General features: G+C 40.7%; 4 protein-coding genes across 12 annotated transcripts; 2 read left to right on the top strand and 2 right to left on the bottom strand.

Moving 5' to 3' along the window:
- Positions 1-833: 833 nt before the first annotated feature.
- Positions 834-4,147, top strand: higd2a (HIG1 hypoxia inducible domain family, member 2A). The gene is made up of 2 exons (XM_022195920.2): positions 834-1,058; positions 3,319-4,147. The coding sequence occupies exons 1-2, from the start codon at positions 872-874 to the stop codon at positions 3,483-3,485; spliced, it is 354 nt and encodes a 117-aa protein (XP_022051612.1). The 5' UTR covers positions 834-871; the 3' UTR covers positions 3,486-4,147.
- A 199-nt stretch (positions 4,148-4,346) lies between these two features.
- On the bottom strand, positions 4,347-8,325 carry cltb (clathrin, light chain B). 4 transcript variants are annotated; one of them, XM_051954643.1, is made up of 7 exons: positions 7,879-8,325; positions 7,232-7,278; positions 6,922-7,039; positions 6,645-6,756; positions 6,236-6,256; positions 5,770-5,823; positions 4,347-5,412 (listed from the first exon to the last, which is right to left on the bottom strand). In XM_051954643.1, exons 1-7 carry the CDS (start codon positions 8,039-8,041, stop codon positions 5,241-5,243), a joined length of 687 nt encoding a protein of 228 aa, XP_051810603.1. In that variant the 5' UTR covers positions 8,042-8,325; the 3' UTR covers positions 4,347-5,240. The 4 variants fall into 4 exon arrangements, with proteins under 4 accessions (XP_051810603.1, XP_022051591.1, XP_022051583.1 ...); XM_022195899.2 differs by lacking the exon at positions 5,770-5,823 and having other exon boundaries at positions 7,879-8,324; XM_022195891.2 differs by lacking the exon at positions 6,236-6,256 and having other exon boundaries at positions 7,879-8,322.
- A 2,881-nt stretch (positions 8,326-11,206) lies between these two features.
- On the top strand, positions 11,207-42,295 carry pdlim7 (PDZ and LIM domain 7). Of its 3 annotated transcripts, none has more exons than XM_022195946.2 (11): positions 11,207-11,555; positions 13,893-13,991; positions 21,224-21,375; positions 26,130-26,157; positions 29,569-29,585; positions 36,638-36,690; positions 36,932-37,169; positions 37,653-37,833; positions 38,036-38,156; positions 40,780-40,895; positions 41,235-42,295. In XM_022195946.2, exons 1-11 carry the CDS (start codon positions 11,526-11,528, stop codon positions 41,319-41,321), a joined length of 1,122 nt encoding a protein of 373 aa, XP_022051638.1. In that variant the 5' UTR covers positions 11,207-11,525; the 3' UTR covers positions 41,322-42,295. The 3 variants fall into 3 exon arrangements, with proteins under 3 accessions (XP_022051638.1, XP_022051622.1, XP_022051631.1); XM_022195930.2 differs by lacking the exon at positions 29,569-29,585 and adding an exon at positions 27,028-27,224 and having other exon boundaries at positions 11,208-11,555; XM_022195939.2 differs by lacking the exons at positions 11,207-11,555; positions 29,569-29,585 and adding exons at positions 12,848-12,987; positions 27,028-27,224.
- A 4,607-nt stretch (positions 42,296-46,902) lies between these two features.
- unc5a (unc-5 netrin receptor A) lies at positions 46,903-191,639 on the bottom strand. 4 transcript variants are annotated; one of them, XM_022195958.2, is made up of 16 exons: positions 190,988-191,639; positions 120,790-121,005; positions 97,382-97,525; positions 95,642-95,745; positions 94,224-94,404; positions 89,680-89,847; positions 82,315-82,479; positions 73,380-73,610; positions 72,333-72,632; positions 67,712-67,799; positions 67,085-67,253; positions 64,750-64,983; positions 55,131-55,280; positions 53,107-53,271; positions 52,795-52,973; positions 46,903-50,645 (listed from the first exon to the last, which is right to left on the bottom strand). In XM_022195958.2, the coding sequence occupies exons 1-16, from the start codon at positions 191,085-191,087 to the stop codon at positions 50,480-50,482; spliced, it is 2,760 nt and encodes a 919-aa protein (XP_022051650.1). In that variant the 5' UTR covers positions 191,088-191,639; the 3' UTR covers positions 46,903-50,479. The 4 variants fall into 4 exon arrangements, with proteins under 4 accessions (XP_022051650.1, XP_022051656.1, XP_022051665.1 ...); XM_022195964.2 differs by having other exon boundaries at positions 73,422-73,610; XM_022195973.2 differs by lacking the exon at positions 89,680-89,847 and having other exon boundaries at positions 190,988-191,638.
- Positions 191,640-243,445: the final 51,806 nt, after the last annotated feature.

Raw genomic sequence — 243,445 nt, 5'->3', positions numbered from 1 at the left:
GCAGCCTCTGAAGTGACTGCCAGTTACTATGTAGTGTTAATGGGCTGCATTTCAGTCACTGTTTCATAGTTGTTTTGTTTGACATTGCAAACAAAAAATATATATAAATGAGAATGGCTGTATTACGATGGTGCATATGTGAGCGCAGAGAGCAAGACAGAGCAAACAGATGTGATTACTGACTGAATTTTGGTTGCACGAAAACCCAACAGGCCAAATTAAAACACAGCAAACCCCTAAGTGCTTGTTTCCAATTGGTTTCAAAGTTTCCACTATCTCTGAATGTCCCTCATAGAGATAAGATCTAAGCTAATGGAACATTACCCACATTGTCCCCACAGCATTCAAACACTGAGGATTTCCATCTACTTGTGGTGACATTGGCATCAAAAATAAAAAATAATTCCCTAGTTGTTCAGTTCTTCAGATGCTGGGAATGCATGGAGACTCTTATGTTCACTCTTGCAACCAACAGCAGAACATTTGCTTTGCTGAGACATTTTAGAGTCAGCAGTAGCAGTTCTAGAAAGTAAATATACTTGGACTGTGAGGTAGCTGCACATTATAGCTGGTTATACAATATTTAAGCTGAAAAATATTTGCTGTTCTATAGCAGTTCAGCAAATTCCTCTTGGCCTTTTAAGCTAGGTAGCTACTTAGCTGTAGGGGTGGTTGGAAGTTGGTAGAAGTAAACGTCTTCATACCTTAACGGCTTTTATTTTATACTTTGTTTATTTGGCTGTTTGTTTATACAACGTACAAAACACTACAAATGAATTTTCACCTCATGGGCCTTCAAAATGCGTGGTATTTTATTGTGAAATTTGGGGTTAAAGGTCACTCGGAAGTGTAGTCTCTCTCCACAGTAAACATGGCGGCTGCAGCAACACCAGCAGTCCCAGAGAAAACACCGAAATCAGCGCCTCCGGGCCCGGTGCCGTTTGACTTCTCTCAGCCCCCCGTTATCGAGGGCTTCAACCCGCTACCGAAGATCAGAGATGAGACTTTCAAAGAGAAGTTTATGAGGAAAACCAAGGAGAACCCCTTCGTCCCGATAGGTGAGTTATACAAGCAGCACAACACAGCAGAGTGAAGTTACACAAGTACAGCTCAGTGCGTCCTTTAAACGACAGTTAGCTCAAAGCAATAAGTACATTAAAGTAGCATTTAAAGCTCCGTCATTCTGATCTAGCTATGCTAACTGTGTCAGCTAACGACACAGTAGCTTAAATAAATTATATTGTTGTCAGTTTGTTCTCATTTGCTTCATGATAATTGCAAACGTACTTATATTTTAGTTAGCCTTGTGCGACATTCGTTTTTGTGCAGTGTTACCCTGCTGTAAAATGTTATTTAATGTTTCAGGGAACCCTGTAAAAAACCGTGCAGTGTACTGTATGTCCTACTGTACATGCGGTTTCATGTTACAGGGAACAAGAAGTTACAAGAAGTGACATTCTCCTCTGTTAAGTTATAAAATTTACGATCACTAGGTTGTCACGTATTTGATTTTGGTGCATGAAAGTAAATCATTGTCAAGTAGGAAAATGGAATGAAGAACAAAAGATGAAGAAGGCAAGTCAGATGAACAGCAAGTGCTACAAGACAGTAAGAAGCAAGTGCAGCAAATCATAGCTATCATAGTAATAGTAAATATATATTCTGTGTTATTTGAGTGTGACAGCTACACCCATACCTGAAACTTGCACTGTAGCCTTTTACATACACAAAGGAGGTAAAATGTACCTCCATTATAAGGTAAATTCTGTCATTGTAGTGTTTCTAAATAGTCTCAGAACTGCTGACAGTGAAGTCTGTGGACAGAGATTTTTGTTGAATTTTTCTTAGATGTTTCACACCCTTTCATTCATACCTCCTAGTAATAATACACTCAACAAAAATATAAACGCACCACTTTTGTTTTTGCTCCCATTTTTTATGAGCTGAACTCAAAGATCTAAAACTTTTTCCACATACACAGTATCACCATTTCTCTCAAATATTGTTCACAAATCTGTCTAAATCTGTGATAGTGAGCACTTCTCCTTTGATGAGATAATCCATCCCACCTCACAGGTGTGCCATATCAAGATGCTGATTAGACACCATGATTAGTGCACAGGTGTGCCTTAGACTGCCCACAATAAACCGGACATGTCACCCATTGAGCATGTTTGGGATGCTCTGGATCGGCGTATATGACAGTGTGTACCAGTTCCCGCCAATATCTAGAAAGCAACTTTGCACAGCCATTGAAGAGGCTTATTTAGACAGATTTGTGAACAATATTTGAGAGAAATGGTGATATTGTGTATGTGGATAAAGTTTTAGATCTTTGAGTTCATCTCATTAAAAATGGGAGCAAAAACAAAAGTGTTGCGTTTATATTTTTGTTGAGTGTATACATTTTGGTTTTGTAATTTTTTTTCCTTAAATGTTTGCTCTATCTTTGCTGATGTAACGCTACAATTTTCCAACTCTGGGATTATTACAGTCTTATCTAATTGTGACTGGTCAAAAGATTATCAAAGAAAAATCTCATCAGAAATCCGCCAAATTAACATAGTGGCTAGATAAACACTGCTAAGGTCAAATAAAAAAATGTTTTTGCCCCTCAGTTTGTGTGTGTGCACCCTTTACTGTCAACTGCTGTCATAGTGGCTTCCCTTTGTTTCAGTCAACTCGACCCTGACAGCCAACACGTGCCTGAATAGGCTCTTTGTTGTACAAAAGCACACAGCAGTATCCTTTCATGTCTTCATCTTCCATTCTACACTGAACATAAATGTTACCACAGCATGCAAATGGTCTTCATTTCTGACTTGATCCCAATTCCATTTTTCTGGTTTGAATAGAGTTAAATTTAGCCAGCTGCACAAAAGGTTTTTGAGCAGTTCAGCAGGTGACAAATTCTCAAATGCTGAGTTAATTCACGCTCTCGTCCGGTGTAGCTTTAAAGCACAATGATCAGGTTGCATGACACACCTTTGATGAGCGACTGTAAAAGAATGGCTTAAAATGCAGCTTTATTCAAATGCCACTGAAGCACAGATGACAAAAGAAAAGCGAGATCAGGTTGTTGGCATGTCTGCTGATTATCATTTGCATTATAGCTTTTGGTTGTTTCAGGATGTGCATTCTGTTTACAGATGTAAAAAAGTGAAATTTACTAAAATACTGAATGCTGTATTTTTTGTTCAGCATATACAACATTAGCTGCAGTATCTGCTCCCTACTTCCAGTCAGTGCGTCCAGTACTTTACATTGTGATTTACTGTTTTTTTTTGTTTTTTTTTTTTTCCCCCCTTTCCCTCCCAGGTTGTTTGGGCACAGCGGGAGCTCTGATTTATGGTCTCCGAGCCTTCCATCAAGGGAAAACCAGACAGTCCCAGCTGCTGATGAGGGGACGTATCTTCGCTCAAGGCTTCACTGTAGTTGCCATTATTGTCGGCGTGCTGTCCACAGCTCTGAAACCCAAACAGTGAAGACGGATCAGAACCGCACCCCTGCCATGGTCCATTCAGCCTGGATTCAGACCAGATCCACATTAAAATTGGACTGAATGATGTATTATGTTTCCAACATTGTTCAGACACACATGTTGAGGCCAACATTATTTATTGTAAAAAACTGAACTGCTCATGGTGATCAAATGTTTTTGCTTTAAGTTAGCAGAATCGGCTCCTTACTAGAAAATGTAAGCAAGCTGGACTTTAAACTGTGCTACAACAGTACCCCACATATTGTCATGTTGTTATTCTGTGTCACACCTAAATGTGTCTTCTGATATAAATTTTGATTTGAACCTGGTCTCTTGTATTTCAAACATCACACAGCTCTATTCCGGTGCCATCCACTCCTCATACAATCTTTATGTAACAGAATTTAGAGAAATTTATTGTGAAGAGTTTTATATTCATGGCTTTTATGAGTATGTCTCAATGGTAGACACAGCTCAGTGTCAAGGTTCACCTTGAACACGCATCAGACTTTCACCTGAAAACCCTTCAGGGCTTTAAATGTCAAATGCAACACTTTGTGAAATCACTTCACCTATATGCAAAAAATATTAGTATCCACTTAAGCGAGACACATCGAGAAAAGAAAGTTAAATTGTGACTTAATAAAGAACCAAACACAAAACTTGTTTTGGCCTTGGAGACTCATCTGTTATCATTTGAATTCAACTTAATTTAAATCATGGTATATTACATTCCACAACCTTCATGAATATGTGACCGTATGAAAAGCACACAGGGTCACACACTCTTTTATTCAAGTGATTATCTCCAGTCCAAGTTGGATGGCAACAGTCTCAGCAGTGAAATACTTACAGACAAATGAACTGAGGTGATCATACTCCACTGTTTATTGTCCAGTTCCCTTTTAACATTCACTTTTTCAGTATTCATAGAGTCCAAATAGGCAACATGTGAAACAATGTGCAGACATCACTGTTGAAATTGACAGCTTGTGTTTTTAAAACCAAACGAACACAAAAAAAAAATCTAAAACGTGTCAGTGTCACACAGTCGCTAAAATGAAAGACCGAGCCGTAAATCATGTGAAATTTAGATGATAGCGTAAATCTTTGGTTGTCTTTTTTTGCTGAAATTTTGCCTAATTGAAGAGAAAATCCATCTGGCTAAATACGCAAAACTGGAGTAAGAGCGAGATCAAAAAGGCCACGAGCTTATTTATGTGAAGGAGAGAAAAATACGCGAGCTACCTTAAATATCATTAGGGATATAATACAACAAATGTGAACAGTGTGTTTGTGTTGACGTTTCTACATTGATGAGAGGCATACGTGGTTACAATCTAATCCGCAGCAGTGCTTAATTAGTAAGTGTTTGACCAAAATGCAAATTTATAAAACAAGTAAAAACTGTGCGTCCAAAATATTGGCACAGGCATGCAATAAAGTTGACCTAAATACAATTTATAAGTTAAAGGGGAAAGGGAAAAAGTTTAACTTAAAGTAACAGTATTTTCTTAAGTGTAGCAATGATTAAGCTGACCGGCTAAAGGATGCTGTAACAATAGAGCAGTCCATCGTCTCACAAGAGCCTCATGTTAAGTATATTACTGGAATAGAATAGGCATCGAGAAAGGCAGGAAGTTGTTTTTTTTTTTCAAGGTTATAAACACACCAGGAGTTTTATGGAAAAGGGTATACAAATTTTTCTAATGCTTGTGAGATTAAAAGTGAAAAGGCAATGTTTCTAGAAGGACGTCCTCTAGCGGACTAGAGGTGTCTGTTTGAGAGAGATGAGGACAGAACGCATTCGAGAAACATCCTTCGCCTGCTTGTTGGTTTTTGGATTGAAGTCACAGAGACGAGCTACTCTCTCCCATTCAGATCCTGGGCTGTCGCCGTCGCTCTCCGCCAGGAAGGCCTCCTCGGATGCCCTGCGAGTACGGAGGGAGCAGAGAAAGATATGAATGAGCTGCAGCATTGAAGGGATTTTCAGAAGTGCGCTCGACCAGTTCAACCACATGAATAGGCACAACATACACCTTCATGCATTTCTTTATACTTATCATTCATTTTCATCAACATTTTTTTTGTTGGAGACGCGTTTGCTATTATAACCACACTGAACAACAAAATCACAGTCAAATAAATTCAAATGCAAGGAAAACCAAATCGGGCCTTCAAAACAAGACCGGTAATTTTAGTGTTGCGGCATGCATCAGGTAAAAAACGGCAATTCAAGGAGGGGGCAGGGCACAGAACATTAAAAAGCATAAGAATTCTAAACCTACACAAAGCCTATAACATCAGAGTTGGGCTGTTTGTAGAAAGCCTTGTCAGCAATCCTAGTACGCAGGCAAGGCCAAGAAAGCAGGAAAAAGAAGGAGAAAGAAGAACAGTTTCAGTGTCAAACAACAAGCTTAGAAAAGTTAGGGTCTAACATAAAAAGGATTAGGAAAGTGACTGAGAAACAACTCTAATGAGGTGGAAATAAAACATTCTAAATGCTCCAGGACTGACTAAAGAGTGCTGTTGAACTCCTACAATACATTATTTCCATTAAACAAGCTTGGATTAGGTGAAGAATTTCAAGCAGATGCAGACTGTCTGCTGCTAGACATAGATGGAAACGGTGACATTTGCTTTGTGGTGTTTGCATTCCTTCCAGCTTGCTAGCTTCCTGTTTTCTCATCAGAGAATTGTCTCTCAGCACTTTCAAAAAAATAAGTAACTAGCGCTACAGATGCAGAGTGATACCGTGCCAGACTTGGACAGAGTCTGTTGGAAAATGTGAGAGAAATACTGGTTAGCTTGGTCAAGAAAAGGAAAGGCTGAAATATATTTGGAAGCACTATGAACGACACAGACGACAACCAGATTAAAAGAACAATATTTGGACAGTAGATAGACACAGGCAATAAATTAAACACAAATCCTGCAATACTATACATGGCTTATTTATCATTTGGGTACAAAATACATGCAAGTCTAACCAATATGATGATGTTCATATAGTTTTCATTTTGAATAACTTCTACCGAGAACAATTACATCCATCACTGGAGTTGTGAAGCTGAATGAAGTGAGTTTAGTGTAGCGATTACACCGCCATCGTCACCAACTGTTACTTCTCTGCATGTGAACAGGGGAAATGTCAGACCCTAACCTGTTGTTGGCCTTGTTCTTCTCCATCTGCTCATTCTGGTGTACATGCCAATCCTCCAGCTCCTTCTTGGCTTTCTCTCTCAGCTCTGCCTCTGCTGCCTTGGATGCCGAGTCTTGTTAGGGTGCAACAGCAGAAAACAACATCACGAGTCCCCAAACGAGGAGGAAGACAGAAGTGACACATGGTTAGCTTGACGTGTGACAAATTTAGACAAAGATAAGAGACTAAATTACATATTAAGGGCATTATAAAATATGACTGATACATGTTTGCTCACCTAATGCTTCAAGGCGTTCCTTCTGCTCCTCCCTCCACTTGCGTAAACTTTCTGGCTCTTGCCTCTGAATATCCACCTGGGCAATGGCTGCATAGTTGTCTGTTGGCCCATTTGACTCCTTATGGAGGACAAAAAATATTTGCTCCATTATAAACAGCTGTTTGATTAATAAAAAAAAGCCAGATGGTGAATCCACAACGTTTCTAGCATCGCATAAAGGAATCCAGCAACACAAAAAAGAGAAATTGTTCGATAATCTTTAGAAAATAATTCAACCTTACACCTGTAAAAGGTGGATGGAAACACTGACCTGAAACATATCTCCATTCACTGTAGCAGGCTCGTCTCCGAAGTCGTCTAGCATCATGGTTAAAAAGACAAAACACAGGTTTAATGTTAAGATCGGCTTCTTGGAGCTTGTCAGGCCGTCTTCCTCGCCACATGTGTGCTTTCTGTTACTACTTCAGTCCTGGAGACGAATAAGACCTGAGAAATGCAGAAGCACCTGTTTGGCCACTGATGTTGTCTGCGCTTCTTTGTTAGTTAACAGGACAGGATTTTCCAGAAAAGTATTACTTTTTCCCCTCAGTTGCTCCTACACAATGTTACTGCATGTACTTGTTGGCGTTGGTAAGAAGCTACATGAGATATCTCTAACTCTTGGAGGATGTGGTGCTAAAATACTAACGTAACGTACGTTGTCGGTACACAAACAAACGTCAGCTAGCTAAGCTAAGTGGCTAACGTCCTGGTAGTTGTAAATACGCAGTTTTATCAAAATAACATGACTGTATGTACAACTCAACTGTATCATCAGGTGATATTATTTTCAACCTATTGCCTTTGTGTCTTCGTTTGCTGCTACAATCGGTCCGGTGCAAGTACCGGTAGGCAGTCTAGCTAGCTTCAGTTAGCTAGTTCGCTAGCTAGCCGACATTAGCTCACTGACAAACTTGCCATAGTTGGCCGGTTGCGGCGGAGACTGCTGCTGCTCCCCGGCTCCTTCCAGCGCCCCAAACCCCTCTCCGTCGTTCTCTATCCCCGCGATCTCGCTCTCCTGTTGGGCCAGGAAAGCTGCGGCTGGGTCCTCTTCAGTCGGGTGCGCTCCGTTGTCAGCCATCTTCCACAAAAGTAAACAAGTTTAAACTGAGCTTTTAGCTAGCTGAGTTAAAAACTACCAAAAAACGAGACCACTTGTTCTATAGCGTTAAAACTGACAACTTAAATACTTTCCCGGAGTCCTAGTTGGTTATAATAAACAGCTGCCAACGGCGGGGTAAACAATCACATCGTCTGAAATAAACAATCTAAGCTTCGATTAAAGGCCCTCACTGATGATTCATGATTTCTCCACTTGTTCAGCCACTGTGATGATGGAGCAGGGGCAGCACCCCGAGGGTACCAGCTCCACTTCACTGGAGTTTGTCTCCATCTGCTGCCTGGACATGCTTCTAACCACAGGTACACCACCACACTAATGCATAAACAGCACTAAATCAAAGGCATGCTGTGTCAAAGTGATGCTTAAAATCAGGGGTGTCAAAATCATTTTAGTTCAGGGGCCACATTCAGCCCAACCTGATCTCAAGTGGCCAGTAAAATCATAATATAATAACTGATAAATAACGACAACTCCAATTTTTTCCATTTGTATTAGTGCAAAAAAAAGTACATTCTGAAAATGTGGACATTTAATGAACCATCTCTTTTACGAAACATTATGAACAACCTGAAAGTTCTGAAGAAAAATAAGTTACATTTTAACAATATTATGCCTCAGTTTATTATTTGTGTATGACAACTTACAGATCGCAGAGTATCTACAAAGGCACAAAACATTCAGCTGCAGGTACATAACTTTTTACAACTTGTCAAGATCTAGAAATATTTTAAATTTACATTTATTTCCACATCCGTGTAGTAATTCTGACACACCACACCAAACAAACTAATGTGGGAGCTACTAAGGCAGAAGGTTAAATTATCTCCCTACTTTGTAAATGTATCAGATTTATATATATATAAACATGCATAAATGTTGTGGCAGTGCATCAGCAATCGGGTTAAACCGAACCAAACTCAGTCATGATGATGCTGCTGGCTGACATTATATTACACAATTTTCAATGTCTTTACATGTTTTCACAGTAAATATTCATTTTCATCTCTGTAATTTTTACACTTTGCAAAGTCACATGGGCCTAATGTTTGACATCCCTGCTTTACATGTCGGAGTAAGTTTGCTCTGCACCAATACTACTACTACTAATGATGATCATAATAATAATAATGTCAAAAAGCTCTATGCAGCTCAACATGCAGTCAACATTTTGCTTAAATAAAATTAATGAAATCTTTGTAAGCATGAATGGGTCTTTAGAAAGGAAACACAAGCCAAATGGCAATTATTAATGGCCAGTGATTAATCTCATTTATTTATTACATATTAATGAAACCATTTGTTAAAATTTAAGCTGGTTACCTAATAATGGAGCTATTTTGCACAATTCAGAAAGCACACGCAAGGTTTGTAAGCTGAATGCAAATATAAATGTGATTACCTTATGCACAAGAAACAAGTTTATAAAGATCAAAATTTCTCGAGGGCAAGAATCCACCCCACAATGCAGTCTGATTAAAAGCAAAAAGACATTTTTAGTGTACTAAGCTTTGTTATTTCAAAATAGCAATTACAAAAAGCTACTACCTTCAGGAAGGTTATGGTGTTTATTTAGGATTTGGTTTGTGGTGTTGTTGAGTTCTATCACTCAAAGCTGCAGTCTCAAAGAAAAAATATATATTTACTTTTAATAGACTGCAGTTTTGCTATCATAAAATAACATTTTTGAAAGTAAAAGCAAAATAAATTCTTCAACAAATAGCCATTGCCTTCAGGAAGGGGTTTTTTGTGTTGTTGTTTTGAAGAGCTGCTTCAACTTTGAGATTATTTTGTAGGATTTGTTATTGAGTTGTATTGTCCTGAGACCAAATCTAAAGAAAAAAAAACTTGGAGAAAAGAATGTTTGAAAATATTTTTTAAATTACTGAAGCCTGGAGTTCTCCCTAAAAAGTAATTTTTCTCTTGTCCCACCCCAATGACAACCAAATTGAATCTCAAATAAAACAGTTAAAATGAAATTAAATCTCATTTTTTTGGCATTATTTTTTCATTATTGTCTCTTGTAACTGTGGGAACATTTTTTTTAATTAACAGAAATTTAAGAGAATAATTATTATGCATGAAATGTGTGTCCCACAACAACCCTGTTAGCACAACCGTTTTAGCAGGTAGAGGAAGAAGAAAACAATGAATCACATGATATGCATAATGATAGACAGATGAATGGATAGAGCAAAGCTATGTAGCTATGTCCTCACTTTCATTTTTCATGTTATTATAACATTGTCAGCTTTGATTGAATGTCTCACTCAGCCTTATATTATCAAGATAAGACACATTATTTTTTACCTTTTTCTTTACTTCTATTTACATCAGTAAGTTTGTCCTCCTGAGAAAAAGCTAACATTAGCATGGATTAGCAACCCTGTCACTGTGATTAGAGTAGGGTTAGCAAACAAACAAAAAAAACATGGAATAAAAATGGTACCATTGATGTGACGCCTTTTATAGTTTATTACCTATTATTGATGAATATGGAGCAGAAAAGTGTTTTGTTTGTCAAAAAATTTGAAGCCCAAATGTCCTCCAATACTGGAATGATGCATCTTTAACCCTCCTGTCCTCCTCATTTACAGGCTCCAAAAAAGTTTACTTGTCTGAAAAAAATCCAAATATTCAGCAAAAATTTTCCCCAAATTTCTGAAAATTTGCAAAACCGTCAGGAAGAAAATTCCAATAATTCCTTATAAGTTTACCTTAAAGGTTTTTTATTTTTAAAAAAATCCCCCAAATTTGGCAAGAAAATTATTGTAAATATTTTCAAAAAAAGACTAAAAATCTTCCAAAAAATCCTAAACATATCTAAAGTGATTACATACATATCAGTAAAATATTTTCCTTGAGAACATTCACATAAAAATCAACCAAAATCCAGCGAAATTCGCCGGATTTTGGTTGATTTTTATGTGAATGTTCTGAAGAAACATATTTAACATTTCTTTTATCCACCAAAAAATGTTCAAAGATTCCCCCAAATGTGTATTTATTTATTTATGTCACATTTTCAAACTTTAAAACGGGTCAATTTTGACTTGCAGGATAACAAGAGGGTTAAATGAGAGGAAGTTGTTTTTGCCTGTCTGTCATTCACTCACACCTGTGGCCGCTGGTGCAGGACTGTTGGGCCTGAAAACAGTTTAAACACCCTGGTACCGTTCAAACAGACAACACCACACCGGAATCATGCGTTAATGCGGTGTTTACGTGAAGCTCGGCCTCTCCCGGTTCATCGCTGGGTATGAAATGAAGCCGCGGCCCATGTGACTCCTGACGTTGGAGGCGAGCAGCTAAAAAGAATGTGAGGGACGGATCCTGCGCTCACCGGGGGGATCCACGGTGGCTTCCTGACGTCCGCCTCAAGGAAGTCCGACAAGTAGCCTACTTACCGACCGACTTCTTATTTATCCGGTGCTCTCGACTCGTGATGTCTGGTGAACACAAGGAGGGACAGGAGGTAAACTAGCTCCTTTTTGTCCAAACTTTTCATTGAATCCTGTGGAAAAAAAACTTAACTTTTGCCGTTGAATGTTAACGGTGCAGATTGTGGTTTAAGCTAGCTGTGCTAACTACTTTGCTAAATCCAAAACTTCTCCCCCTCTACTTTTCGCGTTGCTCATCCTGCTTCTTCCTCTTGTGTCGTCAGTTTATTCCCGGTGGTGTTAACAGCATTCACAGTTCACAGCGTGCTCTTTAATTATCTGTAGCAAATGAACGTCCTGGACACACTGAAATCATTTAGAAGTAAGCGCTGTAAGCTCATAATTGTGTAGCCTGCTAACGAAAAAAGAAATAAGCGTGTAATTTCATGCATTTAAGGATAATGTGCACTCAAATTACGAACACAAGCTCCTATAGTCAAAATATAGGGGTTTATAAATAGTAATGCCATAAACAGAGACATCAGTTGCATACTAGCATATTTATTTAGCCCGATGTTTTCCTCCAGTGAGCTGATATAGTGGGTGGTATTTAATTAACTTCAGTGCATCCAGGCTCATGCCCTTACTTCCACTGGCTTTAATATAATCGGTTTAAAACAGCTAAATAATCAATTTGCAGCGTGCTGTTATCACAAGTGAAATCTAACCTCCATTACCTGTTGCTGCTGCTGTACCTCCTTTCTGTGTATTGTCTTAAGCAGTCCATTTCATAATTGATTTTCCTTGGCTCTTGCATTTCTCAATAATATGAGGGAATAATATGAGAAAAGTGATTCAAGACTGTTGTTCATGTAATCTAGAAAGTGCACTGAAAGTTCACATAAATGAATACAAATGACGGCTCTGAGAAGGATTTCCATTAAATTAACAGATTTGTAGTTTTGTATTGATGGATTACTTGGGGTGCTTGGCACGCTGCTTTATAATATTTTAGACATAAAGAGCTGCTGTTATCTGTGAGGACACTGCAGATTTTTATTTATTTTTTACTGTATGTGAGCTGTTGCTTTAAGAAGTTGATGTTAAAATATAATTGCTGGTTTGGTTGTACTGTGTTTCATGCCCTCCAGAAAGAATGCAGCGTTCCATAAGTTTTACTTCAGTTGTGGCTGTCTGTCGTCTCTCTGAACTTGGGGGGGGAAAAAAAAAAAAAAAAAAGAATCCACTGACTTTTATACGACTAGGCCTTTGCCAAAATCTTGGGGTAGTTGACGTTACCTCTCTCCGTCCTCCTCTACCCCCCTCTCTCGCTGTGACTCATGTGGGTGTTGGGCTGAAATAGTTTGGTGTAGTTTTACATTCCTTATATAGCCTCTGAGGAGTGAGCAGAGACGGGCTTGCCTGTGTCACAGAAAGGGTTTGCCAACAGTGAGAGAATCTGCTTGCCCTAGCTGACTCTCGAGCTTTCTCCCAGGTTTGGGCTACCAGCCGGCCCTTGAGGACAAGGTAGGTTTGCATTATGACGTCTTGATTAGATAGTTTTGTGTGTCATGGAGAGTAATGACACCTGGTGGGGTTGAGGAGGAGGAGGAAGGAGGAAGAGCTGGAGTTGGGGCACAACTCCAGGCTGAACAGAGGTCAGTGGTCAGGACTTAACTCACCAAGTAAGAGCCAGTGACATAGCCCCACATTTCAAGTTTCCTTTCATTCTTAAATTTACCTGGTGATTTAGTGCATTGCCGTTCAGTGTTGGTTGTGGTTTTCATGGATTAACCGCTGTACAAATGATGTATTATTAGATCTCCAAACAAATTTTTCACCACGGTTTCCTTACTCATTATAATTCAGTGTTTGAGTGCATACAGAGTTTCTTATACTAATCCTGAAAGGAAAAGGATAACTTAAAAGTGTGGTCACTGTTGATATGGACTGATGGTGCCAGTGTTTTATACCTTTTGCATTGTGGTACAATTTATTCAACTCTGATTTTAGCCTCTATTTGAAGTACTCTCCATAGAACATGAAGCAAGCGGTTCCTGCTCGTTTGTGTGTTGATAAATGTAGGAATGTCGTGTCCCAGCGGCGGCTCTGGCATTTTATTGTCCTGTGTGTTAATGCAATTAGCCTAATTCCCATACCCAAATGCTTATTCCTACCAAATGGCACATTTAATGAACTGTTGTGACAGAGTTCCTCCTAAAAGTTCACTTTTCGAAGTTTAAGGTTGTGTACTGTGAAAGAAAATAACTGGAATGTAATTTTCTGTGTGGAATGTGTGTGTTTGTGTTGGAAACAAAAGCAGACACCCGGCAGCGAGGCTGCTTAGATGGAACAGAAAGGACGTATGGCCTTGAAAACCTTTTCCGGGCTTTCTGGCTAATTAAGACATTTCCTTCTCTCTCTTCCTCAAGGCTATGAACATGTACTCCGTTACCCTGAGCGGCCCGGCTCCTTGGGGCTTCAGGCTGCAGGGCGGAAAGGACTTCAGCATGCCTCTCACCGTATCAAGGGTAAGAAAATGCTGTTGGAGAAAGCTTTTGTACTTCTCTGCATCTGTGCATCGCTGAAGTGTTTGCACTCTCTTTGATGATTTGCATAGAATAGAATCGTCCCAGGAAGCCATTTTATGCTCCTCTAAGCTTCAATACAAACACTTTGGCCTATTAACAAGAGTCTTTTAGCGTTAAGTACCAGCTTGGTCATCACATAATGACCCGAGCCTGAGCATATGCACATTATCTCATATTTTATTAGGCACGCATAGCAGAGTAGCAAAGGAACTTATCTGCAGACTGTTTATTTTCATATTACTCAAATTTTTATGGCTTCCATCCCACTTCTTACCCAGTCTGTCTTAGCATGCAACGCCTTTGCATGAGTAGCATTCGCTGGTCACAAGAACATGGTGTCACTTATTTGATAGTGCCGTGTACTCTCCATGTTAGGTCACCTCTTCTTCACTGAATGAATTTTCAAATACTCTATAAACTACAGTTGCGAGAGCGGCAGCCACTTTCCAGGCCATATAAGTGCAGTGCTACTTTGCCTGACAAATATACAGACTCACACTTGCAGCCCCACACGCATTCCAGCTTTGCTGCCAGCTATTACGCACACAGATCTTGTTTTCCTTTAGCATTGTGGTGTTACTAGCTGAGAGACTGTGCTGATCTGTAAGTGTTAGACTGACTTGCATTCATTAATTCTGTAGTTTTGTTTAGTATTTGCAGTTTCCTGTTTCAGTGAGGATCGGATTGTAATAATCTTTGACCCCAAATGTGCAATAAACATCATGACTCATTTGAGCTCTCGGTTCTTTGTAGTTGCTAAAAGGTTGCGTGCTTGTAGTACAGGGTTCTCCTGCATAGAGGAAGTTTTGACAACCTCCAGAGAGGTTTTAACCAGTGCCAAAGTAAAATTCAAAGTGCCAAATTGAGAATAAAAAAATGGATGTACTTTTTTTTTTAAGCTGGTCTTCCAAATTGTGATTTCAGTTGCTCAAGCAAGTGGACAGAAATAACAGGAAAATGCACAGGTTTAAGTCAGATATGGTAGTACAGACTAATTTCCTTATACTCTATGTGGGCTGTGTGTGTTTACTGTTGTTGGAAGTCACCCCCCATAGGCCCATTCTGAGTCAGGAAAAACCCTATAATTGAACATTAAGAGGGAACACGGCAATCAAATGCTCTGCTCTGTGTTGCTTTGATTAATTCGGTGTACCTTGTGTTGTAGGTAGCATCGCATTGTGGTGTGTGTGTGTGTGTGGAGCTGACGTAATCTTGCAGTGAGAAGAGCAGTTATCACCAGCCTTGTCGGTACATGTCTCGTATTTGCTCTGTTCTGGCAGACATTGCACTAAGAAACACAATGTTCCCTTTGGATTCATGACAAGAAACATTTTCTTCTACCCTTTAAAGACCAAACAGATGTAAAAACTGCATTTGATGAATGGCCCCACACAAAGCAGGTATTTTGGGCGGGACGTAGCTGTTGACTTGGAAGAGTTTCAGTCTCGACAGGCTAGTTGTACTGCAGGGTGAATATCAATGGATGACTCAGTGGTTCCAGTTGAATTATCTTGACTAATCAAGCGGTGTGGAGGCCAGCTTTCCTGCAGTCCAGGTACATTTCGCATGCTGATTATTTTCCCTGCTGACAGAAAAATATGGTTCATATTTTCAAAACTTTTCTCCCCGAGCGTGGTCATAAATTTCGTCGGACTCAAGTTACTCTAAGCAGTCTTCTGTGAGATTGATATTCGCTCCATATCTGAAAACAGCACTTTTAAACTTGGATGTTTAACGACTGGTCAGTGGCTAGTATATGTTGCATGTTGCAGCAGCCAGCAGGCCTCAGGGTGCAGAAGTGATAAAGATGTGACAGGCTTCCTCTCTTTACCTCTCAGGGACTGTTAACTCTCATTGTGATTGCCATAAAAGAAGGGACAGTGAATCCCACAGTTGCAGGGGATGAAAACAATCCAACAAGGGGCTGTAAACCGCAAAGATGCTCAGTATTCCTTAGTAACAAGAAGAAAACTCAGCCATGAGCATACTGGGTGTGCATTAGATGAATGTAGCGTGTGGATGGGTGGTCTTTCTTTTCTGGTTTGTAGATTATGAGATAAGCATCCCAGCCCAGACAGTCGGTTAAAAGTGATTTATAAAATGAAGAACATGTGGAGTGACAAGACAAAAGGCTCTTCAGAATCTCTGGAAAGCAAGAGATTTCAAATGATAGCTGCTCAAAGATCAATGTGTCTAAGTGTTTTCTGTAAAGATTAGATGATTATTAGCGTTGTTTGAGACTAGGATTGTTAAAGCTGATTTTTTTTTTCTTCTTTTTGATCATTTTAGTTTGATCACGCTGTGGTGTTGTAACATTGAGAATTACTTAATTTTTTTTTAATTAGCCTTTTTAGTTGCACTTCAAACAGTCATTCTGATAATCTTTGTATTGATTTGCAGATTAGTGAGTCTGCGGCTTGTTACCTCCTGTCTGTGTGAGTTGGTGTATTAGTTTCCATGCTGTACAAATGCTCTTGTTTCCTTCCTCTGTCTGTGGGACTGGGAAGCTATGTTTTCTCAGCATTCCAGGGATTTTTCTCGTATCCACCCTGTTGCTGCCAACAGACAATCCTGTTGTCTCCTTTCTGTGTCTAATATGTCCTCCACACTCACTTAACTCATACTTATGATGGACTCCTCCGATCTCAAAGGAATACTTTCCCAGTGAGATCAGAGGAACGATGGCCATTATTTTTAAGTCACTGTGAAAGGGAGGAAAAAATAACTTTTTGACCTTAACATAATATCTACATCAATTTATCAGTTAAGAAAATATGTGCATAACTCGTATTTGGCTCATTAAATATCAGCGTTCTGCTCTTGGGGCTCAGCTTAATCTCCTTTAGTTTTCTTGGGAGTAGATATTTACACATTTCTGACCAGTAAAGTCATGAGGCTGTTTATGACCCTTCACCATACTGAGGAAAAACAAGAGGAAAGCCTGTCTTTATAAAACTGACATTATAAAACTGATGCTAGTCACAGCCTTGCATGCCTGTAAATACTCTTCATTTCATGGCCATCCTCTCTACAAAACCTGAACATGGACTTGATGCTGCTCAGAAATTTTTATTAGGGTTGAAAATTTAATGTTGCTTGCGTTGAAGTAAGATTTAAAGGGACAGTCTTGCTATTTAGCATTGCATTTCCATAAAGTTGGCGGGCTTGCGATGGACAGATTTAAAAATTGGTCAAAATTAAAGCAGCAGAGGCAGCGATATCCTCAATTTTAGTCTCAAATGTGAGTCAATGTCCAGAAAAAAGGTTCTACATTTTCCATAATGCAGTTTGATGGTGTGTTTTGTTACACCTTCAGTGCATTGTGAATGCCATGTCTTTTACACTCTGCATCTCCAGATTGTAAAGCAGTATTCCTGACATAAATTTCTAGTCTTTTTCAATGACATCACCAGGCTATTTTCTTAGGCACAATAAAGCTCTCACAAAGCCACAGAAGACATTATTCAGATGTTTTCATAATATGAGTAAGGCTAAGCTTGACTAGTAAACATGTTTTCATATTTAAAATCCAAGTATTTAGCCAAGAACATGTCTAGATCAGGAAGAACTCAAACTTTACTGTAATTGGTTTGCATGTAGTGTAATTTTGTGGTCATGGTAGAAGTGTGCCAACTTTTATTCTTACTTTCCTCAAGACTTCCTCGACCTTGAAATGATGGGGATGTTCTTTTAGTCAAGTTGTGTTCTCTTTCCACATGTTTGCGCCAGCATCCTGTTTCAGCAGCCTAGACGTAAAATTTAGGAAGCAAGACGTCGCCATCGTGCCATTTCAACTGAGCGTACTGCACTGTGTTGCTGCCCTACAACTCCTCTGAGGAGTTGGTCCGTATATCTGTCCCAGATCTCGTGCCATTGCGATTCTATAAACATGATGATACCATAACTGATTCTCCTGAGTGCCATCTGGTTCCTATCGACAAACGCATGCCACTCCACTGAAATCAATGTTCAGAGGAAATTACAAATGATGTCATGTCAATAAGCAAGTGGAGAGATTTGAGAGCGTCTCTCCACCACCACAGCTGGATGTGTCAGAGTCTTCTATTACTGTTTTTCTGCCTGTCTGACTTGAGGCCATCTGTTGCGTTATCACTGGTATTCTCTTAAACACTCCCTCTCTGTCTGTCAGCACACAGACTCTGGGAAAGAAGCCCTGTTAGAGGGGTGGATTAATAATTCAGTATGTACTGATAGATTGGCCGCAGGGGGCATTTCTTCTGCTTGGATGTAAATGTCTTGTGTTGTGAGCAGTGTTTTAAGGTGAGTTAGTGCTAGGTGTTCCACTGCAGTCATTACAGGGGGACTGCGTACTTGCAGGTTTGGTTTTCCATTTCTCAGAGTGATATTTATGGCTTTGCATCAGCTGTGCCGTGTGAGTGATGTAAGGACAGACTGTCTCTCGGCCCCCAAATAGCCGTGGAAAGAATAAAAGTGAGCTGCTGCAGAGTTACTTAGCCAGTATATCACCAGCTGTAGATAAACTTTAGCGCATTATTGGTTTAAACAAGCGCAAGCAGCTGAGAGCAAGTATGAGGCCCTGGCTCACCTGTAAGGCCACTCATGAGAGGCACTTCAGAGGTGAATTCAAGGCATTGCTTTTTGGAAGGTTGGCTAATGCTTTGAAATTTGATAGCATACCAGACCAGCTCTGATACCGTGCTCTGCCAGAAAATCTTGAAGCATACCGTAACTGTTGGCTTTGGTGGCTATCTCTGTAGTTGTGAATACTTTAAGTTGCACATATGCGACGCCAGTCGAGTGAATCACATTGGCTTGAAATGAAGCGCGATACGATGAACCTGCTTTTCATTTGTCATGTGTACAAAAGGAATTATCAAGATGCTGTCTTTGACTTTTGACACATCAATCCTGTGTAAATGCAGTGTGTTGCAAGAACAAGAAAATGTTTTGCACTGTCCTTCGCTGTATTGACAAACTGCTCTAGGGAGGAGAACGAGGTGGGTATAGGGTTTCTGTCCACCCCCTACCCACCAAAGATCTGAGCGCAGCAACTTTAACTGCTGCCTTTTCAAGTGAGGGAGCAGCTGCACTCTGAACCTGAGCCAGAAGCACAGGTGTCCATGTCCATCAGCACAACCCACATAGACACACATGCACAAAATATACAATCTGGAGTCTTTATAGCTTTCTATGTTTTCTTCTTTTTTTGAAAATCTTACACTGTATTTAAATGTCTGCAATACATGCTATAATGGTAAAGTGAATACATAAGGTCTTGGACCACCAGGACCTTCCAGAACAGTGTCTGTGCTCCTTGGCATTTATTTTCAAAGTCTCTGAAACTCTACTGGAGTTATAAATAGCATTCTTTGAAAAGATATTCATTCGTTTTATTTTGTTGATGGTGCTGGAGAGCACTGTTGACTCTTTCCAATGCACTTATTTGCTAAACTGTTAAGTGTAACTCTTGTAAGGAGCTTGTTTATTAATTCTTACAGAAGTTAGTGGGGTTTTCTGTCCGTGTTCTGTACCACATTTGTATTTACCACTATCCTGGCTAACATTTTAGTACAACTGCTTTTTATTGGAGCGTTCACTTTGTTAGCATTAAACAGCTCCCATGAGACTTTGACAGTGCTCCTGTGATTAAAGCTAATAGGATATGTTGTGATTTAACGCTAATTAAATAATTGTTTTATTTTGGCAAAATTATGAGATGGTGACGTTTTGCTATCCAAGATACTAGAAATAAGAGAAGCAGGACTGCAGCTCTCTGTGGCGAACCTCAGTGGCATTATGCCTGACTTTTTTTCAGAATCTATCACATGCGTCCACGTCTAGTTGTTTTTCTCTAGTGTAAGCTGTTAAAACTCTTTGAAGTGCTTTCTAAACTGGCAAAAATGATTTCTTTCTTAACCCCTCTAATTGCTTCCAGTGAGTGCAAATCAGAGCCAATTAAAGTGATGTTTGAACTTGGCTGTAAAATATGTGTAACTTGGACTGCCTCAGAGGAGTGCATTTCTTCCTATTCTTAGCTTTGCCATGTTTTGATTCAAGACCAGCTCTAACGTCACTGCCTTTCCGGGGGTGCAGAGTAGTTTTTCCAGCCAGAGCTGTCATCAGTTTACAGAGAATATTACCTCCCCGCTTGCACAAGTGTTTATGTTTAATGTGCAAAATCAAAGCGACAAGTGTGGTGGCTTAGCTGAACATGACAGAAAACTATTGATTGAACCGCTGAGTCCTCTGAGCTTTTGATGAGCTAACATTTGCAGGGATCCGTGACATCAGAGAGTAATCCTAATAGGGTTTTTTTTGCCAGAAATCCTGGCGCTCGCTCATTTATCTGATGCTGAACACTTTGTTCTCCAGTTATCTGAGAATTTGACACAAGTCTCAAGTTTCATTAAGCTGCATGGGCAAGCTGACTAAGCCCTTACTAAACATGATTTGGCATCTCTGCTCTGGATATTAGTGATGTGAGAGGACCTGGCAGACAGTTTATTATGTGCAAATGTTGAAAACCATTACAGCCTGTACAGACTATGTCAGGTTCTTCCTGTTGTAACAAGACTCCAGCTCTGACTTGATACGTCTGCAGCCTCCATGACACTATGACAGGATGATGTCATTCTTTTGTCAGTCGGTGACTTACCTGGGGAAAAGTGGATGGTTCCTTCCAGTAAATGATGTGACTATTGGTAGCATATGGTCCTTGTCTGCAGCTATCATGAGTTTGTCTCATGGTTTTAAATCACATCTGCAGTAAATCATATGCTGCAGACTGATGACATCATGATGACCCATAATGCCTTTTCCTGGTAGTGTTGAGTGAGATGGACCCAGAGACATACAGACTCCTCAAGCTGATGATTAAGCGTTAACCGACATTACAGCAAAGTCAACAGAACACAGTGTTTTGTGTTCAAACGTCCTTCATTTTGCTTTGAGCTGCGGACATGTAGAGGAGGCACACTGTGATGTTTTAGGTCATTTTACACTGTTCTTTTTGAAATGTGTTTGTTTTTAAGACCTGCCATGTTGACTTGTGTAATCAAACAAAAGTGAACTTAAGTGCAAAAATCACACCACTCTTTAAAGCATATTTTCCATTTTTGCTGCCATCATTTTCCCTTCTCCACGTCGTTCTCTAACCTCTGTCTAAATTCTTTTGTTTTCTTCACCTTTAGCTGACGCCGGGCGGAAAGGCGGCTCAGGCTGGTGTCGGAGTGGGAGACTGGGTGGTGTCCATCGGTGACGCCAACGCCGAGGACATGACCCATGTGGAGGCACAGAACAAGATCAGAGCGGCAACAGACTCTCTCACCCTCAGCCTCAGCAAGTGAGTCGTCTGGTTATGCATGATGCAACCAAACGCTGCATGATCACTCACCCCACCTTTAATCTCATTCAAACAGCAGCATAAATCACTGTACAACACAGACCCTCCTGCATTCTTACTCGTACGCGATAAGATAAAATAATGTCCTTGAAATTTGCCCCAATATGACAGATAGCCGGAAAATACATTAAAATTATCATTACACACATTCCATTATTTTACTTCCCCAAGGCTTAAATTAGTTTTAGATTTGGACCCGACTCAAATTCATTTTTACTCCAAAGTCATAACCCCACTAGTTTATACTGCGGAAAAAAAGTAATTATTTCTGCCAGGGAGGTTATGTTTTTGATCCTGTTTGCCTCTTTAGCTGTTACAGTAGTTAGCAGGATATTTGAAGAACTTCTGAGCAGATTTCAGTATGATTTGGTGAGTCTGGAGCCAAAAACGAATTGCAGGTGCAGATAGTAGTACAACATAGCAATTTATAAAGCACTTTATGCCTTTGCACATCAATCCTAAATTGCGAGGTTTAGATGAAAAAACAATTTTCCCAGACTCCTGGTCTGACCCATATCTTTCATAAAAGTGTGCCCAATTCCATCTGCAGGGTTATTACTCCCTCTACAAATTCAGAACTGCAAAAGGCATATTGATGTGGTCTATTTTTAGTGGTTTTTGTGTCCCATGTTGTTATCCAAAAAATGCTTGTTAGTATGGACTAGTTGAAACAAATTAGGTATTGGTGTACTGGTTTATAAGGTGGGTGCACAGTTCAGCCTGGCGTAATCCTGCACACTATGATGGCATTTTGGCTAGAGGTACAATAAAAGACACTGACTGTAACTTAGTGGTCACCAATCTGACTACCTTGATATTTTGCACAACCTCATACATGGCAGCTATTCCCAGAATTAAAATGTTCTCCAAAAATCTGCGTTACTGTCTGCCTGTCTATGTATTTGGAGGCCAGTTCAAATTGCTATGCAGGTTAATAGCCTCTCAAGAGTGATCGTGCATTTAAATAATCAGATGATTGTGTGCTATTGGCAGATGCACCCACTCTCTGAATCCTTTCTCGCTTACATTTAACAGTGATATTCTGTCCTTATCGTCAAAAAGAAGCTAGAGCAGGAGCGAGTAGTCTGCACTTAGCAGCAGATATGCATGCCAACTGCTGTTAGTGGATACACTGGCCTTTGTTCTGTTCAAATAAACCATTTTCAAGGCAACCTTGGGAACCTTACATTAGGCCTCCACTTTGTAATAAAATTAGAGAAACTTTCTTCAGATTAAAGCACTTTGTTGTTAAGTGAGAGCTGGGGAACTCAGTTTTCTTTTAAATTTTGCTTGAGTAATTTTAATTAGCACTGGATAACCTTCCTATAGGCAGCACTTACACCTGCTCAGGAAGCCACTGTCAGGAAATCCGTGACAAAGTATATCTTTAGAGTACAAGCCAAAATGTTTCATAAGGAGCTTAATTGTAAGAAAAAGATTTCCCTCCCAAAAGGAAGACGAAACGTAATCACTCAAGAACCTAAAACCTTCAGAAAATGAGAAGGTATTGAATTGTTAAGTAATAAAGATGAACCTGCTGCTGTCATGGGACTAGTTTTAATTTTGTGATCCTCATAAGTCAAAAAGAAAAGAGATGTGTTATCTTGTTCACTTTATTGTTGCCTGCCAAGAGACTCAGCTGTTAAATTCTTACAAATCCTCTTTGTTCGCTTTACATGACTGTCCACAAAGCAGAACCATTACTTAAATTAACACTTTCAGATTTAGAGATCCAGCTGAGTGTTTGCTGCCTGCTATCCAATATGTTAAAAAAAAAAATGTAGCTGCTGTGACCGCAAAGTCCAGACTGCCTGCCCAGTTTGTTTCCTCATTTGTACTCTGTTAATTGGGGTTTTTGCAACATCAAAGTAAGGGACCAGAAAACATGTGTTTCTTTAGTAATATAAAATAGAGAGGCTGGTTGATTACTCCATCAGTGAATCGACAGAAATCTTCTCCTTATGAAAGCTGAATAAAACTTTTAGCTATTGTTACACAAGATTGCCAAACACTGGTTGGTTTCTGTTTCTTAGATGTGAACCTTGGAGTATGGGGAATGATAAAGGAATTTTCACTATTTTCTGACGTTTTATAAATAAAACCATTCGGAGCAGGTTTTTGGTTGGCAAAGTGTAGCAATGGGTTCTTTCTTTGTGGAGTTTGCAAGTGCTTGTGTGGGTTTTCTCCCACATTCCAAAAGGAATTCACAAATCTTTTCTGACTTTTCATCAATAAAATATCCGAAGGCATGCATGGTAGTTCAATTAGTGATTTTAATTTGGCTGTGAGTGTGCCTCTTATTGGCTGTCTCCTTGTGTTCGCCTTGCAGTGGACTGACAAACTGCCCCTGTCTTTCATGGAGATGGAGAACAGATTGTGATTGTAATGTTACTGCTGCAGTCTTGCGTATCATATGTAGTTAAATGTTTTTTTTTTCCCTTCATAAAGCCAACAAGACCCACTCCTGATGTATTCCTTTGTGTTAAAAGAAAATAATAAAAAAAAGCTTTTCCTCCTTCGCCTTTATCTCACAGGGAGTGGTGTAATATTTTGATAGACCTGTAATAAGCCAGCGTGTTTACTTAACACCAGCCATGCTTCTCCTAGACTCTGCGGTTTGCCTCCTCCATTTCTCATCTCCTTGTGGAGTCCAGCTATTGTAAACATTTCACATTCTTCCTCTCTTCTTTTTTTTCCGCCAATGACTCCCTGCCCAGGAATCCCCACTCTCCTGTCTTCATCTCACCCTGTCCTATTGTTATTATATTGTAAGAAAAGCAAATATTGTTTTCCTGAAACACTTCTCAGAGAGGGAGCGATTGTCAGTTTTATTTATTCGCATCTTGGCTGCCATCCACGGTGCTTTTATGTCAAGAGAGGAGGACAGCTGCACGGTGATGAGATATGGCCTATTGTTTGGTTTAGTGTCTCATTTTGTTCAGCACCAATGATCATCTTGTGTCTTTTTTTTTATGGGAAAGGTTTAAGCTTTATCCAGAGCCTTTTATGGGGAACGGAATCCAAAAAATATGGGCAATAGATTTTCAGCTTCAAAGGAAGGAGATCATGCAGCACCTACAGGGACACATTAGGTCTGTATTTCAGTGTTTCCCTGACAGTGATTGGCCTGCAGGGCTGGGGTTGGAGTATTTCGCCGATGTGTGAAAAGTTGATTACAGTATCATGGGAGAAGTTTTTTCTTTTTTTTGCTTTTGCGATGAAATTTCTGCCTTTATCTAACATCAGCTTGGAAGGCAAGCACGCATCAGCTAAAATAAGTGATCCATGAAATAAGGTAGGAAATGATCTCATGCAGTATGCATATACAGTTTCAACACAGGTCAGACTCAGCCCAGGCAAACTAATTTCTTCCAAGAAACGGCGACTTAATCAACTCCACATTTGTTCATTTAAGTCTAACATGCCGAAATGCAGACCAGAACAAAAGTACAGTAACACAACAGCAATCGCACACATTCCTTATGCTCCTGGTTTCATGTGTGACTCATCAAATTGTGGGTTAACGTAAGCTTAAGCACCATGCATGTCACATTAATCTGTCTTCCCAGAAACGTGACATGTACAGACATGTCGGTGTGCCTTCCCTTCGCTCCACTCTCTATCTATTCAGCCCTGTTGTCACTCTGCCTTTAACGTCACTCTATCAGAGGTTAAGCAGGCAGTGGCATGAGCGCTTCTTCATTTCTCATTGTCACAGGAAATGCTGCCCATTGTTCTGTGTCTGATTACAGCCTGAAAAAATGAGGGTGACTGCAGGGCTGGTTCACTCCAGTTTAACCCTTGGCGTGCTTTGTGTAGCATGCAGACATCAGTCGGGACGGTAGTGATTTATGTTTGGGTATTTTAAGTGCCAGCAGCAGTGTAAAGCCGGGCGCCTCCGTGTTTAATGTGTAAAGATATTCTAATGAACGTCTCCTGTGCTGCTTCAGTCAGCAAAGGCTCTGCAGTAATGTGATTAAAGTTAACACCGCGGCAGCTACGTGGGTGAATTTGTGGACAGTTGTGGAAAAGTTGAGGTGCCTTAATAGAAAAATGCAACTGTTTCTAACCACTTAGTTCTTTTTAAGTTTTTCCCATCGTATCTTTCACCTCAGTCATGTGGCTGATAAAATGTTGAAGGATAAATTTTTAGGTAGGGATCGATGCAGCGTTATATATCAGAAATATAAACCATTTTACGTCAGTTTTCTAAACCATGTTTACATATGGAAACCTTCTTGAAGTTATAATCCCAAATGTCAGCTGTGAATATCAGGTATCCAGTAAATTTTATGGTTTTAAATAAGACGCACTGAATATTTATAGTGGATATTGTGAATGCATTCTGTTTCATTCAGTCATTTGAGGAGTTTAATAATATAAGTGATTAGAATTTGTGCAAGTTATTACAGAACTCCTTCTATGAGCCACTTAGTGTTGTGTGGGATTAATTTATTAGTTTATCTTTCACCTTGGTTGAAACTGGTATCACCGTATTGTGACTATATTTATCATAGATATTTCCAGTGTAGTAGAATACATACTAATTTATGAAAAATAATATTTCTGTGTAGTTATGTGAGAAATAGTGTTGCAAAGGAGATTTAAGATAACTCTAAATTGCAACTTTGCTCACATAGTAATGTCTGCTTATATGAGTGTTTTTAATTACTGCCGTTCTTTTCTTTCTTTAGAGCTTTCAAAGCGGGTGGAGACCAGAAGGTAAGACTGAAACGCTGAGCTCACCTCTGTATGAACACCTGGATGGTTTGGCATGGACCACTGTGACACTGAATTTGAGACTTCCTTAAGCGTTACTCACTATTGGATTCAACAGTCTGTTATGTCACTTTGTGTTTAAATTCATCTGAATCACCTGCGTTGCCAAGTTCTCACTGAGTCCGTGCACTGTGCATTAGCCAAGCATCAGTGAGTTGCTAAATGAGTTGTTTGCTGGATGGAGTGCTGTGACTGTTGCTTTTGGAATTTCCTGTAGGTTATTTTGTAATGCCTTGCACAATCCCTGATAGCAGATAAGCGCTGATGCGTTTGGTTTCGCTGTCAAGCCTCGAGAGAGCCACTTGTTCAACTGATTACTTTTAATAGTACAAATGTGTCATGAACTGCTTCGTGCTGCACGCTGTGTTTATGAGCAGCTGGCACGTCGTACAAACACAAAGTCAGTGTTCCATTTTAGTACGTGTACTTTTGCAGCCCATGCATAATGCTCAGTGAGAAATCTCATTAGTGAGACATGTCAGTTATATATGACAGTTTCTTACTTTGAGCATTTTCATTTTAGCAGCAGTAACAGATTACTTTGGCCAGTCCTTGGCCGACTGCCAGCACAAGTAAAATGGCTGTGTTCACACTTCTTAAGCACTTCTTCCATGTAGAGAAAAGCCTGCAGGCTTTGACAGAGCTGCTGCTGCAGTACGAAGTAATCATTTGTTATGAGAAAATATTGGCTTGCACTGGAAAAGCTTGGGATTGTGCAACAGCTGACGGAACTTCTTTTGTGCGTGTCAAAAAAATGTCTAACTGCATGTCATGCACTGTGCTGCATTGTCTCCTTCTCCCACACCCTCACAGGACTCACTTGCTACGGCTTCTGCTCAGCCAAAGTACTCCTTTGCCCCAAGCACAACCATTAACAAGATGGCGAGACCATTTACAGCAGGTGGTGGTAGTGCCAACTCAGGACCTGTTATTAAACCTGTGGCCTACTCGCCTAAACTTAACACTCAGCGCTCACAAGGCCATGCCAGTACACAACAGCCACAGAATGGGTAGGTGGATAAATAGACACTATTACATTTGGAACCGCAATGTGGTTTTAATGGTATTCTTGAGGTCTCATTATTCTGCTTTTACACTAAAGAGAGAATAACTCCTTTAGGATTTAGACGAATTTACTTCAATCACTGTGGCAGTATATTGCCAAAATTATGTCACAGAAAAGATAAATATAACAAATGTATGCTGACTCACTGCAGAGATCAACTGAATAACACTGCCAATAGTTACAACACACGAATAGCAAACACAAAATCCTTTCTCTTGTAACTACTGCCAAACGCACCAGCAGTAATGGGAAGCCGACTTCATAGATTGTGCTGAGATAAACTGTGGAGTTGCTCGCATAGGTGGGAATATTTAGCTGAAATATACAATTCAGGCTCCAGCTGAAAGACCTCTACAGTGGAATTACCAGATGACAAAAGCAGAGGTTTGTGATTGATGTGCCAATAATCAGTCACAGGTTTACGGTCCTATAAACTCTTGTTTGTGTGTTTTGGCCACTGTGGATGTTATGATTTATTTTAGTGAATATAGATTTTTTTTTTCCTCCAATCGAAGTTTTTGTTCTTATCCTCCTCAATGTGCGTGTATAACTCATTTTGGGAGGACACAATCTGTTTACTCTGTCACATTTTGGAGGAGATGCATCCCTTTTGAAGACAAAGGCAAACCCCATGATATATATCTGAACATTTCACTACAAAGACTTAGTGTAAGGCTAGTCCTCTAAAGTGTGTCAGAGAGAAATAATACAACACTATTTTTTTAAGCGTAGTAACGATACATCACACAAATTGAACACACAATATGCAATATATTCTTGCAAAATATCTTTTTAAACCGGTTTGCTATTTTGACAGATGGGTTATTGACTGATCATTATTTGTGTCTTGCATCTCCAGTTAATAGTCTGCTAGAAAGAAACGGAAAAGAATGGAATTTCAAATTTATGAAAATACTTTTAGACTTGCTCTGCACTGCACTTTGGACTTCATTTTTTAGAAGCTGGGTTATTTGGTGTAGTATTAACTTTGTAGTTGCAAACATCACTACATCAGTTAAAAGGCAAAATTAAGTCACTTTCTTATGTGCACTCCGCTTGAAAACAATTCAGTTTTGTGGTGAGGTCACTAGAAATTTGCAATCTCTCTGTCAACCTTTACTAAATTGCAAGACCGCACAATTATTTTATTTTATTTTTTTGACATTTGAGGGGTAATGAAAACTTTAAGTTAATTTATAAATGAATGAAACTTTATCATCCAAAATTTTAAAACTTTCCAGAGAAATCTGTAGTCCCCTCAGATAAATATTTGATCTGTTGCATTGGAAAAGTGAAGTTTCTCCTTGAAAGCTTCATTGATCAATTCTGATTTGTTTTGGCAGTTTTTTTTTTTTTAATTTTACAGCTCAGTTTTGCGATTTTACAAGGATTCTGGGAATCCATTTTTGAACATATTTTAAGTAATCCTGAAAGTGGCAGTATGGCATGAAATGATCTTCAAGCATAGACCAGTCCAGCTCCTGTAATTTGGGTCATGGTAGAGCTCTGACTGCAACCACTGGTGAGATGTGGTCTCTTGCTATATTTAGTCTTCCTCATAAATTCTGCTGCTGGGTTCTCACACAGCTTTTACTGCCCTGGTGCTCTTGAGTAGCCTCGCTTTCTTACTCTAGAGAGGCTTTTGGAGTTTCTCTCTTGATGTCCACATTCCCCCACTCAACTTTAGAAAGAGTGGAGCTTAATCATAACTGTCGGCCCAGTTTGTGGATGACATTGTTGGGTTCTCCACTAAAAAGAAGCTGGATGCAAACAGCAAGAGTCTGATGCGTCTGGGCCTGGAGTATTAAAACAGGTTTTGTGTTCTGTTGTTTGTGCTGACAATGCGTCACCGTTGTGACATTTATGATTATTTACGAGACATCTGAGCGCAAGTAAGATTTAACTAAGAGTGGTGGCACAGAAATTAGTTTGGATTTTTTTTTTGGCAGAAGCTCCATTCATTTACATAACTGTGTAAAGCGTTTGTGTACTGGGACAAGAGGAGCAGAACAGCAAAGGTTTTGTCTCGGCCCACTGAGTCATTTTGGGTCAGGGTGACAATAGATGATTTGACAGACAAACAATGCTGTCTGTCTCTCACAGAGCCTGTTGACAATAACTGCATGTGTCATGTCACCTATTGCATGCTTTCTGCATTTTGCCAGATTTCTGACCTCCTCTCGTTCATCACCTTTGTTGTATGTTGACATGTTCTGTTTCTCCTTTTCCCCAAAGCTGATCTCTGATCCTTTTCCACTTTGTTTCCCTCTTTACTTTTAACTCTACAGGTGGAAGCTCTTGACAAGTTAGTATATTTCTTTTCTTCATTTGCAATCCAGTATAACGTGAATTGCTTGTTTGCCTTTTAACTCATGTACAATAACTTGCAATGCTTTAGACCCAGGAGCTCTTAAAACAAACAGTGTTTACTTGTGCCCTTTCACAGATGGGTTATCTTTACCGACCAGTTTTGTGCTTAAAAAAAGTGTTTTATGAGGCTAAATTACCGTAAAGTTGTCTTACAACTTACAGCTAAATGCAAAGATTAGAGAGAAGTCTAAAAAAAGGCCTCATCTTGTAACCCCTTGTCTGGATCCCTGTTGCATTAGAATCCACAACACTATATCCTCATATAAGTTCTTTATCCTTTACGTTGAACAAGACTAATAATCTCTTTCCTCATTCTAAATCTTCTGCTGTTTATTCACTTCTCCTCTCTTTTTTTCTCTCAAACTTTTAATTTGATCTTTGGTCTATTCCACAGGGGTGAACAAATTTACTTTGATGGTATCTTCCACGAGCCCAAGTAAGGGGCAGCTGCATGCTGGCTGTGCTGTCATTGCAGTAGGTTATTTATGACAAGAGAGAAGAGCTGATTCTCTTTGATAGATTCAGTGATTGGGTTTGCATAACAGAGATGGCAGTTCATTAGTGACTGTTCATCTTTTATCCTCTACTTGCTTGTTGAGTTCTGCATGCTGCGGTTGACCTACAGCTGTGTTGAAAAGATGTCTTTGAAATGGCAAGTTTTTGCTTATGCTTCTTCATAAGTTGTTTGTTGGGGAAAAAAAAAAAAGCTTAATTAGGTAGAAAAATCTTTCCACCGACAAGGCTAGAATCTGATGCCTGTCAGCTTTTCTCCCTTTGATTTTAATGACAGTTATAAATATGATCTCTAATGTGATGATGTCAATTTATGAGACTCCAGAGTGTGCCCAAGAGAAATCTTGGTAATGGTACCCATTAAGTTCTCTTATTGCGTGACACTAAGCGTTAAGTATTGCATGATCTGTTCAGGCTGTCCCCTATTTTCAAGGTCACCTGATGACTGAGTGTTTGAGTGGGTGTGTGGGTAGTCCCCAGACAGGATTGTGTTAACCACGCCTGCCGTGTGCTGCTGCTGCCGGGTGTGTGTGCAGGCACGGCCTCAGGGTGGAGAACATCCCCTGTTTTATCCCCAACGACCGCAGCAAGAAGAGGCTGATCGAGGACACTGAGGACTGGCAGCCTCGCACTGGCACCACCCAGTCGCGCTCCTTCCGCATCCTCGCCCAGCTCACAGGCACCGACTTCAGTAAGTCAGGGCCTCAGCCAGGCATAACCGAGAGCGATAGGTTGGGGCAGGCCTCTCTGACGGTGTGTAGAAGGGAGGCGTGTTGCAGTTAATCTGGTGTGATCTAATCGTAGCATGTATCACTGTGAGTGAAAGTCGGATAACTAGTTTACCCATTTTTCAGCTGTGGAGGAAGCTACTGTCCTACCAGTCTGACACATAAACTAAACACAGGAAAAAACAGCACCATTAAATAGAATGAATCACTTATCATATTTGTCTTTGTGTGTAATCAGCTGGATACTTGTCAAAGCCAGCAGTAGGTGTGTGTGTTTTTAGTCAGAGAGGCGTTCTGACGTGTGTCTCTCCTGAAATTCTCAGTGCAGGACCCAGATGATGAAAGCATGAAGAGGTCCAGGTAAAAACCGGATTGTCACTAATTTAAACTATCACAAGTACTTGTGTCTGTGCGCTCGTGTGTGGAAGCTTCAGTTTGGCAGAAATATCTCAACTTTTCAATCGACCTCTAGTTATTTGTTGTGATTTCACTGCTATAGATGCCAGCATGGGTGGTGTGAATTGCACATGCCTTTTGCATTTTACGTTTTTAAATGGTGTGATCTGAACATTAGCGCAAGAATGTGTTTGATAGCATCCTTTAATTTGCTTGTTTGCTTTGCCGCAGGAATTTAGATGAGAAAATTGAGGTGTTCTTTGTGATAAATGTGTAGCTGAAGCCAGCAGCCAGTTAGCTTGAGCCTAAGTTTAACAAAATCAATTCTTGTGTTTCTACCCAAGTCTGGCTGTATCATGGCTGTGTGAGTTTTATTCCTGGAACGGACTTTGCCATCAATGAAATGACCAATCACGTTATCTTTAAAATTTTCTCCTACAAATCAAATAAAAAAAGATACTGTATAAATAGTTTTGTTACCTTTGAACAGAGTCAGACTAGAAGTTTTTCTGTTTCAGGTTTTTGTTGAATATGAAACTCTAGCCAAGAAAGCGAATAAGCATCTCTTGCAATATCCTCAACTCTTCTGTTAAATATTATTTAATATTTTCTCTACAAACCTATCCCATCATTTTCCTGTATGTACTTTTTCACCATTTTTTTTCTCTTCTTTTTCACGCTTTCATTTTGTGCACTTCACTTCCTGCTCTCTTCTGCTTGTTTTATTTATTTTCTCCCCTTCAATCCATTTCCTCCTTGTCTATCTCCGTTTCATATCTGCGTTGCCTGCGGTCAGGGAAAAGTTCCTCACTGAGATTCAGAGTCCCCGCTATGCCCGTCTGAGGGATTGGCACCACGACAGGTCTGCTCGCGCCCTCAATATCAAATCCTGAGCGACACCCTAGACGCCCTGGGACGCAGAGCCCAGCCAGAGCCTGCTAGCGATAGCCACACCGCAACGACTACACGACAAAGACGACGAAGATAGCCGACTGTCTAATGGCAGTTCACAAATTCACCTTTCAGATACTGATGGACTGACAAAATAAGTTTGAGGAAACAAAGAAAAGCAAAGTGAAAGTAGACGAAACCTAGCCTAGATGACAAAGCCCAAAGTGGAACCTTGCATACTGAGCCTACGTGTAAGATCTCCCTCTGAATTTCTGACTTGATTGTTGACAACACTGTGGACCACTGTGTCTGTAGCCCTGTTTTCCATTTCACAAAGCGTTACTTGGAGTAAACTGGTGGGAAGGTGGGAAGGGGGGTCTCAGCAGTGGGAAGCGCCTTTCTGTTCGTTATTCTTCTTTCATTGTGAAGTTCAGACCCTTGTTTGATCTCTCTCTCTCTCTCTCTGCCTGTTTACATATTGAGTTCTTCATCCTTTTAAAGTTTTCATTTCTGATCCCCTCATCTAATAGGCTTCTCCAACCATTAAGGAAATAAAAGATAAATCTGTACTTTTGTTTTTTTTCTGCTGTCATCAATAATATATAAAACATCTAAAAAAACAACTCTTGTTCCCCTGTCCTTTCTTCTGTTTCTTTTCCTCTTGTTTATTCAGTACAAAGCTTAAAAGGATATATTTCCTGATAACCAATTACTATTTCCTCTTTTTTTTCCTTCAGCTGAACACTTGCTTTACTTACCCTGGTGTACTGCAGAGGAATGATTATGTAGAAACGGGGCTTTCCTCGGTATTTATGCAGGTCTGAATTAATGGAGTGTCTTCTCAAAGATCAGGGTTCAAGGGTTTCTTTTATTGCCCCAGAGAGAAAATTGTTGTGCGTTCAGGCATAAAAACTACAAATGGGCATACACGTAAAGTAATACACATTCAGAAAGTGCAGAGGTAAACGGTAAGGAAATGCAGCCTTTAGTCCTTTGAACATGCCTGAAATAAAAATATCTGAGTGTTTAAAATGTAATGAAAAAGATCAACATTACCATATTCATGCTCTGTCGAGTAAGTGCTGCAGTGCAGAGGTCCTGCACACGGGACTTAGAGAATGATTGGTTTTGTTGGGAAACAATGTTTCATAAACACCAGCTTTTGATTGATAGGAATCATGTGCTTTATTCAACAGGATAAAAAGAAATAACTTTCAAGCAGTAAGAGAGCATCTGGAAAGCATTCAAAAAGCTTCTCCACGGACAAGATTGAAAATGTGCTTCTTTTCCTTTTAGGTGGCACAGAGAGAAATGTGTAATGGTTACTAGTTTAAAGGTGATACTGCCTAATGGTTTGTGATAGAAACATGTGAACAGAAACCTGGCAGGTGAAGCCTGAATGCAGTAATGAGAATAAGAGTAGAGAAGGTGAGTAAAAAGTGTTCTGTCTTCGATGGTGAGGAAAAAACGTAACACGAATTTTATGTCTGTAATAAACGGTTTCTATTTAAAAGAAACAAGAAAAACATACGGAAATAAAGGGAAAATAGTTGTTTTTCACATGTAACAAACAAAAATGACAGTTAGGTTCAGATTATAATTTTGTAAGTGGGGGAATTAAATTTCAATTGGCTGTATCACCAAATCCAAGTGTATAAAGTGACAAACCTAGTAGAAACCTGGACTGTAGTAAGAAACAATTCAGGCAGCAACCTCCTCACAAACCTATTGTAAAATAAAAAAGAGTAAATCATCAAAACCACAAAGACAATATTCAGTAGAGAATAGTAACAGGATAGAAGGGAAAATGGCTGCAAGAGTCAATTTACAAAATGAATGGTAACATTCAGTGAATAGAGTTTAGAATATGAAAAAAAAAGCATGCATTAATGACTAAATTGTAGTGATTATTTCATTAAGTGCCACGTAAATAACAATAAAGAAGAGGACAATAAAAGATAAAACTTGTTGGACACAGTGGAAGACCTGAAGCACGTGTACAAATGGAACCTCTCTGCCCTCTCAGCCATGTGCCACCATTGTTTGACACTTTAGTTGTCAAATTCCTGCTCCTGCAGTGCAGCATTATCCTCACCTCCTCACTGGGTGGAGGTGACACATGTCAGTGGCTTCTTGCTCTGTGAGAAATCAAAACCTCCTCTTTTTCCTCTGCCGGATGCTGAGCTGCCAACAAACTCTTCTGTTTTCCTCGTTGCTCAGGTCGATGCATCCCACAGGAGTGGAAGCTATAAAAAAACAGAGGTGAATCTGAAATCAGAGGTGCAAAGAGTGAACAGGAAAAGTGAAAGGAAACATTCCATGTCAAAGGCAAAAAATAAAATAAAAATGTGTCTGCAGTCTGTGATGCAGGAAGTGTGCACCTGCATCGCATCAAGCCTCTTGCTGTGCAGAGGAAGGGAGGAGGAGGAGGAGGAGGAGGAGGAGAGCAGTGAAAATGTCAAGAAAACATGATCCAGGCTGCTCCAGGTGGGAAGGAGCCGCTGCAGAAGATGTGCTCCAATTTGCACCTGCAACCGTCACCTTAGTGAGGTGCAACAAATGAAACCTCTCAAAGTTGTGCGAGACGTCTGTGCCGTTGGCCTGTTGCCATGTAGGGGAGCGTGGCGGGGAATGTAAGCAGGGTCGCAGTGCTGACTGATGCTGTTTTGTGAGTTGTTAGGTGGGGTCCCTGAAGGCAGGCTTGTCGGCGTGCAGAGCGGAGGGCAGCTGACCCGGGCTTTGTGTGTCAAACTGGATGAAACGAGCTCTGTCCTCCGTTTGACCAGGCTGCTAGAGATCCTTCTTATCTCGCCTTCTCGCTTCCTTTCCTGTAGTTTCTCTGTGAAAGAACTACTCGTTGGGGGATCTTACCTTCCTTAATTCAGAAAGCTCCGACTTCCTCACTGTCAACAGCCCTGCAAGCAACCGTCTTGCTATTGCGAAGGGATTTAATGTCCTTTATTATTCAGACTATGCTGTTCTGAAAACTGTTTTTATTCTTCTCTTTGCTAGATTGCTTACAGCTCTAAGTCTGAAACTTCTCCTGCCTGCTTCACTTTTTTTGTGTTTAGTTGTTTGGATATGTAAAAAGTGTAACTGATATGCAGACTTAACGTGATGGAGGCACTACTATAGAATGAGGCTGATGCAGGGTAAATCATTCCACATTTTCTCTTTTTCTTTGCAAATGAGACATGATTTCATCATCTTTCATTAGTGTATCGTAGATGGCACAGTTGATGATGTAAACATGATGGATGCCTAAGGCGGCGTTATATTTTTTCTCGAGATAAGACGTCTCCAGAGCTCACTGTCTTGGCTCAGAAGTTGTTTTTCTGTCTCAGTCATGGTTTGAAGATTTTCTGAATATAGTGACGCTTGCTGCAGGTAACAGAACTTTGAAATGCAGAAAACTCTTCATTTCAACACTCCTGCACATGCAGGCTTGAAGTGAAACTCTTCGGCATCCAAATGTGACAGCATAACGTGTCTGAGTTTCAAACTTTGCCTGTGAGTGTTGTCAGTCAATCAGAGAAGATCTTCAGGTTTCTCATTGCTATCAATAGAACGGAAGCTTTTGAACCATTTTGGTGCGGAGTTTGTATGTTTATTAGATGCACATCTATTTTTTGGCATTCATTATTTGAATTATATGATTAATTTGCATCACAGTGGCTTGTAAAATCAAGTGAAATGCCCTGCAGACACAATGAGGTGATGGTAACCTCTCACTGTATTTTATTTTATTTTTTTTTACAACTGGATTAAATTGCATTCTAGGGTATTTTCCTGGAAGGTCCCCAAGCTTAAGATCTGGATCAGGGTCAGTCTTTGTAAATTTTAACTGGTCGGCATCAGCTGGAAGCTAAACACAATTTCTTTTTTACATCCCATTATACAAGAGCATATATAACAGGCTTGCTTTCTGGAGGTCATTAATCCGAGAGAAGACTTTGTCATGGTTTTCCCATAATAGCTAAACTCCCACAATGCTCTGTGCTCTACAACATGGAGGTGTCCGCCTCATCTGGTCGTTACACTATTAAAATGTAAGCAACCAGGTACTATAGCTAATCTACAATACTTGAAGTGTGTATTATCCAGGATCATAGTATTGGGTATCAGCAGGTACTAAATTATATATTACTTAGATTGAATCGGGAGCAATAAAAAAACAAAGCAAGGCATTTTCTATAACATTTAACTGAATCCACGACACTTAACCAGCTTGTGTTGCCATAACAGGTGGGAAAACTGCAATCCTGTAGATACTGATCAATAGTAATGATGATTCTTAGACTCATTCACACAGTAGGTAATGCGTGGCACAGTGTAGTAGAGGCCGCTATGGATGCTGATCTTCAAACATGACATTCATTGAGAAGTAACCATGGCTACTGAGCTTTGTGAGTCTGTGCTGTGCACGTACCTTTTCTAATTAGTCATTTTCTCCCCACAGCCTTGAGCCAACTCCCTCACCTGCCAAGGCCCAAGCAGCAGATAAACCAGATGGTGAGTTTCTGCTCCCGCTGATGCGTAAAAAGAACCCAGCAGCCTCCAGTAGAGGTTGTGCTAATAGATTATTATTCTGAAGTGTCAATACATGATCATCAGCAGCAACAATGTCAGGCAAAGCTGTCAAAACAAGAGCGAATATATTAACAGCTGCTCCTCCTCCTTTGTGAAATTATCCAAAGTCACAGCCAAGTCTTTTAAGCGCTGTCATTAAACCGCCTTGTTTCTTTTTGTCCAGACTCTAAGACTGCAGCAGCAAGCAGCTCTGGTCAGTCCTGCAGACCACCGTGGGTCACTGACCCTAACTTCGCCGACCGCTTTCGACCAGACAAGACCAGCACCGTCGTGACCCAGCACCAGCAGCTGGCCCAGCCGACGCCTATGCAGAACCGCAGCTCCATCCTGCAGGCAGCTCAGCAGGCCCCCGAAGACAGTGGGAGGACCCCGGTATGTGGTGCCTGCAACAAAATCATCAGGTGAGACTGAAGCCCCCCGTCCACACTGACAGTTTGATTGATTGCTTTTGCCAGAATAAAATACTTGCAATGTTTGCTCCTTTCAGAGTCCTGCTTGAGATGACACATAATTTAAGACGGTTAATATGCACAGCGACAGACTGTATGTCTGCTGCAAATGAAGTTAGTCAGCATAATTCACACTGTTTGGAGACATCTTGTTATCACAGGGGACAAGCATTATCCTGACATTTCACTGATAACGGAAATCCTACTTCTTATTCTGGTCACTATTTCAAGCAAACAGAAGAACGTTTTCTTTAAGCAAGTGAAGGTATATAGTTCTAAGGACGACTAAAAACACGTCTCTAGTTTTTGTTCTCATTTCACAAAGACACCAGTCTTCTCCGTTCCTTTGCTGGAGCTTTTCATATGCGTCGTCTTTTCAAAATGATTAGATTTCAATAAAGCCTTTGATGTGTTGTTAATGTGTGTGCGTTCCAGGGGTCGGTACCTGGTGGCGCTGGGACGTTCCTGGCACCCAGAAGAGTTTACGTGTTCACAGTGTAAGGCCGTCCTGGAGGAGGGGGGCTTCTTCGAGGAACGAGGGTCTGTCTACTGCACCAAGTGCCACGATAACCGATATGCTCCTAACTGTGCCAAGTGCAAAAAGAAGATCACAGGGGTAAGAGCTGCTTTATCATGTCCAGGAAGATCTAAACTCAGAACTACAAATATGGGAAAGACATTATACGTTTAAATAGAACTGCTGCTTCAGAGTTGTCTGTGATTTCTTTTTTTTTTTTCCGTACAAGAACATCTGGACGTAGTCTCCAAGGCGGTAAGGAAAATAAGAAAACATGTCCAACATTTTCCCCCCTTATCAGGAAATCATGCATGCCCTGAAGATGACCTACCATGTTCAGTGTTTCAAGTGTGCAGCCTGCAAGAATCCCATCAGGAACCAGGCTTTCTACATGGAGGAGGGCGAACCCTACTGTGAGAGAGGTGAGAAACTGCGCTGTTCCTTTCAACACATCCTGTACTCCCTGTAGGCCAATTTACGGTTTCCACATCCCAGTGCACTGACAAATGTGGACTTGGAACATGGACACACATTCATATTATAATATATGGTCTACGCAGGCATTCCCGCTGCCTATAACATCAAACACAGAAAAACAACCCGAGCTCCCATGTTTGTTCCTGCGGCCGGCTGTGACTTTGCACTTTTTACAGGATATAGCAGCTACTTACAGATTGGGCTGTAGCACTGTGTCAATGCGATTATTCCTGAGGTGTGCCAAGCGCTGTGGAATAGCCTGCAGCCGGAGTTTGTTGCCTTCCCCTCCTAAGCACAGTAGGTGGCCATCGCACAGGATTGCTGGAGAATTTTGGAAGCTCACACTGTTTGGCCTCCATCTGTGGAACGCTTGTAACGAATTAAAGCACCTCCAAAGTCCGGCAGCAACTACCTCAGTTACAACTCTTTTAGTCATGAATTAGAAAGCTGTGGATAAGCGCGAGTCTCGCACAGCCTCTGCTGATAAGAAGCACTTGCGTTGAGCACCATTTCTTTTCTCGGCATCTGTGCAGAGGCCAACAGCAAGAATTGGGCTTAACTGTAGATTAACACGAGCAACCTAAGTAAAAATGCAATTGTTTTAGATATGAAAATAATAGAAAATAAACCAAAAAACAAGAAGTTCCTTGGCTGTGGTGGTATGCAAAAACTGGTGCAGCAATTTCACGTTGTGTTAAGGTTTGATTACAATTTTGCACTAAACCCCCCCCACCCGAAAATTTACACTTACATTAGTGATCACTGTGATACTCTGTCGCACAAAGTTCAGAGGTAAACTGTGCTCCAAAATAAGTTGTTTATTTGTTATTATGATTTAATGTTTCCATCAGTCTAAAATCTGAACCGTCCTTTCCAGATTCAATGCAAATGATCAAATCCTCCAGTCACATCTATCTAGTGGAAAACAATGAATATTTTTGTTACAGTTGTGTAAATCTGTCAGGATCTTGTCACAGTAAGTTGGACAAAAAATGAATAAAAACCTTTTCTCAGCTGTCACTCAGTGTTAAGTTTGAATGTGTTTTCCTCAAGGACTGTGATTTTCCTCACACGTTCTTGGAGGTCAGTATGGTTAAAAATCCATGACAAACAATTGGCAAAAACATTAAGTAGCAACAGACAGCGACACCCACAAGAACTCCGGTTTTAATACACAGTTCAAACGCTGTATGGATTTGACACAAGTTTAGTATTACTGATAATGCTTAAGCAGAAAATACGAAACACTGGCTAAAAGAAAAAAGCCTGCTCACTGTGCAGATTGATTAGTTCCACTGCCAACTGAGAACATCTTAACCCATGTAAGACCCCCTGTGGCTTCAAACGTGCTTCAAGCCTTCCATATTTCTTCTAAATCTGCACTGGCCTTAAGTACATGGGTGAAAAGAGGGGAGCTGACATCCAGCATTAAGTTTGCAATTGTGCTTCTTTAATAAAGAATGTTTGATCTTTTTTTACTTTAAATGGATGTCATAGCTAAGATCAGCGCAGTTCAGGCTACGTACCAGACTCTGGACTACAAAACACAGAAAAAAGTAGTGTTGCAGTACGCATTCTGTAATGGAAGTTGTTTCCTCTTTAAAAATTAGCTCTGCAGAGCCTCCCCTCTTCAGTTTAATTTTTGTGTTTTCAATTGAGCCGTTTGTGACACATTTTTTTAAGCATTGTTGTAGCGTTGCTGTGGGGTTTGGCATGGGCCTGTATCGTGAATCTCTTGGCACACTCCACAGTCAAGTGTGATGTTTTCATCTACTGTAATCTGTTTAGCTCCAGTTTACTTCATACATTTCTCTATTGGATTTTATGAATGGTGTGTGCTCTTCTATTATGCTATAAATGATTTAGCAGAGCGGCGTGCCTCTTGCTCGCGACTGACGCTCTGACGTCGGGTTGCTGCTTTATCAGAGGCGAAGCCAGAACCTGAGCGCTCATATTCTGAATAATGCCTTTAGCTCTGATAAACATTCTGCTGCCTCAGCATCTTTCAGGGATTGTACCGCTCTCACCCACTCACTCTTGAGAAGCAGCATTATAACCTGACACTCTCCCCAGAGTCCTTGTGATGAAAGAGACTGGCAAATCCAGTCAAGTATCTGGAGCAATTTCCCCTCATCCTAATCCCTGCCTTACACTCTGGAAAGGCACTAATGCACAGTGGGTGGACAAAATAACGCAAACAGACAAGTTATCAAATGCCCAGCAAGAAGGAGAGCCAGCATCCGGCGTTAGAACAGCTCCATCCATCTTTATTGCCTGTATTCAGTCCTGCAAGTGGTTGTGTGTAGTGTGATATTACCCCTCTTCAACAGCAAAAACCTCCAGTTCTTTAAAAGACAAAATACTTTGAAAGCTGCCTCGCACTCTGCTGTGAAGGTGAAGTGATTTTTACATTTAGTGCTTGCAGAGGACGTGGACATTGCTTGACCTGATGTTGTGGTTAATAAAAGCTCTTTTGAATTCAAATACTTTTCAATTCAGGTTTTTATTTCACATTTCATCTGCCCACTATCTCTCACCTTGCTGATTTTTTTTATTTTCTCTCTCCAGACTATGAGAAGATGTTTGGCACCAAATGCCATGGCTGTGACTTTAAGATTGATGCCGGCGATCGGTTCCTGGAGGCCCTGGGCTACAGCTGGCATGATACGTGCTTCGTCTGTGCTGTGAGTCATTTTGATTGATACGCCTCCTTGTGGGCTCTCTTTGCCCCATATCTTATGGCCTTTGCAGCACAATGGCACCTGAAAAAAATCTGCCGCCGTCTCTGGACCTCAGGCTTTCCCCTTTTTACCTTGTCACCTGCAGTCAGCCACTCTCTCCATCTCTCTCTCCTTCGGTGAGGAAAACCAAAAGTAAATGCGGTCGAGTAAATAATCTGTGCCCCGCTCTGGCCAGTAGAAAACTGTGTAAATTCACATTGGCAATGTTGAAGTGTGATATCTGCTCTGCCCTGGTTTCCCAAATCTGTCTCTCTGACTGTCTGTCTCCTTTCATCTTTAAAGCTCTGCCAAATCAACCTGGAGGGTAAGACGTTCTACTCAAAGAAGGATAAGCCTCTGTGCAAAGGCCATGCCTTTGCTCCAGTGTGAGATCGAGCTACATCTTCAGAAGAACGAGCACTTCTCTCTCTCTCCCCCTTGCTCCTCTTTACCCCTTTTCACCCTCTGACACATCCATATACACTCTACATCCCCACTTTGCCAACCACACACCTCGTCTGACTTTTTTTTCCCCTATCCTGCAGTCTTTGTTTTTCTGTACTTGAGGCTTAATGCTAACTTCACATACTGTCACTTTACTGTGCTGTGAGGACATTTCAGATGTCACTGCCTGTAATACCAAATGCTGTGTTGCATAACTGGAAGTATTCAAGGAATTATTTCATGTCATCACTAACTTTTTGACTTTTTAGACTGGGCTTTCAAACGCCCCCAAAAAGTGTCTCATCTAGATTTGATTGTTAGTGAAGAAATCTCAACATCATGTCAATGTCTTTCAAGTTGAACGAGTCATTGAGCCTCTAATAATCTCATGTATTGCAGTAATGATCTGCCACTTCTCCTGCACTAAGTGCAGAGAAGTGGTGGCCCCGTTCAGGACCCCAGCCCACTCAGTGACTCTTACCGCAGTGCCCTTTTATATAATGGGGGCCAGTCGTGCAGAAAAGGGCAGGGAGGTGTCCCATTTCTGCTTGACTGGAGCTCCTCCACAAGAACCACTAAATGCTTTAACGTTTCACTTTGGCTCTTGCAAATCGGAGCTTTTCCTGCAGTTTTATCCATAACTTTGAGTCATTTATTAATCCCTAATTGATCCAGATTTCACTGTCACACATGGGGCGATGGAGAACATACTATTATTGTTTTTAAATGTTTTACATTCCTAATGTGTCAAATCTGTCATAAAATATGTGTCCCTCAAGTTGCTATGATATTGTGATCATTCCTTAGAGTACTTTCAAGCTGTTGCTGAATATGTATTTAAGTTGCTTCAGAACTGGCCTGTAAGTGTTGTTTTTATAGCTGCTGAAAGTTTCAAATAAAATAATTTAGTACTACCATGAGCTGGAATGTTTCTGTCGACTTCTTCACTCTCACCAACACCTGCTCCTTGACACCTGAACAACGGATAGTTTTTAACCCAAACTGTTTCTGTGCTGTAACAAAGAATCTTAACAACCTGTTCACGAACTAGAGAGCATTAGTAGGAATGTTTACAGTAGCCATTTAGTCAGTAGGCACTCTGAAATAAGTGTTATGTCACTCCAGATGCTAATCATTATCTTTAATTATGTTAATCAGCTCATACATATTCGTATTTAGCCACAAGATCATTGCTATAAAGCAACTGTACAGTTTTAAAAATATAAATACATATCTCATCTGCCTGCTAACAGAAAAATAAAAGATTTTTGCTAATTTTATATGGAGTTAATGGAAATGTTGATAAGCTTGAATTGTGTGTTGTACCGCCTACTGAAATCACTGTGATTTTTACATTTGTGAAAGAATCTAAATCTTCCATGTTAATTAGTGAGCTTTAAAGGTGCTGGAAGGTAGATTTTCAACCTCAGAGAGGGCCACACTTGGTACCTGTCAGTCTTTACAGTAACTGATTTGAGCTCAGTAATTCCCAATTTGCAGATTCAAACTGTCCTTTGATCAAACACAGGATGAATCTGAAGATTCCCGAATGATCCACGTTTTGTCGGTTTACTGATAAGAACTAAACAGAATAAATAATAAGCAGGGGCGGATCCAGATAAATTTTAGTTGGGGGGGCACGGGGAGTACAACAGATATTTTGAGGGGGCCACCGAAAAGTTGAAAGAAAAAATGAAAGCTGCTACTGACCTCTCACTTTTACAAAGTATTTTTCATGGTTTTTTGGCTCTTTAACAGAATAGGAAAGCTGTATATGACCTTTTCATTTTGGACTGTTGACATTCAAATTATGATGGACTTGTTTCCTTGTTTATATGAATTACAGCATCAATAGCTGCAGCATCTGCTTGTTATATAAAACTAGTAAGCTCAACGACAGTATCCTGAGGCAATTAAGTGACAAATATTGTGCAAGAACAGCACTATATACAACTCTGTCAATTTCCACTTCTTAGAATGTTTACTGACTATTATCACACCTAAAATAAGAAATATTCTGTACTTTTAGCAACTAGTTCTCGGCTGTAAACCAGAAACATCATAGGGTTCTGTATACTAATCAGTCTAAATCAAAATGAGTTCTACCCAATACACAGTGAACAACAACAATCTGTACCCTTGATCTGTGGTAAAATAATCGAAAATGTTCTGTGCAGGAATGTAAATTTTAAAATACAGTAAGTAGCACTCTATACATTTACCAATAAACATGAGAACAATAATAAACAGTAACAATATTCCATATTCTTAAATCATTTAATAGTGCACAGCTCAGCAAACATCATAGTGTTCTGTACAGAAATCACAAAAAGCTGCTCTCAATAATCTTTCACAGTGAGCAGATGTTCTTGTGTTGCAGGTCCATGGTCCAGACGTGGCACCGTGTGCTTCCTGGAGCACCTCCTCTTTTTGCATTTTTCATATGGGATGGAAATAAAGTAACGTTGGTTTAGCACGTCCAGGGTGTTATTAACGCCATGAGACTTCTCAAACTTCACCGGGTTCTCCAGCCACGCGTAGATTGTACCCATCATGGCGTTCATGTCCAGAGCAGTGATGACATCATACTGCTTAAAGCCATCTTCACCAACTTCAGTCTGATCTTGGGGCTTGAAGAAGTCATCCTGATGGACCATGCAGCAGTTGGGCAGGTTCTTGATCAGGTGGTTGGTGAGGGTTGTTTTCCCTCCATTGGTTACGCCGCCGATGATGTACTTCATGTTCTTGGATTGGTCAAAGCTCGGAAAAAGGGTCAACAAAAACTGGGTCATTGCAGCAGGAAACGTCAATTACTTAAGTCCTCCATGGTGGTTGAGTTTAGTGAGTAAGGTAAGAGCAGAAAGAGAGCTGCCACTCGGACGCTGTTCTTCCACCCAGAGAGGATCTCTTTCTGCTGTCGCTGCTACACATACTGCACTAGTTGAGGTTTTAGGTGGAATATTCCTTTTAACCAGCCCCTCAGGTCTCTCAAGATTTTGGATGGAATACTCGGTTAAACCAACATTTTAGGTGCATGTCCAGGGATTTTTGGTGGAATGTTCCTTTATGGTGGATGTGTGAGGACCTTGTCGGTGGAATACTTCCTGAAACCAACCTTTTAGGTCAACATTCAAAGATTTAAGGTGGAATATTCCTTTAAACCAACCTAAATTTCATGTTTTGATCATTATCAAGTGAGAAACCTCAATCCATAATGATGTTTGAAATATATGCTGCTGTTATTTGTTTAGTCCAGACTAAATGGCAGAAATCCACAACTGTAATTTTATTTCAGGACTCTGTTATTAAATGTCAAAACAATCCATGTGACTCTAAAAACTCAATAGCTTTACAAACTCGAAGACTAAACTCTCCACAAGGATCCAAAATAAGTTGGACTTCTACATAAGAGCTTTAATTATTCTTCATCTACTTCCTGAAAAGTTTGGTCAATAAAAAAGACAAAAACTAATGTTTTCAGCTGAACTAAAGACAGACTTTTTGATTTTTCTGCTCACATGTTGTGTTGTTGTAAACTCACTCTTGCAAATAAATAGCCGCCTAACCCCCTGGAAACCAGTGTTTGTCCTGTTTTTGTGGGCTCTGGCTGGGCCAGTCAAGAACGGTCACAGAGTTGTTCTGAAGCCACTCCTTTGTTATTTTAGCTGTGTGCTTAGGGTCATTGTCCTGTTGAAAGGTGAACCTTCGGCCCAGTCTGAGGTCCTGAGCACTCTGGAAGAGGTTTTCCTCCAGGATATCTCTGTACTTGGCCGCACTCATCCTTCCTTCAGTTGCAACCAGTCGTCCTGTCCCTGCAGCTGAAAAACACCCCCACAACATGATGCTCCCACCACCATGTTTCACTGTAGGGATTGTATTGGGCAGGTGATGAGCAGTGCCTGGTTTTCTCCACACATACCGCTTAGAATTAACACCAAAAAGTTCAATCTTGGTCTCATCAGACCAGAGAATCTTATTTCTCATAGTCTGGGAGTCCTTCATGTGTTTTTTGGCAAACTATGCGGGCTTTCATGTGTCTTGCACTGAGGAGACGCTTCCGTCGGGCCACTCTGCCATAAAGCCCCGACTGGTGGAGGGCTGCAGTGATAGTTGACTTTGTGGAACTTTCTCCTATCTCCCGAATGCATCTCTGGAGCTCAGCCACAGTGATCTTTGGGTTCTTCTTTACCTCTCCCACCATTGCTCAGTTTGGCTGGAGCTGAAGCTGGACTGGAACAGACCAAAGTACCGTCCAATCACGATGCCAGCTGTCTCTCAAAAGGCTCCTTCATCTGGGAGCACTTCTTCTGAGGGGAAGCTGAGCTTCAGAGATGTGTTCCAGTGGTTGGTGGATGTGTGGGGAGATAGAGAGGGACCTTTGAATTGTTCAGAAAGGAAAACAGGAACCCACTCGAGGTGGCCAATCAGATCCGTCACTGATAATAAGACAAGGCAAACAAAGCTTTTCTCAGCATGGATATTCATACTTCAGGTTGGGAACACTTTAGTGATAAATTATGCTGGACTGAACTTCTCTTACTCGCTTTTTTCTGGAGACGTTTTCAGCATTATTCAGTGGACTTCTTTGGTGATCAGATTTCTCACCAGATGCTATCAAATGGCTATCTTTAACTCAGCTGAAGAATGATGCTGGATGCGGTCAAAAGCTCCAGAAAAAGCAGGTAATTTTTTTTTCGCATTTAATAATTTATCACTGATTTTCTGGCTGAGCAGCATACAAGTAGACACAGTTTTAAAGATCCACAAGCAAGAAAAAGGTTGGAAACCACAGTTCCAGCTCTACATTTAACTTCTATGTGAGTGGCATAATTTTATTTTCAACGGAAAGAACAAGCGAATTTCCCCAAATTTTAAAAATACCCCCCTTTAAGCTTCAGTGTACCGCCGGCGGTACACCTACTAATTTGCATAGGAATTTCAGGAATGTCCGACGGGTGCAAACCCGATTATACAAACACTATACACCGATGGAAAGCTTAGATTCTCATGAATCCGCCGGTATAAACCACTTTCAGATGCGATTACCACAGCGGGTGAGAAAAACACATTTGTCCGACAAAAACAAATATTCATCCATCCGTTCTCTATACACGGCTTCAAAGCACACAGCGCGACTCACATTTCCGGGTTTATTATTACACACAAAAAAAAAAGATTCCACAAAAAACGGCCATAATCCAACCTTTTACATCCAGATGACACAAGCCAGTAAACTATTTTGTCCAAAACATGTCCTGAAGTCGGTATAAAATCCCCGAATCGGTCGTTTTCAAGGAAATGCACCTCCCGATGCGCGTCCAATATTCCCCGTATTTTTCGTAATTTTTTTAATTTAAAAATAGAATATTAGCGATTTTTTGTACTGAAAACGGCTGGAATTGACTGAAGCTTAAAGGGTTAAACGACACAATTCTGAGGTTATATGAAGATGTCTGTGCATTTTTATATGTGTGGGTCTTAAAGCTGACAAACAGGATTGCATTTTTCAAGTAAAAGGATCCAGTCCTTCATTTAACAATATATAATTTATTTACAACAATTTCGGATTGAATTACTATACATACCTTTCTGAAATGTCATAGATAGATATATATACATAAGGCCAAGTAAATACTTGAAAGCACTTAGAAACGAATTTCCAAAATTCTACCCACAAATCCATATCATTGTCCAAAAAGTACAGAAAATCTCCCTTAGCAGAAGTTTTTCCATTGCCACAAAAGTTTTGACAACAATTTACATTAACGATAAGGAACACAAAAGGTTAAAAAACAAACCAAGAACAACAAAAAAAAAACAATAAAAGGATTATACAATTGCATAAGCGCTGTGGTATGTAATAAATACAGCATTTTTGACTTGCAGAAAGGCAAGAAACATTGAATCAAGGAACAAAATAGAAAAACCATTCACAAGTACAGAAGTCTATTGTTCTTAGTTCAAAAAGAAAACAGTTCAGTCAGAGTGACGGGGAGATACGCACACACCCAGTCCAACACTCACTCAAATACACGCACATCCTTGACACTGAATAGTAATGAGTGACACAAAGTACAGTGCTGAGAGATGGAGCATTTTTCCCCCACAACACATGGGTGAGCTTAAACCCTTGAACAAAGCATGTATGTTACTGACACAAGCCTTACACAGAACTATCAGGCCCAGATTCTACCATGAAGGAAACCGTTATTCATCACACACACAGTAATTGCAGATTTGTTAGATTTTGTCGGATGAGTTAGATGTGAAGATAGATGCTGAACATCCTGGCGGCTGGTGAATTACATTACTGAAATGTGCTTAGGCAACACATCCAAGACAATGACGGAGGTGACAAAATTTCACACATAGTCTGACTGTACAACTGTCATGGCTCATCTAAACATGCTGTGTCAACACTGGCTCGTCAGTGTCCAAGAACCGATTTCCTCCTTCTCCAAATAGCCTTCACTAAGCATCACTGGCTGTTTCCAGCTTGTATTTAAATGCTTACAGTTATAGAAATAATCAGGGAGACTTATGCAGAGTAAGGACGAACAAAATATGTGTATAGAAACTTCCTGTAAAACAGTCCCTAAACCCTTAACACTGCAAATAGTCTTCACTGCTAGATCGCCAAAGAACAGTATATAGGCAAACACGTCACGGTTTAGACTTGACAAATGCTGCGCCAGTTAAGTGTCTTTTTTTTGGCTTCATATTAAAATATAATTTACATTTGTTTACAAAGTGATAAAAGAAACTGACACACATTACCGCTTAAACAAACAGCATTTAACTTGCCTCAAAGACAAATGCAAGGAAATGAGAGAAAATAATCTGGACTTTTACGTCCGCGGTTTCGAAGAGACAGCAACTCTGACTTATTCTATCCTAGCTGCAGGTAAAAACGGCGCCCAAACAATATTTCATGGGTACAATATGAGGATGTAGTGGCCTCAAATGATAATTCAGAAAACTTTGGTTACCAATTCTGCTGATATACAGTATGCAAAGTGACAGCACACGGCTGGTATAGAAAAAGTATTTACATATTACATGTGGCGATGATCCGTTTCAACATGAAAAGATTCATTTAAGGTGGAATCACCATTTTATCTGAAAGGGGATCGACTCCAGGGTTTCTACAAACATTTTATTTCATGGCATCTCTATATAAAATAGCAACAGGAGCGTCGCCAAGGGGAGGCGTGTTTAAGGGGAGGAGTCAACAGGTGCTTAGATGCCATATAAAAACTACTTTAAAAGAAGCGAGCAATCAAAAAAAAAAAGACACTTTTCCTCCACTACAAGGAAACAAACGTACATTCCAAATATCTGACAATCATAAAAGAGGCTCCACTTAATCTTAAAGGTTGAAACCACTGAAGGATTTCTAGTTGTTTAAATGAGACGGGGTTCGATGAACGGGGCTTTCTTCACAACTCTGAACAGACAGCTTCACATGCAACCCTGAGGCAGACACAGAGAGAACTATGGCTAGTTTGGGATTGCTCACACCTTTACAAACTGAATTGGACTTAAAGGAAATGTTGCCTGATTTGAAGTAGAGCTATGTAAGAAAAATAAACAGGTGAGTGGTTGTTATGAATTTTTGCACGAATCTACTTCAGAATTTTTGCCATCCAGGCTTGAAATAACAGCAGCAACAAAAAAAAAAAAAAAAAAAAGAAATCCTCTCAAAGCATCTTTTGTGAGCAGACATTATGAATAAGCCACTCTTGACTTTATCTGAGTTTTTCTCTGATGTGGAAATACTGTTTGCCACACAGCAAATACAGAATTCCCACCAACATTGCCTTATGAATAATAATAAACAAAACTGCACAATTACCCTTTCAACATGAGTAATCTCAAGAAGATTTTGAAGAATTTGTTGTCAGATTTTCAGTGGGAAAGTGCACTACATTATTTATAGGGGATAAAAACCCTGTGGGCGATGTTGCTGTACTACAGAATCAATGTAATCAAGGGGAAAATGTCATATTAGAAATGAGCTTCGACGACATTCAGTGTTCACATATATGCAGCTGGAACGCCTTTCGGCCCTATGGCTCCTTCATTAGCTGTGGGATCTAAAACAGAAAAAAACGCCACAATGAACGATTGGAGTAATATAAGACGCGAAATAAACCTGATGGATCAAAATCACAGGCTTTAAATAGAAATGGCTTCTGAAATATGACTTTAGTGAAGATATTACTCACTCCTCCCTTTAAAAAATTTTTCCAGAGAGCCCAAAACCTCACATATATCGATTTAGAAGCGGGGAAAGCTGTGAAGCGTCTCACTGAATCAAGATGTCAAGATGTTACATTCACAGTACTGATACCGGCTGGACTGAAAAAAACACACAAACCAGATGAGACGAGCTTTTTTTTTTTTTGGAGGGGAGGGGGGCTCTGACGTACAATCTGTTTTAAAACCTGCAAGTCCAGGATGTGCTACAAGCCCAGGTGAACAGATAACACGTATGACGTACAGTGTCACTGGGTTGTTGAGATAATGTCGTGTAACAAACCTGCCAATTGCATATGTCGCCTGTTCTCTTTAACCTGAAATCTCCTTTTGTTACCTTTCTTCATTTCAGTATTTAAAGTGTCATCATTTTTGAATCTAAGTTCAAAAAAACACTTGCGGAATTTGCAATATTGGCCATCAGTAGTAATAATCATTTGCATATTGCTCCTTAATAGCCATAAGTGGCCTATTTAAAAAAAAAAAGAAATAAAGGCGTGAAGTTAATTTCATGTTATGCTTACAGTAGAACCAGGGTGTGGACCAATTTAATCTTTGATAGAAAATAAAGGGTATTTTCTCTACTGAGCTTGTGAATACATTTCCCCACACACTTAAACTCTATTTTTTATTTTCTCATTTGGTCTGACATTTAAAGATTTTTACTCTTTGATGGGAAATAGGGACTCAATCCTACATAAACCCTTTTCATCTTCTAAAGTGAAGAGGAGGGACACTGGGACAGCTCTGATCTTCGATTCCTGCTGCGGTTATTGTTGTTTTTTTAAATGTGTGTGTTGTGTTCTGTACTTTTCCTCTGCACCAGTCTCTCCCCCTTTTCTGGGTTAGCACTCGCCATCAGAGACCAGGAATATCATGGCTTCCTGTTTGCCAATGTCAGCCATGACCGTGGCCAGCTGGTTGATGTTGCCGCTGTGGAAATGTTGTGCCTCCCACAGGTCCAGGATCACAGAGGTTGGGCTCGCTTTGGATGCAAAGAAACTCATGTGTCTGCAGAGTGGAGGAGAGAAGAGAACACAGGAAATAGAGAACAATGAGACATTTCTTTCTTTCTTTGTTTTTTTTAATCGAATCAAGCGACGTGAACATATCAGAAAGGACACTTCCTCATTTTATCTCCATCACAAAACTCTTAAGAAAACCTTTTCAGCTTATACTTTATTGTGCCACCACTTCTTGTAGCTCTGTCAATGTCAGGTTTTATTGTGTGGTATATTGCTGCTACATCCCGATGTGCCGTGTTGGAGCACTAAGTAAAAAAATGATAAAAGGTATAAGAACACAGTCTGGCTCTTGAAACTGCCATCAAATAGAGAATCTGTGGCAATTTTCATTTCAAGCTTAACACCATAACCCTCGTTCCTCTTTATTTGATGTTGAAATTGGCCCTAAATCCCGTATATAGTATAATCCTATATGGACTTTCACAGTTAAGTCGGAAGTGACCTTTTCCATTTTAGGGGCAGAACCTTTACGATCAAACCCAATCAATGACAACAAAGCAGTGGTCCCAGCCGGCTTTATGTTTGATGTTGAGTGGGACCTGATCCCTGCGGTACCTGAAGATGCTTGTTTGATTTAATGGCCTTTCTCTGTTCTCCAAATGTCCGTGGCCTTAACCGTTATGTAGAGCGCACGTGGCATTAAAAAGGAAAGCAGTGTAAACCTCCGGCACAATGAGACAGTGCTGCTGTGGGAGTGTTCGGGAGGACAAGGGGTGAGACAAAAAGCCTCAAACGCCACCGAGTCCTTTTCACCTTGAGAAAGGTCAGACAGAGTGTGTTACTTCCTCGCATCTTCTGTTTGCCTACTGAAGCATTCTGTGATGGTTATAAACATGCTTTGGCAGAGCGCAAACACTGAGAACACTGTGTCGCTCTGCTATTTTGAGTCAATTGGATTTTATAGCATGCGCAGCTCTCCCTCTGTGTCGGGAGAACACAACAAAGAGAAGTGTTGGTCAAAGAAGATTGTCTGGGAATGAACCTCTGTGTCATTATTCAGATAAAAAAGACGAAGCTCGGCGTCCAACGTGTCAGCCCTGCTTATTCACCTCGCTGTGTGAAACACGAGCTTATCTTGTATGGCTCAGACGCAGCCGTTTGCACTGTCTTGGGAGAGAAAGATCAAATAAAAGGTTCTTGGCATTTTAAGTTTTATTGATTGGTCCCGTTCCGCTCGGTCTGAACACTTTACACACACAGAAACAAACACAAAAATACAGCATGACAGAATGCCAAGGAGCTGCTGCCTTTCCAGGAAAACATGTTGTTAAGGACAGATCAAACAACGGAGCAGTTGTTCCTTCCTGAGGCCTAAATGAGAATTGATTATGTTGAGCAAAACATTGCTAATTAAACCTGTAGTGCATCAATTCAATTTGTGATTAATTGAGGTAAATAAAGTTGATTGGACAAATTAAGTGTACCTATTTGATTTCACTACAAGGTAGAAATTAAATTGGAGGATAAGGGATCGATGCCTGGCTCTGTTCTGTTACAGGTACTCCCGTGATAAAGTACAGTAACTGTGAGAACGAATTGGTCCGACGGCGGCACAGATCCAAAGTAACTCCATCTTTTTTTGCCGCTGATGGGCAGCTAGCTCGCTGCCTTTCCAATTACAACAGTTAAGCAGAATGTAGCAGGTAGAAGTTTAGCTGCAGACTCTAAGCTGCTTACCTGTTTCTGAGGGAAAACGGAAGAAGAGGGTCATGTTTTCTTGCAGAAATGATAGCTGTATCCATCAAGTCCGCATTAATCCTATAATGTTAGCTGTGTCAAAAGAGGATTAGTTTGCTGAGGCATTACCTTGTTTACCTGAACTTCAGGAAAAACACTCAAGTGCACTGACGCACTTTACACTGATTGTGTTCAATTACGGCAACTTCGTAGTTACATGTTAACCTCTGCGTTGGTGTGACCCTTCACAATCAGCATGATTGCATGTTCATTATTTTAAACAAGCTGCATTCAAGTACAACCTGCTGTTCTGCCTCTGTTCTCGAGGGGTTCGGATAAATGAGGCTCTGCTGAATTTCTGAAGAGCTTCCGCGCCTAAGCTGCTGTTCCGACATGCTCTGTCGATGACCAGATCAGTGATCAGATAAGCATTATTGTGTTGTGAAGCTGGTATTTACCTCTCCAGTTTGAGTCTTTGTGCTAGCATTCTCCAGTCGGCTCCGTTGGGACATGGAGCATCCAGGCTGCTGCAGATCTTCTGCCTGATGAGGTACGGGATCTGAAAGGCGCTGGGCCCTGCCAGAGCTGTGGCATTACTGTCCATTAACAGAAACTCAGAGTCCACCGCCCGAGTGTCCTGAGAGGAAAAGCCATGAAAACAGCTTCATCTCAGCCCCGAACAAACACAACTCCTTCATGAATAATCGAAACGCTGAATCAAAGTGTAATGGCTGAGGGGTTCTGAACGAGCAGTTAATGCTGAACGTTACCTTGGCAATGTTAAAGTCGAGGCTAAAGCTCTGTCCCTCCCCCTCCACCTGCCACACACACAGCTGGCAGGTGAGCTCACAGGTGCTGAGGCTGAGCCGCTCCAGAGTGAACGTGCAGTGCAGGTACCGCTGGGAACCATTCCAGATATGGTAGAACGGGATCTCCTGCAGAAGCAACAAGGAGCGCGCACAAACGGCAACGCAGCAGCACAGTCAGAACGGCGTGTCTGAAACGCACCACAACAGGACCACCTGCCTGGAGTACACTGAGATTATCATTAATTACGCCGACATAAGCTGTCATCATTAGGTAAAAATGGCTAAATATATCCGAGGCAGCAGACTGATAACATTCAAGTAAGTTGAAAGGAATTAATGTGGTGTTACTGACAAATAGAATCTTTAATGGGAGTTAAAAGCTGTCTGCCTGACTTAGTTTATTACAGAAGAAATCAAATTTGGGATTTTTACGAGACTGCAGCCCATATTTATCACACTGGCATTGGAAGCATGTTTTCTTTTCATCCATTTTCTTTCAGTTGATTCAGCTTTTCTGCTTCTTGCAGGTACGCCACCCTTCTAGGCAGCACTACAAATGATGCTGATGGCGTACATGCTGAAACATCACACCACTACTATGAATCTAAATCACACCATGTGACAAAGATATATATATAAATATATATGTATGTATGCATAATAGCTCTGAGTACTGCTGCTCTACAGCACTGGATTCTGTCTAGCAAACAGCTACCAGGGAGTGTTTGGTAGAATTTATTCAAGACTGACAATTTCTACATCTTTCTCTCTGTTGCTGCATATTCATGACTCATTTGCATAACCCAGGAGAAGCACAGAGGTAACACTGGAAAAAAAAAAGGGCACACTAACTCCTCACTTTACCCTGAGTTCAACAGCTAACAAGACCTCAGTCTGAGAGTGAAGTGGGGCTGCAGCACATGCTGCTAACCAAACGGGGGCACTGTTACCCAGGCAGACCGGTGGCAGAGGGAACCGGGTGAAACGCACAAAAGTCTTCACAGGCCCCCAGGGAGGCTAAAGGCTTTTTTGACTGCACTGCTGAGAGGGGAATAACACTTCCAAATGAACAGGCACAGTCCAGAGGAATAAGCCTCTGTTCTGGGTGCATTGTTGCTGCTGCTGCTCGCTTGGCACAGCCTGTTCGCTCTCTTTGGGGACCTGGTGCTCAATGCTTACATAGTTACAGCCAGAACATTTTCTAGTCTTCTTTGAACAGCCTTTGTGTCTCCATCGTGGGGCTGTGGTGTAGTTGGCCGTGCAGGTGTGGGGAGTGCAGCGGAGGTGGAGAGGTTCCAAAACTCAGGTTGCGAAGTTCCAGATATTTACATACTGCTCTATATTTCATCTGAGCTCCCTTTGAGAGAGCAGCAGCCGGGATAATCAATCAGCTTGCAGCTCTGGGTTAGTGCACACAAGCCAGCTCCAATATGCACATGTATACACCTCATGCACCACTCTATGCACAGGGGTGCACACACACCCAAAAATGTTCCCTCCACCCCAGCGAATGATTTAAAGTTGCACACTGTGCCAAGAATGGAAAGGTTATTGGACAGAGGAGTCCTGCAGTAACACACAGAAAAACACTCCTTTGTGTGAATCTTTAAAGTGATCAACTGAAGCCAAATCAAAACATGCTTAATTAAAACTCTGAACCAACTAAAATAAAAACAACTTTCCAGAGAGACAAATGGACCATGAACCCTCATTAACAATAAAAAGTTGCTTGTGAATAACTTTTGGCTGCTATGACATCATTTTTGCCAACATGGACTTTTTTTTTAAATCTCTCTGGATGCCTAATTTAAAAAAAATAACCAGAGACAACAAAGATTTTAAACTGAGTACAAAAACAAAGTACTTTAACTGAGGATACTCAGACTGGACAGATTCAGCCAGGCACTTGTAATACATCTCTTTGCTCCTGCTCTGATCTGGAGTGACTCCCTGCCCCTGCAGCCACCCAGGGCTGCCCAACACACCTGGTAGCCGGCTAGCAGCTTGCTCCTCCAGTGCGCCTGGGGCATGTCGTGGATGGAGAGGCGCAGGTTGTGGTAGCTGTCTTTGAAAAGCAGGACGTGGGGCTCGTCAATCAGGCGACCCCCGAGCTGCCGCTCCATTTGCATCACCTCCTGATGAAAGAGGAAAGGCAGGGAGAGGTGTCAGCGCTCAGGGAAAAGCACATTTACTTTCACAGTCACACAGGTAAGTGAACATGTGCAAAACAATCCATAACTGTTTCCTGTTTACACTTTGGATGGTGCATCAGTCACTCACAAAGCTGTGCCACAATTTGTCTACTGGCACATGGACAGAAATGAAAGGAAGCGCACAAAGACACGGGCAGGGGTGGAGGACGCACACAAAAACTGATTCAAACAGATGCACAAAGGCTCACATATACGCACACACTGACACAATCACAGCGTGAGCATGAGGCAGGGGTACAGCACATCTTAGGACACGAAGATAGTGTCCCTGCATGGAGCTGCAAAGGACTGGACCGACTTGTCTCCACAACGCTTTAATGTCACCACAAGGTTGATCCCCTGCCTCTGTGTGTGTGTGTGTGTGTGTGTGTGTACGCCCAGCTTTCAGCAACTACATTAGCATGCAAATACTGCAGCCATCCCAGCCTACTAGCTACCTGGGCTGTGATGAAGTAAGTGAACGAGCCATTAGTCAACTGCTCATTGTTCTCGCATGGCGAACCTCCTTAATTTCATTTTTGTTTTTGTGCCAAGAGAGATTTGTAAATGCATGCTTAATATTTTAATCTCTGTGGGACTTGCTCAGCGGACCATTTGTTGCCATCCAAATGACCATCTGGAATGGCTTGATAATATCCGGCACATTCTCCTCTGATTTATCAATTGGTTTTTGAGCTGGATGCTTTGTGCTGAACGAGCATTTAAAAAAAAAATCCCACTACTTTGGATAGCACTAACATGTGCTACCTCACACTCCAATCAGAGGAACATATTACAACAGAGAAAACAGATCTCTGAAATTAGTGGTGTGAAAAGACCTCGGAAATAAGATATGTTCTTTTAATCTGTCTGAGGAGGGAAACAAGATGGCAGCAGAAGGACAACAGTGAGCCAGAATGTGCTTCAGAGTCGACGAGACATACAGTATCTCAAAGACAACAGCTCCGAGAAGGAGATATGTGCATAGATAGCGGCCATATGTTGAGCGCTGCATGCCAGCATGGTTGCCTATGGTATGATTTCAGCAAAAGACATCTAATTAAGGTGGAGAATGGCAGTAATTTCTATCCGCACAACACTGATTCAATTTTCTGCCCTCTTTCCCAGGAATGGGCTAGACTGATTCCAATTATAATGGAAAGGAAGCTGTTAATTATCCATTTGGAATCTCTACCTGGGTTATTTGATGTGCTCTCTCCTCCACTGAATGAGCACTTTTTGGTTCAGCCCGGGAATTGAATTTCCATGTTTGCTCAGTGCATTGCTAATTTCCATGTTTGCTTTGTGCTTATCTTCTTGTTAACATGGATATTATGCCCCCTGTGATTATCTGCCTCAATCCCTGCATTTATATTGGTTTATTTTTCCTTTTCACATAAATGCCACCGAACATTAAAAATGCACAATGATCAGACTGTACGTGGCTCGCTGGGATGTACTCCTCACTGTAGTGACACACCGGAGCTGTGCGATGCTACCCAACCCATTTACTCAGAGAAGCAAGGTCAGACAATGGCTCTGAATCAACGCATTGAGGTCTAATGAGTTAATAACAGAGGGCAGCTCATTCTCTGCAGAAAAGCCCTCCACCATTATGTCTGTTAAGGATACAAAAGGCGCATTATGTGGGCTTCCACAGAGGTTCATTTAAACAGTTCTTAAGCACAATTATTTGTTAGGGGAGATTAGCATTGCAAATTGGCTGGTGGACTTTGATCAGGTCTTTGACCTATAGAAGCAGATCTATAGGCCTGCTAACAGGAGAAGGAGCACAGAATGCCAATTATCTTATTATCAGCATCTAGCGACTAGAATGAATACTAACTCGCCTGTCTAGCACTTTGTCAGGTTCAAGGCTGACACGCCAGGATTACAATCAAACAGGGTCTAGGACATGTTCGTCCTGCAGCCTGACAGAGGAGCTTGAAAAATACACAACATGGGATGATGCACTTGCTCCTCTAAAGTGTGCACGTGTCCTCGCTTTCAAAATGACACTCGTGTACGGTGTGTGTGTGTGTGTGTGTGTGTGTTTGTTTGTGCATCTGAAAGCGTGTGTATTAGTGTGTGTTTCTGTGCAGGATTCTAGCATATGTTCTGGACTGAGAGAATAATGGCCCTCTTTACGCCCCATTATCCTGTTAACAAATGACAGCGTGAGTGAGCTAATAGATGAGAAGCTAAATTTGACCATATTATTTACTCCTTCTGCGAGGAAACAATGCAAGGTTTTGAATTAGTTTATCAAATCACATATTAATCATCATCTCAGAGGGAGATTTTGTTTCCATTCGGTGAGGATAAGAAAGAGCCTATTTCTCTTAAGACATGGAAACATTAAGACACATGAGATGGGCAAGAAGTTCAAGTGCCGCATGAGAAAAACCCCTTTTGTTCTGACGGAATTCAAGATAGCCTGTGGTGTGTGTGAAGACTGTGAATTCAGAGTCGGGCAGAGCCAAGACCACCCCCCGACATTCAGTGAGGCTAGCTAAAGAGAGTGAGATAGAGCAGGGAGGACTGAAAAGAGCAGCAGCGAGAGAGAAGAGAGACAGAGGCAGCTTAACATTTGTGTCTCCAGGTCACCAGAGTGGCCAGCTTTAGCAGGACAGATAACAGGATTACTGCAATCATGGCCACAGTTTTCTATGACTTCAACCCCCTTATTCCTCCCCACGCTCCTCATCCATTCCCCCATCATCCTCCTCTGGGCATGGACCGGAGCTGGGACTGTGATGGACTGGGGCCGAGCACCATCGGGGATACAAGAGACACTCATACAGCTAATCTCTTCGGGCTGCTGCTGACAGAAAGAGGTTACCCCAAACTTTCTCGTGCCTGTCGGACTGCAGGAAACAAACACGAACCAAACAAATTGCAGTATAGTAGTACATATTAAGTACTGGACCGCAGACGTTGCTCACAGCAAGGTCAGGCACTTACTTGCGTCGTTCTGTTGTTTGAGCTTTGTGTGTAATAAACTGAATAACTTAACTAGCTCTGATGGGGATTATGAGTAGCGTTTGATCAGTTAATTAGTCAAGCCCCATGTCATGTGAAACACAGAGCAATACATGGGCTTTAATATCCTCATAAACTCGTCCTCGCCCCTCCGCCCTCGGTAACGTCGTGTCCTCGTGTTTAAAAATGTGCATTCGCAGTGACGATCCATTTTCAGAGCTGCTCTTTTCAGGCAAATGCATTTGTTTATAGAGACTAGCCTGGCTATGTGGGCTCCATAAATCTGTGTATTTGTCAGCAGGATGTGACAGGCTTTTCCTCTCTGACTGAGAGTCTATCAGTCTGAGCTCCAGTGGCCGTGCCCGCTACAGTCAACTCTGATTAATAACTACAAATAGAAGGGACTTGTCTGCTCAGTTATAAATGGGGACTGTGTTTGCTAGGGAAAAGATGCACATTCTGCCTGATAAATCACAGAGCAGGATGGGAGAAAACAGCACACAGGAACACAGAAATATAATATGGAAACAATTTCTCAGCTGGGCTCAGTGATAAAGCTGACTGTCTTGTTTAACTTAATGCCAGCAATTACTGGGCTGTGCTCTTCTGTTTTTTTTCCTGCTACAATTTCTTGCCAGTAACTTTTCTGATGGAGGGATCAGAGGAACTGTTTGTATTATACTGCACATGCTGCTTTTCCCTTCTCTGATGCATTACAGCGAGAGAAAAAAAAAGTTTCTGCTCTAATGTAGCTGGCTGCTCAGGAACTAGAAAGAAAACGTCATCGTGGGAGCACATAAACAGTTTATGAGGCCTTTTAAACGCAAATAAGAATCATAGCTTGAGGTCAAACACTGTACAAAAGAATCCAGGAGCCACTATTTAACCAGTGAGACATCAATTAAACACCCATTTAACCCTGGAACATACATTTTTACAATCAACAGGCAAAAAGCTCAATGAACTGGCCTCATAGCAAGAATACTGATGGGGGAGTAAATGTGCAGTCTTAAATACAACACCAGAGGTAAGAAGGGAGTTGAATTTTCAGTCTCGAGACAGGTGATTTGAGGTTTTATTGCTTATAAATGTAACCTTAAACTCACTACAATAATGACTGAACTAGGCAAGACAGAATCGAATGCTGTATGAGGCTGTGCTTTGTAGGCACGGCGGCCAACACTAGCATGCTAAAATGATCACAGCGAAAATGCTAATATGTAGTTTGTGTTATGTTAGCAGGCTTACGATATTGACAGAGAATAGGCCTGTCACTGATATAGTGGTATCAGCAAACATATTGTCTAATATAAAAGCTTATTTTGAAAGAACATGATGCATAAAAAAGGCTTGAGACAAGTTAAAAATTGTGTCATCATGTCCAGCAAAGCAGCTCCAACTCTATTGTAATACTTTCAGCAGCACATGTAGGTGAGCGGTGTGGGGTCAAATGGTGCCTTCATCCCCTGCTGCTAACTAGTTTGTGCAAGGTTAACAAACAATGACCCCATAATTTTTAAATTTTAATATAGACAGACAGACAGACACCTTATAAATCCCGAGGGAAATTTAAGTGTTCAACAGCGTACATACAACATAAAATAACAAGAAAAGGCAGGTTAGTAATATTGACAGTAAATTTTAGTATATAAACTATTCTAATTTAAGATCAATAGGGTGCTAAGTGAAATTTAAAAATTCAATATACAGTATGTACACATTTCAAGGCACGGAAGTATAAAAATTGAAGTGTATTAAGTGATAAAAGTGGCTTTGACAGGTAGAGGAAAAAGTTGTATGTAACTACCTAAGGTGAATGGACATTCTGTAATAAATAATAATAATAATCACAGAGCTCCTAATGCGACTATGACTGTGACTATGGCCCCCCTGACCACTCAGTGATGAGTTGTACAGTCTGATGGCCAGCGGGACAAAAGAGTTTCTGAGTCTGTTGGTGTAATATAATTCTAACATCTGTCTGTGTCAAATGTTACGCCAATAATGTTTATCATCTTTGTTTACTACATTATCATGCTAGCAAACCGCATTGCTACTTCTTTGGAGTTAAGTGGACACAATGCTAGCATCGAAGCCCCTTCTCTTTAGACACTACAGGGGGTCCTTGGTTTATGTCTTCGACCTACAGAGATTCGTTGGAAGTGGTTAGGTGGACCTAGTTGGCGAGCGAAGCAGATGAATACGTCATCACGTGGCTCTATAAGAAGAAGACAGCTTTGTTTTCATTCGCCAGTTGTACGCCACACTGCATTGTGTTATACATAGGGGACGCGTAGGAGAGTTTGAGTTTCGACTTCTGGCAAAAATAGACTTGTGTCACAAAGTAGGGATGGAATTCCAACCTAAGTCTGTTTATTATTAATGGGAGGCCAACTTATGCCAATGTTAATAGCATAAAACTACAACCTGGATAATTTTAGTTACTGCATTTGCAAAATTAAAACTTTATTGATATTTTTTACACAAGCTATAAAGACAATTTATAGCACAGGCACTAATATATTAGATATGGTTATATTGGCTGAAGCAATAGTTAGAAATGAAGCTGTAGCATGAATTCAATAGCTAAACAGAGTAGAGGCTGTGTTGTTTAGCGGGGAGGACACAACACATTTTCACTTGTGTTATTTTTGATTTACCTAAAATATGAAGATAAATTTGTCATTAGCGAATATGAAGCTATTTAGAATAGAATATAAAACAGAGCATGTACTGCAAACTTGCTTGTTTTCAGCTCAAATATATAAATCAGTTAATGTCTTAAATGTTTTGTTCCTTCATGTACATAAAGGAACAAAACATTTAAGACATTAACTGATTATGTGTGTGTCTGTGTGTGTATATACAGCTTCGAAAACAATTCTTAGACCACCTGTTGCTTCCTTTACACAGCCTACACTACAGCTCTTTGTAACGTGGTTAAATATTTGCAGCGTTCTCTAAAAGACATGAAAAATTAATAATTCAACATACCTCGTAACTCAATAAATTATGTTTAAAAATATGATGTATAGGAACTATGAATATTTCAAAACATTCACTAGATGGTTGAAAATGTTTTTGAGTCATTATTTTGTACAAGTACAATCAACAGATAATCCCGACTATATGATCAATCAATAATACATTAAAGAGGAGGATCGGGAGATGACAAGAAAATAGCATCTTTGTGTTTAACGAAGATTTCCAAAAAATAATAAGTAAAACAGACCAATACATCAATGTTTTCTACTCAGTATAATTGGCATCAGACCTCTAAATTCAGTACTGGTCAGACTCTGCTGGAGTTCTGCAGAAACTTAGTTGCAAAATTGAGTATTGGATAATTTAAAACTGTGGTCTGATCGTGGTGCTGCAGGAATAGTCAGAGAAGAGCACAATTGATCCTCTGGGCACCATGTGCTTCTGTGGATAACATCATGAAAATCTGTCAAATAGTGAGGAGATATTTTAGTGTGGGCCAAAGCAGTAAATATACTACATCAACATTGACATCCTTAGCTAGAACAATGCTGCTAACAGGGCTAAAAAAAATCCCATCCAGATATTTATTACAAACTTTGCTGTGTTATTATGGCTCCTCAAAAGTCTATCACTGAATGCAGGAAAACTGACTTGTGCTTCAACCTCTGTAAAAAAATAAATCTGACAGAGGGTGGGTGGTTTATAAATCATTCGACATTTTTTAAAAAAAAACTGTACAACAACACTGGCCTCACAAAACACAGACATGTGGGTGTAAAGGAAGAACATTTAGTTATCAATAAACACAGAGATATTTTGTTATTGTTCCACTCAAATGTGGCATATGCTGGGGAAAACACTCTCCTTCATCACTCGCTCCAACAGATGACAGATTCTGAATATCGCGGCTAAATATAAAAAAGCAGCTGCACCATATTCCAATCCTAAAAAGACACCTTTGTCGGCACCCTTCCAGTTAATTAGACGATGGTGTGTGTATCTCTGCACTGAGTTGGCGGCTTGGTTCACTGCAGGTGTTTCAATCAGTTGTGGGATGGCAGAACATCAGTGATGCTCTCCCACAGGTCTAGCTGGGAACAACCAAGTGCACAGTGAGGGCGCTACCAAACGCCGATTATGTCTCCTCTGCTGCTGTGCCAGCCTTGGCTGAGCCTATCAAGAGTGGGACACACATTAAATATTAACTTAATTGGTCCCGGCAGAGCCCCGCTAACATACGGCAAGCATCAGACGAAAATGTCACTGTTTCCCCAGAGCCCCCACAGACTTAGGATCAAAGACAATAACATTGGTTCTAATCTGCTGTAATTGGGAGATAAGAGATTCCATGGTACAGCATGCATAAGTGTAGTTTGCATGCATGTGTGCGTCTATCTGTCACTCTCTCTGACAGAAGCTTGTCAGAACAGACTGACAGCCAGTGATGGGGCTGGAAAGAAAAGCTCAGCATCGTTTTTGGTCTCCACAGTTCTCCTTGCCACTGAAGAGTCACAGTTTTTGTCATTTCCCATCAAAAGTACAGCTGTTTAATGCATGTAAAGTCGACACCTTGTCTGAAAAACAGGGCTGTAAGCGCCATCTTGGAATCCACATGAGCTGAAGGTGTACTATACATTATACATTATATATGTGTGCTCGCTGTGCCACTCCACTGTACCACCTACTGCTACTCCACCACTGTTACATACTGCAATTAACTCTAATGGTAGCCATAGTGAAAGTCTAATCATAAATGGTGCATTTTAAAGATAGTGATTAGTGATTAGGCTGAACCTCTCCAGGGAAGTTTAATCTCCACTCAAAGTAGTTAATGTACTTGCTAAATGAACTGCTCCCTCCATAATAGCACCAAGAGCAGTGTGGAGCCGAGATTACTAAACAGTGTGGGCCACGCTCTAAATCACTCACTAAAAACTACAAAACCCCGGAGACGCCGTGGCTTACCACAGGACCAGGTTGTGTGAGAGACGGGGAGCTAATGCACTCAAGGGCGTCGGGGGAGCCGCAGAGTATGGCAGCACAAGTGCTGGAGTCAACAAGCTCAGATGTCCTTTTCCTGGCTAAGAGAGCGGGAGAATAGCAGAACAAGAGCTAGCCAGAGAGAGAGAGAGAGAGGCAGCGAGAGAGAAAGAGTTTTTGTGCACCAGCAGCCTTTCCAGCATCCAACACAGGACACACAAGGTCATTTCAGCAGTCACATTGCAGCAAAACACCACCAGGTCAACTGATGATCTGAATATATAGACAGTCCTATCATTAGAAGTACTTTGATAGCGAGTAAACACACGGGCTGATATCCATCTGCAGAAAACATCGCCTCCTGTACGCCACATTTTTTATCTATTCTATATTAGAACACTCTTGAATGTCAGCCAGCAATTTTCCTGAGCACGCCTTCTATCAAGCAGTCGCTGTCAGGAAACAGAGAGAGAAAGCAGCAGCAGCAGAATAGAGGCACAAAAAGACAGATGTAAGCTCGGAAAGGCTTCTGTAATTCCCACCCCACAGCCAGAGCCTGTGCAACGGTTTTCATCTCGTCTTCGGCGTGCTGTATGTGAGAGTGCTAATTTCAGTGCGAGCCCCCAGTGACTTCCATTGTTTATGTCCCGCAGCCGTCCATAGATTGTGCTGGTTGTGCGAGGAGGTCAGCCATTATAGCCGGCGAGAGTGGACTCTAGCGGGAAGAGGCACTTGTGGCTGTGGGTGGTGTCAGAAGAAGAGGAACAGCTTGGAGAGAGAAAGAGAGGTGTGGAGAGAGAGAGAAAGGGAAAGAGAGAGGGAGAGAGAGCACGGGGGTTGCTGGGAAAAGATTGGGACAGGCTCTCCTTTTAATTTACTAATTAACCATGCAAATGAAATCTTAACAGGCTACTCAGAGGCAGTCCTCAGGGGAGGGAGGGAGGCATTAGTGCTTGATTATACTCTGTCCATGTGGAGGGGAGAAAAAAAGGGAAGCGAAATATGCTGTTGAACAAAGTGATGGGAAACTTCTTGGCCCACGGCAGCCAAGCAGAACCACTGACAGCATGAAAGGAGGGAAACATCTCTGTAGGCGCGCACACACAAAACACACGGAGATTGTACACCGTGATAATCCTGCACATATGCATTGTCTCTATAGATTCAGGAGAGGAGGGAGAGGACCATCACCTCTTTAAATCACAAACCCCTGAACTGCACACAGTGTAATCAGGCCAGTAACATTGTTCAATTTACCATGGCGATGCCTAACTCCTACATGTCTGCGCCGATTCCTACCAACCTCCCAATCTGACAGACAATGCTATTACACATAATAGCCTGCCTATCACTCAGCTGATGCAAAACCACCCAGTCGGAGCAATCGGAGGCTTCAGAAACTGCCAGCCAAACAGAATAACGGCGCTGCCACATTTGTCACAATTTTTTGTTGTTGTTTTTTTACCTTAAAGACATCCTGCGTGTCGTCCATGCAGTACACCCTGATGTTGTACTCCAGCGTGGAGCAGTACGCGTCCGAGAAGAGCACCAGCCGGAGGCGCTTGGCTGCGCCCATGTGCAGGGACTCTCCAACCAGGGCGAAGGTGCCCAGCTGCTCCGAGAACAGCCGGCATGTCTCGGCCTCGAGCTGGCAGTAATAAGGCTCCGACACCAGCTCCTCCCCCATCAGGAGGACGTCCTGGAGGAGGCAAGGAGGGGGAAAAAGAAAGGGTGGATGGAAGGTCAAGCACCCAATTTATGTAGGAAAGGAAGGGTAATGTGTTTGCTTGGGTACCTGATGTGCGTGGGTGTGTGTTTGTCAAGGGCTTGTTAGGAAAGTAGCATGGCCCCTTACTCTATTCTCCCTGCTGTGTGACAAAGCAGCATCTAAGCTAAAGGTCTTTAAGGTAATGTTACATAAGTATCTGGGTAGCAGTTTCGATCAGACGGGAAGGCTTTGTTCCTGCTTTAAATTCCCTTTTCACCGCGATACAGCTTAGAACACACTGACATAAAGCCACACATTCTCTCATACGAAGAAACGCATCCTATAGAACACCATCAATTTACTTAATAATGCATGAACGAGGTACTCAATTGACATGAAAGGAGACTCGAATGGATTCCTGGCAAGAATAGATGGTTCTGGAGAAATAAAAGACTTTAGAGGTGCAGTGAATATAGGATTATTGGGATTTCCGGAATTTCCTCCAGCATTTGTCTGAGATTCGTTAAGAGAGGTGAAAACAACTTGCCAATTTATCTGCAAAACAACACTGTTGCCTGATGGTGAAAAGTATTCAAAAAACTAACAGGCAGCACAAAAATTAATTGGTACTTTAATTTGCCACAGAGGAAATAAAAATATGGCCATGTCAGATAAGCAAAAACTTCCATTTTCTTGCTTTGTTACAACACTGAAGTCCTGTATCACAACTGCATCCCTAACAAGGATGACAGACTGGAGAAGATATCCCATTCCATCACAGTACGGGATAGTTTCTATGAGATAATTTCACTTCTCTGGGCTAATTTGATGGAGACAAATTGGACCCAAGGTGACAACATTTTCTCTAAAATCCCATCATGCTAGTTGACTGACTCTTCCCATTAGCCAATCAAGCTGAAGAGAGCATTCTGCCTGCCAAATGCCCAGCGAGCCCCTCCAGGATCGATTCAACCAGACACCATCTACATCAATAGAATTAGTATTGACACGATTCATTTGCTATGCAACCACAATGGAGTCTCACTTTTTCATCATCTTAATATTTCTTCAAAGTGGAACAGAGAGTGAGGTGGCTCAATTACTCCACTGAGCGCTCCGTCTACGAGCAATTCATTCCTCTTTCTCCTTCTGCATGTCTCTTATCTATTTTCACTATCTCTCCGCCGCTCTCTCAAATCTCTCCTCTAGATCTGCATTACCTGCCAGTCTGCTTTCCCTTCCCGTCTTTATCTCCTTTATTTTTTTTCTACTTTCAGTTTCTGTCACAGTCTCTGGTCCTTTCCACTCTCATTCTCTTGTCCACCTGGCACTTTATTTCCCCCTTGGTGGCCACGCAGTCAGGCCGTTGGGCTATATTTGGTCCGGCCGATGATTAAAAGTGCTGGTCTAACCTCTGCCTCAGACAGGCCAATCCATCCCACAGACACCCCACCGCTGCTACATGGGGGGAGGCTGAATAATTTATGCACAATATCGAACATGAAAGAAGACCTAGTAACACTCCAAAGCCCACCAGCACCCTTTCCAATCTCTCTGGATTGTTGAGATGTGTATTCTGCCTCAAACTGTGCTTGTTTGTGTGTGTGTGGAGACACCAAAGGTTCTTCCCATCTCCTTCCTATTGGAGTCTGGCTGTTCTGGGTACTTTCAAATTTCATGGACAGAAAATGGGGAGGGAACTCTGTAATTGGAAGCAGCGGTCAAAAATGGTCAAGGAGCACTCAGAAGAGTACTTTGAGGATCAGTAATTTGCTTAGAGAATTTCTGTTTTGAGAAACATGTTGCCTAGCAACTCTTGAGCTGAAGAGAGCTGGTGCTTCCAGGCTTTTGTTCCAGCCCAATGAGAAAACACCTAATGGTCAATATAATTTAAACCCTATGGAGTAGATGAGTGCTGAACCAGAACTACCTCCACTATACAGCACTGAGTGGATTTCAGTGTGTTTCAAGTCACCGCTGAGCAGGTTTGTACTTTTCAGAAAAAAGCTCTCAGTAAGACTTTACAAGTTCACCGGGTGGCAACTTTGTCTTTCTGCAAAGGATTTGTGCTGGAGTTACAGCCCTGTCTTACCTCCCAAACACCCTCGTAGTTCTGCTTCTTGAGGCGGACGGCCCAGTTATCAAGGCATGCGTCAAAGCAGTGGTCCATGCTGAGGATAACCGGCCGGCTCAGGACCACCCCTGGAGGGCCACAACTCACAACGGGGCTGAGGAGGGTCTGGCAGCCGGCCAGGGGTAACCTACACCGGGGGGAGAAAACGGAGTCGAGATGAAGTGCTTTTACTCATCGAGTTATTAGAGAGAATTTCCTGGTTCTTGTAAGCAGGATACGACACTGTCACCTCTGCAAATTATCTAGCAGCTGTAACAGAGAATAATGAAAGCCTGCTGGACGCGCTGACTGGTTGGGCCGAGCAGTGATGACTGAGTAACAACATAACACCATCACAGCATGCTGCATCGATGGTGCCTTGTGAGACCGAATGCAGCAAGCCAGATAAACAGTGTTTTCCTAACAATTCATTTAACTTAAATAGTGCACATCCCAGTAAAAGACTACGTTATTTATTTACATCCCTCCTCCACAGTACTGGCACCGACTCTTAAGCCTTTCCTAATGGAACAGTAGAGCATCAAAACAAACAGCCTAGTGGCATCCAGGGAAGACTGCCAGTTAGACAGTGTTAAACAGACCCACCTTAAATCTTCCTTCCTCTGAACAGTGAGATAAATCTCATAGATCTTCCCTCTGGGGATGGCCTCGGGAGGAATGAGCAGACTGATTCCTAATGCAAATAACAAAAGGGAGAGAGAGAGAGGGGGGGGTAAGCAGGAGGGGGACAGGCTCATTTGTTCTGACTGAACAACGCTTTTGTCATCCCACAAAGGGAGCCAGCCCACTCGACAAAACTGTATAGCTGCAAAAACAAAAAAAAAACAAATCTATTCTGAAGGTCAGAGGCAGCCTCCTTCAGGTACAGTAGATGCAAATCTCTGCACTGGCAGCCGAGGCGGTGCTCGTCCCCACGGTCAACAATTAGCTGAGACAAAAGCACACGCCGCATCGCAGTTTAAATGTCCTCCGTCTGCCACCAAGTAGATAATTGAGACCATGGAACAGACTACTCCAGGAAAATTGTGCTTCCCCAGGAGAGTGCAGGAATGCACATTTGAGAATAGGGAGAGCTATTGAAGTAGTGTGAGTGCAGCAGCGTTTGTGTTGTGATTCTTGTGCCAATATCTTCCACTCAGAGCCCTACTTAAAATGTATTACAAACAGTGGCTATGTGACGCAATCTGAAAAGTCTTCGGATTGTAAACTCGAGGTCTGTTTGCCATAAAAACATCTGTTTGAATAAGCCGAAGGTGGCTGAATGCTCACAGCCTTGTTTGAATCTAAAAACCATGTCCTCCATGTGCCCGCTCTGAAACTGTGCTAAATGACAGTATATCTCTTTTGAGTGGATGCATGCAAGTGCTGAGTCTTTTTTTTCTTGTGTGTGTGAGAAGACGGGTGCCAATGCGTGGTATAGCCTACATGGCTTTGAGTTAATCCATGCATAAAATATCTGTAAGGGAGTGGAAGAGAGACAGAGAAAAGAGTGTGTGGCGGCAAAGAAAACAGGAAAAAAAAAAAGACCTTTTCTTCCACAAGATATTGCCGCACTGGCATCAGCTAATCTGGACAGCCTACAGTGAGCCAAGTGAAAACACTGTCCTCCAGTATAATTGTATAAGCTCTGTACTCCGCTAATGTGAAGAGGGGAAGCAAAAATGGGGAATAATAATGGTGGACTTTTTATATCTTGTATCAGACTAATCTGCACTATGACTATCTTTATTCTTCTGTCTGGGCTCTCGGCACACAATCGACACTTGTGGACATCGACTGCAAATTCAACCAGCACTGTCATTAGCCTAATTGGAATAATTTGTTCTAGGTTTTATTCCAGGCATCCTTCCGAGTACATTATATTTTGGCGCGCACACTCATTTGATCTCATCACTGAGCTTTCATTTTAACTATTCATGCCATGCTGTGTAGATGTAGGTTATTGACATGTTACACAATCATGCATTTTAGATGCCGTAAAGGAAAAATAAATGCGCTATTTTGGATGATTTAATGCTCGGATTAGTCACTTTTTAAACACACAACTGAACCTTTCAGCACACAATCCACCTTAATTACACCGCTAAATCAATGCTTAATGTATTTTCCCATCTTGTTCCTTCATAAACTAATTTGCATCCCAGACAGAAATACAGCCTGTGCACTAAGCTGTCGTATGTGAAGCCCTGCAACATTTTCATGCACGTTATCTCGGTGCAGACTTATTAGCAAACTCACATGCATGCATGAGGTTTAAGGCTCCGGTTGGGTCGGTTTCAACAAGACAGTGAACTGTTTATTGGGCTCTACTGTTAGTGATAAATTCTCCTTGTTAATGTCCAGTCAGAGCATGTGTACCAAAGCAAATAAAACTGACTCGCTCCCACAGTATTTCTCAATATAGCAGCAGATGTCAAATTGTTTAAATGATATTTTTCTTGTTTGTTTGAAGTATAGCAGCAAACAGAACATCCTACGGAGGATTACTGAAATCTCCCTGCTCTTACACAACACAGACTTACAGTGCAGCGTCTGCAGAGACAGCGCCTGAAAAAAACCTCGGTCTTTACAGTCTAATTTTTGCACCATAAGAGTTTTTACTTCAATTTTATAAATCACATTTACAAATATGGAAGCAGTGAATTGGAAATGAACTCCAAGTTGGTTCTTGTTTTAAATAAGCCAAGAGCTCAGTCAATCAAGTGCCATGCCATTCAGGCTAGGCGATCATTTCTCTCCAGCTCCTCCGATCTCTTGTTCTCTGAATTGTGACTGTTGCCCGTTCCATGTGTAGCCATGATGTAGGTCCAACTATCATTTTCATTCTCTGTCTGCTTTGTCCTCTCTTCCCGTTTTTTTCCCCCAGTTGTGACGATATATTCCAGGGTCTGCTTCCTTAAGATGTGTCCAAAAACTGTTGCTTGCCGTTTCCTAATTTTGTTCAGCAGTGTATAATTTGTGTTTAGTGTTTTTAAAACATCTTCACTGGTTATTCTGACGGTATCAGACATACGTAACATTTGTCTGTAAAAGCAAATCTCAAATGCTGTGATTTTCTTTGACATTTTATTATCTATGTTCAAAGATTCACATCCGTACATCAGAAACAGTAGGATGTAACAGCTGAGAGTAATCATACGGATGCTCATTGCTATTTTCTTATTTGTCACTATATTTTTCATTTTTGTAAATGCTATTCTTGCCATTGCTACTCTACATCTGATGTCTGTTTCACATCTTTCATCTGATGTTATCTATGAACTGAGATATTTGAAATGATGAACCTGCTTCAGTATTTCTTGGTCTAATTCTAGGTTACAGGTTGGGATGACATTTTTCTTTGAAACTACCATTACTTCCGTTTTCTTTTTGTTTAAAGACAGACCGACTTTTAGGCTCTCTGTATGAATTATGGATACTATGGTTTGTAAGTCTTCTTCACTGTTTGCTATCAGCACTGCGTCATCTGCAAGCCAAGAGCTGGAAACATAAAAACACACACAGAATGGCACATTCACCAGACAGTGTTGGTGACTGTCAGTCTGCTTTAACTTTACACGGACTCAACGGGTAAAATCTAAATCAGTGGTTTAGTGCCATGAAGAGGTCACAAAGAAATAATGATAAATATGTATTGAGGGCTGTAAGTTTGGACAGAAACTGGCTCTAAAGTCATAAATGATGATGAACAGGTAGAGATAGAATTAACTTTCACTGGGCCGAATTCTGTAGCAGAGTCTGTAGCAAAGAGCTAAGATACGGAAGTTATTTTGGGTCAACTCTAAAAACAAGAATAGGAAAAAGAGAGAGTCTGCTTCTGATCAGACTCTTGTTGAGTTTGTGGTGCAAAAGCAAAACAGATCAACCTCAGGATTTTCTGTTGGCTGAAGTTTAGAATAAATTCAAATTCCTGTTTAATCTGCTGAATGCAAACTATTAACACAAGGAGTTTCTGAGCTGTAGGCTTTAAAAAATGTATAGATTTCACCATAGCAACACAGATCCACAACACGCCACTGGAGTGTGGATTCTTTTGGATCAATGTGAGAGTAAAATGCAATTAAACTATGGATCTATTGAACTTGCATCCTACATCATGCATTTTTGCAGCCTTATTATGAGTCAACTGCAGCAATGCCAGAGCTCTTCTCCCTGTAATGTCACGCTTCTTTGATTATTGTCTTGTTTTCATCTTCTTTCTTCTGAACTGAACATACAGTGCTGTACGTGCTATTTTTGCATATTTGTCACACTTAAATGTTTCAGATCATGAAAGAAAATGTATTAAAAGACAAAGATAACCCAAGCAAATACAGCCTTTAAAAGATGGTTTCATTTATTGAAGGAAAAATGCCCTATTTGAAGAAGAAATTGCCCCCTTAGCAACCAGTCTTGGGTCAATTTCCACGTCCGATTACTGCCTGCTTTGTTGAATCTAGACACTACTTAAATAAAAGGAGTGATGAATTCTGCTCTCTATCAGAAAATCCTCCTGGAGAATATCCAACCATTAAGTTCATGACCTAAAGCTAAACGCAAATGGGTTCTGCATCATGACAACGACCCAAAACAAACAATCAAGATCACCTCTGAGTGGCTCAAAAAGAAAAAAAAACATTTTGTAGTGGCCGAGTCAAAGTCCAGACTTGGATCTGATTCAGATGCTATGGCGAGACCTTTAAAGAGCAATTCAAGATCAAAAAAACATCGAATGTGGCTGAATTACAACTATCCTGCTGAGAAGAGTGGGCCAAAGTTCTTCCATGACAATATAAAAGACTGATAAACTATCACGTACATTTAACTGCAGTTGTTGCTGATAAGAGACCAACCAGTTATGAGGTTCATGGGGGCAATTGCTGTTTTTGTTTTGTGGGGTATCTCTGTCTAATATTTAATAAATATAAATATTGGTTTGATGATCCAGAACATGACATGAACAAGGCATCAGAAATGGGACAAATATTTTTTCACAGCACTGTATGAGGTGCAGGAGGGTCATTTCCCCACATATGTGCATGGAGATTACAAAAAGGGTCAGATGAATATCAGTTCATAAATCTTTTTTTCCTCTTAATCTGTCTATAAAAAGTCAGTGATAATGTGATGAGAGTAAATGGCAACAATGCATCTTTTTGTTCTTTGCCCAAATCCATTGAACTGAACAACAAGTGTAAAAGAGAGAAACCTAAAATGAGGACCGAACCTGTGCTGGGGATCGTCAGCCTCCCGCCAAGGAAGTTAAAGGTCCCATAGGAGGTGTTGGCGACATCGCGGGGCAGAGTTTTAAAATAGGTCTGAGTGGACAGCCTGCTCACAAACTCAGCGGGGTCTGAATTGAGCTTGCCGTTGTGCAGACTGTGCGAGCCGTTGGGAAGCGGGTCCAGCAGAGGCCCGTTGGTCATCGAAAACTTCCCGGTGGCGTCGTGGCGAGACCGCAAGGTGCCCTGGTAGCTGGTGGTGGTGGTGGTTAGATCAGGCTGGATGGTGAGCAAATGGGAGTTCTCTGTTTGAACAATAATAATACAAAAAACAGACAAAAGAAAATGTGTGAATCTCCATGAGTGGCGGGCAGGCGGGTGGGTGGGAGGCTTCCTGCATCATAGAGACAGACCTCACACTCTCTAAAGCTGTTGCAACACACACAAGAAAACTGAAAACACAGAAAAAAGACACATGGTGCAGAGAACAGAGCACTCACACACACACTCCTGACAATACACAAACACAAATTCCACCCAGAGCCAGTCAATTCCTGTCCCCCACTTTCTTTCTCTCTCTCTCTCTGTCTGTCTCTTTAGCAACCACACAATCAATTCCAAACAGAACTCAGATACAGCTTAGCATCCAGAATGTATAAAGTCTTTTTTTTTGTCACGGTGAATCACAGGCACTGCAACACAGTTCCCCATCTCCATCCAACTCAGACAGTTGTATTTCTATTACTCGCTGTTAAACCTCAGAGGCTCCACACAGGCAGTAAACAGAGTGGGTACATTTCCTGACAATGAGGTGGTGGCGAAACATAATGTGTCAGGCAGGCAAATAAACAGCTTGCGCGCTACACAAACACACGCAGACACACAACATAATAAATCTCGCTTCGACCGCAAACTACTGTAAACACATTCATACCACCTCCACGACCACAAACAAACAGGACTGGAGGTACATGTGGATGCACGGTCACGGTGGGAGGATGGACGGACCGACGGATGCACGGACGAGGGTAGAACAAAGAACAGTGTCCTACTGCTGTGGGGGGGAGGCCTGCGTGGCCGCGGTGCCCACACACCTGGCTTGCTGGGCTTGATGCCCATGGGCTGGAAGCCAGTGGTGAGGATGGAGGAGTCGGCCACGTCAGCGTCCAGGCCCTCCTTCTTTCGCCGGTAGACCAGGACCACCACGATGAGCAGCAGAGTCAGACACAGGGCCACCGCCACCATGCCCACGTAGAGCGCCACGTCCTCGGCCCCGCTCACCGCTGCAGAGGGAGGACACAGAAAACGGAAGGGAAACCATTAATCTGGGCTAAATCCAGGTTACTGCTGCATCTTTAATTACATTCTGTGCAAGAGCTTTGCTAAAGGACCCAATGAAAATTTCTGATGTTGAACAGATACTCGCAAATAGAAGAGTGTCTTTTCTGAGTTTTAGAACAGAACAGACTAGATCTTTATTGATATCGTTAAAAAATTTTTTTTTTACCAGAGCACAAAAAGTCATTACAAAAATAAAGCTGCACTGTGTAAGGACAGGATTATGCTGTATATAATGTAATTAAAGAGGATGCATCTGTACAAGGGGACTCTTTAAAACCTACTTTCTATGTTTTATTAAAGAATTGTCCTTTTATAATGTCTTAATATAATTACACAGCCTTGAGAACAGTCACATTGCATTTCACTGCACATACAGTGTGAGCATGTGACAAATAAAAACTCTTGAAACTTGAAGTTGACCCAGTCAGTCACAGAGCAGTGTGTCTGGAGCTAAATGCTCTGAGCAAACAAATGCCTTTATACATTTTGACAGAAATAATTGCAATAATAAATTAGTCATTTCACTCTTGCCTGTCTTTTTGATCCTCTGAAGAACTACCTTTTTGTATTTCCCGTCCTCCCTGAGCGCATATACTTGGTACGCTAATCATCTTGCAACTACGGGGTCATTTTACGATATTTGTTGCCCATTAAACAAGGTCCTCTTCTTGCGGACACGAGGTCTTATAATGGCGTGGTTTTTAATTAGCTTATGCATATACAACTCATGCCTCTGTAGCGTTTTCTTGTCTTCAGCGTGTCAGAACAGGTGGTGAAACAATGACATTGCTTGTACATCATTAAGACACCTGCATACGAGTAATTAGAAACACTCATACATGTCCAGTGTTACAAGAGCAGTTTATGTCTTACACAGGTAAATGAGACTCATATAATAGCATGAAATCAGTCAAATACTCCTTTATTGCCATCTAATGCGGCTTCAGTTTGTCCCTAAGTTCTTATATAAAATACTATACAATCATTTTTTGCATTACATTACTCTGTAGAAATCTGGTTCACTTTGAAATGAAACAATCTTTATTGAGCAAAGTCGTCTTCTAAAAAAAAAGATTATTTTGACCACGAGTCCATGTTGAAAAGCAGTAAAGGAGGAAACCTTCTAAGGGGATAAATACTTTTTATATGTACTATATTAGTCAACCACTTCTAGTCTTTTTTAGCTTACTTATTGTATTTCCAGTAATGTATTGTACTTAAATCTTATTGTTTTCTACAAGACACTGCATTTTTCATGGTATGTGATTTTGTTTTCTGAGCAATATCTGGCAAAAGAATTTCCAGCTGGACTAATGAAGTTTTACTTTATCTTATTTTGATGTGAAGCATTTCTGAAGCTTCAATGTCAACTTGCAGGCTATCAAAAAGGAGACCGAATCAGTAGCTACATCGTAGGTCTTGAGTGTTACCTCACTGGGTTTCTGCACCAGATAAATATATTTCAGGCCAGCATGTTCCTTCTCTCCCCCCCGTCTTTGTCTCTTTTTCTCTAAGCACACAACACCCCCAAGAGACACAGAGGAAAAATGAAGGATTTGCTTATGAAATTCTACCACCTCTTATTGAATGCCTCTCTCGCCAAAGCACAGGAGCATCTTCCTCCCAAAAGTACAGTATAAAGATGACAGCTAAGCCCCGACAAACATCAACGTGTGCGAGCGTTGGTGTGTATGCGTCGTGTGTGTTTTGCAGGAGAATGGGATTTGCCACGGCTGTCTCCCTGGGCTGGAGGAATTTTGTGGCGGAGGTGGAGGATACTCCAGGGGCCTTTGTGGAGGGGCCATTGTGCCGGGGAGCCACGGGGGCGTAGCGCTGTCAACTGAACACAGCCGAGGAGGGGGACGCATTGAACAGCGCAGCTTTGAGGGATGGAGAACAACAGCAAAGGTTAAAGTACTGCAGGCAGGCGTGTGGTGAGTTGACAACAAAAGGAGGAGGACAGAAGTAGGAAGACGAGAGCAAACGTACAAGAAACAAAATTAGAATTAAAGCCAAGAAAACTAAGGGGATGACAGCATGTTCCTGTGACTGACAGCATGCGTGAGCAGCAATGACACGTCCAAAAGGTTTGTGTCAAAATCAACCTGATGATGCGATGTCAAATTTCGATGAGTATCTCCAGGATTGTCGCGTTTTTCCACCCTCATATACAGGTGCAGCTAAAAAATATAAAATAGCATTTTGTTTTCAGAATTGAATACAAAAAGGTCAAACTCTCATATTTGATATACATCAACTGAATGATTTCATGCCTTGTTTGTTAGTTTGTTTTGATGGTTGTGGTTTATAGCTCATGAAAATATGACATTCAGTGTGTTACATTACTAGAATAAAAATGGATTTTCAATATAGAAATGTCCAACTTCTGCAAAGTATGTACATTTATGCACTCAGTACTTGGTTGGAGCTCCTTTACTAGAAATTAGTCCATTGGAGGCGACCAGCCGGTGCCACTGCTGAGGTGTAATTGAAGCCCAAGTTCCTTTAAAAGCTATCCACATCTCGTCTGTATTTTTGGCGTTTCTCATCTTCTTCTTGACAGCAAACCATATGGAGTCTGGTAACCAATCAAGCACAGTAATATTGTGGCCAGCAAGCCATTTGGTGGTAATTTTTGGCACTGTGGGCAGATGTTAAGTCCTACTGGAAAAGGAAATCTGCATCTCTGTAAAGCTTGACAGCAGATGGAAGCATGACATGCTCTAAAATCTCCTGGTCGACACTCTGTTGACTTTGGAATTGAAAAAAACACAGTGGACCAACACCAGCAGATGACACCAAAAATCATCACAGACTGGGGAAACATCACACCGGACTTCAACAGACTTCCTCCAGACTCTGGGACCTTGATTTCCAAAATAAATACATAAATAAGTAAATAAAAAAATGCAAAATTTATTTTTATCTGAGGAGACGACTTTGGACCACTCAGGAGTGTCTTCATATTAAGAATGGAATAGTTGTAGCTCCTTTCCTGAAGACGTCTGGTCTTGGTGGCTCTTGATGAAGCTCTCCTAAGTTCTTAAATCGACTTTTCTTTACAATTCTGTCAAGGCTGCAGCCCTCCCTGTTGCTTGTGCACCTTTTACTACCACAGTACCACACACGCACCAGTCAACTTTCCATTAACATGCTTCAGTACAGCACTCTTCCAACAGCCAGCCTTTTCAGCAATGACCCTCAGTGGCTTCTTGTGGTGAGTGCTGATAATCATCTTCTGGACAACTTTCAATTCAGCAACCTTCATCATGAATGTGGTAAAAGACCAAAAGATACACTGTATTTATACAGTGGATACTATTACATTCAAACTCAAAATAAAGTGTTTTATTATGTGAGGTACTGGCTTTCTGATTTTAATGTATTAAGTCATAATCATCAAAATTAAACCAAAAAAATATTTCGCTTCACATGTAATGAGTCTAGAATAAAGAGAATTTTCACTTTCCTAAATAACTGATAGAAATTGCCAAACTTTTTAGCAATATTTCAATTATTTGAGTTGCACCAAAACTCTACTGCTTGGCAGGAACTGCACTCGACCTTGGATACACAGATTTGATAACTTTTAATTGGTTAGTAAATCTATGACATGACAATGGCACAAGTGAATTAGCTAACAACAGTCACATCTGACAGAAGAAAAAAGCCCATTCTTTCTTTGTCTGTCTGTCTGTCTCTCATATCTATTCATCTCTTTTCATGTGTTTGTCCTTGCCTTCTCCTTTTGCCTTGAAAAATCTATTTCTCTGGGCAAAGCCGCCTGACAAACCCAAGTCTTTAAGAGAAATGCCAGAATCTATTTCATGGGTGATTATCTCAGTACTATCTGATACTTTAAGTAGCAGGATTATATGCAGCTAACCTCCATGGCGGCTCTTGGTAATGCCAGAGATCTCTTGACATGTAATCAATTGTGAATGACTGGCTGAAGATAAACACAAGATTGTGTGTTTTGTTCCTGACATTACACATCACGTATGCGCAAAACACACTTACGGCATTAGGATTCTTATGGGACGGCCCTCTTCCACCTCTCATCCTGTCCATTTACCTCTTTCTGTCTCCTCGGGGAAGCATAGAGGTGCTTAGCTGCAAGCTGCCTGGCTAAACCTTCCACCTTCCACAATGAGCTCAAAAAAAAAAAAAAAGGAAAGGGGAGAAACTCAGGCTGAACCTCTCATTAAAGTTCCCAAATCCAATTGTCTTGGTGAGTCAAAGGCCAGATGACGCTGTGATATTTGGACTTCTAGTGCTGCAGTCTTCTGAGGGATGTGCAGTCTGACTAAAGACAAAACAACACCCGTCAGCAAAGGAGACGAGCCAACTGGTTTCTACTGATTGGGCAAACATAGCCTCAGATTGGCCAGTTGGTGTTTACTTTCTAAGGGCACACCAAAGACACCTGGCTAACCTCAGATGCGTCGACCCATTATCTGTACTCCTGCTTTCCCTCCCTGCACACAGTATTCTAGCTCCCAGACAATAAAGTCAGTCAATCAGACTACTCCCCCTCTCTCTCTTTCTTTCTTCTTCCTGTCCCTCCATCCCTCTTTTCCTCCATTCTACCTGTAATCTCTGGCGGCTTATCTGAGCATCGCTGAGTGAAGTTTTATCTGACCCACCAGGTGTCACAGCGCAGCGATCCCGATGCTCTACTACAACCCGGACCAGCGACTGCTCTCAGCTCCTCCTGGCACCCGCTCATTGATTTTCATGATGCCAGCCAATAATTGAAAGGACATCCATCACACTTTAATTGACATAGCTAATCAGGTTTTATAATTGGATGGGCTTTACTTTAGTCCCTCTCTAAGTGTGCCCTCTCTGCAGCTCTCTTCCCGCGCACACTCCATACCAATTTACCTCTCTTCCTCTCTGCCGTCCGTCACTCCATCAGTCATTTCCACTTCACTTAATTGCTGGCAAAGAACTTTTGATTCTCTTTGTGTGTGACCTCTCATCATGATTGACACCCGCCTGCGGAAAATCTGTGGATGTGATGAGCTTTTTTTCCCCCAGAGTTGACCCCAGGCCAATCTCTGTTTGCTCCCCTCTCTCTGGGCTTTCAGTGCAGCTCCTCAGACTCGCTTCAGGGCTGGCTGGTTAGGGATCAGTTTCTGACTCGAGATGGGCTGGTATAATTCATCTCCTCCGAGGCAATGTATCTGGCCCCTGTTGAAGTTTGGACTCGCCGTGTTGACAGTCAGCACAATGTCCGCACCTGATAGTCCTCAACTTTCTCTACCTGCTCTTTTCTCTCTTCCTGAATTGATAAATAAGAGCTTTGGAGCCTCCCTCGCCTCTTCCCCGGGCATTTATCAGGAGACCTAAGAATATATTTCATCCCATGGCCAATCCCAGTCAGTCGCCCGAAGATGAATAACACTGGAGTTCTTAAGGTCAGGGAAATATGGCTACTAAAACTCTCAAAGTGAACGTGACCATTACTATCTCCACAATACAGTCGTCCCATCCCTCAGTGGGTCCGGGTGAAATATGGCCCAAAATAAATGTTCAGCCATTTTTCACGCAGCTCTGTGACCCTGCTCTGACAAACAAACCCATGACGACAACATCAGCCACGTCCCCACCAAATGACTCCCCCGAATTCAAAAACAGAATAAACATAAATTAATAGTGTGATGCGCTTTGCACAGTCATTTGTGACGCGCCAAAATGGGTGCTGCTGCAAATTAAGTTCATTACCTTCATTATACAGATTAAGCCAAATAATTGTTTTTATGTTGTGGTAATGTCTGTGCATCAGGATACAAGCACTATTATTTTCCCCACTATCCCTTCTCTGCCCTCTAACACCTGTCTACCATTTTGCTTCTGGCATACCGCCAGTGTGTTTATTATTTCCCTGTACATATTTTGCATAGCTACATCTTCGCCTTCACTTATTTGCTTTATGAAAACGATCCTGCTAGGGTCAGATCTGATTATTTTTGAGCTGCGGCAGAAAGCCTGGTGCTGCACATTGATCCCCGTATACGTAATACCCAAAACAATAACCTCATCTAACGTGTGTCATTCTTCTAGCATAATGAGGGAGATTAGAGATGTTGGCGAGGTCCTCAGACAGAGGACAGCTTTTGTTGTAGAGTGACAGTGGCTCACCCTGCAGTTGTTTTGTTCGATTACACTGGAGGAGAAGGCTGCCTTTTGTTTCAGGGGGAAGTTTTCCATCTCAGCTAATAGCCTGCAGACATGGTTGAAGTATGGGAGTTGCTGACAAGCCAAAACCATCTTGCTATTTTGCTTATTATAATACTTCACACAGCAATTGTCTATGGAAACGCATCTGCTGGGAACAGATTGGGACAGGCATTCTTCAGAGGCCAGCGCTTCGCACTGCACTGTCAGTGTAAATACCGAGTGACTCTGTGGGTGTGTGTTTGTGTGTGTGTGAGGAACAATGACTGGCATCTTTGTGTATATTTCTTGCCTCTCTGGGGAGGAGCTGCTGACCTTTGATGATGGGCCCACTGAGCTGCCTGGTTCACTGCACCGGCCAAACTCAGCTATCGGTTAACACATGCACATGCATGCACATATTCACATAGCGCTAAGACATATACACAAAGCAACACTCACATACAGTAGATCTCACAAGATATTCTACAGCTCTGTCCACCCCCACCCCTCTCCATCGGTCCATTTGATCACATCAGTCAGCGCAAGATACATAATTCAGTTTATTAATCCACTGGCCCATGTCAGCAGAATCCCCATTAAAACTCAGTGTTTACCAAGCAGATCAGCCAAAGAGCACACTATTTATAACAATTTCTCTATGAGACAGCACCCTGACACTATTGTCTTTGGATGGGAAGCTGCAATATCTTTTCTGCCTTTGATATCAGTAGGGAGCGACAGAGCTCTCCCTTCATGTCCATCTGGTCTGCAGTGGACCCTGTGGTGCTGCTTTCCACTCATCTGAGGGCTCGGGCTGTATTAGCCTTTGCAGTTTCTAATCTTGACAGTATGCACATGACCTACTAATGACACACGGGGGAGAGACAGCACAGTGCTTTCTGACTTAACTAAAAAAGCAATATAGACTGGCTATTCAGCTAATGTACATATGTGTCAGTCACCAGAGTCAACCGAGTTTTACATTGACATGGGCTGACATGCAAGGCAGACCTTCTGACTGAAGTTTGCTGCTGATCACATGGACAAAGAAAAGGACTTCTGGAGGATGATGTCAGAGAAAACAAAAATTTATTTGGTCACAATAGCCAAAAATGCATTTGGAGGAGAAACAGTGAGGCCTTTTACTCCAAAAACATCAAACCTACTGTCAGGCACGGTGGTGGCAGGTGGGACGATTACCCACACATTTTTCTTGGATTCAGTTTGGTGCTCAAATGAGACAATGACCCCAATACACAGTAAAAGTGGTGAAGAAATGGCTAAAACAAGCTAGAATCAGGGTTTTAGATTCTCCCTAAAGTCCTAACTTAAACAACACAACAAACCTGTGCACTGTGCTGAAGAAGGAATTTATTTTTTCTGTCAGCTACCAAAACTATCTTAATTCAGGTGAAAAAGGGCAATCGATGTTTAAGGTAATATTAGAATTGCTGTATGTATATTTTTGACCCAGCTGAATTTGTCAATATTTTCAGAAGCCCTCCAATAAATATTAGAACAAAAAAGGAAGTTTGTTTTTCATGACTAAAATGCATGTTTCAATGACTCCATTTTAGAAAACTAAGAGTTATAAGAGTCCTTGGGAACTCTAAACTGCTATAATATACACGGCCTTCACAAGTGTATGCAAACTTTTCTTCGCAACTGCATAAAGCTATATCATTGCAGAACATATGCATGCACTAAGAATAACCATAGTATACACCTTTACCCCTCCCGTGTATCTTTCCACAACCAATTTGACCTGTGGCACTTCATCCAGCAGGTTGTGTTTTAATCAGAAGAGAGATGCTTTAATTCTCAGCTCTATTAATAGGTCATAGAGCAACACAGCACCGACCCACGTGGTAAGACGCTGTATTATCTTAGCCGCGAGTGTCGTACCAGTGTTAATTAGAAATGATCGGCTGAAAAGGTCACGCAGGTGGGGAAGAGCCTGCAGTGGGCTGCAGATGAATCTCATGTCGGTACAATTGTCTGATGAGACGGACATGTTTCATTTATTAACCCCTGTAAGTTGAATTCTATCAAAAGAAGCTTGATGCAATAAGGAGGCACAAAATGTTTATTTTGATCTGGTAGAAGAAAAAAGTTAAAATAAGAAGGGGAAAAGCTTTTCTACCAGCCTCAGCTTTGTGACTAACTGATGAGTTCTACTTGTTGTGTCTGATAAAGAATTGATGAAGACTGAACTGTTTGGAATTTAGATTTTTGACTATCTTTTACACATTGGCCTTGAGTGTCAGGGTTCTTTTTTTTGCTCTCAAATGTTGTTTTTAAATCAATAACATTTTAAAATGTCCATTTGCCACTCCTCAACTCAATTATTAGAAGCAAATACATAAAAAACAACTGCTCACCAATGCTCTTCTGAAAACGTGGCTAGAAAAATAATCAGTCTTTTCTTTACTGTTCCACTGAACTGAAGAGTATGCAGTATGTGGGTGGTGGTGCACTCACTCTGTGGGCATTGCTCGCTGGTACAGTTGAGAGACTGCAGGTCGAGGCCCTGGCACTCTTTGCCCCCAGTGCCGGGCGAAGGCTGGGTGCACTCCCTGGTCCTCCACATCGAACAGTCCGCTCCACACGCCGACCATTTGCTCCACTCGCTCCAGCCTCCGTCCACTAAAAACACACAAAATATATATATAAAAAAACATGGGTGATCAAAAGCTCAGCGGAAAAAAACTTCACACTGGTCCACTTCGAATACTTACATTTTAGTTCACAGGGAAAGAAAAAACTATTGATTGGAAAAACATGCAGTTTTAATAAATCAAGCCATAACTCTCTTTACACACCGCGTGCACAGTTAAAACTCAATGTGGTGAAGTTCAGATACAGCAGTGGTGTAAAAGCAGTGGTGCATTTGCAACAACAACTGGCAGAATACTCTGTTGCCATCTTGTGCAAATTCCCTTGCTCTAAAATGGAAACCTGGTAAGGAAAACCTTATAAAGACATGCAAATCCACTTGCACACACTCAAATCCAGCAGCTGCACGGGGAAACCAAAGCGTGTAAAACTGCTGAGGAGAGCCATATTGTCTCTATTCATCTTTCTTTGTTTATTTTCAACATGGAAATCAGATGCAACTAAGTTAAACCCCAGTGGTGCGAGGGTGCTGTGGCCTGGTAGACCCAGCTGTCAACAAACTAAATCTGCGCAGGGAAATGAATTTAACCCCTGGGAAATTTGTCTTCTAGTCTACTGCCAAACTTACACGTGTGCAGAAATACTTCTATTTAAAAATTCTCATATAAATGAACAGAGGGGAGTGAGAGGAACTTGCCTTGGTTTTGATTTCACTGTCTGACAAGATGTTACTGTAGCAACCGTAGAGCTGCCTGCAGTGTAACTGAATGCACGGCACAGCGCAGGTGGTAATGCTCTGAACAGAGAAGAACGTACATTACACCTGCTGCCGGACTTCAAACACCCCACCATCAGCACAAGCAAAATGAAACAAATGGAAATGGGAAGGTAATAGTTCTGTGCATGCCCGGCTGTACAAAATATCTTTAGCACGCACACATGCACAGAGGGAGGCCATTTTGCAAAGGTGGGGGTAATTTAGTGCTGTGGCTGGTGGGGGCGGCGGCGGTGGCTGAGAGTGATATTGAGAGTGACACAGCGGCAGGCTTGGGGAAGGTTACCATAGGGCTAATGGGAAAAAGAGCAATAATGAGCTCTCATGGGGGCAAAAACGCCACTATCTTGTGCTTTCTCTCTCCCAAATGTAAGGGTGAAGGGGACCAGATGAGAATCATCTGCACACACACACACACACCCCCATATATACGAGGTACATGCACATGTCTGTGACAGCAGCAACCCTTCCCCTGACTGACCTCAGGGCAAGGAAACCTTAGTGCTCATTAATCCTAGCAATAAAGAGTGCAGGGAGCATGACCTCCAGAGAGCCGGTCTGACTCACTGCGGGTCAGGAGGCTTCGCTTAATAAAACATAAGTGGGATGCTAGTGAGGGTGAGGCTATCTATTATTGCATAACTGTACCAAGTAATGATTTTATTTGGTTTTCAAGCAAAACCCCCAATTGGAAAAAAAAAAAAAACAGATAAAAGCCACCATGAGCGTTTTGGACCAAGTGCTCCCACACAAGTCTGTATGTTTGCCTGCATGTGTCCTCAAATGATGGTGTGTTTGCGTGTGCATGCATGTGTGAGTGTGTGTGGCGGGATGCTGACACAGCTTGGGCCTTTTTTGCAGTCAGATCCATTTGGCAGAGAGAGCAGAACCAATCAGATAATTGTCCTTGTTTGGCATTGAGTGGACCCATCCGTGGGCCAGTGGGCTGATTATCCAGGCTGGGAACGAGAATGATTGAATAGCGAATTACATCCTAATGAATATATTATGTCGCCCCTCAGTTTACCCACACCACTGTGAAATAAAGAGATGAGATCAACATCTGCCCTGATGAGGTGATGAAATTCAACTTCTCTTTTCCACCACAAAGCAAGACTAATGGCCATGCAAATGACATTTTCAAACAAGGAGATTGGTGTGGAGGCATGGCGATGGTCATGAGAATGGAGGATGAGACGCAAACACCGCGACCAGAGGATGAGGGGAAATCAAAGAAAGGGTGAAGATGCATTAACGGTCCTTGATTGCCTGTTTCTCAACATGTATCACATCTTTCAGACAGAGGAGAGGCTATCCATAGGAGCAAAGAAACATATGGGAGACCTGAAAGGATCTCTCTCTCTCTCTCTCTCGACTGTTTAAAAGATGTCGAGCGGCGACAGTAAATGCAGCGAAGTGAGAAAAATTCAAGGCTGAAATCAGAACTAAACCTCATCCTTCTTATTTTTTCAGTACCCTCATAAGAAAATTGTAATCCACAACCACGGTGCTGCCGATAAAATCCCCAGAAAGAGATTGTTAGCGCTACTGCAAAAGGCACCACAGCTGATTTTCAATCATACAGCACCACAGGTTTCAGGTCAGGCAGGTCTCCGAGGAGGGACAGTAATACAATAACCCAGTGGCAAGCCCCCATTTGGACATGTTGCCAAGGGGAGAAGCAAAAGGAATCCAACCATTTTTTACTGGCCGGTAGGAGGGCCTGTTTGAGGCTTTGCTGTTCAAAATCACAATGGCCGCTGATGGACACAGCCCGAGATCATCGAACACCTATGGTTTCCTTGTCCTTGAGGGGAACACAAGGAGGTAGACAAGTACCACTGGGACCAGCAGGCCGCCCCTCTGCTGCCACTGTCCTGTCAAAACACATGTGTGCACAGTAACCACCCCTAATCACAGTGCTCAAAGGATGATGGGGAAAAAAAAGCTACAGAAAAACCAGAGACCTGCGGAGATTAATCACCCAAACATCAGTCCGCATTTCTGACAAGAAAAAAAACATAAATACTAGACCAGAGTGTTGAGAAGCAGCGACTTTACGGCTTTAACAAACCGAAACGGGACAGAATGAGACATTAAGAGGGAGGGCCGAAACAAATGGCACCAAATGATTAAAAATGATGCAAAGCTATCACCAGATGGCCACCATCTTTACACAGTGAACTAATGTGTTTTTCTGTCGCATTATTAGCCATGGCCTTTATTTATTCCGTCACTACAATATGGAGTGTCTAGAACAACCTATGACAATTTCTAGAAAGGCATTACCAATTTACTTCAAAGCTGATTTTTTGCAGTGCAGACAGGAGACATATGGGTGCTGGCGAGCATGTGTAGTACACGTACACGCGCAAACACACACACTTACGAGCACGCGTGCACAAATACACCAGCCCCGAGTCTGTTTATTTTCTGTCTAGTAGAACTCTCACGACTCCTCTGGCAAGCCTGAGGGATCAGTACTATGATCAGTACTATATTTAAATAATTCACACAAGTTAGAAATCTCTTCAGGTTGTTTGGTGTGCTCTCTTATATGAGACAACAGTTCAGTTCATTTGTGTGGGGTAGGTGTCACTTCCAAAACTGGGGACTAACTATTTGCTGTTGGCTCAGGTAGTGTTTGTCTTTGCTGGAAAACGCTGGGATGATCTGACATTTTGCCATTTTGACTGCTGGCTCTGACCGCGAGTCGGTGCTGGGGCAGAGTCGATGAAAGGGTGAGGGATGGACTGCAGAATCGTGTGGGATACTTCAGTGGGCTGTGCTGGGATGGAGACAAAAGAAAGGAGAAGCCAGAGAGAGGAAATAGAAATGGAGATAAGCCCTTGCATAGTTTGGCTACTCGCTGTCTCAAGTGTTGATCTGCTCTTCTCTGAGCCTCAGGGCTTTAGCCTCAGCCTCCTCCTCCTCCTCCACAGCTCCCTGTGTCTCTCCCAGCATGGAGCCCATCTGATCTGCCACACAGGCCTCCGCCAACTCTCATTAAACACTTTGGAGACTTCGACAAAAATACAGATGAGCCTCTCTAGCTTCACACTTTTCCCGATGAGAGGTGGGAACTCACATTTAGATACAAGAGTCATCGTGAGTAGACACGAGGAGAGTTTTGTTACTGGTGTCAGTTTGTCCAAAGCCTATACAATGCATATGTTAGGAAATATGCCTGTGTGACTGTACCACTTTGCAGGAATCCTGCTCTTTTTTAAGCGTGCAACAACAAATGGCCATCGGCATTTTAACAAAAACTGCATAACGACTAAGTTGGGCAATGCAGGGACAAATTATAGCATTTGCATGTTGTTGCTTCCAAATTTAAATTGATTTGTTTCCAACGAATATTCATTCGGCTGACAGCATCTTTTATCCCTAAAGGATACAAACAGCGAATCCAAGAAGCCGTCAATGTGTTTAAGACAAAACAGACAGCAAGTGCAAATTGCACAGTATAAGTGGCTCAAAACTAAGTATGTTTTTCTGTAACCCATTTCAAAAGCCTAATGCTGAGAGTTAAATGCACGAGAGAGCTAATAATCAACACAAAAATCTTAGTCTAGATAATTAATGAACTCTTGAAACAAGACCAGCATTAAATCATGTAATTTTAATAATGCCGCTCGAAAACAAAGCCAGGGTAGAGGAAAAGGGCCTCTCAAGGCTGACTTCAAAAAATTTAAGAACACTACTTCTGAATCCAAATGTCAGCCGTCTCGAAATAAATAACAGGATGCCCATCTGCAGCTTTAGAGCTAGCCATGTAATTCATTCTCCTAAAGTCTCTGCCTCGTAAAACGGACCAAAATCACCATGTTAAAGTTGTTATCCAGTATGTAGCAATGCTAGGCTCGTCTTGTTGAATACTACCCTTATATGGCAGTGTCTAATCATGGATTCAGGCCGGCAAATCATGTTTGTGTGAATTCTGTGGACACCAAAACCTGCTGGCAGGTTTAAAAGACGTATTATCTAAAAGTAATAATGACAATAACAATAATAATTGGCAAAATATTCAACATTTATCATCAGCAGAGGCTACAAATTCTGAAATAATTTTCAATTTTCCAACAGTCCTTAAATTATTCATCCGTGTTGTACTGTTCTACTGAAAAAAAACAATTTAAGATTCAAATTTCATTAAAATCACTTTATTCTACTTGTTTGGTACAAAAATGGTCAAATATTAACTGTTTGCAGTAATCAGATGCTCATTAGAATAAGTAGGATGACATGACAGTCAGTTACAATCAGCAGTCATGTGACAAAAACTAAGGGAACTTTTTAGCTGAACTGGGCTGAACTGCAGGGAGATGGGAAGTATGGCAACAAAAATTAAGTAAAGTAAAATAAGTAAAATATCTGTGGTACATAGAATCATCTTTGTCAGTACTGGTAACACCTGTATGCTGTACATGCTGATTCAAAAGTTTTCTAGTTTGTAAAATTAGAAACTAAACTTATGCTCTCGTGATTTATGGCATTATACCTGTGCCATCCAGCACAGGGGACAGTTTTTTGTAGTTCTGTCTACTTCTAGTAATGGCTATGCTGATTTTATTAGGGTATATTGCAGTGAAAAATGAGTCCAGTGAGTAAAAGTGTGACAGAAGCAAAAGGTACCTGGGGTTCAGAGGGTTAAACACGTATTTGATGCATCAGACTGAGGATTCTTATGTATTTAGGGGTTTTCACTGGTGGACTGTGTGCGTGCTGAATGACAAAATGATGAGAACTGTCAGTTCATCTTGGGGGGACTTCAGAGACGTGTCTGTGAGTACACAAGAGCCTCGGTGCCACTTTTGATTGGAAACAACAGCTCATCATCCACAGGCTCTGGCATGGTGGACTTTGGCCTTGAGGGGAACCCTCTCCGGGTCCAGACAGCTGGGGCTGTCCCAGTCACCGATGTCCCCGTTCTCAGACAGGTAACAAGCAAGAAAAGGAGGCCAAGACTACCCTCTGTTGCCAAACAACAGGACTGATAGAGGTGTAAGCGGGGTCACGCTGCTCTAGCATCTCTCATCAAGACACAAAAATTGAGTTCTTTCTCCCCCAAACTCTCTGTAAACTGTTTTCACAGGGCACAATGCAATTTTTGTCACAGCACCCTAATGGTTGAAATTACACACTTTCTCCTTGTGGAGCGAGTGAAAGATAGAGCAGGGAGGGGGGGTAGTCTAACAATAGCAGCTTGGACTGACATTAATCTCTTTAAGCTCATGGAGGTCAGTATCCTGCTTTGCTGTGGAGGAATGTCAAGCATCCCTGGGCACCAGTCTAATTCCATTACTCGTTGCTCCAACTCGAATAATTCCAAATCCATCCAGATCGTGACGGCACATCACGCATTTGTGTTTCCTTTGTCTTCCTCCTCCTGCTGTATTCCAGCGGGCCATGTTACTTACACTTACGCTTGACATCTAGTGATGTCTTTACATGGGAGATGTGTAACACAACACCTTGATTCACTGAGGAAGACAATCTCTGTTTTAGGCAGGGAGAAGCTGCCGCTGCCAGGGGTGTTGTATTTCCCTCCCTGCTATTTACCGAGCGTGGGAGATTTCTCCTGCGGTCAGCACGGCTGCAGCGCACCAACTATACGTCTGTACACTGATCTGCTGGCGGCCAAACAGCCTCCTCTTGTACACGCTCAGGCTTTCTCAGCTTCTTTCTCAGTTTTCCCTCTTTTCGCTCGCACTCCGGGCTTTGTTCCCGTCTTCCTTACACTGTATCTGATTCCATCCGTCTCCAGCCCAGCTTCCACCTTACACCTCCGTTTTCCTCCCCTGCTCTCTCCCTCACCATCTCTCCCTCTGTCAGGGGGCTAATGTGGGACTGCAAATGAAGCAGCTTGACTTCCATCTCAGGCTACCAGAGATCAATATGTGTTGCTCACTATCAGGCAGGACACTCACTGCCTCTCCGACACACTCGCAAGGGAGAACGGGCAAGCAAATGAAATGCCCTTAACTTCTCGCACGTTAACACGGCACACAAGCCGCCATAATTCAGTGTTTTATTGCCTGTATTTACTACATAGCTTGAGCAGCAAACAATAACAAATGTACTAGCTGATGTGACACAATACCACGACTGGAGCCCATGTCTCTTCAAGCAGACATGCCTCTGAAATAAAAGTAAGGTCTGCGTACAGTGCAGAAGATCAAGAGATATGTGAACACAGGGCGACAACAATAAATCTCTTTCAGGATGAGGCCTTACTGTGAAGACTAATAGGCTCTGGCATTGCTGTGTAAGCGGTCTAATTGCAAGAAGCAACAGAGGCCTGACATCTAAGAGAAGACTTGGATGTGCTGGTAGAAAAAGGGCAGCCAAAATAAAGATGAACTGATGACTTCTAGATGCCAAAAAAAGTGCAAAAGGAAGCCACAGGAAGCCAAGCGCCACAGGACAAAACGGGGTTGCCTGGGAGTTACCTGGACAGGTGGCCACACAGGCACTTTTCTGGACGTTCTGCCCCTCACAGGATGTGCCTCCATTCAGTGGCGTGGGGTTGGTGCAGCTCCGACTCCTCTTCTGCCAGCCACGCCCACACACGGCACTGCAGGACGACCAGGTGGTCCACGTGGACCAGCCGCCGTTGACTGTCAGACCAGCGCCAAGGAGGGAGGGAAGGGGGGAGGATGGAGAGGGTGAGGTAAAGGTGGGGGGAGGTTGGAGGGAGGGAGGGATGGATGGATGAAGGGACAGAGCAGCCAGGATTACCCGACATGCAATAAGGAAAAGAGGTGCGCTGCGACAGAATAATCATGACTGCTTTTTACACTCTTTGGTTTCCACACTGCAAGGTGAACAAATGGAAGAGCAAAGCGGGGCTACTTCCTGCGTCTGAGTTGGAAATTATGGCCAACTGTGGCGAAAAACAAAATGTCTTTGACCTGGAGCAGAAAAAAAAAAAAAACATGACCACTTGCCATCTTTCACCTTTCTCTGAGAAGGACATGTTTGCTACAAAGTAACTTTCAAATATCCCTTCCACATTCCACCAAGGTAATCACTGTGAAGCCATGCTGTTTAAAGCCACATTGTACATGCAAAACAACCCCTAGTCCTTGAAACTACCAACACACTACTAAAAAATACATATAACATGGCTGTTACATTCCAACTGTCCTCGTCCCACATCCACCACTGATTTCACATCAAGAACATAATTCTTCAAACTCAAAGACTACGTAAATTATAGAGAACACTGCAGCACATTTGATTGCTCCGACATATTAAAAAAACCTGAAGTTCAAGCTGGTTCAGAACTCTGCATGCTGAGTTTCTATTATTGCATCCACCTGTTGACCACTTATGTTCAAAACCAGAAACGTTGCTATATCTCTCAATCACGACAGGCGATTACATTAAATCATGCTGCTTTGGTTCCTCTATCTACCGAGTTTCCCTCAGTTTACAAGGTACAGATTCCTGATTTATTGACTTTAACAGCGCCGTCGTTGCTTCTCTGTACATACTCCCCTCCTAATTTCCTCCTAACTCTCTCCTGTGCTTGTCGTGGCTGAATCATTTCCTTGCCCCCTCTATGCGATTGATTGCCCGCCACAGCGAGGTAAATTGCCAGGCAACTCGGCCCCTGATTACCTCTTAGCACAGAGTGCAGTCACACCAGCCAGGCCTTGTTAAAATGCATCTCTGGCCCCCTGTTGAACCCCCTTTGAAAAGTAGCGGTTATTATGGCTCGCAACAGCTAGCTAGATTAACTAGCATGGCAGCCTGTGATGCTCTCAGCTAACTGAATTTTTCTTTTCTGCTCTAAGTTACAGCAACATAAGCCAGCAAAACATCCTCCACTGTGATTCGGCCTCAATCAATACTGCACTTGTGTTGTCTTATCGAGCACATAGCATGATGTGAAGAAATAAAACTGCACATGCGAACACCTTGGCAATTGCTCACAGTGTTTTTGCCCTATGAGTAAAAACTATTGCTTGACAATACAAGAAAGACAAACAATATGAATGTGAATGCTCCTGCATCCACAGTCAGTTCAACTCTATCAAGTCGTTTAACAAAAAGCGAATCAATTCTAATCAACACGAGGAATGATTGTGCTTTTTTTTCTTCCTATTTTTAATGCCCCAGGATGGGAGGAGTGTATGTCTGTTTTGACTGCATGCTCCAAATTAACACATTTGATTTGACACCAGTCAAAGTGGAAACACATGACTCTATTTTCTCTATTTTATACAGAGCTATTTAAACATGTGGAGCCCTCTCAGGCTCTGCCCAATATGCTGAATTAAAAAGTTAGTAATCAGAGGAAATCAGCTGAAGCGTTTCATCACAGAACCAAAATACAATAATCCCTGTTGCTGTCTAGTACATTATTATTGCTGAAATATTGAGTTGATAATTACATTTATTAAGTGAATTCAACCAAAGTAAGACACGCAGTGTTCCTGCTCTAGTTCATCTACCAGCATGTATGTGATTGGTTAAATCAGATCAACATGTTTTCCCAAAGATACATAAAGGCTGAAATACTACAACACACTGAGATCACATTTTCTATATTCATCCTTTTCCGATCAAAAATCTGGTGAGCTTTTGTTGGCTGAAAAGGCAGAGTAACTGTGATCTTAAGTGGTAATTAATTTTCAAGTAGCGCCACCTGAACATGGTAACTGGATGTTTGATATTGCATTCAATTCAAATAATGCACGTGTTCAGGAAGTCCATAAATAGTCCTCGCATCTTTTCAAGGCCCTCAGATGTTTCTCTATAATACCAATGTTATTTTTTTTCATATCTTATTAGTGAGATGGATGTGCGCAGAACACAGCAATTATATATTTGGAGTCTAGACAAAAAAATATACGATAGTTTCTTAGCACGACATATAGTCCATCAGCAGCTGTCTCTCAATTTTATTTAGTAATTAGTCTTGTTTATTTTTTAAATATTGTATAAAACTTGCATATTTGACATATATTTCAACAGAATAAATAATATTAGTTCAAATAATATATTCTCACTGACACTTAAGTGGGTGTCCCATAAAAAGTGCCATAGAAAGTACCTATTAAAAGTTTTTACCTTCCTGGGAAGCTTTCCCCTTTGATTGCTTTTCATTATTCAGTTGTCATCAATATAATTTGTCTTTTTTGACAAGAAATTTCAAAAACAGATTATTTCATGTCAATTTGAAAACAGATTTCTACAAAATAGTCTCAATGAAGTAAAGATATAAAATGTAAAATAAGTGACTGCATGTGTTCTCAACCCATTAAAGTCAGTATTTGGTAGATGCACCTTTGGTCATAATTACAGCATTGAGCCTGTGTGGATGGATAGATCTCTGTCACCCATGCAAATTTGGATCCTGTGATCTTACCCCCATTCTTCGTAACAAAACCGCTCAAGCTCCGTCAAGATCATGAGTGAGCAGCTCTTTTCAAGTCCAGCAACAAATTCTCAGTTGGACCGAGGTCTTTTCTTTCACTCAGTCACTCCAAAACCTTCCCCTTGTTACCATAAAACCACTTCTTTGGAACTTTGGTTGCTTGTTTCAGGTCACTGTCTCAGTGAACAACAAATCTGCTCCCACATTGTAATGTCTTGCTGTCCTCCAGGATTTCCCCATGCTTTGCTGCATTTATTTTACTCCATATTTGCTGCTGTGAAGTATCTCCAAGTCATGATGCTGCCACCACCATGCTTCACAGGGGGAACGGTGTATTTGTGGTGATGGACGGCCCGCTGTAGGCAGATTTATGCATGTGGCATATTTCTTCCATTTCTTAATGATGGATTTGACTGTATTTCAAGGGGATATTGAGTGACTTTTTCCTGCATCCATCCCCTGACTTACGATTTCCAGTAACCTTTTCACAGAGTTGCCTGCAGCGCTTTTTTTTGTCCTCATGGTGCACTTCTAGCCAGGAGGACAGATTCACCAGTGACCGGACCCTCCACATACAGGTGTTTTTACACTACAATCATCTTTGTCGCATTTGTTGCACAATTAATTGACATTTTTTCGTAGAAATTAATTTTCACTTTGACATGAAACTGTTTTTTTTGTAAACTCTTTCAAAAAAGCCAAATTCAACTGACCAGGATTCAATGTTTAAAAGCAAAAAAGGAGAAAACTTCTAACGGCGATAAATACTTTTTATTGACACTGTATATGTGGCATATATTGTGTTTTCTTGACTGATGCATCAGAAAATAATCAAGAACTGCTGTTCTGCCTTTACGGCACATCATAGCAAAATCTTTTTCTGTCAACCTCCACAAAAACAGACCCCATGTCAGACACATATTTCTTACTCACAAAGTTGTTTTCATGAATCATTCCCATGTGATTTCATCTCCTGTTTGCATGTAGATGAGAATTAAGCCTGGCTGTAATGTATGCAAAACTTTTGTAGTGCCAGTACCCATGGAACCCTCTGTGATAGAAAATATGCTGTTTCTCTGCATTTTAATAAAGGTCAGTCTGCCTATCAAGCCAAGTCATTATTTACAGTTTGCTGTTAATTCAATTTTTCTTCTCCTACTGGATTCACTACAGAAGAGGGGGAAGATGGCAGCGCCGACATCAGAGACTGCCAGCTTTGGCGGAACGGTTGCCAGTAACATTTTAAGTTGTGCTAATTAACGTGCAGATACTACGACTAACTCTTTATGGAGTTATTTATAAGTGTAATTCATAGCCTGATGAAAAACAAAGCTGACGTATGCAAGTTGTCACCATACAGTATGTCACATTATTATTAATGAAACTCCATTGTGAAATCTGAGTGTAACAGTAGGACCGTCTCACAGAAGACGTGCACCCACGTATCTTCCATGCAAGAGGGCATGCATGGATTAATGCTGAAATGTGGATAACAGAAACAACACACAAGCATTAAACCGAGCTGTTTGAATCTTTTGAAGCTCAATCGTCTGCCATTAGCCTCCGCGTACACAGTGTTGACATCAGTTGAAAGAAGTTATTACCTACCATAGACTAGGACCGTGGCAGAGGTGCTTTTGCGGCGAGCAACAATGTTTTTGGCCACGCACGTGTAGTTGCCTGTGTCCGCCAGCCGGGCTTTTTTGATGACGAGATTATGGTCAGTCGTGATGAAAAAATTGGGGTCACTTGCTGGGTCGATCACATCCTCATTTCTCTGCCACTCCACCTGAAAATACATTTCAGCGGTCAAAATTCACTGCAACTCAATAGAAAACGGCTCTACAGCGGGCTGACGGCGTGTGGATGAGAGCTTTCTACGTGGATGAGAAACGCAGCGGTGCACTTCTTTTCTGATGCAATCAAACAGACAAATGGAAGAACAGACAGAGCTTGGTATGGTACTGAGATAGAATTAATTTATTTACACACCCTACTGATTTTAATATTTGTTCATTTTTTTTGTGGGGAGAGTGCTGCTTTTATTGTGTAACTGCTGGATATCTCTGTAGCTGTTGGTGGTCTGTGAGCAAAAATGGTCATGCTTTGTGTAGTTTTTGTGCCCTCTCTTGCAAAAAGCCAAAACTGATGTTATTCCTTTTTTGGTGTACTCTCAGATTGGCTTGCTTGTTTTCTTGCTCTCACTTGACCTTGTGCTGTCTTGAGAGAAGCAACGGCGTGGCAGCATTGTTGTTGGTATTACTGCCAGTTGCGATACCGCATATAATTGGGCTTTTCTTTCTCTTGTGCGCTATCCCTGTTTTCTCCCCGTGGTGACTTCTGCTCTGATGTTCTTTTCTGTTGAACTGCGGTTGGCACCTTCCTTCCCATTTCTCTACAAACTGTCCCTACACAGTTTCGCTGTGATTGGCTAGTCTGCGGTTTCTGGTCTCTGGGCTGTCTGAGTGGCTGGCCTAAGCTCCTCTTGTGTTGTTATTAGAACAGTTAGTGCCTATCTGGGACTGGGAGGATCCAGCGCACGAAGTGAAACAGCTGGCCACGGTCTGGTCCTCGAAACACAGACACACACCGCCGAGAGACGTGGAAATAGAGAGGGATGGGGGGAGTCGGGCAGGACAAGAGTGTAAGAGAGATACAGTGCATGGAGAGACGACGGAGAGATATAGAATGAGATAGGGAAAGAGTGAGGCAAATAGGCCCATTAATTATGGATAGGCCTTTAGAGATGCCAAACGGAGAGTGAAGCCTCCAAGCCTGTCCTGAGTGATGTGACGAGACGATGTGATATACGGCTTCTCAGAGATGTAAGAGGGATAATAAATCAATAATGGGGAATAATTAGAGGTGTAATTTATCCGTACTGGGTTTTCTGTTCCCCGGTGGGGCGGGGAGAGAAACCAAGGAGCTGATCCTGAGCCACTTCTTACTTTTTGTCCTCGTGGAGAGGAAAGGGTAAATGGATGCTAGATTTGGGCCTATAAATATCTTCTGTACCCGTGTCTCACCTCGGCTTGTGGCACTCCCTCCGGGGGATGGCAACGCAGTAACACCTCCTGGTCCAATGCCACCTCTTTACCCTGCGGCTCCTCCTCAAAGTTCTTTCTCAGGTCTGGTTGAAAAAACAAAAGGATGGGGGGAGACACACAACCAATTAGGGTATTTGCGAGAGCTTGTGAGATTTGAAAAATATACTTTCATCTAGAAAACTAGGCCTGGTGATGTTTTTCCAAATCTTCCACTGTTGACATGACCACCACAGGCCTCACTGAACATGTCGCACACTAGTTGGCCCCTAAGCCACACTGGGATCGGTGGCACCAACCATGTTGCTTATTACAGGCTGCCTGGCTGGTTCAGGGATGCTTGTCTGCTGCCAGAGGGGCCCGGCATCAAGCAAAAGCAATTGCATTACCCCTCACTCCCACCCACTCTCCTCTATCCAGCATTCGCCAGCCTCCAGCTTCCATCTGTATGACGGCTTGGAGCAGCCACACGAAAACAAAGCCCTGAGGCGCCTGGACAAGAGCTCCTGCAAGCCTGGCTGCCTGCATGGGGCTTCACATTACGTCTCATTGAACACTCTTATGGTTGCACCAAGTCCTGCTATATATTTGTCTGTAAGCAGCGGTGGAAAATTACACAGGTAGAACTGGCGATGCTTATTTCTTGTGGGGAAAATAAATGCAGCTCCGTTTGTATCAGATGAGCCTGACAGGACGCTGATAGCTGGTGGGTTGGCACAAATTTGATGTGTTCACCCCAGGTTTTAACTCAGAGTGAAGCAATGTGTTATTGTGTTGTGAGGGGCTGAGGGCGCGGCTGTGAGCCGCCGGTGAATTCCTTTAAACAGATGTTGAGCTTGTCCTGACCAATCATACTGAGAGAAACGCTAAGTCAAGCAGAGAGACTTTCACGACATTCAATTTAATTAAAGCTGATACAATGGGACTGGAGGAGACTTGAGATATAACAGCCTTGGAAGGCTCAAATGTATGTGAGCATATATATGTGTGTGCGTGTGAATATCACGACTGTACATCGTTATTCAACCGTGTGTGTCCTTATCTCATCTATCTGACTTTGTTGAGCTCTCAAACAAGGATGGATAATGAATGTGTGTTTTCAAAACGTCTTGTGGTTTGGAGACGGTGCCGCGTTTGGCTCTGTCTGGAATAATACATATTTATGTGGGAATTAATAGGCAGAATGCTTTAAAATACTCAGATGTAAAATGGCTTCTTCTAATAAAGCTTTTGAGGCTGCAGCGAGGGATGTGTCTCTGTTCCCCAGACAGATTTATGATTGCTGCACAGCAATAAATTTCAAATCTGTTTTTATTCCAGTTACTTTCATAGGGATCATTGCTGATATACTGTATCTAGTGAAAAATATGCTCATGAATACTCAAATTTAGTGTTCTACTTTTTCATTTTTTTTGGGCTGCCTTCAAGCAGATGCATTACTTTCTCGTTCTGCCTGCCAGAGTCTGATATTTTCTCCCCATAAGTAGAATCACAGGAAGATGATTTAACTAAATTGTAATCACGGCAACGCTGTGGTGCAACAGATCATAATGTTCTCTGAGCTAATTGTTAAATGAAAGTTAGTCCCTCCCCAACCACCCAAAGTGAGAAAATAATGATGCTAATATCCTCTTATTACATACTGACAAGCAATATGTAAGGCCCCTTGTTAGGCAGCCTTTGCATTTCTAATAACAGTGATCATTGTAATAGTACACTCACATGCAATCCTGATGTAAGCTTTCTGGCTCTTCTGGGTTCCCGTGGTGCTCCAGGCGACGCACTGACACCAGTACTCATCGAGACCAAAGATCTTCTCCACCTGCTGTCTGGTGATGTCAATTGTCACCTGCATGACTGGCAGCGCTGAAAAATAAAGAAAAAAAATGCAAGAAACAACAGTCAAAAAGGTGAACGCAGAGGAATGAATTTATCCCCATCGGCTTGTTTGACTGCAGCAAAAAAAAAAAAACAGTTAAATGACCGTAAATATTTCTCAGCAGACGAAAAACAAATGAGCTGAACTGAAACCTTTAAGTGCAATTTTGTACCTTGAACCAAACCGGCAAAGCAATTTAAAAAAAGAAAAAAAGTCGGGGAGAATAAACAAGCAGAGAACCATAATCATATATAAACAGAGTGCTTGTTAACTGAGGAAAATGAGAAGAGAGCCTCACAGCTATCCTCAGTGTAATTTGGAGGGCGTTAAAACAGCAACAGTTGGGAAGGAACAAGGAGGCGTAAAACAAACACTCTACATACAAAAATACTCGGCATAACCTGCGTGTCTACTATTAAATCCAGGAAAGGGGGGTAAGAGTTTACAACCTATGGAGCCTTTTTACAACAGTATACATATAAGGGAAAAAAGTTTTAGTACTTTTCCATAAGAGTATAATATTTCTCTAAACAAAGCAAAATCCATTCTGCTAAACCGTCCAAACAACGCAGCGTTGTCACAGTCAAGCCATTTTCTGATACTTGAGAAGCAATCTTTCATTTCATTTCCCTTTGACCCTATATTTGGGACTTGTAATCCAGAGGTATTTTTTTACACTGCGCTGCGACCTTGATCCTCACCACGCGCCCTGCTTTGTCTTTACTCTGATAAAGAGATTGCCATGTTTTTCTTAAGCTTCCAGCTCTCTCTCCGTCTTATCTTTTCTCTTTGTTGTCTTTTGGAGAGAGGTGCTCACATGAACACAGCTCATTTCAGAGTCACAGAGGACACATCTTGGAGACTGACAGCAGGAGCATATACAGTGCAGTATATTTAAATCTCAATGGAAAGCCACTCTTCAACTGGAATTTACATAAAAGCACTTTGTGACACACTCCTCACACACTTGATCTGTCTGCAATGATCATTTCCAGCTCCAGACTGAAGCTGGAATAAGTGCCCCTATCACGCCATTAAACCTATACAGCGCTTATCTAAAGCACTTGTGCTGATACAGAGCATTCATCAACCCCAAAAGGCTGATTTCTTTTTGTAAACAATTTCAGATTTTGCCGTATTTGATCACAGTAATTGTGAGTACATGCGCAGTGACTCCAGCCCTGAAGCGCCACTCTGAGCATCAACAACACTCTGTGCTGTGCGAAACATTTCACCAACACGCTCTTGAATGTGCTTCACTTGCAGCTAATTTGAAAAGAAAGAAGGGAAAGTGATATTTCTGTGTTTAATAACGGCTCTAATAAATCTGCCAAAAAAGTTTGATTCATTTCAAACACACGACTGAATTTGTGAAACCCTCATTTAATCTCTTTCTTTGTCTTTCTGAAGTCCAACTCTTCTAATAGATGTGTGTGTGCCTGTGTGTGTGTGTGTGTGCTGAGAGTGTTTGGCACAGGCTGAGAGAGCACCTAAAAGCTAAAACAAATGGCCAAAGTAACAAAATGGGCACTACAGAGAATGAACAAATGGAGCAGAAGAAAGCCTCCTTTCTTCCTTCAAATCAGCAACATGGCAGAGATTCCCCTGAAAACTTCGGGACTGAAAACTATATACATGCACTGATAACAGGACCACTTAAACTTTCTGTAGATGCCATCCAAGGACATTCTTGTAGTTATAAGTCTAACAAAGCAGGAGAGAGAGTAACAGTCATTTTTGTTTATTCACTTTTCTACATGCAGTTATGTGCAATGTATACAACTTGGCAGGGATTTGGAAGGGAGAATCTGTGTGTCTTTCTCGTTGTACACTATATGTGGTGCGCTTGCTATTATGTATTAGTTATGAATAAAATCTATGAAATGCACATTGCATATGGATACAAGATGGCAGCAGTTGCAGGGTGAAAACTAGGGCAATCAATATGAAACATGCCCCAAAACCTGCAAGTTAAATGAGACTAAATTCTGAGAAAATCCTTGCAGCTGAGAACAATGGAAATATCAGATGGCCCTGATACAGACGGAGCTCACAGCAGTTTATGTGCAACATAGTTCGGAAAAATATTTCTGAATACATACATCTGAAATGTGGCATTGAGCTGCGTTCGGTGCTCAGTATGGCCCCACTTACAGTAGAAAATTCATTTGATTAATGCAAACCTTCCTTCTTCAGGAGCTAGAGGGTGAAAGGAATAAAGATCAGTATGGAGATGCAAAGCATGAACAATAGCAACCTGAGGTGAGAAATCCTAAGAAGAGCAATTTGAAGCTCGGCTTGCCAGGGTAATTGCATTCTGTTTCCTTATCTCTTCCTGTCTCCATAATTACCTGCTTTCTGTGTCTGACACCTTCCAGTAACACTGCTGTGAGTCACTCTGTCCAATTTCACTCCAATTAATAAGTAGGACAAAATAATCTCATCACTTTGTGAGCAAAACGCGGCTGTAATTTTATAGCAGTTAATAATGATCGGACAGGCTGCTGTTTACAGATGTTTCCTAAAGTCTGGGACGACTGTAAGTGAAACAAAACTTTATGAACATCACTCACAGGTGACTGATAAAGAAACTACAGTATTGATTCTTTGAAAGCTACCTGTCTGAAAATGAGGCTCCGGCACACTTCTGACTCAGTTATATTAATATCGATTTATAATAGCATGCTCAGCTGCCTTCAAGGTGTTTGAACGAAAAAGAGTGAGAGGAAATTTACACTTCCTTTTCCTGCAAGATAGTGAGCGTGCACTTAACATCCCTGTTAAATGATAATTAAAACATGACACGATTCCCTCAGCCTTTGGTTTGATCTGCAGCCCATTTATAAATGAGCTCATATCCCAAACCTCAGTGAAATTACTGTGAAAAATTTAAAGGGTGATTATGTGATTGACACCATGTGAATCCTGAGCTTATAACTGGAACCCTGGTGAGTTTATTTTTATTGCGGTGCAATGGGGCAACTCAGTGAGCTGTGCTTAACCATAATTTCTGGAAAGTACACATCCCATTTGTAACATTGCATGGAGCAGCTGACAAGCAGAGGAAAACATGCATAGCAACACCAACGCCAATAGCAGTGGAGTCAGATCCTTTTAATACCACTTTACATGCAAAACTCCCTGTCGAATAAAGGTTAATAAATACTGAAGTTCATCTCGGCGAACTCATCTGTCAAAGTTCTGCACCTTGCCATTTCTGTCTTTCAGGTTTTTCTGGTTTTATTAATACACCAACTCTAGTTAAAGTCCCTCTCCAGTCTTTGATTAAACCACTACAACTTATGTGTGTCAGAATTACATACCTAGAGGTTTTTATCATGAAAATGGTCCCTTCGTGGCTTGAAATGCCTCAGATGAAACTCAACATCATTGCTCTGTTTAGAATATGCAGATCTGTGCAGCTGTTCATTGTTTATTTCACTCATAATACATCTTGTAGCACACTCTACCAGTTAAAAGTTTGGACACACTTTCTCATTTAATGGTTTTCCTTTATTTTCATGACTATTTACATTGTAGGTTCTCACTGAAAACATTAAAACTATGAATGAACACATATGGAATTATGTAGTAAACAAAAAAAGTGTGAAATAAGTGAAACATGTTTTATATTTTAGATTCTTCAGAATAGCTTTGGTTACTGCTTTCTACACTCTTGGCATTTTCTGGATGAGCTTCATGAGGTAGTCATCTGACTACCATTAAATGAGAAGGCGTGTCCAGACTTTTGACTGGTAGTGTACAACAAACACCATAACCTGGTAATAAACAAATAAACAAATTTGTAAAAAAAAAAAAAAAAAAAAAAAAAAAAAGAGTCCTACAGAGCTGATATTTTATGATAAATCCTCGTTTTCTATTCCTAATTCTACCATCTTTTAAGAAAAACAGAACAGTAAAACTTGGAGATTTAATGTTTAACAATTTAATGTATTACTTGAAATGTTTTATGCATGGATCGTGGCAGTGCCCTTTTCTGTGTACACAGGCTGCATGGAAACCCAGTTTTAGGTGATTTATTAGGACAGTGCAATGCAAGGTGAACAGTAACGGCTGAAGACTAGATAAGGTTTAAAGAGTTTTTAGAGAGTAAATATGCAACACTAAAGGGAAAAAACTGGATTCTTAAAATTAGCCAAATTCCTAATGAAAATTACACCCATGATGTACTGCGATTTACATCATTTGAACACACACACAAGCACACACACAATTCGCAATCAGCAATCTGTGCGCGAAGCAGGGAAAGAGAAAATGCAGAATTTGTATCTAAAAAGGAGCATCTGTAAAAGCAGCCAGTCTGTGGGCTCACGCTTAGAGAAACCAAAGAAAACATGTTCTGCCTCAAGACTTCCTGAGTTTTAAAAAACGAAACGGAAGGAATAAAGACGACTGGAGGAGATGCAGAGTGGTTGGGTTCGTGAATAAACTGACCTTACTATTGTATGATGGAGCTTGTTGCAAAGTCTTGAGGCAATCGAGTACAATACAAGCTATTACTGGAATCCACTGGCTCACGCACACACAAGCACAAAGGACACATACGCATTTACTTGTGTTATATTCTAATCTGTGGCAAAGACAATATTATTTACCCATGCAGTCCATTGAAATGTGCGACAAAAAAGGGAAGAGGTCACATTGTGAGAGGGCAGACATCTTTCTCTGGATGTGTGAGTTGTGGGTTGGATGAATCTCCCTCCTGAGCCAACAGGGGCTCAACACACACAGGGTAAACATCATCGGACTCAATCCCGGGGGAGTCGATATTGGGCTTGTCTGAGTGCAGGACTTTATTTTTCTCTCCCTCACTCTTGTTTTCGCAGGCTCTGACCTCAATTCCATAGGGGTCATTTGCTTATCAAAGGCAAGGACTGGAACTTGCAGGTCCCGAGCGCGTGTTCATTGTGACCAAGGAAATTCAATTAGGCGGCTTCCCTACTGTGTGTGGCTGGGATTCATCAGTGGATATAGAGGGATTAGGGTTGGGTGACTCTACATCAGGGGAATGCACCATTTCAAGGGAGAGAGTTCACAATGGTTGAGGGGAGACATCACAGATGAGCGCTTTTAAGAATGCACTGTCTGCACATCCTGGCAGCCAGTCAAAAGCATACTCTAAAGTGTTTCATTTCCTCCTGTGGTTCTGCTTTGTACCAGATGGCATCAGTGTCATCAACGACACCACAAGTGTCCGAAAGCCTTCTTTCAGGGAGCCGAGGACGTGGAGACCAATTTAGCTTTGCTACATGAAAGGAAAAATCCAGACACCAAGCCAGGTTGTCAAAAACACAATCTCAGAGTTAAAATCAGTCCAAAGGCACCGGCACCTATGCAGTATTTCCATGTGTAAGTAATCCAAAGTTAACCCCGGGTCACAGAGCCAAGGGCATAACTGCCTTTTCATCAACTCTTCAAACTTCCATTACCATGTAAAGCAGAGCGGTGATGGGTGGCCCGCGCTGGCTGACGTGGAGAGCTGAGAATGGCAGGTGGCGCCATAAGCGTCTGTCTCCTAACAAGGATAACGTGGCCTTCTGGGTGAAGCATGGCTCTATTAAACAGCAAGAGCGACAGCAGCAGAAGGGGGCGGGGCGGCAGAGGAGGAGCGGTCGAGTTCAGGAGGAATACAGCAGGACCTTCCATTCAGGGATGTTGGTGTGAGGTTGCGACTCAAGTCAGTGGGACAGTGTTCTGGGTCAAGGCTCTGCCTCCGGTTATGACCGGCTTTTCAAGAGCTCCTTTTGATTGAGCTGTCCATTTTCCACAATGAATGCACGCTGCAAGGCCCCCGCTGATGCTCTGAATGTCGTTACAGATTATTCATGGCTGACAAACAGGCGAGCAGGTAGCGCTCCAATCAATCCGGCTGGGTTCAGCCCAATGCCACTCCAAGGAGACTCAGGTAGAGCGGGAAGAGTAAATGGTGCAGGACAGAAGAAACACTAATGAAAGTCATGAGCTGAAATGTCTGTTCCGATATTCTACTTCTGGTATTAAGAGACAGGATTCATGTGTCTTTAACTCTCATACGGTCTCATCCACATTATAAGTTACTAGTATTTTTTTTACACATCTTTAACGGATCCAGACATTTACCATTAAAGCATATTGAATCTGAGCATTCAAACATGTTACACCAACAAAGACAAAAGGCCTTTAAAGAGTAAACAATAAATTAAATTGTAAATAAAATCTGCAAAACCAGACTCTCTCCATGAGGTGGGACAGATGCTTTTTTGGAAGACGGTTTTCCTCATGTGTTTCCTCGACACCACTGCTGACTTACATTCAAACACAATAACACACTACTTCCAGTACAGTCCAAAATTGGGGTCGACTTGGGACAGATAATGGATCTAATACTCAACATTTTTTCTGATTATTCCTATCATTGTTTACCAAAAAAACACGCTGCTTTGACTCTGTAGCAGCTGCCTCTCTCGGTCTGTTGTCCCCACTCTGCTGCCTTGAGCAATCTCCATCTGTCTGATTGGTTACAGGTCACAAGTAGCACCCTATCAACACCAAAGCAAAGGTGTTGATGAGCTTATTTGTATTAAACATCTGTAAAACTTAAATAAACAAAAGCATTTCAACACAGTTTCATGTTGGATTTTCTGCTACGCTCAATTCCTTTAACCAAGATTTTAATCTTTGGTGCAGTTGTTTTGTATATTTGCTCTAAATATCAGTTATCAGTCGCCTTGACTGCTGATTGATTTATCCCCTACTCAAGTAAGACACACAATTAAATTCAACTTTCTTTAATATAATGCTTTTATGCAAGTTTTAAGAGCTTAAAACATTTGCAAATCTGATCATTTCAAGTGGCATTACAGAGTATCTCTGTTTTGTTCTCTTGTCAACACCTATGAGGTTAATCGCTAATTCCATGTCTCCACATCCTTTTTTAAGGATAATGCCAGCAATTGTGTGCAGGAATGTCAGCACACACATACAGTTTATAAACCAGTAAATGCAAGGACTTTTATATAACTTGATCAGTGGGTCTTATTGCCACTTTAAACATAGTATTCCAGTCAAACAGTATGTGTCCTCTTGAACATGTGCAGACTAACGCATCTAATAAGGAAGCAAGTCTTGGAAAATAAAAGACTCAGAAAGCTCAACAGTGTGACAGGATAGCTCATCCCTGGTAATGATGACAGTGAAGCGTCGCTGCAGGCTACAGTTCTCCTGTCCAGACCGGCCTATAAGCCATCTGACTTGCCCCCTTTCCTGAATCCCAAATAACAACGAGAGCTGCCAAATGACAGAGCCCTGCAGGTGTCCCTCAGTACATAATGATAGCCCCTTTTTTATATTCACTGGCATGTAATTTTAAAAAACAAAAACAATCATTGATTAGGTCTCATTTCAAACACAGAAAACACATACACAAAAAAAGGCAATTATGTCAGATTGCAGGGTGTGTTTCTTTCCTAGCACTGTTTTCAGTAGTTGCAAATACAGTCCTATTTTTTTACAAAGACAGTGTTCAGTTTTGGTTGACACTTCCAGGGAGGCAGAAATGTAACTGTATGGTTGTTATTGTAGTTGTAGCTTCCAGTGGTTTTGAATTAGATCCATAAAAGATGGATGAAGCCAATGTAAAGTCCCTTAAACCCACATTCTTTCTAACAGCCAACAGGAGGAGACTCCTCTGATAGTCTGATTGTAGAGAAGTCTATAAGAAAATGACAATTTCTTGCTTAATTTGTTACTTCAGTAAACATTTTTCAAATTAGTTTACGTTTCAGTGCTAGTTTCAAGTCTCTTTCAAATTAGGATGGTGCTCATTTTGAACATTATGTTCTCATTTGGAGTAAATTAGATAATAAAGCAGGATATGAATTAGGGTGGGGCTAGCTTGCAATTGACAGGACATTACTGTATGGGAGTAAATAGTGTCCTTGAGATCTGTCAGATCCACTAGCTAACTGGTAACATATGGTTTCACTGAGTAAGCTGGCGATGGTGTGAAAATGAAATCAGCCTCTTGGGTTACCATTTATTTATATCTGTTTATGCTCAGTTGCTGACAGCATTGGTCATTTCCAGAAACACAAAATTCTCATGTGTTCAGAGTTACAGCGAGACTACTGTTTGCAGTAATGTCAGATATGTCTGTTATCTAAGGAGATAGCCTTCGACTCATCTCTGCTTTGTCTAAAGAATGTAGGACTTAGAAGTTGATATGGTATGAAAAACTGTAAGATAAGGTTTAAATTTACAAACTATTTACAAAACTAATAGCAGAAGAGCTTGTGTTCCTCATCATATTCTAAATAAGCTGGGGAAAGAAAAGTAAGGTCTCTTTCCCATTGCAATAATGTACTTTTATTCTCCATATTACATACAATGTTTAATATATCAATGACTCAACGGTGTGTTTGGTTTCCTATTAAAGGATATTTGCGATTGTGTTGACTGAGATGGGCTTGTATTTCCACGACGATGGCCAAATTCAAGGCTTCTAAACATTAGTCCACAAACCAGTGACTGGATGTCATTATATTAACCTTATTTAAAACATCAGTAACAATATCAGAAACACATTTAAATACAATGCAGTCCGCTAGATCACTACTGTCAATGACAACTTATAATACGACACAATAACTTTATTTATCCCTGAAGGGAAATTCAATCATCTAGGGTCTCATCTGTTTACATAGAATTATACAGTCTAATTGCTGATGGTATGAAAGATTTTCGAAATCTTTAATAATTTAATAATACTAATACATTCATGTAATGTATATGGATGTTCAATCACTCCCTAAGGATTTCATTGCCAAAACACAAATCTACACTGAGCCAGCGCTTCTTTTTATCAGCAGTATCATCACAGTAAGTTTCTTGAAAATGCCAATAAAAATGTCTGAAAACGCCTGCTGGTGTTGTTATTTCTATACATATGCAATAAAATAAAATCAGATGCATCAAAGTTACAATAGCGAGAGGCTACAATAAAAAAAAAAATCAAGGGCAAAGAGCATTTTATGAATAAAATGCCAGCTTTATAATGTTTTAAAATAAGACTATCACATTCTAAAACACAATATCTAAAAATATGATCACCCATGAAACCGCAACCGTAAACAAAAATCTGAAAGATGCAAAGAGTGACATTTCTGCCACTAACTTCCTGGAGGGAAGCCAGTGCACATTTTAGTAAAAGTGATAGAGATGCCTTAATCAGGTTACTTTTCCAACAAGATTTCATGACTGAGAATGCGTCCTACTGTAGCACACCGTGGAGGAGACCACGGCAGTCGGCGAGGGAGGATGAGATTTTGAGTGAGGATTACTTGGGCTCAGTAGTAGTAATGAATAATAATGTACGTACTTTGCATGCTCTGATGGAGTGAGATCTTCAAGCAAGAAATTTCACTGCCATGTTTGTGCACAAAGAATCTCACGACGACGCAAGAAAAATGAAGCTTCAGTCGCGTTTACGCTGCACAGGTGTTCACAGGTTTCGCAGCGTGATAATGAATTGATTTACAAAACTTCAAAAAAGCTTTCCTGTGTCACCAAGCGCATGGAAAGTAGGTTTCTACTTACATGTGAAACATTCACACCTGTTTGCTCGCTGGCATGCAAACGCTACGAATGATTGCATCAAGGAGGCGCTAATTCAAAGCAATGGATTTTTCTATTTACACTGTCCCTCCATAATTAGTTTGCCTAACCTTTCCTTAATAGTACACGCACACACACATGCACAGACACGGGGCTGCGCTGTGATTTACCACAGTGCCCTTACCAAAGTGCCCTCGGTGTAATTACTCTCCATCCAATATCCTAACCCCGATGATTGGCAAGAGCAGAATGTTCTCGATGCCACAGTCTTGGGGCTGCCAGAGACTGGGACCTGCTCCTTTATCTCCCACACACACCTTGTCCTACCGCGAATGAGGACACGTCAGAGGTGAAGGCATCGAGCACTTTGCCTCCGCTTCCATTACATTTTGCAGAGCGCGAGGATCTGATAGAACGTTACCCACATGAAAGCCGTGATAATGTGAACGGGCTAACATGTTTCTCTCTCCCTTGTCTGACATGGCCTTGGGCGCTGAAGTAAATAAGGAAAGCTGCTTCAGGTAAGCCAGCCTGGCTCCCATCTGGTTGCCGAGTGCTCTGTGCCATACAAATTGCATTAAGGTTTTCCCCTCCCTCCCCGCCAATCGGTGCCGTCTCTCCTGGGCCTTTGGCCGGCAGTGTTGTCTGAGTTAGAAGGCAGAGGTTTTTTGGTAATCCAATGAAGGTGTAGGCGAATGTAAATATTGAGCACAACAACAAACAGCACTCAGTAAACAGCCTGAGGGAACACAGAGGCTACGAAAGTCTTTCTACCAAACTCCTTTTTTCTCAAGTTTGAAGTACTAAGATTCTTATTTGTTCTCATAATAACATACAGTATATATGGATAATGACTGACATTGTGACTTCTACTAAATAAACATGTTTGTATCTATGCATGTCAAAGTTTTACTGTTTTTTAATACAAATACTAACAAGCATTTCTCAAGTTTGAGTTCACATTTTCAAAACCCTTTTTTGACATTCAGCTCAGTTCAGCACAAGTCGAAAATGCACTAATGCACCCAAAACACTTCATGCACATGTCAGGATTATCTCTGACAGCACAGACACCGACAGAGTTAGTCTCTCAACAAGAAAACTTTGCCACTATGACCTAAAAACACATCAAGCAGCATTATTATTTAGAAGTCTAACTATTATCTTTAAAGTAGATTTAATTATTCAGATTTTTGCATAATCCAAGTTTCTATTAAAACTAAAAAAGGGAACTTTATGTATTTACTGTGGTGCCTTACAGAACATGTTTTTTCATATTATGCAAATTTGCATAGGAATTCCAGCTGCACAGAATAAAACTTAGCAATTCCAATAATGCAACACAAAGCTTTACATACCAGTATTTACTACAGGGTCAACAAGGTCAAAGTTTTTGCTCCTCCATTTCTGATGTTCCTGGAATGTTTATAGCATAATATATGAATAAACATACAGATGTTTGTGAGCATTTGGCTTGATTATTATCTTTTTTTTTGCTGACTTTCAGAATGTTTTTCATGCATTACAATTTGAGGCAACATGTATGTTTGAATAACAATATATCAGGAACTATTAAAGATAAAAGCCGGAAATGCTCACTGCTCTCACTCCTCATCATGTCATCATGATTCATAATCTGCAATATTAAACCAGTGGACCAAACAATCTTTACATATGGATGAGGTGAAATGTGAAACATTAAATAGTCCATAATGTCCCATTTTTGAGCTTACATTAACAAAAAAAAACCCAAAATGACTCTGAACTCAACAATAATGCAACACAAAAACATACAGAATACTTTGTAATATGAAATACTTGGTCATGAAAATGATTTTTAAAAAAAGTTATTTTAATTCACTATGGAACCACAGAAGCAAAATAACAGGCAGATAGCCTTATCCAAATAGAACAGAGTTCTGGAGTTTGAAACAGATTTTTAAAATAAAGATGTCTTGGAAACTACCTGACATCAATCTAAAACTTCCCAGATTCTAGTTAAAATATCCATAATCATGATTTTTTAAAAAAAGAGCAGAATGCCTCTGATGATTTGAGAAGGAAAAACCCCATACATATTTGAATAGGATGGCTACAGACAGAAACGCAACAGAGCCGGTGCTGATGATAAATATGTATATCCCAAAAAGGAGTTTCATAGATTTTTTTAAAAATTCAGAACGTAGCAAACTGCTGCCTCATTTACAGTACTTTTGTCTTAGACAAATGATGATCACATGAGAAAACTTGAACAGATAACGTCACTTATGCTGTTTGTGTCTAAGCTATAAAGATAGTGCCGAGCGTGTGAAGAGTTCTGTAGAAGTATAAAAATAAAAAATAAAAATGCCATCAACTGTGGAAAAAAAAAACAGCAAATAGCACCAATTACCTGTTAAACAGAAGTGACATATACCCGATGTGCTAACAGAAACACATTTTTGACATGCAATTCTCGGTTTCTCTTTCTGTTTGCAACAAACATTTAACCAATAACTCACTGATGATAGTTTTCGAGTCATGCTGAACACTTAGTGCGACATGTAAAATAAACACCAAGTGATGCTTTTGAATTCTCACACCTTTACAACTTTTTTGATTAATTAAAACTGGGTAATTCATAGATAAATAGCGTAAAATACCCAATGTGAAAGACAGTCTTTCAGAACTTGTGAATATTTTAGTGAGTACATTCAGTTCACCCTGCAAACTGAAGTTCTTCCTATAGATAAAAGTTAACACAGTGGCATGTAGCAAAGCAAGATTCCCACTTTACAAAGACCCAAGGCTAAAGCAAGAATGCATACATTTCTAGGAGAAATTATGATAACCTATAACAATTTCTAATAGAAATAAACTGGCTTAAAAAACAGACATCATGAGGAGTCTCTCGTGTGTTTATAAAAATCGATCTTGCATGAAGATGTACACAACAAAACACTGTCAAGTCTTACCACACTTGCAACACAATACAAGAGCAGCAGGGAACAGTAGCTAATATCACAAAACACTACAAAATGAAACTACATCTTATGATGAAAAGTTTCACAATTGCTTGAAATGTAATTAAAAACTACCCTTTGTTTCCTAAAGTGACAGAAGCAAAGAGACAAAGAGGGTCGCCAGCGACAACATATCCTGCAGTGTAAGAAATGGAGGCTGCAACTTAGAATAAAACAATACCTGGAAAATGTTCACAGCCTCAGTGTGTAATCTGTTTAAATCCCCCAACCACCCCAGCGGTCACATGATGCTGAGCTTACAAGGTTCTCATTCCAACACGGACCCTGTCGTCAAGTCCAGAATCAACTGTAATGTGACGCATGAGGGGATGAAGTGCTGCAGACCGAGCAAGGATTGAACCTTTAAATATTAATTTCTTTGTTCAAATGTGACTGCTTTAAATATTAATGGACAAAGTTGCAAGACAGAGAGAATTGTGGACTGTTATAAATAACCTGAGGGGGGAAAAAATGGGGTGAAAGTACACAGAGATTGTTTTGATTTTAGATGTGGCAGATGGGGGGGGGGGGGGGGGGGGGTTGGTGTTGGATTATTATGTGCATATGCAGCAGAACATTGCTTCGCTGAGGCAAGCCAAATGTTCTGATTTGAATTTGAACGGTGATTGTAAAGACAAGAGCATCTGTAAGACTTGCAAAGGGAGTGACGAAAAATTATTTTATTAATGACAAATTCATTATTTAGACCGTAAAATGTCACAAAATAGCAGAAAACGCCCAACATGATGCTTTAAAATGTTATTTTTTGTGCGCCCCGAAAAGTATTCATCATAACATTCGGTTACTCTTTACTGTGAATTGTCCTGAACTGATCGAGTGCAAAAGTGAATCTCTGCCCTTTGAATGCTCTTTTAATGCACGTTGCTCTGAGATCTCACAAAGGGAAAAAGAAAAAAAACACACACAAACCTTTTCAGAAAACAAACTCTTGCTCTAAAACAACACAAATGAATTATTCATCTGAATCACATAAAATCCTCAAGATTGCTTCCTGATGGCTCCCAGACCAGGACTTCTGCTCCTGTTGTTGTCAGCACGCCTCATTGAACACCTGCTCCGATGGAAAGGTTTCCTCAAACATGTGCTGCTTCCATTTCCTCTCCTGTGTGTTTGTGGTCAACGCCTTGACCACACAATGCTGCATCCAGGAGTGTTACATGTGGCCAGGAAAATGCTGACGGACTCGTTGAAACATGAGGCGCGATGCATTTGCTTGCTAGTCTGTCAGCCACTTGACCCGAAGTACAGCAGTGTCTGTACAATGGATTTACCCGTTAAATTCTGAAAGTGTAGTATAGACTGTGCAGCTATGGAAGCCTTTGGCTATGAATGCAGCATCCCACCTGCATCTCACCTCTTATTTGTGACACTTGCAGAGAAGATTTTCTGTGCTTCTATTCTTTTTTACACAGCACTTCATGAAGAGATTGAAGCTATTCTTCTTCCCTCACTGAATAAAACAGTCCTTTCACCACAGCACCGCTATCCCACACCCAGGACACCCTGCAGCTTTTAGTTTATAAAGGAAGAGAACATCGAGTTGATGTTTGTTTGAGGACTGTGTAAAATACCTATACTGAAAGTCTCCTTGGGGCCAAACACACAAAGCATAAACTGTCAGCCACCGAGTTCCTCTGCCTATCAAAAATCTCCAAGGACTATTTAGCTGTCAGCTCCCTCACTGCACCTCCCAGCTCCACTATTTTTAAACGAATCTGAGCGGAGCAGGTGCTGATTGACACCACAAACTCCCACTCTGTCTCCCTCTGTCAGCACAACACTGGCGTCTTTCATTTCTAACGGATGTGGAGGTAAGCTGAAAGATAAAATTACATTTAAAAAAAAAGACACTATAACGAGAAAAAAAACCATCACAGTTCATTGCCGATTATCAAAATAGAAAGGCGGCGAGGAGGAAGTTTACGGGCTTCTCTATGCTTCATTCTGAATCCCACCGTTTTTTAAAATGGCAAATTCAGAGGCACATTGTGGAATCCGAGCACATTTGCAACTTTGGCCTCTATTTGCTCAGCACAAGGGAAGTACAAGTGGACTGGGTAATGCATGGGTAATGCATGTGCTGCAGCATACAGACTACATTTTATTCAGATGTCTTGGTTGGGGCACGGAAAGCTCAGGACTACAGTAAGACGGATCAGAGCCAATATTCCCATGGAGCGCTGAGGACCCAACCGCTTTTCCCGCAAAGGTACTGTGCTCCTTTGGAAATGCACTTTAAATGCATTTCACTTGAGCATTTACAAAGTTATCACTCCAGCTGCCAAACTGAAATACTCTTACAGCCGGTTGTGCATTAGCATTCAAAAAAATGATGAATTGCCATGATCACAGACTTTTAAACACAAAATCCCACTCACACACACACACACAAGCTGCAAACTCAGGCTTGAAGGACTGTATTGATAACATGTCTGTCTTTACCAGACGGGATAAATAAATAACTTGAACTGTTGTAAAAGAAAGAACCACTAAGACTGCTGAATGCATTCCAACTTCCAGCAAGGGCACAGCTTTTGTGCGACTGACAAATGCAAAATTACTTTAGAGAAAGCAAAAGCGCGGCGCTGACGTGGGATATGTTTTGGTGGGAGGACAAAGGCTGTGCGTGTGGGAGATTGGAACGGCAGCGTTGTTGTTTGACAAATGGTAATTATCTTTTTTTTCCCCCCTACTTTTGTTCCACTAATTGCGGTTAATTTTGAAATTCATTATTCCTGCATGTCAATACCAAACTTCAAAGGAGCAGACCCTACATCCTCCAAATTTTTCCAAATAAACACACAACTTGCACAAAGTTCGAGACACCGAGAAGCGTGACCCTCGTATGAGCCTATTGGCGAGATCAATCAGCACAGCTGGCTGGTTTTTAATTCTGCCTGCCTCACTTTACTCCCAGCGCTCCAAACACACTTGGAGTTGTCTCAAGGCCAAACAAACACAGGCTTCAATTAAATCACTTTGACTCCCTTCACACTCGGAGGTGTGTTGCTCTGCTTTCAGAGAGGTCTGCGTCCGCGCGCGCACACACCAACACGTGGATGCTGACCTGCCTGAGAAGTCTAATAGAACACGCTGGCAGATGTGTCACGGGAACAATTCACCTTGCCATCTGTTTTTCGGTGCTTCATTGCCAAATCCTTCCCCCTCCGTCCAGCAATCAAGGACAGGATGAAATACAAGTCCCATTATGGGGAAGCAGCTAATAATGCATTATCAATTAGTCCCCTTGGCTACTGATCGATGCTTAGCAGGTGGTACAAGGCCATTTCGTTCATTTAGGACTATATTGTCCTCTTCCCCCATGATTCTCTTATTTCCTTCTGTTCATTAGATCCTGGCTCGCAGACCTATCAGGTTTTGCTTAAATTGCAGCAAGGCTGTTCTTCAATATTCCATTAAAGATCATGTTTAATCACCATTGTGCGGCCCCGGCACCATTAGGAGGCCTCTGTCCTGGATTCACCTGAATTTCGACGGCAACAAAGTGACAGAAAGCTTGTTGCTGCTTTCAGATAAATGTCAGTCATATGAAGGGACCCCCTGTAAAGATGAAGGCATTTATCTGCATCTGTGTTGTTGACCTATACAGAACTGAGAAAGAGAGGGGAAAAAAAAGTGTACTACAGGGACATGGAGGGAGGGGAGAGTGGGTGGAAGTTGGTGTGAGAGAGGTGATTGGCTGCTATAATACCAGGGATAAGTATTGAGGTATTAAAATAAAGGTTACAGATCATTTCGGCTAAGCCTGGCTTATCTCCCCCTTAGATCAGAAATTAAATATGTCATCACAATACAATCCAGGATCTAGTCAATCAGAAAATACATATTTTATACAAATGAATTCTCGCCGGTTTGCAGACATTGGGGTTAGCCCTGCGGTGCCGAAACACATTATTAGTTCTATTCAGGAAGTGATAGATGGCTTTAAAAGATTTACCGACAACGTCATACGTGGTATTTAGACTTCAAAGGTTTGACAGAGGACAGGAGCTGATGCTGATAAACCTGCCGGGTTATGCCAAGAGGTTATATTCCCTTCCTATTGGGTTTTTTTTAAATTATTTATAGAGCTGTAGAAAAAGATATTTCAGTTTATTAATATTGTGTGTACGATTCCAGGGTAAACCATTTCATAAACTGCAAGGCAAATGTGTAGCGTTTGATTATTTTCTCTGCCATCTTCTGTTTTCTTTGCAGAAGTCTTGTCGACATCCGGTACAATCAACAAAGAAAATATAATCTCCCATCTTTATAAGGCAGTTGCCGAGGCTTATTGAAATAGGAATGTGAAATGCATGTATTTTCCACCTGAGAGGGTTTGCTGCTGGGGTGACAATGCGAAGTGTGGATCAAAATCGTTTCCATCAATGCTGGCAGATGAAATGCAAACACAATCAAATCAGTCTGGCCCATACAACAAGCCCATGCTCAAAATGCCAATCTCCCTTCTCCTCATCATGTGTCTGATGAGAAATCATAGTGTGGGAGAATCTCCTAATCTATGCAAACACACTGTCAGCATTGATTTGCTCGCAGGGGATGTGTCTTTATTAGGACTCGCCAGACGTCTCCTCTCTCTCGACCTGGAAGAGACACAGAGCTGGCCGGGGCTTCGGAAGCAGTCACAGCCATAACAATTGAGATAAGTTACTGCGGACAGGTAATGAGAACCGATAGACTCGAGGATGGATCGATATCGGACATTGAAACCAGGGGAGGAAGGACAAATTGTGACATCTCTTTCCTCTCCCATGTTCAAAAGGGTTTCTCAACCTGTGCCATGCTGGTGTATGTGAGCCCAGAGCGTTAAGACAGAGAAAAAGAGTGTAAGTCAGTCTAGCTGTAGCTGAAAAGTCCACTCAGTCAGCTGGAGCGGCTCTTTTGTCTCTCCTGCACTCACTCAGTTTCAATAAACAGGCCTGTCTGATAAGGGCAGAGGTCACGTCTGCTGTAGATGGTTGCCCACATGTCATGTTTCCATCCGTAGGAGCTTTGAATACCGAGTGTTCGGACTGAAACACGTCTGCACTTCAGACCAGCCGCGGTTATTAATTTAAACCCTTCCAGTTACTCTGACGTTTGCCCGAGTCTGCTGGGACTGAACATGGACAGAGTTTGCCGAATATTGCCTCTGCTGTGCTGGGCCAGACCGGTTCATCTCCCAAACAGCCGAGGATCTGATTTTCCTTCAGCTCCGGTGTGCTGCGTGAAGGTGAAGGGATTATCAGCTATGGCTTCGACTCGCTTTGATCAGTTTGTTTTCAGCTTTGATTTTCTTTAGTAACAAAAGCAGGCACTGCTTCAGTTATATTTTAAACACACATGAAGCAGAGTTTTGTAACCAAAAAGCAGACATTCCTGCTTGCTAATAATTCTATGTAGCTGGGTAACTATGCTTTTTACACTGCGGTATTGATATACGTATAGAAATGTATCCTACTACCGGCTAATCCAGTGAGTGAAATATCTGAAAAATAAAGGCATTTGCACTGCAGGAAACTAACACAAATTGTAGTAATAAAGTCATCTTGCTTGGTGATTTGCAACAAAACCCACACAATTCTTATTCACCCTGACATGTTAAACAGAGAGCCGCCTCGGTATGAGAGACATGGAAGACAAATTTATATCGTGGCATACATCATAATCATATTGTTCAGTCCTATTTGCAGAAATGAGGATTGTTCTTCGGCTCAGCTGCAACGCTAATTGTTTTTTCACCTTGGTCTAATTTCAATTTATCTCACTTCTATGTACGCTGCTCCATCTGCCTGCCACCTTTTGTAGTCACTCCAGAAGCCTCTTCTGTCTGCTAATGTATTGGGATGCATTTAAATCTTTTTCTTATTGATAAGTTATGGTTTTTGAGAAGACTTCTGCATTTGTATGGTTTTAGACAGCTTGTTAGTTATTCAAGGCGCCAGATTAGATTGTTTGTGGTATTAAATCTTTTACACAATTGTATAAAAACAAATGGTTTTCATGATTTTTATTACTGCAATCCTCTGTGCTTTGTTTGTTTGTCTGTAACTTGTTATCTCTCCCTATCTTGGCCAGGGGACTCGCAGGAGATTTTTTTAATTTCAGTGAGGCTTTCCGATTAAAAAAAAGAAAAAAAAAATTCTAAAACTATTTTTTCCCCTTGACTTGTTTAATTGCTGATTAAAATCTGCATCTCAATAATTTGTGAAACCTTTACCAAACTAAAAAATATCAATAAAAGCAGGAATGTTTTTCTTAGATAATGTTTAAAAAATTGCTTCTTTGTGCAGATGTTCTATTTATTGTACAGCCATAATGCAGTGTGATGCAAACATATGCTTCTTTACATGTAATCACGGCGCAAAACTGCATATGTGCTTAACTGTTGATGGTCTAGTCGTTCATCAAAGACTGGACGAAAAAAATCATGATGAACAGAGGACGATAACGACAACTGATCACTTCATCTTCAGCAGCGACTCTTGATTCTGACGTGCCTACATGCGGTTTCAGTTAATTCATTGTTGCAATTAAAAGCGCCTTTTGTCCATTTACATAACAAAGAACAAGGGATCCTTGATGACAATCTCTGTCAGTTTCAACATGCCAACCAATTAATCTGAGGCTGATATACACATGATACATACTATTTATGCTTCTTTTTACTGGAGGAAACAAAGCACTGAATTGCACTGGTTGGAAAGGATGGGCAGAGGCAACCACTGGGAGTCAGCTAGAAAGTTAGTCAGAAAGAAAAAGAAAAAAGTGTTTTCCAGGTGATATTTCTCTGTTCCACTAGGTATAAATTGTCAATCAGTTTCTTTTTCAACTTGGATATGTCTCCAAACTCTTCATTTCTCCCTCCTCAAGGCATGATGTTGATATCGGGCAGCTTCTGGTGTGACAGAAGTCTCGGTTGCTTGGCAACAGGTACGAGTTTAGAGTCCAGTGTGACTGTGACGACCAGGGTGAGAGGACAGCCTGACAAGCCTGCACTGCACGCACACACACACAGCTTTACACAAGTCGGATGTGTGCAGCTCACATGTTTCTTGCAGGAATAGGGGGATTAGACAGAGCCATCAGTAAACTCCTTGGGGCAGTGGTGACATTAAACAGCACAAGTGTTTGAGAGATCGATGTGGGTACCTTGGAGCAACCATACCTCAGGACAACCACATGTCCTTCATAACCGCACAGCCCTACATATGAAACATTCATCATCAAAGGGCGACGGGTGATGTGGAGAGCTGCGAGGGAGCCTCAGAACTTCACAGGGTTTCTAAAGATGGAGCCCCTCGCTGCTGCAGGGAGCCGCGGCGCCCAGCACGACAGACTTGTTTCACAGACAAATAAATGCTGACTATAACGACTCATAACCACATGGCAAATGGTCCGTCATCATTAAACACTGGCAGAGCAACGTGGCATTTGTAATGTGATGTTCTCATAAATTCTGCGGTTTATGGGGCACATCATGTTCTTTAGTTATTGACAAAACACAGATTCACCACAGCAAAGTTAAGGAGCAGCCTCCACAATCTCACCCAGCTGCCGGCAGCGATTGTGCATCATAAGATCAGCGTATTTACATGAACGTATTTTACTTTTTGGGCCAAGCCACCGTCTCTCAGATTTAGCTATTCAGATGTACTGCTCTGTTTGTATTCGTTCTGAAGGGTTAGTGAAAAGCCAGTCATAACAGAGAGGGGAAAATAGGGATAACTGCACATTTTCAGACAGTCTCTCCAGAGAGAGTTGCATTAAGTTATACACATGAAAAGTGTCAAAAATAACTGAGAAAAGGGAGAGCTAGAATGACAAGTACAATGCCTGTCTCCTCTCTGCACAGCTGGTCAATCACGGCGTGAAGTGAGAGTGAATGTTAGATCAGTTTCAGAAAGTAGAACATATCCTGGGCTGCACAGATGTTGGAAAGATGGATTCCAATCATATCCGACAGGCTGTACGGACAAACCATAAATCTTGTTTACATGCACACTTATTTATTAGTGACAGAAGATGGTGCGTAGTGAATGATGACCAGAGAAAGTGAAGCTCTCCCTCACAATTTCAATGAGTCTGAATTTTAAATATGGCCAAAACCTCAGCTGACTTATTTAAACTTCTAGAGGCCACTTTAAAGTTTCTAGAGTCCTTGTGTTAATTTCAGTTTCACTTTGCACTTTAGATGGAATTGTTTTAATTAATTATCTCCCCTTCCCCACCAGCTACACTGCTGTCACACTTTCCTTGTCTTGTAAGAAGCTGTTCTGAAACCCGGTTACCCATATACACGGCAGAGAAATCTGTACTCCTGAAAATCTCAATGGGAAAGCCGTGTTTCTCTAATCCTCGACGACTCTAGAAACTAGGTTTCTTCTTGTCATTACATTTGGGAAAGCAGCTTTTTGGACAAATCCAACTTTAACCTGCCTCCTTAAGGCTGCTATGTGTGGCGTTCAGAACCACTGGATGTTGCTTGAGGACCAGTATTTTAAATCAAACCAAAACAGGCTTGTCGCTTTCGTCGTGTTTCATTTACAACCACACATGTACAACAGAGCTCACAGTGATATAGTAAAATACATTGCATGGGTATATCGAGTTACAATCGACTTGAGTAATGGTCACTTGGCTCTCCTAAATCTGTTCCAGTCGGTGTGTGTCTGTTTCACTGGAAGGTTGAGAAACACAGCAGGTTAAACAGATACGCTCTGACCATCACTGTAAAAAGCAGATAAGATAAAGAGAAACAACAGGCGCTTATACTAAGTTGATATTCATGCATCATAATTAAGTAAATAACATAAATAAAATAATTTTTTGAGTGTTAGAAGCAACAAAACAATGTTCCCGACTGAAGTGCTTTACAATGCAATGAGGTGAGTCTCAGTTTGTTTATTTATGCAGGGAGGACCGATAGTTTCAAAGTGAAGGACACACATGCACCAACATGCATGCACAGCTGGACAAGGTGCTAGAACACACAACACAGAAACACAACATTCACAGAAGAAGTGTGACTCACTGCTAAAAATGCCATCGCTCCCTTATATCTTTTAACAGCAGACAGTTGTTTGCTTCAATATCAGTGCTACATTTATAGTATATTGCACCTTAATTATTATTTGTATCACTCCCATCAACAACTGTTGGAAAGTGCGAGAAGAAGAACTGCTAATGAAACACAAGAAGAAGCATCATATTTTATCACTGTTGACTTCCTGACAATTTCTTCCTAATGAAGCAAATCCACTAATGTCCCCCTGTGTGCTCACTTTTCATTCTGAACAGTGAACTACAATTAACTTTTCATACTCTTTTATTGCCGTTATTTACAAGAGCCTGACTCCAGAATGACTTCGGCATCCAAAAAACTGTGCCTCACGCCCAAGGTAAAACAAATCAAACAGCAGAGGACTGTGTGTGAGTGACAGCAAGGTTGTGGGGCACGGAGTAAAGAGCTATAAACAAGAAGTGAGGTTTATTCAGTCCCACACACAAGCTAGACTCTATGGAAATGCAGCCACATTTCAGTCTCTTCTAACTTCTGCAGTACGACGAAACAAGCATCGTACTGCAGAGAGCTGAAGTTTAAATCAGTTTCAGAGTCACTCAAGTAGAAGAGAAATTTTTTAAATTCTGGAGTTTTGTTATATTAGATAAAAAGAGCCGAGCAGGAGAGGACATGTCAGCACGTTCCCTAATCAAAGCCTCAGTATGGGAGAACATCGTAGAACAGATCAGAAATCCTCACCTACCAGCGCGTCAGGTTGAAGTGATACTTAGACACTTAGACTCAGACGCCGTGACATTTTTTAGACAGTTTGTGCCAACACTTGCTGAGCTGCAGCATGTTAATTACAAACCCCCAAGACCAGATGGATAAAATGTTAACACTGTGAGCTCTTTATCTTAAAACAAAGAGGCACTGTGTGCATATGAATTGATACATTTCTGATTAAATTTCCCCTCAGATTTTCTTTCTTTCCCTCTCTGTGTGCAGAGACTGATTGGCACGTCTGTTTATTTTTTTACATAGGTCTCAGTTGTTGCTCATTATTCTATATTTAAACACGTGTGCGTTATATATATCTACAAATTTGATTGTGTTTTTTCCAACTGTGCCTGTATGAGCGTTCCCACTCCCCTACTCACTAAGGGAAAAAAACAAACTGTCATTTCCACATTTCTCATTCCCAATCAGTTGTCAGGCTGTGAATGGGTGGTTCAAATTTGCAGATTGCTGCTGAATCACACCACATCAGTGTCATACATGTTTATGACACTGATGGCGGAGGCGGGGGATTGCAGCACAACAGAGAGAAAAACAAACAGGTCTCCAAGGTGATCGAGAAGATTTCTGAGACTGAAACCAATGTGCTTATTATGAGACTGGCAGGCTAAATAGTCTGGAGGATGAGCCAAGAGCCTGATGGAGCACAGTAATCACTGGCAAATTGCAAACCTTAGTCTCAGCACACAAACACTTTACATAATGTCACACGAGTTGTGCATCTGGAGAAAACGACGTCCAGAAAAGAGGTGAAAATGCTGGGAAAAAAAGACGGCCAATTTGAGTCAAAATTAAATGAAAACTAATTGCATACCTGTAGCTGGATCAACGGTCCGCTCGATCAGGTGATCGTCTTGGTGAACCCACTCGCCGTTGCACTTGAAGTAGATCTGCGTGGCCGGTGTGGAGCGGCAGGTCAGAGTCACCGGCTTGTTCTTCACGATGTACTCGTCCTCGGGCTCCACGAGGAAGTGAGGTAACAGGTCCGAGAAGGCGGCAGGAAGGGTCGCTGTGGCGGTGTGCTCGGAACCTTGGAGGATAAAGAAAGCAGAGATTTTAGAGGGATGCCAAGTACAAGTGGAAAAGGCTTTCAAAGCTTCTCGAGTTGTCACAGAGGTAGGAGCAGAAAACCTTTTCGTGCTCGTCGCTGCTTGACTAGTGAGAAAACACAGCTGATATCTAATGCAGAGATTCGGCATCCTTGGTGGATTGGAGCTCGCACTTGTGCATGCGAATGAGGCAGAAGAAGACACAGACGCAGACAGATGGACAGACAGAGTGAAAAAAGGGAGACAGAGCTGCATGGAGTAGAGCTGGCAGTGACAGAGCTCGGCCTTGTGTGCTCTTGGCTGGGTCAGAGGGATAGTGGAGTCCATGTCTTCCCTCCAGCTCTTAATCACAGCCCCTTTAACATCACCGCTGATGGACCAGCAGCCATAAATCCCGTCTCAGCGACTAGGCCACTTCACACTGTGTTATACGGCTCTTCAACCAAGACTCTAACTCTCCCACATTAAGCACGACGGGGCAAGAGGCAGCGAGGTTAAAGATGACTGACAGCTAGACAGCCTGTTAACTCAAAATCACTTGCTATACACAGAAGTATTTTTTATTTATTTTTTTATTCCTTCAGAATCTTGTATGACATACTGGACATGTGGAAGGAGATACATCTCCACTGTGCAGAGATACGATTTACAGCAGACTTCGGCCCTCACTGAAAAACGCTCAATACAAACGCTGAATGACACAAAAGAGCCTACAGCGCACACGCCCGTCCTCCATGAACACAGTTTCTCTCTCTCTAAACATATTAGCCTTGTGCAAGAGATAGCAAGAGGACACAGAACGGAGTAGAAAGAGGGAAATAACCTCTTTACACCGCCGACACTCAGGGGAGACCAGTAAATCCCAAAATAAAACCCCTTTAAAAGGAGTGTAATATTAATTTACTGCCCTGAATCCAATATGGCTGACAGACCAGGCATTAACAACCTTCTCCATCACTCCCTGTGCAGCAGGAGAGGATGGGAGTCCACATCTCTCATAATGAAACGGCAACACTCGTGCTGACCTTTCTCCGCCGTCGTTCTCTCCTCCCTCACCCAATCCTTTGTCCATCCCTACAGCTTGCTGACGCTCAGGTCAGAGATAATATTACCTTGCGTCATAAATACCAATCTTCAGATAAGACATTATCTGTCAGTTCCTCCCCCACCACACATTATATTAATGCCTCTCTTTCTTTTCGCTTTTTCTTTACCCCCGTGTGTGCTGAGTTGCTAATTCATCAGGATGAGATACAGTGAAGCACGCCACGGCTGCTGTTGCTGAACCCCATTAATGTTTCGTGTACATGTTTAACTCTTAATGAAAACTAAATGTTCTGTGTCCAATGAACGGCATACATCACTCGCTGACACTCTGCCATTTTCCCCCATTTTCCGAATACATTTTCTTATTGCAACGCATTTGTAGAGAAACAAATATGGCAGCACTCTATTCAGGACAACACGACCGCCTGACATTATTTACTATGTATGCGAGTGTGTGTTTCTCATCTCGTGGTGTCAAGGAAAAGGCCACAGTTCATCATGAATGGTGAATCTAATTGCTCTAAAGGAGAGCCAAAACTTTGCTAATAAACAGCGTGGGACCAGGAGGTCAGGTTGTTTGAAAATGTGTTGGTCCTAATGACGGCGGCTTCTTCTAATGGGCCAGCTTCCAGCTTTGTGACCATGGCCATTAGCCGGCTGGGCTGACCCCCCTGTACTCCCTGCAGACTGAAGGCGACAGCTCGCTAAAACAGTGGGCGAGACTCACCTCGCACCTGCCAGGTTAATCATCTCACAGAGGACAGATGATGTTGAAACAGAGAGCGAAACCGAAGCCACCTGAGAAGCCCGACAAGTTGTGAGAATGGCTTGATGAACTCCCGATGCTGCTAACTCGCCGCTGGCTTCTCATTTGCAGGGGTCACATTCAGCGTGAACTCTCAACTTTTGATGATGTTTCCAATTTGTGTTTGTGTGTGTTTGCGTCTGCCACGAGGGGTGGGGGTTAGTCTTCCATTTTAGCACATGTACTCTGGGTTAATGAGGTTAAACACGTAATTTCTTTAGAGAAGTAAATTGTCATTTTATGGGAGGGCATTCTAGTCACGCGCTGCTTTATGTCAAACCCATAATGGAGGGCTGATGCGTTGTAAATTGGCTTAGATTATTGTCACGACACAACATACTTCAAAGTCAACGTGCGCACACACACACACACACCCATGCGCACACGCACTGGGGGTATCAGCCACTTAACAGACTGCTTGCGGGTCAATGCGCAAATCAAATAGACATGCAGCAGCACTATGGGCACTGCATTAGATTCCACAGAGTGTGATCGGCTAAAGCCGCCATTAATTGTCAAATGCATCCGAGCCCATTGCCAGATCATTTTGCACACTCAAACAACAAACACTGGATGCTAAATGCCTCCCTGGTTGGTCGTACAGCCAATGACAATGATTTAATTGGCACAATACGGCCGATGTGATGCAGAGGCCTTGTGGCTGCACGGAGTCCTGCACAGATTCACTGAAAGAATGCAGGAGAACAATTTTTATTCCTGCACTTTTTCCAAAGATACACAACAGGGTTGGACCTGATATTTGTCTGCAGCTGCTATTCTCTCGAGAGACAATTCAGCTGAACAAAACGCACACACATAAACAGGCAACACAACAAGGGTGCACCAGCTGTCAGTGTGCTGAGCCATGATGTCCAGGGCAGATATCCTGCTGCACACAGACCCCATGTCTCATCTGCCCAGCTGACCACATCAACTCCCAAGTGAAAGCGGAGATGATGAAGTGGTTACGATGCAGTCAAAAACACCAGAAAATACTTTTTTAAAATATGAGAAAAGGTCAGATTCCTGGCCACTGACTATATATGCACACATCACTGCGTTTCAAAAAGCACACAGGATTAGATTTTCACAAGTGTTGCAGCTTTGAAACAGTCTTTTGTTACCATCCATCTTCAATATTCCATAATGATTTTTACTTTAATGTCGTATACCGGATCACTTTCCAGGAGCAGATATCTTTCTTTTTGTACACACAAATCTCAAGTCTCATTTTGAAACAAAATTCCACGTCCTCACTCATCCTCTGCCGGTGTCAGCGTGCTGCTCGCTGTCGACTTGTCTTATCACTGTTTGTAAAACGAGCATTTATTTTTTAATTTCACTCCTATCGCCTTGAAAAACACAACTGCAATGTGCATCACTGTGCGAGGATGTCAGTGGGGGAGAAAAAAAACATGGCTGGAGAGAAAATAACCCTCTTTTGCGTTTCTCCCTCACGGCACCAACACATTATGTGCCCTTTGGAGCCAATTACATTTTTTTTTCTTTTACAACATCATGTCCCTGAAGGAAAACATCATTGAGCAATCACTGGGCATAATTTACATCACAGTGATGAACAGCAGCTATAACAAGTGTTTTATGACACCATCAGTGCCTTACGATGCCTTCTGAAATTAATTCAATTAAAATTACTATCCCGAATATTAAACAATTTCATGTTTGGCTACCATTAACACAAAGCCAAGATCAAATTTGTCTCAACCACTTTGCTGGTTGATGTTTTTCCTACAGTGCTCGGGTTCCTTCAAGTGGTTTTCTGGATGCTTTTCAACCAGTCTTTATTTAGCAATCACTCTAAATATAATGTATACGGGCTCAGGAAACAGGAGCACGGTTAGAAATGCTCTCAATAAGCCTGGGACAACATTTACAGAGAAAAAACACACAAAGAGAATTACAAATGGGATATGATAGAGGGGGAAAAAAACGCTCCATCTAGCATCATATATAATCTGCAGCACGGCTGACTGATGTATGTTTGTTCCCGGATGACTAATATTTACTCATCCATATATATGGGATTCACAACAAATTTTTCAATGAGACATCCACGCTTCAACAAGTACTCTTCCAAGCACACACACTCATCTTTTTTGTCAAACTCACATGCTCATGAATACGGAGCTGAAGCAAACATATGCAGCCAAAAAAACAAAAAAAAAAAAAAAAAAACATGCACACGTATGCAGAATAAAGGATGCAAAAAAGGGGAAAAAAGCTGCTAACAAACTGCTTTGCCTTTCTTTCAATCAATGAGAGACGCAGAAGAAAAACAGAGGCAGAAATGCTAAGAATAAGAAATGGTAATACAGAGCAATATCCCCGGTCGTTAAGGTCGCCCTGGAAAACAATCATCTGCCATTAGCAAATATAAGAACCTGTATAGAAAATGCTCTGATGCATTAAATAAACATGTGGGAGAGCCATAGCAACCTAAAGTTCATCACATCACGTTCCGGTCGTTGGTAGGAGGATGGAAAAAAATGTGAAAGTGAAGGACAGAAGGAGAAGATGGGCCTGTGAGGATGGGGGGGGTGAATATGTAAATTATTTTCACACATGCCACAGTGACGTTATTCCAATCTTCTTCCATTTAATTGAATATGAAATTGGCCGCTAAGCATATACACTGATGCAGGGCTGTACATCTGTTTGCATATATTTGTTCAGGATACTAATAGCGTGCTGCCTACAGTGTTCCTGATGAGAATTATTTCCATGAGAGATGCACTCCTGTAGCTCGGGTCGCATCGTCAACTTTGAGAACTGCCATCAAAAGCTGTCTACATAAATCATCTTCACTGAAACAGGCAGCTCTTTGAGTGATTAAATGCAGGTTTTAGAGCGATGTCATTAAACAGTTTGTCGCGGAAAGAGAGGAAGTTGAAGCTGTTGTGTTGTGCAAATACGGTGCACAGCAACACTATTAATGAGCCTTACACCTTTGAACAGGAGCTTACACATCTGCTTATTCCGGTTTGTTGATTCCTATTTATTCGTTTTTCTTGTCATCTATTTGAAGTCACGCCTCAGCAGGGGGATCTAGGCGGGGAAGCAACTTTGTGTCGTCTAACATTGGCACCAGCGCTGACACTCCCGAACACCTTCGCTTCAACTCACCTTTCAAGGCGACGCAATTTATTTATTTATTTTTTTGCCTTGAAACCTACGAGACCATTTTAAGTTTCCTGTCAGTGTAAAAGAGCTGACATTTTGAGAGCTGAGTGTAAATGAAACCGCAAGTATATTTGTCTGGGTAAATGTGCATGTTTGTGCAAATGTGTGTGAATAAATGGCTGAAAGTGATGCTTAACAAGATCAACAGCTGGGAGCCTGAATTTGTGTACACAACAGCAAGAGTGAGAGGCAAATTTGTGTTTTTGGTTTTCAATAGCTGTACAGTGGAAGCACCATTAGCTGTGTGGGCTAAGAGTCTCCAAATTGGCAGAGATATCTGTATTCATCACTCAAGTGCCACAGCTGATGCTTTGTCGCCCGTTCACTTCCAGATGTTTCCGTGGACGATCCAGGTTTTGGCCAGAATCAGCCTCTCCAACAATCAGTTCTGTTTATTAGCGATTTCCTCTCTGGCTGCCACTTTCCGGTAAACTCAGTCACCTGATGATATTATAACTTGGGTATTTTGTTTCTGTTACATGCATACTGCCCTCTCTAATTACAAATTTTAGGGCATTGCAAATTAACTATGAGAGCGCTTAGCTGCTTTGTGAAAGATAAACTTTTGATCATGACCTCTGATTAAATAGCATCTCCTCCAAAGAAGAAAAGCTTAGTTTCAAGTGAAAAGACATTTCAAACCCAGAGGAAAGCAAAGATCAAGTTGCATTAATAGTTAGAAAATGTGCTTCTCTTTGAACATTTGTGTCTAAAAATGATTTTGGTCTTAAAAGAAGCACAATAGGCAGAAGAAGAAACACTCAGAAACTTGCATAACATAGCTATTTAATATCTGGTGCCCTCGCACAAGTTCATTGCAACCAGGCATTCAGCTGAAAAACAATGAAATTCAAAGATCCAAGTCCTTAAAATTCAAAAGACACCACTGAATATTTTTGGGATATTCCACAAAAAAAGTAGAGTGAAATAAACGGTTTTATTTCACTCTGCTATTTTATTTCACCTCTGTAAAGCTTGTGCAGACATGACAGACACAAAATATGAGTCATTTTAGGGAAAGATCCAAAATGCCTTGCTGTAGCAAAACTCGCAATGTAAACTCCTCAGATTCCTTAAAGCTTCACCTGTTTGGCACTTCAGTGCATGATGTTTCTCTAAAGAGCCGCAGAGATTTAAACACATTTGACTTAATAACTGCACGCAATCCTCAAAGGAACTGAAGACATCCTGAGCTGTCAGGAGGAGCAGACGCAGTCACAATGTTTGCCATCCACAGCATGCACACATTTACAGATTTGTCGTCCCCTTACGCTCAGCCGGAAATGAGGTTATCCAAAAGCAAGTTGATTATAGACCTCAGAGCAGGCGATGGGAAGAAACAGAAATGCAGACAGAGGCAGAAAGGAAGCCTTCTTTAAATCTTTGAAATGGAAGTTAGGAAATAATGTGAGGAAGAAAAAGACAAGAGACAATTTAGATTACCAAATTAATCCTTTAATTACTGGATATGCCAACAGCTGAAATGAGAAGTTTCGCATGCTGAATTTTACAAATGGGGAGCAATTCAGGGAGCAGAAAGTGAGGCAGACTGCCACAATGATCAAGAGCTGTAAACCCTAAAGTAATGGAATTGCAGTATCATTGTAAATCTATATTGTTTATGATGCTGGAAAAGGTGAACAAAACACTACAAATTGCAATTCAGCGCTAAAATGAAACTCGCTCCGTATCCCATTTCTCATATTACAAACGATGTTACTTTGAGAGTTTTACAATTAGATAAAGCTCGCTCTCTTTCAGCTGGCCTTGCTGCACGGCCTTACTGAAAACACAGTTTAGGGCCTCTCTATAAAAAAACACGGGGAAATAACAACTGAATGGAGTTTATGTACCTGCTGACGTCTATAAAAGCCTCTTAAATTTTGTGATTCTTTTGACACAAATTATTGTAAACAGGGTCTTGTGACACTCGTCAAAAACCTCAAACTGCCTGGTTCCTTTTTCTTCATCTTCATCTTCCTCCTCCTTGTCGTCTCATCATTTACCATCCTCCCAGTAAAGATTCAGGCTGAAACAAATGGAGGATAACTTGCACTACCTAATTAGTGTGACGGCGCTTGGAGACTCCTCTGCATCTGACAGAGAATTAGAACATAACACAAAAATATGATCCGTAACAAGGCAGAGATAAAGCATCACCTGTTCAACTCTAATAGCCGTAACACAAAGCCAGCGCCAACTTTCCAATTTACTAAGCCACCAGCACTTGCTGCAGTGACCCACTATGACACTGGACTCACTTAGAGCTCACCAGTAAGTCAGCGGAAACACTTAGAGGGAAAATCTCACTAGCTGAGAATTTGACTATGCGGTTCCACCAAGCTAAATTCTTTTAACAAGACAAGATACAGCGCAGGAAAAACACACGGTAATCCATCCATTAGCTATACCTGCTTTATCCTGTGTACATGCATGACTGAACAGAAAGCTTGTGATTGGATCTCAGGCGAGTGGAAATGCAATCTGCTCAGCAAGACCACACTCCCCCAAAAAAATTTCTGCCCAGCAAGTCCCAGACTTAAGCAACAACGTTAAAAGCTTCCCTACTGCTCAGCTCGACCCGGGATACGTCTTAGCAGCTAAGTCTGCCAACCCCCCTTTGATAGTTTTTAAATTATAATGCAGGAAACTCAGCGATAACAGAGATGCTCCTTAATACCAGGTGTAAATAAGACACACATGGACTAGCTGCCATTATCCAAATGTCATGGTTTCAGATCTATCTACCCTATCATTTAAAATTCGTAGATAATGCAGGAGTATCTTTAGCTTTGCAGGTATTTGGTCATAAACCAAGTTTTGAACAGCTAATTTATTGATATTAAAAGCGATTTTACGCTATGCCATCCATCAGCTGCTGAGACATTTTACTCAAAACAACAAAAAGCAAAGGAAATAGGATTCATGCTCCAGACACATAAATATCTAAACCAAACTTCCTGGTAGTCCATGCAGTAACTGGATCCATGCAGTTGACTGGCAGCCATCCGTACAGCCATGCAACTAGTGTGGCTAAAAACAATTATGTACATAATTATTAAATACCACAAGCTGCATCCGTAACAATATATTTCCATTTTAAATTGGTGTTAAAATAAATATGTCTGAATGAGCATTTAAGCATCATTTCAGAAATAATTTCAATCTCTACTGGCATGCATGAAAACACAAATCACACAACTACAGAGAGTTAGAGCAGGGATGGCATTAACAACAAGGTCAGTAACGTATAAGTGATGCTGTGGTAAACCGCAGCATGCATGGATGGCTGCTGCTGTTCAGTCGATATTACAGCAGATATTGGCCCTTTACATAAATATTCGTAACGGTATAGATGTCTTCTAACACGCAGTGATATAAAAAGTAACTTTTTTTTCCCCAGGACCTAATACAGAATGAGATGGTTAGGGAAATTTAGAAATGGTGTCCTTACATTACTGTGAGCAGAGCAGCTCCGATTCAATTAAAACACTGTGTGCAGCACATGCAGCACAGCAGACGGTGGTGGGGAGTCAAGCGGTGTCTTCACAATGTGTTGCAAATTAGTTTGTGAAATAAACCATCAAAAAGTGACAAATAATGATGATCAATGTGTATTTTTCATTTTCAATGCAAGTCCAATACACTGCATATAAATGTGGATATATATATAAAAAATATCAGCCAATACACCATTATGTGATTTTGTTTTTTTTTTGACTCCCTACAAATCAGTATTGACTCTAGAAATCCAGTCATGGTCAGACTCTCTCAATCAAAGCATTGTGTTTAATGTACCTTTTTTTTTAAATTAAAATGTTATAAAGGGGACAAACGTTAAGTAAAAACTGAAACAATACTCAAGTTACATGAGGATCATTGTGTCTGAGCCAGATAAAATGCACACAGGGGCTGATGAGCTCCTGACAGATGTTTTTTTTTTTAAAATCCATATTAAATTAACCTCTGGTTGTTTAAAAACTCACATGGCAGGGTCGTAACTAATCAGGGAAACACATGACTGATCGTGCCCAATCAGAATGTGATCGTTTCTGTGTCATTGCCTCTAAAAATGTGAGTTTCTTTCCTTCCAGGCTAAAATGCAATCCTCGAGATTTCAAAACACTGAAATAGCATGGACAATATATGCATAAACATGGCAAAAGCTATGCGTTTTAACACAGAAACATATTTGTGTGGATGTGCCCTGAGACTAACATCAAATAACAACGTCAGCCTCCATAATTCAGGACTATGACAACAATAATGAATGTTACAACTGTAAGAAATGCAGACATGTGGCAGCAGTATTATCAAATGACAAACATGTTTACCACAACGTCGCATGCCCACAAGTAGCGAAAACTCAAATCCAGAGGCTCCGGACCTGAAAGAGAAATATAACTGGGAATTATGTAGATAAGTGTGAACCAGTCTAGGAATGAAAGGCAGAGCTGGTTATCTGATATGACTTTTCCCTCCAAAGCAAACCAAAGCACATCTGAACTCTACGCGTGTTTAGGGTATCAGTCGAAGGCAGCAGCGGCGTGCAGAGGGGGAAACTCATTTCAACTTGAACAGCTTTGTGATTATTCTCCAAGGTTTTTTTTTTTTTTTTTTTTATTCCACCTCCTTCCATTCCTCCTGACATCACAACCAAAAGCAAAGACACACTTGCGGCTGAGACTTAGCAATGCATGAATACAAATCGGTTTTGTAAGAAGCACTGCTTTCATTACTCAAAACACACCTTCTCCTCTATTTCAGGTTAATCTACCTAAAAAAAAAATGAGTTTGAGTGTCCTTTGCCAATTTAGGGAAGGTAAATTACATATGAAGTGCTACGTTTAGTGAATAAAATGAAGCTCTGAATGTGCTACGGCAGCCACATGTAACAGCTTCAACAGCTAATGCAAGAAAAAAGAACACTGATCCCGATAAGGTCCAGTCAAAATCCCAGCGATGGCAGCTGGCTCAACAGCTTAGCTTCCTCACCTCGATGAATATTCCTCTCTTTGAGGCCGATTCATGTTGTTTGGCCCTCATCTTTGAATTGGTAATCACTCCTGTAATTTGTACATGACTCCTTGCCCGGTCATGTACATTACGTATGATCGAACATGCAGTATCGCCCTGTACACTGATGGGTGAGTAATAACAATAATGATGCAGGCTGATGTGCAGTCACTGGAGACGTGAGACATCAATGAAGTGAAAATGAAAGACACTGCACATAAGGTTTAAAAAACAGAAACTATATAATATAATGGCAGGCTGCTAAACAAGACATCCAAATATAACAACCTCTTCGTAAAATGCAATTTGTTTTTCTACCAGACAGCCTAATTTTTTTGTTTTTAACACGCTGCAAAGAAGGTGGCTAAAAAGAAACCAAGAACAGCAACAGTTACAAATTTGAGCCTTGTTCTGCTTTAACCCTGCAGATCAAATGTGATGTTTATACGCTTTAAAGTACTGCTGATGCCTACACAGTGTAACACCCCACACATGCCATACATAACTTCTAACACTTTGTCTTGAGAGAAATGGATGTGTAAATTCACCCCATCAATATTCCTTTTAATAGAAACTTGAATAACAAATCCGTGGGTTTTAATGTCTTAAAGCAGCAAGGCTTATACGAAATCAAGCACAGTGAGGAATTATGATGAGCAGAAGGAATGATTTAATTTATTTAGTTTCAAATATACAGTTTATTTGTCAAATAGGGGAAGCAGCATTTAGAGATGAGGCTGGTATCTTTTGGTTATGGTCCCACAAATGGACAAAACCTTTGAAACACAAATGTTAATTTTTCTAGAAAATACAACAGTTTTTAGAAAATTTCACTCAAATACTACTGAATAGTGTGCTTCTTGAGGATTACTTTTGGAGGCAGATGAATACACATTCGGTGCTCTTGTGCATATTTGTGGTCTCTGATCATTGCATGTCGGATTGGCTCAAAATGAACCACTGTGTTCATGTTTATGCTAATGAAGGAACATGTCACTCTGTGCAACAGTATGACTCAACCGTACGGTTTTTAACAGTTTCCGGACAACAGTGGGTCTTTAATGGCACAGAGGAAAAAGCTGTAGAATGCAACCTTTGGATCAACAGAAAAAAATCTTGTTAGTACTGGTTCTTTTGCTTTATCAAAGGACTTGATAACAATTAAAAATATAATCCCTTTATATATCCTTCCAACCTTTTAGCTAAGTCCAGTACCACTATATAAACGTACACCAAGAAAAATCTGCATTAAAACATGGATGTAAAAATTTAAAAGACAACACAACTTACATGATATTAAAGAATGTGTTCATTTGTTTGCCGAAAATACATTTTATACCTTAGCTATGTGATGCTGTGGTAAACCACTCCGTATACTGCTGGGTAGTGTATGAACAACATATAAAATTGCCCATTTGGACTTATCACAGATACATCTGTATTGGTGTGCCCATTTTCCAATATGTGCTGATTTTAAAATTGCCATTTTAAAGAGCATAATGCAGAAAAAGATTAGGTAATTTGGACAGGGTATCATCACAGAGTAGCTCTGCTGTGTACAATACTCTCAGCAGCACATGTAGCAGAGTACACATCGGAGTAGACGTTGGTGCAGAGTAAAGTTAAATTGCAGACTAGCTTGTGAAAATAAACTGAAACTTCTAATAAATAATATCGACAAACTTCCCTGTCGATATCCTTATTCGTATTCTGCATGTGAAAAAAAATAATACATAAAGAATATCAATCATTATATCAATGTTGATGTGATTGTTTATTTACTCCCTTAAAATCAATATTGGCATTGGCCCAAAGTCAAGTATCTGTCAGGGTCTCATGCTGTAAGCTCAATCAATGTATCTCATTTAGTGTGTTTTTATGCATGCTTTATGTAAAAATTGATGTGAAGTTGATTATGAAGGACACATCAAAATCGGAGCTCTTCAGTAAATAGAGTTAGCTTCCTGCTCTCACCAGGACAAGAGGCTGTGTGTCTGAGCCAGATAAGCAGTACACAGGGATCCTCCTCCTGGGCCGCTATGGCAACTGATGATCTTCTGACGGATGATGTGATGAGGTGGGACAGCGCCGCTAAGCTGCTAATAACACCTCACAGCAAATAAGGGCTGAAGACATTCACCGTCTGATAACAAGGAAGCAGCTCTCATTGTAGAAAAGGTGCTTAGAATTTAAGTCCTGATTTCTTCTGTTCTCCACGCTGCAAGCTTACCTCGATTTATCTCATAATTAAGGATCCTCTTTTTCAAACATGACTCTGTGAGTACTGAACATAAAACAAAGTCAGGTGTAGCATTTCTGCATGTTTACTCTGGTGGAGATCCTACACAGAAGATGTTTAAAACTCAATTATTCTTTCTGGCACTAACCTAGAATGACATTTGAGAAATTCATCATGCTGAACTAGTGCAGTAGCTGTTTTCCACATTTTTTAAATTGAAAATCATTTACTGTGCAGTACGTTAAAATGGAAAGTTAGGTAGAAGAAAACAAACTGCAGCCACACCAGGGCAAAGCAGGTGATGGTGCCACAGCCTACAAAACGGTCTGTATTTTCAGCATAATGTTTGTAATCTCTTTGTTATACATTATTTGTATTGTAGTGTTTTCAAGTCACGGTTAGTATGACAAAGTCTTCAGAGCTTCATTGCAATGCAGAGACTCAAATGACCCTGAGTGAAATTGAATTCATCAAGACAGTGGCTTGCTTCTTTTTGTCCTCCTCATTCATATCTAGAGAAGAATTGTGGTCTGATGCACAAAACACAAATTCTTCGAGCCGTCCTTGAGTTCTTCCTGCTGAGACTTGTGAATTCAATATGTCATTTGTGTATTGTGAATACAAAAAAAAAAAAAAAAAAAAAAACAACACTGGGAGGAAAAATTCAGCATGTTTACTTTGTTATTACAGTGCACATGTTCGGCAAGGCAGACCTTTCTCCCGAATGGCAACAATAGCTGTTCTGGGTTTTTCCTCCACTCTGCTTTCCCAAATCCATAAAGAGCCTTGATGGCCACGCTCTACATTACAGAGACAGAAATTGCTTCCACATCCAACCCAATAATGTGCATGAACAATAGCAAAGCATTAGGTGACTGGCAATAAATATCTGAAAAGAGGCACTTTGCTCCAAGAAAATATACCGATAGAATTCCAGCTTTGAGAATAGTGGGGTAATCTTATCAGGCCTGTCGACCAATGCGCAAGAAACTGTGAAGGATAGCGGAAAGTGCTTTAACAGCAAGAAAGATCATTATCTAAATTAATAAGAACACTTTTTATAAATTGAGTCAGCATGTCACCTTGTTCTTTCCTGAATGCGGTACAGAAAAGAGAGTCCTAGTGACTAACTGCAATTAGGCTTCTCTTGTTTGACTGTAAAACTACCCAGGAAGTAGAAGGCTCAAACTATAGGCTCACTCTGAGAGCATTTGAATGTCATTTGGATAATGGAGTGGTGTTCAAGGCTTTTTTCTAGGGCCTGCTTTGAAATTCAAGGCAGTTGTTGACCCTGAGAGGTCATGTATGAAGGACCAGCCAATGAATTTGGTTTGAATGACAATTCAAATTTGTATAGGGGGAAATGTTAGTTGTACTAAATTTAGCATGGCAGGCCTGATTTCACTTTAAAATACTCTTCATCTAAATAATGGAGTACGACAGAGCAGGACATAGTTTGGCTTCCAGGTAAAGGTGGGCGGATCACTGCCAGTCTTTTTCAGAAGAATGGGAGAAAAACTGGATTTTAAACATAAAGGAGACCAGAACACATTGATCTACAAATTACATTTTAATATGTACCACTGCAGCAAATACTGAATGTAAATGTGGATTGCCCAGTTAATTTAGGTTTATTAAATCATCAGTCCTCAAGCTTCCAGTCAAGTTTTTAATCTCTTTTCCATTCCCCTCTGCCATTATCCAGTTAAAGAACGGCGATTCTGTAGGGTTATCTCCCATCACTGAATGGAAGTAGTGGGAAACTAAGAGCCCAGCTCTAAAAAGTAGAAAGAAAAAAAATGTAAAAACCTTCTCCTAACTCGAGTGTATTTTGAAAGCTGCAAAAGTCAAAAGCCAAGTCAAAACCAATCAGACATATCAGATAAGGGCCAGAACAAGAACAAGCAAGAAAATCAATAAACTGTAACAATAATCTAAAAACAAGTATAAAGAAGAAAAATCAATAGATAAAAGCTATTTTAAAAGGAAAATAACACGGCAGCAAGTGAAACAACAATCAGGAGCCAAACCTCAGGGCTGCAGTGATGCTGCCAAGCTACAGCAAGAGCAAATTAATTGATACAAGGAGGATGAAGAGATCTCACTGAGCACACAATGAAAAAATGTGTCACTTCTGGTACTGAGGAGCCCCGAGTACAGACGGATAAACCAGATATAGTTTATGAAGCTTATCATAGCCAACTAAAAGATGTATATCGTGAAGTGGAATGATTTGTCATCTCTCAGGGGTCATGTGTGTCAGCATGAGCACAGACCGAGCAATTTCAACCAATAAAGCTTAGTAATCTCACCGAGACAAATTCCTGCTTTGAATGTGCATATTATACATTGTCTTGTAGATAAACCAACTTTTAATCTGCTATTGTAATCTATTTATGGTGACATATGAGCTGACACAGCTGGATGATACAAAAGCGAGAAGAAGTAGCAAACAACAAAGTGTAAAATAAAGATTTTTTCAGACAGAGTTATGTTACACAGATAGTCCTGTCATGTTATTTCCACAAATTCTAAGAACCCTTGAACAAATGACTGGATTATTAAAGCATCTCAGCAGATAAAAGCTGACTGTATCTACTGCTCTGAGATTTACTATCAGCATTCCTCCAGATTTTACGATGAAACCTTAGCAATAAAAGTATGGCAGTATTAATGTGGGAATGCATTGCTGCTTAAGTTCTGTAATTTAATCCACATTTGTAATAAATGTACTGGTTATTATCTTGTCTGCTCTGCATAAATTTTAGCTTCCAGGCTAAATGGCAAGCGTGTTAGATCTACAGCACCAGTAAAACCGTGTAAGTAGCGGCAAATACAGAGATTATTAGACACTATTATTAATGATGTATTATCATTATGATTGAATTAGTGATTCTGAGAAATGAGTAACCTGTGGTTACAAAATAAGCAGTTTGGAGGATGTAATAATCGGTTCGAAGCCACTTTTGTGAAAGTTAAACTGTAAGGATTCATTTTTACTTCCTACTCAGCAGTTTTCTTTTTCCTTTTTTCAATTACAAGATACTGAAACTTGCAATTTGTTGTAATTTGTTCAGTATTATGGGATTTTCAATATGCATACAACAACACAATGCTCTCTACAAAATCCTTTGTTCCATTTTGATCAAATTATAGCCTGTCATTTTACGTAATAATATACAAGGTCATTGCAAAAAGAAGATGCTTTAAACCCCAATGATATATTAGTAAGTCGGCGTACAGTGTGATTCAACATCACGTCTGCCCTGTGAGGACTGACAGTCCGATGCCGAGCCTGGTTCATGCACTGATTTGACGAAAGTGCTGCTGGTCGAGGTTATGAATGCTTGTCGCTGTGTAAAACAGACCTTTTGTTCTTCGTTGTGAAGGATCAGGGCTCTGATGTCCAGTGGCAACCCAACAACCCCCCCCCTACCTCCCTGCAGCCCCTGCTACCCCTCCAGTGGAAAGACAGATTGTCTATTTTCCTATCACCTGTGCTGGGGCCGTGCCCATGACACCTGCTAGACGAGCGCAGTTTAGTGCTCTCCCTGTCACCTAACGTATGGGTCTATTGATGTGCTGTGACTGGGCCGGGCTGATTCTACCCAACACGCATTAGAGCCAGCTGTTGTGCCTCATCTGTCTCCGTGTGTGCTCCAATAGGCGCAAACAGACAGTAAACACAGGCTGCTCCAAACATAACGGCCCATCTACCTTCACCCTGCGTCCCGCTGCTCACAATACCATCATCTCCCAGCCCCTGACTAAATGACTGTAGAAGTGTCGGCTTTAATTGAGTCCAAGAATGTGGCTGATGGGGAGAGAAAAAAAAAAGTTGATTCACTGCAAGTATGGTAATTGCGGTCTTGATTACACCCGTCTGAGAAGCTAATTCTAGGATTTAAGATTCTGGGAGACTTAATAGAATGGTTCGTACAATTGCAGTCCGAAGAGTTAACAATGCAACCTAAACACTACAAATTGCTCGCTGCTTTGTTTGACACTGATGATTAAGGTTAAAGAATTCAATGATGATTACAGTAAGTGCATTGAAAACAAACAAAGGGCCTTGATAAATGCATGTGAAAACAATCCAGACTCATCAAGTAATCAGTTGAAAAAACTGAAAGACAAAATGAAAAACAAACAGGACAGAAAAAAAAAGTAAAAATCACACATTTCCCATTATCCAAATATAATCTAGCAGATAAGTTGAGCCAACAAGATCGGAGACATGGGGAGACTCTAGCTACCCTGTTGAGAAAGATGAGGGAGACGCCCTTTTCAAAGTTTGAGCCCATGAACCCCTGAAAGGTCTGTTCATGCCCCTGCCGGCATGAATAATCACCCCCAGCTCCCCTGTAATGTGCTGCAGATGATATATTGGACCACATTTATTACTGCTCTGCTTCCACCTGGCTAGGAGCAGCAAGTCCTCCATTAATAAAAAAGCCCGGCCTGCAACAAGATTTCTGCACAACCTCTGACTACAGGCTTAGATCCACTGTTAAGACTGTGTGACCTAATTGGGAAAAATTAGAGTCGAGGAGTCATTTTGCCAATAACAAAGCTCCATATAGAGTTCCCTTTTGCCTCTGTAAGTATCTGAGCCACTCGCTCTACTCAGACTTGTCCACGTCTTTGCCAGTCACACTGCAAGATTTGCGTCATCTCAGCGGGGAGAGAGAAAGCCACAGTCCAATCAGGACACATCCAGCTTTAGTTAGTCAACACATAGGCAAAACATGTTGCTGGTAATGATTGAAGATTAGTCGTGGAGGATAACACATTCTTATTTGAATGGTAATATGGGATTAAAACTGCTAGCACTTCACAGTGGTTTTACAGGATTAAAGCACCATTACATGGCATCCTTCAGCTGCAAATGAAGTGCACAAATCTGTCCTTTAGACGAACATGTCGAACCACTGACTTCAAAACAATACCACCAGTCTCTGACATCATGGGGGTTATAAGAAGGCGTTTTGAGAAGACTCTGGTGTATTTTTTAATGATTATGTGGGGTTTTGACAGTCTGGAAATAAGGGAAATCAAATAAAAATTAAATATTAATGAACCACAACAACAGTCTGACAACTTCCTGCAGTGTCCTAATAATAATCTGATATGACCTTACAGTGAAGGTATAACCAAAAATCAAAACAATCGGTGAAAAGTAATGTTTGTAATTTGTTGGGAAAAATAATTTAAAGCCAACTGCTCCTATAGTCTCCAGCTTTCTTGCCGTTGCTCTCCCTCCATTTCGTCCTCTCCCTCTGACGCTATAAGCTGCAAGTATTGCAAATACAGACCTGCAGTCTGTAAAGGTCAACCTTGTTAAGTGCCTGTATGTATGTGTGGATAGCCTTTAGTATTGTACCACCTCACTCTGGCGCTGAGAGTTTGAAAGTAACCACAAAAAGAAAAAAATATTGCCAACAATTTCACCTGCAGAGCCACTGAGTCAATATGTGCGCACGTATGGTGTTTGTACATCTGCGTGCACGCAGCATGTCGAAGAACACATATGTGCCGAGAGGTCGCAACACAAATCAATTTAAATCCATCTTTCACGGAGAAATGAGTTATTTGTCCAATTTATTTCAGAGTGTTGCCTTCCATTGTGCAAAGCCCGAGAATTCACATGGCTCTTGATTGAAATCATTGCCACTGGAAGAACCTCGCCAACACCCTCAGAGGAGCTGCTATTCTAAAAGTGAGTGAATCATTGATTTTCAGCAGGAAATCATCAAGGCGAATCTATGGTAAATGAGGGAGTTGAGACGGCAAATGGTCTAGTTCAGCAGGATATTCAGTTATCACTGTATTCTTTTAGAGACAGGCCACAGCGTCCAGCTATTTTCAGGCTTGTGGTTAAGTGAAGACCAGTCACTCACAGAGGGTGTTTGTTCCTGCGCTTTGGGAGAGTGCAAATGGAAAGCACCCTCGAGTGAACAAAATTATGTGAACACGAGTTTGAAAGAAATCTTGGGAAAAGAAAAAAAAAAAACAAGACAAGAAAGCAAAAACATCCTGAACCAACACAGAAATCCTATTGTGGGCTCTTCGCCAAAGGGCTGCTCTATGAAAATGAGCCGCTTTGATGTTTGATTAAAAAATATCCTCCTCCTTTGAATCCTTGTAAGAATTGTTTGAAAATTAGTAATACTTGAGTTAGAAGATTTAATAAAAGGCCAACAGCTCAAAGCCGGTTCGGTAAAAACATTGTAGATTCTCTGCTTTCTTTACTTCAACCCATCTGACATCTTCATTGTCAAATAACCACCTGCATAATCCACACTTCAGCGGTTACTGAAACACAGTGACAGTCTGGTCAAGCAAACACAGGCTTTTAAAGCACAACATAGTACACTTAGTCTGAAGTTATGTGGGAACTATCCAAACAGCAAAAAAAAAAATCATTCTGTGTCAGTGCCTCCAATTAATCAAAACATTTCTTTGTCAGTTGTCAAATTATAAACATTAGGCAAGAAAAACACATTAAGCAGTGACAGAAGCTGCAGACTTGAGAATAAGGTGTTTGGCTGCGGTGCTGCTGACAGCGAGAGATAAAGATTAAGGCAGGGAAAAAAACTCCTTGTTCGGAGTGCGGATGCCCTTGGTATGGAAATGTTTTCGAGGCTAAAGAAACCAAGATGATAACAGGCGTTGGACATTTTCTAGCATGAAATGTCGCTTCTGCTTCGTCATCAGGCCTGTTCTCATCAGTCCACGGGAAGCACATAGTGAGGGAGCGAAAAGGTCAACTTAAAGCTTTAATACAGAAAACATATGATATACATGACACAAAGAGCAGGGATGTCCAGCTTTTGACGACTGTGGCTGAAATTCTGCTGATATCTTTGCAGGTTTGCACCAGAAATGGCTCAAGCTTAAAAATCAAAAGCTGGGATTTCCTGTGCATTTAAGGCTGCCTCATAACCTCACATAAAAACATACTACTCCTGATGTTTCAGATGAGTTGTGACTCATCTGAAACATTCATCTGGCTGGGTCAGCTTGTAACATTTCGAGATTATACAACTGATTAGCCTGGCGGGCCGGAGGCTACTTGTTAGCCGAGATGGACCTGTGCCAGAACCTGACGGGGATAAGGCGAAGAAAACGTTTGATTCAAATGTCCAGGAGCACATCGGCGAGTGATGCGCTCTTTGTCTTGAGGTATATTTTGGTGAAAGAAGCCGTCACCAGGACAAAGAGCCAGATGCTGCACTGCACTGTGGTTTATCCCCTGCTTGGTAAGAACAATAAAAAAAAATTTAAAAAAAAGGCTGGCACTGTGTTATGAGGTGTGTGTGTGTGTGTGTGTGTACACGTCTGGGTGCGTGCGAGACTGAATCTCCCGAGCAGCTTAAGTGAAAGTGATAAGCAGTAGAAACAGGCTTCTGCTGCTCACAGGCTGCTTCCAGTGATCGCTGGGAATTCATTCCTCTAACTGTCACGCAGGAAGTGAAGGAGGAAAGTGTATTTAAAGGATTTTCACAGTCCTTAATGCTATTTATTACATCTCAGCAGCTGCAGCAAGGAGTGGCTACATGTAATTGCGGCCATAGATCTTTTGGCTTGAAGACAACCAATCAAGATAGATTCTTTTTCCGTTGCCGGGATTGACTGTGAGTGAATCCTGGTGACTTAGAGACGCGACGTTATTTAACATGGACCCGGAGTGACGTTAAGGAGCATTAGGTTCCTGGATTGTTAAAACACTTGTCACACTCCAAAGGCATCCATCTGCACAACGCTGGCTTCAATCAATAGATAAGTAATCGGCTGCAATGAGAGCCAGCATGCGGTATTACTCACTGGCTCTGTCCTGAAACAGCCTCGCCGCCCAGCGAGCGGGCGGCACAGAACACGCAGCTCCATCACGAGGGAACTTATCTTTCAGCTGAGCATGACGGTATCGACAGGCCAGAACTAAGAGCACCTTTGTGTTCGTACTATCGCTCAGCAGCACCGCGCTTCCAAGCTACAATCTTCACCTGCTAAAAAGCAAATGCACCAAATGGAAAAAAAATGGGAGGAACCACTCCTGTGACACAACCTGTGATGTAAATGCTGGACTGGTTTAATAGCATTGAAAACAAGTGACCACAGTGCAAAGTAGCAGCCAAAGTGTGCGGTTACAGGACGACATGTGACATCGCTATTCTTAGTTTTCTGTTAGGAGCTGCTGCACATGAAATGAAGGGTCTGCAAATGGCATGAACAGACCAGATGGAGTCGGTGAACTTGCAAAGGTTGTGAAAAATTGCACCAAAAGTGATGGTCAGTGTTAGAGGATGACTGACTTCCACGTCTTCCTTCCTAGTTCCATTTTCTCATCAAGCGGGACATTTATAGACACGTTCAAATAAGACTTATGAGATTACACTCGTATGGAAGAGAAAAGTAGGACAAAAGTAATTCCTTTCCTCTTTGGGGTAACCTATAAAAAAGGTCATTATGCAAGCATGTGATGAAATTCTGACTAATTCAATAGCGCCTACTTTATAATTGCACTTTTACATCACATATTACTCTGTACTCGCTAATGATCCACATATACGCTACAAATGATTTGACAGTGTTTGTTTTAGCTACAATATAAGAGGCACCAAGCTTCCCAGCACACTATAGCTTATTAAGAACAATGACTGTTGTGTCAGAGAAAAAAGATAATTAGTTCTTTAAAAGACTGCCTCCTCTGCTCCACTTTCATTGTACATGAACTCCATATATCATTAAAAAAGCACAGGGCTCAAAAGTTTTATCTGGATATTTATGGATTATACAGAAAAACAAGAATTTAATGCAAAAAAACACCATCATTAAACTGCGAGACTCCACTTCAGCCAACAGATTATTGATTAATGCTTAAAGGAGTCTTTGTTCAAATGCAGCGAGAGCACCCTCTTTTTGTGGACTTTTGTTGAACATTTAATCAACCTAAAAATGTTAAACCGTAATAGGTCTGAGGATAAACAACGGCTAAGAAATAGCTTCAAGTTGTTAGGCAAAAGCAGTAACACAAGAATAAATCTAATTTAGATTGAGAATCGGCGGATACGCCCACAAGTGTCTAATGTAGGAGGCGGCAGTGATGCCTTGAGGCTTCGCAGCTTCTGTGCAGATTCAGCCAGAGGAAAAGCTGAATCTTATTCAGAGCAAATGGCCTCAGCTTTGTGCAAAAACAAAACACTGACATGAATTCAACAATCAAAACAGGGATATCAAGAGTTTCCAAAGGGAAGGCAAAGGTTAGCTAATGTGCTTCACTGCATAAGAATGCAATAAGCCTTTACATGTTCTGCATTCTAACCTCCATCTCCACCATGATTTCTGCAGGCTACAACAGTCATACCTGCTGTCTGTGGCATCTGGAAAACAGCAGCAGAGTTTTGATGCCGTCTGACGTCAAAGTGTCTACAATGTTTATGTAAGACAATTTGAACAACGGCAAAAACACTCAATCACGAGGAGTTGTTTTCAAAATGCAAAGCAAATTCATTTCTGTCTTTTCCTTGAGAAAGATGGCCCCTCTAAACAATGCATTAGCATACACCACGCCATAAATCAAATTAGTACCATGATGTTGATGGGGTCCCCTGCTGTGATTTTGCTCAACAGACATGGACAGCAACACAGCTGGGAGCTGCACACCAATTTGCTTTGTGCACAACAAATATATGCAGGAGATTCTCTCAAAGAAAATGGAATATTTAATTATTCGTTTGGATTACTAAAACCCATGTAAAAATTCCCTCGCTTGCTCATGATGACTGTTGTGTTTGACAAGTAGAGTTTCAAAACAAGTGTATTGCCTCAAGTGTTTGTGTCAAAAATAATACCTCAAATTTGACTTTGCCTTTGTTTTACTGCTCTTTATTTGGGATGAAACAATTAGGACAAACTGTACTTTTAGGGATGCACTTCAGGAATTTAAAGATAATGTAGAAATGCAACTAAAGGTTCAAATATATGATCAAATATCAAATATTTAATCTTAATCTGCTGTTTGGACAAAATATCAGATTAAAAACCATATTTTTGCGCAGCATTACTACATACTGGTTCCTGTTTAGTCAAATAAATTACAAAACTCACTTAACCAGGACGACAAAAATCACCACCTCGCTTCAAGCACTCGTAACAAAGTATCTCTGTGTTCAGATCCAAAAACGTATACACCAATCACATCGATTAGTTCTCTTAACAGAACAATTGGACTCCAAGTGTAATCTGGCCCTGCTCTATTTGCCATATTTAGTGAAGACATGTCATTCTTCTGGTGACAGTGGATATTGATTTTTAGGCCGCCCCGCTCTAAATATCGCACTCGTACAATGGAGTGGGCACAAAGGCTATTCTCTGGATAAGAGCGACGCATTCAATAACTGCAAGGAATTGTGCTCTAAAAATGTAAAGGAATTTTTGGTGTGATTCTGAAAAGCCATTCAGCAAGCCTATTGTTGCCTGTCCAGTGGTATGTGCCTCTAATGGAACAGCTTCTCTTGTACTCTGGACTCTGTGAGGTGGAATTACGATGTGCTAATGTGAGGTCATGATTAACACGAGAGAGGCTTCAATGCCTTGAACCTTCTCTATTAAACCCCCACCATCCTCCTCTTGTCCTATACTCCGCTTAACTGTCCTGCCTGAGCTTCCTCTTCCCATATGTTGCAGAGATTTGATTACTTGCCATTTTCCAGCTCATTAATGAAGACTTATGCTGCATTTGTAATGAATGTGTCCTAGCTGAAACACGATCAAGTTTCTGGCCTCACTGAGTGCTTTTCAGATGATTGCTTTCACCTCTGTGGTTGGTTTCACTTGTGTGGCAGGAGGAAGACACCGCACAAGCTACTATAAATGGAGAACGGAGAGGGAATTCTAGCACAGGAACCTAATTACAAAAGGATTTTCTGAAATGTTATACAGACAGCACATACAGGAAATTCAGAAAATTAAAAACTGTTGGGATTGAGGTGTCCTGAAATATGAGCATTTGAAAATTCATCTGTCGAAATATTCAATAATTCATGGATTGCTATAAACATGCATTAGCAGCGGCTCAAAATGCTTCACAGAATGAACTTCTATATTGCTTATTTAACAAAGTGTCATATTTTGGAACGACACTCGCTCGCTTATTTATAATATTCTTCCTTTGACAACTACCGTGTAGCAAAACTGTGCAAAATAAACAACAAAGGTCTTGTAAAAATGGGTCCTCATTCTTCATCAGGCTGCAACAAGGGATCTTAACAGCTGAAAAGCCAAACATTCAGCTACGCCTTTCAACCAAAATCTGTGTGTATTCAGTCTGCAGATGTGACTGTTGATGCACATCAGCAGTATTCACTCGAGGCAGGATATCAACGCTGACAGCCATTTGCATCCATACTCTCAGCGCCATCATTCTCAGTCTATTGTCACCAGCATGTACAGTAATTACAGCTTACACCACTTGTGACTTATTGCTACTTTAGTGATTTTTTTTTTAAACGTTGCTGTGGGAGAATTTGGCTTTTAAAACCTTGTGCTCTTTGGGACTGAACAACAGTCATCTCTAAATTTAATGTCTAATCTGTTGCTTCATTTAAAGGAATATTTTGGCATTTTCAGAAATACACGCTCATGCCCACAGCCAAGAGCCGATTAGCTTAATTAAGCATAAAGACTGACAGCAGGGGGAAACAACTAACTTGGCTCTACTTGAGGTTTACAATCAGCACCTCTGAGGTCACTAATTAACACATTTATTCGTGTTTCTTTGACTTCATAGATGGAAGAAAAAAATCTACAAACACTTCTTCACTATAAGCGAGGTTCCATTAATAGCTAAAGGCATCAATCTATAGGAGAACAGAAAGGGTAGCACCTCCCGTCTTTTGGAATCCAACTACATATTTTGCAGGGCGGCTGAAATTCTAAACAAGACATCAGGATCACTTAATAGCTCCATCGAGAAGCATTAATATAGGGTGGAATGATTATCTGACAGCCTTGTCTTGGTCTGTTTTAGGAACGCTCATTTGCAACTTTAATTCCACAAATGGACTCCAAAGCTGTGTTTACAAGGAGCGAGACAGCCTTAGCTGTGACAGCTCAAAAGCAGTTTCCTAGTAATAAATAGCCTAATGCTGCATAATCAAGTCACATGTACACTAATGTCTACTTGAAAGCTCTTTAGAAGTCCATGTCATTGCGAAGTTGTATTAAAAATGTATCTTATGTGGATTGTTTTTCCTGCGTACATAGGAAGCGCAGTGGTACACACAGTCTCATGGCCACTAATGATAATAAGCTGTAGCGGGAAATAGGTCAAGAACTGACAATAGGACTTGATTGCACGTTATTTCATTGCCTGAATATAGCAAAAACCATCCTATTTGTCTCCACACTCTTATACACTCAAGCACCGCACACAGAGAGACATGCCCGCTCACCATTCACTGAGAGTTCGCTGCTAGTGTCAGACGTTTATTCCTCAGCTTCTGAAAAGAGTGGTCAGCAGAGGAATTGCTCAGTGAGCATCGCTGGAAGTAAATACGTCAATTCCTCTGCAGAAGGACCCAAAATAATACCACGCAATTCTGTTATGACTGTCACGTTTGCCACCCCTCTTTTCTCGCCGCTAAAAGCCCAAGTGAGTGTGGGGTCGAGCCAGTGTGGAAGAACTGCGTCTTCTACGCGTGTGTGTGTGTGTTGGTGGGATGGGTGGTGATGCCAGAGCGAGGCACTGAAGAGGTGTTGGCATCTCACGCCGGAAAAGTGCGGAAATTTGCAGAGCGGAGAGAATTAGCGGCTCCCTGCTGGGCCAAACCAATGGGTGCACAGAAAACGGGAGGAGGGAGGAGAACACTCCACGATGCTGTAGAAAATGACCTCTAGAGAGGGAGCGAGGCGAACGAGAGGGGTGGGAGAGGATGGGTGGGCGGGAGGCGGAGGGGTCCTCTGGGAGGTGCGCAGAGAGGGATCCAAAGCCAGGTCACCTTCTCCAGAGAGAGCAGCTGCGAACACTCTGCCCCTGGGAGGAGGGTCACAGTCGAAAGCTCTGTATCTTATATACCAATGCTCAGATTCTCTCTCGCTGCCTTCACCCTGCACAGGTCTGCAATAACAAAGCCAATTAAGAAGCCCAGGAGAGAAGGCAGCGCAGTCTCACAGTCGCCTCTCGCTGACTTGGCAACCAGAGTTATGGGCTCCAGAGAGAACCTTTCAACATCAAATATACAGAAAACCAGCAATTACCATTCGATATCTCCATTCTCGAGCTCCATTTCTCCAGCTGATGAGGTTACTCATAAAGCCACTTTAAACATCTCCCAGATGCATGTTAACCCTACATACAAAAATAATGAATGTAACAGTGTAACACCTGGTGTTGTGAGTATAAATGCTGTTAATCTCAGTAGAATGCTTTAATTTCTAATGATTCAGGTATTAAAAGGGTTTTCTTATTTACTGTATGTGACATTTTTGGTGGCATTTGTGTCATCTGGATGTCACACTGCATGACACTAATTCAGATTCAGCTGTACGAATCGATATCGCAGTATTGTTCCAGGAGGCATGCAAAGAAGTGACAAGCTGCACACCCACCGTTACCCAGGAGCACCTACAGTAAAATAATGTAATGTTCAGATATGTGCAGATGAGGCTGCCACGTCTGTGTGATGAACTGTAAAAGAACGGGAGCTGAGCTGCCAAACTGAGGTTCAGGCCACGAGGCTGGTTATCATTCCTCGTTTTATTCCCTCTGTTCCAGCTATTGCTCTCCGATTGTCTTTCTGTATGGTAGCAGTCCAGTAGAAGAGAAGTGATTGTGAGCAGTGGATGCAGGCTCAGATCCCTTTTCATGGGTGGCCAGGCTTTAGCAATGTGCTGCTCTGTAACTGTCATCTTGTAGATCTGAAATCCCTCCCCGATCGATCGTACTAAAAGCTCTAATCTGATTGTTAAAAGAGCTGATTTGACAAAGCTGTTATCAAACTGATTTAAGTACCAGTCAATACTGCATTATGTGTGGGTGTCTTTTTTTCTTTCAGGGTTTGGGCAACTTTTCCAAGGACGGGTTCAGGAATGCCTATCAGCTCTAAAAACCACACAAGGGATCCTATCTGGCCAAGCTAAGAAAAAAAAAAAAAAAAACAAGTAATGCACAATAGCTCAAGTGTGGAAATGAAAAAAAACCTCATGTCATCCCTTTGTTGATGTTATAACATTAACTGGGTGTCTATTGAAATAGGCTCCAAACTCATGTGTGATTGTATTATTCAGGATAGTGTAATGGTCCATGCAAAGTTGTGTAGTTCCCCGGAAAGGACCATTTCTCAGTGAGAACGGGAATGCACATAGACAGCAATTTCAACTCCCCTTCCTTCTTCCATCTTTTCACGTCTTTCACTATTCATTCCACACACGTATTCAACATTAGAGGGCAAATAAATTGATTGCCAGCAGCTGAAGACACTTATCTCCCAGCAAGTCAGCTTTGCACTAGAGACCCCAATACCAAAATCGGGAAGCACTTCATTACGTTGATGCTTAACAGTAAAAAAAAAAAAAAGGAAACGCCAAACACTCCAACAACACCAAGCAAACCGCGGTTACAAACACACCAAACGCAGCGAGACCAAGATGGAGTGCGACACAATGATCAAGACCTCCGGGCTAAACTGTGTTCATTAGTGGCAGCAATGCAGAATGAATGGAGCTGCTTACTTATTCTGCAAGCATCCTGGTAAAAGTGAGCGGGCAGGAGCAGGACTAGCCTTAGCCTCATGCTTGCCTGGGTAGTGATGGCCAATTAAGCTCCTCTCTGATGAGCCATGCAAAGGCCCGGCAAGCAATTAGGAGGCCAGGAGTCTCTGCTCATTACTGCTGCAGACTATCGAGCATGGTCCTGTGTAGCACACATCTGCAGCCACGAGATTCCAGAGATGCCTATTAGATGTTGGTTTATATAATTCAATCGGAATAAAACGAGAAATTGTCCAGCAATCGGCGCTTTAATGCCACAATGTTACCGTCATGACGCCTGATGAGGGAGCCGCGCTGCGTAGAAGCCGTTTGTGAATAGAAAGCTTCTCTGATTTGACATTCAGCATTGTCTTTTCAGATGTGATTTGTCAATATGATGTTGATAACCAATGGAGGAGCTGACACAAACTAATGCATCACAAGCGATATTGTCTTTTGACTGACAGCCAGCGGCCTCCGGTATTGATGTAGCTCACAGTTCGGGATGCAGGAAGGAAGGAGGGGGGTTAAAATCCAACTCTAATACAGTCAGGAAGCCAAGAGACAGACCGTTATTGTGAAGATAACAAAATCTGACAATGGAAGTGTACACAAAGGGAGTTGAAGGAAAGGATTCCTAAATGTAAACATCCTCACTTATCTTCTTTTAAATAAGGGAGAAAAAAGACAAAGGTGTCATTTAAAGACATGGAAATGTATGTCTCCACGCCTTATCTGATTACATAATAAAAGAGAAAAGACTTTTTTCAACACATCTACTGCTGACTGATGTAGTTCTCAGATAAAAATCCTATTGTGTTCTTTTTAAACTCTAAGAAAAAAATACACCTGCTGGAAGTGAGGATTATATATGCCAAGATAGGAGATGACTTTTATACCAGATGGCACTTGGGTAGAAATAATTGTATGCTAAGAAGCCAAAGTACAAATAAGTATGATTCATCTTTAAGTGCTCTGTGTTTATACAGTGCTTTAAGTGTATTATAATTGTTTGCTTTTCATGGGGCTAGGGGCAAAGATGGAATAAATGAGAGCCAAAGGTACACTAAATAAAAGTAGTGTGCAGCAGAATTACACAAAGAACAACACAGCCCCGCTAGTGCTGCTGCAGACCTGAGTCCCACTGCTTTGAGGCCTCAGCTCCAGCTGAAGCCCTCACGTGGTCCACCCTCCATCCTTAAACCCAGAGGACGTCCATTAAGTCAGTTTGGAGACGTAATTTTCCTGTTCTTATTGCGGGCTGAAGCTGCCTGGGTTCAGGTGGCTGTGAGTGCTAACCATATGGCCGCCGCCGTCAGAATAACAGTAAGGGATCAGCTCCAAGAGTTCCACTGTGATGGAGATCAATGAGAGGCATTTATCACCCTAGGAAGGGTACCGTGTGGGTGTGTTTGTGATCTTTATGGACACCAGTTTACAAGTGAGGGGGAATAAGCTTGATGTACAGGGAAAAAAATAACAGAATATCAGGTTCCGTGAACGAGCTCAGAGAGAAACATTGTGAAGCTGCTGGTCTGAATGTGCAAACCTGGTTTGACTGGACCACTGGGAGTAATATGTACGGAGAAGCCATATGTGAGAAGAGGAATGTGGCTCTTTCCCCAAGAAATGAAATCTTTCCCCTGGAGGACTATTCACTAATACCCAACCTGTGGCAGGCTGCACATATGAGATCTTACTTGTAGACACTCCCCCCTCTCACAATACACAAATGTAAGTGGACAAAATAATTCACATTTATGAGCAGCGCAATAATCGAGTAGCTTTTATTAGTAATTACACACAGCGGTTTATCACAAAAACACACGACTTTTCTGCATTTCAAAGCGTAGTCATGTTTGTTGGCTCTCTAAAATCATTGTGGCAGAAACTGGCAAATCATAAATTCTGCATCACAGTTGTACAGAGACCAAAAGGAAGCATTTAGTTAAACAACTTGGAACGGGAAACGCTCATATGTATCAAATCATAACAGCTCTAAATCAGCCAAAGAGCAATCCATCCAGCTACAGCCTGGCTGCAGTGTAACTTGTTTGCAATGGGGCGCTAGTCAAACTGACATCACAGTGATATGAATTTTTCACCTTTTTAAAATAAAGACTCATTAACATTTATCATAATGAAAAAAATGCAGCATTACAAGTAAATGATTATCAAAGAGGATAAGTTAACAGTGGGGCCAGACATCCATGCTTTAGATACCCATGCCTTTTCATGGCACACTGAATAAACTGCCAATTACGCATTGTGTTTTCATTGGACCTCATTATCTTTTTCGGAGTCTTCAGAATGCATTTTACATAGACCACTACACACATGCAATTAACTTTGCTAAAATTAGCCTCTTGAGTGGAGACTGAGGGGTTGATGAGAGTGGGACAATGACCAAGAAAAAGCAGGAGAGATGGAGTCTGTGGGTAAAATGAAAAATGCACAACTCAGGAAAGCTCAGCAGTCGACTGCAAGTCACATACAGTCTGTAATTGGGAGATTTACTGTCGAATTTCCAGCCTGATCATGTGTGTAAATATATTTGAAGGACAGGCAGTCAGATCCTGCAGGCTGGTGTCAACGTCCCAATCGGCCCTGCTAAGTTTTGATGGCTGTTGACTGACATATGACTGAATAGCAGCGAGGTGTCCAGGGGAGCCGGAGCCGAGCGCAACCGTGAACATATGGACATTAGCATAGGCTGTCGGCAGCCTGCTGTCTCTCAGACTGTGCATTGGGACTGGTCTACCTGACGCTGTGCCTGGTTCTGGTTGGACAACAAGCGCAGCGTGCTGGCAGAGATCCAGCTCTGAGTGGACGGCTAAGAAACTGGATGTTGGCCAAGGTTATCTGTAGAAACTTCAGTTAACTGACATATCTTGAAGAGTGACAGCACGCTTAACCAAAAAATAAATGAATGAGCTAACAGAGACAGCATTCAGTCTTAGATATACAAGGGATGACTCTGTTTCTGTGAAATAGGATAGCACTTTTTGTTAGTTTATTACTACTGTAGATCTCAGTCAGCACACCCACAGTTTGATGACCAACAGAAACAAGCACTGAAGCTAAGAAGCAGAGATTGACTGATATGGACATTATAGGGTCAATACCGAAGGCAATTATTGGTAATCTATAAAGGCTGATGACTGACATTTCTAACTGATATACATGAAATGCAATAGCCTAGCCACGCTAGACCCAGCTCTTAAGACACAAGGGTCTAGGAACGCTCGACAGGGAGGGAGACGGGCGAAAAGGTTGTCTTTCAAATCACTCTGCAGCAATTGGGTAGGTATACAACCAATCAGCGCAACGAATAGGCTGACGTAGTTCCTAGAGCGCCGGATTGTGGCTAAGTCCCATTAGCTTCCCAACCAGCGGAGCCAACTGGTATATTAACTCCTTCGCTGCCATTGACGTCTATAGACGTCAATTGAAATCCGAACGATCGCTGCCAATGACGTCTATAGACGTCAATCATGTTTTTTGACTGGGGGGGCTGCAGGACAGTCTGGCGGAGCTTGTCGGTGAAAATCCTGGAGTTTTGGAACGTGAGAGTGTTGCGGTGGGCCAAAAGAATGACAAAGACAGTGGCCATGGTGGGGCGACAGCAAAAAGTACCGTTGCCAAAAGCCGCGCTAGGTTTCGGTTTCGCCAGCACCGCTCTCTTGAGCTCATCTGACGAAGCCGAGTCAGATGAGTTTAGAGCGAGCACACATACACACACACAAACACACACACACCTAAAAATATTTTGTTTATATTTTGTAAGATGTATTGTTCTGAACCAAAATGTTGACTTGTGTTGTTTGTTTGTAAATAAATGATTTAGCTAACAAAAGGTTAAAAAGTTGACCTCAAAATGCTTTTTCCGAGTTGTTTTTGTTGTTTCATATAAGTAAACAACTGTTCAGTTGTGTGGGATGTCACTAAACCAAAAAATATTGGCATCAAAGTGATTGATGTGCCTCTCTGCAGAAAAAGCTCGTTATCTCTGTTTTTTTGGTCAAAAACAGGTGTTTTTGCTGAAACTACCCTATGTTCTGCTGCCGATAACTTTAGAACCGAAAATGCTAGAAACAAAATTTTTTTTCCTGTTGAAAGAAGAGAATCTACACTTTCTTTCGATAGTTTCAATGTTTATGTAGTCTTAAAACTTGATATTCTGTAGATCTTGAAAAATCTGTCAAAATTCTTAAAAACTCTGGCAGTAGGGGGCTCTTTGCTCTGAAAACGGCTGGCAGCCAATGAGTTAAGGATTTGCCATATCCCGTCGGCATAAGTCCAAATACGTCTTTCTTCTCAATGAAACACTTCAGTGCCGTCCTTTATTTATCTTTCAAGTTGAATTTTAGCTTCAAATCTTTAAGGGCTGTGGCCAAAGCCGAGTCGAAAGATAACTGTTTATTGTGCGCCGGTTGTTTCTGTCAGAATCGTCGCGCCTCTGTCGTCACTTAGTTACGCCCGCCTTCTGACTCTACACTTCATGGTGATTCGTCCAGCCAGTTTTAGGAGCATCCAGCCTCGAGCCTTATGGAGGGTAACTAGACCCACCCTGGCAGAGAATTAAATTCGTTGCCGTGGGTTGTCAAGTGCGGCTAGGCTAGAAATGCAATGCTTTAACAGCATGTGCTAGCAGAGGACCTGTCATTCATAAATAGGCTTTTTGTTAATAAAGTGACTATAACTGAATATATAAAATAAGAATAAGAGTGATTAAATGAGGACGTTCTCCTCCGTTTGTGGCATCGATTGAGATTGATCAGATTGTCTCCTGCAGTTACATGTGCTGTTCTTCTGTATTTTTTTAAATCTTTCTCCGTTGTATCACTTCTATTGCCCACTAAGGATCTTATCTTAAAGTATTATGAGTTACTGTCCAGAATCAGTTTCAGGGAAATCTGTGGCTGCCTTCTAACTTTGCCGCCATCGGTCAAACCCTCCCAAGTAGCAATCTCAAAAAAAAAAAATTTAAAAAAATCAATAATAGTTAAAGTATACACAATATTAGAATATTCCCCCAACTTAAACTTTGTCTTTGGTCCAACATTTTCCTAATTGTAGATGTAAATAGAGTAATAAAGTGTGCAGCACAAGTGCACTTAGAAATATGGGCGTTCTCTGGCTGAGAAAATATGTCAAAGGAAAGCGCTGCCTCACTGAAAGGTAAAGTGATGAGAATATTCTAAATATAACATGAATTTAAATGGACATTGATTTTTTTTTTTTTTTTTTTTAGGTGGACCTGCTGCCGACGTGGTTCACAGTAGTGCATAGCTTAGCTTCCCTGCCAGCAGTCCTCTCTGCTTCTTCAAACTGGGAACCCGCTGACCGCGACCTACTGGAGGTGACACGCTGAGTATTAATAGGTAGAACCTGAGCTTCCCTTTTAAACTGCCATAGAAGCCTGAACAACAACTTCTTGATATTCCCAAATTGCCTCAAAACTTTGAAGGTGTACTGCAGAATTTTTGAGGAATAAAGGGGCTATAAAAATGCTGTAGTCCTATTCACTCATGTAATAAAAGCTGAGGCATGAGGACACAAAAGAGTGAGACACGATACTCATTTTAGCCACTATAACGTGATAATACAGGAAAGACTGCAGCATGCAATATAGCAATATTCCATGCTGAAGTGCGATTTTTGCCCAAGTGTGATTTTTAATAACATTAAAAACTCAATACAACCAAAAGTTATAAGAGCAACTACTCCTGGAAATGATAAATCTGTGGCCATTTCATAGCGACTCACTGTTATTTTTTTTAGAACATTATTACTTTATGTAACGGCTGTTAAATTAACACGTACACAGAGCTGAAGATTACACCAGAGAAGTTCAACTTCTCATTTTAAAAGACTTAGTTTCAAACCCCAGCAGTGGCCTCTGGAGCTCTCTACACTCAATCCGACAAGTTTTATATGAACTGACTTAGCGAGGATGTGGGCAGTTAACATTGATAGCCTCTGAGCCCAAAAGTCTCACTAGAAGAATTTTTTTATTTCCTATGTAAGCTCTGAAAACTAGTTGATCAAATTTTTCATTAATAATCCATTATAGATTGCGCTATCTGAAATATTTATTACAGTAGAATAATGAATGTTGTTTTTGACTGAACTTTTATTTAAATATTTTGAGCTTTCTGACATTTGTGTCTTTTCTCAATATTTAATGTTGACTATGGATCCATATTACACAACTGAAGGAAGGATCGTGTAGTTTGTGTAAATACATTTGTTTAAGCTGTTATTTGTTTTGAATTTGTTGAAACCCCGTCAGATACTCAGAAAGATGGAAACTTACATACCGGTAATTAAACCAAGTTTAAATGTGTGGTTTCATAGGATAAGAATATCAAACAGCTTTTTGCTCATTTTTAAAACATGCAAAAAATGGCCAGATGATGAAATTACATTGTTTAAGAAACACCTTGATCTCATTTGCCTTGTAAGTTTAATTTCAAATTCAGCTTTTGATCCTAAAATCACACTTAACCAGTTTAATAATGTTACAGCAATGTGTACACAGTGCTACAGCAGAATTCATATTTTCACTTACGAAAGTCACTATTATTAAACACAGATACAGAGTTTAATATTCACTGCTAATCTATAATACATGAATCTTTTAATAAATAAGCAAATTGAAGTTATCAAGATGCTAAATGCAATATTATGTAGGAATAAAAACAGCTGAGCATGTAAACACAGTTGTAGCTTGCAGTAGAGTGCAGCTGCGGAGGAAAATAAGTGTCTCTAGATAACAATGTCTCTCCATCACTTGATTGTATTCAAGATTTCGTCAGAACTAAAGATCTCCCGTACAGCGAATCTTCCTCTTCGAGAAACAGGACAACTGATGTCAGTGTGGTTGTAGAGATGCATAAAAACTCTGGCATTCTTCTGACAGGAATGCCACTATGAAAACATTCAGGGACGCCTACGTCTTCGGAATGCAGAGTTCTTGTCTAGAATGTAATATTTATCTTGTAAATGTCTTGTAGGCTCAGCTTCCGCCTTTTACCCCACTTGATATGTGCGCTTAGCTATGCAACTAAGCACTCCATCCATGCCACATTAGGTGCTCTGTACCACAGCTGCACCATCTTAAATGTAGACATTTCAGAGAAGACGTTTCAACATCAGAGGAGGCATCCATCCTGTCTCGAACTCCCTCCCTCCGATTCCTTGCTATCAGCATTGCAGGATAAACAGATACAACCTTGGGGTATTGAAGTGGGCAGAAATATTCAGTAGCACATCAGGACTGTAGTCGGAGAAAAGACCTCCTTGGGGCTGGTGTGCCTGATCCACATCAAGCTGGCTTACTTCCACCTCTGGTTCACTTCAAGCCTACATGCCAGAGGGAGGATAATTACATTTCAGCTCGAAGAACAAAAACTAAGACTCCACGTTTTGGAGGAGGTACCATAGTAGAGTCGTGATCTTTTTCCATGCATCCTCCGATGTCCCAGCTCGAGTGCTCAATTCTGCATACAGATGATTGCTCCCTTCCCCTCTTGTCACTGCGGTGTCATCTGATGTGCACCTGCACTTAGCCACCGTGCGAAGGGCATGACTAAACGTAGGATGCAATCCCTGGGTCGTGGTGCCTTTCAGATTTACATTCCATTAGACGGCTTGATTAAATCCACCTGCCTTGCTCACCCATTCACCCGAGCAAACCTCTACTCGAGCCATCTGCGGGGGACAGATTGGGTCCATTCAGTGAAACTACACGCGATGAACAAAGCAAATATGCTCTTGGTCGGAGACTGCTGCGCCACCCCTGACTTAATATTATGTGATGCATGTATTTTTTACCCTTCTCCTCCATTGTGGATCAATGTCTTTAATCTCCCTGTGACAGAACTCTGTGGGATAGTTCAGGTGGGAGGAACGCAGCTCAGAAATAGTATCTCAAAAGTTTTCTTATTTTAAGTTGACCTCGGTATGAAGAGTTTTTTTCTTTGCTCTTGTTGAGCGTAAAGACTACATTTCATAAAGAGATGATGTAAACTTGAAACAGATGGAATATGGGAGATCCAAAAATGAATCATAGAAACAATATGTAGCAGATTGTGTCATGGATTACATAAACGGATAAAACTGAAAAAGCCAATTTCTCCTGTTTGCAACAGAAAACGCCACCCATCACCTAAACCTTGAGCCAAGGCTCCATTTCAGGACATTTGCTGACATTATGCAGTAGAAAAAGTCACTTTAATTTGGAATTAAAAGAACCCTTTCAACAAATCAAATCAGCTGTAAATGAAGTCTTCTCACTCATTCTTTAACTACACGGTGAGTAAGAACATCTTGCTGAGAAACTCTGTAATTCACCAGAGGAACATTGTGACAAACTCATCTCAAGGCATATTAAGCCAGACGCAGTTTCCTCTTCAAATCCTCGAGAAAAACAGGTGTACACCAAGCAGCGTCATGACTGAGACGGTCTTTGGGAGGATTCTCCCTGCTGTAGGCAAATGTTGCCTGCTTTCCCGTTGCCTGCATTCTGACTGAACAGATGGTTATTCTGCGGTTCGACAATGGTTTTGTCTTTTCTGACTGCTCTTCCATGAAATTTGCTGAAAAAGTCAAGCCAACCTTATTCAACTCACTTTAACCTCCGGAAACTTCAGCTTGTGAATTATGAAAAATACTTTTTTTAATAACAGTGAAAGGTCCCACGTCCTTTTTTTTCTTCTTTCCCTCCTGGCCCTGACACAATTTATTACATTCTCGCAGTATTTGATAAGATACTTGGAAGGTTGAAGCTGTGCAACCAAATTTAACCTTTTTTGAAGCAGTGAGTTTCTCCTCCTCGTGGTAATTCATGGAGGTTCCAAAGAGAAACCAGGACAGCATGAATATTCACGTGCCGGCTTTGAAAGGGATTTCAAGTCGGCTATATCATCAGCTTCAATGAGATCTAAGGACATCATTTGTCTTTGAGTCATCCAATCTCTCAGTCAGTAGACCAGGACAGCGTGGGCATCTGTGGCTGGTGAGAGTATGGGATCAATCACAGCAGCATTTCTAATCGGAATCAGTAGACTGAATCAAATCACTGGAATCTGTGGATGCACTCCAAAGGCAGTGTGCATTTGTGTTTGCGTGCGTGGAGTTTAGTCGGATTTAACGCCCACCTGTTAGACAAAAAGGAAGCACCTTGGTAGAAACTAGAAATAATGAGTCAGTTAATTAGTTGGTCACCAGACAAATAATCTGCGCTGTTTGATCGCATCACCTCGGCCTTTAATTGGTATGGTGGGACGACCATGTGTCAATATATTTGATGTTTCATTAATCAAATGATTAATCAAGAAAAAAAAAGCATAAGATGAATCAATAATGAAATAATGACTGATGAAAATAAATCACCATTCAGTCGCATTGCATTAAAAGGTGGCTCTTACTGTGTATTCGTGTCACTGCGTCCTCCCCGCCCTCATACTGTATCAAACATCGTGTTGAATATAAATGTCATTTCTGTTATCAGGAGTTGTAAATCCTGAAATAAATTCTACAAACAGGGTTATATGACTTCTACAGGGAACATCCCTCTGGCATTAAGTGCAGCTATGAGAAGATTATGATGCATGGCATTTACCCACAGGGCCTGAATGTAAGATATATAGGGCCAATTTTGATTTATGATGTTTTCCTTTACATGGTTGACCTGGGCGCTTTAAGAGGCATTAGGAAACCGATGCTCGGCGCAAAAGAAGGACTCTCGCATGGTGTTTATTCTAAGAGATGCAAATTAATCACGGCTGCGTTACTCGCATGCTTGTTGGAAGATCCGTATGAACGGTGACATTACACATTAGCAGCTGGATGTTTGTAATATAACAAAGCTTGGGCTGGAATAAAGTTATTTTAGGAGGGCTGGGTTTTGTTCTTAAGCTGATGATTTGCTCTTGACATGTATCTCCTTCAACTGCGATGTGACCGCCTTCATTAAGAGGTTAATTAAAAGACTTGGCTTTATTCTGAAGCAATTAACTTTACTTCTGTTTTATGCCATTTGCTTTCTCCGACTGACTGAGTGCAATTTGTCTAATTAAATAAAAAGCATTATAGGAGCTGGTAAACATGAGATGGTGGTAGCAATACATGCATATTGATAAGCTCGAATAACAGTAAACGCATTAAAAGGAGAATAGCTGTGAAGCCAGTTCAAGAGGGAGAGTCTCTGAGCCACGATAGTGAATAAAGCTGCGACTTCTAGTGAAATATTTTGCTTAAAAAAAAAATGACACTGCATAATTTTACTTCATTCAATTAATATCAGACTCTCTGATAATAAAAATATTTTAATTAAACACTAGGATTAGTGTCTGCGGTCATTTGAGAGCTCATGTAAAGCAGATCCAGTGAGTGCACCTCATCCTAATAATAGCTTTAAGCTCAACCCCTTGAACCAGTTACAGCGGCTCAGAAGCAACCCCACCGAGGGTCCTGATCCCCCGTTTGTCTCTGTGGGACGGGAGCATCATTGTACACAGGACCTGGGTAAATGTTTGTGCACAGAGGCCGACTTAGATCATATTTATAACCGTGGAAAGTTCCCCTGATTTACGAGGCAGGATTTACTGCCTATTGAGCGCAATTAAACACAGCACAGGCAGCATGCAAACAAAGTCTCACACAGCGGCCATTTTGTGCTCCAGAAAACAGCAACAAAGTCAATAGGATGTAGTTAAAGTCTTTTCTAAATACATTAAAGTTAGAATAAATTAATTAAAAATGAAGTGGGACTATATTTGTAGCGTTTCATTAAATATTACCCCCACTGCCTCTCTGACTTCTTCTCTCAGGATCATGCACAAACAGAAGACCCGATTCTGTAAGGTGAACACATTTCTAATGTAAATGCAGTGCTGTTTCACTCATATAATTGCCATATTCTGGGGTAAAATTGCACTTTGTCAGTAATGTGTGTTGCCAATCATTATCATAATTGAATTCTTAGACGGTGTAACTGACATTTTATTCAAAATATTAGCAAAATTGGCTACAAACACGCAGATATTCAAAGTAAAAATATGCAACATTTCTGAGAAAGATCTGTGACTGAAAAAAAAAAATCAACAGTACAGGCAAAAGGCTCTAATTTATGGAGTAAATGTGACAAAAGTTATTCACACTGAACAATTATTCTTTGAAAATGTGGCTTTGTGAACTTTTAAGACAGGAAATGTTTCACATCATTTGCTTGATAATTTCCATTACCATCAGAGGCAGCAGCAGGAGGCGGAGAAAGGCCCCGGCTCCTGATCCTTAAACTGACTGCAATATGCTGCTCGTCCATTCACAAAATTCATGAATCATAGTAAGACAAATGACAGCTGGCTCACCTGCAAAAAGGTCCCTCCTATTAACAGGCAACGATTGTACTCAGGAAAATAGCTCAATTTATTATCGCCGTCGTGTGAATTCAAAGGCGGTGCAATCAATGTCTAATTTCTGACAGTTCCTTAATAAAAAGTGGCTAAAGAAAAAAGTAACACCAATATTAAAGGTAATGCCAGCAATTATAAAGGACATAAATGAACAAATCATCAGAAAATGGGCACAGTAAGAATCACATGCAATACAACTGTAACCCTGCTGTTCAGAAATCAGAAATGGGTGTCAAACAAAATGACAACATAATGGCTGTAGCAATTAACTTCAATTCCGTTTTCAAAATCTTCACACGGCAAATACATCCCCAGCTGCAATAAATGAAGTCAACTTAGGTGAGTGAAAAATGTGAATCCGTTTTCCCTGTTTTCCTGAATACCGCAATGACCATCTACAGAAAAAATGATTTAGAAATCCGACTGTACACATCCTCTTTCACTGAAATAGCAAAAGGCCTAACCCTTGAAACCTCAACAGAAAAGAAAATGGAGACAATCCAACTGTAGTACAACAACCAGAATGACTGAATGGGAGATTCAAGGTGGCTGCAGAAAAAGAAGAAGTGAGAGATTTATGCTAAACGTGTGCTGACTGACAAAGAAACGTCTTCTCAAGGCTCTGCAGGAGATCGGCCTAAATCCTTCTCATAAATTTTATATTAATGCCAGAGGTAACCAAGGTTGTTTTTCCCAGTATTTCTCCAGGTCCATTAAACACATCTAATATATTTCAACATTCTCCCATTTCCCCGTCTAAGTAGCTCAGCTGAATTGCAAAACTTGTACATAAGAGAATGTTTATTCCTTGCAGACTCTGATGAGACTTCAGTGGCTGTGCTTCTCTGTTAAGGTTGACTGGTTTAAAGATAAAAAGCTAACAGACTCACCTTCCTCTGCACCTGTAGGTACTGTAACCTTGCCATTTCGGGAGATAATAAGACGAGCTGTCTAAGTGGGGAGGATGCGGAGGGAAGGAAGAAGGAGGAGGGGCGGCAATCGCTCTCAGATCTCGCTTAGCGCTCTGTTGTAGTTTATTCCTCAGGAATGAGAATTCGACTTGATAACAAGTCACAAAATCTTTTCTTCCCAGAAAATATGAGAGCTGTCTATCAACACTTCTGCTCTGGAATAAGAGAATGAAAAAAAAGGTGCAATTTGTTACCTTCTGAGCAACAGTCGGCAGCAGGCAATGCCAAGCTGGTGCTTTCATACTTGCCTTGGCTGGCCTATTTTAAGATGTGGAGAGCTTTCCCCTCCTAATTCCCAGTACAACACAGTTAATCCCAATCAACAGACTGCAGTCAGTGCCATCAAATATCGTGGCTACCATGGAAACTACACTGAACTTCTGTATCCATATACCACGTAGCCAAATGATAGTAAAAACACTAAAATAGTCTATATCCCAGGAACACCGAGCCATTAACATAATGTGCCACATGAATAATAGGCCTACATACGAGGAATGAGTCCTCCCTCCCTTAGTGAACAGATATACGGTGTTCCACTGTTGTTCAGTGACAAACTATATTAGCAGATCACTTAGTCACTGTACGAGCTTCAGGTGCATTCTAATATTTCGCTCTAGCAAAGAGGCACAAGATGGTGAGTAAAAGTAACTGCGAGAGGAAAACTACAACATGGGTTTCGACGTGCGACAGTCTTCACCGTCAAAATGGTGGCGTGCTCTCTGTCACACTCACGAGAAAGGAGGAAAACATGTCTCCCAGCTAGACAAGCGCAACAGCGGTGGTTTGATCTCTGCTTGAGCTCTACTTTTCAATTGCTAGTCACAAAGATGTAAGAGCATATGTCTGGCAGTTAACAGCCATGAAAAATAGTCATGGAAGAGGCAGGGGAGGGAGACGGTGACTCTACTCTGAAATAACAGCGTCTCAGTTGTCAAAAAACACGCTGATAAACAAAACATGCTAATAGGGACACATGCACGCAAGACAATTAAAAAGAGCTCTGGAGACAGCAGACTGATTGTTTATCTGCATCGCAGCATAGAGAATTGAAATCCACAGCCATAGATAAGACATCAATCTTCCTCAGTGGGCTGCGTAAATAAATCTGATTATGGACAGAATCATTTCCCCTTTAGAATTGTTTTATCAGCTCGTTCCATGCCTCGGCACCAGATAACTGACAAAGTGCATCGTACAAGGTGATGGTTCGCCTCGCGCTTGTTCCCCCGCAGAACGGAGTCGTGTTTGATTCAAACTTGAAATTATCTGAAATAGAAACCCATCTATTCATGTTGCATTACTGCCATTATGTTACATCTTATGAGTGCTGGAAAAGGAGGTGACTAAAGGACAAAAACCTGGGCTGAAATTAACCACTTTAGCAAAAAAAAAAAAAAAAAGTCAGACAACATTAAAAATTACGGTTCCATCTTCTTTTGGTGCCTTCATTCAATTATCATATTCAATTATTGATAGCTTATGATAGAATCTAGTTGTCATTTTCCTTTGACTGATTAAAAACCAGCCACTCAGCTCTTGTGCAAAGTTGTGTATGACCTGAATTTTCATAGAAACTTTGGACTTGAAACCATCTCTGTAAACATGTTTTAGACAAACAAGATCAGTTCATTTTTGATTCAACACATTTTATTTTAGGCTTCACAGAGATTCGTTTCAAGCTGTGATGGCAGAAGGGACAAAACCCAGCTAAAGGGAAGCTCTTCTCCATATGAAGTAAACTGATTACAACCCTGATAATGAAATGGGATGTCAAGAAATATTCTGATTATGTGCATAATTGCTATGGAACTTTCTATCTGGACATCTGAAACTATTTAAATTATATGCACTGTAAGTCATTCCTACTAAGCATCTGCTCATAATTTCAGCACACTTAAGACCTCTGGAAAAAAAACAGTCAAGGAAGATTTTTTGGTACAGATGTGGATGAATGAGATAATGTAACGCGGGAGTATACTAAGCTTTTACACAAATCCTACTGTTTGTTTTTACTGTTTGTGCTATAATCCTTTTAAAACAAAACAGAGTTTCTGTTTTTCTGTTCGAACTGATAAAGCAATAAAGGCATTCAGACTGAGGTCAGTTCTCTTGGGTGACCTGAATAAGCATTGACAGCCTCTAAAACGAATTTAGGCGAGTCAGACAAGCCAGCAGCTGAGCACATCTACGTCGCACGAGCCTGCATTCAGCAGACAGGCATAGTGACAAAGCATTCCCTTAAAACACAACCAGATAAAAGACTAATTTGGTCCAATTTTGCTGGAGGGATGCTTATCTCAGAATTCAAATAAGGTCAAAAGAGAAAAAAGTCACAGTCGGTGATAAGATCGTGGTGGAAAAGCAAAATAAACCCTGTAACCCCTGTGAAAATGAGTTATGCTCTGGATCCTTGTAGATGTGGTTATGCCTCTTATTGCCATTTACCTCCAGTGAGGACAACATGAGTCACCACAATAAAGGTAAATAAATAACTGATGAGGGCAATAAAAAGGAAATGCAGAAGTTCGGCTTATCAGAGCAAAACAACAGCAAAATTTCTGCAACAGAACGACCCCGATAAGAAAACTGGACCTCGATGGAAGTAATAAACACGCATCGTAAATCATCACAGATTAAATGTTAGCATACTGTACATGGGCGCAATCTCCTCCACAGCAGGCAATTGTTGCTTTCCGAAATTATCAGGACCTCTGCGAGTGTTTGCAGAGGAAAGGTTGGGATTGGTTGCATATTCAGCGCAATATGAGGTTAGTGGTAAGAAAGGGGAAAAAAAGGGTTAGAAAAGTTTAGAATTTTATCAAACTATTTGATAAATGATGTCAAGAAAAGGACAAAAACTGCAGGAGCGTGAAAACTAAACGACTCAGATCGTACAGAGAAGTTGGGTTCATGTCCTAGCAGCAATGAGGCGCAGCAGAGAAAGTGCACAATGAGGCAGTAATGAAAAAAGCGTGTTTCCATCAGCTTACTGCTTCACCTGTCTTTTGATGAAGAAAGAAATGAAAGATGGCTGCAACAGAACTGTCTATCACTTATGAACTGGAAACCATCAGGGGCAGATTCCTCTCAGAAGACAAAGGTGGATCACAACAACTCGCTGTTGATCAATCACTGAAGACGAAAGCTGGTTGAGTTATTGATACAGAAGAAAAAAAGAAGGGTCAGACGAACCACTGTTGGCTGGAAAACATAATCTAAAAAATATACTTTATACTAGAAATTGCTGTGTTGTGTTCTAATAATATTTATTTTATTTCTTGGGTTATTTATGCAGGGACAACAGACAATTAAAAGTAATTGCACCAGAGTTAGTTAGCAGCTAATTTGCATGTGTTGTCCCCAGGCAGGTACAAAAATGAAAATAACCACAGAACAATAAACACACTACATAATAAACAATACAATGTTTACTCCTGTTAGCTACTGATATCTGTGTACGAGGACCGAGGAATGCAAGAAAATAATCATTAGAACTGCAATTATTTTTGACAGATACTGCAAAAGCTACGAGTCACAATTTTATTTTTTTTGCATTTCTTATCCATTGAACCAAATATTAAAATGGTAATGTGTGACTTTTGCTGCGGTCTAAACCAAACTAGCATGTTCCCTGATGACTGGAGAACATCTTTATTGGCTGTGCATCTATGTAGCATCACAGTGTTTCATTAATAACAGTATGCTGTGACACATTTTATCAATAAATTGCAGCTCTTGCAATTTGGTTATTGTAGCAGGCCTTACTGCAATTTCAGTAATACTCTATTTCCATTAACTATTCACCCCGACAGTGTAATCATACTGCATCCTGACAATGACGGCCTCACTCACCTATAGCTGCCATTCAAGGATGCAAAACATCACTGTGGTCATTATTCGGGCTGCAACTACCAATTACTTTAATGATTAATAAATCGCTTAAAATTCACTTATCTCAATTTTCCTCAAACAGAAACTGTCATTTTTGTAATTGCTTGTCCAAAAGTCAACGATATTTGATGTACGCTTTCAAAAGGCAACAATATGCATCAAATCTGCACCACTGAGAAGCTGGAACTACTGGAGTCTTGTAGTGATAAATTAATTTTAGGATGATTGACTAACTGAAAAATTGACAAACTGTAGCTGCTCTAGTCTGGATAACATATTCTATCTCAATCTTGACATTTGCTGCATTAAAATTAGCACAACATGCCGGAACACGAGAAGCTTTCTGTTCATTTTGTTTGCAGATGTAAGTGAGACGCATATATTTCTGATGGATGACTGATGAGATGTTTGGTAGTCGGAACCAACACCACTGAATCTCCTTGATTCTCAAAATTTAATTCAAACCCCCCTCCAAAAAATAAATCAATCTAATGAATGTATTTCAAAACAAACTCAGGTTTTAAAAAGGCTGCTGCACACAGTGTGCAACACATGCTATATTTTGACAGTCTGAATATGAATAACTGTAGCTTGCAACCGTTATGAGCAGCTCACATTATGAGCTACCGTTATGAAGGTTGAGTTTGGAGCACTGATACAACAGATGCCATCATTTGCAAGCAAAAACAGCCACATTTCAGGATATGAACACTGTGACAACATGCTGTTAATGGTAATTTAAAAACTGAAGCTCGCTCACCTTGTTTTCTGTGCACAGATCCTGATACTTTTTAAGTTTGAGTTTTTGCCTCTTTTCCTTAAAACGCTCTGGAACATCACCTCCTATAACTTGCTGCTTAAACAAATTTTGCCCTGCCTTTTATGTGCAGAAGTTGTTGATGCAACAGGATAAATTACGTCTAAAAAATTACAAATTGTACTTGTATGAACACAAAAATGATTTTGTCTAGCAAGCTACTGTGTTCCTCTGATTTGATCTTGTTAATACTCCAGTCACCTCTGTGTTTGGGAAGGCCAGACTCCTTAGTTATGAACCACTAATTTGATAAATATGTCTCCAGCTATTTTTACTAAATGATAGTGCCACTATGCACAAACAAGGTCCATGAAAGGAAGTGATTTGCCAGAATTGGTGTTGAAAAATTTCAGCGCCCAGACTGGGGATGATGATGATGATCAGTTAGTAGATTAAAAGCTATTGATAACACAACTGAACCTCCATGATTCTCAAAATATAATTCTACCCCCCCCCCCTCCAAAAATAAATCAATTTAATACAAACTAAGATTTTAAAAAGACTGCTCCTTAAAATGCTCTGTAGCATCGCTTTTGGCCTTGTACAACTTGCCCTTGTCTTCATGGCGTCTGACTTAAAATGCAAACTATCTGCATACACAACTCTATATGTTTTTCTCTTTCTTTATATCCCGCAAAAAAAGAAAAATCACAGTAGCTCAATCAACACGCACTCCACATGTTGTTGTTATAGGCCAGTATCTCATGTACCTACTGCAACCATACAAAAACAAGTAGCGTCACACTTGCAGGATGTTGGTAGACACTTTACTATACGTCTCTGTGACTTACGTAGAAACCTAAAAGCAGTAAGGATACTAATTAGGTTTGCACCAGTGAGCAAGTTCTTTTCCGCGATAGGAAATAACTGGAATCACAGTTACAAGACCACAATGGGCACGGTTTCCAAAAACAATCGATACGTGGGGGTGTTCGCCCATAATTTTCGGCTCTTTCAGGTAATCACAGTTAGTCGTGGTTGTTGCTTCAACCTCAGCTGGAGTGTTTGTCTAAATTTAGACATTCACAAAGTGAAAAGATGACAAGCAGCGTATTCAAACTCAATGCAAACTCTCCCAGAGTCCTTGCAATTGACCTTGCAAATGTGTCTCTCGTGTTTGTGTTTACATCTGTCAGGATATAATACAGCAGCTCTGTTTTGCTCCCAAAAGATTTCATTCTGCTTAATTTGTTTGCCACTCAGCTTCTCGTTGAAGACTTCTCATTCAGTCAGATTCGAATTCAATTTTCATAGTCTGGTTCTTGGCAAATCTGGATTCCCTTCTTTGGAACCACTTCTGTTTAATCGAAAACCATCATGACACGAAAAAATGCACGTTGATCAATGTGTGACGATGCACATGAAGCTCAGCGAACCCAAAGTTTGTTTTAAAAGAAGAAGGAGAACAAAAACTGAGGTGTCTTCACAACTTACTGATTTTATTGGAAGTGGTTCAAATTCAGCACAGGTTCTCGCCAAACCTCGTGTTGTCTATTTCTCACTTTCTCAGATCCACAGCAGTTTCACACATTGATTGATTAGGAGATTTGTCTCTCCATTGTCATGACAGTTGTGAAAAAACTAAAGCATGTTAGTGAATAATTCAGCAATTCCACTGTCTCAGCACTGAAAAATAAACTTTCTTTTTAATAACAAGCATCTTAGTGGTCAATCATTTCTGCTGACTGCTTTCTGTGAAAACAGAACCTAATTAGCCCACTTCAGTTTTTATGTGAACAAGTCAGAAAAGTATAATTCCAAGCCTGATCGTTAATCACTGGCTAGATAGTTACACAGATACAGCTGCAGAAATAAAATAATGAATTGCAATTAAACCTCAAACACAAGTAGTGCACAGATGCATTGTAGCAAAAAGCAGGCGTAAACTCTCAACGGTAGACAGTTTCTCACAGCTGCTAGCATTGACAGCAAAAATGCCGGTGTTTTGGGAAGATGTGGAAATTGGGATGTGAGCGATTGTACAAATTCCCCTTGTTTTGAGACGTGCATACACAACACGCAAACCAAACACTACCCAAATTAATAGGCTGCCACAAGACACGTTGTAAACGATGATAATGCAAATGACTATATGCCGAGAGAGTGAATCGGTTGCACCTGAAGGCCTGTGGTCATTTGTTTTGTGATTGCCAAGAGCATAATGAGCAATAGGCACCCTGTGTGAGCAAGCCCGATTAGTTGTGCCCTTTGTGTTGCATTATCTGGCTGACCTGTCACAGCTGTATCACAGGGAGGTTTATTGGATTTAGAGACCGGGCTGTCGCGGTTTACACCTACACCTTCTGCTGTTATGGGTGCTGATCAGCATTTCCTGTGTGGTGAGCAAGTTACCACGGCGTCCTCGCTGGCGTCTCATTTTGAACCCTGTCTGCTGTGACAGCACGCGCTAATGTTACTTTGATGATGAGGTAGCAGTTAACAAATGAGTGTGGCTAAGGAGAGAGTACCCATCTAGAATAAGTTGGGCATGGCACGGCCTGTCACCCCGATATTAGAAGAAATAATGACATCTACTGCATGGCCAGAGGTATTTGGAGATCTAAACTTTATTGCTATGTCAGTTTGTTCAGCAGATTATTTCAAACCACTGAGTTTAATAAGCTGCTATGTTGATTTGTGTGGAAGCTTCACATAATATTTCCAAACCTGGCTGCAGACATTTGCTCCCATTAAGCCACAGGAGCACTGATGAGGGCTGCCCTTGAGGCTGGACGATGAGGAGCATCCAGGTTCATCCCAAAGGTGGACAGAGTGGTTTATATCCGGGTTAAGGATGCAATCTTTAAATAAAAAAAATCTAAACCAATATTGTTAGCTATCAATGATAAATTAATCATTCATGTGAATATAGTACTGCAGTCATTCTTTCAGATACTGTCAGTTTTTTCAGGTGCATACATGATTTATCCTTCACAAATAGCTTGTTTACACCAGACAGGGGATTGAGTATGTTCTTCTAACAGAGTAAAATCTGTCTTGAAAATGTGATCACAAACTACTGATCGCAACACAAGTCTTTGTCATGGTGACCCTTTGCTAGCTAAACCCCTAGAATGCGTTGTTCACCAAGAACTTCCGGTAGTCCAAGAGAGATTAAACACTAAAAAATACTGTACAATCCGTTTCATGACATGTATTTCTCCTTTTTTTTGGCAGTTGAATTATTATTAAGTGCTTGAATTATCAATAGCTTTGGATCTACTAACTGATCATCATCGACATCCCCAGTCTGGTCACTAAAGTTTTTCGACACCAATTCTGGCAAATCACTTCCTCATTTGTGCATAGTGGCAGTGTCATTTAATAAAAGTAGCTTGAGACATATTTTTCAGATTAGTGGTTCTTAACTGAGGAGTCTGGCAAACACAGAGATCACAAGAGCATTAACAAGATCAAATCAGAGGAACATAGTAGTTTGCTAGACTGTTCATATGAGTAAAATTTGTCATTTTTTCATGTAATTTATCCTGTTGCATCAACAAATTCTGCACATAAAAGACGGCAAATTTCCGTTAAGCGACATGTAGGGCTTAGCAATATGCAAAAACAAAAAAATGAAGAAAAACAAATTGTGCTTTGTTTTTGTGATTTTAGTGATAACAGTAATTTTTCTTTTTTTTTCCCACCAAAAATATCTGTAATTAGTAGGATTTTTGCTGTAGTCTGCACCAAAGAAGCATATTTTCACTGTACAATGTGTTTTATAGGCTGAGACATCTCTGTAGCACCAGCATTAAAAAAAAAAAAATGCAGCTATTGCAAGTTGGATATTCTATTTTTGTTCATGTTTTGATTAATTGTTAAACCCTTGAGTTATAAAAGCAGTGAAAAATGATGATAGCTTTATGGTTTCCTTTGACTGAAACAAACAAACTCGACAAAAAAAAAAATGCACAGAAGTACATGGACAGGGGGAGTCCACATACCTTTGGCCACGTACTACTTGCATAATGAATACTGTTGCTACCAGGATGGAAACTGGATTCCTTGAGTCATGTATATTTCAAGGCCACAGGTAAGCTGCTTGACTCCACCTCTCTAAGTGGGACTAGTGAGGGATAATTCAATAAAGTGTAGCTCTCAGAAAGACCGTGTCTGCTGGACTCTTTCTCCTGCAAACCCAGGACACCGTCTGAAATCTACAATGCCAAAACAGACAGCTGCTGACTGGGGACGTGGCTTTGAGGAGAATCAGGTCCCAGCGCACAAACTCATCCTGGCGCTCCGGCATCATCACAGTGACAGTGCTCAGGAGCCGAGGACTGAGAGAGAGGGAGAGAGGACTCGAACATTAATGTTTCATTCATCAGAGCTCCACACCCTGCCGCTGCTGCAGTATGAAAACATAACTGTAATGAAAATCCTATTGATCGGAGTCGCTTCCTTTTAGACAAATTGCACTGTTTTCTCAGCCTCTCAGTGTTTGGAAGGCAAATGTAAAGAGCAAAAGATGAAAGCCCTCGAGACATTATCGTCAGCGCTCCATCATGACAGGCAGACCTATCAACTTAAGCTACAGACGGAGGCATTTGCAGAACAGAAAACAAGATTTTGAACACAGTAATCAGCATTGATCAAAACCTAATGTGTTTTCGTGTCCAGCGAGTAAACTGGACAGTCAAGTTCATAATGTAGCACATAAAAAAACTCAGATTACGAAGAAATTGCAGTCATTTCATGCTATTTCACTAAAAGGGTATTTCCACTGGATGTCAATTACGACAGGAAATGTGGTTTGTTTTTTTGTTATTTTTTTTTTGTTGCTGTAAACCCTGCCACCCAAAATGAGGATCTCCTCACCCTCACTTCCCCCCAAATCCACCAACAGAAATCTGGAAGCAGGGCCGGCTTTGTGGTTAGAGAGAGATCATCCCTGCTTTGATTTACCAACACCCCTGCAGAAATGTCCTTGATCAGGATGCAGCCATGGGGAGCTGCTCCTGGCTGCCCCTTTGTGTTCACCCCTTTGCCGCAATGCAAACTTGCATGTCTCAGAGGGAAAAAGAAAAAAAAAAAAAGAAAAAAAAGGGAAAGCTAATTTTGAAACTGCCTTGCTCATGTCAATGCACTGCTTAGTTAGCCCTCCAGTGCCTCGTCTCAGTGGTCTCAGAAGCATCACGATGGAAATTCACTGAAATTTTTGACTTCATCACCCCGGCTAGCAGTCAATAGGGAAAGAAAATAAAGACAAAGAAATATATTTTCAAATACTGTAACACAGCCTGTTATGAGGTCCCGAAGGACGCTATTGCAGAGCAAACATGCATGAAGAAACAAGACAGACAGACAGTGTGGATAACCATCTTACCCTTGTGCAGTCCTCCTGCATTTCTAAATTAAAGATAGGGAGATAGCACAGCGGCAATCTCCGTGTGGGATCTCCATTCTCTGGTGAGGTAAAGGGACTTAAAGGAAATAGATCAACCCAGCATCTCTGGGGTCAAGGGTTTATTTAATGAAGTCATATCAGTGATGCCTGCACCTTTCTGTTATCATCAGGTACTGTTCTATAGAGGGCCAGTTGTGGAGCTCAAGTCAATAACCGCCGATTACAGTTATTAATAGAGATCAATAATTTAGATTCTTTCCAGACTACTTCTGTATAATACATCATATCTAATCATTTAATTCCTACTGCTACTAAAGAGGCATTTGTTCCATCCTAAATGTCTCCAATATGAACTACTTTACTTAAAATTATATTTCAGATGTCACACTGCGGAAAGATAGTCATCTGAGCATCAGTTGCTATTTAAACCCACAAACTCTGCCAACTGGGGTGAAAATTTTAACTCACAAACCTCAATTTCTACTGCTGTGCTACCAACTGTTCATGGTGAATAACAAAATGCGTGGGTGGGGACCGTGCAAACAATCCTGCTTCTTTAAACAGATCGTGAACGCAACTTTGAACTGACAAATGCAGAGAGAATGGCAACTTTTTCTGTATTTGGGTGGGGGGGGGATTTGAATCTTTACGGACAGACTGAATCAACAAAGAGCCACAAAAGAGCAAACAAGTAACAAACAGAGGAGATTCGTGCTAAAAATGACAACAAACGCATAGACTAATGCATGCCCTGTTGTGAATCGACGTGGGTGTCGAAGAAACAATGAAAAACCACGCAGCACACGGTGTTCTGTGCGTTTGTGAGGATGGGTGGGGCATTCGTGGTAACACTGAGCAATAAAACCATCAGTAAAAATGAAAGACTAAGCCAGAATTTGAGGATAAACTGACACAGGGGCTTTGACGGCAATAACCCGACATGCAGGGGAATTAACCGGGGTATTACTGCTAAACCTGTGGGACTCTGCAGCTTCCGGAAGGAAAACTTAGACACATGGACCAGGATACATGCTGTGACCTAGGAAACTGGGAGGGTAAAAAGCTGCTCTGGTTTAATCTTGTAGTTGTAAATATCTGCCGTGTGTTTTTGGGTGGGGTGAGATATGACTAAATTATTAAATAACTTTAATTATGTGAGAGTCATTTCCAGCTTCCTGCTAGAAAAGAGAAGTGCTGTACAGTATATGTTGACACTGGGAGGGCTTTGCATTTCCAGGCTCGTGTTTTGACTCCAAGTGTCATGGAGACGGAGATTTAGTGTGACAATGCTGATGCCAAGTGTTGTACTCCTGCAATGCTTTGCAGAAACATGGCACATGCAGCTTTCTGGCTTTGCACACATTACTGCCCAAGACTTGAATGAACAATGAAGGGAAAATAGCATTAATATGCAAAATAAATGAAATTTTTCAAACAGGAACCACACCAGAGAAGAGGTCTTGCTTCTTGAGCCAGCTTGGACCCAAAATTTGACACTTGAGCAAAGGCAGCATAACACTGAGTTTGAGCACTTCCTGCAGAGACTGACAGCCAAAACAGTGCATTACTGTCAGTCACTTTTCTACTCTTAGTTCAGGGCTATATGCACTGTTTAAGTAATGGGAATGAACAGCAATATAACAATTTGGGCCAATAAACTTGTCTTTTAATCCACTTAACACCGGATCCAACAGCCAATGACAATAATGCATGTATCAGGATGGCACAAAGACCCACCAGGATAATAAAAGGCTGTTATTCTCATTTTTCTTTATGCCTCTGTAATTAGCAACCACTGTTTAATAATGTACTTTTCGCTGATATGCTCCATCACTGTCAAAGTGTTTAGTGACACTACAAAACTAAGCTATCTGTTGTTAAACACATTTAGCTTGCCTCCCAGTGACTCTTTTAACATCAACGAAGACTGAACGAAGATCAAGTCAATAAACTCCTGCTGCTTAACTCATATTTTATAGTTGGCAGCAGTATAAAAGAAATGCCATTTCAGATTGATTACTTGCAGGATAATGTAAATTTGCATACAATAAAAATTAATTCATGAGCAAAGTCATTATCAGGAAAAATATTCTGCTCAGTCAATTGAAATTATTTATTTCCATAGCCACGGGAAAATTACAAATTATTCTTCATAGCATTGCAGTTTGTTGTTATTCTGTGTGTGGTTTTGTTTTGTTAACACGCTCACCTTTTGAATTCAAACCCAAGAATAAAGCAACACAGAAAAAGGGGAAAGTTTACCACCAACACCAAATTTCCTCCCCTTACCACCCGCCTCACCGGTTGAAAAATTACAAGTGTGCACGTATTTGTGCGAGAGCACGTGTCCGCCGTGCTATTCATTCAACGCTTTTTTTTTCTTCCTTTCGTTGAAAAATTGCCAGCTTAGCTCGAAGCACATCACCCCATAATTGTTGCTTGGTTCATATCTGTCATGACACTTCTATAGGTCCTCAGCAACTGTCACAAACTGCAGCCTGCAGCCCTAATGGGGTCGCTCTATTTTTTCCTCAGTATCTCATACAACCAGCCTTTGTTCCTCATAGCACAATCTGGAGATGCCATTAGTGGGGAGGAAGACAGTGATGTTTAGTGACAGCCAACGACTCCTCTGGTCAAGGAAGTGCCCTCGAGGCATCAGAGTGTCACACACACCCCCTCCACTCCGACTGAACACAGCATCGGCTCCCCGAGTTCACCTTTGTTCTAGCTATCTGAAAAGCAGGAAGCTAATTGTGTGACAGGGGTCAGGGTGGGCAGTGCCTACGACAGCCTGAGTTGTGCCACTGCATAACGCTGCCAGGCCTTCTTGTCAAACACATTGTAGGAGAATCCGACAAAAAAAAAAAATATGAGGAGAGAGTGGGAGGCTCTCATTTTGCTGCAACTGGCAGTTTTTGTCTTTGTGCTCTGTTCATGACTATTGTCATCACATTTAGGGCTGAGCTCAAAAACATGCAGAAATTCTGCAAGCGGCTGGGTAGGATGATAAGAGGGAAGCTACATGGCCTGTTTGGGGCTGATAACTCAGACTCAGCATAAATCAAACACCTTCTGGTGATTCAAATAATTTGTACAGTTGGGCATCATATGTTGAGAGGGGGATTGAAGAATTCACAGTAAGAAAGTATCATGCCTCAGTGCCCCGAAATGAAATGCTGCAGACCTGTCAAATTATATCTTCCCAGTGAAATGCTTATGCTGTGATTTACCAGCATTACCACACACTACACAACACAACACATTCTTACACTACACATTAAGCACAAGTGAATGATGTTTAACTTTTTCCAACTACAGCATCTCCATCACAAATATTAAGTGGCACAAGCACATTTGATTTCATCTACAAAGCGACTGGATTGTTGTCTTGACTCTCACACAACCAAAGCAAACCATCATCCTGTGGTTCATTTGTGTGGATAGTATCATGTGGAGACAATGTCACAAACCACTCTATAGGCAGTTAATGGGTTTACTTGGCTGCTCCATACTTGTGGGACCTCGGGCCTCACTGTTTGCTTTAGGCGCTGGCAATTTCCAACAGGCTGTGGAAGCTCTGTGCATCAATGCTGGCTTAACACAAAATGGCAGCCTGTTAGAGAAGACGGGCACAGATAATGCTTTAGTTTATGTTGGGGGAGAAAAAAAAAGTCGATCCAAGAATCGCAACCAAAGTGTGCTACTTAGCTCAATGCTGGAAAAGTGTTTCAGAGACTATTTGAAGTGTGAGCTGTAGTTTCACTGGGGTAAAGCTGACATAGAGGAGCAGGAAAAAAAAATTCACATCTCCAAATGATCCAGTCAGCTCCTCAGCCTCCGCTAATGAGTGAGGAGAGCTAAGGTATGCCGTTGATTAGTATAATGGAATGTGAAAGGTAAGACAAGTTTGATAAAAAAGAAAGCTGAAGGCTGCTGAGGTAAGAGAAAAGCGCCTTTGTGAAGATCTTAGAAATGTTATCCAAGTAAGAAGGTCCTTTTAGAACATGGGACTGGTTTGTTTCACAATTTCATCTTGATCCTTTGAACACGAGTGGGACAAATCCTTTCTTACAAATCTGGACAGGGACTTGAAGACTTCTGCAGCAGAGTGCACAAAGATAAAAGACTTTTTCTTCTAGTAGCAAATGATCTTCTTAAAATGATTACTCTGCTCTTCTGTGTAAAAGCTTAGGATTGCACAGTAACATTTCTGCAGGAAAATAAATTTTAAAGAGTAAAAAGTTTAACAATGACATTTTCAACAACAGTCTGACTCAGCCAGAGAAGTTATTATTTAATCATTACTTGAGTGAGAATGGCAGAGCAAAGCCATATGCAGTGTACGTTGCAGACCAAGAAATTAGAAAATAAGCCAAATTGCATTTGGCTTTGTGATGATTCAGTCTGAAACCAATCTGTCCAAGTTTTCAGCTGGGTAATTTAAAAACCATAAATATGACTTTAAATAGCTAAGTATGGACGGTCCAATCTCGCAATCCTCACAGTGGCACTTCCATCGCACATGTGGGTGATTCAGGGACGTGCTCTGAAGGCTGGCTTCAGGAAGTTGTGAAAGATGGAAAATCAGATGAATCACAAGACGACTCGAGATTTGAACTAAAAGGAACAGCAGCAACAATGGTAAAGGTTGTTCAGCAGAGAGTCTAACACTAGGTAACACATTGTTCTTTAGTGAGAAGCGTATGGTGACTATTGACACAAAGAAACACGACATACTGTGTACACTTGCTTTATTAGTACGCTATAAAGAGTGCAGTGTTTCCTCGAGGATTCTCCTCAGAGGGTTGTACCAGGAGTCAGACTGAATCTCAATCAGTGCTTGAAATAAATGAGAATGAGAGGCTGTGCTATTATTGGTCATCATTCATGCAGTTCAAAGAACTTTCTTAAAGTCCAGTGGATTGATTTAAACAACTTTGGATAACCATGACCTGGATGAATGAGAACCTACACAGACAACATGCAGTATTACATTTAAAAACACACAAGATGTGGTGACAAGCAGGGACAGACCGATTACTGAACTGAGTAATTATTGTGGCCAATATTTAGCATTTTTCCAATTACTGCATCAGTATTGTAATAGATCCATTATTGATAAATTAAATGTGCTACTTTACCCTGTGGTCTCAGATTGCAAAAACTAAAGAAACGCAAGCCATTAATTGCCACAAACCTGGATATCATCTCTCACAGTGGTTAAAGCTATGCTAACAGCTAGCGGCTAAGTCAGAAGGCTGATCAACCTGAAACAGTCAGGAAAGCAATTCTTAATAGTGATTTGTGGACAATAAAAGTGATAGAACTGTGAAAAATTAAGAAAACAGAAAAGAACAGCAGATGTAACTGCAGGAGACAAACTGATCAATACTTCTATTTCTATTTTGCATATTCAGCTATAGTCACACTTATTAACAGTCCCTCCAGGAATTCGCGATGTTGCGATCGCGCAAATTCACGCAAAATCAACCAATCTCCACGAATTTTGCGCGGCCTTGCAATTTTGTCCAATCACCGCAACTTTCCCGCAATTTTGGCCCGCCTCCCGTGAGTTCCACCAATCATAGCAGTCCCCAGTGCAAACCTAATGCACGGACGTCACCGAATTCACTTCCTTGTTTATGGTTTGAAGATGCAGACATGTGCGATACTAATGTCTCTCATTTACCAACAAAAATTACTGCTGAAGACCGTGATAAACAATTAATTCACTGATGTTCTTCACCAAAGCGGAGCTAAACTGTTTTACACCAGTGCAATACTGTGGTGGAATACAAAAAAGAAAAAAAATCATCGACACATACACTTAAAAAAAACACGAAACATATTAGAACGGCTGAAATGATCAGACAACAGACCACATAAATCACCATGATGGAAACTGTTGCATCCAGATCCATTAGAGCACTGAAAGAATGAAGGTAAATTAGATTATTTATTCCGCCTAAGAACACGGCGGAGTTATGTGACGATCAGCACCTGTGAATCCTCTGTTACCATATCACTCAAAAACAGACTCAGGGATTTAAATGAAGTTTTCAGGGTCGGTCAGAAATGACACAAGGACCAAGTGATTACACTTCGGCAGTGATACGGCTTAAAGTTTGGATCCATGGATTTATTAAGGATTTCCCATTGAGGTAGCGGCACAGCATCTCATAGCGGCACGGTAACCATGGCAACAAGTGAACGCTACCTCAGCGGCCTGCTGACGATCACATGATTGTTATCCTACTACAAATCTACCACTGTGGACGTACTGGAAATGATACAAGGAACGACTAAATTGTGGGGGTGTCTCTGAGTCCCATCAATTCCCGTCGCTGGCTACATATTTAGGTCACGCGATTTGGTATGTACACATGCAGAAGGAGGACTGCGCTCTCTCAGTGCTGTTCTTGTTAGCTGACGTGACAAGCCGTGAGCGAGTGTGTGTGAACACGTGTGTGCCAGGATGTGAAATTAACTTTGTCCGAATATGATTCATTCAATAGTAAATTAGCATTTTGTGCGCAAATCTACCAACCACAACATGTTAAACCAGTATCTGGCTGCTGCTAATTTCTCACCATGGTGTGCCAGCTTTTGTGGAAATGGTTTGGAACACAAAATAATTAATTTCAGAATAAATATTGTCAATTACAGTGTTGAAACATGTTCTACAAGCTAGAAAAAAATGCAGCTTTTTAGCAGTTGTCATTGTCTCCCGCAATTTCATCACAATAAATAAGCTTAAAACATCGCAACTTTTATCGCAATTTTTTAGAAAAGCTGCCGCGAATTCAGGCATTTTCGGCCGCAACAATCACGAAAAACGCCCGCGAAATCCTGGAAGGACTGTATTAATTAAGAAGTCTAATTATGAATGGCAAGTTCTCTGCTATCACATGCTGTTTAAACATGACATTTGTTGTATATCGGTTCAGAGCCATTCTGGATTACCAATAATCAGAATCGGTATCGACACTGAAAAACACATATTGGTCAATCACTAGCGAAAAGTTGAATAATCACCATGACCAGTGTGCTATGAGTGGAGTCTTGTCTTATCTATCTTGGTTTAGAGCCTGATAGTGTTTATTCTTTGCTTCCTCTTCTTCCACTCTCCCCTTTGTCTGCCCTCCCTCATCCTTCACCTCTCCTCCCTACCCGTCTAATAACATTACATTTGAGACGTAGCAACAGTAAATAATTCTTTCACATCATAAATATGTGATCACACACTCGGTACAAACATTAAAAGATAGTGGCAGCCACCTCTAATGTTACATATTTAAGAACCAAAAACCAGAAGACGTTTTCCCCTCCAGAGCTAAAGTAATGTTACCTGACTATGTCCTTCATTTACATCAGGTATCTTTCTGTTCTTGGAGAAAAAAAATGTAATAATCTGAAAAAGCAAAAAGGAATATTTTATTTATTGCCGTAGGATATTGGCAGAAAATGACATTGCAATGACTTGTATAACTATCTAGTAAGAATTAATCATTCAGGAGTAATTAGGGTGATTTTGTAGAGGAATTCATCTGTATTAAAAACAAAAACAATTTCAAAAAGCTGTTTAGAACCTCCCTCATACAGCGTAACACCAGCAAATGAATTCAAAACATTTATTTTTTAAATATTGCATTGGATGGATTCAGATTAGAGCTTTGTTGTGCTGATTTAAATGGTCAAACAAACTACTTGTGTTGCCTCATGTTGCTGCAATTGCAAAACACTGCAGACAGAGTATCTGTTTTTGATCCACATCATCCTTTTTGTAGCTGAAATATTTTCAGAAAACACACTAGGACTGCATGATTATGAAAAAATGATAATCAGGCTTATTGTGAGGAAAACTGATATCCAATTAACCTATTGATCATAATTTATAATTGCGTTTGGAGAAAAAAATATTTTTATCGCACTCAAATAAACAGAGCACTGCTTTTACTTTGATGTTCTGCTGCATTCTGCTAATGCAAGTCCAAAAATATATATATATAAAATTGTTCCCAAAATAGCTCGCTTGCTGAACATTTGCTAATCGACTGACACTACAGTTTACCAATGTTCCATAAACACCTCACATGCAGCTACAGTAGAAACTGACTCCCCTACTGTGCACAGAGAAGCTTCTATTCACTGCTCAGTTACTGCAGCAAAACAGCTCAGACAGGTGAGATGACCAAAAATGACTTTGACTACAGTAAAATAAGGTGTTTTAATGCCAGATTTATCAAAGTTTGGCTGGTTTTCATGAGCACAGTTGTCTATTAGTGGATCGTATTTGATCATGTTCATTTATTTGTGGGAGGCCAAGATTAATATTCCGCTAATTGTGCAGCTGTACGTGTCTTTTTCAGAAGCTATTTAATTATGTCCTCTTGTTCCTCGCTCATTTTGTTCTGCACATGTGGAGTCTGGATTTCAACAAACTCCAAGTCTGATAAATAAAACAAAACTTCCTGTATTCAAAAACTTAAGGTAAATTCTGTTCTATCAGACACTGTTCTTGCAGATTAGCCACAGAAAATACTCTTTTTGTGTAAGGCAGCAAAAAAAGTAGCACGTTTGTGTTCAATTTTTCCACATGTGCACAATGCATTCGTCAATAGATCATGCAGCCCGAATTTCACATATACAGGGCTTATATAAATATCATTAGCAATTATTTTATCAATGGAAAACACCATTTCTTCCTGCACAGGAGGAGTGACGATGAGAAATAGGAGATAGCTGGGAAATGGTATGCAGTGAGGAATTGAATAGATGACTGCATTTGCACCCTAAACCCCTCAGCTATCCGTTTGCCCATATTTTACTGACATTTATTGAAGAAAGCAATATTATGTTTCACAAACATTAATGCAGCCTGTTAAATCCACCTTTCTCTACTTCCCTCTTACGTTGGTTGCTGATTACTTCCCTCTGCCAAGTCATGTAATTGCAACCTCATGACGATTCATAAATTCTGAAGCAATAATGTTTTAAGGTTTTGATCTAAAGCTAATCTCAACAGGGTGTTAAACATGTATAAAATACTGTGCCGTCGGATAATTCCAGGTCAGAAGAAGGGATTTTGCTGTGGATTGACGTGCAAAAATATAAAAAAGGTAAAGCGAGGAGAGGCTTCAGTGCGAGATTTAGCAACCCAAGCAATGGGGGGTGCTCATAAATAACAGAGAGTGGGTGGGGGGACTTTCCTCCTTACTTCCCTTTCTTTGTTCTCTCTTTAACTCTTTCCCCTTACATGGTAATTTATTAATTCCCCCTTGTTTCCTTATTAGACACTAATGCGGAAACCGAGGGATAATAAGACCCCCAGAATGGTGCAGCCTGACCCTCCAGAGAGAGACTGCTCATTGTGGGTTAATGTGCCTTTATAAAGTTGTCATGTCTGGTGGAGATTAAAGGGACCTGGTCCTCCCTCCCTCCCCAGGCAGCACCACATCTCTTAAGCCCAGTGGAGCCCCCTGGTGCCACGAGGGCAGGACCAGAGAAACAAGGCATCCAATGTTCAATTTAGAAGCACAAGACAGTAGTTTAGCCAGCAGACTAAGAACACAGAGTTACTGTGATTCTAAAGGTTGAAAGTTACCCACACTGAAGTCAACATTTGATGTTTTTTTTTTCAAGGTGTACGTCATTCTGTGTGAGTACATCTGTCTGAAATACTCCAGTAAAGATGAAGGAGTTTTGTAATACAGACCTGTGCTAGCTTCTGACTACACAGAGCAAAGCTGATCTTTTCCTGTTTGATTACAGTACAACGGTGGACACAATAGAGGACCTTTGAAATTGAAACGCTGAAATCCCAGCTTCAAACTGTGTGAATCACAAATGTCCTCACACACTCACTTTTAAGCAAGGACAGAGTCTGGGGTAGTTACAAGTCGTTGCATGTGAAAATGGAAAAAAGTGCATCCTGCTGCTTCTTGACGTGTCACAAAGATCACGAGCAAGAATTTCATCTCGGAAGAGCTGCAGAGCAACTCGGCTCAGCTCCACCTCAACAGATACATTTACTCGTGGCTGCACTTACTCAGAAGTCACTTCTAATGCTGCTCAGTGATCCTGATTAAAACCATTAGATGAAGTGAAGTTGGACATTTGGCAACAGTTTGTGACCCCTCCTGGGAGGCCTCTTAGATCCCCACATCCTGCAGGACTTGTTTAGGGGACATGCAGATGCCTGGACCGGCTACTAACATCAAAACGCAGCTATTAGCTTATCAGCGTTTTAACACCAAACGCAGGAGATAATTTTTTCAGTGCGCTTCAGATCTGCAATGTACTAACTGACTTTTCAGCTCCAATTTGTCAAGGCTGGAGTAACTGAGATGAATCATACTCTGTAGCATCTTCAGCTCACGAGTGATGGCTTGTCCTGAATTAGGAGTAAAAATTTACTACTCTGACTCAGGAATAAAGAATAGATGAGGTCATTAGAGGAGCTGTTAACAATATCGTATGAACTGAGCTTGGTCAGAGGCCAGCCTGCATTCAATCACCGCTTGAAATTGGACACCAATGTGCATTTGTCAACTGACAGCCACATCCAACAAATAACTCCTTATATTCTTGTTTATTGGTCACCAGATGTCTGCCCGCCCCAACTGCATGTTCAGGAAATTAATTAAATGAGCAAATTGAACTGAGCTTTGTTGTTTTTACTAAATGCCTCGAACAGTGCCAACTCCCAAAAGAAGCAACGGCAAAATTACAATCAATAACCTGTAAAAGCACTTTCAAGTTTATAAACAGCGCACCAGAAAATACGCATTATTCAGTGTCCAATTAAGCTAAAGTAGCATCTGTTAGGCTAAAGTGGAGGCAGCACGGTGACATCATACTGTCTTTTTGACAGAAGGGAATTGAACTGCGATGAATCCTCTCTCCACCCACACAGGAATTTCATGCTGATGTCAATATATATCTTGCAAATTGAGTGCACCCAGCAGACTTAACCCATGAGCAGAGCACTAACAAAAAGGTACATCAACTTATGTATACAAGCCTGAAGCGGTTTAATTTAAAATAAATGAGATGTAAAAAAAAAAAAAAAAAAAGCGCAGACTCTCTTTGCCTGAAAATGTTAAAAAGCTCTCCAAATCAGCACCACCACAAGTTCAAGCTGTATGGAAACATTCACAGCCTAACATGTTGCAATTTACATGCACAAAAACATACCAATCCAGTGCAAACAAGGTGTGAACTGGAGAGCCGCCGAAGGGAGTTTGGCTCCTCTGAATAAGACACGAGCTCCTCTGAAAACATGATTGGTCTAAAATACTGACAGCAGGCCGTTTTTGACATGCACTCCTCTTTTTCTGTCTTCACCTTCATGGATCGTGCACAGAATTAGGCTATTATTGATGTATGATTCATGCATGAGAGTGATTCATCACTAATTCACTTTAATAAAGATACCAGCATGCATGCTGTGCTCACCATCCAAGTGTGGCAGCACAATATCATAAACTGCACTCACTTTAGCTTGGAGATTAGAATAAAAAAAAAAAAAAAAAACTTTCTTCATGCCAGCCGTGGGAAAACAAACGTGCTACTTTCAGTCTGTTTTCTTATTCGCATCTTTTAGATTCTCAACAGGATTAACGATAAAAGAAAAATCAAGTGCTTCATAAATGTGGTGTTTGTTGTTTCTGACCAAAAAAAAGGGTAAAAACAACACTTGAAAGTCACAGTGAAAGCCATCAATATACATCTAAAACAAATAGACACCTAAAAACTGTTCTAATGTTACAGAATTTTAATGCTCCAGTCACCTAAAACAAACAAATCAAACTCCATATGTTAAAAAAACAGTTTTAAAAAGGTCCACAGGATGCATTTGAAGCCCTAAAACTAATTCTAAAATGGACCTTGAGTATTGAAAGTTTCACTTCAGCATAAATTAGAATTTATAAAGTGTTACTGAAGAAAAATAATGCACTGATTTATTAATAGTTACTGTGTAGAACACAAGGAACAGTACAAAGTCAAATAAGGGTGGCAGTAAACAGCTCCTGAGACGACTGCCAGATCTACAGTTCATACTTCATTTCATGCTTCATTTTTCATGTCTGTTTTTTAATAAGATCTCAGGATTAGGCTGTTTAGTAAATTCAGTGTTGACATTGTATAAAATGCTGCTACATGTACAATATCATATAATTAAGAGAAGCCACAGGAGACATGGGCATACAGTGATTCACAGAGCGGCACTTATTGCAATTTTACTTAATTTTTTAAAATTTAACAGTTGGTTCCCTGAGGCTTGATCAAACATTTTTCCACTGTCAGTTTTTGAAAAGGATTATGATGCTCTTTCCAAGGGATGGCGCACATTGGAGCTAGTTTCCCTGCCAACCTGTAGCTGAGCAAATGTGATACGGGAATCTAATGATACAGTAAATGGTCCAATAATTGAGCAGACATAGACAGCCGAATACACAGAGAACTTTACATGATTACGAGTGTTGTGTGGTATAAGAGCAGCTTTAAATGGATCTGGATTGGACAGAAAATTATTGCTCTCCTCCACCAAACTCTTAGTTCTTTATTTGTTATGATTTGATGGTCACAGTAAGTATATTTGCAGAATCACAGTGTGCATATTGCATTTAAATGACTCCAAAATACTGTGTACCTCTATTGAAGTCACTGCTGTGTACCTGCACTTTTAAAATATAGTAACTTGCAAGCTTGCATATATTATCTGTAATGAAACTAAATGCATTAGTCACATCATAGAATGATTATGAAAAGTTTTCAGCTAACCAGACAGAGTGATCTATGCAGACCATTTACTAATTCAAAATCCCTATGCCCTGCAACACTCAGTCAGTGTCAATCCAAACACTTTACCTCATAAGAGTCTATTATCAATATTAATTCTGCCTGAAACACAAACCACTCTGGAACACAGCTGCTCTGTATTCATCTTTTGAAATTCGAGTCCTGGCGACAAGAAACTGCAGGTATGAAAACGCACTTTGATTCGACATGAATGCATTGTCAGTGGGCATTTAAATCCATAGAAGCCGTAATCAAGTGCAATGTGTGCAGTAAAAAGGCAGCATCTAGCCTCAATGGTAGCTGTGTTGTCATGATTAATTCTATCGGAGTAAGGACTTGAATGTGTTTTCCGTGAGCCTAGTGTTCCTGATGGCCTTGCCAAGAAAATCTGCTGCTTAGCTTAAAGCTTTGAATCTGTAATGTTCAGACCTCATTTCACATCGGGAAATGGTTTGTTTGGGAAAAACAATAACAGAGGGACCTACATAGATCAGAGAGGCTGTTCTCTCACTGCTACACATTTAGGGTGGATAATAAATGGTTCATGTTTTGTTTTGTTCACAGCGCAACATCAGGCTGATTTTTGGAGACGATTTCAGGTACATGTGTAAAAAAAAGAAGGCAACAAAACGGAGGAGATCCAGCGTGATCCCTCTGTTTGCTTCTCTATCCATCCATCAGCAAAGAGACTGAGCAAAAGGTGACACAAATGACATTAGTAATGTTGCATCAATACTGAATTATTAACAAGCTTACTGCTAAACCTAGCATAGCCTAACCTTACATTATACAACATGCTGCCTGGGCTCCAATGTGCTGCGAAAGTCAGCGCTCTGTTGACTCAGTTGAATTGCTTGCCTAAGGCATCAGTGCCTGGACACATACACATAATTAGGAAAGGTCACTGTGCCTCCTGTCTTGTCAACAAAATCACTTCAAGATGACAAATTCTGGCTCAGGCTGAGCCAGATCTGCCTCAGATACCCTTGCCAATCAAGCGCCAGCAGGGCTGCCTGAGTAGCCTTAGGTGATTTCTAATTATGTCTTTTACATACCATGCTAAATGGGGAACGGCATAACAATGAGTCATGCATTTGGTCGAAGGTGTGCAGCAGACTGAAGTGTCATTATCTTGGAAATTTTGAGAAAGGTGCTGAAATGGAGCAGAGAATGGTAGAAGAAAATGTTGAAATGTATACTTTTACCTGCAGCTGTATGCAAATGGAATTTTTAAGTGGATAAAAATGTTTAAAATAGAAGAAAACTTAACCGGTTCCAAAGTTAACACGCTTGAGGCTGTCATGCAGGTATCGGTCTCCATTTCTTGACTGATTTAATGACATTTACATCCAAAATGTACAGATAATTAGTGTAATCCATTCTTTTTCCAACCTTAAAGCAGAATGTTTGCACCTCCAAAACAACTCCAGACAACACAGACGTTGCTTGGTACACCTACGACATCGTCTTTCGTTACGAGGTTGCAGGTAAGGCTTTCTACTGATGACTTTTCCGTGTAGACTCTGTTTGTGTATCAATGATGCACCACCACTCCTGTGTCAGCTAAACCTTCCTGCAGCTCCTTCACATTCTTATGGGGATTTCGCCTCCTTCTTGCCCAGCAGACATGCAGCATTGCCTCAAACTTTTCTCGTTCTTGCAGATCTTGTCTTGCTCAAACCAAATAATACTGCTATTTTTCTAGCCTTCAACTGCTTTACTACTGGTCTCAGTTGGCTCTGCTTTCAGATACTCCGCCAGTTGCTTTGAGGAGCCCGTGGTTGTTGAGTGCTACAACAAGGTCTGAAAAGTCAGAGAATTTATCAAGCACCGGAAAGGTCATCCTCTGACCATTCCGACTCAAAGTTCTTACCCTGCTTTACATGTCCTAATAGGTCAATTAAGGTTAATGTCATTCTGAAACTTTACATGTGTGACTTCTGCACATTTTTGTAACATTTGGAGTTTGAGAAAGAAAAAGTGCATCAATATTTAAAGAAAGGCTTATTTCCAATGCCTGTTAGCAGCTGTGGTTGTATTTACTTCTTTTCGCTTAAAAACTTTGTAATTTGCCCGGGGTGTACAGACTTTTGCATACAACTGTGCCTGCCCCAAATGCACAAAAGAGCTTTAAAAAAATAAAAAATGAAGGAAAGAGGATTTTCCCACACTAAGATTCATACGGTTTTCAAAATTCCTTTCCCACCACATGCCCTAAACACACTCTCCATCCAGTCCACTGTATGATGAAGTGGAAGTGGCTTTCACATTGCTCCCTGGTGGCCTTACTAAGGAACTATTAATCTATGGCTCTCCATATTGCATTCAGATCCACCTTCCCCAGCTACCACCTGGCCTGAAGTAAAGGCCAAGAGAGGACCCAGAGGACTGGACAGGCTCTTATTATGAGCTGCACCAAGACACCTCTGGGTTTCTAAGCACTTTCTCTGACAGTGACTGATGGCCAATTAACCATTTGGAGAAGAGTATTGATCATTTGGAGAACAGGAATGACCTGGAAACATCTCCTAACACACCGCTATTCTCACTGTACAATGCGAGCAGCCAGACAGTACATCATGTAAACTAAAAAACAAATGCAATAAAAGCCTTTCCACACAATATTGTCTCTCAAGGCCCAGAGGAAGTGGTTTTCAGAGGCGTTTTTGACGTACATCCGCCCACACTGACTGACGTGAATGCAGCGTACCTCGGGACCCCCCACATTTGTTTTTCCTCTGGTGGTATCAGTGCAGCATAATCTCCACAGACAGCTGTTTAAAATCACACAAGTCTATTACTATTTGTTTGATCTGAACTCACTAATGGAATCTGTAATGACTGATCAAGGCTCTTAGTGTCACTATAAACACATAAAAAACATCTGATTTGTTGATGCGGAGTCTACACGGGAGAAAGATAAAATGCTTTTGTCCAGGAAATTTCTGCTGTCAATCAGCCTTGTGAAGACAGTTTGTCCGAGCAGCTCCTCTGTGTTGCTGACAGACAGACAGCTGGTTCTGATGATGCCTGAACCGAGGTCAGAGTCAGAGTGGATTGAAGCGTTTCAGTTGTGCTCATCTCACTTTAATATGGAATTCCCAGTAAGACCAGCCAAGACCAAAGCTGTCCACCATATTCTCAACAACAGTCAGCAGAGTTATGGCCAAGAAATTCTGAAGAAGAAAACTAAAACACTCTGCCTTTTGGCAGTATTAGAATCTTGTACTTTGATTGACTTCCCGGATATCAGCCTTCACTTTACTTGTGTTTTTTTGCTGAGGTGAAGTTTTTCCCAGGAAAAGAACACAATGGCATCTAAGGCTGAAGGTCAGCTCTGCATTTTCTGTCTCTCTACAATGGTGCTACAGAGTATAAAAGAGAGTAGACCCAGGGAAAAGAACGTTCGATTAAACCCTCTAGGGAAATACTCTGCTCAACCAGCTCTTCCCAGCTTCTCATTGGTGACCCTTGGGTATATGAGGCTGGTTGCTGGTTCTCGCTGGCTTGCAGCAACAGAAAGCAAACAGGAGAGAGTGAGTGCACTCTACGAACTGCTGATGCATTGTCAGATACTGTGACCTTCCATGAATTATTGTCCAGGTTCCCAATGAGACATAGGGTAATCTCATCCCACACCAGAGGTCAGAGGTCAGTTTTATGCTTCCTGGACAGAAAAAAAAAAAAAAAACACATAGTGACAACGCTGAGCTGCATTTCAGAAGGGAAACAGCCCAACTTCAACCCCTAAGCGCTCTCACATAGACCTGAATCATAGAAATGGGGTAATTGAAACAAAAGGGCAGAGTTTGACAGAGACGTAGTGTCTTCGCAGGGCCTCTGCACAGACTGCAGAAAATAACACCCAACTCCTCCCCTCTGCAAGGTTCATCCTCCATGTGTCCTCGGCAACGCCTGTGTCCTTCCTTTACTCCTCAAGATAGCCATTTGCAAATGATAAGTGCAGGGACATAGCCTTCTAAAAGATAAGGTGCCTGGGCATTTGTCACCAAATGGACCGTGCTCCTCCACTGTTTAAAGCTGACCTGTGTTGACATGCACTGTTTACCTTTTATTCATTTATTCTGAACTATTATCTCTGCCTTCATTAATCACCGTAACTCAAACTGAAGAAATTACTTTACAGGGATTAGACAGGAAAAAATTAACTCAATTCATCTGTATTCTTCCATACAAGCAAACGATTAAATGTGAATGAAAATGCAATATATTTGATCAGTCCTGTCCTGCAAATAAGCGATTCAACTCACTCTGTCATTGCAATTGTCCAATTCAAATTTCATGTGCAGCATAAAATTCATAACAAGCATTTATACTCCTGAGGAGTGAAATCATTTAAATTTTCTACCACTCTTTTTTGTGTAATTGCCTCCTTGCATACGTTCTGCATTTTTTTTTACATCATGCTAATTCACTGTGTGAGAATCAGCGGCTGAGAAAATAAATAATTTTAAATAAAATTTCCCTCCCCTTCTGTTCACGTCCTCCCGTTGTCTGTGTCATTTGAATTCATCTCCTATGACTAGAGGGAACAAAAACTCTTTCTGGTTGTAAATTATCACTTCCCTGTAAAAGACCAAATCCCTGCAAATACATGGCGATCATTTGCCATGCATTAGCTATGGGACAAAAACGAAGTGGTTTTAAATTCCTTTGACCAGAAGGCAATTTCCCCCAATAAATTATGTTAATTTCGCCTTTCGCTCTCCTTATCGCATTCTTTAGTGAGTCAATGAGGAGAGACAAAACTGGCTGCGAGAAAGACAACTCTGGGTGATTTACACTAGAATGATGAGAGACATCTGGCAATAGAATCCCTTATATTACTGTACTAAGAAATGGGAACTCACAAATGACCGTATTATGCAATAGATTTCTGCTTGTTGTCACTTAATGGCCAACTACTTGCATCATCACATGGGTTACACCCCGTGGAAATTGCTCTGAGGTGACTGTTCACACAAGTAGGAAGGTGCCTGACACCAAATCCCATGCTCCCTCACTGAACCAGACAACAATTGCTTGGCAACGCTCTCGGTGGGCAGAGGGAGAAACAAACAAAAAAAACAGGATTTTGATTCTCTCTGCATGGATGCATGCCTTTTTGATTATCATTTTGTGGAGGAAGTAACACGAGACAAATAGGCAGCAGAGTTTAAATAAATGGTAAACATCACAAGCAACAGGAGTGGAATTACACTCACACACAGACAGACACACATGAAATGCATGTATGCAAATCTTTGTGGAAACACCCTCCCACATACACACACACAGAAACACACTTTTCGTACTGAAAACATCAAGTGGTGTGCACACGCAGGCAAAGGAGAACAGTTCTTTGTTCCCAAGGCTGAAAGCGTACCTACCCCCACTGTCCGGCCCGTCAGATCACTCACAACACAGTGAAAGGAAAAGTGCTCAGCTAGCTCAAACCCAGATTGACAGGCCTACCTTTATTACTGACTGAGTTATGTTTCTCTGCAAAAAAAGACAAGCCGGCTTTGATACCAACGAATGCCGAGTCAGCGCCTTGCCTCTCCACGGAGGACGGTTCGACTGATCTCAGCTGAGACTGTCCCAGTCCTGATGTAGAAAGAATTGGCTACCAAATTACCTCCCAATCCATTTTTGGAACTCCCTTTGGCCTACAAAACTAGCCTCTAAGCTGTGATGGGAGCCTGTAAGGATGCTTACAGCGCCTTAATATATGATGGAGAGTGACAGACTGAAAGGTCTGGAAGGAAACGTGATGCAGAATACAGAAGAGAGTCCAGTAAATTTTTTACAATTAACACTGCAGCCTTCTTTTTCTGTACTTGATATATTCTATTCAGGGTCACTGAGAGGGCTACAAGTCTATCCCAGCTAGCGTTGAGTGACAGGCAGGGAAACACCCTGGGCATAGCTCCAGTCCATCACAGAGCGAACAAAGGAGCAGCAACACACCTTGTAGAATTTAAGGAGTCTTAAAAATCGACCTACAACTGCAGGTCTTTGGACTGTGGGAGGAAACCCAATGAACACAGCGAGGAAAGCAAGCTACCTCCACACAAAACCCAAGTTACATCTTGCTGAGAGGCAACAACGCTAAACCACCGAACCACAACACCAGCCACAGAACCCAGCAACCCTATCAAACACATCAGCTTCAACATGCATCATAAAATGACTTGTAAATACCACTACACTGCAACATACTTAGCTTGATGTATGAGGTCCCTCGAGCATGGCTGTTTGTTTAATCCTAATATATTCATAATTACACACTAATTAATGCAAGAGAAAGGCCCTCTTAATTCATCATCTCAGTGTCCTGAAGCAGGAGACGCAATTACACCAACTTTAACATGTTTGCCTTCTGTCCAAAGCAAGGTTAACAGTTTGGAAACAGGCATGAGGCAAATGATGTGTGGGATTCTAGTTGTTTTGGATACTCACCAGCAGCTTCCAGCTGTGTGGCACTGTGAGGATGATATTTAGCACCAGAGAGAATGAGTAAAAACAGTGTTTTAAAAATAGTCCAAGTGCTCAACTGTAAAATGATGCATTATGGGCAGCAGTGAAGGTGACTGCATTGATCAAATAACTAATTTGAATGTTAGATGGCTGATTTGACTGTGCAGGGGATTGAATATTAATGTCCAGCACTTTTGTTGTGTTGCAGAAATTAAGCTGGCATTTACACAGTTATTGCGCTTGGAGGAGGAGAATTGATTTTTTAAAATGGAAATGTAATAGACTCTGAACCTATAAAAGGTTTATATGTTGCTTAACTTCTCTCCTGTGTACTTCAGCTCACCTCACTGGTGGTGGGGGATTGTTTTGTGCATCAAAGCACATTTGCATGCAAGCGGGAGTGTCTGGCCAAGAGGCTACATCATAAAATGTAACTCATCAGTGCGAGCAGGTCGTCTACCAACTCAGTAAAGCTGTCACCATACTGCAAATGCAGCAGGAATGAGTCCTGGCCGGAGAGAAACGTGGAGTTGAAGGATGCAGCTTGCAGCCCGCAGAGCAGCCGGTTAGATGGATGAAAACACGCTCTATTACGCACTGCTCGCTCCGCTTTAAGCCTCCAAGCCTTCAAGATTTACCCACAAAATTATTAGGAAAGGTGTTCCTGGAGGTGGTTTATGTGACACTGAAAGAGGGCAGTATTCCCGAGCACTGCCTTTTTATTATTCACGGGCCCGTTTGTTCAGTCATCTCATAGTGCAGCCTTTCAAGCAGGTGTAGCCCCAACTTACAGTCACGACAGGAGGAATAAAATCCACGCGTAAACTTCTCGGTGCTGCTTAAAATAAAAGCAGCAACATGAGGAAGCCGGACAAAGACAGCGGATATCTGCCTCAAGTTTTAACCTTGGTTAGACACGTTGGAAGCCCCGCACTCCCTCTTTGTAACCTTGAAGGTGCAGGCTAATTGACGGGTGTTAGTGCTAGCAAATTATGGAACAATAACGACTGCCACAACAACGTGCGTTACGCGCCGGCGTTTCGACACAGACACACAAAAAAACAGCCGCAAACAACTTGACACGTGCAGCCTGCCTGTTTGTGTGCTTTTTCCACATGCACAAGAAAAACAACACAATTCGGAAAAACGAGTAAAAACTCACCAGCGGTGCAGGTGAAGCCAGCAAACGCGAGCCAGAGCACGAGGAGCGTAGCGCTGAACCTGCAGCGGACAAAGGGCCCCAGAAGTGAGGGCATCTTCATGGTTTTTATCACTTAAGTTTGAAAAGGCAGAGAGCCGAGACAAAACACTGGCACACTGGGCTTTATAAGGTCCGGAGAGTGTCCTCTGTAGCACTTATTCACAACGCCCAAGTCTCTTCCTCAGCACATATCCTCCTGCCGTACCATGGCCATCAGTATCCAGGTCGTGCGTCTTCGTTGCTCAGAACAACGCATCACAGGTGTGGTAAATAAACTGCTGCCTGGCTCTCCGCCGCCGCCGCTGTTTTTTTTTTTTTTAAATTTTACAACTGTAGCCCGTTTCCAAAAGCAGCTATCCGTTTCACAAGTCTCCCTGTGTGACTGAGCCGAGCAGCGGAGGCAGTTTCTGCCTGTTTCTTGCCACTTTGTGCAGCCTTCGCGCGAAAGAGTACCTTCTCCAAATGCGAAAATTGTATTGGCATCGGAGAAAGAACATCTGCTTGCACAGCAATGCTGGAGTGCTGAGAGTCAGGGAAGGTATCTACGCTGCGCTGAGCGGAGGAGCAAAACCAGGAACGGATTGCGGATTGCTCGCCGGGAACGGAGCGTCCTGAGCGCGCCCGACTGCTCCAAATCTGTCTCTCGCTCTCTCTCTCTCTCTCTCTCTCTCTCTCTCTCGCTCTCTCTCTCTCGCTCTCTCTTATGGAAACATTTACATATCTAGAATACGCACAACTAACCACATGCCAGCAAACGCACGTAAGGATGGAAATGATTCCATCCGCATCCTTGCAAGTGCGCTTTTCATATCCTCTGCCTTACATGAAAATGATGGATATGACATTCAGGCGTGCATGATAGGAATCACATCGGTGCTTTGCATACAAATCCGCCCTGATCACATCTGCATGTCATTGAGTTTCAGTTAAATATGCGTCTGGTTTTGTCTTGGGCTTTTGTGCGCGCTGCAGTGCATCAGTGACGGACAAACACAGACGAAGGAGCCTGAGGATTAGCGCTCCCATGAGAGTATACACCTGTCAGCAAACTCAGACCAGGATGTGACTTATGTTCCAGATAGCTTTTCCTCATTTTCTGGGGGTGTCAGTGGAGTGATTATCAGACTGTTCAGCCATGCCTTCTACAAGCGCTGGCAGAAATCGACAGCAGATTATTAATACACTTCAGAAGGTGGGGGTTTGTGCCTTTGTTTATCCATTTCTCCACTCCCACATGCTAGTCAGCAGAATAATAAGTGGAAGCACAGAACTGGACCACTGTCTTACCAGCTAATTACGGGGCTCATGTAGATGGATGATTCCTCAGATGGAGCTCAGCTATTATACAAACTCATTAAGCCTCCTCTCTATCCAGCATTCCTCGGTAAAGGTCAAAGTCGCAGACGGAGTGACAGTACAAAAGCACAGACACATGCATACATGCAGAAAACGCACAACCCCAGCAACCATACGGTGCACGATCCAATCTTGACAGGCGCCGTGAATGAAGGGATAAGGAAGGCAAATGCACAGCAGCAGCTAAATGGGAGAGAATGACTCAGCCTTGGTCACTTGTGAGGTTGCTCGTAATGATCCCTCTCATTCTACTAATCTGCTCTGAGTCCTATCACGCAGCACAAGCTGGAGAGTGTCTCTTCCAGTCACTGCATGTGCCTGTGTTTTTTTTTTCTCTCTCTCTCTAAAAAGGCAGCCAAGCTACATGCATTTCAAATGAGGATGTGAAAATATGTATACATAGATATTTATACAAGTGCACAGTCAGTCATATTATCCTCTTACACTGAGGGAATTTCGCTTCAGCTGTTTCAAGGCATTATGAGAGTGTGTTTCCTTGCTGTGTGTTTGCTGAGTCAAGGCAGGGCATGACCTCTTCCACAGTCTTCTGGGTCCGGCGTCTTCCTTCCCTTTTTCTCGCTCCCTCAGACAGACTACCACGAACAATCACAGCTCTTTGGGGAGTTGACACATTCAGTTGTTCATCGATCTGTGGTGTTGTAATTAATTTTCTCTCCGTCATTGGCTTGAGTTACAATATCCCGAGACTTGAAGCAGCGTGCTCTCCTGCAATCAATCACCAAAACCAAGACAGAATAACCGCCATCTCTCTTGTATCATCTTGAATTATTCACACTCGGCCGCGATCCGAAGAGACCGGACTCAATGACCTGACAAGTATCAAGAAAAACACGTGGCCTGGTTGTGTTGCTGCAGATGATCACTGTGTTTGTGTTTCCCGCATCCTCCCATAAACTGTGCAATTACACTCCCAACATATGCAACTATAAAGACAACTCGTCGATAAGCATTGATCCGAGGAAGGTGTCCTGCATGAAATTAATATTATTTATTGTTTACAAACAACTCAGGCTGTCCCTTGAGGAGGAGGCGGAAGCGGCGCGGGGCCTGGACTGTCTGCATTCCAGCACAGACTTGTGGAGAGAGAGACTGAGGGTGTATCAGCTTCCATCATGACCACAGCTTCACAGCCTATTGTTTTGTTTATATCAAATTAAACTGCAATGCTACTCCAGAGAGATATAATTGACCACAGTCTCAGATTAAATGACTGTAAAGATCTTAATAAGCCATCAGCGGATTGCATATTACATTGCAAACCACTTATGAGGATGCAGTCCAGTGAGAATGAAATTGAGGTTCAGATTTGCATGCCACAGCACTTTAGCCATTAATTACCATGCACAATGACTCTTTAATGATCAATAGTGTATCAATTTAATTAAATATTATTGATATGGGGCTAGAAAAATTAATTAGAAGCCAAACAAGTCCTGGTAATGTTGAAGGAGCACATATTGCTTGAACATCTCCAGTGGGTCTTCCAGACATAGATCATAAACGGAGAGGTGAAGGAGTCCTCCACCCCTCATGAAAGTGCACTGAATATACTCAGGATTCATGATAAAGATGTTAAAGCACACGTTATCTGTGTTAAAAAGCCGTCATTATCAACAGATTAGTAACACAACTCCTGATTATTGTATCTGAAGAAGCTCTCGGTGCACCAGTTTAAAAAAAAAAAAAAAAAAAAAAAAAAGTCAGAATCTGGAAATCCTATGGATAGCTGTGACTTTGTTTAATTAAATTATTTCACACAAGTGGAGATAAAATAGCCTCTGTGTGATCTCACATCTAGCGCCGTTGAGTGAGGAGGAAAAGCCAAATGAGAGATGGAGAGTTTAAAAAAAAAACAGAGAGGAAGAAAGCGAGGGGATGGTGAGGGGGGGCTGAAGGAGCCCACTGAAGGTCTCTCATTTCAGCAGCACAGACTGCTGATGAAGCTGAACTTCCAATATCCCTCTACTTCAGCTCTGATGATTTCTCAATTTTACAGATATGGCCCGAGAATATGATTTGATGAAAATGTAAAATGGGATAACCACCAAATCATATGAAATGGGCTGCATTTTTTCCCCCCATGACTATAAATCAAAAGAAGACACTTCAAAAATTAAAGTTGATTTGGTGTTTTTGATTCAAAGGAGACCTCGCACGACTTGGAGGAATCAAGGGGTGTCCTGTCACACCCTCGAATTAAGATCTTTCCTTTCATGCAGATTCTTCATGTTCTTGGCGAGTTCAAGAGCTTGATTGCTGAAAGGAAGCCCGAGCGATGTTCGAGTGTCGGGCTGCTACGAGGAGGGAACTCAAACAATTTATTCATAGAATGTGTTTCCATCCCAAACAGATTCGCCTAATCTAAAACACTGCATGAGTGTTTGGAAATATATGATGATTTCATTTTCTCTCAGTCTCAGGGTCATAAATAAATTTGCATTCTGTCAGCAAAATGGACTAACTGACTTGTAATTCATCAAACCCACTGCTTAGCCCTTAAACAGTTCAGCACATGGTAACCTGATTTTTTTTTTTTTTTTTTTACTCAACTGCCTCACAGCTGTGTTCTCTAATAGGTGCAGGAAGAAAAAGGAGCACTTACATTTTAAATACCTCATGAAACCATAAAATAAAGAAGAGAAATTAAGGCCACGAATGACACATTTTCAAGCAGACTTTAATTTGGAAGAAGTGCATTTACATAAGGAATACATTTTGTATGTCACTTTGAATGTAAATGTAAAGAAAGCTCGAAGAAACACAGACACTTAAAGCATGTCCAAATGAGGTGCGATTTGCTCAGAAGGGATCCGGTATAAAATAGAGCATTCATATTTTCTCCATTTGAAATGCTGCTTTATTAATATAAAGCCCTGGAAGCCTGACAAAGAATGATATTATGACTTTATTGCAACCTCTGCACCAGACAATGGGTGACAGTAAAAAGTGTCAAACTGAATTTTTTCTTTTTTTCCTCCCGCGTGTACATTTCATTATTCTCAAAAAGGAAAGATTTCCTGAAACGTGCTTCCTGAACTGACGTTCTCTGGTTGTTTTGAATGTCACATTGTCTAAGCGTGCATGTGAGAGGAGACTTTGAATGATGTTGAATGTTTTATGACTCCCTGCTTTTGTGTCAGTCCCTTCGTGAAGTTGCTGTGAGACTCCGGCAGGAGAAGCTCCTCCGCCACTGCCGGATCTGACAGCGTAGGAGTAACACATAGACGGGCCGCACTTAACATTTGAGGAGCTTCATTTCAAAATGCCATGTTTTACCACCAGGAAAATGTTACATGAAATGGATTACTTGAGATCAATAACGCCGGACATCAATTCTGGGCTAAAGGCTTAGAATTTCAAGTCCCATTATGCTTTTTTTCCATGATAAGTATTTCATATATATCCTTTACAATTTGCCACTTTCCATTCAGACATTTTAGTTCCCATTACATGCGGTTTTATTGCCAAGAGATACTTTATCTGGAATCATTAGTGGCAGCAAGAGGAAAAAAGCTAAACTATGGTACTTAAGTACAGTTTCAAACATTGCATTTTTTACATTCAGTCATAGCTACTTGTTGGGCTACAGATTAACATTTTGCATTTTCACAAGGTTTTTTTCATTGTACATTAACCTGATCACTTTTCAGTTAATAGGTTAATAATTTTGTATGTTCAAAATCAGAAAATTGCAACAACAAAAAAAAATGCCCAATGTAATTTCCCAGACTACAAAGTCACATTACAAAATATCCTTTAAGTTTAGTGAACACAGAAAAACTAATGATCAGTGTATAATACTGAACAGAAAACAGAGTTAATCAGGTATTCAGTTTAGGAACCAAACTATATTCTGTCCATCAGCTACTCATTTCAGGTCTCTTACTAATATGCTGCTGTACATAAATTGCAAATAAAGTATAGAAATTGACTCAGTCTCATCCAGCTGCCACATAAAAATGCAGATGAATGCATTAGTTGTAAAAATCAGGCAATACAACAATATGACACTGACAGAGGCCACTCTGCTTCCATGGAAGAGTTCATTTACTTCTGATACTTCATCTTTAACTGCTTAGTAATGCACTTTTAAGGAAGTAACATTTAGAATTCAGGACTTTTACTTGTAACTGTTTATTAGTTGTAATATACGATAGAACAAAAACTGTAAAAAATGGTAAAACGGTAAAAATATTTTGGTCACTGAAGCACCAAAAAATGCAGTTATAGACCGAAAACAACAACCTGAACACATTTTCTAGCCTCACTGTTAGACAGAGATGATGTCTCTGTCTAATGTAAAATCTGGAGTTTACAGATTAGTATAGACTGATGAAAACACATCCATTCACATTTCTTGCTTTGAAAATATGTATTTTCTAAATTAAAATTTTTAACAAATATATGTAAAATTACAGAACTATATATTAAAAAATATATTTGCAGGATAAAAAATATTTAACTCTTTCATCAATTACACAAAAATAAAAATATTTGTGAAAATATGATAAACTGAATATTGTATTTTATTTTTTTACCCCCCCCCCCCCAATTTCCTACTAAAAATGGAAAATTATAATTCTTCACAGTTAGAGTATTTTTAATTAACTGTCTTGTTTGATCATTTTTAAGTATCTCGAAACTACATGAAAATATAGGACAAATGAAATTTCAAATTTCATGAAATTACTTCTTTTTTGCAGTGATATCCAATCATCTGAAACCATCTTCCACCACTGATCACAGCTAAACTTTAACCGCTAGTTTTATCTAATCTAAGCTTACACAAATAAGCAGACTGTTAAATTTCTACACGAGAGTTAAATGTCTTCACACGTGTTTCCAGCTCTGATGGCATTTCTTAAAACAGCAAATAACTTCACTGCTATCTGGTAATATGTTTATGTTGTACTTTATCAACAGCAGCTATTTGGTAACATTATACATTTACATACATATATTAAACATGGTGTCAGATTTTTACTTCATTTTCAAATGCAGTGAGCCATTTAATTAACATGTAAGACGCCTGTCTTCGCCTCAAACTGAGAAGATACGAGACATGGGTTAGATCAAAACAGATGTGCAAATAAAAAATGTACGCTATTTTAGTTCACATTCAAAATAATGACTTCCAGTGACGTAAACTAGTTGTTTCACCCTGGTAAAAGTGTCCTATAACAATAAATGAGATGTACATTAGTCAAATCACAACTCAATACGCTCTTTGACGTTTGGCATGCAAATAGATAGAGTTACTATGTTAATGGGATGAATAGATTTTTCTGTCACACAACCCGGCCAGTTCAATGACACTTTAATTAACTAATATTTTCCGAACGTGCAGGTATGAGTGAGCCCTCAGTTAGATTTATGCTGCAATTACAGCACATTCCAGCAGGAAGGCATTTCTTGGAAACCTTGTTCAACGGACTCTGACATCGCCTTAATGTGATCCAGCTCTGCCTCTGACTGCATTTGTCAGGGGGAGTTTCAAAAATAAACAGCAAGAGACTGGACAACGCATGTATGTGTTTAAATCTTTATTTTGCCTCTCAGTGTCTGTTTGTGACACGTCCAATCTATTTGTCTGAACACATTCTTGGAGGGATGTCAGAACGGTATTGACAGAGACCAATCGGTGGGCGAGCACACATATTGTTCACCAGTCACACATCCTGCTCATTCAATTCTGGGAAATTGCTCAGCCTCAGAAAAGGTTGTCATTATTTTGTCACTCAGCGTCCCAGGTGACATTTACAGCGAATAGCCTCACTGGCCAAAAGGAAGCGACACAGAGAGAACATGAAGTCATGTTTTCAGCTTGAAAACAAAGCACACAAAGGATCAATATACTGATGATAGTATGATAAATGCAGTTTAACTGAAACCCTTAAAGGAGAAAAAAAGGACTGTGATTTAAAACTAAGGCAACATTAAAAGGGAAAACTGGCTGTTAAGAGAGTAAAAGGCCTTACTTGAGTCAAGAAGATGACTTGAACTGCGCTTAATTTTTAACTGAGGTTCTTATAAACTTTAAATAAACATTACATTTTTACCACTGGAGAATATTTTAGCTAGCTTGATTTTCTGTAGGGCAAAGATTAGAGAAAGTCTTTTTTTAACAACATTATCTCTACATACTCTTTTCTCACACTAACCACATGTTCTCAAGGCATTGCTGTGGTGTTAAGAGAAGAAAAAAAGGCAGCTTGTACGATGTTCTCAAGGCCGTGTGATTATTTTTCATGCTATGTGTCGTGTTTCAAAGGTGCTACCAAGTCTGTGCGGAAGACGCCGTTCATAAAACAGCCGCAGATTCCTTTTGAGTGCTGCACTCATGCGTCCTGTACTGTACCTGCCAGAATGACAGATGGCTGCATTACTGATGAAGCCAATTCAAAAAAATGTAGCCTTCAGTTTGATGCAGGGTAGTAGTGAAGGCTGCACCACAGCCTACCTGACTTTTTCCCTCCTGCGTTATCTAGACGTGCATGTTCAGGGAACGGCAGGTTGCAGTCCCTATCCTTTTAAGGTTATACTTCCTCAGCTCCCAGATGCATATTGTATATGTACAGTAATTAAATCACCCTGAATATTGTCGCAGAAGGTGAACCTGCATAGATTCATCAGCTGAAAAAGGCCTCTCATCCACTTACTGTTGACATGGCTGGATTTCTGAGTTAATGACTTTCTCCCAGCTATTACAAACTGAGTACAGCCCTCACAACTCTTAAGATGCATACATCACATTAGAATATTAATGGAAAGTGGAAACAATGACCCCGGCTGAAGAGCTTAATCACATGACCCGGGTCAACAGGCATCAGTGTTGGAGGCCTAATTCATTAAAGGAAATACTTGAGTGTCCTCTCGAGGCGAGCACTAAAACGAGTGACGCCCGCATCTCACCGTAATAGATGGCAGCTCTAACAGCTAAGCCTTTTCAGTAGTGTATTGTAGAGTTAGACGGATAAAAGGGATCATATTTCTGCTCTTTTGCACGTCTTCAGTTAATATTCAATAATGTGCTATAACTACAATAACTAATTCTCTGATTACAAATATAGCTCCATTACTGTTTATTATGCTGAATACTTACCTTTTTATTAGAACAATGCACATTTTACTTTTTATTCTGAGACCTTATCTACTTCTGTTTATATTTTAATTATTCTATTTAATGTCATTTTTTTCTTTACCGCTTAACAGACTTAATGTAAACAATTTCAAGTCAGGGATCAATAAAGTATTTCTGATTCATCTTTTTTCTTCTATAATTCAGGAGAAAAGCATCCAAAAGTGTGCATAGTTACATAAAATGTAGTTCAAGATTGTGAAAATATTGTACAGACATGAAAATGTGACGTTTACTTAAAATTGCACTTGTGTTCTGATCTCTAATATGTCTGAAATTGTGACTAGAATAGAGGAAAAGCAACATAATCAAGCTGCACAAACAGAAAGACAACCTCTAAAAACTAACTATGAAAAAAGCGAACAAAGAGTCTTTAAATTCATCTGCCTTCCATGTATAGACACATTAAAAGATGTGCTGTTGTGGAATTCAAATATAAATTAGGTTCAATTAAATTTGTGCATTTCAAGCATAAAGTTCAGGAAAAATATCCAGAGCATCAAATCACATTTTTGCCTCTTCAGTCCTGGTTATCATTTAGTAATTTAAAGTGCATAAAAACACTAGAAGCCTTCATCAGATTAGCTTAATATGCATTTGAGAGCACCGTTTTAGAGTAAATATGGCTCATCGCAACGAAAATAGAAAAAAATCGGAAAACTATAGGATAACTAATTCAGCCCTTCAATAACTCCACCACACATCCAAAGGAAAACAATCCACACAGTTTTTTGTAAGCCTGTGCAGAGAGGTCGTCTTAGAAGAGTTGGACCTTCCAGCAATCATGGAAAATAAGGCAGTAAAAATAGTTCAAAGAGCCATAACAGCGGTTCGCAGAAAATCCCTTTCATCATTTATCTGCTGAACCTCTCCATCAGCAGAAAGTGCTTTACTGGTACTGTACCATCATCACAAACAAAGACAGATTTAGCTAGAAAAAAAAGAGAGAGAGGGAAAAAAAAAAAACCACATGCGCCAGTGTAGTTATACGCTCACTAGCTGGGAACGGTAATGACAATTCCGCAAAGAGCTCACCTGCAATAGATGTTGATTAAGTGCTGTCATGGTAACAATAGCATGTGATCAGCTTTGCTTGACGCCTTCAGCATTTCCTGTTGCCAACACCTGAAGCATTGGATTAGTGAAAGCCTAAAGTGTGGGTTGTCTGAGAATGCCTGCGTGACATATCGTTAAATGTCTGCCGGCTATTGAGCTCGTGGGGTATCATCCGCAGCCCACGAACGGGGCTGAAATTGATGAATGATGCAGCTTGAAAGGACTTGTTTAGAGTTCAGTGAGACAAGCTGTCCCAAATAGATTCAGAAGATCACATGTCAGCAGGATACAGAGATTTTCTTACTGGACCAAGGTTGTGTGTGTCAGAGAAATTGTATCCAGCTTCCTGATGGAGTTCATTTTTCTCCCTCATGCCTCCTGCTCTGCTCCCCTTTACAGGATGAGGGGATTTATGAGAGGGGAAGACATATGAGGACAGAAGTAACAGTGCTATTTTATACAGCATGTGAGACAACACTGGCTAGACGAGGGCTGCTTGTGTGTCTATTTGTGTGTTTAAGGTTTACGATGCAGGGCAAAGAAATCCAACCGCAATGTGACGCTGATTAAAAATTCACTTGAACCGACTTGGTTTTAGGTCCTTTGGTTTACCCTTCCTTATGGCCGATTTTTGATGACTCCAGAAGCCATACGGTCGTTTCTATTAATGCTTTAAAAGTGTTTCAGCATTAAAAAGTGACAGATTTTGTAATTCTATGTGACAACATGGCTTTTAAGAGTGGATCGCTGCTCTTCCCACGATGGTGACATGATTCCATCCGCCTCAGTCTCAATTCTTCAACCCCACAGAGGAATTCTTTTCGTCAATGCAGTGGGAAGTTTATGAGTTCAAGCCATGTGGGAAGATGTCTCTCTTGGATGTAATGAATGCTGGATGCTTGGACATATCTGCAGAAGATAGCCAGGGATGGATCAGTCACATAAAAAAGATGATTTCCCTGGTGAACTGCAAGAGGTGTCTGGAGACGTGTGATGTGGGTGAGAACCTGTGACCAAATCGAGAAATGTATATTACTAATCGAAAAAATAAAGCAGAATAATGTATGTAGGAGTCACAGTGTGCTAGCGGTTAACTCATTTCTGAAACACGAGTTGTCACTTGACAATGATTTATTCCCGGAACCAAAACAAAGCTGAATTGTTTGTGAATCAGTCAATACTAACATCAGGCAAAACTATAAACAAAACAATTCACAATTCAATATATTTTATTGGCATGAATCTCAGGTTAAGAATAAAACAAAGCATACAAAACAGAGGATTTAGCTAAACAAGATGGGGTTTTTTTAGCATCGCAGTGCTTCACTGACAATAAAGTAACCATGCGAATCACATTTATGCTATTTAATCTGACCAGACAGCATCCCATAATAATAACAAATGTCGGGATCAACACCATTCTGCCTCGGTATGAAGTCTGAGCTGGAGCTTTGCAAAGAAGCACCCAACCTCCATGTAAACGTTGTCTCGTATACATTTTGTGATTAGATTTGGATAAAGCCAGGCCAGCTGTTTCCCCTTTATTCTAAATTGTACAATAAGATATAAGCAAACCTTCTCCTGGTGCTAAATTCAAATTTAATCAGCAAACATCATAGTGGGGAAAGCAGGTATGGAACAGTTCCTAATGTTAAACACTTTCCTTAAAACATAATGTCAAGACCAAAAAATTTAAATTGTAAATTCACTGTAATTTAAATTACAAGCAGTGCAGAGGTTTTGAACTCAAACTGTACTTAGATACATCGATCTTTTAGAAGTATTCTCCTAATATTTATACTACTGTACACAGACATTTATCGAGTAATAATCCACGCTAACTGCAATCCAATATTTATTTCCTTTCACTGAACTATAGTAGCTGTAAGCTTTGCAACTTACAGTTACTATAATATCAACATTATTGCAATATCTATGGAGAATTTGAAAAAAAAATAATGTAATTGAACACAATCATCTTTAACTTTGATGACTGTTCATTTGGTCTATTTTGGCAAATGAATTATGCTCAAAATAAAGTGCAGGGAGGTGAAAAGAGACAATCTGTAACCATATCTGCATGCTGTATATTAGTTCTCTGTTGAAGTGTGAAACTGAAACTAGATTATTTACAAGATTATCATGTGACAGACAGACAGACAGACAGACAGACAGACAGACAGACAGACAGACAGACAGACAGACAGACAGACAGACAGGCTTGTTTTTGCACCAACATCCTTGTGGAAAAAAAAAGAAATAAAGGTCTGATTCATCCCCAGTAAAGTTGACTGTGAGCGAAGCACCTCAGGCTCGGGGCAGTAAAAGGATCTAAATCAAAGGATTCTACCGTTGAAGACAGTTCTCAGTCTATTAAAGCCAATATATGCCACTTAGTGTCTAAGTTACAGCCCATCTGTGTGGCATTCCTGTTGCCTGCATTAACTTTGGATCCCATAAATCACATCAATACTGCGCAGACTTTAATGCAACTGACAAACTTTAGAGCCGATTCGGTCGTTATTGTGCGCGCTGCATATCACCGTGATTCATAAGAGCGGCAGTGAAAGTACAGAAGCATGCCTGCATTGTGTGAGAAGGTACTCTATGCCTTCTTTTTATGTTAATGTGTAGACAGAGTGGGGAAAAAAATAATGAAATGAATTTCGAAGAGTGCACACTCTGTTTCCAAGACGCGGCGTATTACTTTATTATATCAAGTTTTCTGACTAAACATCGGGATGCACTAAAGGTGACACTAAAAAACTGGCTTGTCACTTAAAGAACGTAGTTTTCTACATTCAGGTTTATTGTTGCTATGGTTACTTAAGGCTATTTATATTCACGTGGCCTTCAGGTTCATGTCAGGTTTTAGCACGTTTATTTATGGATCATGTTTGAATTCGTGTGGGTCCTTTTTTACTTATTTAATTACCAGGAATTTTTTGTTTTGGATGTTTGTTGTAATTATGTCAGTGGTTGTCTTTTTGTTAATCATGAACTAAATTCTGAAATATACAGGCAGCAGCTATGATATGTATAAATATCCTATCACTATTCTATTTAGAACTGTATATCACTTTAGTAAAATCCCACTTTTATGTGCTTCACTTAGAAAAAAATGCAAAGTAATCTTTTATCTTCTAGCCTGGGAGAGGTTAAGTGTATAAGCATTCTTATGGTTTCATACCATGTGCAAATGTACAAAGAAACATTTCACAACATGTCTCCTAAGTTGGCAGCTTTGTAGATTTTGCAACATTGCTGCAAATAAATGTAATAAAAGTGGATTTTGAGAGACACGCACCGAAATAGATAATATATTTGTCAAAAATTGAAATTACTCCTCTTTTTCCATCTCAACTTGCCATATTGATGGTGTGCAAAGTCCGATAATAAGATATTACATTATCAGTGAGCGGGGCAGAGAGGTCAGCAGCATGAGAGCGCTGGGTGGCTGTAAGCTTTTAAAATCTCCAGCATCTTCCTCTTCCTTATCACGCATTTTAAATTTCAAACACTGAATGAAGTTGGCTGAGTGTCAGAGAAGCCGATATGACTGATGCATCCTTGTGGGTGAGGGGGGATTGGATATTGAGTCTAAAATGCCACGACAAGTGAGTGGCATGTGCTGCTACACACACACACATGGCGATGGGTTGGAAACAACATCAACAATGCGTGTGTAATGACGGTGACAACAGTGTGAGGCCTCGGTGTCTGACAGCCCATTTTATATCGCAGATTACACCATCGAGAGTTAATGATGCAGTGCATAAAGTGTTTTTTAGCGTACAGCACGGTACAAATAATTGCTCTTCACATTAACCAAAAGCATGAAATTATGGTTTTCAAAAAATGTAACTTTGGAATATGGCAGCGTTATAAGATTAAGGGCTTTGGACAGCATCATCTATTATCCAGAGAGAGAGAGAGAGAGAGTTAAGTGAACAGAAAAATAAGTGCTGTTTCAAGCCCGTCTGAGCCAAGCCCAAATTAACCACTAACAGTTTGACCTACTTCATACCCATAGGGGCTGATTTTTTTTTTTTCATATTTGCTGATGAGGCTAAAGAAGAAAGTTGCATTAAGTGCAGAGAAGAAGGCTAGTCTTTGAAAAACAAATAAGCAAAAAAACTGAATAAACAGAGCTTGGTCTGACTCGCTCAGCAGCCACATGCATTAATAATTTTAAACGGCCTTCTGACCTTTGCCTGATTGGACAACTAATGTGAGATTTGATTTTGCTGTGTTAATTACAGTAAGATATGTTTATGCAGGAGTACTGGCCTTGGTGTTCATGCTGTTTATAGTGTGCGTCATCACAAACATTACCTGAAATAAAAAGACCTGACACCAACTTTGTCATTTAGCCAGTGTGAGGATAATCTATTTTTCATGGCATGGAAGTCAACGGGGATTTAATTTTTATTACTGCTAGGCATCCAATTTTAGTGTCAGATCTATGAAAAACTAATATAAACACAAATGTGCACACACACACAACCCAGAAAGTAAACAATGTTTAGGAAAAACAAACACCGCTGCAAGCCCCGAGAGGAAATCGAGGCTCAGAACTAAATTGTTGGATGTGGTGGCGCTTTCCCCCAACGGCAGCCCAATCTGCTGGAACCTATCCCCATGGAGGATTTCTTATGAGCCATATGATCTCGCAGACGCACACACATTCTATTACTGGATGTGTATTCATCAGACCGTGGTGCCATTAGGACCAACTCAGGTTAGTTTTTTTTTTTTCCCCCGTGGCATCTGGAAAAGGCAGACATCCATCAGGAGGTTGTTATGCACAGCTCACTGAAAGTTCTGCTGCTTTTTTTGGAATTCACAATGCGGTGTCTCACAATGAAGGATTTGTTTTACTCATCGCCAGCGTGGCAACTTTGCAAGGAATAATCGTACGGGATGTCAAACACAGGTGACAAAGCTGGTCAGATGTTTGATCTCTTCATCCTAATGTGTGATATTTCACAGGAAAAACTCATTTTCTCCCTTTAGGACGCAAGTCACCACTTCTCGCGTCATCCCCGTTAACCCCTGAAAAAAGCTCGGAATAGCAAAGCCTCACAGTGTGTAAAACAGGACAGTTCTGTTTTAACACCTGTCATACACCACGCAGCAGCTGAATATTAAATATTACTACACTGACTGAGTTTGTGAGTGACTTATAGCATGTGACACTTCATCACTCGTTCAGGAGCTGCTCAAGACCTGCGGTATATTGCAGGTTAACATTTAATGATTTGCATTACGTAACTGCATGTCAGCGGCTTGACTTGGCACTTTTTTTCTAAATGACACGACACGTTAGCCTCATTGTTGTGTAAAAATGCAAACATTGTGACATCTGGAAACCCTCTCTGCTGCCAAACAGTGCCAGACGGACACATTTCATGAAATCTGCAACATGGAACCCAAGCTTCGAAACAGGAGATCGTCGTCTCTCATGCTAATTTTGGCACTTTCCATTTGTCAAAGGAAGCATTGGACTAGTTGAGACATGCACGAACACAGATGATCAAACTGTGTAATGATCACATGTGAATGAAAGCCTAAGTTGTGCTTTGCAGTTCTTTGTTAAATTCTCACCATGAAATTGAATCAAATGAAAAATGGGTTCCATACCATCGTCGTCATTTCCTGTTTGATTACTTTCTCAATTGAAGTTTTAATTGTTCACATTAGAAAGGTATTTGTAGGATGTTGTAACCATGACAATACATTGACATTTTGGTTCCAATCTGTGAGTAACGTTCACATATGTAGCTGAGAAATGACTGCGTCTTCATATGTGTCAGTCTACATACATAATGCTGGCTGTACCCTCACCACCCACTCCCCCCCCCCCCCCCCGTGTTATAATGGTACAGTCCACAGAAATAGGAAATTATCACGTTGAGTTCTTTTTAATTTTATTTATTTATGCCTTTGTCTGCAGAAACAACCCAAATGTGAACAATTAAAAATTAAATTGAGAGGCAATTATGCATTTGTGAAGTAATAGGAAAATAATGAATGTTTCAAATGCAGTTCTTATTTAATTCATTTGATGGTGTAAATTGAATAAGGGCCTATAAAGTGTAGCAGAGATCAAATAGGAGTGCCACTATCACTACCACAAAGCTTTAATGACGCACATTATTTCCCTTTTGACATTGCAAGCCTTAAATAATTAGACCCCAAACATATACAACACTTATTCACTTGCAACAATAAACCAGCCCCTTTACTGATACTGCAGCTTGGTGAAATGTGGTGTCTGCCAATAAGCTGTCAGTGTTATCATTATTTCATATTTGTATTTTTTAAAAATTAATGCTTACTTTTTATTAGTTTTTCTTTTAAAGAACACAGATAAACAAAAGCGATACACTCTCATTCACTTTTTAAATAACCTGTGGCAATAAGGCTACTCGGTTAATTACAACACGAGTTAGATAAATTGCAGGCAATTTCGGAGATTTCATCAATTACCTGAGGGTAAGTGCACATTCTATGTTCTAGGTCATTGTGATTGCATCGCTTCTATTTTCCAAACAAGCCAAGAAAGTCTTTGAAAAACTACAGCCCAGTACTTTTTCTTGTGACATTTTAAGAATAATAGCAGTCCCTCTGAATAATATAATTATTTTAGTAAGACTCCACTGCAGTTTGTATTTCCTCTGGATAAGTAAAGATAGGGTAAAGTGTTATGCAGTTATTCTTCTTTAGTTTGGCTGAATATGATCAATATCTTAAGCAAATAAATTATAGTTATATATGCATATATATGGTATATATATATATATATATATATATATATATATATATATATATATATATATATATGCATTGATCAGCCACAACATTTTGACCACTGGCAGGTGAAATGAATAACATCGATCACCTTGTTATAACACAGCGTTCTGACAATCATGTGGATGTTTGACCTAAACATTGCAGATCAAGCAATCCCCCAACCCTCCTAGTCCTTGATGCCAGTTGCCCCCTCAGCAGGACAATAGACCCCGATACGCACCAAAAAAAGGCACAGAAGTGGCCCAGGGAACACAACAGAGCAAAGCTGTTCACCCTGGTTCCACACTCCCTAGATCCAAATCTTACTGAGCATCTGTAGGATGTGCCAGGATAAGCCTGATCTGGGTAGGTCCCACACTGCAACCATCACTGCCACCATCCCGGGGCCACAACGGTCCTTTAACCATGCCCCATTGGGTCAGAGGAGTCTCATAATGCTCTGCCTGATTGGTGTATAGATACACTCTGTTTAAAGAGACCTGCTCAAGCTACATTTAAAAACGCGTAAATAATATTTCCTATTTGTTCATTTGGTGGCATTCACAGTCTGAAGAGTGCAGCTCAGGTGATTTAAATGAAATAAAAGAAAAAGCATATCAGTGAAGGCTGCATTCCATTTATTGGAGGTCCTGCTTTACTGCATGCTGGTTCACTGCCATCAGCTCACTGCAACACTTAATGGAACCGAGCCGTCATTAATTCCACCTGAGACTTTTCCTGCTGCAGCAGATCAAAACGTCTGCGGTGAAAAATATCTATTGATTATCAGTACAAGATGATACATTGAGATCATTTTCATTGGACTTTGCTTTTGTGGTAAAAATTGCATTAGTTTCTATTATGGATTTATGAAAAACCTGTAAAGGAAAAACCATCTTGCAGGACACACTTTGGTGGAGGGTCAGATTTTTTTCTGCTAAGTTCACAGTTCTCTAACTTTTTTACAATTAGATGTTTCTCTGTCAAAAAACAGTGAGGAACTGGCAGTTCTTCGCACAAGTTATGGTGAAATTAACAGTGTTTTGCTGCTGTTGAAATGCACAGTGAGCCGATGTTTGTTTAGATACAGAATAAAACCATTATCTTCTACTTTTGCAGTAAAACACTGACAAATAGATGCAGAGTTTATTACTGCTAATTTGCATACCTTTCTTTCTTTAAACTGCTCATAAATGCTGTTTTAGAGAATAAGTTCTCTACCTAAATGACCTCTAGCAGAAGAACCACCATGATGTTCTTTGCTTCAAAAGAAAATTCGATACCTGTGATAAATATCTTCACGGCAGTCTTTGCTATAAAAACCCATTTTTAATACAGTGAGTAAACATTGCCTTTGAGCTGCAACTTAAAAATGTAAGGTAAATAATACAACTTCAAAGTGACTTTTCAAGCCACATCCACCTTAATTAAGTGCTGGAAAATCCTTTTAAAGCAAATACGTATAAGAAGTGCAGTCTGAAAATTAAATGCAACAAAAATATAAAAATCATGACGTGCACGAAATCATGAAGACTGAAGCAAACAGTGTGACTGAGAGAGAGTGTGTGTTTGTGCATGTGTGTGTGAATGACTGACGTATTAAGTTCCACTCAGTCTATTAGTTTCTTTAGCAGGAGACGTGCAGGTTGTCATTTTGCTCGCCGTGACCTTCTCTATCTGTTATGACAGGATGTTGCCTCATGCAGCCTTGGTGCCTCTCAGGTTTTATCCTGGTGAAATACCAAAAAAACAAGTGTGCCTGTTCAGAGCTGAGGGAAAAGACAACTCATGTTACTTAGTTGAGAGGCTGTAAGACTCAAAGTAGAATGAAACTTATCCTGCAAATTGTAGGATCAAAATAAGAAGTCAAAGAACACTTTTTGAAAAAGTTTTAACTATGATTTTTTGAAATGATTTACTTAATGTGACGGAGTTATGTGAAGATTGGCGTATATTTGTCGGTGTGTTTGTCTTTCTGTGCCCAACATTACTCAAAAGCGGACAAACAGATTTGGATGAAATTTTCAGGGAAGGTCAGAAATGACACAAGGACCAAGTGATTAGATTTTGGTAGTGATGCAGCTTATAGTCTGGATCCATGGATTTGTTCAAGATTTTGTATCACTGCGGGATAGTGGCACGGCATCACTGTAACTATGACTACAAGTGAACTGCAGACTTATCGGGACTTATCCGTTGGAAACCATACAAGGACTGAGCAGCCTTGGCAGAGTACTGCAGTCTCTGACTGCTTTTCTTGTTCAAATATGTGACTTGTTTTTGGTTGCATTACTGTGTGGTTTTCTTGTTTTACTTGTTATATTAAACTATGCATTGAAACTACAGAGAAAACCTTTATCTTCTTATAAAAAAAATAAGGCCAAAACTATAAATAATGCCAAAAATGTCAAAAATCTGTATCAAAATTAGTGTACTGTATTTAAATCAATTAAAAATGCCATAATTTTGCAAATATGTGCTGTTATATAAAAGAAATTATCATTATATATAATAAATTATATAAATACTAAGGACTGAAAAATGGTAAACAATTTTTACTGTTCATATAACTGTACTTGCTCTGTTGAAAAACAAATAAAATTTAGTAAAATAACACAAAGAAAGTATTAATAGAAATTTTAACTTTAAAAAAAAAAAAAAAAAAGTCAAAACTGTGAATAATGTCCATCACCAAAACCTGTATTTTTACAAATGGTAGTTTGTTCTGGGCTGCACTGGTTAGCGCTGTTGCCTTGCATCTAGAAGATCCTCGGTTAGCTTCCCAGCCTTCCTGGGATCTTTCTGCATGGAGTTTGCATGTTCTCTCTGTGCATGTGTGGGTGTTCTCCCGTTTCTCCGCCTTCCTCCCACAGTCCAAAAACATGCTGAGTTTAACTGGTGATCCTAAATTGTCTGTAGGTGTGAATGTGCATATGATTGTTTGTCTCTATATGTAGCCCTGTGATAGACTGGTGACCTGTCCAGGGTGTCCCCTGAATTCACCCTAAGTCAGCTAAGACAGGCTACAGTGAGATAGAGATTGACTTGGTCAGTCTAAAACCTTCCACTTCCTGCCCCTGATGAACTTTCAGCAGTGTGTTTTGGATCATTATCTTGCTGCACAATGAAGGATCTCCCGATCAGTTTGGCTGCATATTTCTTTAAATTGGCAGACCAAATGTTTCAGTAGATTTATGAGTTAATTTTGCTGCTGCCATCATGTGTTCCATCATCAGTGAAGATAAATGAGAAGAAGCCATGCAAGCCCAAGCCATGAGCTTGTATGTTTGGGATCATGAGCAGATCATTTCTTTCTCCAAACTTTAACCTTTCCATCATTTAGTAAAGGTTATTCTTTGTCTCATCAGTCCATAAAACTTTTTGAGCCTCATCTCTGTACTTTTTGGCAGATTCCAGCCTGGCCTTATTATTCTTCTTGCTAATGAGTAGTTTGCATATTCTGGTGTAGCCTCTGTACTTTTGATCATGAAGTCATGAGTGATACCATCACTCCTGCCCTCTGGAGGTTGTTGCTGGTATCATTACCTCTGCCAGGAGGTTATGTAATCATCAGAGTTTGTTTGTCCGTTTGTCTGTTAACAGCATAACTCAAAAAGTTAAGGATGGATTTTCACCAGATTTTTACAGAATGTCCGGAAGAGCAAAAGTAACAATCGATTAGATTTTGGAGGTGATCCGGATCACCGTCTGGATCCAGGATTTTTTTGAAGGGCTCTGTCCTGGCGGCCATCTCTCAATTGTACAGAGTCCTTCAAAAAAATCCTGGATCCAGACGGTGATCCGGATCACCTCCAACATCTTTTCGATTGTTACTTTTGCTCTTCCGGACATTCTGTAAAAATTTGGTGAAAATCCGTCCATAACTTTTTGAGTTTTGCTGTTAACAGACAAACGGACAGAAACAGACAGACAGACAAACAGATGGCCTGGTCTGCACTCTCCGAGTGCTTTTCTAGTTAACAGTTGTTTTAAGGTCTTTCTTTACAGCTCTTGCACTGTTTCTGTCGTCAACGGCTGTTGTATTCCTTGGTCTACCTGTCTGATGTCTGTTACTTAGTACATCAGTGTTTTTTTTCCTTCTTCAGGACATTCTGAATGGCTGTACTGGCTATGGCAATGTTTGTTCAATGGCTCTGATTGATTGTCCATCTGCTCTCAGCTTCATGATTGCTTGTTTTTCACCCAAAAATAGCTCTCTGGTTTTCATGTTGGTTTCACCTCTAACTATAGATGCAGTCTGCACAGGAAAAACCCAAATCTGAAACTGAATGTAGACATTGAACACTATTTATTGTTTGAATAATCAATGTAATAGGACAAACCAGGACAACAAAACACACCTGTCAGTCACTTGTTCCTTTTGCTCATATGAAAAACGGGTGGGTTCAAACAAAAGGTGCTACCTTAGAAATTGTGTATCACATCCAGATGCAAATACCTGGAAATAAAAGCTGAAATGTTGAGCTCTTGTCTCATCCATGGTTTGATGTCCAACCCATATGTTTTCAGTCTACAGCAAAAACAAAGGAATTGGCCACACTGTTCAATACTTTTGGAGCGGAGTGTACATGCTAGCTATGGGTCCGCTGAGGTCCAGACCTCTGTAACTTTTTTAAGACAAGTGCATAGTTAATTCAGCTTAGACTTGCTGATTAGTCTACTATGCATGTATGTTGTGAGAAATGGCCACAGCAGCAGCACTGTAGCAAGTGGGTTGTGTATGAATTGCCAAGCAGTGAAGCATTCGGTTCAACAAAGCAATGATCTTATGCCTTTATCTTTAAGAAACACCTCCACCACCTTCCTGACCTCGCGATTTTTCAAACAATCCTGTGAACATAATAATTTACAGGATAAATATGAGTGAAAAATATTGTGCCAGTATCCAATCAAACATGTGCGGTCTCAGTACGGTGTTTTGTTTTCCCAAAATGAAAAACTAGTGGAAAAATATTGTAGAATACTGTTCAGTAACTACCACTGCTGCATTTAGAAGTAACAGGAATATACTGTCAATATTAGGAGGAAAATTAAGTGCAATCTCTAAAAGTGATAGTGCAACTACAAGAGAGTCTCTTAGGTTGATTGCTGGGATTGAGGCTTAACTCTTGAATTTCCAAGCATCCTCAGACTAATACTTGAAGATCACAGGGCATGAGCACTTGAGATTTGCTTGGACGATAAATATTTATCCAAGATCCTCATTTTGAGAATAATTTGGAAAAAACAATGCCTGACAATGCTCTGAAGCTGGCTTGAATAAGCCCCAAGCTAAAATTTAAACCTCAAAATTCAAGGATAACACAGGTCTGAACTATCACCAGAAATTCATATCTCACCCTCTGTCTGTCAAACAAATTCCACAAATTCTGACTGCTGATTCCTGACCGGTACAATACACCGCAGCTGCACTACAAATATAATAAAGTGCGGAGCCAATTTTCATTTCCAGTCCACCCCTGATGTCATCTGTCTCATCTGCTGGAATTGTTGTTATCCTTGGCTTTTTCCCTCTCCTCGTTTTCAGCAGCGAAAAAAATGAATTGTGCTCAACATGTCATAATTGCCAAACTGCTGAGCTTTGCATACCTCCAGTTTGCTGGCAGAACTGCTCTCCAACACATACCCGGAGGAGCCAGCACAAACAACAGCTGAACACAAAACACACTGAAAATGTGTCCTTTCAACTCCATAACCGCAGTGAGCTGAAATGTTTTGACTTTTTTTTTTTGCATTTTGTTGCTTCAGCTTATGACTCCTCACATTCCCTGGCCACAAGCAAACCCAATAGAATTTATTCAAAATCAGCCATAAACAGACTGTAGCATCTGCATACGTGCTTTAGATTTACATTTTTATACTGCTGCCATCAAGGGACACCCTGTTACTTATTCTGGCACATTTGGCAAAAGTAGGAACATTAGGTCCTGGCAGAAAATAAGCACAAATATTGTTTAGAAACACACACAGTCCTGAGGCAAAATAACTCTAATGACCTGTGAAAGTACCTTCAACTCAGAGCCTTATAAGTTTTTTGTACCCCCACACATTTCTATTAAAACAGAAATGAAAATGACATGGACAGCTGCTGAAATTTTGCACGAAAACCTCTCTGTATGTGTGCGTTTCATGCTATTTTTCTGTTAGACCGACAGTGAGCAAAAAGAAATAAAAAATGAGGCACAAAATCAATGCATTGTTTCCTTGCTTCACTGTATTATTGAAGAACACACTGAATAAAACAGAAATTTACCAACAAACACGGAGGCTGTCAAGGTTCCTTTGAAGAGATTTCAAAGAGATGTTTGTCTCCCTTCACTTTCTTTTTCATTTGGTGAGATTGTAGAGTTGTTTTACCATTCAGTGAAATTGTTTCCTGTTCTCAACCATTTGCCAAATGATCTCGGCTCCCTCTTTGATACGATTTGCATTCGAAGTAGAACCTCTGAATCTGAATTCCAGGGCAAACTCAGCACACCTGGGAATACTGTTCTCACAAGACATGTTTCTTTTTCCTTTTTTTTCAAATTCAGATGAGTTTTCCCTTCTGAAATCCGCTGGCAGGGGAAGCGTAATGTTTTCTGCGAAGTGTGGGTTCAGGAGGAGTCATAATCACCTGGGGAATTTCCAGTATCAAGGTAAAAATGATTGGTCTCAAAAAAAAAGGGAAGTCATCACTTGGGGGTTCATTAAAAATATTCCTCTTCTGGGAATCAACAAGAGCTACAGCATGCTATACACTGGCAACATGGCAAAGGCATTTTCACACCAAGTTTTATTATTGGATACAAACTCCTGGGATTTTCTGACTACGTTGTTGCGTGCTGCAGAAGCTTGGACCCTCTGGAATATTTGGGTTTTTTAAAGCCGAGCCTGGTCATTACTGGATGACCTTACCAGCACAGCCAAGAAATGCTCTCTGTAATGCGTCTTATGCTAATCAGGCCTGCTATGCTTTATATTTACAAGGAATGGGCATAACGTGAAGAGACTTGCCAGAAAACAAGATGAATTTTGGCTCTGATGTGTTTAGCCGTGAGTTATATAAAAGCTTGACCCACAAATGTAACCCAATATAAGAAGAAAGCTATGATTCTGCAGTGACTTACAGTTGTTGTGTTGCTTAAAGGGGAACTTCGTTTTTTTCAACCTGGGGTCTGTTTTCATATGTCATTTCATACATGTGAGTGATGGAGAAATGAATTTTCGACATAGCTCCAGTATTTAGCCAGGCAGGCAGCTTAGCAGCTCAGCTAGCAAAAAGTATGGGGCAACTTGCCCCCCGCGTCAAAGTCCGCCCGAACGTGCTTTTTTTCCCCACACTGACCGGCTCGGATAGTCTCAATGAGTGTCCCACAACATACTAGAGATGAGAAGTGAACGAAAACCTCCACATTACCTGGCGATCGCTCTTTCAAAACACCGGTTTTGGCGCGAGCTCTCGCGCGATTTCTTAACAAGATTTGCTTTCTAGCGTCCTGATATTTGGATACGGAGCACAACAAAGAGCGATCGCCAGGTAATGTGGAGGTTTTCGTTCACTTCTCATTTCTAGTATGTTGTGGAACGCTCATTGAGACTATCCAAGCCAGTCAGTGTAGGGAAAAAAGCACGTTAGGGCGGACTTTGACGCGGGGGGGTGAGTTGCCCCATACTTTTCGCTAGCTGAGCTGCTAGCTGCCTGCCTGGCTAAATACTACAGCTATGTCGAAAATTCATTTCTCCATCACTCACATGTATGAAATGACATATGAAAACAGACCCCAGGTTGAAAAAAACGAAGTTCCCCTTTAAGTATCATCATTACAGCGGCTGCATGCCTCAGATTCAGATTAAGTATTTTCAGTAAATGGTTTTCTTGGCTATTAACAGAGGTTCGGAATTACAGTCAGCAAGAATCCTGCCTGACCCGGTAAAAGAATAGCAAGTATGTGCACACATGGAATTCAACCCTATCTATCTGTCTATCTATCTTATCATGGGAAGCTGCTTATGGTCAGAATAAATGTAATTAATGCAAGGAAACTCATCTTGTTTAGCTAAATCCTTTGCTCACTTTAGAGTTTTGTATGCTTACTTTTGTTCTTACCCTGAGATTCATGCCAATAAAGTATATTGAATTGTGACCCGTTTTATCTATAGTTCTCACTGATGTGATTAGTGATTGATTTAAAAAACAAATCTGTTTTTGTTTTTTTGTTCAGGGAATTTATCATTTTCACATTCTGACTAGGAGCATGAATAAAACATTCAGAAATTAATAGTGTCACAATATAGTGCCCCTGACAACAAATGTGACATTTAAAGGATGAAATGTTGATATCACATCATGCTAAGCTTTTTAATAGTATACATATGACACTATTGTAAATAATCCAAGCTCACACTTTAACATAGGGCTAATATATAGCATACAGACATATTTATATATTCTCTTTCCACCTCCCTACACTTGTATTTGAAGCAGAATTAATTTGTTAAAACAGACAAAACACACAAAGTTAGAAACTACTTTCTCCAAATTGTAGTTTTTTCTAAATTTCTATAGGTATCACAGTCATATCAATATTGCAAATGCAAATGCTACAAACAGTGCAAAAGAAATGAATACTGAATGGATACATATGGAGCGGATTATTACTCTAAACCCATTTATGTATACTGTATAATATAAAGAGAATACTACTAAAATGACTGAATCATTGTATCAAAGCACAGTTTGAGTTTAAAAACGCTGCATGGCTTGTAATTTTCTGGTCTCAACATAATGTTTTATAGAAAGAGTTTAACATCAGGAACTATGATATACCTGCTTTATATATATGATATATGAGGGTTAAATTATATAATAATACCAAACTGTGCCTTTAAGATTTGTGGTCTCCTCTTTCTAAAAGAAATAAAACAAGGGATACAGAGCTGCAGCTGCTGAGTGACCGCACAAACACACAAAAAAACAACAACAGGAAAATAAACCACAATTTATGACCACAGTAACAACACAGTCGTCAAAGCTTCCTGATGTTTTTGAAGTTGAGAAGGTGACTAAACACTGCCATTAGGCCCATGTTCGCAGGCAGAGAGCTCGACAGCACTGAACAACAGACGTGCATCCATGTACAGTGGATGTGGTATTATTCCTTTGCCTCTTTGTAGCCAACCACCTGCTCTTTTGTTTACATGCCAGATTCTTCATACATGGAAAAATCTTTGGAGAAAAGAGGGTTTCGTACCACGACAGACATGACACTCTAGCTAGCGCCTGCTGGAAATCAATCTGCAGCCAGATTATTGCACCAAAGAGTCAGAGAAAACAAACAAATACTTATTTCCATAATTAATCAAGTGCACATTAAGCGCTTTGCTTATTCAAAGATAAGCTAATGGCTGTTGCTGTTGTGGAATTTCAACTCTGGCTTTTACATTCAATTAACATGCTTTTTCTTTGTGTCAAATGTAACCCAGCTCTTTATTATATAGAAAATGCATTTTTTAATTCATTTTTATCTGCTTGCTTTTTATAAGCCACAATTCTTTCTGCTCTTGTTCTGTTGAAATTGGTTTCAAATTCAATCTTCTAGAGAAAATTTAGATTTCACCACTGTGTATTACTCCCTCACCCTTCCTCTCTCCTGCAGTGTTTCGGAGTTTCATTCAGTTTCTCACCTGCTATGCTTGTGTGGCTTTTGGCACTAAACAGTTGGGCTGTGATTTTCTGGCAGGCATGCATCAACACATCTCCATCTTTAGCTTTCTGACAACTGCGTCTCGTGAATTGTGTGTTGGCGAGCACCCTGCAGGAAAACCAAACGCAAATCTGAAGGCGCCCCAACCACTGCATCTTGCCTTGAGGAGGACCTAATGTGTTTTTTTCTTTAGCCAGCTCCGCTCAACCATCATGAAAACATTCAATTTCTTGGAGGGATATTTCTATATGATATGCCACTATGGGACTATAGCTTATATTATAACTTCAATAGTGCAAGCAGCTGAAATAATCCCTCTAGTTGTCATGTTAGTCACACATCTGTGCATCTACTTCCAGCTTCTTTCCTACTATGGCAAGTGGAGTTATCAGTTATAATTGGGTTTACCAGACTAATAGCAACCCTCCCTCAAAATCTTATTTAAAAGCTGATAGCAAATATTTGATATAATGTTGAGTTTCACTGTTTTGTTTTGTTTTCTAGCAAGGTCCTTCTCCAGTAAATTTAATTTTATGTGTCTCAGAGTTTCTAAATGACAAGTAAACTGTGGTTTGCTGCAACATTACCGACCTAAACATTCAGGTGGTGGTATGCTCTCGAGCTAGCAGCTGTCTGATGGTAGTCTATGCAATCTCTGTGGTCAACAGGGTTTTCTGTTTCAAATATTAATGAAAGCACAAGGCTGTCAGGTACTTTGTATTGGCAGCAAATATAATAATAAAAAAACAACCCAAAACAATGTCTTCTAAAAAGTAGTCAATGTTTAACCCAATCTTCATTAAAAAACTAAGTGCAACTAAGTAATCAACGATAGAAAATCCATTTCTTTACACATCAAATCTTTGCCAAAAACATGAGAGAGGTTAATTTCGTCCATTTTTACCTTTCAGTTTTGTGAAATATCCATATGGAGCTTTACTTTGACAAAACAGGACCAAGTTAGAAACAAGTCAGGTGTATAAGCTCGTTATCTGAAATACTTTGTTAAAGTGTGAGTGTGCTCTGTACTTTACAGCTAGTTTAACTTTAAGCTAAATCTTCTTCTTTTTACATGTAAGCAATCTGACTGTTGACATTCTCAAGAAACTAAATAACGTCATTGCCTGTTTATTAGCTAATTCGTGTTTCTAACTTAATGGCACACAGTCCAATCTCTCGTTAAAAATATTCGGTGTGTTCAAAGAAAATTCTAGACTGGGAAAAGCCAAATGAGGGAATTTTGCAAACACATTCAAGATCACAGAGGGTCTTAAGTAAATGCATGAACTTGCATTGACTTGTATGTGTTCATGTAGAAAAGTAGGTATTAATTATGTTGAAAACTGTATTTTCTGCTCAATAACGTGTTTGTGATGTTTGCCATTTATTTTATGAGTTCGCTGTCGCTTCTTTTCATCCAACCACTCATACTGAATGGGAGTAATTCAGAAAATGAAGGAGAAACTTCAAGCATGTTGAGACAGAGTTGTATTTTATCTCAAACCATGATCCTTTCCTAAATCCAAACAAGTGGTTTTGGTGCCTAACCTTAATCAAGCTTCAAGTTGTTATAGTTGTTAGTTTCAACCAAAGCATTATAGTTTCCTTTGCCTATCTCTGTAGGTTTTGTGTGGAAACCCAACCAAACAGTAAAAGTTAATGAATGAATTAATTTACAGCTGGTCATTGACCTATGCCTGAAGATATTTCACTCATCATGCAAGAGGATGAGATGGTGGGGTGAGGGATGTGAGGGGAATCGTCTTGAAGAAGCAAAAAAAGAAGTCCAGCTACTTTCTACTGTAGCTCTGAGAATACTGCACAGATTTGAAAATACAAACATGAAAATGCAGTTTAGTTTGTACGTAAACATAATTTTTTGGAGACAGAGTTCCAATCCCAGATATATCCTGTATGCTATAATGCCTTACATGACTGGCCACAAAGATAGGAATGCTTGAGGCAATCAAAGAAAAAGGGAGAGGGAAGCTATGAGCTGGCGGCTGTTGCTCTAGGACAGTGAGCCCATCTATACAGCTCTGGTGGCAGAAGCAGCCAAATGTGGCATTGAACTCCTGCCCCATGAACCTTTCACACTCAACCTGCACTTTCTGACTTCTGTTTCTCCAGTTGAAATCACACTTGCTTGATCGTCATTTTCAGAGTGATGATAAAGTCATGGATACTGTTGAGGAGAGTCTGGAGGCTCAAGATGTGACCTTCTGGGAATGGATAGCGAAGCTTGAACACCGGTGGACTGAGTGCATGAAGTTAAAGGAGACTATACAAAAAAAACAAGAACCTTGCTCCTGTGATGTTTCCTGATGAGGCTGAGAACTTATGTAAGTACCCGCTGTTGACCAAATTTTGTAAAAGTCACATCTGATACCACAGTGTTGCACTGGGTGGACATGCTTTGTCATTACAATAAGCATGACTAATACATTTCGTGTCAAGTCAGTCTCACAGGACAAAATACTCCTGCTGATGTAATAACTCCCTAGAGCACCAAAATCTGTACTCGTCTGCAGCTGGATAGTTACCACAAGTGCACTATTTATCTCTGTTTGTGTGATGTTAATAAAAACTGCAAAGCCCTGCTGGTTTAGAAAACGTAAGCTGTCATATGTGACCTGTTTTTTGGAATTCAGAAGGGAAAACAGACTTTCACAGTTTTGGTCTCTTTTGGGGGGATTTTTTAACGAAAAGATTTTGAAAAACAGGTTTACAATAGTTTCACACACAAAAGGAAGAGTTTTTCACTCACTTCTGCTGTTTAGTGTTTATATCGGTTATTTTCTTTTCGCCTTTGCTCTGTCTGCACTGATTTCAGGCTGTGGCGCTGTTGTCAGCTTGTAAAGAATCTCCTCTCTGATGTGACACCTGGACCAAAAGGCAGTGACAAACTGCATCAGAAGAAAATAGAAAATATGGCTTAGAAAAAAAAATATATAGCACTGTTAAAATACACCAAGTGCGTCTATTGATGGTGAATATAATTCATGAAAGATCTGAGGCCCTTTTGTGTTATTTTATGTTGTTGACAGACAGGCCTCTTTTACAGCCTTGCGGGAAAAGACCTGCACTTTTACTTCAGGCAACGGCGGATTGATCTGCTCCAGAGCAGCACTAACGTGTCATAATACTCACACAGTCCCTTTTTCTGTCTTTAAACACAGTAAAAACTCCACGCCCAAGTGTCTCCAGCTGTCTCTTGATCACTGGGGAATGTGTTTTTTAGGTTTGCTTGAATTCTTTTCAAATTGTGCTGGAGGTGTGCTGATGTGACATTTTAGTCATGGGGGTTTACGACAAGTTTAAAATGTGAGCTAAACAAACCAGGAGCAGTGCTGACTTGCCAAAAGCCTGACAAATGCTCGCTGTGGATGGCACCATTTGCATGGACTCGGCGCTGGGAAGCTGCACTGATACAATTTCAGAAAAGTCCCCGCAAAAAAAAAATAAAAAAAATGTTCTGTACATCCTTGACTTATATTTGGACCCAGGCAATCAATAGGAACAGAATTATGAGGCAGTGAAGCGAGTGATTTTAATCTGGGACTAAATATCCAGTAGTGGATTAGTTTCAGACAATTTCATACCTCCAGAGCTCTTCATGAAATATGGATAAGGTAGAAGAGAGAGGGGGAGGGGGGGATTATGAAAAATAAAGGCATTTCCCCAAACCACCTCCTTCGATGGAGGCCAGATGAAAAGTTTTTGCGGCTGGGCAGCTGGAGGATTTCAGACACTTTGCATAGCAGATGCCCCATCTCCCACAGCCTTGGTTTGGGCACCAGTTTAATTAGAAAGACCCCCTGGTAAGATACCTTTCAACACTGACAGTGGAGCTCCTAAACATGCCCAGATTTTTCCTCACTGCAGGAAGTCTCATGGCCATTGCCCCTGATGAGCACGGGGTGCGAGGAAAAACAAAGAGATGAGATGCAAAGATGTAAAAAAGGTCATTTACATACAGGGATCATTACGGCAAATCCGTCCTCCGCTGTAGTCATTTACTTTGAAATATTACTAGTGTTGTGATCTGGGGCAGCAGACATTTGGGTTAGTAATGACATCCAATGAGTTTAGTACAATACTGAAAATGTATACACATTTAAAGTCAAGACAGCTGATTTTGATCCATAGATCTGTCTGCATGACTCCCATTCAGATCTTGTCACTGCATTATGCACATGAACAGAATTTTTTTTTTTCTTTCAGGTAAATCTATCCAGAATTTTGGCTGTACAATTATTCTGTAATTCAGCTTTTGTGTTGGATTGTGCTGTGCAGACTATAGTCATGATGTTAAAACAGTTCAAGCACTGCTGTTTAAAGGCTTTTAAGGCAGTTTGTACCAGTATGTCAACGCAACACAATGCACTCAAATTGAAGCACTATTTCTTTTCACAAATTCATTTAGACAAGATATTTCTGTTTAATTTTTGATTACTCCTTTTGTTTTCTCTCCCAGCTTCTCCCTCTCGGCTATTTTGTGCCATATACTGTTAGACTAAAGTTTATTTTGGTGTTTTCTGTGGGCGGCCCTCCATCTGTTTAATCTAAACTGCTGGGTGCCAGTGCATTACACCTTGATTACACCCTGTGTGTTCATCTTTTCATCGTCAAAAAGGCTTCAAAGCGCAGCAAGTTCCGTTCGAGCACAAGTCACAAACCTATTAAAAATCCTATTATATCATTTAATACCAAAAAACATGAACAGCTGTGTGGCGAAGCTGAACTTCACAGACCCAAGGATCTTATCCACATTACAGATCATCAAATCTTGGAGATGATTCATTGCTTCACTGACACTGAACCAAAGACTAATATGTGGTTTCATATTTTAATAAAAGGCAGGGTTCTCAATTTATGCCTAGAACATTATTGTTTTGATTTGGGTCCCTGCAACTCCTATTTAAATTTTCAAATACTTGGCTAGTGGGAGCTGGGGGAAAAAAAGTTTGGGGTTAATTTTATCCAAATATGTTTTCTCCACAGTTTTGACCATTATGACCCCTTTAATGAGAATTCCTCCTTGAGTTTTTAGCAGTTTGTATTCGAATAAGGTATCAATTGACACAGTGAAAATAGTGTGACACTGAAAAGTAATGAAGCTATCTTCAAACCTGAATCTGCATGGATGTTGCTAAGCACCAAACAACAGACATAGAACACGATGCAGCATTTAAGAGAAAAAAAGCAGTTTACTAAGAAGTTTGCTAAAAGGTGATGACATGTAAATGTTTTGTTTGTATTTGTTGCCATGGCTGCTAAATGGTATAAATGGTCACTTATTGCAGGTAGATCAATTTATCATTATCCCGATCAGTCAGGCTCAATGAAAGGGAAAGGTACAAATGAAACATGAGTACAATGTTTGAAACTCCAGAATTCTGATAACTTGGTAGAATGCTCTTTGAATCTTGAAGTCTATGTTGTACAAATATTTACATCACTTCAGTTTCCAACAGCTGGAAAGACATTCAATAATACTGTGAATTAATTCTCAGAGAAAGTAAACTGGCAAGGAAGTGTAGGTCACACACTATACAACAAAAATAAAACCAATTTAGAGACCAAAATGTAGTCTAAACCTTTGACTCATCAACGATATCAAAACATCAAAATGTATATTAACTTTTCAAGAACTAGACAATTTTTAAATATTCTTGTTTATTTTCTGAAAACCGTATCCCCAATTTTAGTAAGTATCAGCTCCAAACCTACAACAATAAAACTGCCAACCTTGGACTTTGTGCAAAAAAGACACTTGAGAAATTTCTGAAATACAATGAATCTCTTTATCCATATCCAGACCAGAATGAGGCATGAAAAACTTTTCAGTTCTGCCAAATCAAAACTGTAAATAACAGCCTTGTAACATTGATACAGATGTTATTAAATCTGTTCAACACCAATGCTACATCCATGTCAGCCTTGGTTAAAATGAAAAACGGCACTGACGGTTTTTAATAGATACAGTTCGTCCGAGCACAGGGACCTTTGGAAATAAACTTACTAGAAATGTGAATCTCTTTTGCTTCAATGGTTTAAATTTTTCTTTAAAGGTATCCATTGTAGAAATATTTGGTGCTTCGAAAAGTCCTTGTTCATCACTGAAAATAAAAGTTATCCATTAATTAAAAATTACACAAAATTGCATGAGACATATTTCAATGATGAGACGTAGCATGGTTAGTGTTATCTATATTCCCTCATGTATAACACTGACAGAGAAGATAGTGTTTTCTGACACTTTAAACAACCCAACTTGTATAGACTTTAGAACAACAAACACAAGCGTAGATATCAGGAATGATGCAGAGAATCTACATCACGCGGGTTTGTCCCATCCTTATAAAATCAAGAAATTAAAGGTTTCCGGAAAACTGATGCAATATTTACTCACAGTGCAGGTATTTTGTCTTTTTCTTTACATAATTAAAGACATTTCCATTATTAATTGACACAGAAAAGACATGAATTGCAGCAAAAAAAATAAAAATAAAAAAAATCACCAGAACAAAGTAAAGTACTGCATTTGCTGTGCTACAGTGGTAGCTTTATTTTGGGATATTAAAAAAATATAATAAAATTAGAAACCATCACTACAGGAGAGTTCGGTAATGGTGAATTACAAATTAGTGATATTGCAATCTACTTTTGGAAATGCATTTGTGATTACACAGTTTAATAGGTTCAATATCCTTCAATTACAGCAGACAATAAAGAGACTGTCAAAACACAAATTGCAAAATTCCTAAAAAGATGGAAACACCTGAACCTTGGGGAAGAATGGTGGTAAAAAGAAATACGACAGGAAATGGACCTGATATTTTGAAAAGGAGTTTTAAAGTGTGGTAGTGGAGAGTTTACTAGGTTGGTGCTATCACTAAGCTACTGTTCTTCCAGATATGTGACAGTACTACACATCCGCTGCCATATTGCCCGACATATGAGAGCGTATTATACATTTTCCTTATTAAAACTCCTCTAAGCACAGCGCAAAGCCCAGCTCTTCCAGCTGAGGTCCCTCCGAGCACAGACTGGCGTTAAAAATCTGAAGTGAGTGACATTCAAAGGATTACCAAAGACAGAGATCTTAATGGTTGATTTGGAAACAGACTGGAAGTGAAAATCTCGCAGATCTTCATCTAGCTTTGCTTCTTAGAGCGTGAGATTAGACAGTAATGCGATCCTTGATTGTGAACATGAAAATAAGTCACTCTGATGCTTATCACCAAGAGACTGAAAACCGCAAAACAGCAAAAAGAGACGGATATCTGTGATAATCAGTGTTAAACTGATCTGTGCAATAATAGAAGTGAAGTATTTGATCAAATCTGGGGATGCTGTATTGTTGTTTTTATCTGTTTCTAATATTTGTTTTAATCAGTCCACAGGATTAACTGTTTGATCAGCTTGATGATGATGGCTGCATTCTGGTGTCAATGAATGTAATTAACTGCGGTCAAATTGAAATATAACGACTGATTTTGTAAGTGATAAGAGGAAAATGTACACTGAAGTTGTAGGATTACTTCAAATACCTCAACAAAAAAATCACAGTTTCTACAGTCTTCCATAAAATATGGATGATTAAAGGCTGCAGGTCACTGTATTTCTAAAAGTTTAGCCCACAAACGGGAAGATTTGTGACTGGTGTTGAAACATTTAGTACATCCGACCTGCAGCCAAGTATCTACTAATCTTAACACTGGCTTGATTATACAATTATTATGGTTTATGTGCAAATTATGTGCAAGTGATTTACTTGCTGCTCTTTATACGAGTATTGCACTACCATTAACTGCAACTTTTAAGAGGTACAGTTTACATCATTTTACTGTGCTGTCAGACGTGTTTATGTATTTATTTATCTTCAACTTATTTTCGGTAATTAAAGCCACGTAAATAACGGCGGCATCTATTGCGTCGACATTAACCTCTCTTGTTTTCCCAGCAAACTTTGAGAAACTACAATAAATGATAGCAGTGTTGAGATGAGTCCAAACTCCTAAATGCCTCTGCAGTAATCTCCCAGGTCTTATAGTCTCATTTATCTGTTATTAAGGTGACCAGAAATGATAGATGTGCGAGCTAATGTTTGTGTGTGATCACCTGAACTATTATCCATTTTAAGGGAGCTTTTTCCTAAATGACCAGGAGCTTCGTTTTTTTTTGTCCCAACTAATTACATCTGTGTAAACCCATATTACAGATGAGCTCACAGGTCATCTGGGGACAGTAGCTGCTTTTCAGGAGATTCATTGTTCAGATTGTTGCTGGCTCAAAGAACTCCAGAATATATAGATGGAAATGAAGGAGATTTCATCATGCATCATTAGTGTTTAGCGAGCCCAGGAAAGTCAAAACAACATTTGGGGAAATTTGGTGATACTGTGAGTGGATGGTAATTATGCTGGGCATACAGGGGGAGACTTCTTCTTCTCCTCACTCTGCTGAAGCAAGGCAGCTCAGTCCTCGTCAGAGCTGCATAATAAATGCCCTTGATAAAAACATACACAACCGTCGGACTGCCTGTGATGAGAACTCCCCTGACCTTAATTAGCAGTGTTCATGGCATTGCATGAACCCATTACGAAGACTTTAAAGCATATCCATTTCATTTCTCACCATTTGTCTACACCTCTGCTCCGGCTAATGAGAGCCAGAAAGGACTGGAGGGGGGCCTCTTCGGGTGTAGGAAGGCTGTCACCAAGTGCAGAAGTAAAATAAAAAATTAAAAAAAAGCATAAACTGGGATTACAGGCTGGCTTTGATTTTTTTTACCCTGCAGTCAACTTCACTGGCTCCGGAAATTTGAAAACTGTCACATTTCCTCAGAATATTATCTCATTTGCATGTTGGAGCGCTGTAATGATGCGGATTAAATGCGTGACACATGTATTTCTGGAATATTAATGTTTGCTAAAGAGATTTTTTTGCATATCTTCATGTTAAGGCTTCAAGAATTTCACTGGAAACACATGCAGATAGAATGACTGTATGAACGCTGGTGCAAGGCTCCGTGTTAACATGCGTGCGCTCACATTTGTTCATGTTTTTCGTGTGTGTGTGAAGCAAAAGGCAGAAGCTCGACAACCATCCCGATATCAAAGCAGGTGATACTTCAGCTGGAGATTTCTCCCTCAGGGCGGAGTGAGCAGAGTTGACCCCAGAGTGGCCATCCATTGCATTCCTTTGAGTACACTCCAGCCACAATAACACTTCACCACCTCTTTCATCTATCGGCAGCAAGCTGTGAGGCTGCGAATATTGTTTCCTTGTTAGCCGCAGCAAAATTCACAAATAAATCACCGTTCAAAAATGTTTGCATGTGCTGGACTGTTACATCTTTTCAAAAGCATGATCTGCAATAAGCTGGTTTGTAAAAAGTTCAAAAAAATACATGTTTTTTTTCCCCCCTTTGCATCTGTTGATACCAGTCAAGGAAGCCAGGAAGTTTTTCCGACTGTTCGCACAAGGAAATGAGCATCAGACATTCAAAATGTCTCATCTTGACAAAAATCGAGCTGACTGTAATGGAATATGACTGACAGCACATGATTTTCTGATTACATGCCTGACAGCTTGGACTTATTGAAAATGATGAGGACAGATGTTTGCTCTGACTCACACGCAATTAGGTTTTGACTTCATCAAAACGAGAAATTAATTGATAGTGAAATATGGGAAAAAAAGATTGTTTTCTTCTCACAAGCAGCATGTGTATGTTTGTCATAATGGTAGGCAGGCATGACTGACTCCTTTACACAGTGCCTCTTTCACATGAATCAATTCTGTGTATAAAGTGTCATCTTTATGTGGCGCTGTGTTTGCTTTGAATAAACCAAGATGTATCAGCTATAATTACTGTAACCAGATGATGTTGAATATTAAACATGCAATTCATTGGAATTATTACGTTTTGTGGAGGTTTATTTTGACTTTTATAAGTTAATCACTCAAAAATTTCTATGTCCTAAAAGAAAAGGTAATGGTTTCCCAAAAATCGTCTAACTTGCTTCTAAAAAAAAGTCCCACCTGCAAAGCACTAATGAGTGCTCAGAAACCTTAGAAAGCTCACAGCAGAGCCAGTCAAGTGCTGTCTCCTGGCAAAATGGTGACAAATTGCTCAGCTACAGCAGGCACGAATCGGGAAAATGCAAAAAACCCAAACAAAACAACACTGACAACAACAAAAAAATGACATAATTTGAAAATACAGCCGTCCTTCTACAGCTCTGTTTCCTGAGCACGTCCAACCAGACAAACACACACACTATCGTTCAAAGGTTTGGGGTCACTTAGAAATGTCCTTATTTTTGAACGAAAAGCAGCTTTTTATTCCACTGAAGATAACTTTAAATTAAGCAGAAATACAGTCTACATACTGCTAATGTGGTAAATGACTATTCTAGCTGGAAACGGCTGATTTTTAATGGAATATCTACATAGGGCTACAGAGGAACATTTCCAGCAACCATCACTCCTGTGTTGAAATCGTGTTGAAAGGCTAACTGATGATTAGAAAACCCTTGTGCAGTTATGTTAGCACATGAATAAAAGTGTGAGTTTTCATGGAAAACATGAAATTGTCTGGGTGACCCCAATCTTTCCAATGGTAGTGTATGCACGATTCAAAACTGCAAAAATAGTCAAGCTACAAGTCAATAGTCATGTCTCTCTGTGAAAGGCACCTATGAATAAAATGTACTGTTATTATTATTATTATCTGTGCCTTTAAAATGATATTCAAACCATGCTCTCCCCATCCTCTGCCTATTGAGGACATTGTTGCTCTTTTTATTCTTTCATCTTAGATTAATTGATGAGTGAAAAGCCCTGTTTTTGGTCATTTGCTAGAATTTTCTCCTAGTGGAGTCAAAGGATATTCACAAGTCGTAGTACAAAATACTGAAATGTTAATATAGAGGGGGTTTTTGCCCAAAGTCTCCAAAAAAAGTCTGCCTAACCAAGCTTTAAGTTTTGAACCCAAAAATGAGAATGACAGATAAAAATGCAGACTAAAGTTACACATTTGCAACATTTTTTTTTCCACACAAAAACGCTGTAAAACAGCTTAGCTACTGAATTTCCCTTCAGGGATGAATAAAGTGATTCGATTCCATTCGATTCTAGCTGGACTTGCACACTGTTGCTTTCTCTTGAATGTGCAGATCTATGCACACCAGCTCAGCTACAACTCTGCTCAAACACTGTAAGAACACTAAGATGCAATATTGGAGGAATTCATAGATAAATGTTAGAGCCAGAATGTGATTCTGAAAACGAATAACGATACAGAAGTAGTAGTGCTGCTAGTGTAGATTTGTTGCAAATGATGCCCTGGCTGATTGAAACTGTGTCTTCTAGGAGATGAAAAATGCCATTTGGATATGTACCCAGGTAAAAAAAACAGGCCTGTCTGTCTGTATATGTAGACTGTGACAGACTGGCGACCCGTCCAGGGTGTCCCCTGCCTTCGCCCGAGTCAGCTGGAATAGGCTCCAGCACCCCCCGCGACCCTAATGAGGCTAAAGCGGTGTACAGAGAATGTATGGATGGATGATCCAAGATAGGGAGTTGTACATTCTACTGTCCTGTTCTTGAGTTCATGCCTGATTAACTTCCAACTTGTTTACGGCAACACTACAGTCAGAACTTAGTTATGACCCAGCTTGTACAAAAAATAAAGAAATAAAAAGCCACAATTTGGGGCAGAAAAAGACATTAATTGGCTGTAACTAGTTTAAATATGTGATGTTTTTTTTTTTTTTGCTTGCATTAGTAATGAATACATTTGTTTTGTTTTGTTAAAACACAGTATGACACATATATCCAGGTTCTTCAGGAACATCATTGTTTCCATTACCAGATGGAGCTTAATAGGTTCAGGCAGAAAATTAGTTTTTTCCAAGATCAATCTATCAAAAATTCTAAAAATATATTCCTAATGTACTTAGATCGGCCGTGTAAACGTTATTAAAAAGTAGGATATAATAAGAAGTCAGAGCAAACACTACCTAGGATTCCTTTGAAATTGTTCACCATTAAAACAAATACCAAATATGATTACTTTCCTTTTTTCTAAATGTCTGTAATAAATGGCAATTTATGTCACTGCATTTGACATGTAATACCGCCTTTAGACAGGAGCTATGTTTATCTATCATCTCCGACTGGGAAAAACAACTTTTTTCAATTAAAGTAAATTGTCATGATGTTTACTGAAATTGCCTCTGCAACTTTTGTCATTAAACAAACTCTGCTCTCGACACATTCGTGCAAAGACAGAGGAATGCCTGCTGGAAAAAAAACAGCTTTGGAGATAAAAGCTCCAAAACATCCAACACCCTCGGCACAGAACTTTTTTTTTTGGTTGCCTTCCTGACGTGAAGACTCGGAGGCCCGGCGGCGGGAAAGCTCAGGGAATCAAACAAGGACGGGGGAAATAAGGTGGTTGATGTCAGCTGGGTAATTCTGTTTACCTTAGAACTTTGTGCGCATGCAGTGCTGCTGTGATTATTACGGGGGTTATGATTGTTGTTATCCACAGAGTCATTGTGCTCAACTCCCTGTCAGTTTCAATTACCGCCGTCTGTGGCTGCGAATCCTCACGCAGCCCGAACAGCCCTCCACCTCCCCCCCTTGACAGTCTTATTACCGTTAAAAGAAAATCCATACACATCAGGTTGTCTTTGTGTCTCTGTTCTCTAAACAGAGCATGACAGAAAGGGGAGGGTGAATTCATGTTATGCCTTATGGGTCATCAAGGATCCCACATGTGGATTGCCTCTCTCTTTCCCTTCAAGTTTTGAAAGAAGCAAACGTCTCTTGGGTTGAGCACGGGCAAATTCAAGTTTTCAAGTTCAAGTAGTGCACCTTTTGATGTGCGGCTCCAGCTCTGGCGAGGTAGCGTTGGCCTGGAGTGGCAGGTGTGTGTAGGTGAGCTTACTGACCTCTCAGCAGACGTACGATCTGCCAGCTGTAATTGGCCTCTGTTCCACTTACTTTCTGATCTATTTGTCTGCCGGTCTCTTGACAGCGAAAAGACAAATTATTGATCTCCACTTTTAAAGATATAAAGAACATGTAATTTAGCAACAGAAACTCAAAGCACAGTATGAGCTCAATACACAGCCAACACTGTAAGAAATACAGGTGATTCTGGTTAAGCACCTCTGTTGGCTCCATCCTCACAGGAAACTGAGAAAACGAGCTGCATGCTAATGTGTCATAAGATGAAATATGAAACAAGATGGCCTCACGTTTCCATATGCTCCTGCAGTTATAGTGTATAGCTATTCTCATTTGACTTATATCTCTTTTAGGACACTTGAAGGCACAGGTATGAAACAAGCTTTACCCTAATTAAAGCAAAAAGTGTTTTTCTACTCATTATTCTTTGAATAATGAACCCCATGTTCACATATAGACACGTTTGTTATCCTTTTTTCCATTTTTGTTCTTCCTCCAAAAATGGTCTACTGTGTGAATTCTTTTTTTTTTCAGTGAAATTAATTTAATTGCATTTGTGCATTTCACCCTCAGGCAAGGTTCACTCACAACGGTTTAATCCTCGCACAGAGTGGAGCGAAACATACATATATAATGCATGTGCTTCAGATTGTGCCTAATATGAAAAGTAATTAAAAAGAAATCATTTAAATTCAGCGCGCTTATCACAGCAGGGTTTTGAGACTGGTGTCGACAGAAATGATGGAAAGGGGAAGGTGTGTGGAAAAAAGGGGCGAGTCGGAGGAGGGGGAGGGGTGAGGTAAAGGAGAAGAGGGCAGATAATGTGGGAATAGCGCTGTCAGTGTGTCAAACAGAAGGCAGGTGGAAATTCTCCAAAACACGCCCCAGCATCCTGCGATGGAGGACAGTTTCATCTCTCTGCACAGAAAGCATCAAATCCGGCTTGTTTCGCTGACTGTATTTAACCCTACTGAAAGCGATGAACTATTTATAAACAAAGCAAATCTTCCCTGCTTCACCTTGGTACCAGAATTTCAAATGAGAAAGGTCCCCGATTCATTTGTGGCTTTCAAAGCACGGCACTTCACACAAATAAATGTGTTCGGTTCCCCCCTAAGCAGCTCTTAACCATGCCATTATTTCTTCATCCATTCACAGATGGCTGCCCTCAGCTTTCCTGAGAGGATTGCAATTATCAAGAGGTGTATAGTTTTGAATTCACACTATTTAGAAGAATCAACACCCGGCAATAACTCAAACGTGCCACGAAGAACACAACATCGACTGTATGGCTGTCCCCCAGCATGCACCTATAGAAAGTAGTTCAATATTGGATCAAGATGCTTAATAAAAAGTTTATTTTAGTTTCAGTGGAGCAAATTTGAAGCATGTCAGGAAGGGTAAGCTATAAATATATAGCCAAGTGTACGAGTTGCCAGTAAATAGCCTCTAGCGGCAATGCACAAGTGATATTAAGTGGATCTGACGTTATTTCAGTCCAATTTCACTTGTAGTACTTGGTGAAATCACTGATCCTGCTTGCCGGAGCTGAAGTCCTTTCTGTATTCTGATATTAACACAGTGACACAGATACATTCCTAATCTGGATAATGGATATCCCCAGCAGAGTTGGTTTTATATATTTGGGAGGGGGAAAAAAAGTTGCCGGTTCCTGCCATGATGAGTGAAGCAACAGTGAAAAGGAATTACGAGTCCAGATCTCCTGGCAGTGCACCTTGGCCCTGTTAGGGGAGAACACGCTCCACTCTGCTGCCCATTTACTCCACAGATATGGGCTGCTCAGCTTTTACTGAATGTTTACTCCTCGGGGAATTGGCTCCATCCTGTTAAAGTTCAGGTCACTTCTTCTCCCTGCTCAGCCGCTGCTCTTCCACCACTTTAGTCACCTTCCTTTTCCACACAGTGCATCCAAACCTGGATAACATCAACATTACCCTCCAGGTTTCATTTCTGGAGGGGAGAAAATGATCAACCCCACTCTCTCCCCAAACCCCCATTTAAAGTATACGAGCCGGTTTGCTGTTTTCAGGCACCGGGGGTTTGTGTTCACAACCCAAAAAAGGTGCAAAAAGCCATTCACACTCTTTACTGTAATCTTATGCTCTGCCGCTTCTGCACACTTTGCTCTTCAGAATCTAGGTTGTAATCCAATTACATCCATCCATCCCTTCAGTTTGTGAAGTGCGATGCTGATGAAGATGCAAAATCCCGACAAACAAAATCATTGTGTAATTCCTGTAATAAAAAGTTCTTCATTTAGTCCTCAGCCACAACAGGTGCACAATTATTTTTGAATGACAAGGCGAGTAAAATGGCAGCAGCAGACAGAGCGGAGTGAAGGCTGAAGAAATTTTCCAGAGAAGCAACCAAGGGTGTAATTTCCACTGGGACTCAAAATCATGTTTTTTATTCCTCACTTTTGTCACTGAACAGTGTCCTCCTGTCCAGCTGTCACAATTCAAATGGATGAAGCTCTAAATTGATAAAAATGATCGTCTTGGTTGTTTTAGGGTATTTCTGTGCCCCGAATCTTGCCTCCCAGGCTTTGCGGAAAGTATAAATACCCTGCACGAACCGTCTGATTGATGGAGCCTGTTGTGGCCAAAAACGGTGGAAAGAAGAAGCAGCAGACATACCTCAGGGCTGAAAAAAACTATGATGATCCATTTCTTATTCAGAGGTGACCGTCTGAAGTAATTGCAAAAATGTGAACTCTATCAAGACACAAGGCAGAAATTGACAGTGTTCTTTTCAGTAAAGGATCGACGCTGTTTATCAATATTAATCAGCTTCTAATCAATAAAACTAGGGTCACATTAATAATGCAATAACTGACATTCTTAATTCTTATAACACACTATCAATATTATTGAATAATGGCACCATATTGCATTGTAAAGTTGATAGAAAAGTATATGAATACAAGACCTAAAATTTACATAGAAGGGTTTCGTTTTTTTAATTTAATTTAAGTTAAAACCTTTGCTAGTGGCACCACAATTCCAATAGACAAGTAAACTGTGAATAAAAACAGTTGACATCCATTCAGATCATATCAGTCTAAAAATGTTGTGAGAAACGAGTGCAAAGTTCTAATGAGTGGTTCTTCTAGTGACGCAAATTCACATCATACCACTTTGATTCAGACTGCAGCTTAGTGTATTCATTTATCCAAAATGTACTGGTTTGCAGATTCAATACGAACTTCGGAACCTTTTGCAAGCACTGGTTTCACATAGGACTGGTTGGCGTGGGACCTAAATATTATATATGTTATTTTTATTATATATCTGTTCTATGTGTAATAGACAAATTAACAATTTCCACTTATTGTAGCATCAGCTGAAAAGCAAAAACACAAAATTTTAGTTTTTATTTTATTGTAAATAAATTCAGGGGTCAAACTGTTAAAGACAGGATAAGTTCTCTAAAGATACTTTCTTCAAACATTTTCCAACTATTGCATCAAAAATGTTCTTCTTTATTATGTAAAATGGTGAGAACATTTTATAGAAGATGCACTCAACAACAACATCCGCAGAATATTGCACGCAAACCTTTCTACCTTTGTTACTCCGCCAAGGAATGCGAATAGAAGGTAGTTATGTGACGATCGGTGTACGTCTGTCTGTCTGTTAGCAACATTACTCAAAAATGGAATAACATGTGGATGAAATTTTCAAGGAAAGTCAAAAATGTCATGAGGACCAACTGATTAGATTTTGGCAGCGATGCGGCTTATAGTCTGGATCCATGGATTTGTTAAGGATTTCTGTATCATTGCAAGATAGTGGCATGGTGTCACTGTAACCATGGCAACAAGTGAACACTACGCCAGCATGACTTTTTTTTTTAATCTACCATCATCTTCATGTCCACATTTCAACTTTTTTAAGCGGATTTGATTGGGAGAAAAAAGAAGCAACAACTATTCCATTTGGATCTGTTGTAGTTTGTGTTTAATGCTAATTACCAAATGTCAGCTTGTTCAACTCACATGCTGCCTCCTGACGATCACGATTGCGATCCTTCTACAAATCCACTGCTTTGGACTTCTCGGAAACGATACAAGGAACAATTGTTTAAATTGTGGATCCCCCCCCCCCGAGTCCCATCGATCCCCGCCGCCCGCTACTTATGTAGGTCATGCGATTCAGTATCAATACAAAACGTACACATGCATAACACATACCTGTGCACAGCACGAGGTCATTTTGTTTATGTGTACATCTATATTAAATGGCCACATTCTATGTTGCTGTGATTTCTGATCATCAGTAACTAATAAAAAAATGCTGCATTTCTAAAAAAATATGCCATATGGGGTAATGAACAGCCTTGGCAGAGTACTGCACTGTCTGAGTGCTTTTCTTCTTAATATACTGAATTCCAGGAAAACACATTTTGCTATACGAGGCCTGGATAATATCTATGCAACATTTGTACACTAATGTTCTTTTGTTATCATGTAACATAATCTGACAAAATCCTCCAAACATAGTCTGTCTTAGTTAACTTTCAACCTCATAGGGACATTATTTGAAATTAGGAATATCCTTAAAAGGTTTTTTGTGTATTGGAGTCAAACATTCTTTTCAAAACATTGTTAGAGCTTGTAGGTAATGTCAGCCAACGTTGTGGGAACATTCTGACATTATTTTATTATTATACAATTCCTGAGAAAACTCTCACCATCTCTTCCACTGATGATATAGAAAATCATCAGAAGATTGAAGAATTTCACACTGCACGAATCACAGATTTCACAGGTTCAGTCAGTCTGCAGGCTCAGGGTGAGGTGTGATGTGTGTCTCTGCCTGGTGCATGTGTGTGTTTTAACAACCCAGCCCATAATGTCTTCATGGTTAATGGTATCAAAGGAAACCGACAGGAAGGAACGACAACAAACAGTCAGCTTCGTTCTGACAACAAAGGAGGCAGCAGCAGCAGCTATAGGAAGCTGGCTCTGTTCCTGACACTGATCATGTGCATGAACATAAATTCATGGTGAATCCAAAGCCTTCCCTCTTGGCCCCATCAGGGAGCACATGCCACATACAGGCTTTTCACATAGTCTGCTGGACAGGACAGTCAGGCACACAGCAAATCTGCTTAGTTACTTTATCATGAAGTGTTACTCATGGGACAGCAACACTTGTCAAAATGGATATTGTAAGAAAACTCAGCCCCGCAAGGCCATGCTCCTATGATTTTGTGACCTTTCTAGAATGTGCCTCATTTAAGTGAAATGGTCTTTGTGACCGCACAGCTCCTTTTTATAAGAACAAAAGACGAGCCAGAGCACATTAGCATCACTAAGCTATAACACTATACCGTGTGCTTAAACTGCTATAGTTTGGCAGGACATCTTAATTTGTTTACAGAGCATTAGGTTGCTTTGCTTTCGTGACAAAAGAGCTCGGGGGGCGATCTCAATCCAAAATCCTTTATTCACCCACTTTAAAGAGAATAAATAGACAGAGGTCCTAAGTACATTTAGACGGCTACACTAAAGGCTAATGTTATTTGACATTCAACTATAGCTGCATTTCTCCTCCCCTCCTACATGTTATGAATCAATTAGACAATGTGGTTAGATCATCTGGCAAGTCCTAGAGGCAGCGCTCTGAAATCATCAGGGTTATGAATATCTTTGAAGGGAAGATAGGCTAAAAGAGGTTGGTCGAAAGCGTAAATCATGACCTGTCTGTTACCGAGTACGAGGGTTGGCTTCTGTCAGAGGAGATTGATCTGTGAAACCAACAATCTGCTAATTAATGTAAATTATATTTTAAAATAACAGCAGTTATTTCTCAGAGCTAACAAGTGCCCGTTTGGTGCCCACAATCAAACACAGGCTGTGGCACATGCTAAAATCAGCTTCCATTGGAGCTGAAATGACCTCCCAAGGACACAATGGCTCCCTATTACAAGCACTCTGATGTTATAACCGTGGCTGCACACAATGAAAACACAGTGAGGGCTGTACAGCTGCAATCAAGACTTGAAAGGTAGCCTATTCTGCTGTCAAGCTAGCAATTTAAGTGCGATACAGTCAAAAAGCCCGGTCTCTTTCACAGCACGAAGCCAGTGATGGCAACCATTACAGGTGTTCTATAGGGGAGATTTATTGGGCAAGAGAGATAGGAAAAAGAAAATGAAAGGTTAAGATGGGGCCTGAAATGACGGGGATTAATTAACATCAGTCATCACTGAAATGGCTCGCAGACTCCCAGCGAGTTTTTAGTTCATGTCATGATGAAAGATTTTAGCAACACTATTTTCTTCCTACCGCACAAGACCGTGTGCCTAAAAAGTTTTGCAGGAATGTATTGCACAAGTTATTCACTAAAAGTAATATTTGAAATCACTTCCAGTAAAGATCAGCTTCTCCCTTACCAAAAGTTAAAAAATAAAAAGTCTCACATGGATGTCTTTATCCATATTTTTTCTATTTGCAGGTAAATTGTGCAGCTTCTGACGCCGGCTTTATCTGAATGCCTGCAGGTTCCCAGAATTTAAATTTGCTGTTTGTATCTCTCTGTTGTGTTGGTCTATGTCAGGGTTATGTTAATTGACTTTCAGCAGGTGGTTTTGTGCCGTTTTTAGATGGAAAAAATAGACTTTCAGCTTTCCGTTCAGCTACTCCTTTTCATTTTAGGTTCCTCAGGTTTTTTTTTTTACACCTCAGAAGTAAGTCTGTTTAGAGATAGTTTCATCCAACTTGAAGGCAGCATACATCATTAAAGTGGAAGGCTTTTGCAATTTAATTTGAAATTTTGGTGCAGTCCTGCAGACTAATCATCAAACAAAACCATGTCAAGCATAATTATAGTATGTAAAACACGGGTTAAAGTGATCTTAACCCAGCCAATGAGTATGGCTATTTCAGGTCATTCAATTAAACAGAGAAGCTGTTTGGACAGAGTGAGCTAGAGGAGTGGAATGATTAATATGAGGGCAAATAATATGTGAATCTGGCTCATGAGGAATAGTTGAAACCAATTACTCATTTGAGATCCACACATTTAACACAATATGAGAGGTAACTGAACCAGATTGACTTAGATGAATATTGAAACATAGAGTCCCTGCTCTATGACACATCTGTCAATGATCATGTGCCTACAAAGAACTGCAAAGCTTTCCAGCTACTGCAGCACATACAGTAAAATCTACTGTATTCATGAAGAGAAGTGTCCACTACTCGGCTGCTCTGCCATATCCAATGTATTATCTCCATGTGAAGATGAAAAGGCAGGGCACATGGGGTTGGGAATATTATAGAGACAGATTGTGCACTGAGATCATTTAGAGTGGCTGCGGGACCTGGCCTGTACACAGCTGTGAAGCTGATCAGTGATACTGACAGAGGAGACAGGGCGTGAAAGCAAGCCGGCAAAGGTCAGGAAATAAAGTATAGCTCTCACTCTTATTGTATCGCCAATCAGCTAAGCTTAGCTGCCCTTTCCCGTCTGTCAGCCGTAGATCCAGGCTTGTTTTGACTCTACGAGCTTTCATGTCGTGAATTACACATACACTTCCAGTAATGGTAGATGCAGTAGCAATTAGCATCACATTACAATCGCTGTTTAGGCGGAGTTAATGGAGCAGAACAAAAAGTGGAAGTACCTGTGATTAACTAGCATCCTGTCTCTGAATACTCGGACTGTATAGTGTAAAGTTAAAGGTGGTATTTGTGATATCAAACACCCAGTGTGATGGATTAAATCCAGCAAAATGACAATTACAGAGCAGCAATGACATTTGGTGGGATGTTGTGAACCATTTCTCCACAGGCATTATCTTGAATTGAATTTACATGCAGGGTTTCCAGTAATTACCTCACTGAACAGGAGAGAGAGTGAGAGAGAGAATGAGTGAGAGAGAGGGAGAGAGAGTGATCGACTGTTTTAATTGGATATTTGGCCCCTCTGGATGTGGACTGAACCATGGAGCAGCATCATTATAATCTCTCGTCAGGTTCTAATTTGAACCCTGAATGCCCACTCCCCACTGTGCTCCGTGCACTTGAAAGCGCTAGCAGTTTGCTTAAATCTTTTTTTTTATTATTTATTTTCAAAGATAATAATAAAACTGATTTTTGAGCATAGTTCATGTTTAAATTATGATACTCATCCTATTCATTGCTAATGCCGTTTGCACACATTTTTCTTGGTGTGAGCTCATGTTCTAAGGGGTTAAAACTTCTAACGGCGCTTCTGCCTTCTGAATTGGATCATTTTGTCACATTAGCTTTCCTACAGACAGTATTAGCGGACTTGTAATCTGATGTACATGCTGAGCTTTGGCACCAGTGAATATCACATGCACACCCACACTGTTCCTCCCCATGTGCATAAACAACTGAATTCACCTAGCAGTCGTTCTACTTATCACCAAACCACCGAGCTGTGAGGTTGTTTTTGGTTTCTGGTTGCAGACAACGTGGACTTACTCAGGGCCCTGCGGGCTGTAAGAACACAGCTCAGATGAACCCTGTCAACTCCATTACCTGTCGATGTGAAACGACCTAATGACCTTTGAATGAGCAGATGGGTATAAATCCAGCATTTCACTGTAAACCCTGTCTAGAATGGCAAAGGTAGCCTTCAGACGAGGAGAAAAGAAACCGCTCGGTAGCATGGATGACAGACAAAAGGTAAGAGATGATTAAGTGGCCGCTGATTATTCTCCATATGCATCACTGAGCTTCAGAATTATCCTTTGAAGCTCACTGCAAAATCAGTTTTATCAACTGGGGGACGAGGCAGAATGCAGACAGCTTTCGAATCAATATGCTATAGGTCAGCCAAGAGTCTTGTATCTTTACAATCAATACTTGCACATCAAAGGAGTATGCCACCGTACAAACTTAACAAGTGCAAAAAGGCCAAACCCTGGAGCATCAACCCAACAAGTAGGTCAAAAAAACAGTCCAATTGGGTCAAATGATAATGTGCCTCTGGATAAATTCCTTCGAGAAATGCGGCGCACGTGTGTGTGTGTGATTTGTGGTTGTGCATGTTCAATTACGTTTAACAATGCACTTGTACTGATCAATGTTTTAATGCACTTTTTACATTACTATTGATCGAAACAAAGTTGCAACCGCACCTTCACGAGGGGGAATCACCTCGCGCTGTACAAAATCTGCTACTTTTCCCCATTCAGCATTTCTTCGCAGCAACCCATGTGTAAATTAATCTACTCAGCTGAGTAAGTGCTGTATTAGAAACCTGCAAGTGTCTTTGCTAGCCAAGCAAGTCAACATAACCGATGCAACAGCAGTAATTTCATTGCCCATAAAGCAGCAAGTTGTTCTGCTAAATGTAAGATGTTGTGAGGAGCCAGCGAGTTCAGAAATGATTATATGTGATCTGTCTGCTTGAACAAACCAAACAGCTGATCATCAGTGACTGATAGGAGGTAATCACACTGAAATCTTATCAGACTGCCGTGTATTGCAGATATTGTAGGCCTCTGCTCCGTTATCTGCACATGGTAGAGAGAGAGAGCAGTGCATTTGCTCCCCTGCACTGTCTGTCTATGTACCCTGGGCTCTGAGATAATTTCAGTTCCCTTTCAGGATTTGTAAGCATCGAAGTCTTAGACCTGCGTAGGTGTGCATGTTAACATTTGAACTCGGATTGTAACGGAGGGTTTTTCATGCCTGAGAGGCGCAGCGCGATAAGGACGCTCTTGAACATGGAGATACACTGTCTCTCAATGAGGGCAGCTACATCGATCTGTTCATTTTAAATAACAAATAAGATTAATAAGATTAGAGCAAGCTCTGTGGGCTACTGCTTCAAAGCGTGATGTGAGGTAGTAAAGAACTGTTCAGTAAAATAATTGCAAGAACATATTTAGCAGAAAGAGAACATAATCTACATAATTTATTAACTACATCTATTTTATTATGCACAGCAGGATAAAGTGATATGTTGTTTGGGTGTTTTTTTAGGTCCATGTCATCTCCCACATTTGCTGTTTTTGCTACTGTTATAAACGTTAATTATAGTTTGGCTAAAAAAAATTGTAAATGTACTAAATAATAAATAACTTCATACGGTTATTATCTAATGCAATAAATAGTATTTTATGGGTTATAATTTAATGAGTTAAATAAGTTAAGAAATTGTTTATGGAATTGTACAATAAGCTAAAAACAGTAAAAAGGGTTAAGTTTCCATGTAGGAACAAATGTTGCATGTTTTGGTTCCGCCATGGATTTCAGTGACGGACGGCATAGACGGGAGAGGTTCGCTTCCTGAGCCGATCTGGACGTGTTTGAGAGACTTTTATGGACTTCAAAGGACTTTAAGAAGGACACTCTTTCATGACAGGCAGTGCAACGAGGTATCATTTGTTTGTGTACATGTTTTCTTGTACATCTGAACAGTTGTTGTTGTGAATTCTGTTCTGAAAATGCTCCTATTGTTCATGCACATTGCAGATCTCACGGTGAAAGCCTGGCGTGATCTTGGCGTGAACCTGGCGTCTGTTTAAAGATGAAGTCACTCAAAAATATTGCGAAGAATAAATGCCCGTGTCAAAGAGCTACCTGCGTCTGTGGTCATGAAAAGAGTTATAAAATTTATTTATGTACAACTGGATTCACAAAAACTCGTGATTACTTGTTGTCTTGCTGAACAGAGATTGTGCTGAAAGGGTATGATGACTAGCACTGGAATAAAAATATAACTGTAAAATGTGTTTACAGGGATAATATTTTGTAAAACAAGACTGACAGTCTGTTCAGACATGCCAATCACCGCAATTTGACCACTGGTCCATTTGTGCAGTCTGTGTTTGTTTGCTCTGTACAGTCTGGGTGAGTTTGTTCAGCTCAGCCTGGTCTCAGACCTCACTAGAAATTCCAAATGTTTCTGACATTTCCCTTAAGTCTCTTATTGTTCTTCTCTTTTCTGTATGCCTTTGACCACAACTTTTTTTCAGTTTGCACCCAAGGCATGTATAGTCATCTCCATTCCCACCAAATTTTTCTTGTTTTTGTTTTTCTGTTTGGCTCTTGCTTTTTCTTGCTCATATTATTTGAACGCACCATAATGTAATAGCGTAACCGTGGGCACAACACAGTACTTCACAGCTAAATGGGAAGGTCAACACAAGACTGTAAAATAATCTTATGCTTAAATTTAACATCTTAATTCCCACTTACTTATTTGGAGTTGTTTAGTTAGATAAAGTACAGGGACATGTGCATTACAGGATCTTAAGATTAGTGGCACTTTAGCTCTGACAGCTTTAGGAATAACATATTACACATCTGGCCTCCGTACATTTGCAACAATCTGTTACATTTGTACAATAGGGCTGTGCATGGTTACAATTAGTACAGCACAAACCTAAGGTCTCAAAATAATCACTGGACTTCATATCCTTCTTAGATGAAGAATACACAACTTTATCTCATCAAAAGTACATTCCTCCACAGATAATCTGCATTCTCATTGTGTGGAGACAAACACATTTTCTCACCTATGATGTTGTATAAACGGTTTCCAGTGATATCATAAAAATATCATAGTTTGCTTTAAAATACAAACCATTGCCTAGATGTTATGCCATATAAGATTTTCCTCTATTATCTGGGTTACCAAGGTGACTGACAGTTTCACTCCAGAGAGTATATGATTGTTGGCTGAAAAGAAGCCACAGTAAAGCATAAAAATAAAGATGTTGGTTTCCAGTGCATTTGTGAAATGTTACAAAAAAAATGTATTCTGGCACAAAATGTGTTTCACTCGAAACGTAACTCAGAATGCAATTTAGTTGCATAGAAATGTATTTTGTGGAGACTGGGTTAAGAATTTAATATAAATCACAACAGCGCACAGTCTATGATAGCTCATGAACATTGAACATCAACAGCAATGATTACACATGAGCTAGATACAGGCAAAATACTGCAGATGTTTAATGCAAAGGCAACACTGTCTCACAAAATTGCATTTCCACACAGGTAAACTCATTCTCATTTACATTTTGCAAGAAATGCATTTGCTCCCCAAAAGGTAAAACCGTGATGATGGAGAAAGTCTGTGTAAGGTTGTTGGAGCTATAAGTCTGCATCAGGACTTTCACCCTGGAGACTGGGGTGTGTGTGCCGCGTGGGACCGTTATTCTTAGACTTAAGCTTCAATTTCACTTGCTGTTGGGTTTAGTCACTAAAATGACCAGGGTAGGTTCAGGACAACGACATACCTTGGGTTAAAATGCAGTCTTTAACAGTGTGTTTGTAGCTTCTCCTTCATTTTCTGTGTTACCAGGATGACAAGTCCTCCTCCATCTAAGATATAGTTGGTTGGCTGAAAAGGAGAGCCAGGAATACAGAAAAAAACTAGAAAAGCACCCGGAGAGCGCATACCTCCGCCATGCCGTTTGTCTGTCCATCTCTGTGTGTGTGTGTCCGTGTGTCTGTTTGTCTGTTAACAGCATAACTCAGAAAGTCATGGACGGATTTTCACCAAATTTTTACAGGATGTCCGGAAGAGCAAGAGTAAGAATCGATTAGATTTTGGAGGTGATCCGAATCACCGTCTGGATCCAGGAACCTTCAAAAAATTCCTGGATCCAGACGGTGATTCGGATCACCTCCAAAATCTAACCAATTCTTACTCTTGCTCTTCCGGACATCCTGTAAAAATTTGGTGAAAATCCATCCATGACTTTTTGAGTTATGCTGTTAACAGACAAACAGACACACACACACACAGACGGACAGACAAACAAACTCCGGTGATTACATAACCTCCTGGCGGAGGTAAAAATGGCAGAGACATGCAGATTAGAAAGGTAATTGGGATACATCACAAACAAGAAAAGCACTCAGAGAGCGCAAAACTCCACCAAGGCTGCTCAGTCGTATCATTTCCAACTGCTGAAATCTTGAAAAAATTTGAAATCATGGCACCATAAGACATGAACATTTAATTTAGATGTACCCACAAACAAAACGACCTTGCGCTGAGCACAGGCGTGTGTTATGCAAGTGTACATTATGTACAGATACCGAATCGCGTGACCTAAATATGTAGCGGGAATTGACGGGACTCAGAAACATCCCCACAATTTAATCAACTGTTCCTTGTATCATTTCTCACAGATAAGTCCCAATAAGTCCGATTTGTAGTAGGATCACAATCATCCGTCAACAGGTAGCTAATGAAGTGTTCACTTGTTGTCATAGTTACAGTGACATTGTGCTGCTATCTCACAATTTTACAGAAATCTTAAACAAATCTGTGGATCCAGACTATAAGTCGCATCACTGCCAAAATCTAATCAGTTGGTCCTTGTGACATTTCT

Source organism: Acanthochromis polyacanthus, chromosome 10 (genome assembly GCF_021347895.1).
Source record: "Acanthochromis polyacanthus isolate Apoly-LR-REF ecotype Palm Island chromosome 10, KAUST_Apoly_ChrSc, whole genome shotgun sequence".
Lineage (NCBI taxonomy): Eukaryota > Metazoa > Chordata > Actinopteri > Pomacentridae > Acanthochromis > Acanthochromis polyacanthus.
Note: the sequence above shows the minus strand (reverse complement) of the source record. Positions and strands in the feature narration are given on the sequence as shown.

Coding starts and splice junctions, on each gene's coding strand:
- cltb (XM_051954643.1), bottom strand. CDS start 8,041: ATGGCTGACAACGGAGCGCACCCGACTGAAGAGGACCCAGCCGCAGCT. Junction 7,040..7,231: donor TGAATGGAGATATGTTTCAG/GTCAGTGTTTCC, acceptor GTCCTCCATAAG/GAGTCAAATGGGCCAACAGA. Junction 5,824..6,235: donor CTCTGTCCAAGTCTGGCACG/GTATCACTCTGC, acceptor CCTGCGTACTAG/GATTGCTGACAAGGCTTTCT.
- unc5a (XM_022195958.2), bottom strand. CDS start 191,087: ATGAAGATGCCCTCACTTCTGGGGCCCTTTGTCCGCTGCAGGTTCAGC. Junction 95,746..97,381: donor AGCTTACATCAGGATTGCAT/GTGAGTGTACTA, acceptor TTTTTCAACCAG/ACCTGAGAAAGAACTTTGAG. Junction 72,633..73,379: donor CAGGCCTCCCCCCCACAGCA/GTAGGACACTGT, acceptor TTGTTCAAACAG/AGAACTCCCATTTGCTCACC.
- higd2a (XM_022195920.2), top strand. CDS start 872: ATGGCGGCTGCAGCAACACCAGCAGTCCCAGAGAAAACACCGAAATCA. Junction 1,059..3,318: donor GAACCCCTTCGTCCCGATAG/GTGAGTTATACA, acceptor TTTCCCTCCCAG/GTTGTTTGGGCACAGCGGGA.
- pdlim7 (XM_022195930.2), top strand. CDS start 11,526: ATGTCTGGTGAACACAAGGAGGGACAGGAG. Junction 11,556..13,892: donor AACACAAGGAGGGACAGGAG/GTAAACTAGCTC, acceptor CTCTTCCTCAAG/GCTATGAACATGTACTCCGT. Junction 38,157..40,779: donor CGAACCCTACTGTGAGAGAG/GTGAGAAACTGC, acceptor TTCTCTCTCCAG/ACTATGAGAAGATGTTTGGC.